We start from the raw sequence: 288,358 nt of genomic DNA, 5'->3' as shown, positions 1-288,358 counted from the left end.
GGGAGGAAAGAAAACTAAACAAAGGACCTCAAATCCTTCTCTTAATGTCTAAAATTTCTTGAGTTCAGGATTCGCATTGGGAGTTAGAAGAGACCAGATACTACTGAACCATAATATATTAAGCATTGACAGAATGACTCTTAGGTGGATGAGGAATTGGTTGGATATTTGCATCCAGAGGGCAATGGCTCACAGTCCTGACCAGGGACATCAGTGACAAGCAGTGTCCCTCGGGGGTCTGTAACGGGACCAGTGCTATTTAATGTCTTCATAAACGACATAGACAGAGGGCTCGAGTGCAACCTCAGCAAATTTCCTATGAAGACAGGCTGAGAGAAATGGGATTGTTCAGCCTGGAGAAAAGAAGGCTCCAGAGACACCTTGCAGTGGCCTCTTAGTACTTAAAGACCCCTTATAATAAAGATGGGGAGAACCATTTAGTAGGGTTTGTTGCAATAGGACAAAGGGGAAATTGTTTTAAACTAAAAGATTTAGACTAGATATAAGGAAGAAATTTTTTACAATGAATGTGATGAACTACTGGCACATGCTGCCCTGAGGGATGGCAGATGTCCCATCCCTGGAAACACTCAAGGTCAGGCCTAGATAGGGCTCTGAACAACCTTATCTAGTTGAAGATGTCCCTGGTCATTTCAGGGGTTTGTACTTCATGACCCTTATTAGTACCTTCCAACCCAAACCATTGTGAGATTCTATGGGCTCTCAGTAACTGAGTGCAACCAATGAGACTCAGTTAAAAATACACTTACAGCAAACTTGCTGATTTTGTTTTTATTTAGAAAGTGTTTAACCATACGAGATCACAAAAGATTTGCATTGAAACCTTGGCTTGCAGTTTAATCTGGAAGAGCCTGCATGAATCATTTGTAGGATGTCACACAGCACAAAGTAGGTGGTCCTTTGCTGAGAAAACAAAAGATGAAATACTTTGCTGTTAAAATTCATTATAGGTGAAGCTGGCAAAGGTGGCTGTCATTGAAGTTATGTAACACATTCCCGTATGAGACCTTTTCTATGGAAGTGTATAGTTTGAAAAGTGTGGACCTGATTTCTCCATGGCTACCATCAGCCTTAGGCTGATTTTCTGGGGAAAGTTTCAGTAGACAAAGAACAAATTCAAGGTAAAACAGAGTCTACACAATGTTTTTTTAAAAAAAAATCTTATTACCACTTTTTTGAGAAGCTGGAGAGCCTGGGGTCAGGAATCTCTGTAAATCTGAGCATACCACAAGCCTCTGAAAATTTCCTATGTAGTCTCTATGAGAGTTTGGCAGCAACAGTACCTGAGATTCCATCTGTGCTGGCCATACTCTCAAGCCCAGGGGATCTGCGCTGAATTAGAGTTTTCTTTATGTTTGACATCCAAATCTCCCTGTGGCTCCTGTAGTTTACCTGTTCTCCCTTCCTAGCATCTTTGTGGCTCTATTTTATTCGTACAGGACCAAGCAGCACTGCTGTTAAGGAAGACAGGCAAGAGGGATTTGCATCAGTGAAGCTGGATATTCATGGCACTTTGGATATCAGGTTTTACTTCCAGTGATGCAGGGTAGAGGTCTGGAGCTTTTTGGAGGTAAAAAGAGCAGGATTTAGAAATGATCCAAATGTGGGATTTGGAGGGAAGAAGAAAGAAAAAGAAAAAAAGCAACCACAAAGCTTAAAGACAAAAGTGAATTTTTAAGTGACTTTGTGATGAGAGTGAAGAGGGTGGGCTGGATCAATTTTGTGTTGAGTCTGAAGGTGTGTTGTCACAACAGAGCAAAAGGATAGAAGAGCACAATTGAGAGGGGACAATTGAAGCTTGAAAGAAGGAACAAATTTTTAAGTCATTGATGTTCATAAGGTGAAGGTAAAGACACTCTTGTCAGTTTGTTGGCCTTCCAGCTCCAGAGACAAGGTACTATATTGAGCCCCACATTAAATATTGCTCTTTGTACAAATGCTTGACTAGATAAAACAAGCAGCTTGCAGACCTGTGGGATTCGTTGTTAAAAGCTGTGTACCTTTTATTTCCACAATATGGATTTAAAGGGAAACTGACTGGTAGTTGGAAGAGATACCTGTTGGGGTAACTGAGAAGGAAAACCACAGGAAGCTCAGAAAATGCCCTAAATGGCTTTTACTTGGAGGCTGAGAGGTTATACTGGGTGAGGTGGACTTGATCTGCCACTCTTATACTCTTAGGATGTCATTTTTGGAGCCCATTTTTTGTCCTTGCGCAGTGTTAAGGTTCAGGAGCTTTGGGGAGGAAGGGAGAAGACCATTTCAAGTTTCCCCAGCTGCAAGCAGAGCTCAGCTGAGATATTTAACAAGATTTAAAGGGCTTCCAGGGAGCTGTTTGCTGACCCCTGGGTTACCTTCCTGTACTGTCTGGCACCCCTCTGTTGCACTTGCTTTTGCTGAGTGCAACTGGTTGGATTGCTTATTCATTCCCCTATATACCCTTCCTTATAGCATATAAATCACCCTATGTCATATTGTCTTACAAGTCATGTCCCAAAAATATACACTAACTGTTTAATTTTATACAGTAAGTTTTCTCTCTGAAAATTAAAGTGTTTTTCCAGCTATTTCACAGACTCAGAACAAAAAATCTGTGTGTTTTTTAGATGTAATTAGTTGCAATAAATCACAGAAAAACAGCACAGTTTGCAGATATGTTTTGTAAAAAGACTGTTGCAATTTGATGTTAGATGGTAATACTAATAGTTTGGGAAATAATTTATATTTGCTCTCTACTTTTTGTAACAGTATCTCACTTTAAAATTACTTTTATCTTTATAATTTTTTGTTATGTTTTTACTTCTTGGCAATGTGGTAGGAGGGAGAAAGAGATCAACTGCAGGCCAAGAATAGGTTGTTCCTCCAGCTCCCTCTTTCCTTGCAAACAAAAAGGCAGGAGACAGGCAAAAAACTGACCTGGTGCTACATGTGAGCACCAGGACTGGTACAGAATGTATGGTACAGAGAAAAACCTGTTGCAATAGTTAACCCAGCAAAACACAGATGAAGTTCAGTCACAAGTAGATTGCTAGTGGTCCTATAATCATAAAAGCTTTTGCTTTCACTGTTTTCGGTCACCTCAAGTTAGATCACTGATATAAAATATGCTTCCCTAATAGTTACCATCACTCTGGCCAAAAATCAGTTAGATTTATTAGAGATTCTGGTGAAATGTTTCTCTCACAACTACAGTAGGTGTTCTGTATATGAGTTGTCTCCAAAAATTAGGCCTCCAAATATTTTGCCCAAGATAAATCATAATTTAATCAGACTAATGCTAACTCAAAATGTATGTGGCATATTTAAGAAAGGAATACCTGGAAGTAAATATGATAAGGAATTCTATTTAGGTCTTGGAAATTACTCAGTCTGAAAAGAAAAAATTACGAATGTTCACGTCTCTTTTTTAATGATAAGTTTCCTCACCTCATTTGTAAATTTAAAATTGTTTCCAGTTTTAATTTAGATCTCAACTATTTGCTTACATGCCTGCACATCAGAATGCTATTTGATTTGGAATTGTTATGATTGATTTTCAAATTGTTATGAAGGGAGAAATTATAAGGGCCATGTTCAATTAAACTTCCATTTATTTTTCAGAGCTTAAATTTAAACCAGGAGATAGCCCCAGAAAATGTTTTACCCTGGATTCCTTTTGGCTGTGAACTACAGATGAACAGGAATTGGGAACAAAACATTCACAACTAGTTTAGTTATTTACTCCACTTTCAGTTATTTAGACTATGTCTGAGAAATTAATTCCTCAGAGATAACAGTGCATGTAATTTTATTCAAAATATGCAAACTAGTGCAATTTCCAAGCCAGCAGAGTAGGCACAATAAGTATTTTATAGCTTTCAGTGTAAAGGCTATTGAAATATATACAAGTATTTCAAAGACAATCCATTTGGCAAATGTTAAACTCTCCAAGCAAAGGTTTTCCTACATGGCAATTTCTTAATAAGCCCTCAACCCCCTTTTACTTTTCCCCACTGAGAACCATTTGATTTACTATCAGATTCTTGCTTATGCTCCTGCCTTCCCCACCTCAGCTGAGGGCGCTTCCTTGGAGGTAACTGCAGCTACCTGGGCTAAGGATGCACCATGGGAAAAGCACTTAATTTCCCCTCCCTCCCATGTTGCAGGGATAGAAGCAACAAGGTATATCTTCTTTTCTTCAGTCATCTGATTTTTCTCCATGGTATGTAATTGATATTTATAATTAGGGTTTTTTATTGTTTTTGCTGTGTTTCTGAAAATTTGGGTTTAGTTCTTTAATTTCTTGGTCTTTTCAGCCTGTGTTTGTTTTGGCGGGCAATGTATTAAAAGGGAATAGAAGCGTACTGAGTATGGAATGGTCTGCACAAGTCCCTCTGTCTTGTTGGCCTCCAGGAAAAAAAAATTTTTGCACTTTATGCAATTTGGATGGTTGTACTGCTGGTATGTTTAAAAGTGCCTTTGAAATTAGACATAGGAGAGTTTTCTGGATGAAAGAAAAGAATAATGTTCTGCACTCTAAACAACGTCAATCTTCTGCTAGAACCTGAGAATTTAGAAGAATACAAGATTAGATGGGATCTCATTTTCAGTGGTGTTGCCAGTTGAGGTAGGAAACTCACTATTTTTAATTGGAAAAGAGTGAAAAGAGGCTACATAGCCTAAGAGAGAAAGGAATAGTATTAGAAAAATAATTTTAGAATGAATTTTCTTTCAAGCCTTTCTAAAAAAATGAGCTTTCTTGTACATGCAAATAGAGAAACGTATTTGTGTTGGATGATGATGGAGGGGTTTATACTAGTACTGTTTCTGCAACTGATTTTCCATCAGAAATGTGGAGGTGTGTTGTGTTAATTGATAGTTTAGTGCTTTGAGGACAAAAAAAATCAATTATCTGCTTCAGTGTGGTTTTCACATATGCTGAATATGGATTTGCTCCATGTAAATGGAGCACACTCGTGTTTTTCATGTGTCAGCTCTGGCCTTCATCATCTTACAAATATGTTTGAAAATGTTGCTAAATTTCATGCAATTGGAAAGAACAAAGCATTAAGGACAATAATTTCATGCTTTGTACAGAATAAACAAAAAACCCCAGAATTTTCCAGGCAAGGGAAGGGAGTGTGTCAAATTAATCTATAAAAGTCTGACAAAAGGACTTTGCTTGGAAAAGAAATGCAGAATGGTTTTAATTAACATTTTGCTTCAGGTCATGCCATGTTCTTTCAATTAGGACTTTGGTGTAAGAAAGACTGTCTCGTCCTGAAATGCCTTTACTTTAAAGAGAAAGACTTGGTCATTTTCCAGAGATGGGGGAATGGGATACTTACAGTTATCTTAGTTTGGGGGGGAGTAGGGATTGTGATTCTTTTTCAGTTTTGAATGTAATTGGAAAGAGTTGGGATCAAGCATATTTAATTGTCATTCTAAACTCTTCGTTTTTTCTCTCAGTTCAGCTCTTTTTCTTCAGAATATTTTTCCATTGCAAAACTGACATAAATAATTTCCCTTGGTGCTGTAGTCACTATTCTTCTCTAACATTCTATATATCTATTTAATAGTTTGTCTGCAGCATTTAGCTACAATGGGAATGGGTTTCTGTGTGGTGTCACTCAGTGTTATGTGTAAAAGCATCTGTATGTTAGAGTTTTAAGGTTTGTAAATGCATTGCTTCTTTTTTCGTTATAACTCCTTTTTTAAACAATCATGTATTTCCTCTGTCTGTGCGTGTGCCCTGCAGTGGGCCCCTTTTGTTTGCAACCTCCTAGTTCTGCCTGGAATGAAGCACTGAGGGAAACGGGAAGGTTTGCTGAGGGAGGAGTTTCATGCTAATTTGCCATTTCATCCGAGGTATATCCCACTTCCAGCTGATACACACAGAATGAGCACCACAGTTCCCATCACACCTGCTGAAACCAAAGCTAAGCAAGCAAGAAGGATAAACAAATGTGTTTCTGTTTTTGAAGAAGACCGACAAAAGGACTGTAGTAATCTTATTCATGAATATTTTCCATGTCAGACACTGTTAAAGAAAGATGCCTCACACTGCCAATTTTTGGGCATTGCCATCCATCGTTTTAAGTAGTAAGACCCATTTTGGGGGGAAAACCAGCATCTACATCAGGCTAATGCTACATGAGTTCAGTCATGGGGTCATATAAATATCAACCTAGGTCTTTAATTATGTACAAGATATATTAAGTAGTCATGCCTTCCTTAGCACGGAATTTTGCACTAATGGAATGTCATGGATGTTACTAAGATTTTATTATAAACTGTAGTTTAGCAGTAGTGTGGGATTTTTTTTTTTACTAATACTTGCTTTGCAAATTGAGCCCTCAAAAGTTCAGAAATGCCAAATTCAGAATTGCCCTTGCTATATCATTGGGCCACTCTACACAGTCCTACTATCCTTATGGGAAAAACATTTTGCAGAGAAAATTTATGCATGGTCCTCTAATCAGAAAGGATAATAACATCTTGATATGGTGACATATAGGTAACTGTAAATCTACTATTTCCCAGTGTCTGGTTTCACCCACTAGACAGTGATAATTACTTTTAGAAATTGTCTTTGAGCTACTTTGTATTTTGGAAGAGAAAAAGAAGAAATAAAAAGAAAATTTCCTTGGCACTCTTGAGTGCAGCATGCTGCAGCTGCTGCCACACAAGTGGTGTGAGTCCAACTCCTTCCCATAGTTAGGTCCCCCTTTTTCTTTTGAGATGTGACCAGCATGTTTCTGTGGAATGGGTGTGGCAGGGGACATAGTTCCTTTGAGCACATCACTCCCTTCTAAAATTTCAAATGTTTAATGAAAATAATGTTGGACATTCTCAGGCAAAGGTCAGAGGAAGTTTTAAGACTGAAAGATTTAGCCTAAATATAGGACTGTGCTATGAGATGCAAAAATAAGTGAAAAGAAGAAATAGTCTCAGTAGTGTTATACAATAGAATGTACTTTTGAATGCACTCATTTGGGCTTTGGTGCTAGCCAAAAGCTTGCTGAATACTTTAACTTATTAACAATAGAAAGTGAAAAAAGTTTGGGTCTGGTGGAAAGGATATTATATACAAAAATACAAACAATGCTAGCTCTTGCAGCAGCTGTCAGGGCCTGACATAATCTAATAGGCATGTCATAATACTTCACACTCTTATACTTACAAACCAACATACTTAGGGCAAAAGAGTTCAGTTTTGTTGGAAATACTGTCTAGAGATGCCCCCATTACTCACAGAAGTGAACAGGAATGGTCAGAGGCTACTCAATATGTGCGTATCTGTGTTCCCTTCAGCTGTGTTTGTTCCGTTTAAATAGGAATGGCCAGAATTACTATGTTGTTGTTCTCTGAGTACTTAGCCATTTACAGGCATTTGCAGTTCTAAGCTGGATCCCATCTATTTTTTACCATTCAGCTGTAGAATACTGTACTTCATTGTAAAGGAGACTCGGACATGAAATAGATTTGTTGAAAGTATTTTGTACTTTCTCGCTGTTAGGAAATGCAGTATATTTTTGGTGTCATGTTTTAGCTTGTGGGCTGGGACAAGTGCATTGAATTAATTCCATAAATGCAGATGACTGTTAACAATGTCATGGCTTCAAATCTGAATGGATTTGCTTCCAGTTTGCAGACTCCTTGTAACCCTTTGCATGTCTGAGTTTGTCAGTGCTGGAGGAGGTACCATTAGGTGCACAAAGCTTTGAGTATTACATGTGCATTTCTAAACAGGCCAGATACCTGTGGATCCATGTGTGTCTAGGGGACAACCTGTTAGAATCCCTTTAACTCTTCTCTTAAAGAACACCTGGGAGGTGGCAATTGCATGTGGATCTCTGGCATTATTGTGGCTGGAAGAGGAGAAAGTAGAAGACAAGTGTGTGGTTAACTGCAGACACAAACACAGGGAGTGGAGCTGCAGGGCCCCATCAGGAGAGGGGAGAGGAGAGCTGCCAAGCCGGTGCCTTCCTGGTGCCCTGCAGTAGCCTTGAGACCCAGCCTGAAGGGTGGGAGACAGCAGAGTTGAAATTGCTGGAAAGGGATTGGATCAGGCCCCTCTCTGAGAACCAGCACTCTCCAGAGAGCTGAGGGGAGAGATGGCAAGCAGAGCTTGACCCAAACAAACCTCAGCCCCAGCACTGGGACAGCTTGGCCTGCAGGGAGGCTGATCCCTGGAGATGCTGGCATTGCATAAGAACACTTTGAACCAAACTCAGCACAGAGAATCTGCACAGCTCTAATTGAAACAGCCTTTTGTTGTAATGAAAAGAAAGCTGCAGAAGGGATGGTAAATGATGAATCCTTTCCTTTTATTTGGAGCCCACCATTGGCCTGCTAGTGTTATACAGAGAACGTTCTGCACTCCAAGTCCATTTGAAATTTAGTCAAGCATTGCAGTAAATGATGTAATTCACTGCTGGGAGCTTCTCCAGACCTCTACTGTTTTACTTGCTTGTTAGTAAGGCATGTTTCACAGTGCAAATCCTTTTTTACCCCTCTTTTTTTTTTTCTGTCTCTCTTTCTTTTCTTTTTTTTTTTTTAATTTACAGATGCTACATTTGCTTTTCTCAAATATTTCCTACTTAGGTTTTTGCTTAAAGCAATTCTAATCAAATGATTGGTTTCATTTATGTCCTTTAAATCATGGACTAGGATCTTTTTGACATGTAATAATGTTCCTCAGACATTAAACCCGCAGCTCTTCAGCTTTAGTAATTGCTTCCAGGCTCTTTAGAAATAAATAAAGGCTGGACTCTTCCGTTTGATGCATTACTATATCCTTTATCAGGAGCTGTAGCTTTTACTATTCTTTCTAGTCTTCTCCTTATATAGCTTTAAAAATTTTTTATCTCAACTTTTACAACACAGTAAATTAGCTCAAGGACACACAACTGAACTTTGACCTTGTGAAGACATTTGGTCAGTTGTGTTTATAAAGAAATTTAGGATCACTTGTGGCTTTTGAAAGCAATTAGGGAGCTATGGATTTCTTTTCTTCTTCAAGTTGCATATAAACATACATGTATGCTTGTTTCCCTTGTGTGTAAGGGACATGCTTACCAGTTTCATGGGAGAAAAGATTGGATACATTAGAAACACTTGAGAAAATCTGTTCCAAATTTCTCTTCGGTTGCTGCAGTTTTCTGCAATACTACTTAGAGGGTTTTTTTGCTGAGCCAAACCCATGGTTTGAGTTAACTGGAATTTAGGGGCAGATTTAACTGGTTCTTTTCTCTACCAGCTACATCCAGCTTAACCAAGTGGCCTGTGAACTGCAAAAGGGACACTCCACGGCCTATTTACCTTTACAGGAGATCAGCCTTTAAGTTCTAGCTTTTCCTGAATGCTGTGTGAATATATTAAACTAGTCAGGCCTTAAGTCACCGCTGATCATGTTTTGTTTGTGTACAAACTGGTCCCAGCAGCCAAACTTCTATAAATAATCTGCTACAAGAATATTGGTCTGCCTTACCCAGTCTCCCAGCTCCAGAGATTTTCCAGAGCTTTGCTGATCCTTTTCAGCCTCCCTGTATCTTTTGAAGACACCCGTCAAGAGATAGTGGGGCTGCAGGAGGCAAATGTGGAGATAAGAAGCCAAGGGTTATATAGTCAAGGTGCAATATTTTGCAGTGTATTGAGATCTGCAAACTGTTGGCATCCCTGTAGATCCTCTTGAGCACAACAGAACCCAGCCTATGTGTGATACACTCTCTTTGTCTCCAAGCTTCCTAAATTCCATGACTATTATGACAGATACACAGATATTTGCAGTGAGGGGGATTTTCAGGTATATCTCCATCTTTAATTTCCATTGGAGTTAAGGTTTTAATGTTTAATATGCTCTTGCCAGAAATTATGTACTTGATTTGGAATTTTTTTTAATCATCTGGTGGTAAGAATTCTACAAAATCCACCTGGAACTCAGAGATTTCAAATGTAGAATGTTGAGTTGACCCACAACAGTCTGTTCAGAGGTGTATGATCAGGTAGAAGATGTGTTGTGCCCGAAAGTGTTGGCTTCCATATGCAAGAAGTCTTTGTTGTAATGTCATGTGATTTTTACATTATTTGAGCTACTAAGAGAACAGATTGGATCAGATCCCATGGGGGGATCCTTGCAGCTGACTAATAGATGTGATTTGTGACTTCTGGGAAGACTTGTGTCAGAAAAGGGAAGATTGTCACTACAGGTGCCTCTTGGTGGTGTGATAATGCAGGACCTATGTTGTGTGCAGATGACTGTCTGCATTCCTATGCTGTTCCTTTTGTCTGAAAAGGACTGGTTTGTGTGAATATTATTTTGTTGCCACTGTTGTGGCAAAAAGGGGCTTTTTCTGCTTGGCCACAACAGCAAGAGTAGACCACACAAGACAGGAGAGCGATCCCAGTTGTGCTAAGTGTCGTAACATCTCGACTAATGTCTCAGGATTGTGGGTCAGCTATTCAAGAAGTTGGTCCATTGAAGGACTTCCAGATGAGGACAACAAAAACAGTCCCAAGTCTAGAAGCCATGAGCTATAAAAAAAGTCCAAGTCTACTGCTTAATCTAGAGAATACTGAGGCCACCAGTGTAGTCATTGTCTAATAAAAGGCCACTGCCATCACAGATGGTGACTTTTCCCCCACATTTGGGTGGGGTAGGAGGACAGTAAGTTCTGTGGGCTGAAACTGCAGCGAAGATGGCTTGGATTACTCTTTAGGAAACCTAACAGGATGTGACTCACTGGAGCCCTGCAAAGTGTCTGTCATGGGAAGGCCCTCTGAGAACAAATTAAGAAACTCTTGGTCAGGAAAGACATAGGTGTAACTGTGGTTCCATACAGTGTACTTGTGTCAAAGAAACAGGACAGATGACGTTTTAGAGGTTCTTTTTAACCCCATGGTTTCTCTGAGGATTTGATTTTATTAAATGACAAGAGTCTCTCTCTCTGGAGATCTTCAGAAGCTGTTTGGACATAATCCTGAGAAAAGTGCCCTGGGGAAGCCTGCTTGAGCAGGGAGGTTGGACTAGGTCACCTCCAGTGGTCCCTTCCAACCTTGCCCATGGCAGGTAGTTCTCCAGCATGGCACAGAGTGAACACTGACCCTTGTTGTTGGCAATCTGGTGTGTTTTAGAGCCTGGAGCTTTCCAGGAAAATGTATCTGCTTATTAACCAGCAGCTGGCACTACCTCCTTCCTGGCTTCTGAGGGAGATGCCACTGACCAAAGGGAATGCGAGGCTCTCCTATTCCCTGCTTTGAGCAGCTGTAGCACTCCAGGCTTCAAAGGGAAAGGAAGCTGGAACACTCTATATTCAGATATTAAATATTGCTGTCTAATAAAAATTGACTGGAAACACATTTCAGAGAGCCAAACTCTTCTGTTGGAAGTAGTGGTTATCAGACCATCAGTTTGAGGCTTGCCCAGTTAATATATGCCTGCTTTAGCTTATCTGAATTTAAGTCTTCTCAGAGAACACTGCTTTTCTCTCAACCTTTTTAGTATTACTGCTCTTTTCTTCCCAAATAAGGAAGCTTTAACCGCAGTGTGTGCCTGCCAAACTTTAGCTTTTTTGGAGCTGCAAATCTGAAGCAGGATGCTATCTGTTTTTATGAAGTCTTTCTGTTATTTCTATAATCCTCAGCCAGCCAAGAACCCCTGATTTATCCTCCTGTTTTAATCCTTCTGTGTAAACAAAAGGCAGACACAGTCTTGGTTCCAACTCAGCTAAAAATCGAGGCAACTCAATGTGTAAATATAACTTATAGATGGACCTATTTTCCAGAAACGTGTATGTTACTTCTAAGAAATTGTATTACAGTCCTCTACTGTTTGAGAAACACCTGGAAAAATGTTACTTCCTCAAATACATTTTAATTTGTGTTAAAGGAGAGTCCAGAGGCCTCACTTACAATTAGGGTTTCATTATGTCAGATGTTGCTCAGCAGTGCCTGTGCTGAAGAATTTGTTTACTTTAAAAACAGATGAAGGTTTGTCAATGAAGCTCAAAGCATGATAGTGAAATAATGAGATTATGTACATAAACACTTACTTAAAATTAAATGAAGTCATATTGGTAAAACACGTAAGATTTAAAATGAAGTAACAAAAATAAACAAAAACCCTCACATAAAAATGTTGACATTACTAAATCTCTGATTTGTTTGTTGTGGCCTAGTCTAACATAAAAGGCATCCCAGCATTAATCCCTACTAAGTGAATGAGCACATAGGCAGTTTTAAACTCTTACTTTCAAACAAAAATCCCCGTGTGATAGACTTAAGGTTGATACTTTCCATAGTTTATCAGTTTGTTTAAATGTAGGGTTTTAAAAAATGTGCTTAATGACTTTATGGTGCCAATTATAAAGCCTTTAGTTTCATCAAGAGGATCTTTTGTAAATCCAGAATTCTTGGTTCTTCCCCCGACCCTTAAATGTTGCAGATACTGAGGTGAAAATCTGACCAAATCAAAAGTTAAATTTCCTTTAACTTCATGGGGGATTTTCCTCAACAGAGGAACAAAAGTCACACTGAGATTTTTGTTCTTCTGTGAGAAAATAAGACTTCCTTTTTTTGCAATTAACATATCCATGAAGTACCAAGGGAATCACGAAGCCCACAGTGAGGCAGATTATCATTTGGCTGTTGTGCATTAGATTTGATTACAAATTGTGTTAAGAACATGAGAAAATTATTCTGATGTCTTGGTTACCCATTGATAGTGCGCTATTGTGGTTTCCCCCGTTCCATGGGTGGATTGAAAGTAACATATCCTTTTCTGTGTGTTTAATATAGTAGAAGGGTATAGTTGGTTTTGTTTTGCTCTAATCTACAAGTGACATTCCCACTGATTTAAAATCATTGATACTGCAAGGCACCTTGTTACCATGGATTTGTAAATGAGCAGTAGGTATAATCTCGTAAGACTAAACAGCAAGGTTGTATGAAAAATGTAAAGCAATGTAGTACATGAAATAGCATCCTGGGAAAAGAGCATAAAAATAACTGCAAATAAGTCTTGTAAACAAGGCTGATTTTTATACTGAGAAAACAGCTTGGACAGAAATGATACCTTAATTCTTTCAAAGCAGGCCAAATAGAACACCATCTCAATAGTGAAAACCTTGTAAAATTACACAAAGTCAATTGAAATAATCAACATATGAGGAACTTGGAATCGTTTGATGGCATAATATTTGTCAGTGATCAGTAAACCCACTTAGTACTCTTCCTTTTGAAGAGGTTCCAGAAGCTGCACGATTTCCATAGTCTCTGACTACTTAGGGACAAATATTTTCATTGGATCTGTTTTCTACTCTTCAGTAAGACTTAAATGAGTAACAGTTCAGACTTAAACACATTTGTTTGCTCGCCTTTCTTCTTAAAGGCAGAAAAACTAATCTTTGTCTGAAGTAAAGCACTGTTACCTTGCAACAACATTCATCCTATGCCAATTAATGCCAGCAAAGGATTTCAAAATTTATGCCTATTAACATGTCTTACAAATATAAAAATAGTTTTAAAATTTGGACAGACAATAATGGCAAACCGGGGTCCACAAAAAGGATTAAAACTGGTTTGGAGATAGTTTGCTTTTATAAAACAGGAGATAATACACAGATCCTACCTAAATACATGAACCAAAACAGAATGAGGGCCAAAACAACTCAACAAAGAAACACTAGAAAAGGCAAAGAAGATGGGTAGATAAAGCCACAGAATAAATCATTAGTAAAAGAACTTGCCTTTTAAGAGCTGGACTAATTGCGTACATTCCTTGAGCAAAATGGAACCTGACTGTTAAAATGTGAAGGTTGACAAAAATCAGGACCAAATGAATCCAAAATATCAATAAACCTATTAAGAGCCATGTGAGAACCTAATCGATAGTGCAGGCAGTAGGGCACAGCTGCTGAACAGTCCACTTTAATGCCATCAATAGCCCATGGGGACAACTCAGTCTATTGGTTTGGGAGCATGAAAAAAAGATTAAGAGGAAAGAAAAAAAAAGGAAACAAAGTAAATTCAGTGTTTTGGGCAGAAAGCATACTGCTTGCAAGAATTTAATTTATTTATGATTTAAGAGAAGTATCTGGTGCTGATTTGAGAGATGTTTATCATCTTCACTGAAATTGAGAAGGGAATGATGGTAATCTTAAGGTAGATTATTCAGAAGTCAAATGGCTGAGTTCTGGTCCTCTTCAGTTTCAGTGGCAAAAATCCAAAAACTGCAGTTAAGGAAGAAATGGATCGACACTTGGCTCTGCAGCGCTCCTTACCTTTTTTTGTTTCCTTGTTAATTTAATTGTCATGCAACAACATTGTGGATTTCTTTGCTAAAGCGCTGTAGGCAATTTCCATGTGTCAGAATACAGAGCTTGCATTTATTTTAGAATCTTTATGGAAATATTTTTGAAGCAAACACACTGATGGAGATGGGGGGGCTTGCCAAATAGCACTAAAGTTAGTCAGAAAACGGGCTTCACAAACGTGGTGTTTCTCAAATGTGTCTCTCTCTATGCAGGTAGTTTCTATCACTGGCAGATGCTTTGCTCCAGAAGTGTCTTCCTTGTAGCTCCACAGGAGCATAATCCAAACCTTCCCTCTGCCTGTGAGTTCTGGCAGTCCTGCAGCTATTCCATTACTGTTCCAAGATGCAAAGCTCTCCCTGTGCAAATTGTAGATTTAGAAGCAGCTGCCATACATCCTCACAACTTTCTTTAGTTCTGTGTTGAACATCTTCCAACATTAAAACCATGAAAAGATAGTTATTGACTCTGCAAAGTAAGGAGGAAGGTCAACAAAACATCTGTCTTGGACTTCCAGAGGATGGACTTTGGCCTGTTTAGGTCACTGGTTTGGAGAGTGCCTTGGGAAGCAGCTCTTAATAACAAAAGGCATACTCAAAGAAAGAAGTCTTAAAGGTGCAGGAGTAGGACACCCCTATGTGCTGAAGGAGGAGCCGGTGGGGAAGAAGACCAGCCTGGCTGAACAGTGTTAAAAAAGGTGCTTTACAGCCTTTGTACAGAAGGGGCAGGTAACTCAGGAAGAGTACAAGGATGTTAGGTCATGTAGAAAGAAAGTCAGAAAGCCTCAATCTGAGCATCACAGTGAAATCTAATAAAAAGTGTCTTTATAAATATATCAACAACAAAAGGAGGGCCAAGGAAAATCTCCATCCTTTTTTGGAGGTGGAGGGGGACATTGTCGCCAAGGATGAGGAAAAGGCTGAAGTACTTTGCCTCAGTCTTCAACAGAAAGACCAGTTATCCTGGGGGCAGCTGGCCGCCTGAGCTGGTAGACAGGGAAAGGGATCAGAATAGATCCCCTGCAATCCAGGAGGGATTAGTCAGAGACCTGCTGTGGCACTTGGACACTCACAGGTCTGTGGGGCTGGATGGGATTCATCCAAGGGTATGGAGGGAGCTGGTGGGGGAGCTCCCCAAGCCACTCTCCATCGTTTATCACCAGTCCTGGCTCACTGGGAAGGTCCCAGGTGGCTGCAGTGTGACACCCATCTGCAGGAAGGGCTGGAAGGAGGATCCAGGGAACTACAGGCCTGTCAGCCTGACCTCAGTGCTAGAGAAGGTCACAGAACAGATTATCAGGACAGTCAAGGGATCAGGCCCAGCCACCATGGGTTTAGGAAAGGCAGGTCCTGTTTGACCAACCTAATCTCCTTTTATGACTGGGTCACCTGCCTAGTGCATGAGGGAAAGGCTGTGGATTTGTCTACCTTGCTGTTTTAGTTCTGTACCTCTCTTGCTGGCTCCCACAGCCTTCAACTGTAAATGGCCCTTGTATATCCCACATCTTTGGTTTTACTGGCTTGCCATGGCTCTGCTGTTTTCTTGGGCAAAATCCCACAGATGCTGATTTGAGTAGTGTAACTTTGCTATCAAAATTTTAAATTTGCTCTTCTTGGTGACCTTTTCCCCCTCTTGCTGAAGAAATGCTTGGGACACAGCTTCTTGCATCTTCATTTTCTCCATAATATTTATCAATTGTCTTCTGACACCTGGATGGAAGCCCTTCTGCTAACTTTGTGCACATCTTTCTCTTAAAGTTAATGTAGGATAAAGGATGTTCAAGACCATCTTAATCCTACATCTGCATCTTCTCTACCAGTCATGATTCAGTTTTAATTCTTTTATTCCCTCTGAGCAGCCTCAAATAACACTGTTGAATTTATTCTGAATTTTGCTTTTATTATTAAACTTTTAATTCATATACCAGTGGCAATCAACATAATTGGCACTGTATTCTGTTTTTTCAACCACAGAAAGAATGAAAATATTGGAAAGCCAATGGTTTATGGTCCCTTTGCTTATTCTTGCTTATTTATTCCCTCCCTCAGGAGAAATTCCCGAGTTCTTAGGCTTAGAAGCTGATCATTGCAAAGAAAGTTTTTCAGATTTCTCTTTTTCTTTTTCCAAAGTTTTGGAAACAGAATCTGGAGAAAAAAGGTTTCAGATCACTTCATATTTGTTCATTTTCTACCTAAATTTATTTTACTTTAATAGGGTTTCTTTCAAATGAAAAACATTTAATCTTTATGAGTATCAGAACAAAGCACTCTGAAATTAATCTAGGTCATAAAAAGTAGGATTTTATTTAAATTTATTAACCTGTTTTAAAAACTGCAGTTCTTTTATCCCAACAGAAGAAATAAACTAAAAAAATAACTGCAGTTCTATCTTAGGGAGATACATATATATGTGTGTGTGTGTATTTATATATATATATATTTTAAAATCTAAATTATTGACCTTGATAACACGATGTCAACAGCTGACACATCTAGAGATACGAACGTTTCTGAGTGTGAATCACCCTGGACTTTCAGATCATAACCCAATTATGCTTTTGTGTCAGAGCATACAGCTTCAAAGAAAATGTGTTTTGTTGGATATCTCAGGGGGCTTTTGTTTCAAAGGGCTTTGTTTCTGTGACTATTAGTGTAGAATTTACTTTTCTAGCACATCTTTGCCGAAGAGAAAATTAAGTATGTCTGTCTTGTTTTGTCTTTTAAGTTTGGTTTCCAGGGTTTTCTGTTCTGATAGTTTGTTTCCCACAACTGGAAGCTGTGAGTCCCACAGGACTTCCCAGCAACATCAGCAAAACTTGATTTCTCATTACCAAAGTACTGCAGTGAGATCTGTACGTCTCAACTCCCCCAGACAAATTCCTTGTTTAATTCACAGTAATTTGTGACCCACCTCACCACGCAGATTTATGTGTGTCTCTAGCACAAGGACTACGTGCAAGCCCAGCTGAAGGTTAAAGCACTTTGTGCTGACGGGACACCTGGTGTGTCAAACAGCAGCTCTGGCTTCTGCAATCTACAGCCTGCTGGCCACAACTGCTAAACATAGCTGGGTTTATCACAGTGAAGGGAGGTGTGGCATTCCCGAGGCAGGGAGCCAGCACCGGGCACTGCAGACGTGCCTTTTGTCACTCTCTTGCGCTGGGATAGAAGTGGCATTCCTGTGTCTATCAACCAACATCCATTTTGGACCAGCGCCTGCCATGCAGAGCCCTCACAGTTGTTTGACCTGATAGCTGCTAAATTTATTGTATGCTAATCAGTTGTGTTATGACACTCTGCAGTGAAAGAGGCAAAACAGGGCTGGAATAACGCAGGAATAACTAGAATTAGTGTGTGTGCAGCTGGACAGCTCTAGCACTGCGTGTCACCGTGACCTGTTTCCACTTGGTGAAGCCAAAATGACCTTGAAACAGAAGGTCCTGCAGTGTGTTAAAACCAACAACAAACCTGTGGAGAGCCTGGAGCTTCAAAAGGTGGTCATTGTCTCCGTTTCTGACTTAATTAAAAAGGGATTTCAAGGTGATTAGGATTGTAACAGAATTGGTGCCCTGTGGGTGATACAGACTCTGAATGCCAAACCAAAAGGGCAACTAATTATTTGATGTATTCATTTTTTTAGCATTAGGAAACTTGGACACACAAGGAATTTTACATCTCCCTTTCCGTTCATGCAGTGCTGAATTTGCACTTTCTAAAGCCACAGACAATGTAAATGGCAATGGCCATTGTTGTCTGGGGCATGTATTGAGGCCCTGCAAGAGCCAGTGAACACCCAGCCCGAGTGCTTCGATGCAAATGCCACTCACAGAGGGTGCTGTGCGACTTGTAGGGCAGTGGAGTAAGTGCAGGATTGTGACAGGGGTTTCACAAATACTTTGAACAAAACTATGCAAGTCACACTTGACCTCTGTTGGGGTCTCCCCCCCTGCCATGGAGCCCTGGGAGATGGGCCCGGGGGGGAGACACGGGGTTTCCCTGCCCCTGGTCAGCCTCATTCCCCATTGGTTGGTTTGTGTTTCCCGGTGTGGCCAAGGACCCTCGGGTCCTGTGACTGGAGGAGTTCCTGAGCAGAGCCCCGGCCATGCGGCTGGAGAAATAAAGATCTCTAAACATCTACCACGAATCTGTCCATATATACTTCCTTTCCACGGGACTCCTGGTTTGAAATATGCTTGTTGCAGTAGACCTCCTTCAATTTTAATATTGAAACTTAATGACAAGAAAAAATTATCCCATTACATATAATTTATATAATAATATATAATACATATATATTTAGGGTGCTTCCTGCTTTTCCTGGGTTTATAAATTGCATAAGGGCAAACTAGCTGAAAAGCAGGAACATGCGTGTTTGAACTCTTGTTCTCTGAAAGCAGCACATCATCCAGTAAATACTATTTTTAAGAAATTAATTTCCCATCTGTACTATTGTGGAACTTCTACTATATCTCTGCTGGAACCCAGACACTTAAAATCTAAAAACTTGCAATTTATTTTTTTTTAATCTGATAAGCAGAAATTTGTATGGCTTTCTTCTAGGTGTAGTTTGTACTTAGGGATAAAAATGTGGAAAAAGCTCCCTCTATTATAGCTACTGCATTCCCCTGAGAGAATTTAGGCCATAAAAGAAAATAGAAAAACGGAGGATTAATCAATATCTAAATTTGACTTGACTCTGTTCTGCTTCTCAGCAGAGAGGAACTGCTGTGGGGAGGTGACTGTCCTCTCCTGGGAAAGGAACTTGGCTGCCTCTCCTGCAGGGGCTGGTTCCTCTCTAGCCACAGGAGAGGTCCTGGTGCCAGCTACAGAGGTCACTGCTCATTTGCCCTCTGTAGCAATGGAAAAAATGAAACATTGCCAAAGAAGAAGAAAAAAATGCAATGGAGAGGAGGCAGTGTAAGGCCAAAGGCAGAAGTGTGGGTTGTTGTGGATATGCTGGAGAGGAAATGGCCACAAAAGAAATGTGGCAAATTGAGAAATGGACTGAACATCCTGGGGCAGGATTGATGGTCTTGGCAGCCAGGATGTTCACAAACCACCCTCTTAAAAGGAAAGATCAGAAGGGGCAGAGAGCAGGAAAAGGGAAGGAACCCAAGGGCAATGGAAGTCTTTTATTCTTTAATGATTATCCCTGTATTGTATCACAATGTGGACAGCATTGCCAGAGAGATAATATAATGTTGTTTCTGGGTCTCTCAATACAATATGGTACTCTTAGGCTGTTACAGCCAGGGCAGGAGAAGCTAAATTGAAATTAAGTTGCAAAATGTCTGTTATTTTTTGAAGAAAAAAAAAAGAGGAACCTAAATGTATATTCAGTATTTAATGAATCTCAAGGAATTGGTTGTTGGGGCAGTAAGATTGTGTGCTCTAGGAAAGCCACTAGCAAAGCTTCTGGTATCTAGCTTTGACAAGGGAAGATGGGTTGCTCTGCAGGAGCAAAGAAGTGGATTAGAAAGAAATTGGAGATAATAGTGAGTGGAGTGAGATGAACAGGTGAATATTTGGGTGCCTGGGAACCTGCCCAAATACCATCGTCAAGTTTTGTTCTGTAAGATTGGTCTTTGCCACCTTTACTCTGAATATGAAGAGTAAAATCCCAGCTTCTTGTTATTGCCTGCCCATGGCCAGCCCCTGAAGTCCTCTGGATGGGTAAATTCTATGAGCATCGGTGCTGTGAACAAGCTAAGCTTGTTATTATGGGCTGGGTGTTGTTTTGGGATGGGTTGGACTCCATGGTAGCACTGCCTGTTCTTTCTGTTGGCTCCAGAAGGAATCAAGGGGACCGGCTCAATTGTGAGCTTCTTGCATTACAGATACCTCAGGACCTGCTCATATGTCCCAAATCCTATCTGTATTCAGACTCAAATGTTCTGGCATGCAGCTGATGCATTAGCAATATCCATAGATATGGAGAAAAATGGCATGGATGGAGGGACAACTTGCATGATTTTTATTCAGCCGTTAGCGACTCTTGATAAAGTGTCTTCCCATGGCACAAAAATTAACAACTTTTAGCTAATATTTGTGAACTAGTTTTCATTGAAATGAAACCTCTAGAGAGACTTCAGGTCTGAGAGGGGTTATTCGGAGTTTATGAGAGTGAAGAAAGACTTATAGACAGAAGAACTAACTTTTTTTATCCAGGGCTATGTGGAAGAGCTGAGCATTGAGGAAAAAGACAAGGTTTTGGGTATGCCATTCTGAAATTAAAGCAATGAACTGGAGGGGGAGCAGCTATTGTCAATCTGATTGCTTTTCCTATCTTTCTATAATCCTGCCAGTTCTGCCAGTGTGGCTGTGGTGTGAACCAAGTCAGGGAAGAGAACTCGTTTTAAAGTAAGATTTCTGGGGCCATGGAAAGGAGGAGATGTTCTGTATCTTTACTGAGCCAGATCAGCTCTCCAAACTGGCTGATAAAATCGCCACCCAAAAGATAGCCGGTTTTGGGAGACAGCTGGGAGGAGAAAGTGGGATGGACAGGGCAAGAGCCTCTCCAGCTGATAGTGCTGGCTAGGAAATGTCTCATTGGACTTGGCCTCAACTCAAATGCATTTCTTTCAAGGCAAGAGTGGCTTATAAAGTACTTGGTTCCATCTGGTTCCCAGCTCTCCTTCCTGCTCCCAGACTGTCCCTGGCATCAGTGTTTGTATAGCCACATGTTAAACAGATGTGAACTGAGTGAAAAATACTCTTTCTGTAAGGATGAATAAATGTGAGTCCTAGACAATGGAAAGAAATAGGAACTTACCTTTCTCAGGACTCACACAGACACATCTGTACTAGAGACAGCTAAAAATTGATAATATAAACTTTACCTACTGCTTCTGTTGCCCAGTTGGGAGGATCCTGCTTGCCCTATGAAGGTACCCAGAGGGATAGAGAAGGAAGAACTGCAGAACAAGCAGTAGAAATGGAGGTTTCCTATCTCATAGAAATCTCTCAGAATAGGTTAGTCAATCCTTGCTATGCAAGTATCAGAAAGATGATCTTTGAGAGAGCCCTGAAGATAAAATACAAGGTGTCTGAGACAGGAGATGAGCAGGGACACAGTTGTTTTTTTTCCTGGTCTAGATGGATTCTAGTGACAGTATTCACTATGGAAGTGTTGCATAGCTAGGATTACTCAAGAACTTGCTTTCTGTAGCAATTTGTCACTGCAGCAGGCCTCAGAAAATGACTGCATGAAATTAACCTTCAGGGTGAAAAATCAATGAGACTAGACTGTGTGTTTTGAATTCCAATGTTAGTAGGATGTGTCCCTTAAACCAGTAATCATAATTAAATAGGTGAGAAGGAATTTTCATCTCTGCTCCTGTGCACTGGCTTGTGCTAATGATTATAAAGAATTTGAAGTAAAATCAAATCTATGTATAAAAGGACTGTTTTTTGGAGAGACCCAAAAATCTCTGAAGGATTGAAACTTGGATGGTTCTCCAAGCCTACAACTGCAGATTTATCAGCTGCGATGTTTACTTAGTGTGTTTTATTGTTAACCAAGCATTGTGCACTGGAAAATCAGACCATTATCAGCACAGCAAATGGCCAAATATCAGCCATATGAAGGGGTGGGAATGTGTCTTGTGTTGCAAGTTGCCTGTTGGCCATGAAGCCTTGATGATATCTGTCTTCAAGGTGGAGGAAAGGAAGGCACTCTCCCTAGGAAGCAAATGCTTGGCATGGCTTATTAACTTGACTGTAAAAAGATGCCACTTGCTGTTTAGTGTTCCTGAGACTCACCATGGGATCTTAAGAAGCCAACAGGCTTTTTGTCCCACTTCCCATTTCTGTCTTGTAAAGGAGTTTATTGATTCCTCCTAATTACAAAAAAAAAAAAAAGAAAAAAGATAGCTCTTTTTTTTTCCTTGCCCTTCCTAAAACTGTGGGAGACTGAAAATGAGTGGATGTTTGTTTTTTTTTTTTTACTGGGGCTCCAAAACCATAACAAGGCTCTGAGCTTTATCATGCATACATAGCTGAAACAGAGAACCCAAAACATATTTTGCCTTCCAGCCTGCTTTGAGCTGTTTTTCTCGGACATTCCCAATTTTCTATACCTTCACAGCTCCAGACAGAATCATTATATTTTTGATCAGGATGAGAACATGTGTTTCCATTTGCTGTTCTTTAAACGGACTTCTACTGACTCAAACTCTGATAGTACTACAGTGTTGCGGTGGGAGGTAGCAAGTCTGTTTCTGGGTCAGAGGAAGAAGCTGTCTGTATTTTGAGCAAACCAGAAATGTTGTGGATGAAGTTAGCACAGTACTGAGCCCTAGAAAGCATCTTCTAGGGGCAGGATGAGATTGCATGAACTTGTAGCAAGCTCATGTCTGTCTGAAAAATACTGCACTTCCAGAGATGGGAGCAGGAACAAAATGCACAAGGTTTTTCTTCTGAAATGTAGCTGTGAACTGTAGAAATAACACACTGGTAATTTTTTAATGCACCCTTATGGCTATCTTCCATGACTAGAATGAGTTCTATTTGCTGGTGGCTAAATCTGGATTCTGCTTCCTGTTCAGATTTTAATGGAACTAATCATGCCAAACTAAGGGTTTCCAGGCAATGTACTTTAAATGTCCAAAACTATAAATTGAGTACAGGTGTCCGCAAAAAAAATTCTGTCAGGATTCTCTATCAATGTCTTTCCCTCAGGCATAGCCTAGTATTCATTCATTAGCTTCATGGTAGATAAGAAAAGGTTGGATTATACATTCTGTGGATTTTTTGTTTGTTTGCTTGCTTTTTGCCTGGCCCGCATTAGATTTGATGGTTGACAAATATGTGAGGTGGGACACTGAGCTTTTATCTGTGTTCCATATTTCCGCTTTATATCTCCTTAGGAAAAGTAAAGAGTTGACTAGACTATCAACTGCTAAGTTTTTGGGGAGTGTTTGCACCTATTACCATAACAAGTTAACTAATACCTGGTAAAATATTTAGCATTTTGAGGAGTAAAATTGTGTAAAGATGTTTTTAAAAGCTTGATATTCACACTCAGTTCCTACTAGTTCATAATTGACATCACATGGTTTAACTCGTTTTTGAGGAGGTTGTTTAAAAAACAGAACAAAGCAAAGAACAAAACGAACTCTGTGCTTTTCTGTATTCCCAAAGACATGGCTCTCAGCCATGGCTCTGAAAAAAAAAGTGTAACTCAAGGTAAGGAACGAGATGGTCACAGAATGTTCAGAAGCAAGATTAATGGAAAGGTGGAACTTGATCTAGAAACCTGGAAAAAATCAGAGGATAATTTTGACAGAATCACATAGTGAAGATCAATATTTATAGGAAGGTTTGTGGGGAAGGAAGGTTTCTGTTTTATAGTAGTGAGAATGGAGTACACCCTGCTATGAACATCTTACAGACATCTCCAGAGATGAAAGCAATAAAGAAAACAGAATCTCTTCTGAAATAATGGCTTTGTTCATGGCAGAGACCTCATAATGACCTTTAGAGTTTTGGGGCAAAATTCTCTGTGTGGTTGACTCTTTGTGTGAAAAGGTTGGGCACCTTTTCTCTGATTTTTGACATTCCTAATATTAGTTTACAATACTAAACTGAATTGAAAGCAGAGTTTGCTTTTAGTTATGGAGATCTCCAGTGTCTGATTCTAATCTAAGTATTCAAATATGATAAATAATTTCTCAATTTCTGAAGGACATGTTTTCCTGACTTTAAGAAGCAATAAAATATGATACCCCCTGCACTTCCAGTATTTCTATTTCAGAAAGGCTATGAGTAGATGCAAGCTGAGATTGGTGTGCTTTCTTCTACCTTGCTTGGAAAGATGCAGCTTTTTTTTGGATGAGGATATTAAATATTTAAATGGATCTTATAACACACTAGATGGTAAATATTCTTCTGGAAAGGGGGTCAAAATTCCTAGAAATAACATCTCTGCTGCTGTTAGAAGATGTTTCCTGTATGTCCCTCCCACTGCTTACTCATCCCAGCACAGACGTTGCTGTCTTACAGTTATCCACTTTATACTAACAAAGAACCCTTTCCATGGAAAAATCTCCCTTTAAAAACCTCCCCAAACATTCCTGTGAATTCACTGAAACTTACTTTGAACTTGGAAGACAAGGTGCTGCAGTTCCTAAGGTCTTAATGAAACATTTGAAGTATTTGCCTGTCTCAGACATGAGAGTTAAGTCTTACAGTTTCACAAGGACACTCCCTGGCTGTGGGCTTTAAGTTAGGCTGTGGGTTTTAAGTATTCTTACTGGGTTGTGTGTCTATTAAACCATGTTCCAGCTGCTGTCTCTCACTTATGAGACTCAGTAACATTCTTCTGCCTTTAGGAGCATACTTAAGAGAGAAAAATGAACTGTCTAAAAAAGGCTTTAAATTAGCATGTGAGGTGGGTTGTTTTTTTGTTGGTTTTTGGGGGGTGTCCTTTTGAGATAAGGTAGCATCATCTCTTATCTGATCTGGCTAGACATGAACTTCAAAGCCCTGTCAAGATAAGGAATGTGATACCCAGATACCAAAAGAATGTTTGCAATAAACCAAATTATTCAGTGCAGTTACTCGATCACATTGATACGATCTATCTCTGCCAACAAACCCTCTGCACAGCACCCTGCTGGTTCTCATCTCCTACGGAATATGCTCTTAGTGCTCATACATGATAACCTGCTTTTTTCCAGTTGATGAAAAAAATGGCGATTTTGTCTGGTTAAGTTAGTTCCATCAGCTTTGAAATTATGTTTCCACTTTGGAACACATTCAGGGTTTTTCTTTATACTTTCAGAAGAAACCCTTTCATGTATTCTAGGGAATGGGGCCAGTGGTGACTCTTACTGCTGTCTTCAGCTACCTAATGAGGACTTACAGAGAAGGCAGAGCAGGCTCTTGCTGATGTTCACAGGGAAAGACCAAGCAGAATTCAAATGTCAAAAAACTCTCACTGTGCTGTCTTTCTTTACTGATACAGCAGTCCTTCCTGTCAAATGAGTCCCTCTGCTTCTAGAAGGGTTTGCCCTGCAACTGTAGTTTGTAGTCTAGAAATTATGAATATATGTTGGAATATATAAATTTAACTGCTGTATATCAGGAAGAAAAATCTAAGTCTGCTTCTTAATCTAACCTGTGTGAATAACACTGAGGGGAGGGCAGCATGTCTAAAGGAAACCATGCAGTTAAATCCTGAATGTCCTGCATGTAACTGATTAATTTTAAATTGTTTTCATCACCCCGAAAACTGGCCTGGTCTGTTCTGGCACAAAGAGGGAAAACAGCTCAAATTCACAAGATAAGTCAGTTGTTAAATGGTCGGTGTGGGGACTGTGGCTTTGACTCTGAACGTAAACAAGCTTTTTTCCTCGTTGCTTAATGCTGTAAGGGCAGTGTAGCTGTTCTAAATGGGAACCATGTGGATGAGGTTAAGGAGGCGGCTTCTAATCTGACAGACTGATTTGTAGGTATGTGATGATGTCTGATGTCAGCCAGAGTTGCCCATAGGTATTATAGGGTAAGGGTGGCTGGGTTTCAGTTTTTCTCCCCTTTCTCTGGGCCTGAAAATGCTGCTTGTGTTGCTGCTTGTTGTACAAAATTATGAGGAACAAGAGAGTTCTTTTTATTGTTCTTTGTGACAATACCTGAAAAAATCTTGGTGTACTCTTTGCCTTATGCTAGCAATAGACTTCTGTGGAGCTCTTTGGCATCAAGAAAATTAGGGCTGGCAGTTTTGGCTCAGTGCTTAGAAGAGAAATTCCTGAAGTTGCATACCTAGACTTCCCTTGTGTTTGCCTTGATTAACAGGCTATACATAGCACAAACCGGAGCTACTAACCAATGCAAAGAGATCTAAAACTTGCCTAAAACTTGATTTCTGCAAGCGTCTTTCTTATAGCTTTAAAAATTCTCCTAAACAAGAACCAAAATGGGCAGATTAGTCGGTGACTTAGAGTAAAGCAGTGCTGCACTTCAGGGGGCATCAGTAGAGCACTGCTGCGTGTAAGAGACAAAATATGAGGAGGACATTAAGGGAATAAAGGGAATAAAGCATTTTAAGGACATTAAAGGGAATAAAATTGACTCCTAGGTGAAATATGATCTGGAAGTATTTATTTTCACTGGCTCTCAACTCGTTTTGACTGCCAACTATGGAAAGTCGATTGACTTCCCTTCAAAGCTTATAGCCAGCTGCTTGAAAGGAAAAGTTTTGAAAATCATAACAATACCAAAGGGGATTCACTTCCTGGCTCCTCGAGAAGACAATGTCAACAGTGGTAGAAGCATTATCATGCAACTGCAGTTTTCCCAGGCAGAATTCCTGGTAAGATGATGGCTTTAACTCATAGGGTAACCTATGAGAATTCCTAGCAGTGCTCCACTGCACAAATGCAGTGTTAAATTTCTATCATTCTGCTTGTTACAGTAAGGCGAGTTAAGGGACACAGTTCTTGAAGTTTGAGTCCACACAACTGCATATGTAATATTGTCTCAAATGTGCATGTGTACCTAATGAACAGGTAGATTGTCCCATTACAATGGCCATTTAGGCATCTAACTGCACCACAGATAACTTGGAAAACCAGAAGGATAACCTTGGAATGCCCAAATTGCAGGGTTTAGTGGAATTTTTTTTTTTAGCACGTGTTTTGAACTTGGAGGTTTCAAATATCCCTCTTTAAATGGCTACATTTGTGTAGTGGTGTGGGGGGAACCAATCAGAGGAAAACATAGTTGATTGATTATGAAAATTACAGCTGTCTGAAATCATGAATGGGTCAGCAGCATTCATGATATCTCTCAAGCATTTCTAGCAAAAGGAGAATAAATTATTTACCCCAAAAATAAAACAGAGGTTTCGAAGGCCAACTCTAGATCTTCACACTCTAAAGGCTCGTTTTCTTTTCTTAGTAAAAAGTATTGTGAGATGCCCATGTAGGTGGAAGTGATACATTAACACTCACAGCTATGAGTTAAGTAACACATCTTACTTTCAGCAGTTTGCTGCACTCACTGGTTGTTTATATTGTGATAAGGCCTAGAGACAATGTGTATTAGACACATGAAAGTGTCCCCCCACCCTTAGGACTAGGAAGGAATGAGAAATAGCAGATGTCCAAGGCAAATATGAGTGTCAAAATGAGAAAATTGGCGTGATATTCAGCATCTTACCTGTCAGGCTGGAACACCACATCTCATCCCTTGTCATGTAATGGTCCTGGTCAATTGTGTCCTGAATGGAAGCTACAAGATGGAGTTTGAGAGAAAATACAAGCACTTTTGCAACATTGGCTCCAGTAGAAGAGCCATGAGAGAGAGAAGTCATGATCCTGCTTCTTAGGTGAATGTAGAAATCTGTGAACCTCATTTGAGGTGATAAACCTCTGTCAGGTGTCACAGCAGGACTTGTTACCTGGGGCTTAAAGGAGAATCATCTTGTGTTGTGTTGGTCTAGACTGCCTCTAGGAATGGATAAGCCAAACTGGCTTTCAAAAAAGGTTTCACTAATGACATTTTCTACCCACTTGAAGCAGATGTCCCCTGTGCACAGTTTATCTTCACAGCTTAGTTCAGTACAGATACACAGAGAAAATAGGCCAATAGGGTCATAGCCAATTGTTCTTCTCATGTAAGAGGAAGAGACAAAGGAATGCCTACATAGCAAGATGAAGGAAAAATGATCTCTTGATGAAGTTTTTCTGTGGTTAGGCAAGGTGAGTGCTTTGCTTCTTGCTGGAGTTAAAAGATCTTTTCCTCATGTAGCTCTGCTAACCATCTAGAGGTGGTATTTTTAAAGGCTGTTTTTTCCTTTTAAAGTCAGTTTGTTCTGTTTAAATGAGCTACTGACACAGTCCTCTTTTGTCCTTTTAATATATCAACTGATGATATTGAGCAAAGACAAAAGTGTTCTATATCTTTATTCCTAAAAATGAGTGCCAAAAGTGAAATTCAAGCTGAAAAGACAAATAAATTAATCTCCCAACTTCTCCTCTTCAGTGAGACAAAGATATGTGAGCTGGGTTATCAAAGGGCTTAGATAGGCTAGTGTCATGCATTATGTCCTGCAGGATACACTGCAAATTGAAGTTTAGAATAGGTTTGTTTGGGATTTTTTTGCTTTATTTGAACAGTTGATGCTTATTCCTTCTGTAAGTCTTCAGATAAACATCTCTCTACAAGTGCTGTATTTGGTTGTCCACTCTAGCTTGGAAGACTGGGCTTACGTTGCCTTTTTTTTCCATTATGTTGAAATTAGAATAGTATTATGGGGAAAATAGTAAACTGAAAATTACAGGAATAGAATTTTTATGTATTTAATGCAGTGGTCTTTCTCTGAGGGCTGATTAAAGTAGGTGGTCTAATAGATGTACTAATGTGACTGGGTAGCCCGCATTAAATGCGTACTTAACTGTGTGATTGAAGAAGGACTTCAATCTAGTTTCATTCTCTAAAAAAATAAAAAGAGAGAGAGATATGATGGTGATATCTTACTACTTTTGCTCATTTCTTTAGTTAGGTTTCTTTCCAAGAACACTCTCTTACTTGTCAAAGTAAATAAGCACCTCGATAGCAGCTGTGATAAGAGGTAAGATCAGCTACAAACTGGACTAAATTTAGGATGGCCAGAGAGAGAATAGAACTGAGAGTTCTCCTTGCTCTCCAGGTTAAAGCCACTCTTACAGACACTGGTGTGATGTCTGCCTGACATCCATGTCAGAATAAGCACAAGACTACAGGTGCCCCATGTGTCTTCTATACTTTGTGACTCATCTTCAGAGGCACTATCTAGAAAGTGAGTTGGAACTCCTTTGGGCTGAGGGCAAGACTGGCTATGCATCCCCAGCTTTTGGGAGGAGCTTGCTCACCACCCACCTGCTCTCAAAGTGATGAACTGGCCCTTCACAAGATTAATGTGATTGTGTTGATATCTATTTTAGCTGTGGCCTATGCTCAGTGAGTGGTGCAAGCCTGTTGGGGATTAAAGTGCCATTCTGCCTGATCTTGGCATCTGACTGCTGCATGCACCAAACTTTTTGGTTGGATATTACTGGGATCGTATATACGTGTGTGGAAACAGAAATTGTCTGCTCCTGTCAAACTCTCATAGTGACAATAACCAATGTCCTCCTTGTTTATGCCTGTGCAATGATTGCCAACCAAGTGGGGATGTCCAGAGCAAGCAAAGGTGAGTTTGGTCCTAAGCACACAGCACAAACCATTTGGGTAAATTGTTTGTGTACAATATGGATTTATTCCCTTACCCAATGCTATTATACAATTAGATTTTCATGGCTAATAACTGTCAAGTGACTAAGTGGTTTTCATTAGCATAAATGCCCAGCTTTTTGCATTTCTGTCAGAGACCTGTTAACCACTTTGAGACAGCTTATATGGTATATCAGACTCTCTCACAAATTACTTATTCCCTTTTCCCACCTCTCCAATATGCCGTTAAAGGATAATATTTTAATGCAATTGCTCCATGTGCTCGCTTGCTCTGATTCTCTCCATCAGTAGTTTTAATTTTTGAAATTATGATAATTTTCTCTGTGAAAAGTTTCAGAAGTGAGCCTCAAGGAAATGAGAACATAGTTTTGGGTTTTTTTCTGTTAGCTCAAAGCTGCCTAGCATTTTCTTAAAGCAAAATGTACCTATTTATTTAAATAACATCAGGGACTGAGTGAGGGAACAGCTCACAATTTGTATTGTACACATTGTGTTCCATTTTATATAACTACCACAAGGCTTTCTGTTGGTATAAACAACGCATTTCCTTCAAAACGTTGTTTTCCGAGTCTGAGCTGTAAATTATTTATGAATATTATTCCTGGCAATATACATAGGCAATCATATGGGATGCTGCAACAGGAGCAAGATACCAAAATGTGACCAGATTATGCAATAGGTAGGACAGTACAGTACAAAGAAGAGATGAATTCACAATGTGCTTCTGTTTTATTTATCAATATTAAACAAGTGAACTAAACTGGAAGACCTTTGTGGTGGATAGTCAAAGGAAACTATTACAGTAATACAAAATACTCTTTAGGAAAGTACTGACAATGTTATTTATTCTGTCCAAGGTATAGCCCATCATCAGAGTATTTGTTTCATGGAGTTTTGCATCCTCTCTGCAGAGTAGCCAGAGAGAGAAATAAGCTTTTTGTGACACTTTTGAGTCAGTCAGACCCCTCAATAACTTACCCAGTAGAAATGTGTTTGCCTCTGCTGTCTACCCCTTGGAGCTCATAGCTCACAGCAAACATTCCATGGGCAGTCCCATAACCTCCTGCTGACATAAACAAAAATGCTCCCTTTGAGCAAAAATGCCAAAGCATGACCTCACTGACTGAATATTTATAGAAAGATGCTATCGAAAGATGAAATAAAGAAATTAAGAAAGACATAAAAATATTTTTGGAGGAATTTTTAGTAATATGTCTTGATATTTGGCAACAATTTGGAAAACATACCATGCAGGACCTTAGAGGGCTTGCTCACAGAGGTAGAAATATTAATGTAGCTCCCCAAAATTGCCAGTGGGCCTGTTCATGTGGGCACCCACCCACTCACTGCTATTCCACTGAAATCCTGGCAAGAATGTGGGCCTTTATTTTAGACAGTGGTTTTTTAGCAGCAGAAGTTAGTGGGGTACATTCTCATCTTGGTGTATACTGGGAATGATGACAGATACAATCTGCATAATGTTATTCTATTTATTCTTATTTTCAAACCAAAAAAGTGAATGTCTGTCTGCTAGTGCTGCTGCTCACAGCTGAGCTGCAGGCAGAGCCTTTCTGAAGGTGAAGAGGAGACATAAAGTGGAAAAACTGTTACTGAACTTACATTTTTTTACTTTTTTTAAAGGGAGATGTGTAAGGTTCCCTTTCTTTGTATACATTTCTAAGCAACTATAGATAAATTTTTTTTTCCCCCACTACTGAGGATATAATTTGCATATTGAAAATTTCAGCCTAAATCTATCTAGTAATTTAGCAGCTGAACTTTATAGCCTATAAAAGGGACTTTATGAGGGCATTTGACAATGGGATCAGGAATAAAACAGCACTTGTCAAAATGAACAGAAATACATTTTGTTGCATAATAGTCTGTTTGGTTAGTTTGTTGGGGTTTTTTCTTAATGTATCTGCTCACTTAAGTGTTGATTTACAAAATTTCTGTGGCTCACAATAGGACATAAAATCTGTGTCCAGTAGAGGGTTTTCTGAAGTAATATACTGTTCAGAACAGTTTAGAAAGGAGACATCTGTTTCTAATCTCAAAAAGCAATTGCAGAATGACCCAAGGCTTTCAAACATTAATTTTCAATAGCTTGCATATTTTTTCCTTCTATTGGTTCTTAAGTGACGGACCTTTTCTGCCACAAAACATGCATAAATTAAAATGCATGTGTGAAAACATGCTTGCAACTGTATGATGTGTGCATTAGTGCTTTTGGAAACAAGGCATTCTTTTCCTGGAGTCAGATTTCCAAGGCTTGCCCCTTGACATGAGCAGTTCACTTCCTGTTCTCCAGTTCTCAGGGATTGGACTTTTTTTTTCCTATTATTTTAAATGAACTATAAGAAAATTGATACCATGTGATGGGAAAACTTTTCAGCATGGCAAATATACTTACTTCTTTTGAGCTGAAAAGGATCGAAGTTAACATTTGTTTCAGATTTCCAGCAATACCATCACTGCTGTGTAATAGCTGAAATGGTTCCATCCATCCCATTACGAAGATACTTTACTTCTTGACAAGAAGACATTAAGTACAAGGCAAATTGGGGGTAGGGAGAATCAAAACTGTGTGAATTGTTTAACCTTCCACCACAGTTCAACAAAGTTAAAAAAAAAAAAAAAGAGCCTTTGGCAAACTGCCTAGATTTTGTAAGGCCACTCACGCTTTGTAAGCCCCCAAAGATCACAGTGTTTCTGGCTCAAGGCTGAAATCCCATTGAGCCAGGGCTGAAAAAAATCCTTTCAACCGTGTTGAGTAAACACTTCAAGAAACAGCTATTTATCATGATGCTCTTAAATGTTGGATGTGAGCTGACTGCCGCATCTTGGACAAAGATGAACAGTAATCATGACTATGTTGTTTGACATCAAACACTTTGAGAAGGCATGGTTGCACTCAGTGCTAGGTGGAACAGGGTGTCTGTTTTTTCTGTTGAAGCTGTGTGCTGGAAAAAGGAGCAAAATGATGAATTTGCTAACTGAACACTAATAACCCTTAAAACTGAACTGCATAAATCATCTTGAAAAAAAATTTAAGCAAAAGCTTCTCCCTATAATAAGATTTCTGATTTCTAACACCCAATTTTCTACTTAGGAGCCTAGAAGAAATCATATCTCCAAGAAAAATACTTCATTCTGAAAAATTGGGCCCACTGATGAATTCAGTGTGGGGGTCAGTTAAGAATGCAATTGGTGGTCTTGTAACCATTTGTGTGTGTGTGGTTTTGGTGATTTTGTTTTGGTTTGGGGCTTGTTCGTTTGGGTTCTCTTTTCATTGGAGAGTTTGGGAGTTGTTTTTCTGGTTTGTTGAAGAAATGCTGGCAAACTCAGAAGTAAGCACTTTCAGTGTACCCAGTTCTGTGGGCTCAGGCAGCATCCACAAGATCCTCTCAATCTATGCAGCAGTTTACAGAGCTAAGATAATATCCTTTTTCTCACTGTGATGTCTTCAGACCATTGCAGTTTTATTTTAGCTGATTAATTTATAAACTAGAAAAAAAGTTTATGTTATATTCAGTGCTTGAGGGCAACCAGGGACAATGAAGACTGCTCAAAATCTCAACATCAGATGACTGTTTTGATATTCATGCAATTAATTTACTTAGTATACTTCAAGATATCAAGAAATGGGTGGTCATCAAGTTACTCAAGCTGCAGTGATGCCTCAGTCTCATGTATGCAGTAGCATAAGTAACAGCTTAAAACTGCTGCTATTTTTTTCCTACTGAGGAAAAAAATTGAGTATTTACATGAACAGATGTTGCCATCTCCTTTTTCATACTTAAATACCTAGCTTTGGATCACATTTAGTGGTGAGCCTTAGCTCACATTTAGTAGCCCCCCTATCCTGGCTTTGCCTTTTATATGGTAATTTTATAAATGGATTGAGTCTCTGTGCTCTGGAAATCTCTATCAACCTCTCTTTAATTAGAAATACACCACCTTTTCCAGATAAGAACTTTGTGTTCTATTAAAATCAAGAAGCGTGGGGATTTGTGAACTTTTTGAAGTTTTTATAGTTTGTTTAGGTTGCATTTCAGGTTAATATTCAAGATAGGGTTGAACATAAGCTAACTAAAATATTATGGACACATTCCTTTATATCTTTCCCAAGGAATACAAAATTGTAATGCTGGGGCACATAATAAAGAACAGAGAAGGAATGAGAGTATTCTGCTTGGAACTGGAAGCACCTACTTTAATGTTTGATTAATATGATGACTTTTCAGTTTTATTGTAAGCTCAGATTTATTGACAGATTTATTTGAACCAGGAATAAAATTGTCAGATTTGTTCCTGCAGCATCAGTAAAAGGTATTTGTTACATTGCCAGGCAGTTTGAAAAATAGTTTGGCCAGTTTAGGTTCAAACAGCCAGTATAATAAGGCAAATGGTATGAACATTAGAAAAAAAAAATCAATGAAATGAACATTAGAAGCTTACAAAACTTCGAGTTTTATTCATCACATGGAAATTATGCTGATTATATATATATATATATAGAGAGAGAGAGAGAGAGAGAGAGAGAGTGTGTGTGTGAAGTGGGGTATTTGATGCTGTAACATCTACATGGTTTGGTACCACAAATATTTGGTCTTCAGACTCACTCAGCAAAACATTCCTGAATTCTGCTGCTGTAACACTGCAAGACACACCTTGTGATGTGTTTCTACTTAGAATTTGTGTCACTGGACAAATGTTTGTTATTAGAAAAAGTTTCTACAGAAGAGTTTCACCATACATTTTCTGGTTCCTTTCAATTTAACAGCAGTTTTATGTTTTGCCCATAGGCTAGAAAGCTGAGTTTGTGTCAGAGACTTCTACTTTAGCTATCATAGTCCAAAATGAACACTTTCTTTTAAAAAGAACTTGGAAGAATTATTGCAAAAAGGAGAATGTAATTTATTTTGACATTAAAAAAAACCTCTAATAAACAAATATTTGACTTAGACTGTACAATAAGTATTCAGTTTCACAGCAAATAGCTGAAGATGGGCTTGACAAAGTGCATTGTTTTTATACTAAGTTGTTATGGTGGTCATAGCAACATCAAAGTTCTTTGCTAGATTTTAACGATGTTGTGTGGACTGCAGTCCAAGTTTGTTTTTCTGGATAAACTCTGTAGCTCTTGTGATTGCAGGGAATGATTCTGACACCCAATGGCATCATAGGAAAGTACTAAGTGTATGAAAACTGGTCATACCTTAGAAGTGTTGTCAAAGATCTGCTGAATCAGACACTTTTACATAGGGTTTGCAGTTAGATTAAATATTTTGTCTGTAAACAAATACTGGAGTGTCTCAACTTCATACTTAAGTAGTGACAAAACTGATTTAGAGTGTGCAACCTCTTCTGGTTTAAGTGGTATGGATTAAAACTTCTGATAGATGTGCACAGAGGACACGTCAAATTTACAACATATCACTAAGTTTTGATCACTAGGGATTAAACTTATGTGCACAGTTAAAGTTCAGGGCAGGTAAGGTAATTAATTTGTGGATGTTAATGTAACTGATGCACTCTGGAAGGCCTTTGTCCTCATTCCCATAACAGTCTCTGATACTTTTTGAGATTTTCTGCTTTTGGACTAAAGTTTCTCATGTTTCATTTGAACTCTGATTTTTGGACAGAGAAAATGGAGCAAAGGGAATGTAAATGGGCTAACATGTTGATGTTCCTCCCACACATCCCTTCTTTTTAATGCATGTGTAGGAGGGATGAAGAAAAACTATAATTTCCTTTACTTGCTGCAGCTTTCATTTCCTTTCCCAATGTGGAGGCCGAGACTGCAAGAAATAAAAAATGCTCTGCACCATTTGCTGGGATTTCTTGTTAAAAGTTTTAGTGTCTGGGTTTTTCTTCCACAAAAAATGCTGCTAACTTTCCTTATAGAAAACACATGCCTAAATCAATTCCTCCTTAGTCACCAGTCTCATGCAAGGCTGTGTGTCTAGGAACATACTTAAACATTTTGCTGAGAGTTTGATACAAGCCTAAGTCTGTGCTTGGGCAGACAGGCAATTGTATTAAGACTTCATTTGCCTAAAGATAGAGCAAAAAAGAAAAGATTTACTGAAAAATAGACTAAAAGTAGATGTCATGACATCACAGACAGGGCAGGCTGTGCTGTAGCTGTGGCATTCCTGAAAACACTTCCCTCATCTTTTCTTGAAGACTTCTGATGCCAGAAATTTTATGACTTTTTAGGTAATCTTTTCCAGGCCTTCACTAATCATGCCATTAAAAAGGTGCTCTTTTTTCCCCCCATATGCCTGTGTAAGTCCACTATTTCTTTTCTGTCTGCCACAGGCACAGTCAACAGATTAATCACTTTATTCATTGCAGCAACTTCTCTGCTGTTGAAGATTGTTACCTTGTCTTTGCTAAGATACAGGCTCATTATTCAAAGATTTTTCCAGGTGGTATTTTCAGCTGTTCCCAGAGTTTTACTGTCTCTTCTTAACTTCCATCTTTGGTTCTTCAGGAAAGGGTGATGGCCCTCTTCCAAACAAGTAAATATAGGAAATAGACCAAAAAGTACTTTCAATAAGAGAGGGTAGAGCAATCCAAGAAGACACCTGCCATCCAAATAGGTATGGCAGGCAGCCATGTGGCAGCCAAGTATGCCAGGAAAGGAATTTAAGGTCCTAACCCTAGGATTAGATGCCAACTAACCACTGAAGAGGCCTCCGAGAGCAAAAATAAGCTCTATAACCAATGTCAGTTAAATCAGAATTTAGTTGTATGGAAAATCTTGTCAGACTTCAGTAATTACAGCTATTTATTTTATAAATAAGTAAGTTATATAATAGAAAAATTAGCCTGAACGTGATTCTTCTTTGTAGTAGAAGGGACTCAAAACACACAAACCAATGCAGGACCCTGAATTTTTTGGCAAAGGTCCGTTGGCAGGTAAAGGCATGTGCATGCAAGCGTGTCATAGTTAAAATGACTCCCTTCCACTGAATTTTTAGTACATTGTTAAATTCTTCAGGATACTAACCCTTCTTTTACTCATCTGGCAAGATGCTGAAGCACATACATAATTCCAACCTCGTGGCTAGTCCAGTTAAGTCAGTAAATCTGTTCATGGTCTGTATTCTGTCAAACAAACAAAGAAAAACCCAAACCTAGCGGGTTTTTCTTAGGAAGGAAAAAATAATTTTAAAAGATGATAACCTCCTTTAAATACACCTCCCTCTCTTCTTTGTAGAGAAAAAGCAGTCATCATTCAGGAGTCTTTCTAGAGGGCCCTGTAGGAGCTTATTCTTGTTCCTCAGCTATTTAATATTTAAAAGCAACTAAAAGATAACAAGTAAAAGAATGGGAACCTCTATGTAAGGAAACAGATGGAAATGGATCCAGAAACGGGATCAGGAAATGATTGGGATTGCCTTGGTCTGAGCAATCAAAAGATATTTCATGCAACAAAGCATTATTTAGGAACTAAGATTGTTAGCTGAATTTCTGTGTGAGATTTCTCCTCTGAAGCACTAATTTTATGTATCATGCACTCCAGGCCTTCTTTCAATCAGCTTTGCTGAGGTTCCAGGAGAACTTAGAACAAATGTGTATAATAAGCAATAGAAATTCTTGCAAGAACAAAGTGATAAACATTACTGTGTTTGGTGCTAGTTCAGCCACTATTGGAACACTGTGTAACGCGCTGGAAGCCAAACTCCAAGAAGTATTTCCATAAACTGCAAATGGCTCAGGGAGAAAACACCAAGGTAACTTGACAGATTCTTGTAACTTGAAAAAGGTGTTGGGTGGTAAGTGGTCACATTTACTCCAGTCCTCCAGAACAGGACTAGACAGTCAGAGGCTCTGTTATTTATATGATTTATTTCTCCTGTCAATCTTTGTCTCTCACTGGTTGTGCTAGATTTGATCCAACAAGGTGTTTTTGTTATTTTTTAAGGGATCCAGACAAAGGCTGTTCTTCAAAGATAGTTCCTCCTTTTCGTAAACTATTTCCAGTAGTGAACATCCCTGAGCTTACCTTTTGACAGCAGTCCTTGAGCCATCACTTGATCCTGGCTGTTTTGTCCTGCCTTCATGCTCCTTTTGGAGAATTGAAAAATATCCACATAAAATTGTCTTAGCCTTCCCTGGTTTGCATGTATTCTTCATCTGCTTCCATTTCTTTGTTCCATTGTCCCACCCAGGTTTTTCCCTTAAAATGGATTTTTACTTCAGTTCATCATTGTTTTCATTATTACAAACCTTTTTTTACAATTTCCAGCTTTGCATCTTTTTTTGGCTAACTTGTCTCTGTCCTTGTGCTACCCTATTCCTTTAGCACATATAATTCTCTGTTCCTAGAACTTACTAGAAGTTATGTTCCGTCATCCAAGTTCCTGTTTACTAGGATAAACAAATTAATTTAATCTCCTTCATTGGGCTTATCTTGGTAGCATGGATGAGATGGGTTTATCAGATCACTTACCAAAGACTTCATGCAGAAACATTCCACTGCCACATATAAAAACACTAGTCCTAAAAGAAAGCATAAAACGTATCTAGGGTTATTACACACTGGAAATCCAGGGTGTTCATTGACAATGTTACTGGCAAGCAGCTTGCTGCTAGGGGAAGAAAAATTGCTTGCTTATAGTTAATCTGTACAACACATGAAATCCGAGGTCCTATATTAATACCTCATCTCTGAGGATTTATTGGAGAGGGATTAAGCAACAGTTTTTAAAAAATAATAAATTTTGCCTTCAAAAAGGGCATTTTTTTACTAAATGGTAAATGGTTGCAGCTGTTAAGTTCCTCCTAATTGTGGGAAGAATAGTGAAAAAAGTGGTATTTTTCATTAGACTGACCTTTCTTTCTCCTTAAATTCTCAGGCTCATTGGGAGAAATTAATGTTTTCATTTCCAGGAATTCTTGCTTCAGACTTCTCTCCTGTATTTGGAGCTGACCTAAGACCAACAGAAATCAGAAACAACAGCCCAATGCAAGTCTGTCATTGTTCAAGTAAAACTATTTTTTGAAAGTATAATATCTGGGGCCTTAATTGATTAGGCAGCTGGAAGAAGGAACAGTGGAGTAAAGAATTATGTCTTGCTGTAGACAGCATTAGACCTGTGTCACTTCAATAGCAGGCCAGCCCAGCTGGGGAAGGAATTCTTGCTGTGGATTCAATTTCCTTGACCACGTGGTAATCCATTGAGCCACTGCTGACCGTTCCCTCTCCATACATGAGCCCTTCCTTGGCAGTGTCCACGTTTACTGGCGCTGGGTCTGTTCCCATGTGGATGTTTTAAAACTTTCACTCTCATGTATCTGTGAAAGTCCGGGATCTTTTTACATGAGGGTGTAAATCCTAGGATAAACTGTCATGCAGAAGGCAGTATTATTGAAAACATAGCTAGAATTAAACTATTTCTGTGATTTAAAGAAAAATGAGTCTTATGCCCTTCCTCTTTACAGAGATGTGTATACAGCCTCATAAAACATGAGGCAAAGTTTCAGTTCAATCAGTAGTTTCCACTGCAATCTGTAGGAACTTTTGTTGATTTACTCAAAATAAAAATGCTTATTTAACCTTAAAAATATCAAGAACATCAACTCATGACTTGTCTGTTTTTACTGGAGATTCCTCTGGATGACTGGAAAAAGTTGTTCTGAGTTAAAAAAAGAATAACATGGAGAGAAAGCCAAGCTAATGCCAGAGGACAGTTTAAAACTGTTGAGGACAGATGTTTTGTGTGTTCTCTGGGTCACTTTGGGGAAAAATATGCTGCTGCGACTCCTCAGAAACTGAGTTGATACTGACAATCTGGTTTGTTTCTTCATAAATAGAAAAGCATCATATCAGTTACTTGTAGTAGTGGTATTTAAAATTTATCTATTTAGTTATGATTAATTACATCATTAGTTTAGTCAAGATTTAGCTAAACTGTGAGCAATCAGAAATAAAAAAGAAAAAAACAGAAAGCAAAAATAATCCCTGGTAGCTGGGCCTTATTGAACTGGATGAAAGAAAATCAAGGAGTACTTAGAAGTTTTTTACCAGGATGGAAAGTGCCTGTGAAAACATTAAAACATCACCTTTAAGGTTGTTTGGTTAGGCTCTGCTCTAGCATGGGTTGGACTGGGAGTAAGAAGTGTGGGCGAAGAATATGACTGGAACAGAGAGAACCTTGGGGATACCCCACAAAGAGCCCTGTATTTTAATCATGTACTGAAATGGGTAATTGTCAGCCTCCAGAGCAGTGTAGGTTTAGGAAAGTGCAAAGTGTGCGGCCTTCAAGGACAGCAAGCATTTTAGTGTCCCTATGTGCTGTTCAATATCATTCCCAATGCCTTCTTTTCAGTAAGTGCCTGGTTTTTCTGGGTTCCACTGAATCATCTATGAATGACATGAAGGTGGTAAATCATCAACTAAGTGATGGCAGAGTAACTTAAGCATCATAGCACTAAGAAGAAATCAGTAGGATATTTGCATTGAAAAGGAGATGAAACAGTTCTCCTTACAGCTGGCAGTACACACAGGGCAGAGGGAGGGGTCTGTCACTGAAAGTTTCAGGGTTTTTAGCGGCTCAGAGGACAGTTAGCTTGAGTTCCTCAAGGGGCACCCTGTGAAGAGCCAAAAATATTTTTGGCTAAAGTTATGGTGCCTGCAGAGCACTGATGGGTTGCCGTGGGTCTTACGGAGACTGGGAAATGAGGTTTGGAGCTGGGAAAAGAGGAGAGCCTTCAGAAAGGATTTTTCTGCTCCAAGCAAATGTTCTGGGGAGCTGCACCAGTTGGGAATCAGGGGATCTGCTGGAGCTCAGTAGCTCAGTCCCTGAGCTGAGAGTGGTGCTGACAGAGGGATTGTGTCTGCCCCGTGGTGTCTGTGTAGGTTATACACAAACAGGGATATTGCTGCCCTGTATGGGCTCTGCATGTGGAAGAAGCATGTGGTGCTGGGCAGGGCAATCCTGAGGTAACTCTTTAGTGCTTACTCCTTATCACAATTCATATAAAAATCAGACCTTATGGTGCAATTATACTTCTTTATCCATTCTGTATATGATACTCCTTTTCAATCACCACGTGGAGTATTTTTTATTTGTGGAGATAGAGTTTGGCCTGCTATTCCAGCACACATCAGTCCAGTATGTGGCCTGAAAAGTGTCTTTGGTGCCTAGAAAGCAAGTACCTGGCCCAAAACCTGACTGTAAAGATTCATCAGAGTAGGATACTGATCCTCTAGGATAGCATCAGCTCTCTGAATCCTACCGCTATGTCCTGAAACATTCAATCTGTGTAAAACTCCTCCTGACGTTGGTCTTTCCATACCTGTTTAAAAACACTCTTGCTAACAGTTTTTGGAAGGCAGAATTAATGAAGAAATGAGCTGAATTTTCTGACTGATCTTCTGGCAAGGTGGACATGCATCTGCTGCAATTGCACCTTCTAGGCCAAGAGCACATGTGAACAAAACCCATCAGGGAAACAAAGGTGCAGCCCCTATTCCAAGGTAGTGGCTATCCCATTGACCTAGAGAAAGGGAACATAGAAGCAAGACTTTTCTTACTATTAATGCAAGTTTGACAGCTCGCACAACAGGACAAGATAGCAGAACCGGAACAAACCCAACACAACCCTGTCAGAACAGAAGATGCAGCTCATTCCCTATGATTAAGTCTATTGTTTAATGACTGACTGAAGCTTCAAGTTTTCCCGTTTAGAAAGGTCCTGAATCTCCTATATAATGGTAGGGTATAACCTAAATACTATGGCTGCAAAAACCATCAGCACCATTTTGAGTTCTGCCTACATTGACTTAACCAGTTCTTTTAGTTTTCCTCAGAGGAATGACTCCTTTATGAACATGTCATCTTCAAACTGAGGCAAAGCACTTTCTGGACTGTTGTTGACTTCTGCAATATGAACTTCACTGTTAAATATCTTCTACTGTAGACAAGAGTATAGACAGTACAGACTTCGCCTTAGAATAAAGGATCCAGGGAGAGTTGTTAACTTATTGATTTTACAGTATAGGACACAGTTACCACATTTGTTCTTTGATTTGACATTCCAGATGTCACCCACTACCAGGAGGAGAAATAACTGTAAGAAGCTGATATTTATAGTGACACTCTGCCCTGTCCAAGCAACAGACTCCTTTGTCATGGAACAATGACCCCTGCTAAAGCAAATCATTCATTGCTGCTGCATGAAATAGTATCTTCTTCTGAAATAAATTCCAAGTGCTGTAGATGAACTGTACTGAGATGAGTTAGCAGGGAATGCCATACATGAGGAATACCCTTCTTTCTCCATGCAGTGACTGTGGTGTGGGGATGCCCTTTGGAAAGCCTAATAGGAGTTTCCTGCTGACACTGCAAAGCAACTTTCCCACTGGGTGACATTTGAGCACCCAGAAACATTTAGAACTGTGGGAACGCTGTGGATTTCCCTTAAACTCTAGGAAAAACACCTTGAAAGTGGTTTATTTGCATAACTCGAGAATGTATTTTCAAAGAGGGAAGACAGCTCACAGCTGTGTATTCTTACTGACCCTCACCTGTGCTTAGCACAGAGTGCCTGGTCTGTCCACCAGTGAATATAAATAGAGTCCTGTTATTCCAGAGCATGGCAAGCACTCCAGTGATATCAGTACTGCTGTGGCTTTACCCCTTAGCAAGAAGCTCAGTTGCTTTTATTAATAACCAGACATTGTGCTTAACTATTTCACTTGCAGTGTTGCACAGTTCTCCTTTAAGGGACCATCTCCATGTTTCCATAGCAGTTTTACAGCCTTAATTCAGAGCTGGTGATAAATAAAGCTGTTCCCAAACTTAGAAATGCCGAGAGCCAAGAATCACAGTTTCTCAAATCTCCAAAGTAAATAAGTCATGTGTCAAACTTGCCTATCCATTTGCAATGGAGTGCCATGAACACTAATGTCTGATGGTTGATAAGGGAATGTGGATGTTGTGAAGTGTTGACTGATATAGCACTCAAGGGAATGGAAAAGAGAAAGTGGTGGAAGATGCAAAAATGTGTCAGCTGATATCTCAGTAGGGCTTTTTTTTCTGGTTCGGTGAAGATAGTGTCCTGATGGGTTGCAGAGGAGAATAACTCTCTAACTTCCAGCAAAACCAGTTTTAGGAGTTTTATTCTAGTGGTTTTGTGGTGATGCACAGTCTGAGTAAGGTGGACAAGGTTTTTTTAAAGTGCATATCAGGTCTGGTTCCCTTGGCTTTCTTTTTTGTAGTTATGGATGCTTTTCACCTATGATGAATTAAGACCTTTATTATCTTGATTAGAACATCCAAGAGCTCATGTAACAGAAATTATACTTTGCCTGTTCTTTACTCCATTTACTTGTCTGTAAATTAGGGCAATTGAATTCAAAATGAGACTTTTCCATCTTTTTTGTTTTGTTTTGGGAACCTTTCTGTATATCTCAAGGCTTCTCTTTTCTTTTTGGTACTTCCTCTCTAAAACTTCTTGTTCTGATAGGATGTGTCAGTCACTCATTCTGTTGCCTGTAAATCCTCCAGGATCATTTCCAGTAACAGAGGCCAGTGTCATGATGCACTAGCACTGGTATCCCACAGCTATAAATAGATTCTTCCATGGACCTCAGAAGGGTGAATAGACATTCAGGGCTGCTGCAGTCATACAGAAGAAGAATAACAACTCTAAAAACTAATGCCAGGACCCAATGTTTGGTTATTCAGAGAGCTGCTTTTTCTCTCAAAGGGCTTGGCTTGTGTAATTCTTAAGACATTTTTAGTATTTTTTTAAAAGTTTTATTTTATTTGCTTTCTTCTGGCACGTGCGCAAACTGCTGCTACCCAGCATGTGCTGTAGTGTTGTTATTAGTTTTCAGGAGGAAAAGGAAAGGTTTCACTGTTATGGTCGTTTCTGGTTTTCATGTGTCCTTTTCACAGCTTCTGTCTCCACATCTGCACAGATGTGTGATGTGTGTGTAAGAAGCATCCCTGCATGCTGTGTGTAAGAACTCTGCTACTTGAATCAAGCCAGAATCATTTCAGTCAGGGGTGTAGGAACCCAGAGTGTGGAGAATATTTCTCTGCCTGTTTTTAAGGGTTTTTACCCCCCTGAACAACACTGTTCTAGCTTCAAACCTTGGAAAAAATTACCAACAGTCAGACAACAACTAGAACATACAGTGGTGTGAATTACATGATAGACTACTATGTAAGATTGTCACAGGGTGAAAAATTTAGAGGTTTTAGGCTTCTCTTTGTAGTACATAGATAAGAGTAAAAAACCATCAAAATGGAGGATTGTTGTTGTTCTCTAAACCTTTTTCTCCTTCTTCTACTACTCCATGCTCTGCAGTAAAAGTGGTTTGGAATGATTGGATAGAAAATTCCGCAGTTCCTAGTCGTGTTTCTGAATTATTGGCAGGAAAGTGAAAATAATATACATTTTTAGTAACTATTGGTTAAAATATCTTTAAAAGGCTGTGTAAATCTTGATAATTAGTCTCACTCCTACTTTTTTTCCTTCTATGCTGTACCTGGGTCACGCTAGTGGCTCTGTTCCTCTGATAAGACTTAATAAACAACTATCTGGAAGCATTGAAACTAGAGGAGACGTCTCGGTTTATCTCTCAAACTCCTTGCAAGGACTTCCAGCAAATTCTCTCCCATCAGGAGAGACTCGATTTATGGCATGATAAAGTGCCAAGGGGGACCCAGCAAGCATTTGAAAATGCTTCATCTGGGTTTCCTTGAGTGCAGGAGTTGTTGGTAGCACATTAAGGATAAGTGTCCTCTTTTTAAGAAAAGCAGTTGTATACTGAAAACTGCTGTGATATACGTGCTAAGCCTAATTTCCCTCCTTGCCATCTTCTAGGACACAGCAAATCAGGTGTATGTCTGTAAAAATTTCATTAAGTTTTTTTGGTTTGGGGATTTAACAGACAACTTCTGGTGAATCTTGATATTGTACCTTAAACTGTTTCCTTAATCTGCAGCTTTCAGCTGCATCTCTGCTGGAAGTTTCTGCCTCTAAGCTGAGTCAGGGAAGTCTCAGCTGTTGTAATGTGAAGCATTTTAGCTTTAAACAGTAATGAAAAAGTGCGTATCCCCTTCTCGTAAATCAGATTTGGGAGTACTAGGTTTGGAAAAATGTAAGCCAGTACTGGTAGAGATGTGTGACTGCGGCTTAAACCATCACAGCTCTATTTGCCTTTTACTAAAGCCTGTGACAGGATAAGCCTCCTAACCTTTGTTCTGGTACAAAACCAAAAAAGAAGCAGAAGCCTCACTGACTGTAGGGCTCACAAACGTTTGGTTTTGGCTAAAGAAATTTCCTATGTCACACTTTCGGAGTACTCGATCCCATGGAGGCATTACATTGGATGAATCCTGAAAAGGTTTTTGTCATGTACTTGATGTTTCCTATTTTTCAAGGACAGTTCCAGCAACTGAAAATTCATTTCTTTTTAGAAATTTTGGGACGACTTGCATGGATGTAATAAAACACCTGGGCTGTAAAGTAGTTCATATTTAGTTTGATCTCCTTTTGTAGCCTGTATACGTTCTGGCCTAGAACAGAAAGTGACCACATTTTGCCTGTGTTTGCCCAGCACTTCCATTTTTAAGGCTCTTGTTTCAACCGATTATGACATGCCAGCTTTAAGCCATTTGGCCTTGGCATTTCCATGGCATGTTTTCCCAGTAAGTGTCACTATTAGGCTGAATGAAGCTTTCCAGAAACAGCAAAAGTGATTCAGCTTTCTGAGATAGAAAGGTGGAAAAATACATTTTGCCAATGTGTCCAGAAAATGCCTCATAGTCTCTTCAGTAAGTGGTTCTTGACATTTAGTTATTTATTTATTTATTTATTATCTGATATGTGAGGTGTTGTGGTGTTAAGAATTTACTTTTTTTTTTTCCTTCTGAAAAAGCAAGTAAACATGCATCCTGACTGGAGCCTCTTTAGAGTTTGTCATATTAAATTGGCATCTGTGGACAAAAGAGAGGCTGCTTTGAAATGCCTGAGGGATGGGATGTTATGCAGAGGGACCTGGACAAGCTCAAGAAGAGAACCCTTGGGAACCTTGTGAGGTTCAACACAGTCAAGTGCAAGCTGCTGCACCTGGGTTGGGACAACCTCTGGTATTAATACAGGCTGGGGGATGAAGGGATTGAGAGCAGCCTTGCCCAGAAAGTGCTGGTAGAAGAGAAGCTGGGTATGACTTGGGAATATGCATTTGCCAATTGTAACATAATGCAAAAAAAACCCCAAAACCAACCAAAAACCAGCATGACCAGCAGGTCAAGGGAGGTGATTCTGCCCCTCTGCTCTGGTGAGATCCCACCTGCAGTGCTGCATCCATTTCTGGGGTCCCCAGCACAGGAAAGACATGGACTTGTTAGAATGGGTGTGGGGGAGGCCATGAAGATGATAAGAGGACTGGAACACCTCTCCTATGAAGACAGGCTGAGAGAGCTGGGGTTGTTCATCCTGGAGAAGGCTCCAGGGGGACCTTATAGCACCTGCAATACCTAAAGGGGCTACAGGAGAGCTGGGGATGGACTGCTTAGCAGGGTCCTTTGGGGTAGGACAGGGGACAATAGTTCTAAACTGAAGGACGGTGGATTTAGACTAGGTATAAGGAGGAAGGGTGGTGAAACTCTGGAACATACTGCCCTGAGAGGTGGTAGATGCCTCATCCCTGGAAATATTCAAAGCCGGTTGGGATGGGGCAACTGATGTAGTTTAAGATGTCCTTGCTCATCGCACGGGGTTGGACTGGATGGCCTTTAAAGATCTTTTCTGACCCTGGAGCCCATTCTGCGACTGTGACACCCGCGGTGTCCGAGCCTGTGCGTGAGGCACGGCGCTGTCCCCGGGGACACAGATTTCCCTGGATCGCCGCTTCCCGCGCCGGGCCATGAGGAGTGCGAGGCGCCCCGTCTCGCCGCTAGATGTCGCCGTTGCTCTTCGCCCGATTTTCGGCGCCCACACAGCGCATTTCCAGGGAACGCGGTCTTCCGTGGAATCACAGGGCCTTCAGGGCTGGGAAAGACCTGTAAGACCACCGAGTCCAACCGCTCGCCCACACAGCCAGGTCTGTCACTAAACCGTGTCCCCAAGTGCCGCATCCGCACGTCTTTTAAATACCTTCATCAGTAGTGACCCAAACACTTCCCTGGGCAGCCTGTCCCAATGCCTGACCACCCCTTCAGTGAAAAAATTTTTCCAAATATCCAAACTTAAACCTTCCCTAGTGCATCTTGACGCCATTTCCTCGTCTTGTTGCTTGTTATCTTGGAGAAGAGACCGACCGCCTCTTGGCTACAGCGTCCTTTCAGGGAGTCGTAGAGAGCAATAAGGTCTCCTGAGCCTCCTTTTCTCCAGGCTAAACACAGCTCCCTCAGCCACTCTTCACAGGATTTACTCTGCAGACCCTTCCCCATCTCCACTGCCATTCTCTGGACTCACTCCAGCACCTCAATGTCCTTCTTGCAGTCAGGGGCCCAGAACTGAACAGAGGATTTGAGGTGCAGCCTCACCTGTTCCAAGTACAAGGGATGATCCCAGCCCTGGTCCTGCTGGCCACAAAGCACACCCGGGGAACGAAGGTCCCATACAGGCTCCAGTCATGTCTGACACAAGCGCCCATGCATGGGGTAGGTTTCCCAGATGTGCAATTTTTGTTGGTTTTATCTAGAATTGTAATGGTTTGGGGGCAGTGCTCCTTCCTATGGATAAAACATCTAAAATCCATGTGTCCCACAGAGTTCACTATGCCTGAAAAACAGAAGTGGAAATAGTGGACTTGCTTGGTTCTGTTCTTACTGGAATGAATTATGATTGTCTCAATGCCAGAAAATTAGTCAATATCACATAATTAAGTTTATCTTTGACAGAACTTTATGCTGCCATTTGTTCTAAAGTAACATGTCAGGTTACAGTTCCCAAACTGGTACAGAATCATAGAATTGTTTGGGCTGGAAGGGATTTTTAAAGATGACCTAATCCAAACCAGGAAAAATGGGTTGCCATAAGCAGGAAAAATGGGTTGCACTTTGGTTCAAATTTTGAGTCTTTGTCTCTCCTATAAATTCTGAATATGATGTATATGAGTTTATAGCATATTGCATTCAAAAATCTGGATTAACAAAGCATTATTACAGCTGAAAAAATCAAGCCCAGATGTTGAATTTAACACTGTCCATGCATCCTGTGTTTTCTCCTCTCCGTAGAAATAGAAATTACAGTGTCTGTGTATACAAACACGCACTGTTTATTTTTGCCATGTCAGTGCATTTTTATTTTCAGCATAGATGGTCTTTACTTCACCAGCATTCAATGCTTTATCTTCATAGAAAAAGATGAGATAGGATATTCATATTCTATCGTGATGACTGAGTTAGCAATTTCTTGCAGACACTTCTGTAATACTTCGCAATATCCATACAAAATCAAGCAGTGTTACTGGGCAACATGGACAGTGTTGTGAGACAGAGTTTAAAATTGCCAAACAGCTATTAATTCTGCTGGTCATAGTGAGGCATCTTGAAAAAGCTTTTCAAAGCACTCTGCGCTTTTATACTCTATTAGGCATTCAGAAAACCACTATAATACTTCGTCTGAAACTATGAGTACTCAGCAAACCTGGCCAGATATTTCACATGGGATGTGTAAGAACTGAGAGAATTTGTGGTCATCAGCTTAGTTACGGTTTCTGCTTAGTCCTGCCTTGTTTTATGTACAGAAGCAGATATGGAATCTCATTTTTTAGGCAGCATTCAACTGTCTTAACTGTCTTGACCCTAAGAATATACTTTTTTCTTTTTTGCTATAGTGATCTCCTGATTTGCCACCCATCTTCTGCATTATTAAAAACAAAACAAAACAACAAGAACTGCAAAAACAACAGAAAAATAAACAAGAAAAAAATTTAAGGATAGTAATAAGGACAGTAGTAGTTCTACAGTAATCACTGTAGAACAGTGTGCACCACAGGGAGAGAGTACATTAAAAAAGAACAGCAATTTTTAATCTTGATACCGTTTATCTTAATAGTTTCTTTACTTGCAAGCATAATATTGTTTTTAATACTTTGTGTAATTCCCTAGGTTTTTAGAAAAGCAAAGTGAAAACACTGAGCTAGGTTTTGTGGAATCATAGCACCCCCCACAGGGGTCATCAGCAAGATGGTAATCTCTGGATGCCTCTGACAGCCATCTGCAACTTGAGCTAACAGTGTCACTGGCAGCAGTAGCAGGGAGCTATGTTTTATGTTTATGTCTGTCAGTAGAAAGGAAGAAAGGGTATGCATCCTGTGGATTCCTGATCCTCTTGCCAGGAGTGGAGAAATTTTCCCATCCCATCTAAGTCAGTGAGAAGGAATCTTGGCTGGTTGACTGGATCCTCAAAGGCTGAAGCTTTCTGTCCTTGTCTGACTCGTCCTCCTTTCCCTGTTTCAGCCTTCCATCTCATTCTCCTCCCTGCCACTGTATTTTGTCCTGGTATTCATCCCTGAATCCTTCATCTCATTTCTCTTTATCATTTGTGGCTACCTCAGTGCTCTCTCCAGTTTCCTGGCTCACTTTTGGTTTAGCTCTCCCTGGTTTGCTGTCTTCCAAGCCCAGCTCTCTCCAGCATTATATTAGATCAGCTGATATCCCTCCCAAATCTACAAGTTTCCCATTACCTCCTGATTACTCCTGATGTCAGGCTCTTACCCCAGGTAGTGGCACACTTGCCTCTCTGCTTTCCATTTTCATTTAAATTCCTCCAGCTCCAGTATCAGTTTCTCTCACCCCATCCTGCATAACAGGGTCTATTCTAATTCTTGGACCATAGGACATTTTCCTGGATAGGGCCTTCCCTGAAAGCCAAGTTATTATCCTGCCTGTGTTTAAGTTAAGTAGGTTTTATCTTCAGATCTGATAAACCTGACCTTCATTCTTCAGTGTATTCTTTCCTAAAAGAAGTTCTCACAGAAGATGCCTTCACAGCTGTTTGACTGAGAAGGGAGTATAGTCAAGGACTGTCTTAGATTCTGTCTCAAATTTTGTAGTTAAATCAGCTTGGTCATATTGAAAGGAGACAGAAAGGGGACAGCACATCTTCCAGCTCCTTCCCTTCAGTGCTAGGTGTCACAATAAGTCCAGAGGGGGTGATCAGATCATCTTGTTTTATTCTTGCATGCTGATAGCCTTTCTATTTCACTTCCTTCACATATATTGGAGCTGATAAATTGAATTTTGACACGGAGATGATCATAGTTCCTTAAACAAGGATTGGAAAGCCTGAGGATAAACACACAGGCTTGTCTGAGAAGCAGTGTGAATCACTGCCTTTGTCAATATGATGGCGTTTTTCTGGGAGCTGTCATGATGGCAGTGTGTAGTGCAGTCATGAATAGATTAAATGGGTGATGTCATAGCATGTGTATGATGCTTTCTGTCACATTTCTTGTTGCAGGGCTTTTTTTTTCACTGTTTTCTTCTATTTTACTCGAGTTCATCAAAATGTAAAACATGAAAATTCTGCTAATACTCTGAGTAGTAGTGTGGGTTTTTATACAAGCAGAAGTGAGGAGCAAACTTCATTCTCATTAAGCTGAATTTTGTTTGATCCTCTCCTAAGTAGAATTGAGTGCCATTTAAATATTCCATTATAAACCTACAGAAAGCAAATAATGCCACTGAGGACATTGCCTGAAAACACACAGAAGTTGAGAATTGTGATTTGCTTAAACTTAAGTTACTCATTTTTTGTCAACTTGTATCAACAATGAGAATATGGGTATTTGACTTGGAAAAGCCTTATAATATTTAGACATTGGTGACCGGGGTAAGTTAATTTAAAGAGGTCTGATTTATATGGTTTCATGTGTCATGCCCAGACAGTCTGCCTGATTTCCAGAATTTATGTTCTCTTGAAGCTGTATCATGCTTAATTTAGAAAAATTTCATGAGTGCTGAGTGCATTAGTCCACACCATTATCAGTTCTGGATCTGGGGTGTTCAAGTATTTTTTTCTTTGAAATACCCTTACATTTATGAACTCTGTCAGAAGCTTTCATTTTGAAAAATCTTCTTCCGAAACAACTTTCAAATGAAGAAGAACCACACAGAAGTTTGCTGTCCTTGTAAGAACAACAAAATTTGCATCCAAAGTCTACATAGGCCCGGTGCTTTAGATGGATAGAGGAAGGTGATGACTGTGTTTGAGTTAATATTATTATGGCTCTTTTGAAAGAGCACCTGGAGACCCCATTTGTGATCAGCTGCCCAGTGAGTATTGCATATCCACATAACAGCCCCAGGTAAGCAGAAAGTCAGATGAGAAGGTGTTCTAGTCCTGCCTGGCCTCAGCCTATGAATAATAGAAGACATTTTCTGCCCTGGTTTTGCAATGAAAATAGACCTGGCAGATGGTGAGGAAATAATGGAGGCACCCTGAATTCCCACTTTAGAGCTGGATAACAGAGACTGGTAGGCGACTTGCCCAGTGTCACAGAGGAAGTTGAGTTAGTACCAAGATTTAGACTGAGCTTGGCCATAAGCCTGGCCTTTCTCTTGCAGTGTCTCCTAAAGAGATTGATCAGTGCAAAGACTGGATACGATTGCCAGGTCCCCTTTAGTTCCCTTTGAGGAAGTCACACTGCTATGAAGCAATCTTAGTTGTCTCCACCTGTAAAGGATGCACCAAGACCCAGCCTTTGGACTCATGTAAATGTGCTGGAGGAGGACTTTGCAATTAACTTCTTCTCTAAGGCCTTAATGAGGGCAAGAAACAGCCTCATGCTAAGCAACTATATTCATAAGTGCATTTAGCAAGCCAAATCAGCTAACTTCAGCAGTGGTGGTTTCAAGTGTAAGTTCTCATCAGGGACTCACTGTTCACAGAGGTATCTGCGCTTTGTCTTCGTCCAAATTTTATATCTTTGCAGCATCCTGGAGGGTTTTCACTATACATGAAGTTGGGGTTTCTCTGCCCGTCCCAGCTCCTGTGCTCTGCCTTCTGCTGTTCTTAGAGTGGACGCAGCAAAATACGTAAGAGAGGGTAGAAAATGCTGCTTCAGCTGCTCAGTGGTTGTGATATTTGCCCAGGAAAGCTGGGGTGTACTAAATGTGATTAACTGTGTCCTGTGTCCCAGAAGAATGCTCTAGTTTCCTAGCTCTAACTCTCTGGCTTGGGACTGTGCTCATTTCTCTTTATTTGCCACAAAATGCAACGGGGTTCCTGCTTATTATGCTGGGCTGTTTTTTTGAATCTCAATTCAGAGAATCTACATTTCTCCACACACTAGCCTAAGGAGCACTGCAGCACTTGACAGGGAGGACCCTGTAACCCACGACTTGTGGCTTGTGCAGAAAATTTTCCATGCCTTGGGTTCCAAAATGTGAACTGGAAACAATGCACCTTATGCAGGAGAAGGCAGAAAAGAGGAATGTTTATTATTCTCCCACACTTACGCAAATCTAGAAAAATCATCTGGAGAAATGAGTGCTGTTAAAATAACTGTACTGACACAAAATTTTTAGGTATTTCACATTGTGTTGGGCTTGCAGAGGAAAAGATTTGCTGCTTTTTCCTCATTTCAAAGCCTAGTCTTACGTGATGCAAATCTAAATCAGGCTTTTTAGCAAAGATTTCTGATGCAGTGAGAAGTGAAAATGATGTTGAAATTTTCCAATATTTCCTCATTTGCTTTTTCTGGATCTAATTGCATTTGTTACTCCTGAGTTGTGTGCAGACTCTACAGCTGGTTTTCCTCCTGTGTAGTTGTGATCTCTTTAATGTTTATTTCTGAAGTCCCTGGGAATACTGCAAAAGGGACAAAAGTTGAGACACAGTTACGAGGGGCTGTTTAAAGCTAAAATTTCTTGTCAAAACTCTGCATGTCCCAGACCACAGAAGTAACCAGGGTAAAAACTTCTTTCACAGTTTTTCTCGAAATATGTTTTCTCTTGCATTTAAACCATGGAAAAATCTGTTTGTGTCACAGTAGCAATGGAGTCATAAGCAGGAACTCAAATGACCAAATGCCCTAATTTTCACATTTGAGTATTCTGGGTTTGGGTTCTTTTTGTAGAATTTTTGGGTTTGTTTATTTTTGTCTTTTTCTGGTTTGCTCTTAGCCAAAGTGCAGGACATGGACAAAGATGAAGCAAAATCAAACCTTTTTGTTTGAGAAAAATTTGAAGAGTTGTTTTGCACAAGCAAAAATTAATTTATTTTCTCTGCCTGTGCTCTCAACAGATATTGGTCTTAATGGATAACAGAATTTGGGATTTCTTGCTTGTTAAGAAAATTTTGAATTTTTCATGTAATCAGAGGCAAATAAACATTGCACTGAGCTACTTGTCCTTTGTGTGCTTTCCTGTTTGCTTCAGTGGAAGCATTGAGGTTGCTTTATGTTGTTATCATGGAGGTTTGCACTTATAACTGATTGCAAGCTACATTAGGGACGTAGATAAAAACAAGAGTAGTTTGAAGAAGACAAAGATAGAGCTGCATTATGTAGAGCCACATATATTATAGCTGTTTTACAGGTTTGGTATGTTGACTCCTGCTTAAGACACATGTGAGTCAATCACTGCAAAGCTGGCACTAGTTTTGGAGCAGCAATTTAAGGTTCACAGACTGCTGTTCTTTACGCCTTTGGAGTGCCTTTGGGAAAATACTGTGCATTCAAGTGACTTGTGTAGTTTCAGTTGGACTCAGTCTGTGCACAGTTTATCCATGTGCTTGGATGTCAAAGAAACGTGGGCGGGAGATAAACACTCAATTAACACATTTTAAAAAACCTCAACTTCTTAATTTAATTAATGCTTAACTTATTTTGACTGGATTGCTTTGGTTTTAAAAACTTGGATGAAATTCAGCACCAGACAGTTTGAGGGGTATTAATAGTTTTTAAAGTTGTGTGATATTGAGTTTTTCAAGGTTGCCTGGTTCTTTAAATGTTTAAAAAAAAAAAAAAGACAGAAACATTATTGAAGATGTATTCCATTTCCAGGAGAAGGGGAAAAAAAAAGAAAAATAAAGGAGGAAATCTATTATTTAAGACAGAAATACAGCCAGTGTGATAAAAGTGCCTTCCCACGTCTTGTGGCCAGGTGCTACGTGCATATAAATGTTTCACGTGAAGCTTTAACATCAAGGAAGAGTCTGTGGGGAACCTTGTTTCCTGGAGATCTGCTTGGTGGAGTAGCTCCCAAGTACTGACTTCCCATTTTTTATTTGGTTATTAAGGATGAAAGGCTACATCATTTTCTGGAATAGCGTTCCTTGCATGCCATTATCTTTGTCCACAGCTATGAAACATGCATTTCTATAGGTTCATGTGGATGCTTAGCCTCACTCAGCTTAGCCACTGTGACTCCTGCTTTATGTAAGTTTAATTCAAAGGATCACCTTTATGTGGTCCTGTAGACTGAACAAAAGATAGATGGTTTCATTAGTTGGGAAACTGTCTTTTTTACATACAGCTGAGTGTCATGGATCTCCAGCCTGTGTAATGCAGGGCACTCTCTGTTACTGCTGAAAACGAAACTTTGAAAGTCTAATTTTCTGCCATGATTCACCCTGGGCAATGTGTGTGTATGTGCAAATTGCCAGTATGAAGTTTTGCACACTACCAAACATGTACAGAACCAGAAGGAAAAATGTGATTGCAATACATTTGTACTCAATTTGCATCAGCAAATCATGCCTGGGATTAGAAATTCCAGCATTTACCTATTTATCACAGCTGTCCTGAATATATATCCTTTTGACAAAGTAAAGACTTTTTTTTAAAAAGACTGGCTGATTAACATATATTTAAAAGATAACAAGTGTAGCAATTTTGGGGTTTTTTGCTTGAAAAAAAATCCTGATTTAACTACTATTTTTTTATTTAGCTAATTATTATATTTCTAGTAAATGCTATCAACATGAATATTTCTGAAGTTAAAACCAGGCACTTGCACTGCCTCTTTAAAAAAAATCATCTTTAAAAAGACTGTAATAAAAGTTTTAAGCTAAGAAATTGCTGCAAAATGTTAGTACCCATATAAATTACAGGAGTTAAGCTCAATGAAATGTAATATGCTGCTGTAAAATGGTAAATTGTAATCATTATACAGAAGTAACAAGGAAAGCACAAGAGATGCAGAAATTTAGAATGAAACAAAACCCTTCAATGAGCAAAACCTGTTAATTTACCAAGAGTAAGGGGAGTAAGTATAGGTTCTTTGGGGTTTTATAGGGATGAAGGATCCAACCTGTAGCTACTGCTTCTACTCTGACCCATGTGCTTCTGTCTCACTCTTTAATGTAATTGAAGGTACTGAAAACAGGTGTCAGGGAGTTGCTTGGGGAAAAGCTAATAATGGCAATCTACTGTCTGGAGAGTTTATGCTTGTGCATTTTCTCTAACATGACACTCATATCAAATATAAACTTAACAAGGACTGATCTATATTCTGTACTCTTCAGATGTTGTTACTGAATCCATTTCCTGATGACTCTGGGGAAGAGTAATTCTGTTGCTCAAAACCAGGCATGTGGTTGGTATTATATAGAAAGGGAAACATATTTTTGCCTAAACCCAAGTTTTTCTTTGTGGAACCAAGAAGCCCATATAAGTATTTATATATGTATGTATTTATGTATAGGTCTGAGTGTGTCTATATATATAAAACTTCTTAACCCTTCTGACACAGACATCCAAGTGCTGCCAACTTTGAGTTTAGAGGATAAACACAGATAAAAGCATAGTGAGCAGGGACCCGCTATCCTTGGCAGAGGAAGGAGACAGATACTTTGCCTGGTCCATTGCCAGCAGCTTTTAGTTGCAATAAGTTCTTCAGTTTGAATGCTGTTTTTAGAACAGTTCAGTTAAGTTTCTGAAAACAGTGTAGGAGTAAGAGCTCAAGGATTTCTCACAGATTTCTCAGACCTGGAAAGGAATAGAGCCCATCTGACACGAAAGTAGTGAGCACTCGCACTTACGCTCCTAATTTGAAAATACATTTCCTACCTCTAAGGATACGTTTGAATACTACACTGAGGAATGCATATAGGCTTGTGAATACCTTCATTGAGAGAAGTGGTGCATCCTAACAGTTGTGTTATCAAAGGAGCTTGAATTGAAGTCTCCAGTATCCTCTGCTTCCATATATCTTTGGATGCAGGTCAGTATCAGTAAAGGTAGCAGGAATAAATGTTTCCCTAACTTTCCTGTAAAGAGTGGGGGTACAGTTTCTATGCATTTTAACCTAAAACACCTCTTTTGTGGGGCCCTATGATACATGTTCTACTTTGCTTTCTGCCTCAGACACTTTATTTTGGTGCAGTAAGAATTTTGTTTATTTAAACATTTGTTACACTTGTTACATGTTTCATGACCTGACATAAACTGAATATTTGGTGGGCAATTCTGATCTAGGCTTCCATGATATGGCCCTCTGTGACTGCAGGGCAACTGAATTGGGGAACAATGTGAAGGCCTATGTCCTTGTTTTACACCTTTATATTTCTCCTTCCCTTCAAATGCATTCTCATTGATTTCCTAGGTTTCTTCTTGTTTGTTTGGGGTTTTTTTTGTTTTTTTGATTGTTTGGTTGGGTTTTTTCCTTCAGGAAGCTTTTCCGTTCACCGTGGGTATTTAACATTTTCCTTTTTTCCCCAGACTTATGTTAAACTTAACAGATGCATTATTACTGTACTTTCCCTCTTTTTATTGTTTCTAATCCTTTGCTTTTCATTCTATTTCCTTGTCTATCTCATATTCTGTCATCTAACCTTTATTTTCCTTCTCTATATCTTCTCTTTCTTAATTTAACTTTAGTTGTTCCCATAGTAGGGTGTGATTTTTTTATCCCTCCAAAATATGGAATAGTTCTATTTCTAGCTTTTTTTATTAATTCAAGCCTGAAATATATATATATGTATGTATATGTGTGTATATATATATATATATCTATTTTTAGGCTCAGCTAATCCTTCTCAACTATCAGATTATAGAAGGCAAGGTGGAGTCTTGTACTTCTGCAAAAGGGTGTACAGTTTGCTGGCATTTGCCCACAATGAGGAATAAGGAGCTGCACTCAAAAAATAAAAAAGTAAAGAAAAATCCAAAGTGAAGGATCCTGGAGGAGCCTCTTCAGAGCTTAAAACCACCCTCCCCTGATGTGAAGGACGTCATTTATGCTGTTTCTAGCAGGTCACTAGTGCTGTAAGGTAAGCCTTGTTTATTGATAATATTTGTTAGTTTCTTGTTAATTGGGCAATGGTTTGGTCTGTTCATAACGATGAATTTCAAAGGTGTGTGCTGGAAGGGAAAGGGAAGTTTTAAAAGTAGTGTTCCTGCTTGGAAAGTGTACCCTGACAGCCAGAGCTTGGATTCAGCTGGAAGCACCCTCATGTTTTCCCTGCAAATGGAAGTGCCTGGTCATTAACACAGTGAGTCACAGTAATGTGTTATGATCTGATCTGGCATTTATAAGGAAATAGCCTTGGATACCTCTCCTCCAGGTCATTTGTCCTAGTGATAAAGAGAGTGCTTGCTCCCCAGAGGAAGCAAAGCTGCGCATTATGTCAGCTCACACCGTGGAAAAGGCTACTGATTTCGGTGCCTGTGGTTGAGATGTGCTCTCTAAACGGGGTCAGTGTTATAACTGGGAGGAGGGAGCAGCTTCAGCTGTGAGTGCGTGCTCAGAGAAATGGTATAACTGACTCTGTCAGAGATGAATAAAAGATGTAGACAAGCGGGCTTGTTTTATATTCACTTTTTAAAAAAAATACATATATAATGATTTGTTTTTTGGATCATTGATTTATATGTCAGACAGATGAAAAGCAAAATTTCTATGATGCCTTTATCATTATTCTGACAAGGACTGCTTTTAAGTTAAAGAGTGATAAAGAATGCCAACTTTTGACATTACTAGAACAGCCCTATCAGCTTTAATTTTCTTTTGTTTTCTTCTTGTCAAAGAAAGGCCATTAGAGATAAATTATGATCTCAAACTGGTTAATCTAATGACGTGCATTTTTTTTCCATAAATTACCCCAGCCACCTTATAAAGCGTTATATAATCTCTAAGAGAAGTGAGCTACAGAAAGTAGAAATCGCAAATATCCAACGTCACCCGTCTTTAGGCCAGGGGTTCTGAAACTTGGGGTGAGCTGCCCACAGCTGAGGCTTTGTGTCGCATTGCACAGATGGATGTGTGGAGCCATTTGTTCTGTCTGCCTGTGCTTCTGTGTGCACAGTGTTCGTGGCATGCCAGGGACCACTAGAGTGTGCTCAGTTACAGCTCTGATCAGGAGCACACATAGTGGAGCACGGGGAGTGTTCAGGGTTGCTCAAAGTTTATTTTTTCCACTAAATTAGGGAGCTAGTGCTCTTGTCGTTATAGATCAAAGTTAATTGACCTCATGCCATTAGCATCAGTGTACCTAAAGCACAGAGTTTATACATAAAGCTGGAGGGTTTCATTTTGACCCATCTGTGTGTCTATACTGGTTTCACATTTCAGGTGAGGAGTGGCTGTGCAGACTGTGAAGATTTCATGCAAAAGTTTGTTTCTTTGCATCACACTTGGGCTTAGTCTTTTGCTCTTCCAAAGCTGTGTTTTCCCCCTTTTCCTTTATTTTTCTTTATTTTTATTCTTTCTACCAGTTTACCAGTTTGATGAGTGTTCAGCTGTGGTGTTTTCTATAAAACATTATTGACAGCTAATAATTGCACCTCTTTGGCCAGGCATAGTCTGTGTTTTCAAAGCCTTCGTGAACATGACCTGAATCAAGCATTACCCAGTCAAGAAGGACAATATTATTCATGTATTTTGACAAGTAAACGAAGCTAGAAAACAAAATCAGATAGTTTCCTTGAGACCACAAGACTGTGCAAAAGCCAAGAAAACAGCATATATCTTTTGACATCTATTCCTATGCTCAACCATAAAATGCTTGAGTTTTTCCAAATATGTGTATGATTAGCATTATGATTAAAGGGTTATGATCAACATTCTTTTGGGAATAGATAATATGATTTCTTTATATCTATACTAGAAGCTTTCAAGTGTAGCATATCATCCTGAGTATGTTATAATAGGACTGACAAAAACAGAGAGTACACTAAAAAAAAATCCTTCCTGCAGCTCAGCTGCATGCTAGCACAGATATATAAGGCAGTATGCGAAGTGTACGAGACAAACAAAGAATTGGCTAGAGAAGATGCTGGTAAAATCAGCAGAAAATACAGAAAACGACAGAAAAAAAGGAGAAAAAAAAATGTGAAGAAATATGAGTTGGGTTGGATTTATTTATACCCAGGGCTAAATTATATGTTATAGATACTGTATGTGGCATAGAATAATTAGATTTTATTTAGTAAAATAAGGATATAGAGCCTAGAATCCCCCAAGTTTAAAATACCCCAGAAATAAAAATCATGTTTCCTATCACAGTATGTAGACTCTGCTGTCAGTCTACCCTCTTTTTAATGCATAATGGTAATGGAATGGAAAATTCTGTATGTTTCACTATCATGATGTGATATATCAGTGTGTATCATAGCATATCATATCATATATATGTTATAAGAATTGAACTATTTAGAAAGAAAATTAATTGAGCAGTGAGTTGTAGCATATCTGTAGAAGGACAGAGCCCCAAAACAGCAATACCATGCAGAGTTATTATAAATATAATCACCCTATATTTTAGCTTGCAGATTGTGTTTGCAGTATCCTCTTTCAAGACTTTGGTATCACAGAATAACTTTTAGTGTTTAGTCACTTTCTGCTCCAGTGATTCCATCTGATGGGGATTCAATTGATTTTTCACATCTCAGCATAAGAAGGCCCAGACTGTGCCCTCTTGCCTGCGAGTGTTTGGTGGCACCGGCAGTAAGGAATGTCAGGAAAAAAGCTTTTAGGACAAGAACAATGAAGATGGAAATACCACAGAGAGATTTCAGGTTTCATGGAACTGCAGACATTTATCTGAGCAGTTCAAAACGTGGATTTTTTACACAGAAAGAAGCTTAGCCCTGTAAAATCTTGACATTTTACTTAGAACATTAAGAGAAAGCGTGTTACTGTTGCTTAGTTTGAAGCTGCATTCATTTCCTTTTACAGTTGCATTTAATACTCAACTTCTTAAGCATGAAATTAAATCATATTATTTTCTTCATCCTGTTAAAAGGTACTCCTGAGCAGTATATCCTTCCTGGGAAGAGCAGAAGGTTAGGGACACATGTGGGACCAAACCAGTTGGTGCTATGTTGGGTGAGATTTTACTTTCTGAATGTATTGTACCACCAGGCAGCATATTTTTATTAAGTGCATTTAGTTGCTGTCAGGGCACATAAAACTTCTGAACAAACTGAGAAGAATAATATATTCTCCCTGTGTCCTTGGTGCTCTCCTTTGCACCCCTCTGATCTCAGTTTCCTAAAGTGAAATGCAAACAGATGAGGCCATTGGGACTGTAGTGGCATTGTGTATTAGTAAAATGAAAAATGGGACCACCAAGAGCAGGCATGTTGAGAAATATCCAAGGTTTGGAACTGGATAATAATATCCATTTTGTGAGGTGGGGTGGGGATTAAGGGCGGGAAGTAGTAGTGGAATTTATGTGATCATGGAAGACTTGAACTTATCCAAAGACCAAAAAATGTCCATTGAAAAACCAAACATTTAAATACTGTAACTTCTTTTTCCAAATTTATTTTCCAATAAAGCCAGATCTTGGATATTCTCTGAAGTAAACTAAAGTAGATTATTTTTACCAATCAGTGAACTAGCAAGAAGTAATGATGTGTTATGCATAGTTTCACTGAATAGCAAGACTTAAAGAGTCTGGATATAAAAACTACACTTAGAGCAGGTTCAATTTTGTCCAAATCTGTCTCTGAGAAATGTAAAAGATAAATCCACATTTCTGGGGCCTTAGAAAGGCAAACTGAAAAACTGAGGCTATTTAGTGAGTGCTGGGAAGGATCTATGTTTGAATCGGGGGGAGGCATATAATAACTCTGAATCAAATAAAGTTTCAGCAGCAAGCAAGATGATATTATTAGGAAAGAGTATAGATCTCCCTGGAATGAGAGTCATCCTAAACTGTGTGTTAAAAGTAAGAAGAGAACCCAGAAGGGATGCGAAAGGGGATTGATTAGGAGGAAGAATTATGCCCTGGAGGTTAAAAGATACAGAACTGAGACAAGAATGGCCACAAGCTGTGTTAAACCAGACTTTACTATTCATTTCAGTTCCCTTCAGGGCTCTTCAGCTTTGCAAACAAAAATTGAACAAGGAGGAAAAATTCTCATCTTATGTCTTTTCCAAGGAGCATGCTCACACTAAATAGAGAGATGTGTTGGTGGCTTTAAACAGCACCTCACACACCTGAGAGCAGCTTCTTTGTTATTGAGAAGTGCTAAAAAAAGGACAATTGTCCCAATACTTCCTCATGCTTTGTCCCTTTGCCAAAATCTGCACCACAGTGTATTTTGGAAGAACCTCTTCAGGGGGCTTGTTTTATTTGCTAGAATATCAATAAACGAATCTTAACACAAGCCCTCTGGCTTGCCATTCAGAGAGTTAGGCTGCATAGGACTTGCATGTGGCCTTGCTGTTTCAAGGAGAGATTTTGAGACTGAAATACTGGTTTGTGTGTGTGCCAGGTGACACACTTTGGCTTCATATCCATAGGGGCTTTTGGAGAATGAATCTATGGGTATGAGCAGAATTAATTGTTATTGCAATTAATCTAAGACACTAATAAAAGCTTTGCCACTGAAAGTATTAATTTAAAATTTTAATCTTTATTTTATATTAAGAGTTTTCAAATGACATTGTAAATCCTAGTTAAGGGAAAACAAATTATTAGATTGCAAGATTTGATAAACCATGAGCAAAAAGAGGAGCTACCACTGTTGATATTACATATTATTTCTAGAGCATTGTGCAACAATATCTTCATCTTGCTCTTATTCACTCTGCTGGGTGAGTCCTCAAGTTTCCAGCATGACTGTAAATATTTTTAAGGACAGACCAGCACTTCAGCAGCTCCCTGGCTTCTGTGATATAAGCATAGTTTCTTCTGCCGTGGATCTTGTCTGTAATGTGCTCTTGCTGCATGTCTGAACGAACAGTGGATTAAAGTGAGCTAGAACTATAAAGCATGCTTTGTAAACAGCATCATATCAACAATGCTGCTCATAATGTTAAAGAACAGAATTAGGGGTTTGCTTTTCTTTGTTTTGTTTGGGTGTTTTGGGGGGTTGTTTTTTACAAAAAGGATGAGCTTCTGAAATGATAGGAACACAGAATATTCATAGATATTCCAGCACATCTGCCCTTCGTGAGCTCCTGTTTCTCGGAGATTCATATAAAATTTGACTGGGTTTTTTCCTCCTTTATTTTCTACCCTTAAATATCGTAAATCAAACACTCAACATATTCAAAACATATCAGTCCTTTGAATCTTCCTGGAAGACTCCCTACTGTGCTCTCTGAATTTTTAAGCCTTTCAGCGTCTCATATGACAAGTGTGTTTTCTTCCAATGGACACGTGCACAGCACAGTCTGTCGGATTTTCCCCAGTGCTGTTGCTCACAACTTTAGCTTTGCTCATATGAACTTCTTTATGAATGCTGGAAGTTCAGGTCTTTCTCAACGAATCCTGGAACCGTAATTTTTGCACTGAAAGAATAGATGCAGATTCCTGTAGCCCCTTGGTTAATCTTTGCTCACATTCAGCTTTGCCTGCAGGCTGGAGTCACCAAGGCAGGCAGTGTTTTTTGTTTCAGGCTAGCTCTGTGTGCTTCCTCTAGTGATCCAGCCATGTCAAACACTTCCTTCTGAGGGGGGAGAGCTGGAATTTCCCAGGTGCCTCACAAAACATTTAATGAAGTGTGTAGCACAACCATTTCATTACAACATATTGTGTACTTTTGCCTTTAATAACTGCATTCCTCATCTAAGATGTCTCTATAGCTTTCAAAAATGAATTACAGTGGTATTATTTTTCTCAGAATGTTTTTTTCCATGACAAGAATAGCACTTTCTTAAACTATTGTATTTATTAGCAACCTGTTACCCTCTGACACTACTGTCATTTTCATCAGCTTGATAAAGTGAGTATCATTTAAAATCTCTTTAAAAATTATTAAACCAGTTTTAGTGGTTTCCTTTTTTTTTCATTTCTTTTTTTTTATTCTGATGGGATGGCAGTCAAAAAACCGATTATATTGAGGGTGAAATAATTTCCTGAGGTGGTACAGAGGAATCACACTGTCCTGGTGAAGAACAGGCTGAGTTAGAAGGTGTTGTCCATCTCCAAGCCAAAGCATGAAGCTCTGTGCTGCTCTACTGCTTCAGCTTCAAGAAGAGTTGCTGGTTTTGCTTCTTTGCTCCTTCATTGCTTTTGCGCATTCTTTTCATCTACTGCATTTTTCTGGCTACTGAAGATGTGAAGATAGGGATCAAGATTGTATATAGATGGGGAAGAAAAACTTGTTAATTAATTAACTTTGTTCATGGCAGATGAATTTTACCCTGTTAGAGGCATATCATCCATCACAGAATGGTTTGGGTTGGAAGAGACCTTAGAGATCATCCAGTTCCAATCCCCCTGCCATGGGCAGAGACATCTTTCACTAGACCAGGTTGCTCAGAGCCCCATCAGCCTGGTTTTGAACACTTCCAGGGATGGGGCATCCAGAGCTTCTCTGGGCAGCCTGTTCCAGTGCATCACCACCTTCACAGTTCAGAATTTCTTCCTAATATTTAATCTAAAATTACTCCTTTTCAGTAAAGTCAATCCCCCTTGTCCTGCCCCTACCTGCTCTTGTGAATAGTCCCTCTCTATCATTCTTGTAGGCTCCTAATGATGGCATCAGGGAATTTGTCCTTTAAAAGAGAAAACAAAACATAGGAAACATGATTAGTACATTGCCTCTCTGTACCTTACAAGGTCTCTGCTTTAAGTAATCATTCCTAATTTAATAAGCAAGTTTTTAAAAACAGTTAAATAGTTACTGGTGGACAGAGCTGTGAATTAGTTATCGCTGGCACCTCTTAGCTAGGTTTTGGAATTAAAGGCAAAGAGGTTGAACTGCCTTTTGATCCAAAAGTCATCCTTCTGAAATATGCTCTTACATCTTTGGAGAAATCATGTGTGACCTAGTTACAGTGGACAGGGATAGGATGCATACTACTTCCAAAGAGGTCCTTTCAGTTCAATGCCCTGTAATAAGTGTCATTATGAAAAGCCTCACCTACTGTGTAATTCAAAGGAGTTAGAAGATTTGTGATCAAAATAATTTTATTTCTCATATAGCTGCATAAAATTCTTAGAACAAACTATTTATTATTTTTTTTAACTTTGGCTTTATTGCCCATATCTTAATTCTGTCCTCAGAGCACCAACCAGCAATTCTACATCGAAAACAATCTATAGTAAAAGCAATCTGCAATTAACCTGATAGCAAATTTTGTCCATTGCTATTGTACGTTAATATTTCCATACTTTCTGCTGATGTCTCTCTCTCAATTAATTCCTGCAGCTGAAGAAAAAAAAAACCAACTTAGAATATTTCCTATCATTAAGAGTCAAGGAAGTATGTCAAGCAAAAAGAGACAGCAAGCAAGAAAGCTGTATTTCCTTGTGCAAGTCAGAGACAAGGGGGATGTGAAAGCACTGAAGCATTCCAGGTCTACCAAAAAATGTGAACTTGCTGAGTGGATGGTTCACATCAGCTGGAAATGAGCATCTCTAGAGACAAATAGGCAGAAACTGCAGGAAACAGCAGCTTTTTCACTTGCAGGGATGGAGGTAACAAAACTGAAGAGATTTCTATAAGCCATAAAGAAAGATGACAATGTATGTGAGATCTGTGCATATGAGGTTTTTCTAACCATTTCTTTGAATGCTTCACAAAAACTGAAACCAAACCAAAAAATCCAGTTTCTGGATATCAAACAGAACCAGCCCAGCAAACAAGAAAACTATAGAAATCCATGTGAAGGCTGTGGGCTTCAGCAAGGGGGTGATGGAGGAGGTGATCCAGAAGGAAGGCTTGGTAGGAGTTTTAAAATGGATCTGAGCGCATCTTCTCTATAATCATGGCACAGCTATTCGAGGCTGCTTGTTTTTCTTCAGTTTTTTGCAAAATGAAATTGTATCGCTATTTTCCCTTTCCCTAATGAAATTTTCCTATATTAAATTCCTTTTCCTTAAATGAACTACTTTTTTCACACTGTTTTTGAGCTGAGCAGTAGTTTTACATTTTTAATCTGCATTTAGCATTCTTGATGCTTTGCCAAAAGTGCTTGACACTCCTCTGCAAATCATAAGGTAACTAATATAGAATCTTCCCCCCTCATTTGTGACCTGAGTCCAGAGAAGTTCTAGTGGAACCTAGAGAATGTGAAGCCAATGTTTCCATGTATTTCAAGTAAGATAAAGGTAAATTTCCATTTTACTGTAAATGTAACCTTGCACTCCAGCCCTCCCCCCAAACCCGGAAACCAGCAAAGAATAAAATAACAGAGGAGTTGATCTGAAGAGTTACATCAGTCAAATGGTTCTCCAAAGCAAGGGAGCAGCTCAAATACAATTTTAGCACCTCTGCCTTTCAGAACTCAGTTGGATGTAATGTCTACATCAAGGAACTGACAGAATGAAGCTAACTGGTGTGAAAAAAATCCACTCCTTCTAAAGAAGCTTCTAAATACCAGTTGTCTAAATCTATTGATAAGCAGGGATGCATTATTAATGAAGCCTGCAGCCTGCCTAGTGCTGCTCAGATGGTTCAAGCATTTAGTAGGAAATATTTCTGTGAAGTGCTGCATGGAATAATGACAATGTCTGTCTTAAATCGAACAAATGACTGTAGCAAGCTCTGGGGAGGCTCAGAGCAAGCAGATGCTTTCCAAGTGAAAGGCAGTGGGGTACCACCTGCTGTAGGCAGGCAGGCAGGAACAGTCCACTAAATATTGACTTGTTAATAATTCAAGCCAGCAGGAACCCCTAGCTCTTCATGCATGGCACTGCCCCTTCATCATGTGGCTTTTCATCACTCTAATGAGCTACTTGAAGAATCAGACACTGAAATGTTTTGCAGACATTCCCCAAAGACTGGGACTCAAGCTGCCATAATTCTGAATAAGAAGTTTTTGACAGTACACAAAATCAAGAGAATTTAAAAAATGGAAGGATCAGTGCTTTAGCTAAATATTGCTGCTTGCTGCGTAGTGACTCAGTCTGTGGCTTGTGCAGCTCCTGGGGCAGAATGTCTGCTTTCTGTGACATTTCTGTTGCTAAGAACAATTGACATTCCAGTTTATTAATAGTGTATTGATAGTTTTATTTGCAACAAGGAAAATCTACAAGAGATTACTTGCAACAGGGATTCTCAGTTAATACTCTGTAAAAATGTATTAGTACGTGTTTGGGACCCTCCACAATTCCTACCTTCATCATGGATGTAAAATCAGCATTTTCAAATGAAAACTCTTCAACAGAAATTTTTGAAATCGAATAACCTGTTAAAAATGAATAACCCCTCAAAAGTCAGCAAAGCTTCTATGCAGACTTTGTGGGCTTCTTGGTTTGCTGTTAACAGCAGTCTGTCCTGCTGGAGCACTGCAGTTTATGATGAAATGCAGGAGCTCCTCTCTTTGCAGTATACATCCTGGTGATTGTTGCCATTGCTTCTCTTTCAAGATGAAACCTTCTCAAAACCGGGGGAGGTTCTGTTTCAAGGTATTTTTCTCCCCTAAATATATGTTTTGTTTGATTTGGAATGATATTTCTTGTTTGCATGATTTTCCTAGCTGTTAAAGAGTTATCATTCAGCTAACTTGGCGAACATCACTGGATGTTTTGCTGCACTTAATCAAGCTGACTAGGCTTCACTCCATGAACAGTCTTAATAATTCCAAACGGGATATGGTAGGCTCTTTCATAAAGCAAGTGATTATCTATGAGGAACTTAACCCTGAGGAACTTAAAAATTACATCAAATTCACTAGTGTTTCTACAGAGTGCTTCCTCTGTGTCACAGTCAGTGAAAGTGTCTTGTGGCTTTCCAGCACTGAGCACAAAGCTTTAGTTAGAAGAGCCATGAGTGTGTGTGACTTTCTCTGCTGCACTGCTGAGCATCTGCTTATGGCTTCCCAATATTTTGGTCATCTATATGAATTCATAAAGTTCAGATTTGTCAGGACTTGCAAAATGACCTGGGCTCCCTTACCGACCTAATTGAAGTTGCCTCTGGGCCTCCACAAACATCATGGTTTTGTCTGCCATTTTTACTTTTAGAATATTTTAGCAATTTGTGCTGTTCATTCAGTGGTGGCTGGGGCTTACTGGACCAGCTGGAAGTGATGAGTGTGAAATCACTCTGTAAAGAAACCGCAGGAATTTAGAACTGCAAACTGTAGTTTTTTCCCAGGTATTGATTGTTTATTCATGAGAAGTTCAGTAGGATAGAAAAAATATCTTTTAATTTCTTTGTAGGATGGGAATATGTGGGGTTTATTTCGAGTAAAACTAGCAGCTTAGGAAAGCAGTGCGTAATGCATTTCTCTTTGCCTAGGACACTGCTTTATATTGTGGCTCTGCTAGTTTATTTCTGTTTGTACTGTTATTTTAGATTCTCTTTGCCACTTCTCAGCTGCAGCTGTTGCAGATAACTGTGACAAAGTCCATACATCATAAATGATATAGGGAGATGAGAGAACCTTCTCTGCAAAAGTAATTTTGCCAAAATAGCTGGAGGTTGTGGCAAGGCTCTGCTGTCCTCACCCCTCTTTTGAGATTGTGAGGAGATAGATGTTTTCAGTGCCACTGATCCAGTTACTGCTGGCAAATCCTCACCTCCAGTTCTTTGACAGCTACAGGACTGGTTGGTCTGTGTTGTTTCCCTGACTTGCTCAGCATCTTTCCCTGAGTGAGGACATCGGTGTTAGCAGTGCTCCTGTAGTGCTGGATACGCAGCTGCCATTGCAATACTGAGGCAAATATTACCCTTCCTTCTGCTCCAAAAATGCAATTGCTTCTGCTACACGAAACTGCTGCTCTTTGTATGCAAAGAAGCAATATGAGCTTTTACTGAAGTTTGGGGATTTTTTGTTGCTTAGACAAAAACCTGTTTTACAGTAGATCAGTTGCCTGGTCAGACATTATTGCTAGAGAGTATCATTTCTTCTGCAGCTTAAAAATCTCTTTATCCTGCTTGCTAATTCTGGGATAAACCTGAAATGCCAGAGCATTGGCCTGTTGGAGTGTCCTAGATGTCTCTTTCTGAATTTGGTAAGTGGAGATTACTGGTACTTCTAAAAATGGTGCATATTCCCCATGACCTCAGATAAGATAAAGATTAAAAAATGTCAAAACTTCTCATGAACAGATAAATGTAAAATCAGAACCAGATGTGTGTTTGTATGATGTAGGTAGCTGTAAAAGTTGAAGATAATGGCAGATGCAAATGCTAATTCTTACATATTTGCTTGTGTGTTCATTTTGCATGAAGAATATGGGGAGTCTGATTCAAATCTTTTGGAGGTGGCCACAGGTGCTAATATTTTGTAATTTGATTTCTGGCTTTTTGTATTTGAGAAAACCAAGTATTTAGAAGCCAAGATAAAGGTTTAGACTACAAGAGAATACAACCAGGTAACAGTAGGTCACAGACCCACGTAAGAAAGGGAGCTGAGTTTAGCTGGTATCTTTCTCGGAGCTCGTTTTCTTGGTGGGAACAGCTGTTGCCTTCCTGTCCTTGCTCCTCAAATTTGAGACAACAGATAGGAATTAAGGCTCATAGTAGGCTGCAATATATCTAATTTTTATCCCAACCTCCTTCTCCCCTCTTGTTAAGAAGTTCTGTTTGTCATAATGGCAAGGACAAATAATCATGTAGGTTCCACGGACAAATTGCACATATATTCATATTCAGCTATTTGGTTCAAACATAGATAACATAGTTTAGACCTGAATGTTTTTATTTTATGCTAATAAATACAGTCTGGTTAAAACACAGGTGAGGAGCTGTATGGCCAACCATCATTTATGGTGAACTACCTGGCATCTGCACAGAACTGTCTGGATACATTCTGCCTTTGCAGACAGGAAAACAAAGCAAAACTGGCTAGAAATTTTCAAGTCAGAGATTGAAAATTTTGCCCCCAATTTTATTTTCAAATAGATGTTACTTTCAAGGTATATGACTACAAAGTGGCAACTACATGTTTTTCTTGCTTACAATGATATTACTAAACATTGATCACTTTTCAGCTTTCTAAATTAAGTGGTGGGATAAACAGCAATCTGGTTTTCTCAAAATATTGCTACGTGTTGTCACATCCTGAGATGTCAACAGAATATGTGACACTGCGGAGGAGCTCTGTGCATACAGTTTGCATGTTTCAATATGCTTCACGAGTAGAAGTAATAAATTGCCGAAGTCCTCACCAACACTGCCAAGCAGACAGGATTTAAGGAGGAGAACATAATAGTGTGATTCAGGAGTGCCTTTGATCATGGGAATCTTAAGCTTTTGAAATATCTGCAACTGGCTAGCTTAGAATGAAATTTTTAAAGGCTGTAAGGATCTTAAAGCCTTCAAAGGTGTGCTTTCTGTCAAAAATGGCTGTGATTGCTCTGCTGTGTGAGGCTTTGCTAACAGGAGAAATGCTTGCCTGGTACGTCAACATTAGCATCTCTGAATGCCAGAAGTGCTGTCAGTAAATGAGTTTAAATGCCCACTGAGCTCTGTAGCCCTGCCAGGGCCCCATCAGTGCACCTACCAGACACTATGTTGAGGTAGATGTTGCAAGGGTCTGGGAGAAATAACAGTTGGCGGACAAGACTCTGTCCAACACTGAATATCTGTTTGGAATCAGATATGGCCTAGGCAGGGACATAATTAAGGCTGAATGAGGCATTTCTTGAAATGTTTCCCTGTGTTTTTAACCAAGCAGAAAGTAAAGCCTTCGTTTTCCAATAGTTTTAGTGTGATCAGAAACAACACTCCAAAAATCTCTACCAAAACATCAGAGGAATGCCAACACACTCTTCATAAAAGGCAAAGTTGCTGAAAAGGGAACAGAGTAAAATATGCCTTTTTATTAATTCAAACTTCTTCTATGATTAGAATTGTAACTAGTTTTCCTCTACAAAACCAATTTTGCTTCATCTGCTGTTACTCATGTGAGGCTCCTTTCACAGAGGAGAAAAAAATTGGTGGGAATTTTGCATTGTGGCAGTGCATGAGATTGCATCTCCTTGGCGACACTTGCTGCCCTATTGTGGACTGCAGCTGCTGCTCCATTTTAAAAGTCTCTATCCTGCCCTTCCTCACATCCCTGCTGATTTTATTACTTTTGTTTCTCTCTGAAGAAAGAATAGTGCTACAGAATGCAGTAGGTTGGGAATGCATATATTCAGCACCACCTCTTAATTTGATCGCATTTTTCTTTAATTATCTGGACTCTCCAGCTCCAAAAATATCCTCAGAATTTATGCCATTAGACATGCAAATGCTTGTGCTGATTTTGCAAATAGGTTGACTAATAGGTTGAGGGGCTTTTAAATGGAAAAGGAATGAGCTCTAGGACAGCTGGAAGTACAGCTCACCCTGTTGCTGATCTGCCTGTGCCCTGGTCCTACTGGTGACTTGCTCTTGTGGTCTTGGGCATGTCCCTTCCTCTCTTCCTCTCTCAGCCCTCCAGGTTTAGGGCCTCGTTAAAATTATTTCTGTGGACTGAATTGTTTAAGCTGAAATGCACACTAAGATGAGAATCTGATTTGCAGACTGAAGAAATGATCATCACTAAGTGTGTTATGCAGGGCTGCTGTAAGAACTCATTGGGAAGGTGTTTTGAGAGGATGCTCTGGAAGAGCTACCTACTCTGGTATCATGATCAGGAGTCTTTATACCTTATAGAAAAAAGTGCAGTGTTGGCACCAGAATCTACACCAGTCACTCCTGCTTAGTATCTATCTTTTTCTATATATTATATTAATTTAGTCTTCAAGCAGGAGTAATTTTCTAAATGTTCATTTTTTAACCAGGAAAGAATTAACATTGTACAGTTGTACAACAGTGAGACAGAATGGTACAGCATCCTTTGGAATGTGAGACAGCACAGGAATGGCAGTCCCTAGGAATATTGCTTTAACAAATGCCTGTTGCACACTATCTTCACTTAAGGCAAGAATGTCAGACCAAATTCTGTCACCACAAGATATTGTGGGGCAGGAAAATAACACCCAGGATTCCTGACCAATGCAGATATAACCACGTAGATGGAGAGTTACAGTCTCAATTAAGTTGGAATATTTATGTTCAAATTCACTTTTTTTCCATATTTGTTAAACAGTAAGAGTTCCTGGATCTCTTATTTATTCAGGTAAGCAAAATAGGCAGAAAGTTGTGTGGACTAAAATTCTTGGTACCAAGATGTTCTGTGTAACAAACTTCACAGGACTGAAGCTCTTACGTTGTGTAGCTTTGCAAGAGTGTAACGTGAGGAAAACATGCCAGACACTACTGCACCCACAAGGAAACAGACCTTTGGAGCCTTTCAGGCTTGATTTGCTGACTAACAGAAGTATATGGATGTAAAGAGAGCAGGAAGCCATTTCCACACAGGTTTCTGTCAAGAGAGCAAGAGTGGGGAGCATGATGCAGTGTAAGCATCATACAGAATACATTAGCTCTGACTATAGATAAATGGGTTTTATTATTAGCGGTGTTACAGCTGTAATTGTCTTAAGACAGAAATGAGGCAAGGCTTCAGGATAAAGAAATCTCTTTCATTCGGTGTCCATACAGAGCAGCTTTCAGGTGCTTCCTCATACTTCTATAACAGCGTAGAACCATTACCCACTGCAGCAAGGGCTGGAGCCCTGGCAGCTGCTGGCTAGTAGTGAGGCCACCTTTCCTCCACAAAGAGGAGGAAACAGCAAATGGACAGGGTCAGGAGTCTTCCATGCTAAAGGAAACTGAAGCTCTTTGCTTGGAAAGCTGATAAAAGCCAGGATGTATGCTTTATTAAAATAATTTACATTTTAAAAAATTTAAAAATCTTAGGAGATTTTTGTTTAGAGTGGCTATGTAGTTTAGTGTAATTGGTTAAACAGTCTATCACCTCAAAATCATGTTGTTTGGTTTGGGAAATGCTATTTCCTGTTCTAGAAAATGACTGTTATCTTTTTCAATCACTAGCAAATCCCTGCTTTACTGACACCTTCCCCGTCTGGCTTTTCAACAGCTGATTAGTTGCAAACTACCATATAATGAAGTGGGAATCTTGCTGGCGCACAAAAACACGTGGAGTACTGTTTTCATGATACAAGAGGGAAAATATTCTGAACTCATTATCAATTTTGTTATATTAGACCTGAGATCACACTATGTTAATTCTCTCTCTTTCATTTTCTTTTTTTTTTTGTTTCAGCTTTTGCTCAGGAGTGTCACTTTATTGCAACTTTCAGAAGTGTCTGGATGCCTCTTTCAGTGAACTGATCTTTCTAAATGATCTATTTTAATACTATTCTTCCTTTCCTTAGCAATATTCACTATTTGATGCTACATTTAGTAATATGCTGAGAAAGAAAGTTTTAATAGCAAAGACAATTGGTCAGTGAGAACATGGCGATGGTATTTAACCTGGTTCCATGTTCTGTATAAAATATTCTAACCAGAAGAAGGAATCTTAGTCCTTTTTTTCTCATTTTCCTTTTAAAGAACTAGTGCATTTTTAAGTACATCTTAAATAAGTTTGTAATTTTTGGCATCTTAAGGTGCCAGAGCAGAGAAATGAACCATAAATGAGAAACATCAAAAGTAGCTTAGAAATTTTTTTAATATTAAAGCGATGAATCACAGGCCAAATTAACAAGTAAAGGAATCCGCCTATAATGAAATCTTTTTTTCTAACATAACACTTCATTATAAAGGGAGTTTTTCTATAATAGTAGCAAGTGTAATTACATTTTTATATATAATTAGGACATTATTATCATTTCACCATATCAAAGTTCATTATAAGACATCTCCAATGCATTTTTCATAGAGCAAAAATAAAAGGAGAACAGGGGTCCTTCAATTAGACTGGTATAAGGACATCCACAGAGACTGAGGGAAGCTGATCAAACAGCTTAGCCCAAAAGGGACCAGGTAGAGACTCAATGCTGCTCTGGCACCAGGAAGTTGTGTTTTTACACATCCTACTTGTTATTAATTATACTCTTCACCCTTTTCATCTACCACTACATTGTTTGAGAGACAAAAACGCTTTTAAATTTGTAAACTAACTGAACTGAATATGGAAGATATGAAATACCTGTATTCTATGAATTTGAGTCTTGAGATCTCCTCTACCATCTCATGCATGTGGCTGTTATGCCCAGGAAGGTACACCTCTGCCACCAGAAGGATGTTGCAGATGGAATGCGTGGGAGGTGATCCATTTTCTAGATTAGTTTCAAAGTGTTTCAGGTCTCTTTGTTTTCTAGTTTGAAAAACAATTGGGCCCTTTCCTCTTTCAAAAATTTCTTTCTTCCTGAGTAAGGTGAGGATTAAGGAGCTACTGAGAACTGGCACAAGGACAGTCAAATATCGTGTTAATTATTAGTTTGTCTATTCTTCAAACACTGATAAAACTATGCATGGTTTGATTATGCTTCACTTACTTTCCTACTCCTGTAGGATTTTGTTTGCTGATTCAGCTATACACACAAATCCCTGTATGCTTTTCTAATCAACATAATAGGTGTTTTCTCTTCCTCCTTCAAAATGCATGTTAAATCTCTCTGGCAGAGCTATGGGCTGAACAGTGTTTAATTTTGAATTAGCATTAGGCTGAGGGTATTACATCCCATTTATCTATTGGTCTAGAAGCAGGAGACAGGTAGCTTAAATCAGAAATTTAGTAGGAAATTGAGTATTTCTAGTCTTGTTTCAAGCAATATATTTTAGGCCTGCATTTTGGAGAACACTCCATTTCTGTGTCTGGCAAAGGCTGGAGGTGAAACCCCATCCCACACTGCCAACAGCCCTCACTGCCCACAGCCCTTCTGCTCACCTACCCCAAGCTGACAGGCAAATGCATCAGTCCTGCAGGGCTGAGAAGAAGCTCAAGCCTTTAGAGCAACAGCATAAGACAGGTATTGCATCCCTAAATTAAAACAGATGTTCTTATGTTTAATTTCTTCACTTTTTGACTTTTTCCTTTCTTCTCTCTCTTAGCAACTTTCATTAATTGTTTCCATTTATCTTGGGATTATCTCCTGTTTGCTTGTTTTCCTCTTCTCACTTCCTCTGGACTTAAAACCCTTCTACATAATCATCTATAGCCAGCTATATTATTCCCCCTGACTTAGCCAGATATCACCAGGATTTTTGTCCTATCCGGACAAAAGTTAAACTAGTTCAATTGTTAAAAAATGGGGTAGCATTTTTAGGGATCTGCCAGTTCTCTCCCAAGAGGAGAAAAGACTGAGAAGGCAACAAAGGGATGTCAAAATCTGCATATTACCTACGTACACACGTAGACAGCTTCTGTAAGTAACCACAGGTCTCCACTCACCTCACAGTTGTCTTTGAGGCTCTCTGTAACAGCATAAATGACTTTTGAAAGGCCTAGAAGGAAAAGAATGTGGGGGCCTCAGCTTCAAGTTGCATCTTTTAGTCTGACAAAAGGGCTGCTGAAGGCCATTGTAAAGCTTTTAAATTCCTGCTGCTTATTTCAAAAATACAGAGAAACTCCCTTCCTTATTTACTAAATCAGCAAAGACAAAATCATGAAAATATTGCCTGCTATGTAGTGCCATAGAGTGAGGTTTGGATGATTTAGGGAATTAAAAACCAGTGAACTAAATATATTGTATTTACTGAGGGACTTCTTTTAACTGCTCAAAAGAAGGAAAGCATGTCACTTCATCTTAACAGTACCTGGTAAAAATCAGGTAATTACCATTTTTAATGTATCAGAGCATATAGAGAGCCAGAAGTTACACAAATTTCCTATTTTATTAATCATATGAAGCTCAATTATTTTGTTGCACTTACAGCCAGGAAAACAATGGTGATGTGGAAAACTCCCAAGCTTCCTAAACTCCTGCTGTGTCTTCTCTCCACAACACTCTTTCCCTTGCAGAGTGGCTTCATTCTTTGAAAAAATAAAATACTAATTTTTAGAGGAAAAAAAAGACATAAAAATGATTTGGTAAGGAGCAAAAATGTGTGAAACCAACCGTGAGAGAAGATGAAATTTCTGCATCATTATATTCCTTTATTTCTGAGAGAGCAAGGCAACAGATGATGTTTATGATAAGTCTATGAACTTTTTGTAACTGTGTGATGTGAGGCTCTGCTGCAGCCTGGGCAGCTGAAAGCCAAATAATCCCATTTATGTAATGCTGCTCCTCACTGCAGGGCCCATTGCCCCAGGTTCATCAAAGCACTGGCCATGGCTGGAGGATTTCAGCTTGGAATGATCCTTGCCTGGAAAGCCCAGAGAATGAGCAAAGTAGGCTCTTGTCTGTTTGAAAGACTGTAGATGTACCCATAACCACTCACCACTGCAGAGCCTGACATTCAAAGCATTTATGCAGCAGCTGTTTGGCCTTTGGCCTTTTTTATGAAAGATTTTTTTTGCACTCACATAGGTACCTGGTGGCAGCACTGTGAATTTCTTGCGCAGGGGTGCTGAGCTAGAGGAAATCAAATCTCAAAGACCTCAGTAAGATGCTGAGAGTCCCGTTTCTTGCACTGAAACTTTTAACACTTAGACTTCTACCTGATATAATTTGAGTTTAGTTTTCTGTGACAATGAGCATTGACACAACTCTTAGCTGCAGCTGGGAGAGGCCAATATCTTTTAGACAAAGAAGGGGCATAGGAGGAGAACAGCAAGAGAAAATATAGACCTGGGCATCCAAAATGCAAGGGACCTAAAATGAAGACCAATAAAAACATTTAGGCAAAACTTCTGTCTTGGTTTTTCCTCTCTGTAAAGTAAGGATGTTAATAGCTACGTCCCTCAAAAACTGATTTTTGGAATTTTAGTATTTATTAAAGTCCTGAAGAAATCTTGTCTCTTTAATTAAATTCTTGGGAAGAAAATGAGTTTGGAGTTAACATGATTCTGTCTGTCTTTCCTTTTTCTAGAGAGATATTCCTGTCCCCAGTAAAAGGTCCATATTGCACTTTCAATGTGGCACGTAGGAAAACAACTTGAAATATTGCCTAGGGGAGCTTCTCATACACAAATATTAACACACATCTCCACAAACTTAGGCAGGTATCCATGATTTTTTTTTTTATACTTACATCATATTCTGGAATTTTTCTTTATGACCAAGAGTTTTAGAAAAAAATTTATTTCAACAAGTGTGATTGTCTTGAGCTTGATGAACTTTTCGTGAATCTTGATTTGGAGGTACAAGCCTGTAGTTCTTCCTATAGCCACAACTCCTGATGTATCCACCCTCAAGAGCTACTCTGTGCAGGGAAGGTAGGATGGATATGGGAAAGGAGCAGTGTAGAGCACCATCATTGTTTTGTCCACTAGTTGAAACTTACTTTTGATATCAGTTTCTGTCAATTCAATTTCCATTGCATTCTTTCTTTTACTGGTCGTGGTCTTTAGGCAGTCTCAAGTTCAAGCGACTTCTGTTTTTTGGAGGCGAGAAGGTAGCTTTTAAAATCATTAAGGCCAGAAATATCCCCTACTGTTGGCATTCTCCTTTCCTAGGAATACATTTCATCATGAACTGATTGTTTTAAAGTTGACAATAACGTGTTTCTTGTGATTGTTTCTCTTGGGGTGCCCTCTTCTTCCTCTTGCTGCCCAGTACAGCCAATCCACCAGTGCACAGACAATGAGGCATTTCTCAGAAGATTCCCAAACATGCTGCAAATGCACTGGCAATTGTTGTATTCTATGAATCCTCACCCAGGTTTTGACCACCTGAATCACTCTACAAGTGCAGGGTATGCATTGCCTCAACTATTATAATAGGACAAACAATCCAAAACACAGAAGAAGAAATAAAATTAGTCAAAGCAAAATACTCACCTTGGAACAAAGCTATTAAAAGATTACTGAAGAGGTATGGCAGCTGGTGTGGGGTCAGTAACTCTGACCGAGGAAGCTGTGACCGGTCCGGAGAGATGGTCCCAAAAGAGATCGTCTTCCCGAGGCCTGGTGTCTTCCCTCAGCTGCTGGCCAGGAGGGCCCGTGCAGAAGCTGTCAGCTCTTTAGTGATTGTCAGCTCGTGATTTCAGCTCAGCTCCGCAGGGCAGCCTCCAGGCCAGACCAGGGAGAGAGAGAGACGAGAGGCTCGTGTGGCTGGTTCTGCACGAGGTAGCTTTATTGGTCCGTACTCCGGAGAAGGGGAGCCAGGGACGAGCTCTCTCTGCCCTCGCAGGGGCAGGGGGGTAGCTTTATAGGGATCCAGGGGGTGGGTGTCAGAGGGTAAAGGCCAATGGGTTACAAAGGATCTGTGTAGGGTCTCCCAGAAGATTCTGGGTCTGTCTTCTCGCTGTAACTCAAGAGTAGCTGCCTTCCATGGGGGGATCCTGCTGGGAGATTGCTCAATCTCTTTATCTCAGCAGACGTCCCTCCAGGGCAGTAGCTTCGCATACCCTACAAAGAGGTACTTCAAGGACTGTAATATACTACAGCTAAATAAAATGATTCACCAGATGCATTAAATGTTATCAGTATAAGCAAGTGGAAAAACTCAGTGAGGAGACACTGTCCTTGATTTGGATAAGCATCATCACATCTGGTGAAAAAATGACAAAATCCATTTGCATAGAGCAATTCATTTATATAGGATGATACTGAGATAAGATCAGTAACAGATGCCTGTAATTGAGGAAATCATATCTGAATTGACTGGGAAAGCACAGACTGTCTCACAAGCAGGCAATTTTGCATTAAGCAAGCAATTCTTTACCTTAATCTCCACACTGCAGAGTATAAATGGAAGGCTGAGAGACAATGTGGATTAAATTTTCTGTAGAAGAATATTAATGCTGCCAGCCAAATGTGCTAAGAAGGCTCCTTGAGACAAGTATCCTGGTGATCAGCATGCTCAGGTCGAATAATTTGAAGTTAGGGGAAACTCAAGGTAGATCATGTCTGCAACATCCTTTTGTTTCCATGAGCAAGCTAGGGAAACATAACAAAAATAAGGGAAAAACAAGAGAAGAAATGACTGCCAACAGTGTTATGCGGGGGTCACTTGCTCTCTGTTATAAGTATTCCCTAAACCTGGAAAGGCTAAAGGAACATGACAGCCACCCACACCTGAAGTACGCCTCCTTCCTAGTGAGGAAAAGCAGACTGAGAGACTTTTAATATCCATAAGTTTTCTGAACTAAATTGCTCCCAATCATTTAAGGTGTGGGTTGAACAAAGATGCAATGTGGACACAACTGCTTCAGGTTGGTGCATGCTGTATGTCACCCTGGAGCAGGTGACTGGCTGTTCCATGCACAAATGCTGGATTCAGAAGGTAGGGACAGACGAAAAATATGATGCCAATGAGAAAGTGTCTGGAACATTGCTACTCCAAAAACAACACCAGGCAGCTTTCATATCAAAACTGCTGTCATCAACGGAATGCAAATTATGAAAGTAATGAATTGGCTTTTTTAATACAAAATTTGGTCAGTTCAATTTTGTTGTTTGACGATTGCAAATCAATTTGAAAATGAGTGTGACTGTCAGAACTTTTCTTAAAACCAGTAGCAGGTGGCATCAAAATGCTTTCAATGCATCAGTTGAAATACCTATGTTACCTTCGTGCCCCAATTTCGATTAATCCAACAAGGAAAAGATTATGAAAAAAGCAGAATTACAATATTGTAGTAAAATATGTCAAAAATTTTCCATCTGCGAGAAATACAAAAAATGTGTGAAGTCTCCAAATATGTCAACAGACAGTTTTAAAAGCAGCTGGAAACTTCCAAAGATGAAAGCAAAATAAACTAAATGTTTGTTGATCTGTCAGTCTGGCCAAACATCAGGAGCAAAGGACCCCACGTACACAGTGAGCTGAGAGAATAAAAATTATCCTGGAAGCTCCTTCTAATACCCAGGCCATTGAAAACCTGATCTCTGAAAAACAAAAACAGCTCTCAGATAGAAGTGTGAGTGCTCTGGAGTCAGCACATGCTGGCCAGACATCACCCAGGTTAGCAGTGTCCCGAGAAGGGAGCCTTCCCATTACCAAAGCAAAAGCTGCCAAGTCTGTGTTTCTTTCTGCGGTCCAACGCATAAGACAAATATGACAGCAGAAAAAAGAGGAATCAGACACAAAGTGTGTGAGGTGTTTATCTAAAAAGGAGGACTGGACAGATTATTTCACTGTCTCTTTGCAGCCTTGCCTTCAGTAAGAAATGTTTGGTTCTCCACTGTAAAAGTGTTTGTGTATATTTTATTGTAACTGTAGATTTGTAATTATTGTCATCCATGGAGCCAAGCTGACATTTCCTAATTACATTTTTTTCCCCCCGTTATCTGAACAAGTGTGGCAGTGCTGTTTAGATTAGGTTTGCTCTGTTTCACGAGGATATTTTAGAACAATGTGATTATGCATAGTTGCACCTAGCTACTACTATCATGACAAGTACAGAAGTTAAATTATGAAGCAAACGTAAGCTTTGAAGAAATTTTTATTTAATCTGTATTCCCCTGTTTCATCTGCTCATCCATCCAGCACAATCTGCATCATTATTAACCACACCATATTTCTAAAAAAGGAGTATAAAAAGTAAGACATCTGTGTTATAGCATTAATATATTCAAAGGTTTTTACTTTCATCTTCCAGGCATTAACACTATGTAAGTGCAATGTAGGCGCAACTTACAGCATCGAAGAGATACCACGGGAAAAACATACTTAGTGTCAAAAAAGAAGGAAAAGAAGATACAAGTAGACCGAGTATTATGTAAAAAGAGGACTTTTATTCATAAATAGAGCACTTTTGCCTATTGCTCCTATATACATTTATTTCTAATTGCTACCACAATTTTTAAGGCACTGAGGCAAGCCTCCAGCAGTGTGCTGAAGGTGTGTTTGTGCTGTTATGCCCTCTGGCTTTGCTGCCAGCCTATTCCCTTAGATCAGAGCCAGAAGGCAGACTGTTTTCGAATACCGATCACCTCACCCGGACCTAATCCTTTGAGTTCTCTTTGGCATCTATTCCTTCTGCCAGTTTCCTCTTCTGTTCCTCTCTTTTCTTCTGAAGTTGACAACAAAGACATCCTCAGGGCCCTCCTTGATGTAAGACCACTCTTGATGTTGTTACAGTGTGGTTTTTTTTTTTTTTTGTACCCTAAAGTTGTGCTACTTTTATATTCAGCTAGCACAATATTTGCACACCAGAAGATAAAGAAAATGAGAATATGTTACACAGAATGATAGTTTCTTTTTTTATTCGTACACCTAGGTCCTTTCAGTGGAAACCTTTCTTTTCTTTTTCTGTCATTCATCTACATACCTGATCAAGAACCTAAAGGTATCTTTTTCCAGGCTGTGCTGCTTATATACCTTAAATTGGCCTGACCTGCCACTTTTAATTTTAAAAAGATGGCTGTATGGGATGTGGATGAATATGGAATTTCTATGAAGCACAAAACTTTTGAACGGTTCCTGTCCTCTGTGATAGTGAGTTTTAAAAGGGAAATCTCCAAAGAGCTAATTAGTAGACAAGTAGAGCTCAGGCTGAACAAAGCTGAAAAGATAGCAGATAACTAAAAGGACCTGGCCATAGCTGACAAAAATCAAAGCACTGACAGAGAGCTGGCAGTAACCTTGGGCTGCTAACTGACAGGGACAATAAAAAAAGCCTGTGAGTCTGGCACAGAGTGACAGCCACAACCAGAGGCTCTCTGAAGTGCCTGAAACCTCAACCAAAACGAAGATATAATCTTCTGCCTGGCAGCACCATACATTTTCCCTCCCATTCCAAACTGGGCAAATTAGAGCTTGTCTAAATAATTCTGCTGCATGAGTGCAAGCCAAGAATGGAAACATCCAAGACTCGTGTGCAAAGTTTAGTGGCAAACCTATGGTCTGAGGGGACAAGTCTGCAAAAAATGTAAGTTTGACTGGGGGGCAGTGAAGGTTTCTTTGCTTACTCTGACACTTTTGCTGGAGCAGCCACAGTTGCTTGTTTCTTACCCTCTGTAAACCTTCATGAGATAAACATTTTGCAGAACCTATGAAAGACATTTAGTCACCATATGCTCCCTGAAATGTAATATAAAATGGAAAACAAAATTAGCTTCTCTGCAGTTGGTGGGGCAGGGGGAATGCTCATTGCTGCATCATGTTCATAGAAGAAAATTTGCTCGATCTGATTCTAGAAGTCACTTAATAAATGGTGGCAAGGCTTTGCATTTGTATGCCCTCACTGATTATAAACATTTGCACACTGTGATCAACAACCTGTGAAACCCTGTTCAGCAAATGATCCCTCACAAACTAAAATATCAAGGAAGTGCACACATTGGACCAGCAACCGTGCAAATGAGTTGTACGAGAAAAGCCATGGAGATAATTTCAAGAGAGAGAAGAGATGGTAACTGCAAGGAAACTAAGGCTGCAGAGACCATTTGTTGCTTCTAGGAGTATTAAGTTTAAGACAGAGATTTCTAAAACTTGATTTTCATATCTTGGTGTTTTACCTGCAACCAAGTGGTCTTCCATAGAGTGAAACCACGACAGACCATTTTCAAAAGTGGCCAGTTCCTTTTATCCTAAATGCTACAGTGGGCATACTGTACATCAACAACCCCCCTGAGTCTTTGATAATTGCAACACAATTGCTTGGGAAATCTCTCTTGTTTTCTGGAAGGAATGGAGATGATTTCAGTACTAAAGAAGAGCTGAAATTTTCTTTATGGACTCCACAAAATCTTGACAGCTCTTAACAGTCCTTGATTTACCCAGTCCTAAACTTGTCACTGTGGCCCACTCTCTTGGATATGTATGTTTAACTTGATCTTTCAGCTAAAAGCTCAGTTATGAAATGTCATGCATGTGTTTGAAGCATTAAGTAAGGCTTAGAAGTAATATACGTCCCAGATATGCAAGAAAAACTCATATACCTAAGTATTATTATTTCAATTTGCTTAAAAGCTTAAAAACTTCTAAGTCCCTTTTTCAAAATTAAGACTGCTGTTCAATAGTTTCCTCTATCTGCAAACCAAAGCAAATCCCAACTCTTATAGAAATTGGCTTGCAGCTTCTCAACCTCATAAAAGAGAGAACCTTTTGCTTATACTTGTAATATACCTTATTATAACTGTGATTTTACAGCTTCAAGAATGGGAAATTCTTTTATTTAGAATTGTTGAATATTAATGTTTTTGTAAATGTCACTCTTTCTCCTTGTCATCTATTTTCATTCTCAGTTTCATGAAACCAAAATACCCTTTGACTATGCTGCATTTCTCCTTCTTCTGAACCATGTTCTTCCCTCTTAGTCTTTGGCCTGAGCTGTCCCTGTAAGACTCCTTTTCCCCTTCTTTTATGCTATGTGTCTTACAATCTCTTTTCAAGCCTTCGAGTTCTACTTCATGGCTCCCACTTTCTTCTCTGCAAGTGTTCCTTATTCCTTGTGTACATATATTTCATTTGCACCCCCTGCACAGGATACATTTCCCTTGCCTTTCCCTCAGAAAGTAACTTTACTCTTCCAAGTATTTACTCTTTATTCATTTTTAGACACAACTCTGTAAACACATGTGAACCAGAACGGCATGAAAGGGCCAGCAACAATATGGCCATCCCCTTTCTTTCTCAAACTGCAGTGTTTTCCTCTGTTTTACTGCACTGTGTTAGCAACTGCCCTCCCCTTACAAAAAAGTTCACAGCTTCATCCTCTGTTCTTACAGTTGATACAGCCGAAGAGAAAAGCTTTTACAGTCTGTTTTTGCTAATCTTTGTGCTTTAGTTCCTCAGTGGCTAAAGGGCTGGTACAGGTTAACATGCTAACACGTTTATACACTAAAACCCTTGTAAATTGCTTTTGGAAGGTAACACTGTACTGCATTATACTCAATGCATTCAAAATGAATGCAGTTTGTAAGGGTGACATTCATTTCTGGTAGCAACTGAAACAAAATTGGACCAGTTTAACTGAGATTGACATTAATATATCACTGAGCAGTTAGTTATATCACATGAATTAGATATTACAAATTCAAGAATCATTTGTTATGCTTTTAATACAAATTTTCCTGACATAAGTGAGATAGAGATAAATCGCCAGTCACAAAGATGTCATTTGGTCTCTTGGGGCTATATTGATGATTCCTGCTGAGAAACTGTAGCAGCAGTGTACCATGCAATAACATGTGGAACAGGCATCCACGGTTTTTGTAGGGGTCTTTTGTGATTGGTTTCTCTCTTTTTAGTATTGATTTTTATGAGGAGCATGTGAGAGGGTGTGTGTGTGTGCGCACGTGTATATTGGCAGAAGAAACTCTATCGAGAAACTCTGCAGTCTCCTCCATTTAACTAACATTAAAAGAAATGTCATAATGTAATGATGAGTTCTACTTTGTTACTTCTGTCAGTGGCAGGAGAACAACTCTAAGTAATGAGGTTTTATTTTGGGTGTTAACTCAGATAAATCTCTATTTCTCTTCTCTCTGAACTACCTTGCACAGCCCTTCTGGATGTCAGCATACTCACTGTTCCAATAATTACCTTCAAACTGTCAATACCTAAAAAAAAAGTTAATGTTTATTGTTCGCATGTCACATTCCATTTTTGTAGATAGCTTCATGTATTGCTGTGTATTATTACATTATATTGAACTGCTCAAAATCTTTTCTCCCTGAGGTTTGTGAGAAATTAGGAAGAAATTCAGAAATGCTGCCTTGTTCTGTTTTCAGGCAAAAATTCAGAAATGACAGAATTTTCTCTTGGGTAAATATCTAAGCAAAAGTATCTTATGTGTAATCCTTCTCAAGTACAGCTTGGTGACTCTGGGTCTTGTGGGCAGCACTTGTGGCCAGGGAGCATTCCTGGTACTTGGATGCAGCAGGTAGGGGCTGTTTGTCTACACGTGTAGGTAACACCAGCAGGTGTTGTTCTTGCAGTACACAGGCTTCATTTCCCTAAACAAAAGTATCCATGGTTCAAAAGATGTTCGATGAACATCGTGCCCATATAGAAACATCCAAATGGAGATGTGCATTACAGATCAGCCCTTTTTATTTCTTGTATCCTTCTTGTGAGTCCTTCTGTCAGGCTGCTTTTTCCCTGGGCCTGCAGAGCGGCAGTGTGGCCTCTCTGAGGCTCTCTGTGCACACAGAACCCGTTGCATTGATGAATAACTCGATGCTGCTGTGAGCCTGCGAGGACTGGGGCCTCGTGGGCCTCATCTGACTCTTCTGAAACTACTTGTACATTCCAGTGATGTAAATGAAAGAGCCCCTCTTACAGCAGCAAGAAGCTTGAAGTGCCTTTTCTTTTCATTTGCACATTCCTTGAATGCTGTCTGAAATGACCAACAGCAGAATGTAAAAAAAAAATGAAAGCTGGAGCTCCTTCTGCCAATGCAATCCCAAATCATCTGTTACGGCAGGACTGAATATTTACTGAAGAAACATAGTCACAAAATTAAATTAATATGAGTGCCGCCAACACAGCCTCGCAGAGGAAATGTGGAGAAATCTAAAAATCTCTTTTCTCCCAGTCATACTACACTGCACATCCTTCTGTAGTTTTTTCTTTATACATATAATAAAGCTATCAGACACTGCATGCATACTTTGGTCCACCATACAGAGATTTTCCAGGCCTATCTTTAAGCAGCACCTACAAGGGATTATTTTGTGTATATCTGGTTTGTGAGAACTGTGTCTAAAAAATGAATACAAAATTTTCTCTTGTTGTTATAATTTTGAAGTAGTTACTGTGGCATTAGGAAAATATGATCTTTTTCAGTCTTTTCACTAAAAGAATTTCCTTTCTTCTTCACCAAAAATTTTATTTTAAAAAAAATCTTTTATTTTAATGAAAATCAATAAAACCCATATCACAACTATTGCTGTTAAGTGCATTTTAGGGAGACTCTAATGGTTGCTAGTGTTCTGCTTTTTATTATGAGGAAATGGCTTCTGGTAAAATACACCTGATGGAAAAGACATATTTTTGCTGGAAATGTATGCAAAATGTTATTTTCCCTATTTTTTATGGACAAATAGTAATATTTGGAGCCAAGAGTGGTTTCTTCCTTCATTCATTTGGCAAAGAGAAACACAAATTTTCCTTTTGGAGATTCATCTCCCCACTGTTATGCATTCAGGCTGAGCTAAATCTGATGTCGCTTTATGTCACACAGGATGTGTGTGCCTGCTTGCTGTGGTGGGATTGCAGTTGCTTCCAGATCGTTTCCAAACACAGGAGTTTTATGGTTTGAGTTACTGATTAAAGGTCACTTCTCTATTTGTATTCTACTTTGACACTTCAGGTGAGATGAAATTCTTGAATTATAAAGATATTTAGGCAGCTATGAATTGTGCTGAGCAGTGAGAGCTCAAGAGTTCAGCTCCCTGCTGACTGAAGAAGTCCCAGGTTGTTCCCCTAAGAAGCTTCAAGGGCTGATTTTTAGAAGAGACTTTGTTGAGACCAAAACCTGTAGTTTTGAAGCAGTCTTTTAATTGACAGTGGTTCCATTAGTCCAATGTATTTTAATACCATACATGATTTTAATCTCATAAGCATATTTTATAAATCAAAAGGTAGATGTTCTATTGTATTTAAAGCCATTAAAGAGAATACTAACACTATTTAAAAGAGCCAAATAGCATATGGGGATAAGTATGAAATAAAAATGGGATTACACAATAACCTCTTCACACTAAAAATCTTACTCATGTGAAAAAATGTTAATTGCAATTAAGTGTAAACTACAATTAAGTATCAACATTCCCTATTCTTGTCTGTTTACAGACTGCAGTGAAACGATTTCTGAAATGGATCTGGCCTAGTGACACTCACTTACCTGTGCCTGATGATTTGAAATTATGCTTCTGTTCTCAGGTCACCACAGTCTCATGGGGTGCTGGGCTGAATTACTCTGTGACTATCAGAGGTCTCACTCTGTGGGGATGATACCTCCTTCCTCCTTGCCTTCCCCCAGGATCCATCAGATGAAAATTGATGGGAGGGTGACACATAGCTTAGGCAAAATTATCTTCAAATCATATAATTTAAATCCACTTTGTGCATTTTCATTTTTCATTTTCATTTCCATTCAAATTCTTAAATATTGTCTCATCACAAGTTTCTCCATTTCATTGGGGGGAGAAGAGGGGGGAAGCTGTGTGTGCACATCCAAATAGCTGTCAGAAAGATATTTGCCAGAATTTCAGTGAGCACACTAGTTGTTCATATAACTGCAAAGCTGCAGTTTAGCTTAACTAAAGTTGTCTTCCCTTTCTTTCCCCAAATTACCCTACATGTATAAAGCAAACACAGGGGAAGTCTCACAATAATTCAGGGAAGTGTTTGCTTTACTCCAGTGCAAGGGAGACAAAAATATGCTCTGAAGAGTCTAACTCTACACTTGGTTGGTATTATGGCTTTTGGATGCACAAACCAGGTGTGTTAACTTGACTCTGCTGCTGTGTAATGCTAAAACATTGTGTTGCTTCTGCATAGAAGTTCTTAGTGTGCTCAGTCTTGTGGCACTGAGCACCAGTAAAATCTACGAAATATCTCATAAATCAGATAGAAAAAGCAAACAGTTAAGTACCAAAGCTGCATAGCAGTACATGTGGCTTTTAAAAGCTATTTATTGTCTGTCTTTCCAACTGTAAAGTGCATGCTAAGGGCATTTGATTGTAGTTACCTGTTGCTAACTGCTCCATGTTAGTGGGAAAGAAAAGAAACCTGCTGCAGCTTTTTAATAATTTTGCAGGTCTACAAAGACAAGAAAACAACATTTTTAGATTGAGCAGAAGCAATAGGGAACACAGGAGTTGCAGTTCACTTTTTTGCTATGTTTTTATTAACATTTATTATAAGGGTGATATATTTTTATATTCTGATTCTTGTGATCTTCAAAGTAAAGCTTTCAGTAGTTATAGGCCCACAAAGATTTTTAAAAAAAGACACATATTAGGGTGGGCAGTTTGTTTTTTTTCATTTGCAAAGTGGCTGTTCCATTTCAATTAGGCTAACTCAAAGAGTAACGCGAATTAAATCTGGAAAGGCACCCCAACTAGGTAGAACACTTCTCAATCTTTAAGAGTGTATGAATTATGATAGCCTTGGGCTAATAATTTTGCAAGATTTATAGCCATTGCATATTCAGTTGCTGACTGTCAACTTTGCCAGGGAATAGAAAGACCAACATGATGAAAGAATCTGCTGCTGCCAGTGGCTTTCCTCCACTACCCTCAAAAACATACCTCATGATGAGAAGTCAGAAAAACACAGAAGAGCACAGGTACCAAAAATGCTTTGAGTGAAAGTTCTTTGCATCTTTCTAAGAACCAGACCAAAGGTCTACTCCAAATGACCCTGTCTAACAATTCGAACATCTTGTATGTTATAAAAATCACACAATATAAAATACAGACCACCAAGAGTTGATGGGTTGGTTTTCATCAAAGGTGTGTTACAGTGCTCCTCTACCTCTTGTAGAGACACAAGAGAATTCAGCCCAAAAGTCTTGGCAAAATGTTGACTCAAACATTCTGCCCTCCACTGAGACAATAATAGTGATATCCCCTTGATCTGACAGATACCTTTAACAAAAAAAACGTGTTTATTTTCCACCGAGTTTGTGTTTATTTACCACAGGCAATGCATCAGCAGTCTAATGGTCAATAAGAAAACCTGGATTATAATTTGAAGACTTGAGTCAAAAATATGCTTCTTACCATGTTGTAAAATTTGCCTGGGAGGACAACCATGCCAGCAAACTCATAAAAGAATGTACAAACATGTAAATATTATTGTATGCTGTAATGATTATGGCAAAACTTTAATTCCCTAAAATAATGACTTTGCAGTCAGGCTATGCTTTACTTATAGACTTAGCTTGCTTATTTTGTTTTGTTTTGAATGACTACCTGTTTCTTATTTTAATTAGTCACATTCTCCACTAGTGATTCCCTAACAGCACTAGACAAGCGAAGCTTCTTTATATCCACAAATAATCCAACAAAAATTGCTTCACAGCCATAAACACTATTTATTCATCTCCATCCTTCCAACAGATCTACAAACCCTTAGTGATAGTTGCAAACAAGCTGTATAAAGCAGAGACACAATGGCACCTGCCACTCTGAAAGCTGTTGAGTTGAAAATCACTCTTCCATCAGTTCCTACGTATTCCACAAATAGTCTCCCCAAAAATCAACCCCAATACAAACACCGCAAAACATGCAATTTGAGGGAGATTTTTAAGACATAAAGCAAGAAGTGTAATATTAAAATAAGACAGATTGTTCTTTTCATCTTCATATAATGAACATTATGAACAATACAATGTACAAGCATTATTAATTCCATAGCCAAGTTTATCTCTGTTTGGTTAATAATTTTGTGTGATATGTTGTTAAAACCTTTTATCAAGATCAGGGAATTCAACCTTGCTCATAGTCCTATCATAACTCCTCAGTATGAGATGGAGTAAATTGTCTTGTACTTCAGTTCTTTATCAATGAATGGGAGTAATGGTGCATTTCACAGCAAACAGATGTTGGTGAAAATGTATTGGTAAGCCTGATACTCACAGGCTCAAAGCATGTGCTTTAAAAAACTCACTTCTTTGCTGGTGCTGGTCATTCTGGGAAAGGGTGAGTAACAAATGGTGTCCTTTGTTTTTAAATTGATTGAGAGAGTTTTAAAAAAATGTGAACTGGAGGGCAGGGAAATTTCTAAGTTGCAAGACTTATGAAAACAATAATTATTAAAGAGTGAATGGTAAATATAATTGCTCAAAGGAAACTGAGGTCAGCTGCTTTCCTAAAATTAATCTGTGCTTTTTAATATCAACTACACATTGGTCTAACCTATCTGAATTCAGATTAGGTTAGCTATAAGGGAGGGTTTCAATTACTAGAAGATTGTTGTAATTAAACCTGCAATGGATAAGCAATTTTTAAAGATAGTAAACGACCCCTTCCCTGATATCGCTGCAAGCAATTCCTGCTGGTGAAAAGGGATGTATGCTCCTTGTCATTCTTTTCTGAGAAATCATTTATTCTTAAGCAGTAGTGAAAATAAATGCAGTCTCCTACAGCCAGGTATACTGAGCATCAGGCAATTGTATCCCAAAGATTGCAGATAGAAACTGACAAATTTTTGAAGATATAACAACTGCCTTTTAAAGGCTCACTTAAGTGTTGATAAAAAAAAAAGGCACATCTAAATAACCTAGTTGATGCAACTAAAGATTAGGGACACAGCTAAAGTCACTCTTGGGACCGATTATTAGCAATACTGAAAAGAAAAGAAAATATTACAGGCTTTTGGAAGAAGATCAGTTCAGTAAAATGGACATGAACCTAACAGAGATGTCAGAGTTTCAGAGCTATTTTCAGAGAGGACTATTAAAGCTGTTTTCACCAATAACATCAGATAATGTACCCTCTTGTAAACCAGACAGATTACTTGCACATGTGCCAAGAATGCACTGAGATTAGGAAGTGACCAAAATAGAATGAGGGGAGTTGGATATTTCTTGTCTTGGTTACTGCAGAGATGCCTCTGTGTGTGTTAAAATAAATAGATTAAATTAATTGCTCCATTCACACATATTTATGCATTCTGTCTAGCATGGGTGCCTTTCTCATCCACTGAAAGGTGTTGCCTAGACTTGGGATACCTTGGGATTCAGGCATAACTGATTCAAGTTGGAATAGTAACATCTATTTCTCTGAAGTGTTCTTATGTATTTACAAATAAAATGAAAGTTCTTATCCAAGTCCTACAGATGAGGAAACTAAGACACTGAATGTTATGTGATTAGAGTAAGCTTGTCCTGAAAGCTAAGGGACAGGATCCCCCAAACTAGGTGCTGCTGCCCCCCGGTCATGTTGATGCCCCTTAGGCCAGGACTGCATATATGAGGTGACAAATGTCATATTTTTTCTGATGTATGGGATTACCTGCTTAACAGAAATACTGATTAATGTTTTGGACACAGAGAACAAAAGTGAGCACAAGGGCTGACTGACTCAAGTGAGTCAAGGTCAAGTTATATAATAATAAATAACTTATGTATCACATATCAAAAACTATCTGGACCTCAGATCACAGAAATTTGCTATGGGAAAAGATATTTGAGGTTATCAGTTGTCTCTTGCTTAGTTATGTGCCTTCACTTCTCATCCTCCATCTCAGCTCTACTTCCATCTAAAACCTTCTGCCTGTGTCTTTATACACTTCCCCTGCACCAGATTCACATTTCTGACACTCCACAGGACTCTTCTACAGAAAGACAGCTCAGTTGTACAAAGGAAGCATTACTGGGAAACAAGGATGGGAGGAATAGAGCTTAATCCAGCTTCCAACCCTGTTTCTCCATTCTCCCATGGGGCAATGCCAACCCACAGCTCTGCCCATGCATGGAGTTTGGAAAGGCAGTCACAATGCCACAAGGGGTGCCACGGCTGCTGATTGTCTGTTCCTCAACCTTAAATGTTTATATATGACAGAATTAAGAAAGACTTAGATAGGACCTGTTCTACTCTTGTTCCCTTTCCATGTACCTTGGTATGACAAGAAAATGTTGGGAACTGTTGGACAGAAAGAGGTATACTGGTGTAGGACTGAAGGTCCCACTGAAGTCAGCAGCTGTCACATGTGCAGTGCTGAGCTGAGCCCAGAAGCCAACCTGACAACAACAAATGCATTCCGAGCACTTGGACGCACGTAGAGTTTGAATGTACTGAGCTGCTGATTTATAACTGTCCTTTCAGCTGGAAGACTTGTACATACACCTTTCCAGAAAACACTTTTGCAAGTTTAGCTAGTGTACTGCATGCAGCTTGTATTAACTTGGTTTGCTGACTTCAGTGACCTTCACAGAAACAGACAGTTCCTCACAGTGAAGCAAAACCATTTTGTATCTCCTTTTCAATTACCTGCTGCTATTACTCTAAGTAATTAAATTCTACTCATTATTCCTAACAATTAACCCATGGAAAACAGTGAAATAGGATCTATAAAATAACACTGAAACACCATATATTTAAGCAATGAAGCCTGTGGCTGGAGCTGGAATTTTGGTCAAGTTGGGGTCTGATGTTTTAGTCTACAGCATTACAGAAATGGTAAACTGCAAGTTTAGACCCAGCATTAAAACCTGACATAGCGTGGTTCACATGATAGCAAAGATGTAACAATCCGCTCCCTTGTACAGAGATGTATTTTATGGAATTTATCCAAATGCCAAGAACTGACAAGAACAGGAATATTGTTTTTTCCTCTTTTTTGTTTATATACTTGCTTTGTAAATTCAGATAGGGAGATTACATTCAGGGCTTTGAAAGAAACAGTTTTCCCAATCCCGTGTCCAAATTTATCAATTAAATATTGACTGTTGAGACACTGAATTCTTTTAAGGAAGAAAGCAAGCAACTCTTCCTCACCCCTTTTTTCATTCTGGAGGGAAGATGTACTCTCTTCCAGGCTGTTCCTCCAGAAGAATTTATTTCTACAGATTGCAGTAAATATTTTGCTTATACACTTTTATTTAGTAATTTTTTTTAAATTGGCACCAGCCCAGAGATGAATATCATGGAAGTGTCATTAAGTTTGTAGGATAAAGCCACCCCACTGCACTTGGAACTTAGAAAACCCACACTTATGTCTCTTGTCCTACAAGCCTAATTTTCAGCCTCTTGATATAGGAATTATTTCCTTTCTTACCTAAAACATTTATATACCAAATAGTTTTTACAATCATTCTCAGTTTGCAGGCAGTTGGTTAAAATATTTTACTGGGTTTTGTTGACATTGAGTGAGAGCATATTCTTGCTATTTCTTCACTGGCTGACAATAATTTGTAGCCAGGTTTCTGGTGTAAATACTATATTTAGGAGTCTGCTACCTCTGTGAAGGTTCCTAGCAGAACACCTGTGGAACTGAATTTCTTACCTGAAGAGGATGGGAGAAACAGTTGAAACAGTCAGATTTTATTTTTTGCAAGCGTAGATATCATTTCATAGTTACTTACTTCTTTAACCAACTGGATAATGCCTTCTTATTTCTTTAACCAACAGGATAAGTGTAACTGGAAGAAAATTAATGTGTCCTCTGCTGTGTTCCTCTGAAAGATTAGGTTCCTAATGGAATGCAGCATTTCAAGGAGCCTGCACATGCTGGAACATTCTGATTTTATTTCACTACATCTGAAGGCTTACTTGAATATAACCCAACATAGTCTTCAGTGATCTCAGACCAGTCAAAACATTGCCAAGTAATTGTTGATCATAAGTGACCAGATAAAGAACACTTATGTTTGACAAGTTTGTGTGGTTATCACCTGAAAAAATGTGCTGAGGAAAAAGAGCTTAGGGAATTCAGCAGCACAGTGGTTGAAATTGGAAAGCCCTCTAAGATTTTCATTGTTTTCAAAAGTAACTAGGCAACTCTTTGAGCAGACATGAAATTATTCATTTGCAGTCCCCAAATTCCCAGAAAATTATCCCCTTTCCACTCTCCATTTGGATGACAGTACAGTGCAGAAGAAACAAGACTGTTTGCCTGATGGGCTATATGTTGTTATTCACACATATCCAGAAATAATGGAACGAGTCCCTCAAACTTTCAAAAAATAATTTTCATCCAACAGAGACCTAAACTACGAAAAATTTCACCCAGCAGCCAGAAGTTTTTAGAAAGTTACGAGCTGCTGAAAATGGGGATAGCATGGCAAACGTCACACAGCCTGAGCAGTAGCAGTCATTTTCTCTCCTACTGTAATATGTAGCCGTATAATTTATTCATGTTCCAAAATACATTAGGTAAAAGGAATGAATTCCTAGTGTTGGTAGACTTAACTCAAGTCCTCTAAAAGTCAATGCAGTTTCTCATGTGTAAGATTAAAGGGGGGGGTGGGGGGTGGGGTGTGCCTCAATTAATTGTTTTCCAGTTGCACTAAATGAGCAAGACTCCATTTTGGTTGGAAATACAAAGTGCTTGTCAAAATGCCAGTTCCTACTGAATTTCAGCTTCCTGCCCTGGGAAAACAATCCTTAATAGCTTCCCCCTCCCTCCATTGACTAGCTCTCTTCATACTTTCTCTGCCTTTTGAAAAAATTATGGAAATTCCTAAGAATAAAAATGCTTGCCTGCAAAGTATATTGTTTTAATTTAATTCTTCAGAGAGGGGAGCTCTTCAGAAATTAAAACATACTCCTTTCTAGCTATTGAGCTGCAGTGCCTCCTTCTGCTTTTTTTGTGATCATCTTCCCTTTTCATACTGAAGTGAGTTCCTTTTGTTGTTCATTTCTCAGAATTCCATGGCTTGAATTTTTGTTGGTTTGTTTTTTACATAGAAATTAGATTTTTTCCCCCCTATATACAAATCTGTATACATAGGATCAGAATCAGGGCAGGGTATGTATTTAATTATCCAGTGATATCTTATCCTTGGAACATTAATGGGTAAAGACAAAACTTACTTTCACCAAAAAAAAGTTAAGCCCCTAACGTATTTAAATCATTTAGAGTTAATAGGCAGCATTCACTGCAAAGTTTGTTTTATACTACCTTTTTTTTCTTGAAACCATCAGAAATTTCTGTTTTACAGTAAGGATTGCAGTCTGTTCTAAGCAGGCCAGGACTTCCAAAGCATTATTTAAATGCCTCAGCTGAATACCAGCATTCTTTCATCCCATTTCACACACTGAAGTACCAAAAGGGTAAATAACTTGCAATATCATTTTTGACTGACTTGACTTTGAAAAAGGCACAATCTACACAAACAACTGAGCAGTTGTTAGGTGCTTAACTGGATCTCTAAATGATCCCATCTGCTAGTCTGCTAATGCTGATAATGATTATAAACACCTCAGTTCATCATATTAATGAGTTATAGCCAATAGAAAAGGACAAAATATATAACTTTTCCACAAACTTAGTTAAATGTCAAGGTTTTTAAAGGCCTAGTTAGCAAGTATATTAGATGAGATATGTCAGTTTCCCAATTTACGACTCTGACTTGTCTCTTGTGATTCCTTATAGCCTCTAGCCATTCTCCTCTTACCTGAGGCATTCTCTGGCAAAAACCTGATGCTTCCAGTCATTCTGCATTCTTGTGTTCCTTCAAAAATAATTGGACAGGCACCTCTCCATAAACAATCATCATTAGTCACATAAGGTACACAGATAAGAATACCATACAAATAAGTTTCAATAGAATGTCTTGAGCCAAATAATAATAATAATTTGGCCAGCATGCTAAAAATGTGATTGACAGGGAGTTAATGCACTTAACACTTTTCCAGCAGGCTGTTAAAATTAGTTCCTTGATGCTCAAAAAGTCCTGCTCCCAGAAAAGTGACACCGACATTGACCAGTGAGTTTGTTGCTGTTCAGTAACCTGCTCCATTTCCAGACTATATGATTAAAGTCATTATGGGAACTGTCAGGAGGAGGGAAAAAAATGAAAACTGTCATAAGAAGCAACTGTTGGAAATCTTGGGATTTTTTTTTTTATAATGCTAAACTATTTTAAAATATTGTCTGTAATTTTAATATCAGAATATCCAGCCATATAATAAGGATCCATATAATAAAATAAATCCTTTGAGGTTACACATAAAATGGTATATATGGACATTTTTATTATATATATAGCAGGAAGAAAATTAATCATAAATTTCATTCTACATGAAAGGAGTGAATTAGCTTACAAAGAAAAGGATTCTTATTTTAAAATTTACTATCAGATTTAAATCCTCTAAATTAAATAAATAAAATAGAGGGTGGGGGGACGAAAAAAAAGGAATCATAATCGGAAGAATTTTGCTTTTTAAATAAAAGCCTGTCAACAATGTAATGCTTTCTCACATCAATCCTACAGAGCCAATAAGGTGAATGTGAATGTGCTAAATTAAAAAGTTAAAAATATCCTAATTTCAACTTGCAACTTTTGTAAATTAATTTTAATACTTGATGCAATTATATAGGATAATTTTACAGAATATTTTATGCTCTTATATACCCACTAAATTCTGGTTTTGCCGACCCACCAATTGCACCGTAAATTGTTGTTAGTTATATAGAGATTGCAATACCTGTCCTGTGTTGCTCAGACATAAATTATAGTATATGTCTTGGATTGAAAATTGATTTGACAAATTTGCAAATACTTAAAATGTTTAAAGATCAGGAGGTTTTACATTTCAACATAAAGATCTGACCCTTTCCTTACTTACGTTTAAAAATATTTTTACAGATCCAAGAAGGTGCTTAAGACGATAGTGTCTTTTATACAATAATACCAACACTATAATTATCTTATATTTATTTTTCTTTTCTCACCTGCTATGCCTAGGTTTTGACATTAAGGATATTGCTTTTGATATTTTCAGCATTAAAAACCACTTTATGCTTTGGTTCCATTTTACTCCCAGTCAAAAAGATCAGAAAAAGCTCAAGTCACACAGTGAGAAACTTTATCCACTGAATGAGACATTATCCATTCCACCAGACTACAAATCAAAGAGTATCTCTTAGGCTGCTTAAAAATTCATTTTAAAATCTGATCCTGATTGTACTTTTATGGTAATTTCATACCATCAATCATCCTTTTACCTTTAGTCTCTAGGTCCAGTGCTTTCCCCATAGATCTCATTCTCTCTAGCTCATTATAATTCTTTAGGTGAGAAAACAGGGTAAGAAACCTTAACAGAAAATGAGAGAAAGATGTAAATTTCTTGAGGAAAGTCAGGTTCACTAAGAAGCACAGCTAATGATATGTTCTGATCTAGGATTTTTTTTTAAATTGAAAGATGGAGGGGGATAGAATAGAGTGAAAAACACATTTTCCATGCAAATAATGTGTTTGTAATCTGCATTCTAACTCAACAATATCATTTGTACAACCAAGCTGTCAAAATATCTTCTTAGATGGAGTTCCTTAAAAAAAAAAAAAGAAAAAGATTTTCATATTTCCACCGAACTTTTCCTAATTAAGTGCTGAACTTCCTACAGTTCTGCACTTTCCATTACAACAAAGGCTGACCCATCTTTGCTAATACTATAGATTATGTGAATTGCAGTAATTAGGAGATGGAACTAACTGAGGAGTGCTAGAAACATACTGATCAAAACTCCTTTCTTACACCTAAAACTTAAGCTACAATATTATGTCAAATGAACATAAAACCTTGTTGGTGTGTTCAGCAGTACTGGTGCCTTCATCAAGCTGATCACAGGAAGGGAAAGCTGCTCTGTGTTGTTCTACCAGTTCTTTGTGGCAGCTACAATTCTTGGAAATCATCAAAATCTGGTCTACTTATAGTGGCTTCTACAAGAGCCACACTTTCCCAGAAGTCAGTATTATAGTTTCACTCTTTTCCTTTGAATCCTGACCATAATGCCTTTTTTACAGCATTGGGAGATATGAGAAATAATGAAACCACTATTCAAGACATCTGGGCTGGAAGAAAAACTATCATTAACCACAAGGGAAAAGAAGGATTTTTTCCAGTACTGTGGGCTCATCCATGTTACAGTTCCTAATGTCTTTAACAAAATGTAGCCATAAACCACTGAATTCTGGTAATAGCAATAATCCCTCCAAAATGGTTTGTTACCAGCAGTTAGTGACCAGTTTCTTAGTTAATGGCCTGAGGGGAAAGGCTTTAAGAAATCTGTATGCACTGTTTCCTCTCAGGCAATTTAACTGGCTGCATTACACTGTATTTTCATTGAGCTTCTTAACATTTGTACTCTGATAAAATTCTAGTCAGGGAAGGGAATGAGGCAGTGGTGGAGTATGTCATCACTCTACTTTGTAAGAGAAACATTAAAAAATTCCTAATCTGAATAATGTTAGGACTTGGTTCTGATGGTAATAATAAATGTTAAAGTCTTTAAATATCATGTAAAATTAAGATTAATTAGCAACTTTATCTGAAGAAAGATGAAAGAGTCTTCAGCTTTATGGTATGATACAATGCCCTTGAAACAATCAGGGAATACAAGAAAAAACATTATGTGCTTTCATGCAAAATCAAAATGCTAATCTGACATGCTCATTTATTTTCATAAACCGAGTAAAAATAGTACCTTATTTGGAGGAGTATCACACTCTAGCATGATACTTGATAATATTAAAAAGTTAATAAAACATGAGTATAGGAGGGCACATAAAGCAATTAATATACAGTTTACATTTGTATTTTACTGAGTTAATACATTGTTTCACAAAGTGTTTGCAACTATGTCACTGATGTACTGACTTACACAAGTGGGAATTTTTTTTGAATATACATGCTTTATCCATACTTTATAAAAAACATTTTCAGTAGATGAAAATATTGTACAGCACAGTGCTCTATTAAAAGGTAAAACAAGAATATTCCTTCACTATTTTAGTTGTGTAACAAGCTGGAAGTCAGTCAAATCCATAAACAACCCTATGCTGATTCCTCTGCCTGCTCCGCAACTCACTGGGCTTAAATGGCATCTCTTCATTTTTTGCTCACATGGGTAAAAAAACTCATTAATCACAAAGATTTTCCCAAGTATGGCAATAAAGTCAAAGGAATGATTGGCATTACACAGAACACTCTGTAAAATACACACAGGAATATAGCCTCTCATTAGGCACAGCATATTAAAAAAAATCCGAAACAAAATACTGTACGTCTTTGCTTGCACTATATAGGATGCAGGAATGAGAAGGAAAAGAACCACATGTAGGGAAGTGGGGGTGAATGGAGAGAATGTGAGGGTTCTGGAATCCCTGCAGGAATAGAAGGAATCAGCTCTGGGGAACTCTGACAACCTGCCTTACGCTTTGGGGAAGGGCTGTAGATGGCCCAATCCCAAGAGAAGCTGCTTTGGTGCAGAACACTGATGTGAGGGCTTGTTGGGACAGAATCATCCTGTTTGTGCATGGCCTGTGTGAGGCCCTTGAGCAGTTGGTGCCACTACCCAGCCACATCATAAGGGGTAAGACTTAGTGAAAATGGCTTTTTCATGAATCTTGCTTTTCATTATAGTGATATTGGAGCATTTTTTGCTGTCAGGTCCCAGTTCAAGTCTCTCTACCACCCACTGCAAGGAGGATCCTATTCCCAGTAATTTGGGATCTACCACAGCTATTATATGGAGTAGACCAATTTCACAAAACTATCAGTGGTTTAAAAGAGCATGCTTGTGCTGAGGTGGGCTCATTCTAACTGTGTCATCTAACTCTAAAGTCAACTGAATTATGAAAAGTAGAATGAACTATAGCACAGCCAAATATTTAGAAATAAACAGACATGGTGCTCATTGAAAATGTACCACTCATGCAGTTAGCTCACAGACACTCACAGAGACCACTTATTTACTTGAGACACTCACAGAGCATCTTAAGTAAATAAGTAGTGGTAATAAACAGCATTAAAAATTACTGAAGTGGAACTATTAGGTAACAACCCTGGAATTTTAACATGGTTATGTGGAAATGGGAAAGGGACAAAGAAAACTAGCAAGAAATGGAGAGAAGGGCTTATAATTTGAGAGCAGAGATAAAGGTTGTCTTGGGAAGGAAAGGCTGAATACACTTGGGAAAGGCCCTCATCCAGAAAGATACTTATTTTAAAGAGTAGACTTCATGTCACATTTACAATTTAGAATTACAAGCTGAAACTTAATTCTTTAATAACAAAATAGTAACTGCACTTTTTTTTTTTTCTGTGTGTGTTATATGTAAGAGGAGCTTGAAAACCTTTTGGTTTTTTTGTGGTTTTCATGGCCTTCTTAATCCTCAAAATATCAGATGTTAATTCCAGTTTTGCTGGAGGACATTTTTACGGATGTACCTCCTATACGTACCTTAATTGAACTGATAAGAGAGAAGGGACTGAACATTTAATAATACATTCTTCCTTCAAAAAATTAATGAAACAAGAGTATGAAACATTAATGGAATTACTTCATATTAAACTATCCAGAGAAAGTGCTAAACATAAAGGGTCTCGTCACTGAGGTGACGGTATAGGTTAAGTGCTCTGTTTGGATGGAAGGGGATTGGAGCAATCTGGGCTCCCCTGGACATTGTTTCATCTCTCACACCTACAAGGGGCTGAGCTGTTAGTCACTTGTCTGAGGCCAGGCAAGGTTTCAAAACATCAAACTGAAGACTAGTTCCTTTGAGCTGAGGGACACCTCAGTTCAAAAGCTGAGCACAGGAAGGAAAAGAAGAGTGGACTAAAAGCAAGAGAAAGAGATGAGAGAGAAGAAAGGGAATTTCTTGGCATCAGAGCTGGCTTGGTGCTGTCTGATTTGAATATTTTGAAAGCAGATTTACTTCAATTTGGATCACCTCTCTTAAAAATAAAACAGTTGTTGTTCATGTTGGGTACAAAGACACCCAGAAGCTGGGACATTTCTCTTTCGGCTGTAGAAATCTAAGAGCCATTGTAAAATCCTGATTCTGCTATGACTTTTAATGCAGCGACATTCATTTCACACTGAGCTGACAACAGAAGACATCTGATATAGGAAAAGTTCCTACCTCTGAGAGCCTCCCAGAAAGAGTTGGACTGGCAATAGCAATTTGATTTCTAGATAATTTTCTTACACTGATGATGAAGCAAGAGCTGATGACTGAAGTTGGAATTTGAAGAAATTGCAGCTGGTGGCTTTTGTGTTTAATGGTATTGTGGCAATTTACAAGTTGCCAGGTACACAACTAAACAAGTTTACTTCTTCAAAGCATTTTGTCATTAGGATGACTGTATTCCTTACCAGTTGTTGTGCAGGAAGTTGTTAGCTCAGGAAGACTGGCAGACAAGTGCCCTGCTGGTGCCAAACCAGTGATTCTTTGCTTACTTGGTTTGTTCCTGTCATTCTCCAAAGAACTCTCAACTTGTTTCACTTCCCAATGTTTTATTTAAATCTCAGTGAGATAGTGGAGCATGGAAAAAGACCTCCTGTTTCATGGCTGAGCCTCCTTTCAAACCTGCAGGCTCAAACAGAATTGCATAGTGTTATGTGACCCTTTGCACTGCCTGTTCTGTCAAAGCTTTGGCCACATCCTGCCCAAGTGGTCAGTGATGAAGAGAGCTCTGCCATGATTTCTGCAGGATTAGCAATGGTATGAAAATACAGGTATTCCATAAAAAAAAAAAAAAAAAAGAAACAGAGAAACACACAACAAGTTGGTTTTCTTTAAAATCTTTTTCTACTTTACTCCTCATGCTAATACATTTGTGACAAATATTATTTTCCCAGATGACATTTGTACAGTCGGTCTATAGGAAATGTCAGCCAGAGAAAAAAAAATCCTGCATTAATCTGCATTCTGAAAGACTTCTCATTATTTCTCATCCAAACTAGGAGCTTACTAAATAAAAAAAATAGAATACAAATGATTAAATAATGCAATTAAGCTCATATGGAGTTAGAGCTGTCCAGAAATAGCAGGGAAAACTACACACCATATTTATGGGTGTATATATGATTTATAAAAGAAAAAAATGATGGGGTATTGATTTTATGCACACTTTATATTCTTATCACTCAAATCATGTAGTAAAAAACAAAAGATCAATTAAGGTGATACTGTGCTATGGAACAATGTATAGTGATGAGTCCAATGTAATCTGTCACAGGTCATCTTTATGGATCCTTTCAAAACAAATTTCTATATGGGAACTGCAGTGGGGACAAAAAGGAAAGTTCAAAAATATCTCCAATGTATGAGATTTTAAAAATGAATGAGGGTGACTTAATCTTTTAAGCAGATTAGATTACACCTAATGTCTACAAGCAATTATTTCCCAAATTTTTGTTCTGAAAAGTGGGACAATGAGCAATCATTCCTTGACGACTTTCTTCATACTAGTAATGATTATCACAGCCTCCAGGTACTCATCTTTTATCAACTCTTTCTAGTTTATGTCAGCCTTTCTCTTACAAAAACTATTCCCTACCCTCAGTTTTCTCGATGATTCTGCAGAGATCCAAGGATGGCCCCTCAGGGGGAATGTCATGGAGAACAGGGAACTCTGTCCTAGTCCCCTAAAAAATGATGAATGCCCACTATGCCTGTCCAGTCCAGCCTTGTCTTAGGAATATAAAACTAGGTGGTTTCATAAATGTTCTGGTCCAGAAACTGAAGCACAGTATGACACATTAAACAGTCTCTGTGCAATTTTCTTTAGCAAGACAAATTACTGTAATTAAAGGGATTTTCTTCATCTATTATTTTAACAAGGAAGGTTCAGAAAGTTCCTGATACCAAAATCAAAAAGGGTCCTAGGGCAAGAAGAAACATTCTTTTGACTATCATAAACAATGCCATTTAAGCTTAGAGCAGAGAACAGAAGATACCCAGTTCAAGGGGTTAAACTCATCCCCTTGGGGACAAGGAGATGTGTGACCTGGATGGCCACGTAGAGGAAAGAGTCCTTATAGTTTGGAAACTAGAAAGAAAGTAATTGCACAGCAGCTATTGACAGAACAGAATAAGTAACTTTGTGTAAATCATTTCAAATAAATTAGAAAACATCTGCACGTGGACAAGTGGCATTTATCTAAATGTTAGAGGCCCTTTCTTAAGTCAAGCTGTGAAGTTCATGCAGTCATAAAACACCAAGAAATGAGTCTGGGATAAAAGCCTTTCATATAGATGAGATTTTTTAATTAATTATTTTTAAGTTAACAAAATCAGTCAAATTTGAAATTCAGATAATTTTATATTTAATCCTGAGTCCATTAAACAAGTAAACATCCATGAAACTCAATACAATTGCAGGAACTAATAACATAGAGAATATCTAAGGAAGGAGAAATCAGCTCTTTCGCTAACAGGCTACAGATTATGAGAAATAGTCTTAATTTTAAATAATTTGAAGGGGTTTTGATGCTACAGTAGGGAGCAATCAAGTTGTAAGACACAATTTTCTCTGCCTTCCAAAGGGTCCCTCTTTATCTTCTGTATCCTGCTCAGATTTGCAAGTCAGATCTGACTACAGCACCCTATTTTCAACCAGTCCCTTATATCCTGTTGGTCTTCAGCCTCCTGAGAGTATTTTTATTCTATCCTAGTGTTAAGGACTTTAGAGAGAGCATTTGGGAAGTTGTATTAAATTATAATTTGTTTCTTCATAATTCGTTATATTGTTGACATGCCAAAAGAAAGTTGGAAATTACTCACAGGTATTTATAAAGTGAATTACCTTTTTAACATACAAATAGGCATCACTAGCAATGAAAGCCTCTCCTTTTGATGATTTTTGCCTTTTCTTTTATACCCCTGTTATACCTTTTTTCAACTTCTGTATTCATAGTGCTTTTTGCCTACATTCTTGGACTTGTTTGTTCAGCTAGGAGACTAAACATTTTAGAAGCTTTGTAAGTAAGGGTTAGTGTGCCCCAGACCCCAAGGTCCTCTCCAGAGCACATTCTGTAAACTGAGATAGAACCATCCAGGGGAAGGTTCCTTGGAGAGGGGGGCTCATTCTAGCCTCTCATTGAGGAATTTTTGATAGATATGCTAATTAGTAAGACCTATAACGTTAGACCCGATCTTTTGGGGGTGTGCATTGTGGGGTTCATGATGGTGTGCATTTCGGTGCATTCAACCTAGATGTAGTGCACCTAAAGATCCTTAAAATAAATACCAAAGTAAAATCCCTTTTTCCCCTTCTAACCGTGTTTGACTCTTAAGACCAGGAAAAGACATCACCTTATGTACCAAATCATGAGCAACACACCCAGAACATTTTAGACATCTCAGGAAAGTGCTTCAAAAGTCTCTGCTCTACAAAGACTATAAGAGTCTGACACAGAGAGTGAACTCTGCTGAGAAGAGCAGCAAAAGTGCTGCTTGTAATTGTGAGGGCAACTTTGCTCCTAAAAACAAGTAAAGCAGAAGGCACTGAAGTTACTCACGTGGAGTTGCAAAGGTCCAGGTGTGCGTGTGATGCACAGCCCCAGTAGCTCCTCTGCTCCACAGCCATGGCAGCAATGTCAATAATGGACAGCCAGTCCTACGTGTCTGAGAATCCACAGAAGAGAATGCTCTGAAGAGTCTTGACAAGCAGTGCCCTGGGAGTTACTTTGCTTTCAAGAGGCTGACTGCATTCTTTGTGCTTTTGGCAGCATCACTAAAAAAAAGAAAAACTAAAAAAAAAGCATTCTTGGATCTCAATTTTGTTTTCTATTGTTGAAAATTATTTCTGAAACCAAAAGAATACAGTCTTGCATCTGCTAGACGGGAACTACAATGTTAAAAAGATCAAAAACTTTTTTTGGGCTGGTAAACTGAGCAAACACAGTATGCAAGTTAAAGAGAAAACATCTATAGAAACTATGCTTTTAGACATCAGATTTTTGAGAGAGGCCATGTCTTAGTGTAAAAGAAATTCAACATACTTTTCCGTCAAGTTTTTTTAATAAATTTTAAATTCTCTGTGCATATTTTGCAGTAAATTCAAAATTTAACTCAAATTTGAAAAGCATAGGTAGCTTGTTTCTGTGATACATCTCCCCCCTACCTTTTTTTTTCTTTTTATCTGTTTCTCCTGTTGACAAAAAGTCAACAACTCTCAGTGTAGTATTTTTCTAGTGTCACAAATGTGACCTTGATCACCCCTTCTTCTGTTAAGTCTTCAGAACATTCTTGTCACAGCCAGCCATACTTTTCCAGAATAATACCAAACAGCTTGAGAATTTATTCAGTCTTCAGTTCTAACTATATCTTTTTCTGCTCCCTCTGATCAATCTGTCTTGGGTGCTGTTTTACCCTGGTGTATTGTTTTCTTTCCTGCCCATATTTCTGAACAAGTCTATTTAGATAGTCTGTTTCATCAATTTTAACATCAAACTCTATCATTACCTGTTTTGCCTTAAGAAAAAATAAACTTTGTGGAATCCCATAACATCGTAACTTCAGAGCAGCTGTCTACCTAGTAAAATAAAGACGTAACTTCATTATCATGTGTCAGCATCCCTGGTTAGCTAAACTCAGCTAGCACTGGAAACAATAGCCCAACAAAGAAGGGTGCAGCATGAGCTTTGCGAGGCAGGACTGCACAGGATCCTTGGGAGCACTGCACTTGGTTGTGCAAAGCCAGCACAGCCCTTGATCTGACCACAGGAAATAAGGAGCTGCTCTTTCATGAGGGCCTTATTCAGTGCTCTAGACTGGAAACTTCTTTCTTCCTGATTGCATTTAATTCATACACTGTCTCTGCCACTGCTGATCCCACCTACTGTCCTGAAACAAAAGCACGAGCTGTGAGTGTGGTCAAATACTTTTTTAATAATTATTTTTAGCTCAAAATAACACAGTGCAGTATCATAATTTTTTTACTAAAACATTTTCTGCACCGTTTAAGTAACATCACTTATTTATCCTCATAAGAGGATAAATACACCTGCCAAATCAGGCAGAAACAGCCTTCCTCTCTTTATAACATTTCTCTCACCTATACAAAGGCATATGACATCTCAGTGCAGAACTATGACACAGTCTTCCCTGTCTGGATGTTTCCTTCTCACTCTTCTGTCTACTGGTTTACACTCTGAAATAGTTCTTTGTAGTCTTTACCCCTTTTCAAAGCCAGACACAGTTCTATGGTGGAGCACTAAGCTTTTCCTTTTTTTTTTTTTTTTCTCAGTTGACTATTTGTTACTGCATTTTAAAGTGCTGTTCAAATCTGGAACACGATACACTGATGAGCTGCTATTAATATGTGCATATAAAAATACAAATATATTTATATATGCTAATCCATTTAGAACACCCCTTATTTAGGAAATGCATTATTAATTATGATCTCAATAACTGCAGAACAACTAAAAACCAATGCACTATGAATAATTCTGAAAGTAAAAATATTCTACTTCCTAAACATATTTGTTAACAGCTATAAACTCTGAAACATCTGTTTTCCTGACTTTCCTTATTTAGAGAATAATTCTGAAAATCTCATTGATTTCATTGTTTTTCTATTTCCATCACATGATACAAGAAGTGAAAGGAGGTCATAGGCCATGTTCTCAGCTTGTGAAAAATGGCATGGCTAAGTGAGAGATCCTTTATGCTAGCTGAGAATCTAGCCTCACATTTCTAAACATTACTCATTTACTATTTAAAATGTATTTTTGATTTAAAGGGTATAAACCAATGAAATTTGGAATATATAGATGGGAAGCTGTGATGCATACTGCCTGTAATTACAAAAATGAAGGTCTGATTAATACCTAATATTAGATTTTGCTAAGATAATTTATGTTCCTAATAGACAAAAGAAACACAAACAATTTCTTATCTGCACTTTAGAATGGGGCCTAATACAATGCTACATGGGAGTTATTTTTTGCAGTGGAATTTTTACAAGAAAGCATGGAGGGAATTCACTGGAGAGGAGACGCTGACATACTACATTGAAGGCTGAAATAGTCAAGCTAAGAAGAAGCTTTGTGTAGGGTTCATAAAGTAGTGGTGAGGGGACAAATTAGATGTAACACATTCAAAAAATTCTTGGAAATTGGGAATAGATGAGTCAAAGTGGAGAGGAAGTTTTAAACACAGAGAAGCATCCAAATATGCAGAGAAGAAAATCACACTGAAGGTTGGACTGATTTCAGTGACATGAAATTTAAAACTACAGAGCACAAAATAACCTATTTAGGGACTAAACGTGGGGAATGTTTCTGCAAGATCAAGTTCAACTTCTGAGTAAGTTCAATTTTCGGAATTACTGTTAAGTAAATATCTAAAGCCTGGAAAAAGAGGAAATCCATGGCAAGTTTTAGTGACAGTTTCAGAGCCATGAAGTCTAGGGCATGTTATGCAGGTGAACAAGTTCCTTCCACATGGAACAGGATTCTAACTGGGATCTAATTCAAGATCTTGGACTAAAAGCGTTTTATCAGTGTCACATTATTTATACTTTTCTAAGTCACCTTCAGTTTAGCTAATCTCTTCCATGGCAGGAAGAGACTGGTTATGTCTGCATTTGCTATCTTGTCCCATTTCCTATGGTGCTCTGGCAGTTAATACCATGCCAAGGCATAGGATTTGTAGGGCTTGCTTTGACTTTATCCCTGGCAAAACAGGTCTGAGGAACTGGGCTGAGTAGTCACTGCTTTTAATCTTCAAATCTGGCTACTGCGATTGTTCTTTATCAGTGTCATAATTTAAAATTTTTAGATCTAATTCCCCTACCAGCCATAACTGATCATATTCTATAGCTAATAACATATAGCGGCATGAAGTTTTTTGCCACACAAAAATCTTATGGGGATTCTTAAACAAATCCTCTGTTCTCCTATAAGTCCACCTGCTCTGCTGGAATTTCCATCTCAGAAAAAAAGTTCCTTCTTCCAGCATCAGTCACTCCTTTATCTCAGCTCTTTCAATGCTGTATAGAAAAGGTCAGCTCCAAGCAACACTACTGTGTGTCATTCTCTCGACCTAGTACTGGATCTCTCTTCTCATCTCTGCTGGATGCAGCAGTGCTGGTTTCTCTTCTTTCTGAAATGGCTTAGGAAGAGCACTCTTCTCCATTTCAGAGTTTGCTGCTTTCCTCCCTTTTTATTTAGGAAAGAATAAAGCATAAACTTGAGCTCCTTCTTCTAACACAGCACCAATTCCCTGGCACACAAAGATATAAATCAAAGCCACCACTCTTAATATTTCTTTGCAACTGAGAGGATATGCTAAAAGGATACTTTGTGTTCCACTCCCTTAAGAGAAATGTGAGATGAAACTGTTACTGTGCCAGACTGAAGATCTTGTTAACACAGGTTTGTTTGGTTTTGGGGTTTTTTTCAGCAAAAGCAATAAGAAGATAGTTCCTTTATCAGGATATTCCCATCTGGCAGTTCAAACCTATTCTACCAAAACTAGCTGAGAATGGAAAGTCTGTTTACGTGTCACATCTGCCCTGGACTTCTCAAACTTCAAAAACCCTTCAAAACTGCCAGGCACTGTACTTGGCAACTCTGAGATCGGTCCACTGGAAATCCAGTTGTATTTACCCGCATTTTCACTCTTCTCACACAATACCCAGTCTGACAGTGTTTTTCCTCTATTTTCTCTCCAGAAGTTTATTCAACAGGTTTTTAATAACTTACCCTTTTCCACTAACATTAGTTATGCTTCTTCTTCACATTCTAACTAACATCTTTAAACATTTCATCCTCCTCCACATTTCCTGATCTTTCTTCACTTACTATTTGTATTTCTTTGGACTACTTTTTCCCTGTCAGAAGTTTATTCTCCTTCTCTTTCAGTCTTTTTCTCAATGTCAGTCCTTATTTCAATCCTTATCTCATTCTGCAAATTCATCCTAAGTTTCACATACATCCTTTTCCAAAGGATTTTTAGTTCTTAAAGTGATATCCTTGGTCTTCCTAATGGTAAGTCTCAGGTCAGCTCAAAACACTGATGAATGAATGTCCGAAAATTTGCACTGAAAGTACAATTTGTTACAGTGGATCTTTTCAGGGCTTTAAGTCCCTTCTCGCTTAAAAAGTTCCTTTATTGTATTTAACTGTATCACCATGGAGAGGCTTAGGATGAGCTGACAAGAGTAAAGGCAAATTATGAAGTGCACCAGCAATGGTTTCATATCTTACACAACCCTATCCAAGATTATTTTACAGAAAGCAACCTGGGCATTTTCTCCCCACTAATACCTAGCAGCATCTGACCTGTATAATTAGAGACCAATATAACCACTTTCAATTTAACCACTTAATATTTCATTTACTAGCCATGAGTATCTTTTTTTTTTTTAAAGGTTAGATGAGTCAGTTTATAGTTGGTGTTTTTGTGATAAAATAAAATTCTAGTCAAAATAAGCACAGAACAAGGTGAAGACACTGTATCACAGAAGAAGGAGCCCTCTAACTCAATGAATAATTCATTTGTGAACCATGGAGACCATAAAAATCTGAGAACAATACATAAATATAATCTGCACTACAAAGCTTGGGAGTGCTGAGTGGGGGTTACTCACTTGAGCCCAAAGACAGTGGTAACAGTTTGGCTCTGGCTGCCCTGCCAAAAGCTCCAGGACTATGTTAAGATAATAAAAGCTATGATCAGATCCCTTCAACTTCAGGTGCAAAGAAAATGCTGCAGCAGAAAAGCAGATGTCAATTGTTTCTAAAACAACTGAAGAAATTACATAGAACATGCTGCTAATCCAAGATGATGAGAAGAATGTAGAAAATTAAGAGACTTTTACTCCAAAAAGATCTTCAGTGGCTGGAGGCAACGAGTGTAGGAAATTTACTGTGGGCTATAATAATTGCTGCCTGCTTTGGGAAATGGCATCAAGGCCAGAGCAGTCATGGCTCCATGCAAGCACGTCCTCTAATTATTGAAAAACCTGTGTAGAGTCTCAATGTTAATCAGTCTCTCAGAGACTTCAGCTTTATGTGGTTAGTGCAGATTTATGGCATTTTTCTTTTCTTGTTATTAAAACTGATATTTCACAAGGAAGAAACTATCTCCAGACCACTGTTAAAATGCAAGTTTCAGTCATAAAAGAGAACGGCAGAATTATTCTGTGACTATTCCACAGAGAACCCAAACAAGAAGGGTAAGAAACAAAACATCAAAGACATATGGAAAAATGGAAAAAGATGAGACTTTAAAATATTAACTAAAGATGCAACAGTTGGCCTATAGATTCAAGAGGTTATGGTGTAATTAATTAAGTGCTTGTTACAATTAGGGAAATAAACAGCGCATATGCTAATGCAACATGAATAATACATAACTATAAAAAAGTAAAACAAATTGAGAGCTTTGCACAGTCACATTACCAGAGTAATTTGCATTATTGTATCAATGATGTGCTTACAAAACAAACACAGAATTTCAAAAATCTATTGCAAGGCCACAGTTTGCTTCCTTTTACAAGTGCTGCAATAACAGTATAACGTACAAATTCTGATTATTCCACTGAGATGATTTTATATTATATTTTGTTCCCTAATGCTGAAGCAACTTTGAAACATTATACACAGTGGTCTTGGACAAATAATATGTTTAATCAATATTTCAGATTTTCTACCAGCTGGTTCTGCAGATTTCTGGAAAATAAAGTGGGAAAAGTTGTGTGTCTCAAGATCTTTTCTCTTACATATTACATCAATCCCTACTTTCCAGAAGTACCTGCCACTTCATAAATAGACAAACCCTGGGAGAGTTCACAGAAATGAAACCATAAAAATTGCGAACTTCTATGTCACTGACAGGATTTGAGAAGGCCTTGGGGGTGGGGAGGGCAATAGATGTGGTTGTCATCATTCTGAAAAATATGAAATAATAGATCTGATTTGTCTACAGGTTTTAATTTGCTGGTGATTACTCACTGTGCTCTTCAGTGGCCTAAATTAGCATCAAAATAATCTTTCTGGAAAGAGGTGCATAAATACTGCATAAAAACTGACCATAGATTGTACTTATAACCCAAAAGTGGCACATTTATTCTGTCTAGAAAAAGACTGTGCAAGATACCCAATTATCTATATGGGAACAGGAAGTTCAAAAGATATAACTGGAATAAGCTGTGGGAATGCCTGAATCAGAGCACAAGACTGGAATCAAAAAAGGAGATGCAAACTGACACCTGACATCAACTCTTTTTTCCACTTAGGATGCTAATACTTGAAAAGAAAATAAGGACTAAAATACCATGGCCATATGTGCAGGAATGATGCAGAAGTATTTGAAGTACAAAAAATTGTACGCAAAAGCAAGCAATGTGTTCAAGAATTCTCTCATCAGCATAGAAAGCTCTTAGATATAAAGACATCTGGGACATTATTTTAGACTAACTTGCAGCTGTAACCTTAACTATGGTAGTATGATAACTTAAATCATGTCGTGCACTCAGAAGCAAATCACAGCTGCCAATTTTACTACCTGGTTTACTCTGAAGGTGCCATTAGTTACAACAATGAAAATACATTAAAGCTTTCAAGGGTTTTATCTTCTTTATGACCTAGTCCTACTCAGCACCAGAATAAATCTCATTTTGAAATTGAACTTGAACAAACACCAGCTAGTCCTGGGAGGGAAAACATGCAATGGGATCAGTATTTTATTCCCAGAACAACATTTGAAAAATGTATGCTCATATGAAGTAACTTGGCTGTTACCAATGCAACAAATGCTGCAATAATTGTGGCTACAGCAAATAGAAGTAACAGGGGCAGTGTGGAAAGCTGTGCGTGCTGCTGTGCTTGTGAGCCAGGCTGTGCTAGGTTTGGCTGGAGCAGAGTTAATATTCTTCCCAGTGGCTGGTATAGATCTGTACTTTGGATTTGTGCTGAACACAGGGTTGATAATGTGGAGATGTTTTCTACTGCCACATTGGCAAGGGGGTGTGGGAAAGTGGCAGGAGACACAGCCAGGACAGGTGACTCCAGCTGACCAAAGGGATATTCCAGACCGTGTGACATCATGCTCAGTGTATAACCTGGGGGCGAAAATGAGGAAGTGGGGGATGTTTGGAGTGATGACGCTGGTCTTCCCAAGTCGCCTGTGATGCATGAGGGGGCCCTGCTCTCCTGGAGATGGCTGAACACCTGCCTGCCCATGGGAAGCAGGGAATTAATTCCTTGTTTTGCTCTTTGTGGCTTTTGCTTTCCCTGTTAAACTGTCTTTATCTCAACCCATTAGGTTTCCAGCTTTTACTCTTCCAATTTTCTCCACAATCCTGCTGGCAGGGGATTGGGGCTGCCTGGGGCTCGGTTTCTGGCTGGGGTTAAATCATGACACAAGCAAAAGTTAGACCAATGATTACTAATTACAAATTATAACTCAGATGTCTATCAAAGAATAAAACCACTCGGTAATACTCGATGTTTTCCATTTAGCCTTTAGATTCACACATTCTTACTGGTGTGCATTTCTGTTTCTCAGCATTAGCTACCACTTTCTGCCTTAGTAATAAGATCCACATCCAAAAAATATGAAGGCTTCCTCACCCTTTTATAATAACATCATATGAAATGCAAATGTATGCAGATTATATAAACATAGACAGGGAAGTCTAGATTTTCACACTTGCTTCTCTGTCTGCATAACTGTATATTTGCACTTTAATATTTACATGTTTACACCACATTAATTTTAAAACATGAATAACTGAGTTTTACTGGGTGAAATATTAAGTGTCATCTTTATAAAGCAGAGTATTTGACAGTAATTACTGCAAACTGCAGTATTACTCTTATTACTTAGAGTGTCTTAAAGGCTACAGACATCCTGTGGTATTATTTTTTAAAGGAGGAGAAATGCTTGATTTGTATAGGTACACAAAATTTTCAATCCCAAAACTTTTTTAACCCACAGGGAAATTAACAACAGTTAATCAATTTTACTTTCAAATGATACATACAATTATCAGGTATATTTATCCTCTGCTTCAACTTTTATGCAAACGTAAAAAAGTATAACACGTCTATTTATTTTATGATACAGTATTATCAATTACTGAAAATATAGTAGGCAGCTTCAAAGATATAAACAGCAAGTAAATTTTTCTAAAGATTTGCTTCACTTGTCTTGGGGTGACCTTATGATGTGTATCCCATATCGCTGCCTATGCCCAGAAATTAATTTCTGTGTCTTTCTATGCCTCTAAACTGAGCCTGAGAGGGGGAAGGAAAAAAACTGAGCAAAACTTTTTCAAAGCAGTTTGCAGCTTGTTCAAGGTCACACACAGATAGCAGGGTCTTGTTTTCCCCCCAGCTGTGGCAGGGGAGCGAGGAAGCACCCAGCATCCTGCTTTCCAGTCAGCTTTTGGCCAGTTGTTTCAGTTTCTTGTTCTCCAGAGAGAGACTGAGAGTTGGATTTTGCTTTTCCTTCCGATTAGGGGTGGAGAATGTCATAGGTTAGCAAGCATAGTCCCGGAAGGGACGTCCTTGCTAAGGGGTGCTTACAGCTTCCTCTGGGACCTGATAGAACCTATCAGCTGGCCAGTTTGAATATGGACAATTCTCTAAGCCACTTAAAGTTGTGATCACCTCTGTTATCCACACTTAAGAATAGACAAACTCCCCCCCAAGCTCTCTCTCGTTTCCGGCGCTGGGACAGGTGACTGCGGGCCCCGTGCGGGGGGCCAATGGGCCCGGCCAGGCCCTGCTTGGGCCAGGCCGGGCCGGGCCACGGCCATCCTGGAGCCGATGGACCTGTTCCAGCCGTGGAACCCCCCCACTGCCTTGCCGTGGGCAGCCGGAGCGGCTCGGCTCTCCCCCCTCTCCACTGCGATAAGAAAAATTCAACATTCCAGCTGCAAAGCTGCAAGGCCGAGGTGAGATTAACCCTTTTATTGCTGTGAAGAGCTAAAAACCTGAGGGAAGAGAGAGAGGAGATGCTTAAAGCTGAAATTCTGTTGTGAAGCTATGATATATCAGAATATCCCATTGTAATTCCATGAAGATATGGGGGGTGGAGTGTTCAGCTCGTAAGCAAAAGCACCTGCGCTGAGATAGGCAGATGCTGACGCAGCTGTAATTTCATGAGAAGTTTGGACAGGGAGAGATGGACCAGATGAGGACTTTTGCTCCAGATGGGAAAGGAGAAACCTCAGTTCCTAGAGATGCTCCCAGAGATAGTCCTAACAATGAAGATGAGGAAGACCCTTTGCTCCCAGGGAAGGAGAAGGGCCTCTGTTTTTGTTTCTGAACGGCTCAACCTTAAAATTGTGCCCCAAAAAACTTCAAGAGTGGATCCTCGAAAGCAGTTGTGGGAAAAGCTGCAAGTCGGGGGAAGGGACTCACACGCAGGCAGAGAGACTCCTCTTCCTAAATGGACTGAACAATATTTGGAAGTGGGCGGCTGTCTCGTTGTGATAATGTTTTCATAGCATGAGCAAGAAGAGACTTCTCTTGCTAAATGGACTGAACAAGGTTATTATGGAAGTGGTAACAGACTGAACATCTCAAGGGTTGTCTTTTCACATTGTCAGTGGGAGAAGGGAGGAAGGTGGGGGGAGGAGGAGAGTTCTGAAGGTGGTATAATTTTCTTTTTCTTCTTTTAGGTCTGTTAATAAACTTCTTTATATTCTTTCAAGTTTGGTGCCTGCTTTGCATTTCTCCTAATTCTTATCTCACAGAAGATAAACAGTAATGAGTATTTTGGACCAAACCACTACACTTTTCTAACCTGCCAGTTATTGGTCTTATAATAATGAGAGATTATTTCACCTTTAAAATAAATACAAGATTTTTGGAGGAGAAATTATTTAACCAAACAGAATCTTTTAAGACTGAGTGGCAGATTTGATTTGAGCTTCTTCACTTACAAATGAAACAGATATTCTGCAACGACTTAAAAATTTTAAATCAAATTGTTCCATAAGCAATCAGTAACTGTATAAGAACAAATGAGTGATATTCATTTTATTTCATTATTTAATGAATTTTCCTTCATTTTATTTTTTAAGCCATCTACAGTTTTATGTTGATATCCTACCTTTGCCACTACTTTTACTAGACATTGTAAGTGATGTCATGATGTGTCTTCATGTACATAGATAAGTGATCTGAATGTTTCTTGACTAAATCTTTCCTGGGAAGAATGAAATACGTAATTCTTACTTTTTTCATGGATATAACTGTGCCATAAGCTGTATGACCTGTTTTTCTGCGCATGCCTGCAAGGGTTTCTTTGTGTTGTGCTGCCCTCTTTGCCTACTCCCTATCTGTATGGATACAGAATTAGGTCCCTCTTCAAAAGATACCGTAAAAATACTGAGAAAAATGTAGTAAGAGAAAGACAGAAAAAACAAAGGACTGCTCTTTTAGGAAGAAGGTCCATTTTGCTATGAGTTCTAGAAAAAGAAAGTATTTAGCTGTAAATGAGGGAAACACCAATATTTCAAGAAAAACATGAGGCACAAGGAAGAAGAATCCCCAGCTCTTCAGAAACAAGCCAGACAACTGCCTCTCATACCTTTTTCTTCAGTTCTTTTTATTGTTAAAATCAAGGTAGGATCTCTACAATGCCTCTATTTCATACACTTCAATCACCACATTTATCTGCTATGATACTTTAAAAACCTTTGCCAGAAAAGAGAAAAGAAAGAAATTCCTGATGGCTCCTGGGGAGCTTGTCTTTGTAAAGAGTCTTTCCTGGTTCGACAGCAGGGACCCAGCTCTCAGGGGAGTGTGCAGGACAGGGAAACTGCTTGCTAAGGCTGAGTACAGAGGCAAAAGGCAGTGCCTGAACTCTGCTCAGGTTGAAGAGGGCAAGGATTCACTATGAGGCCTCGGGGAGAGTTCAGAGGCAAAGTTCACAGGGTGGACAAGAAGGCAGCTGTTAAAATTACAAAATTAGATGATTATAAGATAACAATGTAGGTCATTATAGACCTATACTATGGAAGATTCTTAACCCTGACTTTGTTTAAATTGTTATGGCAGAGAAGGCTGGTTCTGCAAAGCAGAAGCATCTTGGCTGAATCCTCCATCCTGGGTTCTGGAGACCAGAAATTCCTCTCAACAAATCCAACACCAAGGACAGATGGGTGCTGATATTACAGTGTATCATCCAGGAGGAGTTAATGTTGAATTTCATTATGGATATTAGCTTCTGATATTTCTTGAAGTAAACTCAAATTATTGTCTTTAATATTGTCATAATCCATCTCTCAGCCATGGCCATATTACTAAACTACAGCTTGTTCCCATGTACTTAGTTCAAACTGTTTAAATAACATTGTTCAAAGAAATGATCATTAATCACCCCGTAAGAATTTCTATCTTGCAACACTTTAAGACAAAGCTGAAGACTGATGTTGTAATGGCATAAAGGTAATGGATTGTTATAGAATCATTGAATCATAGAATGTTAAGGGTTGGAATGGACCTTAAAGATCACTTAGTTCCACCCCTCTACCATGGGCTGGTAAAATCCACTAAACCAGGTTGCTCAAGCTTTATCCAACCTGATCTTCAACACTTCCAGGGTTGGGGCATCCACAGCTTCTCTGGGCAACCTGTGCCAGTGCCTCACCACCCTCACAGTAAATAATTTCTTCCTAAGGTCTAACCTAAATTTCCTTAAATTTCCTAAATTTCCTGTCACTGGAGTTCCTGCCAAAGAATCCCTTTCTGGCTTCCCTGTAGCCCCCCTGTAGCCTGGAAAGTTGTTACAAAGTCTCCACAAAACCTTCTCTTCTGCAGACTGAACAGCCCAAATTTCTCAGCCTGTCTTCGTAGGAGAAGGTGCTCCAGTCCTCTTACCAATTTCATGTCCCTCCTCTGGACCTGCTCCAACAGTTCCGTGTCCTTCTTATGTTAGTGGTACCAGAACTGTGTGCAGTGCTCCAGGTTATGAAAGTTTTGAATTCATGGTCAAGTCCCAAGAAAAGCTGCCCTTAGCATCATCCTCTCTGGAGCTGAGTGAGAGATTTAAAATTCAGAGCACCTGTAAATTTGTGGAAAATCATGGCCAGGATAGAGCAAGATAGACAACATGGCTGAATTCTCTGCATCTGAGGAAACTGTGCTGTGAAAATGCGACACAGATGTGTACTGCAATTACAATAGGGTGAAGTTTGTCCATGGAAGAATTCCAAGAACATCTATTTTCAATAAACATGCTCTCCCAAAGCCTAATTCACGAGAAACTGTCTGACACAAACTTCTGTTTCACATTTAGGGGAGAATGTGACTCAACAGTTTGGACCTTGTGGTCACCACAAGACAAAGGCATTTACGTCAAAGCCTACTGCAACTGCATGCAGATCCAAGTTCAGCTCTTAGCATAGTGATAATGCCTTCTTCAGGATTTATGGCCCTAAACTGTCATTTCCGTTGCTGTCTTCTGCTTCACTCTCCGAAAGATTTTACTTTGACCAGATAAGCAAGCAAAATAAGGGTAAGGCTAGACTGGATCAGTCTTGAGTTACACTTAGACATCCTTGCAGACTGAGGGACAATAAATGTCACCTTCATCTGTGAACACTTCGTTTTGAGGCAGATCCATAAAGAATGAGTAAAGCCATTGGCTTTTGCTGGGAAACTCCTGCTTCCCTGTTCTGGACATCTTGCAGGCAGCTAAAAATCTTCCTCTTCTTTGCATGGTAGTGAAGAAAATCAGGCAAATAATGCTGATTCCAGTAAAGTATCATTCCAACAGCAGCACTTCACTGGATTCTCAGGCTTTTTCAGTTCAGTTATTATTTTTGTATTATCTGGTAATTTAGATACAGTTATTGTAGGTTCTTCAGCCTTTGTTAGATGTTCTCTGTACTCCCCAGAGTTTTGTATCCTGTTTTATACTTCTCTTGTTTTTATCAGTTGTCACCTATTGTGCCTCAGTATTTTACTCTCGGGTACTTCAATTATATATAAATGTGATGTGCTTCACAGCAGCTACTTTCCATTTGCCATCTAAATATCTTTCCAGATGAATGTAGTAACCTACATTTAACTTCACAGGCAGTTGTGCAAATCTACTGTGTTTCAGCTTTTGGGTTTTGGTGTGGTTATTTTGTCTGCTTGCTTTTATCTGATAATTGATTTCTAGATTTTTTTTTTTTTTTTAAATTCTCTGCTTTCCAAATCAAAAATAGAATGGGAAAAGAGAAAAAACCCAACTGGTTAGGAAAGTCTCTGAGCCTATTCCTATACCTGAAGGGAAAGAGGCTAGTTTGGGATATTACAGGGCTCATCTCTTAAGTTTTAATCATATTGGTTCCCTTCGCTTGTTCATTTACTTAACTTCTGCAATTTTTAAAGAAAAGTGCTATTACAAGACAAAGTAGCTTGTCTGGTTTCAATGTCTTAGCAGAAGAAGTAAATATTTGCAAAGCATTGGTAATACCTCACCAGACTGATTTTCAGAAGTGCTTTCATCCCACAATTAAGCAGAAACTGTTTTCCCTGCACTCCTATAAATAAGGCAATTTGAAAAGAGAGAGGCAAGATTCATGCTCTAGTATTGCCTACAGAGATAAAAGCCAGGTAAAGAAGGTGGCAGGCATAGGAGCTGGCATTAACATTTATAGGAATATCCTTTGACTTATTTTCAGAAAATATCTGCAATATTTGAGACACAAATATTTGTTTGATATTTTTGCAATTTTTTAATGTAAATATAAACATACTGAAGGAAAATCAAGTATACCTCACATCGTGCTTCCCTATGCTCCTTATACACTATCACAGGATAGTGAAATAGAATTTAGTATCAAGATCTTATAAGTTTGAGTTTGGGCTCTTATAATTATACAAAATAAGAATCAGTGCACTACATTATCAAAATAATTTTTATTTTTATCAGGGTTTCTTTTTTCCCTCAAGATACTTGTCAGATATTTTTGCCTCAGTCTACAATATTCAGAAAATGTTCTGGGTAGAAAACATATGCTGAAGAAAAATGACCTGCCCACAAAGCTTATGGCTGACCACAAATGTTTTAACGGTGTTCTCAGTTCTTAAAATTACTTAACAGAGCAGATAATGATCTTCTCAAATTCATGGAAAGTAAGGGGCTTTTATGGAAAATTGAATTTTAGACTAATATAACAGTTTCTTAAGTAGTCATCTTGCTGCTTGAATTTTAAGCTACATTTAATATAATATGGCAGTATTCAGAAAAACATATAAAACAATAAGCATATATTCTTACAGGAAAAAAAAATCCCAATGCTAGAAGAACAGAAAACAGCTGCATTGGACACAAATAATTCAATAGAGAAGCCTTCAATATATAGCAATAATACACCATATTTGTTTGTATTTTTGCTTTTCTGAATCCCATGAGCACCTAACATACCTTTTAGACTATTTTGAAATAATTTTAAATGTAAATAATTTGGTAGGACTTTTTAAATCAATTGTTAACCCATGATTTGAGTGGCAGTCTCACTAATCAGGAAAACAGCATGAACAAGCGGTAAGTAAATACAAATCAAAATACATCAAGAAATAAATGTCTGAAAAAAACCTCCAGCAATGCACTAGGGAGTTCTCTGACTTCAAATCTGTGCAAATACAGATTGAACTTAAGATGTGTTGTTATTGGTTAAACAATTTTTAATGAAATATAAAGACCTATGTGCTCTTAAATGGATAATTTATGTGCAATGTTATTGTCTCCCAAGGTTTAATTAAATGTTTGCCTTGTGGCTAATCAGCTACAATTAATAAGTGAAGCCTATATTCGTGTCACTGATAGGGAATGTTAAAATGGCCTCCATTGTAATTTCAGTATCACTTTTGTGTCTAGTTGATAACAACAATCTATCTAATGTGTAAGAGGTTTGGTCCAAAATACTCATTACTGTTTATCTGCTGTGAGATAAGAATTAGGAGAAATGCAAAGCAGGCACCAAACTTGAAAGAATATAAGGAAGTTTATTAACAGACCTAAAAGAAGGGAGAAAAGAAAAAAAAAAAAATTATACCACCTTCAGAACTCTCCTCCTCCCCCCACCTTCCTCCCTTCTCCCACTGACAATGTGAAAAGACAACCCTTAAGATGTTCAGTCTGTTACCACTTCCATAATAACCTTGTTCAGTCCATTTAGAAAGAGAAGTCTCTTCTTGCTCATGCTATGAAAACAGTATCACAACGAGAAAGCCACCCACTTCCAAATATTGTTCAGTCCATTTAGGAAGAGGAGTCTCTCTGCCTGCGTGTGAGTCCCTTCCCCCGACTTGCAGCTTGTTCAAGGTCACACACAGATAGCAATTGGTTTTCCCACGTTCGAGGGTCCACTCTTGAAGTTTTTTGGGGCACAATTTTAAGGTTGAGCCGTTCAGAAACAAAAACAGAGGCCCTTCTCCTTCCCTGGGAGCAAAGGGTCTTCATCATCTTCATTGTTAGGACTATCTCTGGGAGCATCTCTAGGAACTGAGGTTTTCTCCTTTCCCATCTGGAGCAAAAATCCTCATCTGGTTCATCTCTAGGGACTGAGGTTTTCTCCTTTCCTGTTTGGAGCAAAAGTCCTCATCTGGTCCATCTCTCCCTGTCCAAACTTCTCATGAAATTACAGCTGCGTCAGCATCTGCCTATCTCAGCGCAGGTGCTTCTGCTTACGAGCTGAACACTCCACCCCCCATATCTTCATGGAATTACAACGGGATACTCTGATATATCATAGCTTCACAAAAGAATTTCAGCTTTAAGCATCTCCTCTCTCTCTTCCCTCAGGTTTTCAGCTCTTCACAGCAATAAAAGGGTTAATCTCACCTCGGCCTTGCAGCTTTGCAGCTGGAATGTTGAATTTTTCTTATCGCAGTGGAGAGGGGGGAGAGCCGAGCCGCTCCGGCTGCCCACGGCAAGGCAGTGGGGGGGGGTTCCATGGCTGGAACAGGTCCATCGGCTCCAGGATGGCCGTGGCCCGGCCCGGCCTGGCCCAAGCAGGGCCTGGCCGGGCCCATTGGCCCCCCGCACGGGGCCCGCAGTCACCTGTCCCAGCGCCGGAAACGAGAGAGAGCTTGGAGGGGGAGTTTGTCTATTCTTAAATGTGGATCACAGAGGCGGTCACAACTTTAAGTGGCTTAAAGAATTGTCCATATTCAAACTGGCCAGCTGATAGGTTCTATCAGGTCCCAGAGGAAACTGTAAGCACCTCTTAGCAAGGACATCCCTTCTGGGACTATGCTTGCTAACCTATGACAATGTATGAGACACTTTCACAAAATAATTTGGTAGGGACACTATGACAAAATTCCAGTAGTTTAATGCACAGTTTTATCACAATGCATAATTTCACATTCAGTTTGGAGGTAAGTACCCAGCAGTACTGGATGTGGAAGTGTATTCCTACAAAGTGCTTTTCACCCTGAAAGTTTCCAAAGTTCAATTTAAATACCTACTCTACCAGAAAAGGAGCAAATTTCTTAGCCTTATATTGTTAGATAAGAGTTTACACAGTGGCGCATAAACATCCATTAATCACCCGACCTACTGAACCCAAAGAATTTGAACTATCTCTGGCATGACACACCTAAATATTGTCTTAGACTATATAAGAACAAACAACACATTATTTTCCTAGACGTGACCTTTCCATGCCTTTTCACTCTCCCTACTTTAAGTTATAAACCTCTATAGGTAAGCCTTTAAACTGTAGGTGAGCCTCTGCTGGGTATTCTCCCACCTGAACACATCTTATAAACGCTGGGCTAACAGAGAACAGGCCAAAGGCAACACTGGCTGTCACTGACAGTTTTCCAGAAGTCATCTAGAAAGAGAATTTTAGATCTACCGACCTCAAAAGACATCTGTTCTCCGTAGTTAACATATTATTATTTGTTATTTATCATTTACACTGCACTAGTGCACAGAGGTCTCAGGGCTGGGCTCCATCACAAAATGGGATCTGTAAATAATTGCTGTTGCCTGTCTGTATCAGTGTTTTAGACGAGATGCAATCAATGGGTGTGACCAGAACTAGAAAACAATAGCGAAAGAAGAGTTTAATATCAATCAAGAACAAACAATCTTCACGGACCAAGTGCAAAACTTTGGAGTTTCAACTTACTGGGGAAAAAAATAATTTTTTTCTGCCAGCTGAATATGAGCATCTCTTGCTGGCAGACTTTCTTATTATCTCAAATCATTTTTTTCACCAATTTAAGCATAATTTTTCATACAAGGAACAGAACTGTACAGGATAATTCTACTGTCATCTCTTAAGTCATTCATTTTGATTGCACCTCCTTTGATTGAGTTAGATTCTCATTCAGCCACAAGTCACACCACGTACAGAATCATGAAATTCACTCAGAGGAGTCTGAAAGGCTGTAAATACTGCTGCCTTCCATTAGGATAAAGAAAGGCATAATTAATTGCAGTACAGTAAGAATATTGGCTGCATATTTTGTCTCAGGAAATGAAAACTTATTTAAGAATAACTTATTTCTCTTGGGGTTGTAAAGACATCTTTATCTGTACATCACTGTTCTTTTACCCAGGCTTCCATTTATTACAGAATGAATACTGTACAAATTAATGGATTAGAACTATTTAGCTCAGCTCTCCATGAAAGAGCTTGTCCCAACATACACCAGAATAAACAGATAACCACACACTGAATACTGAAAATACAGTCAAGTTTTCTAAATGTGATTACAGTGGTTTTTTCTATTAGTTACTAATATCAGTTCTACACACAAAACATTTTTTAAAATGCTCTATAAGGATAAACAGTCATAAGCTAATTCTGATTACAATTTCCCATTCAGTTATGGAGACCTTCAAACTCACTTGCCTGAGGCACTGAGAAGCTCCAGGTCTTTGACGCTCATGAAAGAAAGATAACAATCACTCTTCAGGGGAGAGAGATTTTATTATACATACCCCGTGGGTTTTTTTATCCTTTATCAAACTGCACCTTTGTGGGCCTTTAATTTCTTAATGGGTTGTTTATCCTTTCCCCCATAATTCATGATGATAAGCTAGATGTCACAGAGATATTGTTATGGTGATGAAAAAGTTGTACTGATGAGTTGAGTCAGTGATGTAGTTTGATTAACTTTTTATATAAATCTTTCTAGACAGCTTTCAAAAGAAGGCCAAACAAGTAAGTTGGCAATGTTACAAATGTTTCAGTAGGTGAAAATCCATCTGATGCAGACCTATAAAAGTACCTGAAATAAGTAAACAGAACCAGGAGGAGATATTGATGGGATAAATTTCGGTTTGTCATGACATAAAAAGTGCATGCTGGGGCACTTTTGTCTGTAATGCATATAGAATATAGGGCCTACAATGGCATGATATAAAGACTTAAGAGCATGAGTTTTGGAAAGCAGTTATTACTTGCAATTCCAACATTCTTGACTTAGTTTATTAGGTGCTCTCAGGCAAATGCCAAGAAAACGTTTGTACACTGGTTGTTACTTGGTAGCATGCTCAGTGTTGCCCCCCTCCAGTTCCCTGGTTTTGTATTTTTAACAATCTGGCCTTTCCTCCTTTTTTCCCTTCATACTCTTCTCCATGATACTTTAATTTGCACCAAGTCTCTTCCTCTTTTCCCCCTTCTAAAGTGAAGGACTGGGGACACTTCAGATTTGGGGTCTTTTTGTGTAGTGGACAGGTTGATAAGTAATAGGAAAATCAAAACTACCAGGGACCAAAGATGGACAGTTAGGCAGGAATGAAAACACTTATTTTTTTAATGAGCAGTACTCAAGTAGTCAATATTCAGGAGTATCCTGATATGTTCTGGTAAGTTTCAGGCATTGCCACATTTAAGCACAGCAATTCCTTTTCCGTGTAACCATTAAAGGTGCACAAACATATTTCCTAAGGGTACCAGCTACTCATAATGATCAATACATTGTACTTTTTGCATCTCTAGGTTACATTTTTGAATATGCCAATGTCTGAAATCAATTTTTTTTCAAGAAAATTAGTTCTTCACACAGTTTTTGCAAAGAGTATCTGCTATGAAATATTATCCTTCCTTGGACATTATCATTGCTTACAGAATTGGGAGAAAACCTACTCTAATGATAGGAACAAAAAAGTGCTGGCAACTGAATTTTTTTTCCATGGACAGACATCCTTTCCCTTCAGGACTTGCAGGCCAAACATTTCTAGGCAAATTAAATTGGTGCTAAAACACAGCATTGTAATAGGAGCTGGTTTCATCCTTAACCACAGAAAGGCTACTGCCTCTTCATATTACTATGGAGATGTAGACTGCCTTTGATTCTCTGCTAAAGAGTGCTCTCTCTAACTTACATATTGTTTGGCATGCAAGATCCTTTGAACACATCTCCATAAAAAAAAAAAAAATTCTTACTTTGCTTCCAAGTCAAATGAATTATATATGTTTAACACAGGAGATGTAGCCATGGCGTAAATGTCTGCTTGTGAAGTACTTCAGATATCATTCCAGAATATTAAGAGTAATTTTAAATCTGCTGGTTTATCTTTTTTGTTTTTACAAGTTTTCTTTGTAAGTTTATGTACAGGATACAAATAATTGTGTCATTGAAGTGTTTAATTCAAAAAGCCAAATGTTAATAAGTCAAATGCTTTACTGAAGTCTAATTAAATTACATCAATAAGTGAAACCTGCAGCATCATTAAGAAAGCAAAGTCTGCTTGCCAGGCTTTATTTTTCTGCCAGGATATATAGATTTTTTAGCAGAAGCCCACAGTAATTGGAAATATCTTTCTTCTTTTAAATTATTTGCTAACTGAGTTAAAAATATTGTCTATCCTGTATTTTGGCTGATCAATGTCACATGGGTAAACTATTATTATCCCATTTATTCTTTTAAGGTATTAGAACAATACTAGCTTCATCCTCCTGAAAAAAGTCTTAGTGTTCCAAGAACTTTTGAATAAACATTGATTGATATGTTCATTCCAAAAGCTTTAATGGCAGTTTTCTTTCAGTAACTGAACCATTCTCCCTCATCATTTGAATAGAAAACAACTCTTCAATACTAACAACATAATTACATCAGCTGCCATCTTCCCAAATGCACAGAATAAATATGTATATCTTTAATATTTGGAGTTTGTCACTGATTAAGGTTAAAGCGCTCATCCTCATGTCTTAATAGGGTCTTCTTACTATTCAGATCATTTTCTGTATTCTATACTTGCAAAAGCCTTCCAATTTCCTCATTTTAACTCTGTTGACCACATGTATATTTCCCTCATAACCTTTTACTTGCCACAGTAATTTTCTAAAACCCCTGCCTTTCAGTGTACATGAATGACACCACATTCTTTCTTCAGTTTTGCAGATGTTTGCCTTATAAACCACCCTGGATTTTCAGCAAACATATTCCTCAGTTGTGGCATTATGGCTGAGTGGGTAACTGCACTACCATCCTTAAACCACTTCCAATTACTATTCTCCCACTTCAGATTAAATTTCTTCTCCCAACAGACTTACCATGTAATAGTGCTCACCTTTATAAAATTAGCCCTTTCAAAGGATTAAGTATATGTATTATTGGCTTGGACTTAATTCTGTTTGCACATAACAAATGTGATCAAATAATTATCAGTTATACCTAAGCTATGGCTAATTTTTAGTTCTGTGATCAATTCCTTTTCATCTGACAAGATGACGTCTAATATAGAATTCCTCTGTGTTGTATGCAACATTTTTTGAGTTAGGAAATTGACGTTTTAAATATTTTGAAATTCCAAGTACATTTTAACACTGGCAGCATGAGACCTTCAGCGTATGTCACTCAGATTGAAATTCACTCAGTACAGCAGTGCTTTCCCTATGTGTTGTAGGTGGGTAAGGCATAGGTCAGGCTGTTCTCTAGTGTGATTTGATATCAGCTAAGTACCCTGTCAGCTTCTGACTTATCCACTAGAACATTGACCCATAAACATTCACGATCCTTTGTTTCCGATTGCCATCAACTCAGAAACGGGTAATGCCATTTTTGAAGTGCTTTCTGTCCACTTGATCCTTCCAAAACAGATTTTAGCAATTGATTCTGACATTCCAGTTTTCCAAACAGTTGTAGCAATAAAAACTAGGTCAAATCTGTGCTAAAAAAATGATCTCCTGCTGGTGTCAAGTTTCCAACACAAAAACAGAAGTCACTGAAAAATCTCTGTTCTTTATATTCTCTAACATCCCAGTTGGGTTTCTCTTATAGTTTTCATTTGTGCTTAGCAAAAGCTTGTTGATTCCTTCTCAATATTTCTATTTCTGACCAGCCCTCAGACACCCTAGCAGGCCAGCCCCTTAGAACAGCTCCTTTGTGACAGTAAATTAAGCAGCAGGTTCTCATCAACAGAAAGCGAGGACATTTTCAACAAACCAAATGCCTTCATGTTATGTCACTTACTCAGAGATTCAGTCTAATATTTTTTCTACGTGCTCTTTCCCCTTACTCAGAAGTCCTGAAGGATGTCAGAGAGGAGAAGAAATCCTGGAAGGATGGAGGGTAACAAAGATGATTAAGGGACTGGCGCATCTGTCTTACAAGTAAAGGCTGAGGGAGCTGGGCCTGTTCAGTCTTGAGAGGAGATGAATGAGAAGGGACCTCATGAAGGTCTGTCAGTATCTGCAGGAGGGATGCCAAGAGGATGGATCCAGGCTCTTCTCAGTGGTGCTGAGCAATAAGACAAGAGGAATGGGCAGAAAGTGATGCACAGGAAGTTTCACCTGAACACAAGGAATAACTTCTTTACTATGCAGTGACCACACACTGTAACAGATTGGCCAGAGAGATTGTGGCCTCCCTCACTGAGATATTCATGGACCATCTGGGCACAGTCCAGTGCCAGGTGCTCTGGGACGACCCTGCTTAAGCAGGGAGGTTGGACCAGATGATCCACTGTGGTCCCCTCCAACCCTAACCATCCTATTATTCTGTGAAAGAAGAAAACCTGCTCAGTGCAGGTGTCTATTTATCATCAGAGAGATTGCCCACACTTCCTTAGGTATCCATACGATCCTGGCTCTTTGGTTGCCAGCTTCAGAAACTCGCTGCTCAGCTTTGAGGGATGCTCCCGTTTGAGGCAGCTCGTTCAGAGCTCACCTGAGCTCCTGGAAAGCACACCAACACCTTGTGCCCATTTCTCCCAGCCCCTGTGTTTCCCAGGGTCTAATCCCGCGTCAGCGGCTCCCCAAGCCCGCCGGGAAGGGCTGGGATGCTGCCTGACGGCTCCCGGGAGCCCGGCCCTCAGCGCCGCCCGGCCGCAGCGCCGCCCGCCCCCGTCGCCATGGCGAGGCCGCGGCGTCCCGTGAGGGGCCGGGCCGGTGGAGAGCTCCTGCAGCGGCCGCGCCATGAGCCCAGGTCTGTTCCCCGGGGAACTCCGGCTGATGGGGGTTACATTTTATTGGTACCGGAGCCAAGGGTCAGGGTATGTAGCAGGACAGGTGAAGACAAAAGGTGAAGTGTCCCTGGGCGGTGGCTGGTGACCGCCAGGCAGCAGCGGAGGGCGGCTGTATTCCCGGAGCCGCAGGGACGGAGGGCATTCACGATACGGGTCAGGCTGGGGCCGCGGCCTCGTCCAGGTTACTTGGAACAAATAGCATCTCTCATGCTGGCTGTTGATTTCAAAAAATTATTGCTCATTTTTATTTTTTTAATCAATTTACTCTCTTACTTTCAGTGTAATAAAGCAGCGTGCCAGTAAGTCTGTCCTGTCACATTCTGGTGTCCTTTTAGCTTACGAGGTGCCGGGTTGCAGCAGATATGCCCGCAAAGACATCCATGTGTCGAGGCCATTCCTGCTTCCTCACCTCCTTCCCTCCTTGGGAAATCCTCAGCCTCCAGTTAATACCTCGGAAAAACGTGTGGGAAGAGCTAAGAGGCAGCCAACAGGTTTCCCAAAAGGTGCCGGGAAAGGCACCATTGCAATCAGCTGGTGTTTTACCTTCGGCTTCAGTGCACCTTGGAGCGATTCCAGTCCATGGGAAGATTCCCTCCATCATGGGATTAAGTCGAGCACTTCTTGAGAAACAAACTGCACCCCCTCATCTTTCACTGAATTTTGTGGATGTTTGATTAAGTAAATGAGACGTGGCTTGGGCTTTATAATAAAAGAGCAAAATGTAAAGTGGTCTTTAAATGACCAGCAACGAAATTTACATGACTGAAATAGCATGGGTTTCAGAAGGATGTGTTGCTGGTGCCTTCTGTCATGTGTCTGTGGTTGTAATTTACCTGTAAGAATGACAGTTACCTTGGAAATGAGGGAAATACACCCTCCATTTCACTCTGAAAGCAACCTCCCAAGTCTAAAGTAAAAGTTCGGTTGGCATTATTAAGGAGCAGTTTAGGAGGTTTTTTCTCTCCCAAGCTTGGAGTTTGAAATAGGAGCCAGGACAGTATTTTAGTACCTGTGAGGCAGGAACGTACTAAGAAAAATGTCTGTGTATGTGCCTCATGTGAGACCTGTGTGCATGACAGCCTCTTTTCCCATAGACTTTTGTGTATTGGCAACGTGGGGCGTGTGAGCCAGCAAGGAGCTATTGTGTGCTCCAGCCAGGTGCCATGAGACAGTCCCCAAATTACAGCTCCCCATCAATAGCTTTCCATGGCTGCAGAGGCTCTGTGGGGGTCTCTTTTCAGGTGCTTCCCCTCCTTTTTCTGCTCCATAGCTGCAGTCAGCCCTGCTGCCTTGCCAAATTCATCAGTTGCCAATAAGGCATGGCTGTTTTCATTTTCCCACTTAATACCTAAAAACAAAAGCTTTGCAAGTCTTCTCTGGGCTTCAATATTGTTGTTCCAAAGTTCAATTACTATTTCCCACTGAATAGCATCTTCCTGAAAAGGAGTTTTCCTTTTGATAAAGTTTTTATATACAAACCTGTCATTCTCTGTGAGAAGTGCAATCTTTTGTAGTGATGAATTACCCATATTTTTTTATTTTCCAGGACACACTTCTGTTAAATGTTGCTGCCTCTAATTGCAGATCAGTTTATTTATAAATAATACCTTTTTTCTTTCTGTAAAAAATGTTATCATTAGTACGAGTCCCCAAAAGAATGACTTAGGAGAAATATCCTATCCTGTCATCTTTTCAAACTATAATTCTCCTTATTATTCAGTTCTAAGTAACACAATTTTAAAAATTACTTCACTATAACCACAGCAAAATACTGCATCAATGAAGTGGCTTTTGATCCCAGAAAGGCTAAAATATAAAATATCTGTTAGTCTGATGCTAATCATTCAGTAACAAATTGATTAATATCAAATACTTATTTCCCAAAAACTAAATTTCCTTTCACTAAATGTAGCAAATAGTTAAATTCTTTCCCCCCTCTTATTATATTCTGTTTTTCCATCCCTATTAAAAGTTTATGCCTTCAGGCCTACCAGCAGGGCATGCAATACCTACATTAAACCAAATTTAAAAGTAAGGGTGCTCCTGCTGCTAACGTCCTCAGATCACAGACATGCAAAATGAAGGAACTGGCAGCTGAAACTTTAATGGTAGGAAGTGTAGACTGAATACTTGGGGAAAAAACACAGTAGCTCTATGTGACAAAAAAGTCCTATTAGCATTTATGTATTTCAAAATGACAAGCTAGACGATTTTACATAACTGTGGGGCTTTTGGCTTTTGTTTTAAGTAAAATCCTGTGTTGTAAGTATAGCATTACTTACATTTTTTCCTTCAAACGATTGTTTCTATTTTAATTATGTAGGATTTTGAACATTAAAACAGTGCTTTTCATACTGTATATCCCATCATTTGTCCACGTTGTGTATTAATTTGTTATCAATACTTGAACCTAGATAGCTCAAGGAAGCACAGGGAATCCCATGCAGGTATGGTTCCTGAATCAGCTGTCCCTATGGAAATCAAAAGCACCTCAGCGAAAGAGAGAAAACCATGGAAAGTTAGATAATGACCATTCCTTTGTGTTATGTCCTACTGAAGTAGGGCTGTGATTTTTGTGGAACTGGAGTTGGGTCTTAATGCACTGGAAATAACAGAGAGTGGGCTGGGAAGCAGCACAAGAAGGAAAAAAACCTGCATTGCTGTGAAGGGGTTGTTTCAAGTAATGTTGGTTTTGTTTGTTTGTTTTAGTTAAATTGAATGTGTTGCCTCAAGCGGTCCTCCAAAGCCCAGGGGAACATCCCAAGTTCATAGAGCAGGCTCTTTGCCCCCCGTTAGACTTTGCAAGGTAGGTACCTCTTCTCTTTCAAAGCATCATTTTTGCTGTGAACAACTTCAGTCAGCTGTGCCGAGGTGACAAATAATATTTGCTCTTTTGCAATATTTAAAACTACAAAAATCAGAGGCAAGGAAATTCTCTCTTAGGAAAGTTCTACAATTAAAAGGGAGAAAAAAAGAAGGTGTCCATTGGATTAAAATGGATTTCTCTTTAATAACTGCATGATTTAAAATTAAATAGGAGCCAACTTACAGAAGTGGACTCTTTTTATACACTTTATGAAGAACAGTGAGTCATTATGGAAACACTGGAGAAATAAGGATAAAACAGCTTAGAAAAAGCAAGTGACAACTTCTGGAGGAAAAGAAACCGGGTCTTTTAGCAAGTGCCATCCTCACCTCAATTCTGTATAAAAAAACAATGTCTATTCCAAGTCACAGTCTCTTTTCGCCACATTGATTAATTAATGAATTAATTTTTATGTTTTTAATTCTCATTGCATATAGGAAGCCATAATGATTTTGTTGAGCTGATGGCATTTCCTAGTGTATTTTTTCCTAAGTATCACCTGCCTGTCTTTTCTGTATTATGGCTACATTAACAACATTGATAATAACAGCCAGGATTTGTTATTCTTAGTAAGCTAAATGCTTTATGATGGATGACAATGTTTGTAGTTGCATCAGTCCAAAACTGGTTATTACAGAACTTTTGTAAAGAGTAATTAGTTTGCAAGTTTTTGCTTATGATTTTTCCCCTTGACTGTAGTTTTCTTTATGTTTGAGGGGGTTACCAATCAGAAGTCAGAAATGTATACTTTGCCTATAAGGCAGGTGGCATTTTAAATTGTATATGATTCTAAGGGCTTTCCCCCTGATTTTTCAAATTTTTTTTTTTTTATTTATTAAAATACCTTTGTAAGGATAATGGAAATGCATCAGTCTTTCCTTTGTTTCATTTTGAGGTGGTTTCTAACTGCAGTGAGGATTAAATTGCAGCAAGCTGATAGGAATTTGCCTGTTGTAGTTCACTGTTTCAGTCTGGGGTTTTTGACTTTCTCTTCATTCTTCCAAATATCTTCCTAAATTTTAATTATTTTGATGTGAAAATTTTGATATTGAATACATTTTGGTGTTGATTATAAGGGAATTTTTATGGCAATATCCATAAGGTGTACATTTAGCCAGATCAGCAGCAACTCCTATGGCTTAAGTGCAGCCTGGAAGCACAAGCCTGGTGCCACTCAGCAGCAGCAAATTCTGGAACAAATTTAAAGGCACTATTTGTGAGGGAAGTTTTCACTGTTACATTATTTTAAATACAGATATGTCAAAATATCTCTGCTTTGCTTAGCTATTTTGTTTTCATTTAAATGAACTTCATGAAGTGTCTTTGGTATTCTCAGAGCAATAAGGAGCATGACGCTTATATTAGCTAACATTATGAAAAGAGTTTACTCTCATCACTGTAATGAAAGACAGCAGTGTAATACAGACAGAGGAAGAGCAAAGTAATAGATTTATGTGGAACACTAATGCTGAATTTCTTTTATCTTTGAATGATTAACCAGACAATTTTTATGCTCTTTCTCCGAAGAGTAAAAATAAATTCACATTACTTTTATAAAGATAACATCCTCTACAGCCAGGATACCAGATTCTATTTACATACACTTTATGGTCAGTAAGTGCATATTACCCTTTCCGGGCATCTCGTGTATATCAGAGTGGAGATGCAAAGATATGATGGCTGAAGTGAAAGGTGAAATGATGCACAGTTCAAATTTTAAACTTAGATCCATGCATCCTGAAATTTGTGGACCACCTTTTGCACTGTGCTGCATTTGAGCTGGATTTGGGAATTCTTTTGTTGATTTGACTTTGTTTTTAATTTTGAAGAAGCTAAATATGTAATAAATTGGACCACTCTGGTCCATACTGATAATACAAAAATGTAATGGTCTGGTTTAGGAAACAGTTTAGATATGGATAGCTTAATCAATTATTATTGATTTAGCTGATACACAATTTCTTCTAGTTTAGACAGAAATATCAGATAACCAGATCCCTGAAAGCTAATACCACCTCTGTTTTCTTTTATAAATAAAGATTTGAAATAGCTACTGAAAAAATTTGAAAAAAAAATTTGAAAAAAAAATTTGAAATAGCTAGACCAAAAAATTAAAAAGATATTTGTATGTGCTTATAGAATGTCTGATACATTACTTTGTCAATATTTCAGTATTTAGCTCTACTTGGCAATGATAATATATTATACATGCTGCAGAAGTCTATGTTAGCACCTTACAGTGTTTCTTTTAATTTTTTTCATTTAAATTTAGGATTCATTTGATCAAAGACAAAGATGCCACAGATGATTATTTGGCAAAGAATATCAAAGGGGTGTCAAAACAAGAAGCTGCTGCGTAAGTTGGCTTTTTCGAGGCATTTTAACATCCATAAGTTTATTGTTTCCTTTGTTTCTAGTCATCATAGTCATTTAAATTTAAAGTTCCCTAGGCCCTACCCTTTTTAGTGGAACTTGGCATTTAAAAATTGAAGTTGATATTAAATAATGATGGTTCATTTCTCCTGATGTTAAATATATCAAAGCATTTATCTCCTTGCTTTTACTAATTTGTATATTTACCAATTAGATCAGATTTGTAACATTATTGTTAAGATTGTGTCAGTAATTATTATATTGTGCTGCCTTTTTTTTTCCTTTCTCTTTTTTTTTCTGAGCCTTTGTGAAATATCTCCTTTGGGGTGGGAGCTTAGTGTACCGACATACACATTCTTGTAATTTTGAATTACTATTTAGCCAAGCCCAAGTGCTGACTTCTGTGGTGAAGCATTTAATACCCCATTAGTTATTTAAAAACCCAGTGAATGAAAGAAATCTAGATAACTTTTGATTTCTTACAGCTGAGGTATTTACATTTAGAAGTTACAAGAGACTATGACTGACTTATTCTTCTGGAGTCTTTCAACAGATCTGGGGTTCAGCACCATCAAAATTAATGAAAGAATTCGAACAAACTGAATTGCTGGTTGCTTAAGTGAGCTGATTTATTTATTTCAATATTTAAATAATAAAAGGATGCATATACAAGGGCTCTAGGCACCTTAACAATGAATATTGCAACATCACCCTTGCAGCATAAAAACATTCTATCAGTCAGACAGCAATTCCACCAGCTAGTTTCTTGCAAAACAGGCTTCTTTTCTCCTTCCTAGCCTAAGATTGTGCCTACAAACCTTCCCTAAAAATTTCCTCGTTGAAATCTAGACAATTACTAGAAGTATCAGACCTTGGGGAGCACGCACAGAACTAAGTACCTTCCCTTACTGTCACCCTGGTTGGGTGCCAGCTGTGGCTGCTCTACTCATTACACTCCAACAATTGTCACAAGCTGGGTTGCCTTCCCGGGGAGCTGTTTCAGTCATCAGCCCCAGTGGACTTCCACACACCATGCCAGGGACACAAGTGTTCTCTCTGAGGTGATTACACAGGAAATCACCACTATTTTAGGAAGGCCTTGGGGCTTCAAAGTGCATTTTCCAGCTCTGATTTGATCAGGTCAACTTTTCACTGCTATTTAAAAAACCAAACAAAACCACAAACAAAAAAAAAAAATGCAAAAAACCCTCCTAAATGATGTTTTTATATCCAAACCCTGAGTCTGGACACTGTGGAAAAGGAAACCAGCAAGGACATCACAATGAAGCAGGAATTTTATCATCTGTTCTGCAATACCTAGACAAAGTGGAGTTCCCTTACCGTTTTGTAAGAGGCTGTTTTTCCAAAGTTACCAAAGCCTCTTAGAAGATTAAACTGAAATATCATATGTATGATTATTTCTATGGAGATTTTTAAAGTACCTATTTTAAAAGGTTACATTCATGTTCTGTGCATTTAATTCTTCTTGGAATTTTAGCTTTTGATAATAGATCAGCAGTTATGAAGTTTCTCTCTCTAGATATAATTTACTAATGCTCTTCCATAACCTTGACAAAATCATTTGAGAGCAAACAAAAGGTAACAAACTAACTACACAGTTATATTAGTACTATGCTAATCTAGTCAGGAAAAACTAAATGCATCAAATGTAATTTAAAACCAATTTATAAAGTAAGGCAATGCCATGTCTGCAAATGATCTTAGTGAAATCAGTGTAATTTTTGGTCTGTGTCAGCAGACAACGGGTGTTATTATTTTAAAAATAGGAGAGATGGCTTATAATATGCTGTGCAGTTTTTCAATATTATTTCCATTTCAGAAGTAAATTATTACACTTCTTTGTAAAGGGACTGAATTTCCTTCCTCTGACGCATAAATATCTGTACTTTTGTTTAATATGGAGGTTAACTTAATATGCCAGTGATTATTTCATCAATACAAATTCCTCTAGCCACACTCCTGCTTAATATTAAACACGCTTTTTTAAAAGTGTGTGTTAGGCAAACAACAAGTTTATTATCTTCTAAATAAAGGAATGTATAGGTAGTATTACATTTATGGAAAAAAGCAACATTCTTTCAAACTTTTCCCTAAAATTCTATCCTTCACAATATTCCTTAAAATTGAGATGTGCTATTGAAGGAAAAAGATTGCAGTTATTCTTGTATTGTATAATGTTGTATTGTGTTCCAAACTACAGGAAAAGAGAAGAATTCCATTAAGTGTGTTCATGATATCATCTCTTTTTTTTTCCTGTGGAAAAATGAGGAGATGTTTTTCATTCTTTTTTCTTTGTAATAATTTTTTGTCCCAGGTTGATATGACAGAAGAGGGAGAAAAAATAGTGCTTAAGAGAGATAGTACTTTAATGATATTAAAACAGGATATTGCTTTGTTTTTTCATTGATTTTGTTTTGCTTCCTTCTCAAAGACTTTAATTTGAAATAAGAAGTGAATGTGGTGCAAGGATCTGGAAATGGAAAAAAAGTAAAACTTTCATTAATGCAGAACATGAGTGCTTTCTTGCCACAGAAATAGGCTTTTGTATGACGAGGTTGGCTGACTCCAGTGGCCTTCAGTGTGCTTTCCCTGCAACTTTCTGTTCTTAGTACTGACTCACCAAGTCATTAACAGCTCAAAATCAGATTGCAGTAAAAATTAAAAATAGTTCTTTTGACTGAACTAAGAGTCAAGAAGTTCATGATGAACTGTGAAGTAAAGCATTTTTCAAGAGATTGATTCCAGGATTGAGTCTTCAAATGAGTTTAGAGCCTAAAATGGGCCAGAATTTGAAATTGTCATTCTTGTTTCCTGATCTTTTTGTCAGGGCCAGAAAGATCAAGTAACAGTTCTCTCTTCTTCATACAAATGAAAATTGTCCAAAGAGGACCATGTCATCAAAAAAGAGTTGAAGACTAGAAAGAGCCTTTGAAATGTATTTGATGAGAGGAACAGCTTTGCTTAGCTGTGACAAAAAAAAAAATTACATTAGTGATGTTACTACGTGTATTTTAAATACATTTGAGTTGAGTGGTGGAGTTCTACTGTCCTCAAGACTGTGGTGGGCAAATGAAATCCAAATTATTATACAGAGATGGTAAAGGCTTACCTAGGTATGCAGAAAATTTGTATTTGTGTTTCCTGTCTCGTGAGCAGTGGATCAGTGTGCTGTGGAAAGCTTGCTTGATAAATCTGTGTCAGTAAAGACAGGCTCTGAGATGACTATTTTCAGGCAGGAGACAAGATTCTCTGACACGCATTCTGTCGGATGTTTTGGAGATACAGTGGGCTGTTCTGCTTAGAATTCTCCAATGGCTGGCCCACATTAAGATTAGCTGGAACAGAAAAAGGTAAAGGCTTTAATTCTCAGGTGGGCTGTGTTCTCCAGAGCAGTTGGCCATCTCTGGCAATACTGGGAAGATGAATCATTAAACTACTTTGCAGATTGTAGACTGCAAAATGGAACATAAAATTTCTGCTCTAGCAGTGATGACTGATGAATATAGTGAAGTATAGCTTTTGTAAACTCCCTGCAAAAAGAGCAAAGGGGCTTTCACCCAGGTTTAACTGATCCAGGTTAATAAGCCCAGTTGTGTGATTAGTTGAGCCCCATCTTTTAGGATCCAGACAAGTGCTTTAGAATAAAGTGGATTATACTTTGGAAACACCTATTTCTCTCCATTGCTTAAAGAGAGATTGTACGGTGACGAGCTCAGATGTAGGCACATACATTTACCACTCAATCCCACACTGCAGAACTGTAGGTTTTTGAAAGCTGTAAAAAGGATGAAGTAGAAGTCTTAGAAACTAATTCCTGAGGCAGCATTTTTACAGGAAGCTGTCAAGTTCAGAACAGAAGTGGCCCAGGATCCATTTTAAATCTCCTGCCATCTGATAAAAGATTATTTTTCCATTCTTCAGTCAGTGACAAATTATTTACTGCCCTCCCCAAGTTTCTGCTCTTTTCAGTGTCAGCATCAGATAGGTAGAGTTAAGGAAAAAAAGATGGGGGAAAATTTATGAGGGACTAAGTGCTAGATGAGTTTGTGGAAATAAATTGTTTCTTTCCTACATCAGTACGTCTTCTACCAGTCGATCTCTGAATACTCAGCCCTATCTGTCCTCCAGGACTAAAGAGGGAGAAACTTCCTTACCTGACTAGAGGCTGGGATGATCTGGAGAGCTCCCTGAAGGAGAAAAATGGGGTTTGTGGGCTGATGGAGAGGAGAAGACCTAATATGAAGAGTGTTTTGCTCTTTATTTTCATCCTAGCCATGATGGACTAGTAAACCCTATTATTAGACTGAGATTTTTCTGACCTTGTCCTTCGTTTGTAAGTTATTTAAATCATGAGAGTTTCAGTACTCAGTTTTTGATTTATTTGCTTCTTTATCAGTCTGTATTCTGGTCTTTTGCATTGATGGACCAGTGCTTTGAGGAAGCTGAACACAAATAGCTGGTTGGGGATTTGATTAACCCATGCCTTTAGTAGCTGTCACCTCTACCACATAAATTAGTAAGGTGACTTCTTATGTTACTCAAAAAATAGATGGGGACCTTTTTTTCACTGACATCATATTGCCATGTTTTCTTTTTCCCAATCTGGAATCTCTCCTGGGGCTTCCCAATTTGAAGGGGCTTAATTTAGGTGTGGGGATTTTGTATTGTAAGGTGGATTTGACCATTTCTGTGTTATTAAGTGAGGCTCTCAAGGGACAGAAGAGGGGCACTGCCAAGAATAAGGGTAAGGAGAAATATCTTGTTGATATGGGATAAAGGCAAGGAAGGAGGAGGTAGAGCTGCTATTACTAGCAAGCTTGCAGAAGGAAATTTGGGATGCAGACAGATAAAATGTAGGTGCAGATTCTGCTTTTCCCTTGTATTTCAGCCCTTGATTGCACAGTATTTGTTTCCAGTGATGCACTGCTGCGAGCCGCTTCCATTCTTCTGCGTACAATGCTATGAAGACAGAGGGAGGGAGGTGAGCTCAAGGCAGCTGAAGAAGGACGTAGCAGCAAACAGAGAAAGAAGTAAACTTCCTTCCCTTTCATGTTCAGTCCTAGCAAGATTTTGCTGTTCTTCCTGATGTCAGTCTTTGGATAGGACCTGTAAGCACCTTATAGCCTGCTTTGTTCACATTACTCTGGTTGAAAACTGGTGCAATGTTGTGTAAACTCATTTACATTTTAAGAGCGTATTTCTTCACTTTTAGATACTAAGAACTATGGAAGAGGGTAAATCAGAACCAAAGAAATCTATCCTTTCATGGTAAAAGAAATTTTAAATTAAGGCTTTCTGTCCCAAACTCCCTGCTGGTTGTGGAAAGGGAGATGGCACAAGTCACTTAGTGAGCTAGATGATAAATTTTAAATTTCTTTCACAATATTATTTAAATATGTATTTTTTTCAGTCTGAATAATTCCTAACAATCTTTCTTGCCATGACCAGGATTCAATGTTTATTAAACAACTTTCAAAAAGAGATTTTAGCACTTAGAGGCACACATTCTTTTTGGTCAAAGGAATGATCTCTGTGAATTTTGGGCTTGATAAGCATATTATTTAGTGTAATTAGGCAGTGATCTGAAGAACAGAACTGTGTAGGAAGCGAATGGTTTGCCTTTCCTAGAGAAACTTCTCTGTGCATTTGTGTAATGTGAAAGATTTTTCTTGAAAAGGTTAAAAAAAGTTCTAATCAACTTCTGTACATTATGTAGAACTTCATTTTCTAAACTCTGCAAAAGAAAGTTTCATATTTAATGGGAAATCATGAATTATTCCATTTATTATCTACTTCCTCCTTTCAAAGACATGATCTGGATAAAAGGCGGGGTGAATAATTTCAAAAAATACAATACATTTTTAATGGGAAGGTGCAAACTACAGATTCTCATGACTATTAGCAAGTATAGAGGAAACAGAATTTTACTTGCAAAAACTCATCAAACTCTTGCAAAGATAAAATACATGACATACTTTAATAAAGAAGAACACAGTGAGCTGAAGTGGTTTTTTTAATGTAACTTGTTGTTTTTACTAAGTTTGGTCTTATGGTTTTTTAGTGTTTTTATTTCTCAATAGTTCAACAATATTTACTACTGAAGATAATGTACAAGCAATACACATTCTGATTTCTATTTCTAAAACACTCCATGAAGGTGAAGCATCTCTAACTCACAAAAAGTCTGATATAAAGAAATATTGTCTAATCCACCCTGGTACAGTCCATGACTTCCTGATAATTTTCACAGTGAATCCTGCATTGTGTAAAATCCTTGCTTTTCCTTTCTTCTCAGTCTCCATGTGGTCTATTTGTCCTTATCCTACTGAGTCAATTCAGCTGGGGACTTGAATAAGAGATATCCTAAACAAAAGCAAAAGCGAAAGTGGGAATTGTTCATATCAATACTGCAATAAATGCAGAGCCTTGTATAGGGTTTTATGATATTTCATAACATCAGCTTGAGAAGATATAGGAAGTAAGTAATTATGTTTATCTGTCTTGTACACTGTGAAAGAAACTTGCAGAGAAATTTAACGACTACTTTGATATCATGCAAGTCAAATGGAAAGGATTCCAAACTCCTGTGTTTCTAGCTCTGAGTCCATCAGGTCAGCTCTGAAATAAAAGAGGGAAGTTGAGAAATACTTCGTTTTGATAAATAGTAGTTCATAACGTATGGTTGGGATTACTTTTTGTTAAGGAAGATTATTAATTTAGAAAGAAAAGCAGAAAGATTAATGAAGATAGTTTTCTTCTGATTATGCTTGAAGTAATCACAGGTGTGTGTACTTTTGTATGATGAAAATTTTTATAAGGGTAGCACTTTTATCTTTAGATAAAGATATTTTTTTCTTTGCATTTATGTTTAGGGACAGAATGTTTCAAAAGTTCATTGCAAAATTTATGTTTCCATTTTCTGGGTTAATTAGGATTGTTAATTATTACAGTACTTACATTCATTTTAAGATACTTTTTCTGTGTCATCCTTTGATGTTTATAATTGATTAATTTTTCATTTTATGTAGCTTTGAACAAAAGGAAGTGAATTCAATGTATGTGTTCTTTGTGGGGTCCTACTGACAGGGTATGCATCCCCCTTTGATTGCATGATTTAGGTTAAAGTTTGGTTTGACAACAATCCAGTGACTGAGGCAGGAGATGAAAAACACTGCCTTGCTAAAGATGAAAGTTCTTGTACCTATATATATATATATATGGTATAAGGTACCTACATTTCTTTTTTTATATATGCTTTATTTTCATCTTTCTTTTAATAGTTCTGGATACATAGCTCCAAAAAGCTTTTCTTCTTTAAAAAATCTGTATTGTTACAAGTCAATTGCAAGTGATGTTTTCCCTCCCAGGATGTGCACAAATTGCTGTGCAATATTTTTTTATTTATAATTAGAATAGGGAATCCTTTTTATAACATTTGGGGGGTTGTGGATTTTATTCTTTTTTGTAATAGGATATTAGCTATTTCAAGTTTGTGATTTGGAATTAAAAAGCAGGCACCCCACCCCAATGTAATTTAACTCTCAGCCTTAGTAGTAAAATATTCTGAAGTGTAAGCTGTCTATTACTGCTTAATGGCATTTACTGTACTGTCATATCTTTTTTTAATGAGATTACTATAGTCTAAAATTTAACATATTACCATCCAGTAAATATTTCATTAAAAGAAAAGTATTTAAACGGACAGTCTTTAAACCAGGATTAAAGGGGCTGTGCCCTGATGCAGTTAAATAGCTTTGTATCAGTAGCAGTACATGGTGAAATGTGCTGAGTGCCTGGACCATCTAAGGGCTTGACTTACCAGAATACTTACGTGGATAAACTTTCACACGGAATTGGGGTATCACAAGACTTGGATGTATTTTTAAGTGAGCTGTGTGCCCACCTTTGGTGGGTTGCAGCCCAGGAACGTGGCAGTGTAGTCGTCAGCAGTGTGAGTACAGGGTTTGACACCACTGGAACCTGGGCACTGAAGGCAAATCCTCACCTTCCATATTTGCCAAGTATTTGCATGAGCACTTTGTGTTCAACAATTCCCTGCACAAACTTTAACTAATTTTAGGCATGGGTCACCAGTGGTGTTGCAAAACTGTTCTTGTTTTTTGGCTGCCCAGCTACAATTAAATAATTCCTCTTTCAGTTCCTAGAGCAGCCTGAACTTACAAATTCTTACAGCATATTTGGCTTTTTTGTGGTTTATGTACTATATTTTTTTTTACTTAATGCATATATTTTTCAAATCTTAGGGAGGAAATTCTTATATCCCTATGTTTATACTGTGGTTTTTTGCATATAGGTTAAACAAAAAGTAGCTTAGCGTTCACATACTTTATGTAATTTTAATTTTCTTGTAGAGTTATAGACAGGAAATGGGGGGAGAGTAAAATAAATTTGTTTAAATAAACTTAAGCAAATATATCTTGATTATTTTTTCATAATTTTGTGATGCTTATCTAAGGCAGTTATATCAGTCATTGATTTACCAACTGCAGAAGGAAATCCCAAGTGGATGAAACCTATTTGAATACAGTTTTTAAACATTATAATAATTGGTAGAGTAATTATTTTACACTAGAAGTACACTTTAATATTTCATATACTATTGTTGTTTAAGCCATGCCATTTTGTTCTTTACAAAATGGGATTTCTACAGTACAATACAGCTATTTGTATTGTAATCAGCAGCTGGAATTAACTGGAAGTGCTAATTAAGACATACAAAATCTAAGTATATGAAACTTGATATTAAAAATATGTATTTTTATATATATATTCATTTGCCATCTGAAAATAGTAGTCTTTTGGACTTACTTTGCATGTCTGTAATTGACCACATCAGACAGCAGGCATGGAGAATTAAGCTCCTGATGAATGATTCTGTTATGCTATACTGACTAGTTTGATTATTTCTAACACCAGTACCTGGCTTTTGGCCTCTTAATTTCCTTTCTCTGTCCTGTCTTTCAGGGTGAAGGGTAGAATGCAAATAGCCTTATCATGGAGGATTTTAAGTTAAAGGGAACATTGTGTGGTGCTGTGCCGATCTCCCAGCATTGCTTAAGGGTCTTGTAAAAGTGCAATACCATAACACAGAAAAGTCCTTGAGACTGGAACAACAGTGTAATTTCATTAATCTCACTGAAGGTTTACTATTTATTATTTTTGCACTGGTAAAGGCAGTGAATGAGATTCCTGTGATTTCTCAGCATGACTCTAGATCTTTTTGTAATAGCAATGATAATACAAAAAGAAATCCATATAAGAAAATTAGTGAAATAGCTGTATAATTTAGTAAAAAATTTAAATGCCTGTAGCAATATCTGGGTACGCTTAAATTAAGCCCAGTGTTAGCAACAAGCAATGTCTTTTCAAGCTCACAGATCCACATTCAATAAGTAGCTCCTTCCACCTGTGTGATATTACACGGCACAAAATCATCCCCTGTACCATGGTGCCACTAAAATGGCAACTTTAACATTTGGTTGTTATTTATTTGGTGCTGAAAACTCCTGTGACACACAACACCTGTCATGACACAGACACTCTCAGAAGCTCACAGAATTTTTCAGCACTTTCTGATATAACACTGCATCACAGTAACTGCTGGTGTGGAATCAGATCCACCTGGAACTCACTGCCCAGCCTGTGTAAATAAACATTTAGCAACATCACGGGGTTTCAGCAATGACAGAAATGAGTGCGTGGGCAGAGGAACGGGGGATTCTCAGCATCACCTGGCTTTGTGTTAAGTGCTGTAGTTCTCATCTGTTGAGTTTCATGGATTAAAAAACCCAAACCAATTCTGCTTTATACTAAAACCAGATTCGTTGGTATCTTTGTTTTAACCATAAATACATAGAGATGCTCCAGATGTCATTAAAAAATAGTTTGCTTTGAAAAAAATCCATCTGAAACCTTTTTCTCTGGCGTGATCTCATGATCACCCTAGGAGGGGGAGGACTTTGGGTTTGCAGTCACGCCACAGTCAGTTTTAAAATGAAACCCGGCTGACATTACAGAGCTTTCTGCTCGCTCTGGTCCGATACATTCCATGGCTTGCAGGCGACCGTGCGGGCCAGACGAGCGCCTTGGTGGCCCCTCGCCCTGTGCCGGGGTACGGCCGGAGGCCTTTGTTCTGCGCCGGGATCCGCGCATCCTGCCTGCAGTTTCCCACATTTCCAGCAGATGCCCCCAGAGACCATTAAAACCCGTGAACGGCTCCGCTCCGAGCAAAGGACAGTCTTTTCTCATTTCGCTCCTGGAAATAACATAATTGTTCAAAGGAAACCTCAAGTCGGCGTGGGCGAATGCAGAAAAACCAACTCGCTTGTTTAACAATAAATCATAATTTATTAGGTAGTAAGGTTCAAAGTGTTTAGTGTAAGGTTGCTTATTAATATAGAAACACACTACGCTAATGTTAACAGTGGGATTTTATAAAATAAATCATAGAATGAGAGCATATCCTGAGTTGGAAGGAGCCTTAGGTAACACATTTTGATACTGACATTAGAAATCAACTAATCTTGGGTTATCTAAAATATAACCTTGGATTTTGCATGCTGCATGACATCAAAAAAAGCAGGATGGAATGGATTTTGAGGATTGAGGATTTATAGTTTATGTCAAGGTATCACGAAAACTTTACTGCTGTCACCTATGCCACACCTCTGTTCAAAAGAACTGTTTGATGGGGGGAAAAAAGGACGCTGGAATTTTCACCTGGAAGCACTTTGATAACTGTAACAATTTTAGAATTCATTGCAGTGTCAAACTCTTTTAGGTGATACAAATAGCATTTATCCCCATAATACCATTAATCTCTTGCCCTATTTTATTGTTTGTGTGTGATCAGTCACTTGTGGCTCGTATATTACAGCAACTTAAGGAAACAATAGTATTATTATTGTGTGGTTTACGTATTATAACCGAGATTACTTTTATTTTTATGCCACTAAATTTGAAGGGCTTTACAGTAGATAGCTTCATTGCTTGTGTGCTAAAATCAGTCCTCTTTGCCTCAGAAAAAAATGTGCTCAGCACAGTAGGATTACTTCAGCATTATTTCAATTTCTTGATTAATTGGGATGGGATTTATTAAAACACTCTTGACACTGATTTTTAAAACTGACATGTTGTACTATGTGCTTTGTTTTCCGGTATTGGTTTGCTAATAATGCTTTCTTGTGGGGAAAATGTGCTTTGACTTCAACTAAAATACATCAGTCTACAGAAAATAACGTGTTACATGGACACAGTTTTCTGTTTCTAGGAATATTTGTTCTATGCTCAGTGAGCGTGCAGTGAGTGTTAAAAATTACTTGAATGACATTTTGGGTAGTGACTGCTGATACCTTTTAGCACTACTTCCTTGCTTACTTCCAGTACATCTAATGATCTAATGCATGCACACATACAAACATATATAGATCACATTGTATAAATAAATAGATATGTGTGTGTGTGCCTGCTATGCAGATTGTTATTCCACTTCTCTGAGTTATATTACTATAGGATTCACTCCTAGGCCTTTGGAAGTTGGTAGGAATTTTTTACCTATACTCTTCAGGGTTTTTTTTAATTACATAGAATTTTTAAACAGGAAAGAAAAAGGTATGCCATATAAAAAATAGAGAATACATTGCATGGTATTAGCATAGTATCTTTGCAGTATTTTGAAGCTATATACTGTACATTTGGTATATGTCAAATATAGCATGTTCTAGCAAATTAAAACTAAAATGTTTAAACATATTTGTCATTTATTTTTCTAAGATAAATATTGCAAATATTTTCTGGTGCAGAATAGTTATATCTTTTCCCTTATCTGTGTGAGCAATGTGTGATTTTCAATCTCAAAAAAACTATCTTTATATTAAACAGAAATTCAGTACTGTCTGGTCTAAATCATATCAGGATTATTTAATATTTTTATGCTCAGTTCTGCAACTGAAATGTGAAAAATACAGGTGAAGGATTAATGTGCATATATGTAGTAAGAGATTTTAATTATGTCAAATATGAAATAATGCAGATTATTTTCTTCCTACATCTTACATTGCTATTTCATTGTCCATATCACTGATATCTAGCTAAGAAGTTTTTCACATCACTTCCATCTTATCAACATTGTTAAAGCATTGCAATAGCTCTTTTTAGGCTCCAGGTATTAGTCTCATTCAGCTATTATTTTTTATACCTGAATTTATTACATACACTATAAATCTCAGTTTTCAGAATTCCATATTTATTTCAAAGCTGAGATAATTTGAATTTAAATGGATTTTAATCTAAAAGGACAGTCTTGAAAACAGTTTGGAAACTTAATGGAATATACCAGATAAAGGTAACACATCTTGGTCCTTGCCGTTACTGGGATAAAGGTTTGTTTTCCCACACTGGACACCCATCCCTGCAAGCCTTTACCTTTATCTGTACCTTTGTGTTGCAGTCCCATTGGACTCACAGTTTTCTCCAGAATAGGACACAATGATTGTTTCCTGCCATATAAAAGAAATATTTTGATTATTTCCATAAATAATACTTCAAAAGGTGTATTACCACTTGAGAGTATTTGCTTACACAACTTTTTGATATGTACATCTTATCAGAGTTTATTAAGGCAATAACTTCAATAAAAATTCATCATAGCATCATTTGATTGTAAAATTAGGGAGAAATTAACAAACTTTTGTGTCAGCAAACCAGCTGAAGTTGTATGCTAAACAGAAGCAAAATAGTATCTAATGATTATGTTTCTGGCATAGCATTTGTTTGACATTTTTAAACCAAGCTATCCTTTCCTACAACAAAACTATTTAATATGTATATATATATAACAACATATACATATAACTGACATATAACAACATATATGTAACACATAGTAACAACGTTATATATAACAATATATTTATAACAACATGTGCATTGTTTTGACATGTGGAATGTGCCTCAATTTTCCCCGTGCACTGTCTTAAAGCAAACTAAGAGTTCATTGTGTTTTCATGAACTAATGTAAACACGGGGTGGGAGGGGGGGGTGGTTCCCATCAGTCAGCCTTTTTAACCAAATACCAGCTAAAGAATGCCAGTGTATTTTTTAACGTGTTTTCAATGTATATATTGGTATTTATTCATTATTGCCATGTTTGCTTCCCTAGGGTATGGCATTTGCAATCATATTTTAGCAGATCTCTTTTTGAGCAGGAGAAATAATACCCACTCCCTGCTGCTGAACTGCAGAGGTCTCTTCTTGAAAGCTGTTGTAGTTATCTGCACTTATTTGGTAAGGTGGAGAACAGAATACAGGTTTAAAGGCTTAAAATCTCCCTTTCTTATTCCCAGTTACAGGAATTCATACAAGAAGAACATCTGCATAGACATGCTGCGCCAGGGTTATCACAAGTCCTTCTCTGAGCTCCTCACTCTGATCCAGAAGTGGAATGCCTTGAGGGAGGCTGCAGGGCCTGGGTCAGCCATATGGCATGAGAAGTCCCTGGAGGAGCAGCCTGATAAGCTGGATCAGCTTTACCACTTCCTGACCAGGGCTGAGGCAGCCCGGCGAGCAGGTAAATGGGGGGATTGTGGGTAGCAGAGCAGCAGGAGCCGCAGCCGCCAGTGCCTGGGGGAAGCTTCCAAATTGTTTCATGTATGAATTTGAAACGTTACTGCATCTCAGCACATTGCAGCCTTAGTCAACTGAGCTGTATTTATAGAATAAATGATTAGGAGCTGCAGATATCAGGAGAGGTTTTGCGAAGAAAAAAAAAAGGGAAAAACATGCAGAGTGCCTTTTGATATCATCAGAAATGTTTGATGTATTTATAGCTTTGATAACATCTCAATTATTTTCTCATAGTTTCATTATTTGTTGTTTTTCTTCCTCTATTGATTTGACTAGCTGGTTATGTATTAGAAAAATTTAATAGGTGAAATTCTGTTTCACACAGTAATAGTTTTATAAATCTGTTTTTATTAAATACCCTGTCTGCTAACGGTGTTTGGATTTGTGACTGACTTAAAAAAGATTGTGAACATGTCAAATAAAATACAGCACACAGATGTAACATGCCACCTGTGAATTACTAGATATTAGTGAAGACATAACTCCAAATTACTGTAGTTTGTCTATTGCCTGCTATTCACTAAGCACTCATATTTATCATTTCCTTTTACTATAAATAGTAACATCACTTACTCCATCTTTCTCCATTGGAATAATTATAGGGATGGAGGCAGATAAAGCTTTAACTGTAATCCTGTTTCATAGCTGAGTTGATGTCACTGTAGTTGTTTCAAGTTGCATTTTGATCATTACAAATATGAAAATCTACAGTAAAGCTTGTGAGTTTGGAATCTAAGCTTTTTGGCTGAAACTTAGAAACAGGCAACTTTGTTTCAGAGAAGGAACAGCAAAAGAAACCCTTTTGGCACTTCAAAAAATGTTAATTTTAAATGTTTATTTTATATTTGCCATGAAAGCCAAAAGTTGTGTTTCTTTATTTAATTCACTATAATTCTTGACAGGAAGTCCAGCCAACCATGATTGGAAGGAATCTTCAGCTTTGCCTGGAGTATGACTAAAACCTGAATAGGCACCCCTGTAGCTTGCAGAGTTTAAGAGAGAAGTTTGAGGCTTGGACTGCCCTGACAGAAGCATTGTGCCAATATCTGATGGTCAAAAAGTACTGGGCATGGCTTATCTCGATGGGCCTGCTCCCTGCGGCCACTTGAGGAGAACAGTTTGCCTGCCTTCCGTGCATGATCTTTTTCAGTGTTACAGACTGATGTGTGACAGCCTAGGTGGCAAACAGGCTCCCAGAGAGGCAAGGCATTGCCAAATGTGCAGTTCCTGCCTTTCTCTCACTGAACCTGGCATTCCTTGTGTGCTGGGCTCAGTAAGTCTTTCACCTCTCCCAGAGACAAGGTACTACCACCAGCTGCCTGATTGCACCTTGCCTCTGGGAGAGAATATCTCCCAACTTTGCCTGTTAATTAAAATGGAAGAAGGAAAAATAATGAGAAATAAGAGTTGGCACGCATCTTTATTGAATTGCTAGATCAGAGCATAGTTTTGATTTTTTTCACCAGTTTCAATGCAAACCTTTGCACAAATGTTTGTATAAAATGAGGTTTGAGTTGCCTGGTGCATGAAGGGGTGGATGGTAATTCATGTTGCAGGTCTGAGAGCCAGCAGTGCAGTGAAGATTCACATGAATTGTGCAGCTCATCAAACACTAATTCAGTAGTTCTGCTAATCCAGTTACTCTCTGATTCTGATCAAATTGCTTGGGGCTCTGGCTTATGATCTCCTGACAACTCCAGTTGACACCATTTAAGAATCATTCAGCAGTTCACCTCAGCTGGAACTTACCATGATGTAGCAGCCACAACAGCAGCTGACCTGCATTTGCTCTTCAGCTGCCACAGTTCAAGCTTAAAAGGGTGAAAGTAATATTTGGGTCAGCAAACTGTGAGAGTTTATAGCATGGTTGATGTTGCTAATATAAGGTTGGCTGAAATTTTACCTATTTCAGGTAATGATTATGCTGAGAAAGAGATAGCAGGTATAAATAATTACAGTAAAAAATTCATGACTTGTACGTTTTTTGATGAATTTAAGTATCGTGAAGTGTTGGGGTTTGAACTTGAAGTGGTATGTGGAAAACAAAACTTCACTTACTAATTCAGCAAATCATCTTCTTATTTGTTATTTAATTTTTTTCACCTGCTTTTTGGATCATAGACTATTGCTGTCTTAGTTATGAGTGTAACTTAGAACTTCTAATTTTAGACTTTTATGATACTTACTGTAGTATACAGAGCAAGCTATGTACACATTCATTTTTCATATTTATTGGTGGAAAATATTAATAGTTTATAGTTCTAGGACACTACTATGCTGGATGTAAGCTATTTCCTAGAACTGAGCCAGAGCCATCTGACACAATGTGCAGGCTGATATCAAAAAGCAATTACTTTCTTTACTGCTGGGTTTGAAAATAGTAACATTTTGTTTACCAGCATTACACTGTACAGACTCATTACCTTTACACACAGCAGTAAAGGTTCCCTCTGTTTTCATTTTTAATGGAAAATTTTGGTTGAACTTCAAATCATATAGGCATTGTCTTTTTTCTCTTATTGCCTATTACCAATATTTTACTGTGTGCAAAGAAAATAACTTTTTTTCTGTCCATCTTAAACTCATTTTTGTTGCATTTGAATATCTCCCAAGTATTTAAAAAATAGAGAGGGAATGTTAATCCTTGCAGCTTCTCAGAAAAATGACTGATGGAGTTATTTTGCCCCTAGTTCTGCTTTATTCTAGAAGTACTGGCAATGCTTGACTGTATTTTTATCTTGTCTTCTTTAGACAAGTAAAGTAAATGTTTCTGATTTCAAAATTGGGGGGGGGGGGGTTAATTATTTTTTGATGTTCCTTCATCCTGGATGAACCTCTTTTTTTTTTTTTTTTTACTAGTTCTGATTTCAGGAGCTTAGGGAAAAAAAAAAGGAGGTAGTTTAGCTGTTTAATGTATAGTTGAAGGGCTTTTTACAGAAGAATGGAGGATAAATGCCAGAGTAATGGATCTGCACAGCTCAGCATTTGGTGTATACAGTGATTTCTTGGCATGTATATGGAAATGCTGGGGGTTCCTTCAAAAGGCAAGTTATATTTTGTATATATCAGTACTTGCTAGAGTGAGATGGTTTGCTTGTAGTAGTTGAAAGGAATGCAAAGCAAGTTTCAGCTCAAGAACAATTAAAGGAAGAGATGTCCCAGCTGTTAACTCTGCTTTGCCAGAGCAGGAACGCAAAACCAGGGAAAATGCCACAGCTCAGTGGCTGCAACATGTGTTGGGCAGTCAGCACTGTAGTAGAGATCTCTGTGCCAAAGCCAGAGGATGGAATCCTTGGGTATGACCATGCCTTCAAAAGGGCAAGACGCTGCTTATCAGCTGATCACTGGAGCAGCTGCTGGAAACTAGGAGTTAAAACCTGGGAGCTGTTGCCTTTCTGAGATTCCACCTGCTCCTGGTTCCTGACCCCACTCAACCTTTGTGCTATGCTGTGTGCTAAATGCTGAATTTGTGCATGTGCTGCAGGCTGCTGACCTTTGTTCTAGACATTACCAGACGCATACAATTAGAAAGAAGTGACAACTTGGCTTCTTTTCCCTCACTTCAATGTAGAGAAAAATTTTGACAGTATGAGTTGTCATTAGCTTTTTTTGTAAAAGATGTCTTTTCATAAATTACATGAAGAAAGCGTGAGTATTTGATGTGCTGGCCCTGGAAAGTCTTTGTCTAATATACTTAAGGTTGAAAACAGAGTTTAGCATTTTACAGTAGAAAGCTTTTCTGTAAGATTTCACACTTATGCCTTAGACTTGGTCTACAAACATTGCAATAAGCATATTGCCCATGCTATTTTGAAAAAAAAATATGGAAAGAGGTTATGCATTAAAAGAAAAAAGTATAACATACCAAACCGTCTTTTAATATTTGCTTGGATGAGGCATAGTTTTGTTTGCTTTTTAGGGGCTGGGCAAAGGAACACTGTTTTATTTTCTAAGCAGGTTTGTTATTCCCTACTTAATATTTTATCATAGGAAAAAATGCAGCAGTTGCTGGACACCAGTGGAAGATTTTATTATTTTGTAATTGTCTTATAAAAAGTTGAAGTGATTCTGTCCAGAAAAGAAGCAGAGCCATCTCGAAATACATCCACTTGTAGAACTACCATTGACTTCAACAGAAGCAGCACTTTTTAGAAAGTTTCTGTAGTATGTTTTCATTGCAGTAGCTTGGAGTCCCCCTTTAGCATTCCAGATTACCAATTAATTGCTTTATATTATTATCATTAGCTGGATTTTTCCTTTACCCAGTAAAATTATACCCTGACCATTTTCTTAGCATTTTTGCATTGATGGTACATTCATTAAGCGTTTTCCCTTTGTGTACCTGGCAGTGTTGGGAGTGGTGTGCTCTGTGTAGACTCTAGGAAACAGACCCTGCCTGAAACTTGGTGTCATCATGCTTGCAGCTCACATTTTCACTTGCTTCATTTGTGGACTTATGGCTAAACATTCAGGAAAAAAGTTTATCCATTTATGAATAAACTCTCTGGAAAAAAGAATGGCTGGGTGGTCCTCTACCTGTGGGTGTAGAGGCATCCTTTTTCTGAACAAGTGAAAGGGACTGATTCCTTGCCATGTATAGATTCAGGTGGAAATAACTGATTGCAGCACCATATTCTACTGCAGTTTCTGCTTTTTCTTGATCCATCAACCTCCACCCTGGATCTTTCTCTGTGTGTTCTTCACACCAGCAGCTGTCTTGCTATTAAGTCATTGATTTTGATCTTTCTGGTAAAAGAAAAATGAAACTTTCAGCATTAATAATGTCTCATTCTGACGTAAAAAATTACTCCGAGTGACTTAATTGACCTTAGGCCACTCCTTTGTGTCTTCAAGAGTCAGTTATAATCCAGTCATACACACTTTAAACAGCTAACTGAAGTGGAGGATGAGTGTTAACAGCTCTTGAAAAGTTTCCACATGGCCTTTGTCTGGCAGGAACAAAGGACTGACTGGTGGCTTTTTGAGTAGAAAATACTGAGTCATAACTGGATGTTGAAAATTTTCTTTCCGATACCTGTAGTTTAAAAATCAGCGCGAGTTCTTGTTAATGGAAAATGGAACAGCTGCCCTTTTTATTCTTCAAGGGAAACACCAAGCCAGGATCTCTTCATGATGTTTTCATCTGTTCTCTGAAGACCATTACTGTACTTTTCCTTTCTTCCACTGCATCCTGTCACAAAGGAGATCATAGAGATGTGGCACCAAGTTGTACTTGAGTCACACTGGGATGGCTTGCTGACCTGTGTTTCTTTTCTCTTCTTTTAGCTCTGTTGGGGTTCTCATACTCAAACTGCACCTCACTATCCCTTGCACTGCACTACTTAGTAGTTGTCTAGCTGAGCACAGCAAACATGCAGACGTGGATTTGAGTGATCCTCTGTTCCATGCACATGCCTGCTAAGGGAATAGGTCCTGGGAAGAGCCCAGGAGCAAAGGTATTGTTCAGTGGGCTGATCAGGGTCTACGGCTTGAGCACAATGAGGGGAGATGTTGCTTGGCAGCTAAGGTGCGCCTAAAGAGATCCTGATACAGATACCCTGTGTGCTTAATATATGGGGTTTAATGCTTACGCTCAAGCTGAAGGGACTTTTTTTTAATCTCTGTTAAACAGAATGATCTCAGCAAGGTTTGATAGGAATACTTTGGTTTTGTACATAGACACTCAATTCGGAAGTTGTTTTTCATTTTTTTGATCAATAGATACATAAAGATGACTTGTGTACCTGAATTCTATTATCAGTTGTAGAGAACTTACTCTGCAAAATCAGAGTTCAAACCTTGAATATCTGAACTACTTCTTGGAGATTTTATAGAAGAGAGTATTTACTATTCCAGTATTCTTCTCTTGGGGAGGTAAAAGTTCACTTTCACTAGGTCTAAAACACCATCTTTGCCACTGTCAGAATAACATCAATTAACTTCTTGATTGGTAGCTCAGACTTTGAATCCAGAAGACAATATGACTTTTAAAAGTCTGGGGTTTAGGGGTTTATTTTATGGCCAGCATATCTGGTCAGCTACTGTCCAAGACAATGACAGAGAAATGGTTGTCTTTGTGCACTTCTCATTGTTATGCACTGGCAGGATCGTCATCAGAGGGTCACATTAAAGTTCATTCAATCAAAGCTGTGGCAGGAGCTGGAGTCCGCCTCAGGTCACTTCCATCCTTTGGGATTCGTAGGGCACTACCTGAAGTTATTTGCGTAATTTTATGTCTTATAAGTGCCATGATACTTCGTAGCAATGATTTCAAAGGAGCAAATCTATATCCAGTGTGTGTGTATTCAATGATTATCCAATTACCTTTCTGTGTTATTGCAACCTTTTGTATGTATCCCCTGGTATCCTCCTAGTTCATTTTCCCTTAGCTGTGATCTAGATATAATGTGTATTGTTATCTTCATGTTAGTGGTTATAATTAGGTCTTGTATTTCTCTGCTTATGTGGTTGTGTGCTTGTAATTGTGGGAAGCTCTGCCTCTACATCTGAGATAATCTCTAAAAGCCCTCCCTTGTGCTGCAAGAGTTGTTTAAGTCAGGGTGAGATAAATCTCAGCCAAGAAGTATCTGCTTTTCTTCACTGAAAGGAAAGGGATCCTAGGTAACTCCTATTCATATCTAAATTGGTTAGTTTGGATGAATCCCAACTGAGTCTCGACTTTGTGTGTTGGCCTGGTTTTGGCTAGGATAGAATTAATTTTCTTCTTAGTAGCTGGTACAGTGCTGTGTCTCAGATTTAGTATAAAAATAATGTTGATATGTGTGATAGGTAATGATGTTATACAGATGTATAAATATATCTGTTAGAAACATATATATATTCCACGTGCACTCAGATGAATATAGGTATATGAAGCCCAACCCAGTTTTGTTACTTACATCCCAGAATCATTTGCAGATATTTTTTTGAGGCTGTTTTACCAAAAAAAGTCTTAATTTCTAATGTATGAATAGGTTTTATATGATTTACACTCTGGGATATTCTGAAAAAGAGGCACCTAAGATGTACTTTTTTCTGTCTTGAGGGGAAACAAAAGGCATGAAAACTCTCAGCCATGAAGAATGTTCAGATTAGGAATACATAAAGTCTGTATGTTGATAATTATTCCTCTCAAAGCTGAATTTTGAAACTTAAGCTGGTGTTTTGGTATAAAACCTTAGATGCAAATGATGAGATGATAACCTAAATGTAATTTCTGAGCTATTTCTGTTTTGTGATTTTAAAGAGATTGTAAATCACTCGTGTTGGAAGGCATGTTATCTCTTTTAAAATACTAGAAATAGAAAGGTATATATATACAGACTGCTTCAAAATCATAATGTTGTATATTTTTAATGGGAATTATTAAAAAGGTAGAAATCTGAGGTTACCACTTCATAGAAGAGAAAACTCTGAGAAAATAAACAGGAAATGAAAATAATAAATAAAATAACACCAGCAACAACAACAAAAAAGTGTTATTTATGATTAGAGGAATGAGTTTTTGAATCAAAAGACAAAACCAGAGAGTGTTCAAGAATGGGGGAAATGTTTCAGCTTGATTTCAAAAAACTTTAGGCAGGGAGAATTCAGACAGTGTTCTCTGAAATGACCAAGATGGAGGAAAAAAGGAGGAGAAACAAGTCATAGATAAACATCTTGAAGTCTGCAGACAGCATTAGGTGGTAGCATGGCTTTTTCAAAAGACAGAATAAAGTTCTTACTGTGTTGTGCAACACACTGAAGAGCTTTATCAAGATATCCTGAAGTCAAATAACAGTCATGACAACAGAGAGAATGAGAGATTTACATTTCTTCAATTAGATCATTTGTAATTTGTAATTTTGAGACACAACATACTAGAGATGAGACTGACAAAACCCTCTTGTGTGGTTTAGTGATGAATATAAAGTATTTGTTTGAGTAATTGTTGCTGTGTGTTCCAAATAGTGCAAGTGACTTGCATAGATGGTACAATTTACAGTCACTAAGCTCATCCTTTTGGAAGCTGGATTTCCCCCAATTCTTCTTGTAGATAGCAGAAGAGGAGAATTTAACTGCATCTTTTGATCGAAGTGTTTTCATATGGTTATCGTAGTTTTAAAACACTTGGGAAGGTCTGGACTTTGAGATCTTGCCTACACTGAAAAGATTTATTTTTTCCCACTTGATTTCTGTGTGGTGCTTCAGACCCAGAATTAAGAGGGTATTTTTCTTTGCTTCCTTTTCTCTCTATTTTGAGCAAAGCTTATAAATTGCAGAATTCCCAAAAGCAAAGCAGTTCTGTTCGCACATCCAGCTTAACCAAACAGTCTCTCACCTGCTGCAAGACCTGTGCTTCTTAACTCCTTCTTTACCCAACTACATGGAAATTCCTTTTAGAGCTGGCTATTTGGCTCACATTCATTTAACAGCCACAAACACGCTTAGTAGCTCACCAAATATGCAATGGAAGTTTAGCTAATTATTCAGTTTCACATCTGGCATGAACAGAGTTTGCAGAGAAAATTAATTTATTTTAGCCATGAAACATAGAGGCTCATGCTGTGCTTTATTAATCTCATAGATTTTTCAGCATCTTATGAGGAATAGATCTTTCTAATTCTCTTTAGGGAGAAACAGTACGACAGGATTTGTCAGGAAAGTTTCAGATTTCTACTCCAAATTAGTAAAGTTTTGGAATATTTCAAGGAAGGGACCCTGTGGATTTTTTTTAAAGGTGCTTTTCTAAGGGAAATAACTATTTCTGTAGACACTGTTATTCTGTAACTTGAAATTGTGAATAATATATTTGTGGATAATTTTGTAGTGGTACTTAGATTTAGCACTTGAAGGTTTTTTGTAAATTTTAGGGATGATGTGTGCTCATCAGCTGTCTGAGATGATAAACAGTATAATCCAAACTTCAGGCCACAGAGAAAATCTGTGACTTTGAGTCTCCCCTGCTCTCCACATTTGTTCTGAGAACCATACTTTGGTGAACTGTGGGGGGTTTTTTAGGGGAAGGTGTACAATTTCAATTTGTCCATGATTTCTAAGAGTGCTAAGGTACTAAACATGGGAATATACATGAAAACTCAAAGCCTTTCTTGTTAGCCATACTTTGAACGCTTAAAATTGTATGAATTAATGGATTGTGTTTGCAGAGTGTTCTTTTTGGTCCTTTATCTCCATCAACACAGTTGCTACCTTAGAGGCCTAAGGTTTGGAAAGCTCTTGGGCCTTTTCAGGGCCATGTGGCTCAGACAAATGCTTCTCCAGTCCCACTCTGACTTCTCTTTTGACTAGCCAGTGTTTTATCCAGGTTCTGTGTGTTTTATTGAACCAACTTTTGGTTTTGCACACAGAAATGAGAACAAAAATATGTTTTCAATTGTGCCTAATTTGTAGGGCTATAATTTTCCTCTTATATTTCTCTGAGTGGACACATAGCAGAACTTTATGGCATTTGAATGGTGGAAATATAAATAGCTCGTAATTTTCATTATATGGTTATTGCTATAGCATGCAAAATTTCTGAACACCGATGATAATCTGATATTTTTACTGTGATTTTTGTTTTTAAAGGGCACTATGAGGAGGTGTATGATAACCAGCTTAGCTTGGCCTGCTTTTTCAATGAGCCTGAGGACAAATGGTTAAGTAACTACTTTTATGAGCAAAGCTTTAACACTGCTCAGTTAGTAGAAATTGATGGTGGGAAGAGAAAAGCACAAGCATATGTAAACATGGGCCTCATCAATGAAGAACGAGGTAAGTCACTGACATCATAAAGCTGCATTGGATGGCATCTGGGCTGAATTAAAAGAGCTGTAGACATGTAATTCTGTAAAGTTTAATCCTGCTTCCAATTTACACTTAGATAAACAGCCTGTATTTTTGTGTTCTTTTTAAAATTACATTCTTGGTTCTCTTGACTGCAAGTGACACCCTCTTTGTTCATACGTGACTGCCACATTGGTGTTGGCTTCAGACTTAGACCTCACCACAAGCTCCGTGTCTCCATACACATCCTTAAACTGTGAGTCTCTGAAATTAGAGGATATTAATAGAAATAACTAGAATCATAGAACAACCCTGGCTCTGAGGGACCTTGACAGATCATCTGATCCAACCTTTCATGGAAAGAGAGCCTAAATGAGGTTATTTTAGCACCCTGTCAATTGCATCTTAAAAACCTCCCGTGATGGGGACTCTACCACATCCCTGGGGAGCCTGTTGCAGTGAACAGTTGTTCTCACTGTAAACAATATTGCTTTCTTATATCAAAATGAACCTTGTTTCTGTATTTAAAAGCATATATTCCCTTTCATGGCAGAGGGGTTTGTGTGTGGATAGCAGTCTGAGTATAAAAGAATTGTTTTCCTCTGTTTGCATAAAATCCTTTCATGTTGTGAGAAGACAAGCAATAAGTGAGCCTCAAGTAATTGAATAAAGCCTGTCTTCCAGTTCTAATTTGTAAGTGTACTGCATGCCTAACTATTGCTTAAAATATGTGATTTGTGTAGCCACTATGGTTTTGTTTATAAACTTGACTGTGGTTTCAAGCAATTCCAACTCTGAATTCAACTTGTGGCTGGTTTCTCGTATAAAGTGGCTTCACTTTAAAAAAAAAAAAAAAAAAAAAAAAAAAAGATTCACAGAAATTGAAATATTTTGTGGAAATAGTTTAATTCTATTAAATGTCTGACAGAATGGGTGTGGAAAGATGGCCCAATTTCCCAGCAAAAGCCTGCAGCCTTTCTTTTCTTTTTCTTTTTCTTTTTTTTTTTTTTAATTGAAAGGGTGCTGTCCTATTTTTTTCCTCTTGTTCTCTTACAGCTGACACATCACACCTTTTTTATATTTCCTCACATCTTTCTGGACTACTGGTCATTCACACTGTTTCCTGTGAACTGTTGCCTTATTTTTATTGCCTGCAACACCCAGACCTGGATTCAGTTTTAAAACTTGAGCACATACCAATAATCAGTAAAATGGAAGGATTACTTTTCTTACACATGGTATTTTTATTTGTGATTGCAGGTATGACATCTACTTTCTATATTTCAGCATGGGTTGCATACTGATAGTTCATGACCTTCAGTAATCTCTAAGTTATTTTCTGAAGATCTGTTAACTACCTGTCCTGTTCTAAGGTCTCCAGTTAGTTGTACCTAAATGCAGTTCGTTGCATCCTGTGTTTTGGTGGTGGTTTCTAGAAATTGTCAGGATTGTTTTGATTTCTGAAGTTACCCTTCAGCATGCTTTCTCTTCTTCCTGGTTTGATATAATTAGAACATTTACGAGTATTTTTCTATCCTGTAAATCAAATCCTTAATGAAAACACTAAGTAATAAACTGGACATAGGGTAGGCACCTGTGGAACCACACTGAATACCTTTTTGTTGGAGTGAAAGCTCCTCTGGACTCAGGCCCAGAGGGAAGCCAAAGCCCAGGGATTGAATTAAAACCTTTGGACAAGCTGAGATACATGAAGCCACACCAAAATGAAATAGAAATATAGATTTTTAACTTTTAGTAGAAATATATGCTAAGTGCCTTAAACATTAAAAAGCTGTAGCAGAGACCTTAAACACAGTTCTTGCTGCAGCAGTGTTACCTTTTCACAGAATTTTTTACTTTAAACAAAATATAAATAGAATTATACTGTTCACATTTTTTAGACAGAATGTTCACATAAGCCATAAGAACTGATAGAAACTGTATATGCAAATCTGTGTAATACCTATGTAACACTTGTGTAAGACTTACAACTGTTAGAATTAGACCAGAATAGGTTAAGAAAAGAAAAACTAGAATCGTGTGTTAATCTTATTGGTCAATTAACAAATATAATCCACATTTCTGTGAGAAAAAATATATGGAGCATATAGAGCATATAGAAGAAGCTGGTTTTGCCTGCTGTTGCTGCTGCTGCTTGGCTTTATCATGTAACCCCCTTTGGACTCTGCCTTCAGGAAAGCTATGAGACTATGAAATAAAGAATTTAGCAGAACAGCAGCCTCCTCTGCTCTTTTACCCTGGTCCAAGAAGGAAGGGTATCCCATCAAAAGCTCAACACCTTTTTCCACACTCACAGTGAACTACTGATAACGAAGGTCTAGGTAGGATTTCCTAACTAATTTGCACTCACCTGATAGCAGCTGCAGGTGAACTGTGTTTCCCTAATGCTTTACACAGAAGTTATACAACAGTGAGAAAGGAATTTATTAACTTAAATAGAAGATTGGCTTGATGATATCCACTCTTGAGATATTGACATTAGCTAAAATATTTTCATGTTTTCTTTAAATGCTTGGTAATAATCTGATTACTTACTTACTCCAGTGTTGTTTTGTTCTAGGAAATGAAGTTGATCAAATCTGGTTTCCCAGTTGATAATATAGCAGTTGCTTAAAGCCCAACCGGTCACAACCAAATCATTTTTACTTGGGATGAAAAATGCTTAGTTAGGTTATCTACTTCTTATTCAGTAGAATAAAATTGCTGAAAAATTGCTGGACTTTAATTTTTTTTGCAATCTTTTCACTTGATCCTTGAGTTACTAAAAAATAAAATTTTAAGAAGGTGCAGACAAGCAAACATTTGTATCTACTTGTAATTTTGAAGGCTCTGAGTGTGACTCACTACTGTTATCTAAGCACTGCCTAGAAGAAAACATTTTCTACTTTTATGATGTCTTAAGCAAAAGTTGTTAAATACTTAGATATCTTGAGGCCCACCACAAAAGCATGTAAGTAAAGTTATGATATAGCCTGAGATGATCAGAGGAGCAGAAATTTTATTTTCCTGCTGAAGAATATTAGAAACTTTTAGAAGAGAAGCTTCTTATTAACCTTAGTAAAGAGAGATAAAGCAAAGTGGATTTTTACTGCACAGGGTAAAGCTCCACTGAATCTATGGGGTCTGTCTGTTGCAAGTATTTTCTTTCCATAGAGAGAGAGGTAAAAAAATAAGGAAGCTGAGAGAGTAAGCATAGGATTTGCTTTGAGGGACTGCTGAGGAAAAAAAATAGCAGATGTATTCCATGCTCTTTTTATTTCCAAGGGTGAAAAATTGATCCAAGGGTGAGTTTTGACTGGAGAAAAAGTGTAAGAGCAGATGTTGGCTTGGCATTGTATAATATTGCATCAGTATTCATGGTGTTATAAATAAAATTTTAATTCTGCCATTTTATATTTTTTTTTCAGTTATTTACAATTTTGTAATTAATTTTTGAACCAAATTAGCCAGATGCCCACTTCTATGGGAGTGTATCTAAGGGACTAAATGTAAACATCTGGTCCCAGTTCTTTTCAGTTCTCTCATCCAGTAGTGTATTTTTCATTACTTGGGAAAGGAAGCTGTCTATATATGCTTAGGACTGATTGCTTGGGAGTATAAAGTTAAACATGGACTTGTAAAGATTGTTGTTTGCCTTGGAAGAAAATCAATAAATTTGCTGGGTAATTTTTGTGTAATCAAATTTAAAGTTCTTTGACTTTCAGCCTGGTCCCTGTCCTAAAGGCTGGATATAACCTTATGTTCATTAATCTTCAAAGCTAAATATTTGAGGTGTCAGTGGTGTAGACTTCAGTCATGATATTTGGATGCAGGCCATTAGTAGCTGCCAGTAAGGGAAAGAAAACAATAATAAGTGAGTAGGCTGCTACAGATACAAATGGAACATTCTGCTTGGAGCAAGCATGATTATAATGGCCTTTCTTCACAGAATGAGATTTTTAACCTCTTCTCTAAAATAGTCTGCCTGTAAAATAAGGTCTGAAGCATTCATTGATTATTGTAGGAGTGTTCGTATTATGATACTGTTCAATTAGCTGTGCTCCCTAGTTTGTCTTTCCTCAGAGGGCTGATAATAAGTCATTTTATTACTTTAGTTACTCATTATTTTACTATAGTTGCTCATTTATTACTTTTTTTTAATAGCTCTTTAATGTGCTGATGTCACTTTACAGACACTGAAAATGCAATGACCTAACACATTTTTCTCACATTAACTGCAGAATTACTTGTTGTCCAAGTAAGCACAGGCTTTGCGATAGAAACTCTCTTCGGAAATACAAGTTTTAAAATAAATGTTTTTCTTCCTGTGCTTTGAATACATTTTCAGAAGTAATATCAGTCATTATAAATGTGTACAACTTTCTGCATTTCAGAGAGTAAGCTTATAATCATAGTTTATGACAGACTATATTATTATTAACTTTCTGCTGAATTGTCAGCTTGAGGTTTACACTGTTGTATCCTGCAGAAGAAACAGTGTGAGTGCACTGACAAACACAATGTCTAGTATTGTTTTGTATAGGTTCTTACGTCATTGCAATATTTGAGTGCTTTCAGTTTTGTGCTAAATGCTTACCAGCTATCATGCATGAAGTGATATACACCTTATATATTTGCATTCCAAAGTTTAAGATAACTTACATCAATAAAAAGAGCAGTCTGGGGAAAACAAGGAATTTTTACTTGTTGGAGCTATTTGCTTCAAATAAGTTACAACAAAACCAGATCAATTTCTATATTATTCAAAAGCATAGCAAAAGCAGACATCTGAATTTAGGGTACCTGTCAGCTGCAGTACTTGGAAACGTTTCTGGATACTTTTAAATAACTAGTTTGAGAAAGCATATAAGTATCACAGTAGAGTCCAGTGAATAAAACTTTCACAATGAGTTACAAAACTCTATCAGTGCCACGCCAGAAACTGGATCTCCCCTGGTATGAGAGCTGAGGGGCGTGTGGAAGTGATGCCATTAGTCTCAAGGCAGTGGTGACTTTGAACTAGTCATCAGGTTTATATTCTGCTAGCATGTAAGGATCAACAAAATTGGAGGTAATACTTTATCTGTAGTCTTTACAGGCTGAAAAGATTAAAGACAGGTGGAACTAGTGAGAGAAAGGGACCGAGTACAAAGCAAATAGCAATGCTGGTAATTTCAGATCTGATTCCCCCAACATACAGCTAGTCCAGAAACCCAGTTTTGTCCAACTTTGTGTGTTTTTTTAGATTGCAAATCTTAGGAGACCTTGATAATGAGTTCCTTTAGTCCTTTCTAAACTAAGCTTAGGGATTTCAAAGATATGCCATATTCTGCAATTTAATGAAGGGTTTATAAGTGTTCAGTCCTAATCCAACTCTGCCTTGATTATAAACAATGTTAAGGTCTGATTGCTTTTCAAACAGAGCAATGTTATGCCAGAGTTGATTACTTCTGATCCCTTTGCACCTACCTCAAAAATATTAATAAATTGCACCTGATTTGTTTGAAAAGGTATAGTTGTTTTATCTGTGATCATGGATAAAATACAATCTATTTTGTATGTTGGAATTTAATAGAAACTTTTCTGGGTGAAAGACCTACTGAACACAACAGACTTGTAAGTTTAATTCATTTGTTGGGGAAAAAAACACCACAGGATTCTTGCAGACTTTAACAATCTCAATTGAGACTGAGGTGTAGGATTTTGCCTATCAGTTTGCCATCATATTGAAATTCAAATTTTTATCAAGGCATTGCAGAAGTTGATGGAAAGATTCTGATTGTGTGTTAGGGGCATTTCACAGAATGGCTGGATTGGAAGGAACCTCTGAAGATCATCTAGTCCAATTGCCCTGCCAAAGCGCGTAGACCTGAAACAGGTTGCACAGGATAGCTTTGAGTTATGAAGCTTAAGTATTAATTACTAGATATATTTGCTTTAAAACGACTCCAAGATGGTTCATAACATCTCTTGATTTTAGAACATAAAGTCTAAACTGTTTATTTACTTGTTCTTAGTCAAGAAATTCTTGCTAAGAATCCATTCTTACTAAGAAATTGTTGATTTTGTATTTAGAATTGTTTATGGCAAGTGTTTTTTAATTGAAAACTGTAATGTATGAATAATTGAGAGAAGCTCAGCATAAATTCTTGAGTATCTATGCAGAGGAAATATGCACGTTTAAGCAGAATTTCCCCAATTGGTTTGCCTTCAGGCAGAAATCATTTATATTCACATATAAAAAAGAGAATGTTAATATTGCAAAATGAAGTACTAAAAAGGTTTAAAAAGGCAAAAGTTAAAATGGCTTATGAAATTTCATATGCTTTTGTGTGTGCACATTTTGCAACTTTATTTTAATTACATAAAAATATAGTTTCTTTTTAGGAGATTCCTAAGTATAGCCAGAATAAAATTCACCTGTGGGATGGGTGGCCCATGGGCACCTTCTACATTAATAGAGCTTTATGTTGTTAGCTTTAAGTGCCAAGCCCACTTAAACAGCAAATCCTCCATAGTATAATGGAGAAATGCCCTGCTTTACAATCTGATTGCATAGTTGCAAACAGCTGGTAAATAAAACAAACCAGGGTGACAGCATTTGTGAGGAGAGATTAATTTGTTCCTCACTACCTGTGGAGTGCAAAGCTGTCACTGATAGCAGAATTGCTGCATTTGTCCAGCCTGTCTATTTAACAATGTTATGTTTCCACCATAAGGCCCAGTATCTCAGATCTCCATACTGTTGTATCCACAAGCCCAGGTCAGACACTGGAAGAAGCCAACCTAAAATGAATCCCACCTCTTTGTTCAGGAACAAAAGCAGCTCATATTATCAGCTAAAAGATAGGTTTTGTCTATTCTTGTGTCTGTATTGGAGATTCCTTTATGTAAGCAACTTGTCTTGGTTTAAAATGATAACCAGTGAAGTTTGTGATTTTTGTTAAAGCATCAACCTCATCATTATATTTCTCTTTCTTTTTATAGTGAGAATTGTCACTGTGTGGGCCAAAAAGGGGAAAAGGATTTAAATATATAAATTCCTATGTATTTTTTTTTATAGGAAGCTTGTGTGCTAGTTAAAACATGACAGTGACTTAAAGGAGAGTCATAGTTCTAGAGACTTAGAGATTCTCTATCCTTTTGGGCAGGAACCTGTTTGTTCTGCATTTATACAGTACCATTTCCTGTGTGCTTCTACAGCACTTGTACTTGGTGAGTACTGTGAATACATTTATCAGTGTGTGCTGTGATAACCTAAAGCTGGATGAGAACATGCTGCTCCCTGGCCAAGCAGAGTGCTGCTGTCTCAACATGTACAGCAAGTTCTTCCTGTCTTTCTGTCTGTCTGGAATTTGGATCAATGTCTATCCTCAAGATATTAATCTTTTTTAAAGTGGTGGGAACCTGCTGTCCTACTGACTCCTTACCAAATTAGCTTGCAATTCACTCCGAAAGTAGCTGAAGAGCAGGATGATCATATGGGCTTGTTCCCTGTGGAACGTAAAAGTGTCTTTTTGTACTCTTCATTGTCTGGAGGGAACATACATATTTATATGACAGACCAAATCTAGTAGTAACCAAATCCCATTGGTTTATCATGATATTCCCCCCTCCTTGCCCCACATTGCATATCCCAAACTACTAACTAACTTCTCAGATTTATTCCTAGTTGTGATTGTAGTTTTCCAAACTGCTTTTTCAGAAAAAGGCATGCAGGAATAGTTCAGACCTGTAAACATACTCACTTGATTCCAAATCCCATGTCTTTGACTACATAAACCTGTTGCTAAATTTTACACTCATGTAGAGACATATATTTTAAAAGAGTTTCCACATTAGGGAACTTTAAAGACATAAAGAAGCCTTCCCTTAATGGGACATGGAATTCTGCATGCTCAGTTTGACCATTTAAGGCACTTCCAGACCTTGATTTTCACCACATCAACTGAAGCTAATTCTCCTCTGTTTTTCTGCACTATCTCACAAAGTGATTATATTGTTTTGCTGATTGCTTAAGAATTGAGTATATAAGTTGGCTGGGAAAAACTTGATTGTAGAGCATAATTTTATAAATTTAAGCAGCAAATTGCTAGGAGTTAGTCTTTGGATATGCTGCTTTTCTCTGCCAGCCAGTAGCAGACAGAAGCAGCCATAAATCCTGCTGGATTCTTGGGAGGACAGATTTTAAAGGTTTATTAAATAACTGAGCTTATCCTCCTGCAAGTGCAGAAAGTAGTTCCCTAGTAAATGGCATCTTATTATTACAGGGTTGTTACTGGTATTGAGCTACAACTACTGTCTTGAATTGTTGTTATAGGAATTAGGAATGTTTTCAGTTCAAATTAGCATAGTCTTAAGAAAATCTGGAAAAAGTTTCTGAATATGCAACATGAAAGCAGAAGGGGTCTGTTAAGTTCATAAAAATATTTTTCATAAAATTTTTTTTATTCTTATTTTTAAAAGGTATTGGTAGGTAATGAAGATATTTTGAATGAGAGAACTCAGGTAGAATTCTGTAGTGTTCCTATTTTCAATTCTGAAATGAAATCCGGTGAAAATGTAATGCTTTCTACACGCTTTTGCTTCCGTTGATTTAAATCAAGGTTTATTATTAAGCACAGGAAAGTAATAATATTCTTTACACTAAGAAAAACTTAAGTTTCCTTAATCCTTTCATGGTCACTCCCACTTTCCTACCCTGTTCTTCAAATGGAGAAACTTTTAGTCCTGATATAATAACTGGGGAGAGGTCTGTATTCTTGCTTTCTAATAAGCTCTTCAAAATATTCACAGCAGTGCACAGGTGCTAATTCTAAAATGTCATTTTCATTAAAAGTTTTGACATATGAAAAAAGATCCTAAATTAGTTTCCATTCTTAGGAGTTCAGTGATTGTAAAGTTCATTTTCAAGTCATGAAACTACTGGAAAAAATGATTGCTGTCTACATTGAACTATGAAATCAAAATATTTTAGAAAAAACTTTTGCTGTGTGCTTGAATATAACGTGTAGCACTCAGGTGAACTGTTTATATAGACACTTCTGTACCAATCACATTCTAAATGTTTTTGGTATCAAATATTGGTCTGTTTGCTTTATGTGCATGTTCATAAGGCTATGACATTTAATGAAGAGATCTTTTTAAAGTATGGATAGCCATGAGTAAATTATACTGTGTTTGATCTGTGTTAAAGATTCAAAGTCCAAGATATTTGAATAGAACTTAGAATAAAAATGTAATTAGGTTACATCCCCAAAGTCTGATATATCTTTAAACAAGACTGCAAATGAAACTTTATTAAAACTTCAAATGAATTATTTCTTTGCTTTTTTAAATTCTTTTTCCCTCTCTTCTCTTTCATGTCTATTACTGACATTGCTGCTTGTATTTTACCTGTCTTTTCCAGGGTGTTTTAATTATTTACTGCTTAATGACTAGTACTGAGATGAAGCTGCCCTCTCACTCATGGTTTTTTTTTTTTCTTTGCTTCAAAGCTTTGAGAAGTCTTGGAATACTCTAGCTGGACCAGCAGTTGTCATCATAAACTTTCCTGGAGGCAGTGTTTCCTTTCAGTAATTGATAAAGGAGCCTGTTTCCAGAGGTGCCTATCCAGTGTCACTGGGAGCTGATGGAATTGCGTGTCCTCAGCCATTACCAATGATCTGTAGAAGCCATAGGTAAAGCAAACATGAAGCTGTTAATAAAAATATATGTTACTCTTCAGAGGATCATTCAGGTTGGTTGGGATCTTAGCAGGTCATTAGTCCAGCTGCTACTCAAAGTACACTTCTGAAGTGAATCATCTGCACCACAGAACAGCTCCAGTGCTGGAGCACTGCATCTGATAATAAATTTATTATTGGAACCTATGAAGAGTAAGGGGAACTGGGTAGAATCTGAACAAAATGTAAACACTGCCAAAAGAAGTATTTAAACCAAGGCAAGTATTTGACTTGACATAGCAAAAAAAGTAATTTAGTGAAACTAATCTGCTTCAGTGTCACTTTCTCCATTTAAAAGATAATGATTGTATTAATCTTTGAGGTTAAATATAACTTGTTTTCATTTAGTTCTATTGAATTTAAACTCTCAAGCCCTAAGAAACAGAGGTGCAAAAATATGTGCCATTCATCACTGAGTTTTCTGATGCCTTTTCTTTCTGCACCTATAGACATAGAAATATTTGTGGAACCTGAAATGGGAGCATCCCACTGAATGTGGGCCCACTCTCATCCAGAGCCTGGAGCCTTACAGTGTGAGCTTCCTGGATGCATTTTGCATCCTTGGTAGTCTTTGCATATGAAAGCACTTTGATGCTCTGCAAACGTGAAAGAAGGCTTGAATATTATTGTGAAGCAAGAATTCTATTCTCTCTAAAATGGGTGTGTGATCATTTAGCTAATGTTCAACATTGTTTGCAGTGTTGTCCTCTAGATTAAAATTGATGTATATCAAAAAGTGTTAATTTATATATAATCAAACAAATCAGAAGAAGGCATCTGACAAGTGCTGCTTTCATAAAATGTGTTAACCTAAAAAGATAAAGGAATTTTAATTGTAAACCAGAATTTTGTGTGTTGGTTCATTTGAATATGAATGTAAGACAGACAAGTTAGTGGAATTTTCACTTGGGGCCTGTGTGGTTGTCTTTTTTTTTTTTCTCTTGCTGGTCCCCAGTACCCCATTCCCAAAGCAGCTGTCATTTCAGCTGCCTGTGGGAAAACCCTCTTGTCTGCAGCTCAGTAGTGCTGGCAGCAGAAGGGGAAGGGATTAGAGAGCAGCCAGGCAACCAGAAAAGCCAGCATTATCCCTGCCTTGTGAGGTGTCTCTGGGAGAACCCTTTAAGCAACACGTTTTTAGAACACGTTTGACATCGCTGTGTGCTGGTGGTGTGATACAGCACGTGTGAACTGTCCTTCTGTGGATTCTGCAGTCTGCACTGCCCTCTAGGTTTGTATAGGTGTATTTTGAGTGCTTGAGCTTTAAGGCAAGTAATACAGGTCCTCAGAGGACAAGACTATATATGCTGTAATGCTCACTGGATTACTACAGTTATGATTTTCTTTCCAGACAACACACATTTGTTTAAGTAATGTAAACAGAAATAATGTACCATCCTCTAAACTGCAATACCAAGGACTAGCCTGGCAGTTCTTCACCCAGAGAAGGGAAGATAAAATATTGTCTGTTTGCGCTGCAGTCAGTCCACCAATGCTACATCTCAGGTTGTGTGAAGCTCAACTTTCCTTTTCTCTCTTCCTTTCTCCTTTGTGTCCTCAAGTGCTCTACTTCTCAGGCATGATTTCAGCTCACCTTAGGCAACTTGGACTCCAGGTAAGGTCTGCTGGTGCATTGTCAAACTGGAGAAATGGTCAGAATACCCTGTGGTGAGCCAGCATGGTCATTGCAACATTCTTATGAGCTGCTTATGTCGTTTGGTCAAGCTCATGGTGGAATCTTTCTGAAAAAAAAAAAAGCTTCTGTAAAGTAAATTAATATAAGGTTTTATCCATTATCTTTAAAATATTCGCTTTGATTGTTGTCTGATGGTTGGTTTTGTTTGAGATGGATCTTGCAGAGTTACGAAACCGCAAAATTTTATCTTAAATCCCTTCCGCAATTTTTTTCTTGTTTTTTCAGCAGGCACGTGAATTCAGGTTATTGCATGTGAGAGCTGTCCCAGTGGCTTCTTTACAGTTAATTTTACCTCAGGAGTCTGAGGTGGTTCAACTGTTTGATGAATGAGAGCCCTGTTTTATGTTTCTTGTGAACACACCTCTGTTAAACACTTTTGTAACAATCTCTGTAGATAGAAAACTGTAGCAGATTTAAGTATTTCAGCGTGAATAGTGCTGTCAAAATTGAATGTAGAAACTGAGCATAATACAAGTGGTTCAAGCAGTTAGACCAAACTGTAAGTATATATCTTTTGAAAGATAATAACATTTTTGGTTTTCGTTACCATTAACTGATGCTTCAACCAGATTTTGTGTTCTCATTGTATAGTGATGGCAAGAGATGCTCTTGATTAAAACATACCACAATAAAGTTTATTGTTCCTTTAGGTTGTTGTTTTTATCTACAGTGGAATATTTTCTGAAGCCCTGTACAACTGTTTGCAATTTAGAATTAAATGTGCTTTCTGCTTCTAGTGGTGCTGCTGAGGCAGGGTACCTAACAGACCTGTCACTTTTCTTGTGCAGTTGTTTCTGTGGCATTATTTTCATTGGCAAATATTCGAGCTGATAGAAAAGGAAATCATTAGGTGCTCTCAGTATTGCTGAGGCATGGAGCTAGAGCAGGTCAGTCACTGCATTTTGCAGATTGTGACATTTTAAATTACCTGTACACTACTGAAAGCAATCTGTGGACCTAATTAACACCTCACCTAATTAAAGTCAGGACTGTATGTAGAGAATTCTAGATAGTTTAGCACTGCCTTTATTTATTAAATACCACACTATTCAAATTTGAGTTGCTAATTTCAATATTGAAAACTTCAGGTTTGTGTGCTGTTTTCTTAAGTGGGAGTAACTTTTTTTTTTCTCCTTCAAGTAATCAATGCACTGCTGAATGAGTTCATTTTAATGCACTCAATCATGCCTCTAATGTTTGTAGCTTACGGGCGCAAGCATCAGTAATGCAGGAATGTTATATGGCTTTAGTTTGGGCCATTTCATAAAATATTCATGGAATCAAAAATGTGCATCAAAATAGCGGCTGGGAGAATTACATTTATGTGCCTGCTTTTATGGCAGCTTCACATTTAAACCCATTTGTGTTAATATCTAGTCAATCTTTCTACTTAAAAAAAAAGGCAAAATAGTAGTCTCCATATATACCCTTTTTCGTTTGATATCTATTTTGATATAAAAAATCTGTGGTTTTGGATTGGGTTTTAAGAAGGAGAATTATAAAGGAACTTTTAGATGATCTAAAAACATTTCTCTTCAGTATTTAAAAAATTACATTGAATTATTTTCCTTGAATGAAAATATTTATTTTTTTTACTTTGAAGCAACTGAGTGAAAACTATAGCAAAAATCTTTGTGTCAGAATAATGTCTTATATTCAAATGTAATTGTTTAAAACTGATTTTCTACTCCCAAAATTATATTGTGGCAATGTTTGCCTCCCGTATTTAAGACTAAACTCTTGATGATAGGATTTCTTTTGTTATGCCCCAAGTTATATTAAACTATAAAAAATTATGAAAGTGTAAAATTTTAGTAGTGGTAGTACATGTGTTGTAAGAGTTGCCATTCTGGTTTTTGATTCCTTTTATAAGAAGGAAAAAGTGACATCGGAGATTCTCCAACTCAATTTGGTATCCACTGAGAGAAATTCTGCATGGCGGTGTGAGAATAATATGCAATTGCTATTAATGTTGCCAACTGAAAATAGCTTTACTGCTTTGTGTAACATTCTGCAATTTTTCAAACATGGATTTCCTAGAAACACCTTCTGGATTTTCTCTTTGAATTCCTAGACCTATAAAAATACATTTCTGCAAACTATTTCAAGTGATTTTGTTACTCCATTGTTTTTCCTCTCATTTTGCTTTTTTTGGTCTTTTGGTTTTTTTCAGTTCATAATAAAAGTAATTTAAAACTCTGCCTTGTCACATCCTAAGTGAGATAAAAATGCTCTTATTCTCAGAAATGTTCTGCAATTGGCTAATTACTTTCTTTTAATGTTTTTCAAGATTTTTAGATGGCATTCTATGTATGTCTGCAGCCAACACTTGCAGTAGTTCCATGTTTAAAAATTAGAGTGCACTGGCCAGATCAGTTCTAGCTGAACTGACTCATGACATGGCATAAACTCGCCAGTGGCCTGAAAAGATTATTTTCCCACAACATTTGAGTTTCACGTAAGCATTATGGATTAAATAAATATGTCATTTGCCAGTGGCAACATGAGATTTCAGGTTATTTTAATGGAAGAATAAATTCCAAAGTCTAAAACGTTTTACCTTCTGTGAATTTGAGAAGTGTCCACATAGCCAGTTTTATTTGGGAGAGTCTTCAGTGAGCACATTCCCAGCCATGTAAGGGCTTTCATGTCAGGAATTCTATCTCTTCCTTATTTAGGAAACTAGCAGGTATTTTGCCTTTTTGTTCAGCACTTTCTATTTAGTGTTTCTGTGAGCAGATTGTTTCACTTTTCACTTCATAATCTTTCTTGGTAATTCAGTGAAGCCAAATGTAGTATAGATTCATTTGAATATTACCAAAAAAATCATATTTCTTTCATATTTTGAAGCTTGGTGTAGATGGATTGTTTCCTAAGAGGTATCATTGAGATCTGGCAAAAGGAGCGTCAGGTCACAGCTCTTATGGTTTGGCCTGCTCTTGAGGACTGTGGGGTACATGGAATGCATGAGTTCGATTTCTAGTCTGACAGAAACTTTCTCAAGGGGATACTGCAAGAGGGGAAGCTTGGGTAAGAATCACCATACCTGATAGTTCTAACAACCTGAACAATAATTCTTAAGAATGCAAGTATTATTTACCTAAATGATGGGTCCTCTTAAGAGATCACGTTAGAGTGTCTTAGGAGAAACTCAGATACGGTGTTCAGCTTCAAGGTGATACCACTCATTTGTTTGCTGCTTCCCATTCCTACTAAAAGTTTTTGAGAAACACATGAATCAAATTCTATTAAAGAATCCATTACTCGTGGAGTGTATCCCGATGACTCAAGTGTATGACTGTACCCTTTCAAAAGAACAGTATATCTATTAATGAACTTTGGGGAGAATTCCAAGGAGGAGTCTGTATGTGTTTATGAGAATCCGAGTGAACAAAATGCTGGATCTACCTATTAGCATTAAATTTTAACTCAACTTTCAATCATTTGTCACAAAGCCAACCTGATCTTCTCCAATATCTTAAATCTGCATTTAGCAACTTGGATAACTGGAATTCTGTTGACTGCTGAGTTGACTGTGCCTTAAGAAGTTATCTGGCCTGGACAGACAAAAACTCGAATTGGAAGCCTCTTGAGAATGGACAAGGGTTTTCATCTGGCTTTAGCTAGTCTACATCTCTATTTTCTGTACTATCAGGGAGCCTGTAAACAGCTTGTACTGGTTGTGATAATTTCCCTGTGCCTTTCTATTTGTGCAGTCTGATGTCAAGTATGGGACATTTTGGAAAGATTGTGTAGAACTTTTCCTGTTTTGCCAGTGTTTTGGACCGTCTCTCCAATACCTGTCCCTAGCTAGAATGGAACTGAGTAAAGCCTGGTATCTCTCCTTCCACCTGGCACTGCACTCTTCAGCACCTGTTGTCTCCTTGGGGACTCTTACACAAATTGTAGGCTGTAGAGCCATAAAATTATTTGTCTGTGACACTCATTTAATTCATTGTGTCTTTGAAAGAGGAGTTTCTTGTTACTTGTCAGTTTTAGTTGAACTCGTTTTAATCATCAGAGAAGCTTAATATGAAAATAAATTTAATTCTAATACAGATGAGTTATGTTTTATATTGCAAAGTTGAAAGCATGGTTATAAAGGGGTAACATATGCAAAAGACAAATCTAAATTGAGTTAATAAGAGAAATCTGTCATAGCTGTTCTGCTGCCTCTAGGTTGGCTGGAGGCCTGGGGAAAATAACCTCATTTTCTCCAGGAATGCTTAAAGAGGATCCTTCTCCAAGCTTTTCTCCCTTCCTTTCCTACAGCTGGGAAACAACTTTTCTCCTTCCGGGTTCTTTTTGAAGTTTGAATGCAGCACTGAAAAAAAAGACTGCAAAACAGCAATAGTTCCTTTTAAATCACCTCTCAGAAGAGGTGTAAACTACAAACACTTCTAAGTGAATTTGTTGTATGGTTTATTTCAGCTTTTAATAGAAATAGTAGTTGATATATTGACGATCTATGGGACAAGATTCCTCCATCACACACACACACAAACTTATAAAGGCAAGGTCACGTTCACAGTTCTCCCTGCTGCAGAATAGTCTTTGCTAAACAAGACACTGTGACCAGAATGCTTTTTTTAAACTTTTTTTTTAATGTAAATAGTCTTATCTTACCTGCTTCCCAGCAGTTTTTCTGTACCCATTAAGTATAAGAAAAAGCTTTTCTGTTCTTTCCAAGAGCTTTGAATTTCCACTGTCAGCAGGTATGGAAATCTCCTAGATTGAATTGTATGCACAGAGATAAATCCAGCTGAAGGTAGAGGGAAAACTACTTGCTTGTGAAAATGAATTGAATTCTATCTTCAAACTTTCCTTTGCCTTAAAGATGTTTGAGTAACTTACATTTGAAGGCCTTGGAGTATATTACTTCAGGCTCAATAATTAACCTATCAATGGTTAATGCCCTTGCAGTAAATGTACTAGATAAACTCACCAGAGTTGGCCTTGCAATAACTGTTGAATAAATTACTTTGCATGATAATTCTTTTTTTCAGCAATTAAATGGTTTGAATGAAGATTTTTATTTTTTCTCCACAGCTTTGATACCTTTATTCTCCACATTTCAAATCTTTCAGCACAGGTTTTCATTATGGAAAAAGAAACTTGAGGAACAGTTTCAGTTGTGATTATTTATGCATAGGTGTGATTTTGATGTATGAGAATCACAAAGGCTTTATGAATCTAGAATAAATTTATTTTCTAGAAGATCCTGACTTTGCATCCATGAAATCACACCCGTTCAACATTGTGAATTTACAAAGGAAAGCTAATTTTAAATGTGATAAATTTAAATTAGAGCATTGCTGGGTGCTGTGAGATTTGGCAGTATTTTCCAGCGATCTGTGAGTTATGAATTGAAGAGTCTTGAAACATCTGTGGAATGTTTGGCTGCAACTTACTTTTAACAATAAAATTATTATAGACTACGAACTTTTACAATTTTTTTTTGACTGCACGTTTGATCGTTGATTTTAATTACAAATGATGTTTTTCAGGTCACATCATGAAAGCTGCTGAGCATTTTGAAACATTTTATCAGCTAACAGAGGGCACACCATGGAAGGATGAGACAGGCTGTGCTTACACTTCACTGGCATGTCAGCATCTCTGGAGAATTTATACATTGCTAGCAGACAAAATGCTCGAAAATAAAGAACACCAAGAGGCCATCAAAACACTAATAAAAGCTTTAAAGATGGCAAAAGAAGGTAGGTGGAAAATAAAGCTTTCCCATTCCTTCGTTTGATGTGTGGGCCATGATTTTCCCATGAGTAAAGTAGACAGTGTCAAGGGTTTGACTGGGTGATTGTTTCCTATGAAACTCCAACACAAATACTGTCAATACACTTGTAGATCTCACTAAAGCAGAAATGCCTTCTTGCTGACAGCAAAGAAACTTTTAGGTTCCTCAAAGCTTTATCTCCCAAAAAAACCTTCACAACCTTGTGGGAATAATAATATAAAATTGTGAACCCCTAATCAGAAAGTGAGGTCACTGATGGAAGCTTAGGTCACTGATTTTAATTGGCTGGTCACTGTTGATTTGGCAGTTTTTGACTGATTTTATCTCCTGGAAAAAAGTTACCTTTTCACTCTACATAGTTATTTAATACTCGAAAAATACAGGTTTTTGTCATAAGCAGCAAAATTTTCTATCTTAATACACATAAATGCTTTGAAACCTAAAGTAAAAAACTACAGAATTGCAGAACAGCAGAGGTAGGCAGAAAGACCTCTGGAAATCATAAGGTTGTCCTGAGCAGGCTGCCCTGGACTAAATCCAGTCAAGTTTTTAGTATTTCCACAGGTGGAGCCTCCATAACTGCCCTGGAAAAGATTTACCACTGTTCAAGCACCCTCACAATGAAGAAGGGTTTTATTTAAATACATAATAATTCAATATTTATCAGTACATACATTAGGGGGTTTTAATTTAATAATGTATGCGGAATATTAATCTGTGACCTGGTCTTTGAGTAGTAGTTGCAATAGATAAACCATCAAAAATGGCAAAAAAATTGAAATATTTTCCAAATTTTAAAATAAGTTTTTGTGACAAATAATGTTATGACTCTACAGGTCATAATACAAGCTTGTAGTGTTTTCTACAGCTATTGTCTATAATATATGCTTAAATCACAGCTACACTTAAACTTCTCCTCTTAATATTTAGTGTAGTAACTAGAAGGACTGCTGATGAAGTTTCCTATCAATGTCTTCTTATTGCTGGATATTAAAGGATTGTCAGACTGGATCTGATGTCTTTCCAAAACTTTTTTGACCAGGCAGATGTTCTGGTTCCCTTATTTCAAATCAATCACTTTCACATCTTCCTGAGGCATGTATCACATATCACTATGCACAATACATGTGCTGTTGTTCTCTTTAAATTTAAGCTTTAGGAACTTCTGAGGAGTTCTCCAGTCCTCGTTCCAGAGCCATACTGGCTACTGGATGTTATCTGTTATGTCCATTCTGTCCTTCTGGACCATCATCTATGTTTATGTATTTTATGTATTAGGATTAGATATTACCCACTTCAGACTGTCAAAATCTTCTTGAGGAAGAAAGTTCTCTATGTCCCGAGCAACTTTTAACTTATTATTCTTCTGTGAAACTGTATTTCTGTATCCTTTTGTCTTATTAACCCTTTTAAGGGATATTGAATATTGGAAAAGACCATCAGGCTTTTTGAGTTTTTGAGGCTTTTAATAATTTTAAGGAGCATATTAAGTGCTATAGATAGAGCACTGCTATGGTATCAGCAATTATTATAATTCAAAGACTTTCAGAACTAGGTGTAGGCTTCTGTGTATTTGGACAGAAAGAATTAGTCTGACAACTGCAAGCAGATAATCTCCCTTTTCATTTCAACTACATTTATTTATGCATTTTACAAAATATCTTGATATGCAGTTATGCTTCAGGTTGATTGTGTTGGAGCAGATTGATATTGAGCAACAGAAAGATTGGATTTTTGGCTATTTTTAATTTAATTTCATCTACAGGGGTTGGGGTTTTTTTGGCTACTCATGTTCTGTAGGGAAATTTTTGAATATAGTCTGATACTTTAAGAAGTTACACAATTATTTTATATTTATTTTGGTATCAAATAATCGATTTTCTGTTGAGGGAGCCATGCAAAAGGACCAGCAAGCAGTGTTTGTTAGACCAGTATCTATCAGTGAAATAAAACCTGGCATGGGAAAATGTGATGCACCTTAGTTAGCAACAGCCTATACAGAATTTTCTGTAAGTACTGTTTGCAAGTGTAAATTACCCATTTTTTTAGCTATTTTAGCCTACAGTAGCTTGTAAAACAGGAGAATAAGAAAGATGAAACTGGTCAACTGGTTCTCTCAGTATTTCACTAAGATTCACATTAGCAAAATGTGTGAGTCAAGATGTATCTTGTGTTTATATATTAAGGTTTATTACCTATTTGTAGCCACTTTTATTTTATATTGAGTATATAGAGAGACTACTATAATTTTCTAATGTGAAGATACTAGGACCATTATTAAACAATTAATAACTGAGAACCTTACACATGTTAGTTTGATTGTACTTCATTACTGAAAGGTATTTTCTCTGATTTTGCTGAAACTTCCTTGGTGAACTTTGCTAGAATCTATAGCCTCTATTTTTAATTACCACTACATGTTTTTTGAAAGAGATATACAGCAGGGGTAAGGAGAAGAAAAAAAATTACTACAGTATTTTAACATCTGTATGTTATTTAAGCACCTGCAAGAGCTGTCTGTACCGATGTCATTTTTTTCAGATCATGCTGGTAACTCTACCTTTAACCCTTTCTTTAGGAGGTGATATGAAGATGCAAGGAGAAGCAGCCTATTGCTTAAGTCTAGCATACCATTTTTCTGGAGAACATGAGACAGCATTAGCAGTAAGTTTATTCTTTGCTTTAGCTTTCTCAGTGCCTTTCTCTGCCTCCTCGGCATCTTAGGCATTTGCAGAGTGGAAAAACTTGGAGAGACTTGGCTCATGGGCCTTTTATAGCTGTATCTAGTTCTGTAGGCAGGGATCCATGTGGCTCAAGCAGTTGTGGTTCCAATAAATTCCAGAACTGATGTAGTCCAGGTTTCCATGCTTGGATCTGTAGAAACAATGTAAATTGACAGTTCAGGTTATATGTGACTGGCTTTCCTTTTCCTGTACATGTGCATATACAAAATAGTCTCTATTTAGTTAGGGTTTTGTATAAAACACCAGTTTTACAAATTAGTTTGGTAAAGTGTATTTGTAAGCAGCAATGAAAAATATATCAGTTCACACATTGAGATTGTTAGAAAATCAGTAAGTTAGAAGAAATATTAATTACTTCTGAAAAGCTCTAATGCTGATGCTGTGGACACTTGAGTTCAAACTCCTCCTCTGATGTTTCCCTTGAGCCTTAATAATTCTAAGACAGGGAGAGTTGTACATGTGAAATTGTAGTGTAGAAGGAGGGTTTCCCTACTTCCTTATAGGTCAGCATGAGAGGAAAGATAAGCAGCAACTTGATTCTTTTGTGCCAGTCATCAGTCACAATCCTCCATGATTCTCCTAAAAATGTTCTGTGGAAAACAAATTTGTATATATTTTTCATGATTATTGCAATTAATCAGGTGGATAATTACTCTTTCTTTTTGTTCTTTTAACTGCAGAATGATTCAGTATTCTATTAATGAACTTGTTTTATGGAGGTCATTTGTTATGGTGCTTTTTGTTTTGGTGGCTTTTGTTTTGTTTGTTTTTTTCAGAAACAGACTAATAGAAATCCCAGAATAAATTCATATATTTCAGTATTACCTGCTTGGCTTCTGCTGTGTAGGAGAGGTTCTAGATTTCTGTCTTGTAATGTCCTTTTACAGGCTTTTTTTTTCATTTATGTTATGATTTTTTTAGATGTTATCGACCACCTTTATACATAATTTTCAATGCTGAAAGTCCTATCTTCTGCATAAATCAACTGAATCCTGGAAAGGTGGAGCCTGTTCTCAATGAATTGCAGTTAAAGCCTGTAGCTGAATGTGAAAATATTTCAAAACTAAAAAGCTCCATATAACTTTATAAAATTGTACCTAATAGTTGCAGCAGCAACAAGAATATGATATTTGATCTCTTCCAGGAAAACAGTATGATAGATTAGATGAGAATTTTTCCTACTTCAAGTTTACCTGCCATTGGTTTTTTTGCCTGACAAGTGTGCTGGCATTCTTACCCGAGCAACTTTTCTCATGCTCTCAGAATCTTAAGTTTATACTGTGTAAATTCTGAAGAGCAACAAGATAAACAAATGTGCTAAATAAAGAAGCCTGCATGCATGCTTAATCTCTCCAGAATATACAAAGGATCAAACTGCCCTTGAAAGTGTCAAAAATATTAGTTGTCCTGGCATTGTTTCCTCAGGATCAATTTTGCCTACATTTTTTAGCTATTCCTTTCCCTTCATTGCTCTCCCATGTCTCCTGTCAAAAAGTTACAGCAGTCATTTGGAAGTTGCATTTCTTTTTGTTGCATGCAGATTTTTTTTTTTTTAAGGAAGCTTCTGAAACCCTGAATTTTGTAATGGACTACTATTAATTTTAAGTATATAATAGGTTGTGTCTAATGTTTTTAGTCCTAAAAAAACACCTGACAGTTAAGGGAAGCAATGTGCAAGGGCAAAAACAAAGGATACCTTGTGTTAAGATTATAAAATGTTATTTTAACAGTAATGGAAATACCACTACTTTTCAGTGTTAATAATACAGTGGCATATTCTAGTATAATGGCATTACCAATAATATTACATGATAAACTTTTTAAGTACTTTTATTCAAAAAATATAGTGTGTTCCATGGGACAAAGAAAAGGGCATACAGTTCTAGCTCCTTTTGTCCTTTACAGTGATCAATATAAACAGCAGTAAAATATCAGTGGTTGACAGTACTGTTGAGCAGAAGTTGTCTTCACTCTCCAGTTGGAAATCATTGCCTAAAATTTACCCTTCTGTTCTCAGTTTAATGGTCTCTGTATCCAAGGGGAGCTCAGATGCTTACGGAGATGAAATCATTGCCTCCTGTTCCCAAGGGCCCACTGGTTATCATTACACATAACATGCAGACAATACTGCTAGGAGCCAGTTTGCCTCATGGTAATATGTAGTTCATCACCAGCTTCTGTAGCATGCTAAAGAGGTCTTGCCACACAGCTTGGGACTATTCGGATGTAGACTCAGGGGTCTCAGCAGTTATTTCCCTGCTTTGCATCAGTTTTCATCTTCTTTATCCCTTTGTGCTGTGGTCCACCTCAGGCAGTCTCCTTCTAGGGGAATCTGAAAGGAGCAGCTGTTATAGGCACCATTTCCTCCAATTGTTGCCACTTGGTTCCTTTTGCTCTTTAGCCTCCCCCAACATGCACACACAGTATCATGCATATGAACTTGTTTCTTCTCTTTCATCTATGTCTTCTAGCAGGGCAGAGAAGCATATGTTCAAAATAGTCATTATCTGATGCAGTAATTAAAGATTGAAATGATTAAGCTGCAGCCTATTCTATAAAAAAATGCAGTTGCTTTGTATCGAATGGGCTGGTTTTGTTAGAGAAGGGTTTTTATTTGCTAGGGACTTGGTGTTTAACATGACTTGATTTGGTGTATAATCTGTATAAATTAGTTTAATTTGATCTGATATATATGATTGATTTCAGTGGAGCTACTCAGATGTAAAAATATAAGTATGTGCAAGTTTAAAAGCCTGAGAACTAATTACATTCAATAGCAGTGGGATATGTTCATAGTATTTTTCATATCATCTGGTTTGTAATCGAGCCTAATGTTTTTTCCACGAAATATTAATAGTTCACATTATATAGATTTCATGTTAAACATTATTGATTTTGTCATGGAGAGTTCTCTATCTAGGCTAATTTTAAAGTAAAAGTTACTGTTTACTTTTTTTTTCCTCAGACTCATTATGCAAGCAGAGTATTAAGTGAAACATTTCTGTGTCATTAGAAATCTTGCATAAGCTTGATGTGGGGATTTATTGGGGTTTTTTCTTAGACCAGGCTTTCAAGAATGCTTCAAAGTGTAGGGTATCATGGATTTTTTCTCTTTCAACTAGATTTGCATCCCAAGTCATTAGGAAAATTCCAGTCCTCATTCCTCATCTAAGTGCTACGGTTTTTTCTAAGTTCCTTTATTTTGGATATTGAATCCTGCGTTTCAGATATGTTACATATTTAAATAAAAGAGGCAGTATTCATGAGTACTGAGACTCATGCGAAGCTAAATGTGGTAATTTATGACATAATGCTATCTGCATGAATTGTCAGAATTATGATACATAAGCCACAGGCATAAAATTAACAAGAAAATTTATGAACTTGCAAAGACATCTTCACATTCAAAATGACCCTATTGAAGCAATCAGAAGTATTAATGACCATAAACTTAATTTCTGAAAAAGTCTATGTCAAAACAACTGGAAATTTTGTCTCCTCCCATGCAGCTGGGGAGAATATGAGTGTATCTGGGGTGCAGATATTCTGTATTTGGTATGTACAGCATATTTTATCTGATTACATCTATTATATATAATTATAAGGATTATGCCCATATGGATGGATGGATGGATTTGGTGAATCAAGGAGGATCTTAGCAAGTAAAAGAACTCCAAAAGGTAGAATAAATGGTATCCTTTTTTCTCCCAAACATTGGGTAAGGTGGTTGAGAAGAATGAGCGTGTGGAGTTAGAAGGCCGAACTTCAAGTCAGTGGAGTCCGAGTAGACCACTGAGTCTAGGTTTAAGCTTTCATTATTGTTACCACAAAAAACCCCTCTCAAATGGAGACTCACAATACATATTCAAAGATAGTATTCAATGGAAATTATTTCAAACTTCCTTCTTTTAAATCATCCATATTGTCCTTTATTCAACTCTAAGTGATATTTAGCCATTAGTAATGAAGTGTAACATTTTCAGCTTAGCAAATGGCATCACATGCTTGGAAAAACATCATAGCATACCAGTTTAAGAAGAGGTCTCATCATTCCTAGAGGCTCCACTTTCATTAAAGTGATTTTTAAACTGTTTTTAAAACTGTATTCATATAGGAATGTAGTGGGGTTTATATCTGAAGAATAAAAACCCAAAACTTTGAGCCTTCTTAGAAGGTAGGCACTTCTGATTGATCTTGACACTGACAATAGATTATGTACAGAGAAAGGAGTGGCTCAATTTTGAAACTGATTAAATTTCTTGTTCCTGAAGGATCCAACTGCTGCTAGAAGAAGCAGTGAAGTGCTGGTGAAGATAATACAAACAAAATTATCTGAGAGAATTATTATTGGGAGTGAACTTTGTCCTGACAAAATATACTGACTCAAATGCTGAGGGAATTAAGAAATTAACTTTATTTGTGTTGAGAATACTAAAAAAGACCTGGAACTTCAGGAAAGAGATGAATGTCTGATCATTCAACTAATTTTTTTGTTGTTAATTTAGCACTTAATTCTTAACGTGGAAGACAGTTCTAACATTTTATTTGGAGATGAAAATTAACAGTCTCTTAGTGAAGGAAGGATTTCTTCTGTTGGTTTAATGTAGATAAGATTTTTCCTATCTTAACCAGTTTCTTGAAAACCTGGGAAAAAAAATGTTCTGATTATCCCTGAGACGCAGCAATGCTACTTTCCTTCAATACTTTTCCATGCACCACACAGATTTGCACCTTGGTGTTATGGTGTCCACTACACTTGCCTTGAAACATGGTGTCATTTTCCTTTTCAATCTGTGGTTCAAATTGCATTTTGCTTGGTTAGTGGCAGCACAAAAACTCCCTTCAGCAATGTGGATTTTTTGTCAAAATAAATGTGCCACAAGAACGTCCTCTGTAAGAAAACTCTCTCAAATGCAGTACTGCTGCAGAATTACAGTAGTCTAGCTTTACAAAAATTATAGACCATGAGAAACAAAAAATATTAAATACATAAAAAATCTATTACCTGGTGATAAGAAATTCATATCACATTTCCATGTTTTCCCACAGCAACAATGAAAATAAATGGCAAGTTGCTGATATTGACCTTACTCTTCAGGAGTCTCATCCCACAAGAACGGCTACCAAAACACCATGAATGGCTGGATTTCTATTTCATCCATTACAATTTTCAGTTTACTCATTCATACACCCCAAAAGAGTAGGACAACTGCAGTGAGTTGAAGGTTTGAGTGCACAATCCATTAGATAAAACTATAGCACCTTTCCAGAATTCTAGTTATCTGACCACTGGTGTTCTCAGGAACCTGAGTACAAGTTGGTGACAAAAAGTTTAAAACCTCAATTTTGAGGGCTATGCCTGGAGGACATTGATTCTTTGTTTCTAGTTCTGAAACAGCATGAAAGTTGCTAGGTTTAGATATAAGGTTATGTAACCTTACTTAAAATATATATATTAAGCATCCTGTATTTAGAAGTTGTGCTATTTAACATATCAAATGTGGTTTCCCAAACTTCAAAATCTATTTCTGGTAATATTTTGACCCTATTTAAAAATGATAAATTTTATTATTTTATTGTTATTAATTTTTTTTTATTGCCTTACACACACATGCAGACACACACACAGACCCACTTTCTGTATGAGTATGGAGAAGTACTGGAGGGGAGTGCAGGGCAGCACTAGTAAAAGTATATTTACATCATAAGAGATATTCGAAGATCAAGAGAATCCTTTGTATAACTCTGAATTATTTCTGTGAAATTGTTGCTAACTGTTAAGTTTGAAGTTAAAAGAAGGAAACTGCCCTTACTGGGGGTTTGCTCAGCTCTAATATCTTGAAAAAATGAGGACAAAGCCATAAAAATTCCTTAAACTGCTCTGCTAGGGAATAAAAATATCTTTACATCTGGTTTTCACAAGGCATGGAGGGCAGAGCACTTGGCAGTCATGGAGCCTCAGCTCAGATCCCACCTTTTTGGTGTTGCTGCTGGGATGAAGCAGCCTTGTGTGTTCTCTGCTGGTGTAGCCAGTGCAGGTGGCTCTTCCTTGTGCTTTCCCAGGTTGGGAGAGAGATTATGGACACAGACAAGGTCTGCTTAGGGGAAAGAAGGTTACAATTAGTCCCCTTGCCCCAACTGAGAGTTCTAATCTCCAATAACTGTCTTCTGTCAGTAACAAGATGTGATTTAGGCATTTTCTCTGTACTCTATTGAAACTTTTTTTAGAGTAGCTAATAAAAAAATTCTCCTTTTCTTTCCCCCCCCCCGCCCCTTTTTATTTTCCTTTTTTTTTTTTTTTTAAACCCCTGCCAATGCGAAGTTTCCCCTCATTTCATTCCCACACTGGATTTCTAGCTTAGGTGTGCTATACCTCAGGATCTAAAAGCTGTACATAATTGAGGGAAAGGGATAGCTACAGCATGTCTAAGTCCATAGCTTATCTTATCTGATAACAGTAACATACAAGATCCTAGGAACTGCCAGCCCATTAGTGTACATTCATTTGTGAAACTGCACATTCTATACCCAGGGCTGTAGCAAATGGCTGAAAAACTGCAAGAAATTTTTCTAATTCTGTTAGATAATCTCCTTACAGAAGTCAGACTCTTAATGTGTTGTGAGAAAGGAAACATTTGTACCCACACTGTACAAATTCAGGAATTTCCGTACTTAAATGCAAATGTATTCATAATCTGGGAGGTTTTGTTTTCCATTGTATAGTTAATTCTAATGAACAGATGATAAAAAGAAATTCTGTAAAGCAAGGCCTTTAAAATTAGATTGGTTTCTCAAATTGGTATAGTTCAAGCTACAGCAATTCACTTATTAAATATGTTTTTGAATTTCAATTCAGTTATTCTCAATGACTTCAGGGGGACAAGTCATATACTCAGGTGTAGGCAGATGCTTAACAACTTTGCTTGATCAGAACCATCGATGGCTAAATTGGAAAATAAGTCTTGATTCAGGCATTAGATCTTGAGGAATTTAAAATTTATCCTTTGATAGATAAATAACCTGAGAAGTTAAAACACTGACGCATGCCAGTGTAAAACCTAGAGCTTGGTGCCTCCTTGCTAAAAGCAATTTGTTTTGCTGTTTTGCTTTCAGCTTATGTATTATTTCAGAGCTGATCAAAAGAATTGGTAGCAAAGTGTGAAATAAATTGGACTTCTAAATAAATCGATTTCACATTCCTTGCTGCTTTAAATGATTTTAGTAATATTAATATTTAAAATATTTCTGTCTGAAATCTTTTTATGACTACATATACCAGTAAAGGTCCCCATTTCATTCAGCTGTTCTTCATAGTAGTATATTACACAATAAACATTGTGTAATATACTACTATCTTTTAGCACTGAAATGGATGCAGAAGATCTCAAGTGTCTATTTGCATCTAAATGACTCAAGTTTTATTCAGTCAATAAGAGTCTATTAATCCTTTTACTGCATTACATGGGTTAAAACTTGAAGAATATAAGGTTTTCAGCTGAAGGAGATCTCTTCCTTAACTTTTATCTTGGTTTGCAGAAAAGTAATGTTTTTTAACTAACATTAATTGGTTTTATACTTTCCTACTTTATCTCTGCAGTTTTTACCATTGTTATGCAAATTTTAACTGTTTGTTTGCTTGCTTGCTTGCTTTTAGCTAGGAAAACTTTGTGTAGTTAAAAATATCTGTTCAAGATATTAGTAAGCATGAAGCAGAATATTTATAGGTGATTTGTCTAAGAAGTAATGGGAATTTAAGCATGCACATATTTATATTATGGTATTATTGTCTTAGCAGCCAACAGTGATCTGACAGCCAGGTACATTCATGCAGACACAGCAATCTGATAAAAGCAGTCCAAACATCTGGATCACAGTGCTGCTATACAAGAACATTTCTTAACAATTCACATTATTGCACTTACCCCAATTTCCAGTCCTGTCCACCCTTTTCTCCTGTTTCTTCCCCCGGCTCTGCATTTGTCTTTTATGTACTTGCTGAATCTCATTTTTCCTTTACAAGTCACCTCCATCTGCTTATATGTCAGAGTGGCCCTTGGCCACACATCACATAGAGGAATTCTCAAGATGAAGGGCTGTATTCACATCACTACTTCTGTCTCAGCACTGTTTCATGCTTGTCACTGCTCAGCACTCAGCGCCACACTGCCTTGTTTTGTCAATAACCATTTATTTGTTGCTGGAATAGTAGCAACCATTACATCTGACCTCCCTGTTTCATCAATTATGAATAGATTATTGGATGTGAACATCTGCAAAAGCTTGCTGTTGAACTTACCTCCTGGCTGGGATTAGATAAAGTATTAAACTGTTGTTTATTGTCAGGCCAAAACTCTACTGGGAAGCCAGGGAATTCCAGGACTAGCAGATTCCCATCAGCAAGCACCAAAAATTGTTTAGTATTGCCACTGTTTCCCATAAGATCGTAGCCATTTATTATTTACACTTATTACTAGTTGTTATAACATACTTGATAAAAGCTCTTGGCAGGCACAGTGTTTCCAGCTATTGTCACATCTGTCAGGATGGAAAGGATACATAAACTGTTTTTTCCTCTTATATTGCTGTTAAAGGGTAACAGATGAAGCTTCTTCACTCCAGACTGTTAAGCCATGCTTTATTTTGAAGAAATATGTCAACAATGACTGGCTTGGAAAACATTACATTCCTGTCCTAAATATAGATTGCAATAACCTTTACTTCTGCAGTGGAAATCTCAAATTGTACTATAATAGCAAATGAAAATACTTGGATTTGATGTTTGCGTCGTTTTTTGCTCTGAAGGACCTGGATGACTTTTAAAAAATTTTTCAAATATGAATAAATAATAAAACCATTTATGAGGTATAGGAAATAAGGAAATTGTTACTTCGTTCCTGCAAAGTTGTTGTGTAAAGAATCAGAATTAATATAATTATTAGTGGCACAGAAGGCCAGAATTAACGACAGTAATGAAGAAATAAAAGTTAACATTTATTCAATCATCTGTATATTTCATCTCTTTTAAAATTTCTGTGCAGCAAAACGAAGCATACAGGGTGAACTCCTGACCTTCTGGAAGCCAACAGAAGTTTGAAATTACTCTGGGGAAAGGAACTTTTTCAATTAGCTACTTGTATTTACATATCACCCATTCAGAATCAAAGCAAAATGTACATACCCTGAGTATTATACAAAGCAGACAAGACTTGATGCAGGCAAAAAGCCTTAGGCCTGATCTTGATAGACTGTTAAGGAATGAGTGAAATGTTTGTCTTCCCTCCTTTAATCCTTCAAGCAGATGCCGACACAAGTAACCTGAAGTGTCTATTGCTGAGTGTTTGTAGAGCATAAGGGTAAATGCTGCACTTGATAGCCCAGTAGATCAGGGGAGGAGGAGTGTGGATTGGATTCGTTGCCCACAAGGGAGAGTGGGAGCCAAGCAGCACCTCAGTGATAGCCATGTCCTAGCTCTGGAAAGTCTTCAACAAGGGTGTTCCACTTTGACATTTGACTTGGACGGACTTCTGGGTGGATTCTTCTACTTCCCTCGCCTGTCCCTGATCCCCTTGCTCTAAGATGTGTGTTTATGCTATGCATTATCCAAATAAAGTCCCTGGAATAGGAGTTCTGGAACAGACCAGTTTGGCCAATTCCAGACAAATTCTTTCTGTCTCTGTAGGAAGATTGACAGCATTTGTGGATTTCTGGTTATTTATCCAAAACTAGTCCAGTGTAAGTGGATATGGCTAAGGGCAAGGAGTAACATTCACAGGATTGAGTTGGTGAATTTGAATTGTGAGTAAAAAGGGAGAAGTAACAGTTCAGGCAAATCAGGGAGTGCTGCCTCTTTCCTGGGCATGGCACCCAGTTTCTGTATCCCTGAACTGTGAGCCTGCAGGTGGAATGCTGTGCAGCTTCTACCCTGGATGCTCACTGTGCCTGAGCACATTCAGCATTTAACAAGGTGTGGCCTGCCATTCAGTTGATACTAGTGTATAGTATTCCTGGGATCAATGAGCTCTGCTCATTGTGATCAATACACTACATGGACAATACAATCTTCTTTTTGCTGTCCAACCTCTCTCATGCTAGGTTTTGGCAAAAATAAGAATACATCTGGGTTTGTATTATGAAATTTTTCTTTGATCTTACTCAGGATGGCCACAGGTATGTAACCACTCAAATTATGATAATAAAGGCTGCACTTTTTTGTAATTTTTAAATATGCATTTCTGGGGCAGCTATTGGGTGAGTTCATTGAACTGCAAAGTGCCAATGCATACCATACTGATGTCTCTTATTTTCACTGGCCTATATCAAAGTGATCCTTTAGCAACCATCAGAACTATGTGGTTTTTTCTGAAAGTATTTAAGGGCTACTAAGTGGTATGAAGCCAGTAGTCTCACTTGATTGCATTCTGTCTACCAACACCTATTGTTGGTTTCAGAAAAATACTGTCAGATGCTGCGAGCCAGGCTGGGCCTTAGCCTGCCACTGCAGTGCCTGTCAGGAATCATTAGCTACTGATCTCTTTGACTAATGGTCCAGTTGATTGTTTGATTCATGTTCAAGATCTGTAAATGAAGCAGAAGCATCTTTCCTGCTCACCAGCTGTGAAATGGCTAAACACAGCTAGATTTGCAGAAATCAAAATAAATGTATTTCCTATAAAGTTTGGCAACAATATCAAATCTAAAGCTGAGAACAGAACTATGTTTTTGTGGTTTTTAAAGTTACAGTATTATAAATCAACATTATCTCATCATGTGCTTGTCAGAGAAATGTATTTTACCAAAACAGTGAAATGCTGGTAGTAACATTAATCTTGTGTTGAGTTGGATAGATGTTCTTTATTCAACATAAATTCGTACTTTCAATATTTGCTCTTTTGTCCATTATCCCCAGATGTATCAGTGTTCAGCAGAGCCTCTGTGCTTTTGTCTGAGTCCTGTGTATGCTAAGGGGGTGTGTGTGCGTGTTTTTATGCACATATAAAAAAATTACAGGTGTGACAACAATAAAAAATAAAGAGTGGGGTTTTGGATAGAGGGGGTTCTTGGGGGAGGAGCTCCTGTATCTGTTTTATATTAATGGAATAACCCCTGGAGGTTCAGCCTGGCGTAATGCTGAGATAACTGAGAAGTAAATCTGGGCCTGAGATCTCACTAATATTTTTCTTGGAAAATGAGGTAAATATGAAATTCACCTCCAGCTAGAGAATTAGTGTGAGAGCCATACCACAAATAGGCTTTAGTTTGTGGATTTAAGCAGAGCTTAATACTTTATTTTTACACTGTAATTGTAGACACCACAGACTTACAAAGACACAGAGAGAGAGCTGATTTTGTGAATGGATGCTCCCACAGGATCTATCCTGTGGTCTGTTACATGGAAGATAAAGTTGAAGTCCACCTTAAACTTCTACCTTCCCACATTCTGCACGAAGGAGGAAAATTTATTTAAACCCATTGTTCATTTCTGTATTAGACTTTGACTTTCATGTTATTTGGTTTTTTTAAACCAGTGTTTCCACAGACCCAGAGAAGTAGAAAGTTTGAGACAGTCGGTGTGCTCAGTCACATTGGTCCAAAAACTAATCTGTGACCAGAATCAGTGTGGTTTTTATAATTGCTGTGTTGTTAAACTTAGGTTACATTTTTTATATAGATTATTAATATAAAAATATTATATATTTTTATATAGTACATTAATCTACTCTGTTCAACCTCATATACAACAATCTTTTCCCACTAGTTGCTAGTAGTATCAAACTGTCTTTGGAACAATACAGAAATTTTATAATGGAGTCTAGTATGATCAAGACAAATCTATTGCAACAGCTTCCTTCCTCAGAATTCTTTGTACAAAGTTAATTCTGAAATAAAAAACAAACAAAACAAAATGTAAAGGAAAAGAAAAAGACATTTTGCCCCTTCAGTAAGTCTAAATCTCTGGAAATTTTGTCTAACCTTTGAGAAGGAAATTTAGCTAAATTTCTATGATACCCGAACTCTCTGGTTTTAATGTACATTACCAGTATAGATTCTTACATATTCCCATTCAATATGTCTTTACACACTGTTGTATGTTTTTATTAACATTTCCTGAACATGAAGAAAATTACTAAGATGACATTTTCAAACACAATGTTTGCTATAAAATACTGCAGCAGAAGAATCTTACCTTAATAAGATGGTTTTTCTTTTGTTGTCTGAATTTTTGCCATCCACTAAAACTGCACATTTGTGTAGGAGTTTTCAGCATTAATTATTAATTATTTCACCTCTTCCTTGGATGTCATTTTCCCCTGCACAGAATGGCCAAAATAGATATATATAAAATACCCATTTCTGGCTATGCTTCTGTCTAAAGGTGAACTTTCATTGGGAGCCTATAAATTTCATTAGATCCAAATGATATGTGTTGCCAATATTTATCCACTTCTCAGAGAGCTGGTAGATGACTGGCACAGCCCTGCCCACTCAATACTCTCTGCCACATATATGTCTTTTCCTACGTGGTATCCACAGGAAGCCAGTTAGATGGACTGGTTGTTCCTATCCCATAAAAATAAACAGGAATATTTGCACACCTATTTGTTGGTTTTAGGCTTTTTACAGATTCTGGCAGATATCACTGTGTTGATTTGACTTGATTTTCCAGCATGCAAACTTTGTAATATTTTTGTTTTAAATAAATATAAAAAATGTGCTGTAATTGCAAGAGACTGGGTGAAATCCTATAATTCTTTTGTGTTTAACCATCATTTTAGCCTGCCCTATCTGTTTCTCTTCTTCTAACCTGAAATGGTCCTGAAATGTTTCTATCTTGAATGTTGAAGGTCAGGCATACACCATGGGAGAAGAGACCTTTCTTCACTTCTTTCGCATAAATGGGTACTGGGAAGTTGTGGCATCCAGGGGCACTACACAGCTCCTTTCCATCAAGCTCTTGTGTCCCTTTCTGTGTCCCTATGTATTACCTGAAGCTGGAGGAGTCATTTAAAATGCAGACATAAAGAGTACATTTTCTATGCTAATTTATCATGATTTCCTCCCTTTCATGTAGATGATTTAATTAATGTTATTTCCTCATTATTTAGAATGAAATATCTGATTTGTGTAGAGTAGTAGCAACCTGGGACCAAAATGAGCACTTTTCATCAATATGAATGAGTGGCTTTATTCATTTACTTCCTTCTTTCTTGCAGCTGTTGCAGTGATGCAGTGAACCAACTTTTTACTTCAGTTATGCTGTGTATGATTGTTCCTTGGACTTATCTCTATTTTTTAGGCTTTGTGATATCTTTAATAGAAAAATAAAATGTATAGTAGCCAAAGCCTTAGGTTCCTAAGTAACCTTTCTGTGCTAGACAGTAATGACTACAGGCCCTATGTCCAAGTTTAATATTGTAGAGGCCAGTGTAAAGTAGGAGTGATTTCAGTCCAGCACATGATATTTTTGACACCTTCTGACACTCTAAAAGCAGGTTTTCTAATATGGACACAATGATTACAACAAATGCTGTAGGTCTCCTGAGTTAAATGCAATAATAAGAATTACTTCTTGGACACCTGTCTGTGTTCCTGCTACCATCCTGGATTATTAGAAGGATGTACTGCAGGCATTGACAACATCGAGTATGTATTCACTTTAGGGAGAGTTCTGAACTGATGTGACAACTTCCTAACTGAGGTGCCTTTGTACTCTTTCTGTCACACCTAATGCATTGATAAATCAATTGGCAATGACCTGCAAGGATAGAATGCAACATTAGAACAGAGCTGATAAGAAAGTACTTGAAGGATGATGAATAGGACAGTGCACATTAATAAATGCCATTTTTTGTGCATACAGAGTTTATGTAGCTAAAAATTACCATCCATGTCCGGGGTTACTGCTGCATGTAGTAAAACTCTTTCAAGAACCAGGACATCTGAGTGGTGGAAACAGCAATACAAATGGTGACACCCACAGCATTAGCACACACAGGTTGTCTTCTTCTGAACCATGCACTTTGCCAGGGACAGGGGATGCACTCTTAATAGAAAATGTCCAATCTTTTACCTCAGTATAAATAGGCATCCTGGGGCATGCAGGATACTGTCATATGTCCCTGGGCATCTCCCATCCCCCTTCAGAGCTGGTAAATGACATTCACTACTGCTTTCTTGGAAATGTGCAAAAAGGATTTCCATAGAGGGTCTTTGGAGATTTCCTGTTTTCTCATGTGTGTAATAGATTGGGTCAAGCAACAAAGAGGAGGGATGAAAGAATAAGATTTAATTTTATATGCACTCTCCTGTCATCGCCATTGAAAAAAAAAAATGGATGAAAAGAGAAATTCTGCAATACAGGTGATGTCAGTGTTAAATTAAATTAAGATCATATGTTTTTATGCAGCAGCTGTAAGCCTTTAGTTATGGGAGGGTTCATAATAGTAGAGTAGATTCCAAGCTAATGTTAACAAACTGCTTGTGTATGAATAATCAGAAAAATACCAGCATTATCTACAGGACTTTAAGACAACATAGATTAAATGTATAACCTGTAATTTATTCAATTTTGGGGCATCTGGGTTGTACTAAGATAAATTGTGACAGGTTAAAGAAAGAAAGATAATATTGAGTTGTACTTCAGCATATCATTCTAAAACACTATGAATGCAAAGGATACCATCTAAAGTTATTGATTATCAGAAACTCATAAAAGCACAGGCTCTTAAAATCTTTTAAATTATGGATAAGGAAATTTATACTGCAAATCAGGGAGTACCTCTTTGGTTTTTGCAAATTGCCAAAATACAGAGATATAATTGCAAGTTACATCTTTTTGATTTGTAATTATTTTGTAGTTTCAAACAACTCTAAATAATTACCAAAGCCCTAGTCCCATTATGGCTCATTAGAGAACAGTTGTAGAAGTGGGAAAGCTTTAATTTTGTCTTCTGTGTGGACAGAGAGATTGGGAGAGGAATAAAAAGTGGAAATTCCTTTTGGGATATTTACCGGTTTTATCTTCCTGCTTCACAGATTTTGAAGACTTCTGTAGAAATCTTCACAAGCCTTTGTGATTCTGGTGGCCTGGGCAGAGCATATGCAGCTGTAGCCAAGATCCTGGCAAGGTAGGTTAGCACATCCTTGTCTGTCAGTGGAGATTCACTCAGCTGTGAAAGACTTAAATTGTTAGAGGTCTGTCGCTTCCCATTACTGACTGCTTAAATTTTAAGCAGTGCCCTTCTTGCAGTAAGTGACCCTTTCATTGGAAGTTATTTTAAACTGTTACACGTTTTTTAAAGTGTATGGTCCCAGTGTTTCTTTACCTGTAAACTATAATACGTCCTTTTTCTTCCACATTTTGAGGGCTTTTTAAGTTGTTGGGGTTTTTTTTGTTTGTTTGTTTGAGAGGGGGACCTTACCTTACCAGAAAATAGAAATGCAGGCCTATTTTCCAGGTTTAAAAAAGAGAGAAAACCTGGAAGAATGTAGCAGGCTTCACTAGGTGTCTCAGTGTAATATTTTCTGAACGTTAAGCTTCCATTTATTACACTCACTTCTGTGGAGACATTTCTGGTTTGTGCATGTGTAACTAGGTACAAATTCGTTGCAAATATGATGTTTGTGTTTGATATTTTTGTTTCAGCATCTTCCTCCAGGTGAATTCGTTCAGATACAAATAATTTTGACATAAATTAGTCTAATGAAATTATCGTATGAGGTAGGGAAAAAAGAGATTAAAGTGAAGATTGCAGCTTATTCTTGATTTATCCTATGTTTGAAGACCTCAGTGCATATGATGCATGATAGAGCTTGGCAATTGTTTATGGAGAGGGACTTGTCACCAGGCTTATTTCAGTGTGCAGAGCAAATTCTCCTCTTTGAGTCAGATCCCTTGTCTCTTGGCCTTATCAGAGCACATAGGGATCAGCCACAACCACAGTCCTCTTCTGATGCATAATTCATGTCTACGTGTACTCTGAGCATCCTAAGTAAGGACATGGGATAAGATATTTAAAAAGACACAGAACAGATGAAGAATACCAGGTCCCAGTCTTAAAACTCTCTTAAGCCTAACCAAGAAAGATTTGGTAGCTAAAACACCAGCTGTTACAATGAGTGGTTCCGCAATGAGTAAAAAGTTTTCTGAGCTCTCAGTAGCATTCATGAGCTCCTTGTATTCACAAAAAGCAGAAGTCTGGGTAGAGGCTGGGTTAAGATAGTCAAGAGAACATCCCTGGTAAACCATGTATATTAATTTCCTTTCTGTGATTTAGGCATTCTGGAATGAGGGCACATATATTTATTTACTCAAAAGTTGCAGATTTTGAGATCTTTCTGAAGTCAATTTGCTAAACCCTTCATCTGAAAGACTATGCCAATGCAATTCTTTTCTTAAAAGCAGACCTAAGGAAGGAGTGGCTAGTGATTTTCTTCTGCATCAAATCTGTACTCCACACCTTCTGGGAGCAGTCTTCAGCTATCCAGGAATTCACAGTCCCACTGCTTTCCAGTTGTTGCAGTTTGAAAAAGAAGGAAAACAGTAGTGAGGAGCAGTGGGAGCAGATACTAAGAGCAGTAAAACTCCCCAGTTTAGTATTTAAGGCATTCTCATAGAAGGGGAACATTCTGATTGATTCAGGTGAAGGAGGAATTCAGTCTCATATACAGGATCAGGGATTTAATCTATTCAATGGTGAAGACCCCACCATAAACCCTTTCTTTGGAAAATGGCTGTTGCAGTACTTTTTATAAAAACCATCTGCTAGTTATGCCATGAGAGCATTTACCAAATTAAACACCTTACATATGTATCTGCTTTGAAGAGCTTTGGGTATGTGATAGGCATTTACTGGTCAACCCTGTAAAATATCATGATGGTTCTCAGCAACTTTCAGTTGTTTGAGAAACTTGTATGTAGAAAAGTCTGGACACCTATGAATCATAGAATGATAGAATCATAGAATCGTTTGGGTTGGAAGGGATATTTACATGTCAGCTAATCCACCCGCCTGCAGTGAGTAGGGACATCATCAACTAGGTCAGTTTACTTAAAGCCTCATCTTGGCTGGCCTTGAATGTTTCCAGGGATGGGGCATCCACCACCTCTGTGGGTACCTTGTTCCAGTGTTTTACCACTCTCATTGTAAAACATTTCTTCCGTACATCTCATCTAAATCGACCCTCCTTCAGTTTAGAACCCTTGCCCCTTGTCCTGTTGCAGCAGGTCCTGCTCAACAATTTGTCCTTTATTATAAGCTCACTTCAGATACTGTAAGGTCTCCCTGGAGACTTTTTCAGGCTGAACAACCCCAGCTCTCTCAGCCTGTCTTCATAGGAGAGGTGCTCCAGTCCTCTGAGCATCTTAGTGGCCTCCTCTGCGCCCACTCCAACAGGTCCATATCCATCCTGTGCTGAGGATGCCAGAGCTGGACACAGAACATATTGGATAAATGCACCAATAATTACTGCTGGTGACAGAATCCCTGTATTCAGTTTGTTCTATTTTCCTTTACTTGTATTTTTACATGATTTAGGCTAGATTTGTGTAAATAATTTTAAATTTGAGGGGTAACATCTTCACATGAAGAAAACTTCTTCCCAAAAAAAAAACATTACAACCATAATGTCTGTGAGAATTTGCACTGAATTCCTTGTGACAGGTTGGAGAAAGTGCCTGAGCCCTCCTGAATCGCTCAGAAGGGCTTTGGAATATTTTGTGAAATCTTTGCTGCAGATGTTTCCAGAGACCATGGGAAACTGAAAATCTTTATCATGTGCATTTAGGCATGTCATTTTCCAGGGGAAAGAATCTGACATAATAGCATCATGTTCTTGACTTATTCTGCCAGTGTCCACCATGGTAATGACTTCTTGTGGACACATGATTTATACATCCAATTCCATCACATGAGCAATCCTATAAAAGGTGCATATTTTCATAAAAGTCTAATAGGGGTAAAAATCTCATAGGGCATTTTAGCATGAAACTGGAAAATGAGTTGCTGTAGATGTGTAATCTCTTCTGCTGAAGTCATCATAACTGTTCTGTGGGATCATGAATGACTATATCTTTTGGAAATTGCATTTTATGCATTTAGGAAGGTGATGTCTAAGGAGATAGAAAGTATATGGCTGTATAAAATAACATGTAGATTTTTGAAGGAACTATAAAATATTAGCCCTTTGAGTAGGGAAGACCTGTTTATCATGTTACCAGGTCTTGTGCAGGATAAGGTGTTTCAGTAATCCTTCTAGCATACTTAAAATATCTCAAGCTGTAGTGCTTTTAAAAGTACTTCCTTTGAAAAATTGTTAAACTGTACCAACCAATCGCTATCTGGCATAAGTGAAGTTCTAACAGTGAGAAATACCTTTCTGATATGTATCAAATTGATTCCTGTTTTCCTCAAACAGGTTATATGTTGTAGCAATTTGCGTACTTTCTATATGTGGAGCATAGGTTTTGATATGAAAAATAAAAAATGGCCAAAAATACATCAAAACATTTCTATTAATTCATGAAATTAAGAAAACCTTTTTACATTTTCTCCTGTCACTGATTCCATTTGCTTTATTACTTTCAGCCTCTAGCCCACAAACTTGGTGGCACAATCAACAAACCCCTTAGTGGCTGTTTCATCTCTGCTCTATTTGATTTCTCCACTCTGAGTAAATGATTAAGTTTTCATGCATTGGTTCAACCAAAATCTATGTTCACTCAACCACATCCTTTATTGATTACTTCTACTGCAAACAGTAGGCCAAGTGTGATATACATAATTGGACAGTTGTCAGGGGATGTGGGTGTTAACAGTCCTGTTTTCCCAATTGGAAACTGGAATCACCTTGATACACAAATATTCTGCACTGTTTCATTCTCATTCCTTGGACCAAGGAGTCCTTTTCCTCAGAATATATGTTTTTAACTCTCAAAGGTCTGGTTGAATGGATTTAATGATTATACCATATTATATGCTCTTCAAGTTGCACCTGTGCACTGCATATAGAAAACTAGAAAAACTGGAATTAATATTTGTCTAACACTTTAACCTTGTCCTTTAACTTATATAAATCATATGCTGTATTTCTGTAGGGAAACATTTGATTTTCTTTTCTTAGGAAAAAAAATAGGTTAAAAAAATATGTATTTCTAATTCTAAAATTTAGAAGCCTTTTGACATTTGGCAAATATTTACAGTCCGGTATGTTTCATATTCTCATAGTAAAAAAATATTTACATTAGGAAAGTTTAGTAAATCCAAGTCTGCTAATTGACCACTAAGCTTTACAGTGGCATATTCTTGAACATTTCAAGAATGTTAGTTTGCAGTGATTTAGCATCCTTTTGCAGCAATCTTGCCCTCTCATCACATACAGATAATCACTGCAATATTGTCAATTTGCAGCTAAGCTTTGCTGTGTTTCCTGTTTCATGGCAGGCTGTTATAATTACTCCAATAGCATAAAGCAGGGAAGTGCAGAGTTCTGCCAGATTTTGAAAGCACATATCCCTAATATATTTTGTAATAAAAACTGTAATGTAAGTAAATGCCAGGCCGTCATTTGTTGCAGGAATATGACTTGAAGGTGGCTTAAGATGGTGAGAAAATAAATCACAATACTTCATCACTTACAGAAACTCCTATTTCTGTGAAATCCTTAATTAAGACTGGATTTTCTGTCTTGCTTCGTGCCTTGACATTTAGCACGCTATGCTCCTACATTAGTGACTCAAGTTCATGGCTAATATTGAGGTCAGCTGGAGTAACACTCTGGCCTTAAAGGAAAAAAGCGCATGGTACCTTATTCACAAGCAAGCTCAGATGTCTGTCTTATATCTTGCAGTCACACTGCTGAGATCTTATATTGTTAATATGACTGGCTTTATTAAAAAAAAAAAAAAGGCAAATCTGCAAATTTTATTGTCAAAGTACATTAGCCAATTTTCAAGTTAGATACAGCTGTGACCTCAGGTTGCTCTGAGTACTGGGATTTGGGGGTGGCACCTGCAATCCACAGTTTATAGGTTTGCCTGTGTGACCCTGGCCACCTTTGATCCACCCAGCCAAAGGGCAGTATTGTGTTCTAGGGAAAGGCTGTCCCCCCAAGAACTGAGATACAGCACTTTTATGGAGCTGCTGCTGCACCACCAGACTCTAGAGCATGAAATGGCAGCTCTGAATGACAGAAAGCTTTACTGAAAAAACAGCCTTCATACCTCCTTCCCCTATTTTGTCAGGATGTGAGGTCCAGCTGAATTGAAAATATTATCAGCAACTCAGTAGAAAAAAAATTTAAAAACGGAAGGTCTAAAACCCCTGTTAAATCATCCACCTGTATTTTCATTCTTGGCCTCTAAATATGGCACAATATTCTGAAAAAAATTTTGTTCTATTTTGCCGAAAGGATCCAGTTTTGCCCTCAGACATTGTGTGTGGAGTAGTCTCATTGGGCTCAGCACAGGGAGTGCTAGAGGCCATTTGGAAATAAAATCCAGTCATGGATGAGTCACCACAAAGTAAAGTTACTTCAGAACAAGGGGGCAGATCCTCAGCATTTGAAGAAGCTGAATATTTGAGTAAATGTTTAATTTTGTCCCCGTCCTTTGCTTCAGTCAGGGAAAATCAGATGAAGCTGTGACATACTTGGGAGAGTTTATGAAGGATGCTGAGAGCACTCATCTTAGCCAAAGCCTGGTGGATGCAAACGTCTTACTTGGAAAAGTTCACAATGAAAGAGTAAGTACTGTTTGTAGTAATGATCTCAAACAACTTGCTTTACTTCTTGGTAAAGTCTGGTCTTGTGTATGAGATGACGCAGGAGGATTTGATCCCAGTGTTGCATCTTGTAGGAGTTACCAAAGGAGAAGTCACTGTGACTAAATGAAATGTTCCTTAATTTTCTGGGAAAGGGGGGAGATTCACATTATATTTAACACACAGAGCTTTGTTCTAAAATAGATGAATAACAACCTCCAAATTCATATCAGGACCAACTTTCCACGTTGTGAAAAATCTGCATCCAAATTACCATTAGGGCCATATATGCCCATAAAGAGTCATTGGTTAATGCAAATGAAATTTTATTGCACTATCCGTGAACATATACTGCATTGCATGCTAATGAGCTGTTTATAATCTTAGCTCCATTTCTTCTCTACACTCTCTCAGCCAAATTTATGAAATGGGTTCTAGCAGCAAGTAGTTTGTCAAAGGTCTGTTAGTAGTGGAAGGACTTTCTTTTCTGTCACCACTCTCACTGCAGTAGCACTTGGGTTTTGAAATCAAAAGGGTTAGAGACATTGCTGCAAAAGTGAAAGATTCTTGCTGAGTCCTTTAACACCTATTTTAGAGCTGAAATGCTACATGAAATTATTTACAGTAAGTAATAAAAAGAATCTGTTCTGTATGCTGGATAATGTGGAACTTAGGAAAAACTTTCACTGTGAATAAAATAAAAATGGAAATACCCTATCTATCTTCTGCTGCCTATTTTTTTGTCATAAGTTCTGTGTGTAATGTATTGAACAGAGTACTTTCCCCTTTTCACTTACACTACCCCTAAGTGCCCTTTTATTTTTCTGGGTTCCTCTTACAGAGAACTCCCACTACCAAAATTGCTGTCCTGTTTGTCCTGGTTTTATTTCATAAGCAGTTGAAAATATTTTTATTCTCTAATCTCTAAATTAGCCTGAGAGTTTTCTGTTTACATGTGTTCTTAGCATAAATGCTGAATTTCCCATTGAAAACTAAGTTTTTGAGTCTTTGACAACTTGATGAAGTAACTGTAAAATGGATCTGAAACTTAGCAGAAAGCAGGGTGATATGACACTGTGCCAAATTATTCTTCTCCAAATCTGAAAAATAATTAATAAATTCTATTTAACTACTTCTGTATTTCATTCCTTCTGCCACCATTGCTAATAATCAATTCAATAGAACTGGTATTTTGAGAATTAATCTCTATTTGATTATTCTTTAAATTCTCTTTCTCAGTTCAGAATTTTCTGCCTTGAGCTGGGGCAGTGGTATAGAAGGGAAGAAGTGCAGTAACTTAATCTTATTAATTATATTAAATACTTAGTTTAAACATAAATAAAAAATTCTTGATGTCTGCAATTCCCTATTTTCTATACCATTTTTTTCTGCAAGGTCAGCAGTGTTTACCAAAACTGAGTGTAAATTAACATTTCCTCTTTTGCATCACTGCTTGCTGGTGTCAGCTGTCATCACCAGTATTCTCTAAGTTAAGTCTTTATTAGGGTCCTTTTATTCAACTCTGTACATCCCCCAGTGATAAAATTTGCAGTAGTACTGTCCATCAAATTAAAGATATCTTTATTTATATCCAGATCTATCCTTGGGGACCTTTAGTAAACCAGGGAGATAACTCTTCCTGTTCTTCCAAATGCAAGTCACTTTGACCAAATTCACTTTTCTCTGTCCATACTGCTGCTGTATCTTTACAGTTCTCTCATCTCACTATTCCTCACCAGCACTGTCTTTCTTTAATTCTGTACACTCAGTTTGCTTTCTAGTCATGGTTGTTTTACCCAGATGTTTCTTGTTTCCTAAAACGCCTGGGTTTGTGTTATGTAGGAGTATTAGGTCTCATTTTCCCCAGTTTGTTAAGCAGGTTGCTTACTTAATATGTACACTCTGAAGTTAGCATGACACGCTCTGTCATTTCTCATTTCACTTTTTTCAAGTTTCTGAGTCTGATTTGCTGCATTCCTCTCACTAATTGCATCACTTAACCTGCTATAGTTCTCATGAGTATGGTAGGTAGGTGTTCCTGCTTTTTATTATATTACAGCTTATCATTCTTTATTCACTGCTGTGTCCTCATAGGCCTAATTCTGCTCTTCTGCTGTATTAAACAAAGCTGAAAGACTACTGGAATTTCTATTACTCTTTTTTTCCTTTTTTAATTATAAGAACATTTTAGCAGTTATAGGAATTTTCATCCTAAAAAGTGGTTTCAAGTGAAACAGGTACCAGTTGGAGTGTCTCCTCCCAGTCTCTATGCAGAAGGGAATTTCAATCTTATTAAATCAACATGAGAGTGAAAGGATAAGACAGCTCTAAAAATGTTTTCAGTCAGGAAGTTTCTGCCATCAAGGCAGCAGAATTCCACACCAGTGGTAGGATAAAGAGATCAATGATTTGAGTTTTCTATTCAGCAACAGTTGGGTTACATTTCTCCTACTGTTTCTCTTTTTGTGATTAGGAGTACCCCTGGGTTTTGGTTATCCCTTTCTTCCCCCATAAATGAGTAAGTTTTAATTTCTGGGTTTTTCTGTGCTTTAAGTCTATCACTTCATTATCCTCTTTCTTTCCAGTTTTAGGATTTATTCTTTAGAATTTAGTACCACCATAAATTAGGACCTTTCCTCCCACAGATATATTGAATGCCATGGAAGAATAGGAGTAATTTCTAATGGTCTGGCTGCAATCTTTATTAATAGTTAGCATTGATATACTTGGATTTGTGTGTTCAAAATTCTACAGAGATAACCAAAAAACCATTCAATTCCTGAGAAAAACATGAGCAGTGTTATCTGGATTTTAGAGGTTAGAAAACAGCAAGGGAAAGTGATTTGCTTAATGTCCTGCCATGAGTCATTCTGTGGGCTGCCACATCTCTGAGGCATCAGAGGAGCAGGCTCTAATGTCAAGGTAAAATACAGGTGACAATAATAGTTTTTAATTAATTTTTTTCTCTCCTTTACCAGGGGAACTATAATGAAGCTCTCGAATATTTCAGTCAGGCCTCTGAGGCAGCGAAAGCTTTAAGCAATTTGCCCTTGGTGGCTGAAGCAGAGAGTTACTGTGGCATCGCGAGGGCTCACCAGCTGATGGTGGCGTTTAACAGCCACGTAGCCTCGGCAGCAGCAGATCCCCGCAGCCTGCAGTGCCTGCTGGCATGGAAGCAGAGCAGAAGTGACGTGTGCGCTGACCCTCTCACAGGCGGTAAGGCAGTGCTTATGAAACACACCGGTGCTGGATTGTCCTCAACACTTAAGTCATTTTTCTTACAGAGTTTTATTAAATTATTTCCTGGGTTTAATCCTTGTACAGAATGGAGGTTAGGCTTACTCCTCAGTGCGCTTGTTTTAGAGGCTGAATTAAACAAGTTAAAATACAATATAACAGGTAGAAATGGATGGTAGCAGTTGCTCTGGATGGTAACTTACATTTTTTCAGTGCTGCTTGCCAAAACATCACATTTACATGTTTTAGTCAAACTATAATTGTTTTAATCTTTAAAGAAAATAATAATAATCTTCATTTGCAGTACATTTTTCAAGTGCATCCAAAAATACAATCTCTTATACTAAAAGTGAGGAGCAATTTCTGCTTGACATAGTTCTGAATCCAGAAGAACACACTGCTTTATTTTTTGTATCCTTGTGCTTGGCGTTAGAGAGAAAGGGAAAAAATAAAGCCAAGTCTGGTTTCTTTACTGTTTCCTTATCTCAGAAAGAGCAGAGGAGGACTTTGTGTGGAGTAGACCTCTTTCTTCATGGGTTAAATCTTCTTTGCTCTTTTTCCCTTGTACAATACATTGATACAAGACAAACTGAATTATGCATTATCTCCAAGTACTGAGAGTAGTAAACTGCATTGTACTGAGGAAGGGGGAGGTATAAGTCTACTCTACCTTAAAACTTCCTCCTCTGCATTCCTGTGAAGAGTGTGAATCTGGAGTACAGTGGAAATAAACGAGAGCTGGGGCGGTCACAATATGGAGCTTCTGTTACCATGTTATTCCCTCAGTAATCCTACTCCCAAAGACAAAGAACTGCCTGGCTGCTGTTTTCTTGTGTATCTCACCCTTTCATAGAAGTGGAAAATTAAGTAAAACTTCAGTGGTGAATTTTGTATATAAAATAAGTGGCAATTGAAGATATTAGCAATTTAACAGGAGTCAGGATACAAGAGGCAACACTGGAGCTACTGAGAGTTATGGAACACGGGCATTCATTTGCAGGCTGAAGAGATAAATTAGATAGCATTCTGTTGAAAGTTCTAGTGATGGTAGCACTTTTTCAATGGCTGTATTTGTGATTTGTGTCTCAATAAGTGAACATTTAGCACACTAAGAGATTTTGTTGACTGTCCGAGTTATTTGGATGCATGTCTCCTGTCTAGACCTGTAGTGCAAATGCCGAGAATTCCAACAGAGATGGTCAAAAAAAGAATCCATAAAGAATTTTATATCTGTTTATATCTGTAGCTGATACAAATAGGAGGCAAACAAAAATCAACAATGGCAACAGCAAAAAAACCACAGGAACCTCAAAGACATGGAATGAACTTTGTATCTCCAATATGAATTTGAGCTCTTGCACCTTAAGGGGTTTTCTGTTATATATCGCTTTTTCCAGTCAGTTGTGAAACTCATTTATATCCTGAAATTATATGTGCCCCTTTAAGCTCGAGATTCCTGCTCCTCTTTAACTGTACTTCAGGGATAAACAGACTATGATTAGAAAAGCCCTTTATGTCCTGGCAAGCGTGGTACCACAAACAAGTTTTGCCTGCTGAGATTCTCTTCCTTCTGTATTTCTGCCTAGTTTACCCTCTGTTGCTTCCAGTATTGCAGTTTTCATTTCAGTTCCAGTTCACTCCAGGAACCCTGTGGCTACTGCATATTTAGCAGCTCTTCCAGTTCAATATCATTCTTCTCATTAGTGCTCCAAGCTTACTCTCATGATACCCAGATTACATCCAGGAAAACATAGTGTCACACTGTCAACACAATCTGTAACATTCCTCATGTTTCGTGTGCCAAATCTCTCGTTAGTACTGGCATTACATTTTTAATATCTTTGTCTGGCAAAACATGACGTGGCACCAGTTCAAGATTAGGATTTGCTGGCTTTGAGTTTCAGGTACAGCCTTTTTTCTACCTTCCAGTAGAATGTCTGTGCATCCTATGATGAACTCATCACTTAGGAAATTCCTGCTGTGATAATAGAGCAGTATTTCTAGCTCTTTCAAACAGCTCAGTGTTGATAATCTACTAGATTTTTCTCAGTCTTTTTGAGGATAGAACAGAGAAAGACAAGATACAATGGTAGTTCTTAATCCACAGGGAAATTTAATGGAAGGGAGAAGAAAGGTAGTAAGTTTTTATTTATAACTGTTCTGACTGAAAAATTTTTCTGTGTCAAAAAAATAAGAGTAGTTTCTGTAGTCTTAGGCAAAAGAAATACTTAAGCTAGTGGGGAAACAATTACATTTAAATTCAAGTACTGCCATATTACCTTATGTCTTTCAACCAAGACTTATTTTCTGAATCAATCATTTCAATAACCGGGCAGGAAGAACCATTAATTACTCAATTTACCTCAACATTTATTAATAAAATAGACGTTTTGACCAGAGTTGTCATGGATAAAAGGGATGGGATTGTCAGAAAACAATGTTTAAAAATGCAAAGGAGAATGTGTTTCTATCTGCTGCCTTTGACTCAGTCACCTGACTTCACTTACAAGAGAGTTATTTATATCATAGTGAGATGCCACTGCAACAACAAATATGTTTTTATTGTTCTTTTTATGTTTAGTAAAATGTATAAAAAACATTATCAGCAGAATCAGTAGGCAAAGGATTGTGACTCCACATAAAATCCTAAAAAGGAGCCCACAGCCTAACACTGTCTGATGAGAAAACATTTCACAGGTCTTTCAATAAATAATCACCTGACTTGCTGCCTTCTAGAGGAAAAAAGAATAATTAAAGGCGCTGAAGGCAGGAAATTTTTGAATCAGATTTTGCATGTTGATGACATGAAATGCTGACCAGAAATTGTTTTCTGTGAGTCTGGCAACTCTCAGTCCAGGTTTTTGTGTCTGGCAGGGCTGTGCCTCAGCAAGAGCCCTTGAATGCTTGAAATCATCTGAACAGTTTTAAGAGTAGACTTAAAAGACAATGTTTTCCTCATCCTACAAAGTCTTCAGTTGTTTTCTTGAGAAATAGTATGCGCTACATACTAGTGTGACCACAATTTAGGTTTACTTTTCTTGAATTTGGAGAACTTGACAAAATTGACGCATTTTACCATAGGTTTCCTGTGTTTATTTTGTTGGAGTTTTTTATGATACCTTTAAATACTGCATATTGTCATCAATTGTGAAGTCTTATGATCAATGAAATTATCTGGTCCCATCAACTTCAGCATGATCAGGACTATTTCTAGCATTCCACACCTGAGAAGCCTTCAATATAATTTAAAATCCATGCACTTTCCAGTTTTTCCAGCTAAACCTATAGCTTGGAAAATACAATCCAATGAGCTTTTGTTCTTACTCCCAAGTATGTAGTCCCTCAATATTCTTTCTCCAGCCTCCTCTCATGGATGTAAGGAATGGTACTTTCCACAGTGTGACTCTGTCCTTTTTGTGTTGTTCAAAAAATTACATTTTCATCCTACTGAGTCACATTTTTGAAAGCTCTTTAAGATGTTTTATAGTCCTTTTCCTGTAAAAGCTGTGGCCAGCACAAAATTGCTAATGTTTTGTAAAACAGCAATCTTACCAGGTATGTTTTAGCTTGAACTTGTGTGTAACTTTGTCATTCATTAATAAAAGGATTATCCCTAAAGGATGGGAGAGTCAGAAGTGAGATATGAGATCAAAGATTATGCTAAACAAATTCAGTTAACATTTCTCTGCTGTAACTTAGCAGAGAGGTGTAATTTATGGGCCGTTTTGGTAATGGTGTCCAACAGCAGAACAGGCTGCTTCATAATGTGATAAACTGCTTTTTTTTTACTCTCTCTTTTGTCTAAAGTACACTAATTCCAGGAAAACTCCTAGTGTCACCTCCTCCCTCTCAGTACTCTGTGCACTGTGTGCTAGTCTGGAAATAGGGAGAAATTGAAAGGATTTTAGAGACAGATTTTGGGGTTTCTCAGAAAATGCAGCTAAACATGAAGTAAGGGAATTATAGACACTGTTGTTCATTATATACAGTGGGTATATAATTATACACATTATTTTTCACTCTGGTAAATAAGAACTATGACTTTAAATTATGTAAAGGAGGTGTGTGACCAAGTACAGACTCCAAGGCTCACTTTTTAATAAGCCTGTTTTGAAAGTAGTTCAAATGCTTCAGTCCCCTACTGAAATTCACAGGATGGCTTCTGTACCTTTTTATGGGGTTTCTCAAACAGAATTCTTTGCTCTCTTCTGGAAAAAGACCAGGGTTTAAAATGCTGAAATATATCTATTTAGGAAAATTATTAGGAAAAAAAAATTGAGAGGTGATTCTGTCTTTTTTTTTTTCTTAAAATTTGGTAAACTTGTGCTGCCTCTTCTTTCTTCACGTCACCTAGCACTCATCACTTGCTAAATTTTATCTTGTCTCACCTTTAGCTTTTAAAAATATCAGTCTTTTTTTATGTTAATGCTAGATACAGTCTTAAAATATTCTTAACTAAGTCTTGATGCGGTCTTAACTAAGGGTTGAAATAGACCATGCTTGTGTATAGATGTGGATGGCATGGAACAGGTGTGTTTCTGAAAATCAGCTTATGTGGTTCATATATGTTATGTTATTTATTATTAGTTGGGATCTTTTTTTTTAAGTATGTATTAAGTCTGCTTAGAGATAGACTGATATTTTTAGTAAGTGAGAGTGATTATTTCTTGGACTACAGAAAGAATCAAGTGTGGAGAGAAGAACTGAGGGTGACAGGGAGGTTTTTCAGCACACTGTGATCAGTGGCCAGATGCACCAGATTCTCAGTGAAGAGCCTGAGAACACGTTATAAACATCTGTGTCAGTTTTGCCAGGAGTGCAGTAGCTTGTTCTGTTTTCTGTTGGTGGCTGAAGTTGTTTGAGAAGATGGGAGTGCTGATATTCAGTGTTCTCATGCTTGGTACTAATGCAACATCCAGGGGGCTTTAAATGTGGTTTATTTTTAAATACTGACTTAAATAATTGGGAATCATTAGACAGGATCAGATCTAGGTCAGGTGTGTGGATTTGCTGTACCATATTCGAGAGGAGGGTTCATGGAACACTTTCATGTTTAACCATGGATTAATGTGTTTGAAGTTTCTTCATAGTCTGCTGAGTGTTGGCAGTTCTTTTATGACTAAGTGGTGTTATAGGTTCAAAAAAATATCACCCTGACTGTGATTGTGAGTGTTCTTGTCATCAATAGTTATATAAAAACATTTTACCCACAGGAGAATTTGGATCTCATCTAGGTTTCTTGCCATCTGGTATTTTGTATGGAACCATCTAAATCTTGCCACGCATTTCCTTTAGACACGTCCTGTGCTAAATATTGTTGGCATCCAGCTGTGTTTTCTCGGACAAGCTCCCTAGATCAGCAGAAAATGGTTTCCTAAATAAGGCAAATTGTTCTTTCCTGTGGAAAAAAAAAAACTGAAAGTGATGTTCAAATTGCAGTATATTGTCAGACCCTTTAGTGTAGCTTTATGCACTGAACTAGCATAGTTTTGTGCACTGCATTGTCAGTACTTCTACATAAATGGAGTTCCTTTGCAGTTTAAAAAGTGGCTATTCTCAGGGCAGAAGTTCAGTCCTGCTTGATTTTATAGAATGGTGCAAAAGAAATTGAAGCTCTTGCCCACCATGTTAGGTCACTTCTGGAGAAATCCTTGATTTGAGGTGCCTATAAGTTTTAGGTTTGACTGCAGCATTGATGAAAAGAGTCACAAAACAAAACAGCCCGCAGGAGTTGTGCTCTGGCAGTCCCCTGTGGCATGTGGCAGGGCCAATGTAGGAACAGCCAGCTGGAAAACTTTTGGAGCGGCCCTGGGGCCTCTCCACATGTGCCCATCCTTTCCTTTTCTTTGCTGCATACACGAGCAGAGGTGTATCTAGTGGGTTTATGCTCAGAAGGGAGAATGGATCCTCATAAAGAGCCAGAGATCAGGCTTTTGTGGGTTTGTTTAATACTGAGATGGTTGTTGTCATTTAGACTTTGTAAAAGAATCTTTTATTGGTGCTGTCTGCCATGTATGCCAACCAGTATAGACCTCAGCCCAACATGAAAACAGCTCTCTGCTGCAAACCCTTCCTTACCCAAAGCTCCCCAACAATCTCTGGACACAGGAAATCAAAGCCAAGACATAGAAACTGTGTTCAGTGTGTATGTTCTGTAACAGAACCCTTAGGTCATCTCAGGAGTCACAGGCAGCGTATCAAACACCTTCTTTCTCCTGGGTTTCCCAAGCCAGCTTTCTTTTCTGCATCTTTGAGAGATATTTTTCTGAGATCCTTTTCCCTGCCTAGATACATCCTTTTATGTTCCTCTTATGTTTAAGTTACAAATTGCTGGTTTTATTAAGACTCTGTGGTATGAAGATAGTCAAGATTTAAATGATTTCCATTTAGAATGAGCCAATCTGTTTTGAAAAGTGCAGTGTTACTTCCACAATTTTATGTATTTATGAAACCGTATTTCTTTTGCCCAAAAATCCACCTCTCTTTATTCTTTTCTGTAATCACCAGAGATATTTTGTGATTTTTTGAACTGTTTCTGAAACATTTATTATTTTTTTGTTTCTCTTCATTCCCTGTCTGTTCTCTTGTGTTTTCTTGCCTGTTCTTCACTTTTACATTGCAAATTATTCTTTCTCCTTTTTTGGCCCTGCACCTTCACTCTGAGTTCCAATTTTATGCGTGTTTATGCCAATGTTTAAGGAGTGTAAGTCAGTTACCTCTATACCCCCCAGTAGCTTGCATCTCAACTTATATCTTCTTAGGTATATCTTTTGTGCTTGTAGTAGAATCAATAGCAGATTTTTGAGAGTTTTTTCTCTATTTTCCTACTGTTTTCACACTGTTCTTCATGCTCTGTGGTTTTATTACACTGTGATCAGAGAATGAAGTGGAAAGAATCACACTTCCTATTGAGTATCCTGACAAGTTGGTTAATAGAAAATTGTGAAGTATCAAAATGGCCTTTGGATAGATCTTAGTCACCTAAGTGGGAATGGATTGACTAAGTTTAAGTACACAGCTGGGTGATTAATTAACTTGAAGATCCAAATGCATGCTTAAGTAGATGACCATGCCTCCAGGCTCATCTACTTGTTTCTACTCACTCAGTTAAGCATTCAATATTATCTATAATACAGAATATTCCCATGGAAGGCCTCATACAAGTCTTGCCACAGAGCCAAGTAATTATACAGTATTTTTCATCATGTGTAATACAAGTACATCATTTTGAACATGAAGCTACTATCCTACAATATTGGCATCAGTAAGTATCCAACAGAGTAATTGATATGGAGAGGGTGATTTGAAATTGTTCTTATTCAAGTTTTTTTTCATATTTTTTCCATGTTTGCTACAGTGGTTTAATACAGTTTCTTTTCCTTAAAATTCTGGCTTATTTTTTAATTTTTGGCATGTGGAGCTGCTATGGATATTAGTCAAACAAAGTGTAGCTGGTGTCAGCTCCTGTGGGGAATTAATCTTCCACAGCAGTTTTTGAAATGGGAACTGCAAGTGCCCAACACCCCTTGTAAGTAAACCTTATGTTTATTCATCTGCTAATGACAATGCCTGTGAAAGCCGACACTCAACTCCCGTCTTTCTTGTGAAGGTGGATTTAACACTGTCTGGTATTTATAGGTCACATGAAGGGAGGCACGGAGCTGTCTGACTGTGTCTGTGCATCCCAACCGGGCATCTGTTAGCACTGTGCATTTAACTCATTGCTGATAGAAAACTGAAGCTGAAAAATGGAGGATACCTGTGCTCTAGAGTAATCTTGCTCAGCTTATGTTGTGTACCCAAAGAATTTGAGGAATGGGAACTTCATACTAGAGGTGTCAAGGAAAACCAGTTGGTACGAACCAGGAGGGGAGAGGGACGTGTGCTGCACAGTGTCCACTGCTTCTTATCCTGGGTGCAGCACTTGCAGCCCTCCGTTTACCTCACACGTCAGGGTCTTGGTGGAAAATGTCGCTTCAGGGTGCTATGGAGCCCAGTTCTTTGACTCAAGAATCTTTAAATCTGCCAAACAGCGTCTTGAAATGTGTAATTCTCCAAGAGTGAGCTCGTCCTTACTAGTACCTTTAGCTCAGTTCTGAGAATAGTATGAAATCAAATTATATTTCATTTTGTTGATATTCATACAAGTATGCACACTTATGCTGCAGTAAGAAGAGAATTGAGATGAAACATTAACGATTTCAAGCATTAAGAAATCAGCGGATATATTGAAGGATAACTGGATTTCTGTTCTTGTCATCTCTTATAGATCTTGAAAAGGCTCACTGTTTGTACAGGGAAAGCAATACTTCAGTTGCTGTATTAAAACTGTTAGTAATGACTGCAACAAGTTAGCTGTGGTTACCAGAAAAAGATAGCTTGGGCTAATGACATGGAATTTGATTTAGATACATTTCATTTTATTTTCGTTCAAAATCAAATATTTCTTTCTCTCACATACTTTGATAAGTTTTTAATGATTGTACTGCAACTCCATTAGCCATTTGGAAGGTGGGTGTGCATGTGGAGTACATGAACATATATGTGTGTGTACCAACAGAGAGAGAAACTGCATGGCAAAGAGAGGAGAATGTTGCATATATGTTAAAAGTTGTGGACCAGAAACTGCTTTTTTTTATGCCCACAAAATCTTACTGATTTGAGGAGGGTGCCACAACTGTATCTATAAGTAGATTTTGTCCCTTTGAACTGCACTATCAAAAACTTCAAGGCAAGCAGAGGTTCAAATAATTGGGGGAGTTGCTAGTTATGGTATTTGTGCTGGAGAACATAACCTAGATAAGGGGGAGGTTCAGACTGAGGCTATTCTATTAACTAGATTTTACTGTGTTATATTTTGTATTTCTAAAGAATATATTTGCTGGGAAAATATATTTCTCACTAATCATAGTTGTAGTATATTTAAGGAATGATCATGCAACTAAAATGTGGAAGATGCAGGAGGAGTCCTAATACGTCCGTAGGAAAATATGAGGTTAAAGTGGACTATATTTTAAGCAGTGTTCAGTTGACTTGCTGTGTGGGGAGAGACTGAGCAGTCCTGGCTAATGACTTGTAGGTACTGAATCCTCAGGTCTCTCAGGTGGTTTCACTCGACCAGTTTCAGCAGAATGATGAAAAGGTTGAGATAAAATAAACTGACAGTTGCTACTCATCGCAGGCAGCAAGCTGTACCCTGGCAGATGAGACCCTGGGAGCCCTCTTTTTTAAACAAAGGCTTTCACTGCAGTGAGCAATGAACTCCACACAAAAAAGGAAAAGGAGAGAGAGATTGGCAGCTGGTGACCGACAGGAGGAGGGAAGGGAGGGAAACTGAGAAACACAGCAATTGTTGGCTAATTAGAAGCCATTCCCACCTACTTAATACCAACCCATTAAGCAGAAAACACTTTTCATCTTACTCTCGCTGCTACACATGACATTATACTCCAATCAATACCCTCCCACTGGCTGCCCCACTGCCCACAAATGAATACATTGCAGTTCAAGAATGCAGTAATTGAGTTGGGGCAGTGAAACTGCAGCTCACAGTCAAGATCTTTCTCTGAAGATACGAATGTAATGTTTGTTGCTTGGATAAAGAAATCAAATCTCTGTATTGACAGCTGTCAACAACTGGCAAATGGATGAAGTCAGCAATGGATCCATTTTAACCTTGTATTGAAGTGACAATAAGAGTTTATTTTCGGAGTGGGTTTTATTTCCTCATTTGAATAAGAGATCTAGAGGATTTGCACCGGGGTGTAGAGATTTTCAAGGGCATTTTGAACTCTGTTCTTCAGTTATACCCATAAAATATATAAATACACACATCATTATGTGCATACAATACATCTCGTATTTACAGCTTCTTGATTTTTATTTATTTTTAGTTTTGTAGGCTACATTTACTCAGGCTATTTTTAAATTTCATTTAGGTCTTCCTATGATTTTTAGACATCACCTTAAAATTTACTATGTGGTCTATAATAGTACCTTGTGCAGTAGATCTAGGCCTTACATTTCAGTCATTAGAACCTTGTATTCAAGTTCTGTGTTTAGATTCTTGCAACATTTCTCTTTCAAATTAAATCCCTTGTTCCCTGAGCCATCTGGAATTGGTAATACCATGCACGCGCTGCAGCATAAAGTAATACTGTGCAAATTGCAGTGTAATTCTTTCTTCATATCAATTTTGTCACCACAGGACCAAAACAGCAGGACACTGTTACTCCCCTCCTTGACTGGACTGAAGACATCAGTGTCAGTCTTTTGGAAGTGCTAGAAGAAGGTTCCAATACAAGACATCCCTCCATCCCTTTCAATTCCAGGGAGAATTGAGTATCAATTCAGGAACTAAGATTCCTTACAGTGCAAGTTTGAAAACATTTTTTGGATGCAGATAAATTGAATGCTGTGACATCTGATATTTGCAGAAAGAGGCAACCATCACTATTGATGCTGTTCAGTGTCGTAGTGATGTTGTGGCATTTTCAGCATGGCATTTCTTCAAATGCTGTTTGCTCAAGTGCTTCTTATCTGCATAATTGTAGAACATGCTGTTAGCTTGCCAGGCTGAGCCTTGAACCCTCGAGTCAGACTTTATGTATGTGGAATAACTTAACCTACTATTTGTGGCTCTCACCATTTAACAGCCTGTCTATATCTGAGTAAGAACACTGAAAGCTGAGTGGCATCAGTAAGGCTGACGCAACAGCAAATGTTTTGCGTCTTCTGAAATTTTAAGCCAAATAACAACAAACTGCTACTCTGTTGCTTCTTTCCAGTTGTACTGTAATATTTTTAGCTTATTAGTTAAATTATCGTCAATGTTAACTCATCTAATTTGCTTCCCAGTATTGTAAAGCACCTCTCAGTTGCCTTCTTTGGGTATACTCCCTGGGCTTCTTTTGATATGTGTTAATGGCACTGTTAGAAAGAGATTTGTCTTCAATACAATCTGTAAAGGGGAAATAATTGTTTTCTGATGGAGAGATTTGGGATATTCACCACTTGTGAAGATGCAAGTGCCTCAGACATCGGAGTTGAATACGATAAGACATGGAAGCAGAGGTTTTCTTTACGTAGGGATACTTGGATAGAACAATCAAACCTACTTTTAGTTCCCATATAATCTGCTATTTAAAATAATCTGGTTCTAATATTTGTCTCTGGGACACTCTGGTAATCTCTGGGACTTTGATTCCTTTCAACACAGAAGTGTACAAGTTCAGTCTTACTTTGAATAGATGCCAGTTAGAAGGATCAGAGGCAGGCTAGGGAAAAAGTCGAGAGCAGTTGGCAGTCTTTGTGTTTCTCAGTGCCAAAGCCTGTGGGGTTAATTTGAAGACGCCCAAATCACCTTGGCAGCATCATCTCCAGTCTTTTCCAGAACTGTGGAATTTAATGAGCCAGGACAATAAGCATAGGATCATCGAAAAATAGTAATGGAAAGGACTCTAGGAAGTCATCTTCTCCAGCCCGTATATAGGAGCAACAATACAAAGTATTTATGTAATTTCCGAGAGAAGTTTGTCTTGTCTGTTCTTAGAAAAAGCTGGCAATTGATTTTCCACATCATCCACCAGCAGTCTGTTCTAAAGGGTAAAATTATGCAGAGAAAAGAAAAAAAATGGGAAGTTGTCTGTAATTGAAACTCTGTATTCTTCAAATTCATCCCTTCCCTCTTTGCAGTAAATGGAAGAGACAGGAATTATCTGGCACATACTGGTATTTAGAAGAAAATGTTCTAGTGATTTCTGAAGAGGATGGTTATAAAGATTACTTAGTCTAAGTATAAATTATATATGATGGAATGTAGCTCTTCCTTATGAGCACGACTGATGGAAGGAGGTAGAGAGCAAATGCAAGGCTGCTGTTTCCTTGTTTATTTTGCAGTTACACTGCCCAGTAGGACTAGTCCATATCACTCAGCTGAGCACGGTAGGTTGATATCCACTCCAAAAGGGCAGGCAGAACAAGGGCTTCACCCCCAAGAAAAACCAATGCAGGGGGAAGGGTTGCTACATATTCTTAAATGGTCTCCCTAAGTGCTGTGAAGCTTTGTTATTCAAAGTCTCTTACATAATTCAGGACTCTTTCCCTTACATAAGTTTCTGAAGCAGGAAAGCAGCTAGATTTCTCAATTCATTTTACCAGATTAATCCACTCATACTTCATCTCTTCCTAGGGATGCAACTGAACTTAAATAAAATACTTTTAGATCCTTATTTGTGATTGAGGATGTTCTTTCTACAAACACAAATAGGAGAATTGAACAGACTCTTTATCCATTCTACACTGGATATTTTGATACTTCAAAAACCAGACTGATTTTTCTCTAGGTTCAGAGTTCACTACTTGAATCTATATCCCCAAAGAATGAAATTACAGTACTAGTGTGTGCTTTCACAACTCTGCACTCTCATAAAGCTGTACTGAGTCCTGTTTTGCCAGTCTTCTGCAATGAGAAATCAAAATATTTATAAGTCAGATAGCTCACCTTTTGAGCCCTTGTCAAATGCATTTATTCCCTTTTCATTAATTCTTTTTTTTTTCCCATTCCATAACAACTGAATTAAGGGCTTAGGGTTTTTTCTCATCTTAGAATCTCTTTTAAAACTATCTGCTGTAGTTCCCTTGCTCCAGTTTCTCAACTCAAATTCTTTTCTAAATGTCCCTCTTTTTTCTATCGCAACTAAGATCTAACAATAGCTGCCTTCATTAGTAAAAGTTTCCTACAGAGACGCTTCTACCTAAGTTAGAAGCTGGCAAGGCTCTTGTTTGCTTAGGACTCATTCATGGAAAAGAAAATCTGAGGCTGTGTTTGTCTTCTGCAGAGGTTATAACTAAGGGAAGAGAGTACCAAAAGCATCAATCTTCAACTAGATCAAATGATCAATAAAACCCACTCAAATTGCATCCAGCAAACATTCTGCTGAAGGAGGCTCTGCTTCAGAAAAATGACTTCATCATAGCTGAACAGAAAGTGTATCCTGTGGAAATACCTATAGCCAGGCAGCAAGCTGATCTTCCATACATTCTTTCACTCCATGTGAAATAGAGGTGTGTTTGATTTTCTTCTACCAATTTCAGTTGTCTCACTGTGCTGTGAAATCTCCAGACTGATTAATGGAGCTTTTCTGGAGAAAAAGGATGTTTCTCTCCCCTACTTACACATACACTGTGCACTGTAGAGGCACACACTGGTTTGGTTTTTATATTGTGTTTGGGGACGTGTGTTCTTAATGGAAAAAAGGAAGAAAATTGTCAGACTTAAAATGAAATATGTTCTCCATTATTGATTTCCATAAACTTGAGCTTCTTGTTCAAGTTTTCATAACCATTGAGTCTCTAGTGCCTCTCTATCTGTAAACATTTTCAAGTATTTGTCTCTGAGGATGCGTGTGTGGGACTTGCTCATGTCTGACATAAACAGTCTCAGTTACGGGGAAAACTTCTTTTCCCCTGACCTGGTGATTTCTGTGTACACAGAACTTTGTGGTCTAGATATTAAGGAGGCTGTTGCATTTCATTTTACTAGACTGAGGTTTCCTATGTGCCTGAGAATCTCAGTTTCCGTGGATAAAGCAAGGGCTTAAGGGCTTTTGAAGTAATCATTACTTAGGAGACTGAAGGATTGTGCTCTTACAGCAACTCTTACCTCATTTTCCTGGAAACAGATGAAAAAATTTTCCTCCATCAGTGTTGTTTTAATTGTGATTCTGTCATGTCTGAGGGTGAAATTTGGTTGCTGCAGGAGTTAGCTGAAACTTTGTTTTTTATTTAATACTTTAAATAATAGTTTTGATTTAAAAAGGGATTATTCACAGACACACTGCCCAGTAAATTCAATTTTTTTTTTAATTAATCCTAGCTCTTCATAGATCTTTCCTTATTCCGAAGTTGTCTCCACTGGCTGATTGTGGTGGAGTGTTCTACCCTGTGCCTCCTGACTGCATGAAATACATATACACACTGCATCTCCACATGATGTAGCTCCAGTATGTGCTTCTCTGTGTTGGCACAGTGTGAGACAGAAGTGAGCAACACTCCCCTGTTGCAAAGTCACTCTTTATCCTCGTTTTCCTGTCATATGAGCAGCGCTGTAAGAAGAAATACTTGAAACTACAAAGCACATTCCTTAAATCAGTTTTAACTGAAACTACAGCCACTAATGGTAATTTTTTGTGTATTGCATGTCACTGCAAGGAAACTGAGAAGGTTTCTGAACCTCCAACAGCAATCCCTCTGTAAATGGGAGTTTCTTTTCAATTTAACCTTAAGGTATTCAGGATTTCACGGCTTTATTATGCTCACTAGGGGCATAATTGCTGTTATCATTTAACGGCATTTACACACGAATTCCTGACACAAGCTCAGTCTTGTTTACATCAATGCAAGTATATGCATGAGCAATTGCAAATGTTTGCCTAAAAATTTGATCTGTCTTGATGAACAGAAAAAATAATGAAACAGTTTAACATGTACTAACAATCAATCCATGGTATGCTTTTGAAAAATCATGGTTTTTATTATTTGTTATGAAAAGTAAGATCTTTAATAGAAAATTGTTTCTTAATGAACAGAGTTCTGTGTTGGAGAGCAAAGTGTAGGAGATTTAACATGACAGTATTGTTCCGAGGGGAATTTTGGTGCTTTTAGGTCAACTCTTGAAGTAATTTATATAGGAAAAATAGCTTAATACTGTTCTTGCCCCTAATTAAATGAAATTGGTATTCTTTCACACAGGTGCTTTATTTAATTAGGATGTGAAATATGAGAAAAGAAGCAATAATTTCAATGTAAGCTGAGGAAAAAGGTCCACGAGCATGAGCCTTTGCAAGTAGAATTGTCTTACTTAAATGACACAGAACTGTTAATTTCCATTCAGCAGTGGCTCTCCATCATTTAATTGGAAATATTCTATACTAAGAAATTGACTTCCAGTAAGAAATACAGATTACTGCTTTCTGCTCTGGGATCCTCAACACAGGGAAGATATGGACATGTTGGAGTGAGTCAAGAGGAGGGTCACAAACATGGTCAGAGGGCTGGAGCACTTCTCATGAGGAAGAGCTGAGAGAACTGGGGTTGTTCAGCCTTGAAAAGACAAGCCTCTGAGGAAACCTCGTTGCAGTCTTTCAGCACATGAAGGGAACCTCTAAGAAAGGTGGGGACAAACTGTTTAGCAGGGCCTGTTGTGATAGGATGAGTGGCAATGGTTTTAAATGGAAATAGCATAGATTTAGACTGGATATAAATAAGAAGGTTTTTATAATAAAACTGATGAAACTCTAGGACAGGTTGCCCAGAGAGGTGGTGGATGCCCCATCCCTGGAAACATCCACAGTCAGGTTGCATGGGCCCCTGAGCAACTTGATCTGGTTGAAGAAGTCCCTGCTTGTTGGACTGGATGACCTTTAAAGGTCTCTTCCAACCCAAACCATTGTGTGATTCTCTGATTATTGAATTTAGTACATACACCCTTTTCCATGAAACTGTGGGAGCGTGTCTTTTGACTGCACTTTGCTTCCTTTATGTTCCTTCGAAGTCATGATGAGCTTCATGATGGAGGTCCAGCCTGAGCAAGGCATGACTCTTACTGTAGGCCGGGCTAAAAAAATATATCTCATTCTTCATTTAATTTCCACGCCCCTACAGCCCTGGACAGCAATGCTATGCAGGGTGCACTTGCAAAGGAGCACTCCTTCCCTTCTAGCATTTTACATCGAGAAACCAAGGCAAAGCTGGTATTTTTAATACCCTCTCATGACTGACTGTGGTCATTTCGTTTGCAAGAGGTGACTTGGGGCAGAGAGAGCCCCCGGGTGTGGGCAGGGAGCGGGCGCCGTGCGCGGGGCCGGGGGTTTTGTTTAGCCTCTAGAGGGTGCGCTTTGATCCCTCTTGATCACACAACAATTTGCAGTGACAAAAGCGACGAGCGGGTGAGTGCAGCCACTTATGCATGAGCAGCAGCATCACACAGCAGCACACATTGCCGAGGCGAGACTCCAGCTTATGTAATAAACCATTCCAGCTCGCATGTACCCGGCAGAGATGGAACCTGCCTCTTTTTTGTCACTGAATGGGGTGTTAGGTATTCAGTCAGCATTCAGATTTACGCTTCAGATGCTCATGAGAGAGGATGCTCTCCTTCTCGTGCCTGTCAGCAGTGATGCTTGTGTGCAGGTTTTTGTATTTTTGGAGGTTTTTTTCTGAAAATATTAACACAAGAAACCTGCCACGTAAACAGATCTGGGGAGATCTGAAGAGTTAAGAGATTTGCAATATAAGGTTGTTTTTTTTTTTTTTTGCTTTAATGTGAAAGGTGTCTTCAGGAACATAGCTTATCATCTTCCTGTGATATATGTGAGCTTTAAAATGTAGTCTAAATTTGCTGGGAGAAAATCGTATTCAGGATCCAGTAATATAGTTGCATTCAAGACAGAATAAAAGGCTTATATTGCTACATTTGATTCAAAACAATGGCTTAATTGGCCAGGAAAATGTAGTTATCAGATGATAAAGATATGAAGTCAAGGGCAAGATATGCCTGAAAACAAGCTTTTTCCTGCCTAAAATTAGGCAAAGTTAATAGGTTAAATTTTGTTTATTGAATAAGAGAACCCAAAGTTGATTGATATAGTAATTTCAGTGTTTGCTATGGCAAATATTTAGCTCATTATCAGTTTTAATAGCATTTTGCAGAACAAGCCTTTTCTTGACATGCAGAAAATACTATTAAATTTCCCTGCATAGATACATTGTTATGACATGCAATAACTACTTGAATATAAAGGGGATTAATAATTTAAAAGGTGTTAACAAATTAGGGCCATCATTAAAAATAGACTTTGAACCATTTTGTAGAAAAATCAGATTGAGGTAATGCTCTGCTCTTATGATAAAGAATTACAGCATTAATTCTGCAAAGTGAACTTATTGCTCCTATTCGTCTCCAAAACCCTGGAGCATTAAAAGACAGGAAGAATGAAATGATCACTGCGTTTTTTTCAGGCACAACAGCTCTAATATTTCCATCACAGTTTCACAGCTCAGCTTGCATGGTTGTGCTAGAGGAAAAACCCATAAACGTCATGCTTCCCTTTGTTTTGTTTTTGCTGGTCTTATGAAATCGGGTCGAATTTTTTCAGACAGTTTATATTAATATACTGAGAATTTTGCTTGTACAGCATCTGTGCCGAGTATAAAGCAAACATTTCTTCTGTACAGAAGCTGTTCTTTCCTTGGATTTTAAATGTAATCCCCATGTTCCTTCTGCATTTTGTTTTTCCTTTCTTTCAACAATTGATGTCCAGAGGCATTTCAAGGTTGAATTTTGTTGCTTTGCAAATTATTAATTTGTTTTCTTTCCAACTTGAGATAAACAGAAATAAGATCGCTCTTGAAGCCTTTCTTCATTGTTTCAAATTGCATCCACGAAACATGCAGAAAAATGGATCAAATTGGGTTTTTTTGGTGCAAATGTATTAGGAAATACATTTGTGATTCTTACTCATGTGAGTAATCCCTGCCCATATAAATAGTTTCACTGAAGTGAGGGTCCGGTATGGACCCTTATTCTAGAAATAGCTCAGTCAAAAGGTTTAAATAAGATTTAAAAGGTTGACCTTTAATTATCGCTCATTTGCTTGTTGTTTACTTTCAGATGCAAGTTGGAGAAGAAAAAAAATAATTTATGGGATTTAAGTGGTAAATTCCACATTTGAAGGATAGAGACAGCCGGAGCTCTAAGGCCCCCATAGGAAGCAAAACATTTGTTCTCCCCCTCCCTCTTATTCTCACTTGCCATGGCAGTCATCTCCCTTCATAATATTTCCCTCTCATCCCCCTTCCTGAGTTTTCCCTCCCCTTCCCCTTGCACTTTCTGAGACCACAGAACCCAGATGGTGCCCTCACTGCTGCCAGACCCTGGGGGAACTGCTTCTGTTATACCCACCTCTCAGTAGCTGTACTAAGGAACATGCCAAAAGTCCAGTGCTGAGATATGTTTAATTTTGATATTATTTCCTTTCCAGTGAATTTTTTTGTCAGCACCAATTTTTATCCCTAAACTCATGTCTCTGATATTGGCTGTGGTGCAACATCGAGTTTAAATAAAACAATGGGTTTCTCATCATCTGGTTGTGATTTTAGCAGAGTCAGATGTCATTAAAGCACCAATCAATAAATGGTTAAAGCATTGTTTATATAGCATCTCTATTCCTGCTAATACTGAAAAATTCTTAACACCAGGACATTTTGCAGGCAGAGGTGTATGTTTTGGTGCATTCAAGAAGTACATCTCCTTTTATATACCAATATAACAGTGTTTGGGGTTTCTAATTACACAGAATGAAGAAATGGATGGAGAAAGTAGAACATGTGGCAGAGGAGAAAAGATTCCTGTTGTGATAAAGTACAAAATAAGAGTTGCTGTGGTAGAGATGCAGTTAACAAGGGCCATCAAGGATAACAAACTATTAGCACGTTATTAGCCAGCAGAAGATCAAGGGCAGTATTAGTCTGCTCTATGACAGAGGGGAGAAACTCTTAATAGATGACCTAGGGGAGGCCAGTGTGCTTTAATGCTTTTTTTGCTTTAATCTTCACTGAAAAGGTCAGCTGGGATCATGTGGCAAACTGAGTTTATATGTGCCACAAGAAAAAAAAGCAGCAAGATCCCAGGCTAGAACAGGGGAAAGTAGGCTAGAAAGTACTTAGAGGAGATAGAGCTTCAAATCAGATGGGCCACAGAAACTTGATGGTACAACCCTTAAAAAACTGGCTGGAACGATCTCAAGGTCATTAGCCATTTTTGGAAACTGATGGAGGTCAAGTCAGGTTCCAGAGTAGTGGAAAAAGACAAACCTGATGCCTGTTTTTGGAAATGGAAAAAGGAGGAGCCACCATGGAATTTCAGACAGATCAACTTAAGATCCTATATTGGAAATATACCAGAACATACAACCAGATGTTTAATAGGTATCTAGAAGAAAACAAGGAAATCTGCAACAGCCAAGATGGATTTGCTATTATTAATTGGGTCAAGCCTAAATAATTAACAAGCAACAGGACTTCCAGGTAAAGAAGTTAAAATAAGGAGAATATATTGGATATAATCTGTCTGGAGCTTTTGATATAGTATTATATGCAACATTTATAAGCAAGAAAGGAAACCTGAACTACCTGAATCTACTATCAAGTGGGTGAATAATGATTATTAATAAAACCTCTGACAAATAAAAGCTATCTGTGGCTGTTGTTAGAAATGGAAAGCTGTTTAGCTTGCTATTCTACAAGGATCTGAGTCTGTACTAGGTTATGTTTTCATTCCTTATCTGGAGACTGGAATAGTAAGTATGCTTTACGTTGGAAGAGAACACAAACTAGGGAAGGAATGTAAGCATTTTGTTCATGGTGGTGCAATTCTAAAGGAACTTGGCAAATTGAGAAACATATGTAACATTTTCAGTCTTTGTGTGTGTTTATGTGTGAGTATATAATCAGGAGTAATCAAGGGCATAATTACCTAAAGGGAGCAAGTACCAGTTCTGTAGAGGGTGGGAAAAAAATCAGGACTTGCCGCAAATCACAAGCTGAACCTGAATGAACAGTGTTAGGCTGTTGTGAAACCTGCAGACATCTTACTGGGGTATTAAAAAATGATGACTTGTGAAGTAATCCTTCCGCTCTACTCAACACCAATAAGGTCTCAGCTTAGTATCATAGCAGTGCTGGGTTTCATGCTTTATAGAGTATGCAGAACAGCTGGAGAAGGTGCAGGAAGGATGAAAAGGAGCTAAAAATCATGACCAAAAGAAAATATTGATTTAATGGTAGATTTGGAGCTTCTGTGTCTATAGAAAGACTGAGGGAAGAACAAAATAGCAGGTCTGAGCTTTGCAGAATTTGAAGAGGGCGATAAAATAAATAATGATCTTTTCTTTTTGTCCATGATATGTTGAACTAAAAGTAGTGGACTGAAAAATTGCAGTTCATGGAGGGATGCTACTGATTAGCCACTGGGAAAAACTTTACTTTTCTGTGTGTCTCAATTTGCCCACCTGTGAAGTCAGCTTTAAGATGTTAATGTTTTTTGTAAAACAGCTTTCAAAAATATTTCTTGGCTTAAGGATATTGAAAGATATTCCTTGCCTACCCCAGTTCATCCCCTTATCCCTTCCTTTCTGGAAGTTCTCCATCTCTTTCTTCTCTTTTTATCTATGCTCCTCTTCTCTGCAGAAACCATTTCAAGGCTACCAAAGTATCAAATTTTTCCATCCCATGGATTCTGATGGCAACAATATTCATTTTTGCTGTTTGTTGGAAAGCCTGGAATCAGCTTCCTATTCAGGTTTAATGTGAGGGAGGGCTATGAAGACTGAGAATGAAATCCACTTATTGGAGCAAAACTCACAACTGCAGTTTGGACTCTTCCCTCCTTCCATGGCCTGTTTCTTTTCTCTCTGGCTAGAATAACAAACCAGTCTTTTTCATGTCCACTTTCCAACCCAGGACCATTCCATCTCTTCCCATTATTGGAATCTTAGAACCTCTGGTAATTAGCATTCAAAGATGACCACATGTTGCAAGTGAAATGTCTGTTTCCCCACTAGCTGGGATCAACCAAGAGATCCATTTTCTCATTCAACATTTTATGTGCACTCACAAGATTGTTTCTCTTGCTGCCAAGACTTCTGATATACTATGACGTTCATGAAAATTTATTTTTTCAATTTAAAAATGTTTCCATGTAAACTCAAGGTTAGCCATAGGTAACTAACACGTAAGATGAATTTGACAGAAATCCTATTGGGTCTGTAGTGTTTTCTTCCTCTACTCAATATTAAGGAATCTATAACCCAAGAAATTAGGGCTTTTCAAGGGAAATTAAGCAAATAGAAAATTGGGGCATGGGGGTGTATATTGTAACATATTAAGTATTTGAGTATTTTTCCATGTCTTTTGGCCTCTAGAAATTACAAATATTTATAGATTTGAAATTCAGACAACTATTTGAAAAATTAATTTGGTGCAGTACCTTATGGTTAAACTGTATCTATAATTTCAGCAGTTTCCTACAAGCATTTAAATTATTTGCTTACATGTTGGAGGAGGAAGAGAAAGAGAAAAGGGCTACAGACTGATGGAAGTTTTTTTCAGAGCCTGACTTAATAAATGTGACAATCAAATATGAGGATTTTTGGAAACAGAGATAAGCGACGCTAGCCTGAAGGCTGAACTTAATGTCAAAGAGGGTGTTCATGCAAAGCAAAACAGTGTATCTAGTAAACTAGAGAAATATCATCTTTGGAGGAAAAAATCTCTAAAGATTTTATGCCACTTTTAACAGGCAACAACAAAAAAGCCCTAGCTGTACCTCAGGATATGATCAGTCTTTTTGAACTGAATTTGTTCAGTGCTTTTTTGTTCTTCAGTGCTGTGTGCAAGCATTCCCTGTCTCAGTCATAAGGCTCAGAGTTTGGCAGTTTTATTTCTTTGTTATATTTCATCATGTGAGATAAAAAGTCATGGATGAGTGATATAATGGAAACAAATGTTACCTGTGTCTGAGCAGGAGAAAAAAGCCCTCAGTTGCACTGAATCCATGCTCTTATTCTTTCATAAAATTGTTCGAAATTTTTTGAAAATGATAGGTGATTTTTTTTCCTTCTCTGCTCAGCCAAACTGCCTCTCTACCAGAAGTGGAGTTCAGTAACCACCTTAGGAAAAGCATTTCTCAGGATAGCTGAGGTTGAGACTGTTGTAGGCATGATCTTTTCAGACTCTGTAGGAGGGGATGAAGGCTGCATCACTCTCGAGTAGCCCCTGGAGGTTAGCTCAGAGCAGCAGTACAGCTTTGGAGGGAGCTGTCAGCCCTCTGGGCTACAGGGATGTGCTCTTTTTAATAAGTACATTGCACAAGACAGTACCTATGAGGTAAAGGGCATTAAAGGGCATTTTTTTCACAAGAAAGTCTTTTTAAAAATAATGATTAATAAGTCCAAAGCTGCACAGTTAATTTGTGAAAAATACAGTGTGTTCAAAATACCAAGAAGTCCTAAATGTTTTACATGTGAATAGAGCCTAAACAAAGTACATTCTACAGTTTGATTTATCCCTTGCTCAGAGATTTGAATTTAAATTCTATTTGTTTTCACCAGCTGTGAAGAAGGGAGTTAGCAATATGAAGATCATTTAATTCTATAGTAGCTCTTCAGGTAAACAATATTTAATTTTATTAGTCAGCATATTCATTTTTGTGGTGGAGGAATTGGGAGAACTCCTTGTTTAAAAAATAGGGAATACTAATAGGTATGCATTTGCTAGATATCACAATGCCATATATCTTCAAATAAATTGCTTTTCAGAATGTGGGATGCAGCAGATTTTGAGGGTATTCTACGTAATTTATACTTTCATTTGTTTTTTTAGTACGTGCTTATGGCAAACACTTCATATATATCATGTTTTTCCCAAATTTAGCTACTTCATTTAGTTACTGAAAGGTTAGTCTTTTTTCTTGGACACATATTAAGTAAACATATCAAAAAGTTACTCAAAAATTAAAATGGAGTATTATGTTATCAACACATTAAGCAAAACTCACGTGTTCACAACCAGCAATTGAGTGAGCTAAATCAGACAATGCATTAAATATGAAATAACATGACAAAGAGGCCCTTGGATTTCTTTTGCATATTTTTAATTATTATAAAATCTTGGAAGTCTGGTGTTCATAGACATGATTCACTGACTTGCTCACTGAATATGGGCAGTCATAATGAAAACATCACTGATGAACTGGTCTAAAATGACACTGCAAGATTGCCTAGTTTTTTGTTTCCTGAGAAATGCATGTCTGCCAGAAATTAAGGATGGGTTTCTGGTTGTCCTAAAGTTATTACAGGTGGGAGATTATGCGGACATACATGGTAGTGATGAAGAGAGATCAGAGAGACCAGAACATCAAGGGGAAGGAGAAACGGGAATTAAGAGATCAAAGATTGTAGAGGAACTGGAGGGAGAGTTGGCTTTGTCTTCCCTGCCAAAAGAGGTGTGTTTTTTGTGTGAAAAAACGAACAGTAGCTGTAGTTATTTTGCTGTGGAAGACAACAAAAGCCTTGTAGCTTTTGCTGTGATCTGGCTGAACAAGTTCAACTGCAGAAGTGAACTGTAACACCTCTGTCCTTTGTCTCCAATTTACTTAACAGTAAGGTAATTTTTAATGAATGAACATGAAAAAATTGCTCTGTCTCTGCTTTATTTCATTGAACACTATTCAGAGAGGAAAAGTATAACAGTAAAGAGCAGCCTAAACTGGACAAAAGACTGATGGTCATAGTAAGTAATATTTGACACCACAAGAAGGATTCAGACTACAAGAAAAGCACATGGAGAGTAATATCTGGAGAGGATAAAGCACTGAGGGCGTGCACTGTGAGATAGGAATTTATTCCACTCCTTGGCAGTGATTTGCCTTGCAAATGTTGACTCACCTTTTCTCTCTGATGCATCTTTTTCTCTTGTTTTTTCAGTAATCACAGAAAAGCACAGCAATTCATTAATTCTTCTCTTAATCTTTCGTTATTCAAGGAAAGAGCTCACTGAAACCCAAGGTCATATCTCTTTAATACTGGCTATTTATAATTAGGCAGTAAAAACCATACCTAAATATTTAAAGCAGTTTGAGATGTTGATTGCCCAGAACTCCCAATGGAAATGCACACTTCATTTATAAGAAGCCTAGGGAGAGATAGAGATGTGTGTGATTTTGGAAGTTTTGAAAGAATGTGTTAGAAAAGTGTCTGTCCAAAATTATCCAGGTACAGTTGATTCTGATTCTGAACAGCAGTATTATTCCAGGACCATTCTTTATTATCTTGAACTTCTTGGATTTCAGTCAAAGATGTGGAATAAAATGCTTAAATGGAGCAATCCAGTTTTAAAGACACTTTCTATAAATTATAGCTTTTCATATACTTTCTCATATAAAATTAATTGAGGCTTTTAGGAAACTTGTCTACAATTTCCTCCACCTCCTCAGTAGTAGACAAGACTTTGACAGAAAGCTTTGTATAAAGAGGAACCTGTGAGAGCACAGTTCTTCTGGGTCATATCCTAAGTTTCCTTTATCATAGAAGTTTCTGTGGAAGGAATTTGCACAATAAAAGTATTTTTATGACAGTAAATCCAGCAGAAGTAGAATTTATCGTGCTTGAGTTACATTGGAAACAGTTGTTTCAGTTTGGGGAAGTATTTTACCTCTGGTAAATTTTCATCTACAAATGTGTACTGGAAGGCAACGTATCTACCACCAGAGAATGTAGTGTGTAATTCTCATTTTTAGAACCTGAAAATGATTAAGATAAAAAAATCCTTATCCCTAATGTTAAAAAGCAATAGTAATACAGCTAAGCTGTAATAACTTTGTCTTCTGTTCTTCAGGATAGACCTCCTAGTAGCATCCTCTTAAATTCACAGCAAAAGAGTAAGTTTTTTAATAGAATAAATTTTCCTCTAGGGTTATGTGCTTATGTCTACTGTCTACCTTATCAAGGGACTTGATTCTTTGTTTAGCATAAGTAGCATTGGGATCACAATAAAAGAGAAGGCTGGTCTCCTTTGCTGTCTACAGACTAGATTGCCTTAAGAGACATTGAGACCAGTAGCGAAAAAAGAAATTACACTGATCCAATAGATATACTGCTGAGAGGTTTCTATTATATTCTTACCTCAGACATTGTACCGCCATTAAATTCACACTTTCAGGCCCTGGGAATCAGGTCAGCATGACAGAGAAGTTTGGCTAAAATGAATCTGCTATATTAGTTTTTGTGAAAATGATTAAGCTCCGCAGGTTCAAGATGAGGACTATTTTTCAAGCAGTCATTGTTTCAAAGCTAGGCAAATAAACCCTGATAGAAAAGAGAAAATGATAGGGAGTCAGACCAAGATGAAATTGAGTATCAGAGTAAACAAACTACCTGAATACATGATCTCAAGTTGGAAAACAACACAGAGTCATTCATTTGGCACAGTTAAAAATCAGCTGGTAGGTAATTTTTTTTTAAAGTATTTTAAGTAGACTGCCCATCAAATAGGCATAATTATAATCAAAATTCTTACAACGTTCTCAAAATTCCTAAAGGCAATCAGCTCCACTCAAATTAGTAACTTGGATAAATCACCATTAATTAGCTAATATAAGCCAGCAGGTGGTTTTGAGCCCAGAGAGATTCCCTGGTTATTTAAATTATGTATACTATACTACACCAAAGATAGAATAAGTGAAAGGGGAACAACAGGCACCAGTCTGCTAGAAAAAAAATAAACAACAACAACAAAAACACACTTTAGGGATGATGCTTTGCTAAGGTCTTCTCCAACTCCTACACGCTACCCAAAGCAATACAAGCCGTCTTTGACCCTCAGCTCAGATAGTATCATCCAGGAATGTTCTGTATGGTTCCTATTTCACAACTGAAATATATACAGGGAACAAAATCTGCAGTGGAAGCTTGCTTGGAAAGATTAGTTCTGAAGATTCTGTGATTACTAGAAGGACAGAGAGAGCAGTGACTCTGTTTTACAAAAAGGGACCACTGAAACCACAGGGATAGCCTTGTCACACACACATACATCCCTGAAACAGTGGGAGATTCTTTTTTGTGGGCTTTTTAGGCATTTCCTATGAATAAATAAAATTACATAATTTTAAAAGATTAATGTCCAAGTCTTCTGTGACCAATCCTGTCATGGTCAGTTGTGGACAATAATTGTTAGGAACCAAGCTGAACACTTCCACATTAGTATATCAGAAGAAAATCAGATTTTTAAAATATTGGTACCAATGGCTTTATGAAATCCAGAGATTCTTTGAGAAATCTGACTCAAACCCACCTACAAAACTATTGTCTTTCAATAACTCCTACTTGCATGGTGCGTTACCCTAAAAATCTTGGAGATTGCCATAAAATTCTGTCATAAATTACTGCCACCCATAATGCTTATGCTTGGTGGTCATGCAAAATGGAGACTCAACTCTATTTTAGTCTCTGATTGAAGCAAATGACATTGTGTAGGAAGAAACAGCAAGATCAATACAGATACTTGTATTTGTCCCACTGATAACATCTCTGAAAGTCTGGACAGTGATGCAGTAACAATGCTTCAAAGGATTAAAACTCCTGCCAGGTTTTACTGAATGATCTACAGGTGTGGCAGTAATGTTTAATCCCACAGCGTGCTCTGGGATCACCTGTGCCTCTCGCATCAATCAACTGAGTGTAATGTTCTGTTTACAAAGAACTGAGATTGTGTATCACATTGTGTTCCTGCCTCTGTGTCTGGCAGATACTCTGTGTTGCTGGCATATTCTTCAGGCTGGGTGATGTGTTTTGATGACCCTTTTTCATACATTTATGCAGGTTTCTAGTCTATCCCACTTTTTTTTTTTCAATGTAAATGATAGATGTATTATAAACATGTTATCCAATAACTGTTTGGCATTTTCATTCAAACACAAGTTTCAGTAAATTGAGTCTGTTCAATATGACAAAGAATAGCAGAGGAAGAAGGGGTTTTGGGGGTTTTTTTTTGCCATATTACAACCCAAATCCTAAAGTTATCATTTTTCTAAGCAGAGAAAACGTGAAGTCTGTACCTACCTAAGTCCTTCCCACCTCGGCAACAAACACATAGGAATTGGGCTGATCCCCTACCAGTGGGGAGTCAAGGCAGTTCCTGAGTTACTTGAAAAAACCTCAAGACATGTTAGCAAAGTATGTAAAAATGGTAACAACCATAGCTAATAGTGTAGATAAAAATAATTCCATTTGTATACAAAAGTAGTATCACCAGTTTTTAAAAAATGTGTCTTGCATTGCATTTTAAACTACCTTAAAAATTCTGTTTTTCTGGGCACAGTATAGAAGTATACAGCTGGTCATGGAAAAAAAAATGCAGACTTGTTGTTCAACACGTACAACACTGCCCTTTGATATCTTTTTTTGGACTTTGTAATAATGCTGTAACTACCGCTGTTCACAAATATTTTATTTATAAAAACTGTCCTCCCACAGGGTGGCTGCAGATGATCTGCAAGCTGAAGACCAGCCTGCAAACTCCTCTTGCTCTAGGAAATGGTGCTCCTGTTTGTAAATATCAGTGCTTGCCTTGGGATTTTTAATAACCACTAGTGTGCTCCCAATTTCAGTATATGGAGCACAAGATCCAGCTCTTGGCTGAAGTGTGGAGGTGACAGTTTAGCATCCACTCCTTCCATGGCACTGCTGATGTATTCTATTGTTGTTAAAAACCATAGAAAAACAGTCTGAATGCCTTTACATTAGTACCACAGGCAGAATTGGTGTTATTCTTGTGAGAAAAAATAGTCATTTGGTATCTTGGAGGGATCAGCACTCACAAACCATCATTTGTTAGCAGCTTTTGGATGAAAGTCAAGCAGGTGTTAATGTTCAGAAAATGTCAAGTTTAATAGAATGAGTTTTAGTCACCAAAAAGATGAAATTGAGAGAGTGATGAAAACCCCTGGTAGTATTTAGCAGAGGTCATTTAAGTCTTGTTTCCTACATGGAAAACATTGGAAGAGTTTCTCTGTAGGCTTTTTATGCTAACTCTTCTCTAATCTCCATGATTAGAGATCCTACTTTTCTAATACTAGCATGATATATGGAAAAAAGACTGTAAAAGACAAAGGCCTGTTTAGCCTGGTGTCTGTCCAGCAGTGGCTAATAGATTAGGGGAAAATAAGAACAGGATGTTTGGAAGTAAGACTTCTGCTGGTATTCTCTCCATATCTTCAGCAACCTGCAAGTCAGTGACTTCCTGAACAAGTCGGATCTAGATCCCATTATATTTAATAGGTTTTCCTGTATTTGTCCATGAACTTCTCCAGGGCATTTCTGTTACATAACTGGCAGCCAACGCACCTCATTGAATTTGGCAGCTAAAATGCAGCTTCCTGATCTGACGTTAGCCCATTGTTTTGCAGCTTCAGTTGTTGCCTCTCAGCTTTTGCTCTGTAAGAAAGTAAGTTATCATTTCTCACTCTTTTTTTCTTCATGGCACTCATGAAAATAGATACATCTCTTTATATCCTGCTATCAGTCATCTTTCTATCAAGCTGAAGCTTCCAGTCTCCCTGTGCATGAAAGACATTTTCCATTAGTGCATTAATTTGCATTTATCAACATTGAATTTTATCTGATGCTTTATTGCCCAGTCACAAACTCTTTTTGAAGTTCTTTAAAATTTTGATTTTGATTACCCTGTGTCATTTTTTTGTCAGCAGTAGGTTCTGTCACGTTGCTGTTCACTAACATTTTGAGTTGTTTGGGATTTTTTAAATGTTTACTGTACAAATTCTGCCTTAGATCCCTGTTGCATTCACTACTGATGTTTCTTCATAATGAAAATGAATCCATCCATTCTTATCTTTATTTTCTACCTTTAACTAGTTGTTGATCCAGAGAAGGTATCTGAAGCATTCTGGGAATCTAATCAGCCAGGTAATAGTCATCCAGATCTCTTATATTCCTCAAAAGAAAATAACCTCATGAGACCTCTACAAAAGCTATTTTGATTTCTTCTCCTCATTATAACATTTTAATTTACTTATCTATCATTATATCCTTTATTAGAGTTGTAGCTAATTTGCCTGGTATGCAAGTCAGGTTTTTACTGGTCTCTCCTCCCATGACACATTCTTGGTTTTAATTAATGTCTTGTTTAGCACTCCATGTTACTCTTGTACTGAGGCTGATTCAAGCAATAGCTTTGTACATGTCCTTTAAACCTCTTGAGCAAGTACAACTTTCTTGCCTGATTGATTTCTCAGTTTGTTCTAATCCTACTCTAACAGTGTTTCCATTTGGGACTCTTCCTCTCTTATCTAGGAAATAAAAATGCTGATGTAGAACTCTGCTGGAGGTCTTCCTTCGTGACCACCATCCCAAGAATACATTTCGCCTTTCTGCTGTTATGTTTTAGTCACTGAGCTCTCGTTCAACTTTTGTGTGTGTGTGTTTGTTTTTCTGGGAAAGAAAAAAGAAAAATAAATATGTAATTATGCTTTTTCCCACTATTTCATTCTTAGGGACACAAATAGAAATAGGAAAATGATGCAATCTGTGGAGATGTGATACCTGAGATCGGTGCTCTGTTATTTTTGTGTGGTCATCATAAAATAAAGCACTGGGTTAACTTGTACTTTTATGCCCATACCCTGAAAACGTCCAGCTTTCGTACTTTAGAAAATTCTGCCTGATATCTTGGCACCATGAAAGTTCACATTAGGGTTCACTTTAAAGCCAGGGAGTGATCAGCTGTTCATAGCTGCAGTGAGGGTGTCGAGCTGATGTTCCTGGGGTGTAGCAGAGAGCAGCTTCCTGTGTCAGTGGCAAATGAGCAGGATACAGAGTGATTGCAAAACAGCTACATCCTCCTGGGCTATCCAGGGGAAATTCTTACAGGCGTGTCAACCTACAGAGGCCCTGGTTCTACTTTTAATTGAGAGCTATATAATAGAGACACCTGTACCTTCCTTGTTGCATGTTGAAAAGTTCAGGAGAAGCTTCCCCAGTAATCAGTGTCAGAATACAACATGTTGTGGTTACTAAACTTTTAGTCTCTTACTGGTTTTCCTTGTATTGCCTTATTCGTTTGAAGAAATAAAAATTACATTGCTGTATTGTTCATGACCATTTCCACTTCTTTTCCCTTCATCCTTCTTTTCACATTTTTGCTGCCTTCAGGGTTTTCTTTCATCTTTTCCCTGCAATGCTTTCCTGATAGGGACTTCACTCCTTTTTCTCTCCTCACAGCACTGGTTAAATGATCAGAGATGAAGTTTGATTTGATAGCGAAGTACCATTATTTGAATTTAGAGATAACATCCTAATTGAAATGGGAATGGAAAAAGAGGCTTATTCAAGGAGTATTGCTTTATCTTGTCTGCAGTTAGGCAAATACCACTGCATTAGATTGATGCCTTTTCCTGGTCTTAAAATCAAGAGTCAAACATGGTTAGAAGGAAAAAATGGATTTTACCTTTGTGTTTATTTGAAGGATCCTTAGGTGCACACGTCCAGGTCGAATGCACCCCAATGCACCCCGCAATGCACACCCCCAAAAGATCAGGTGTAACATAATAGGTTTTACTAATTAGCGTATCTATCAAAGATTCCCCAATGAGAGGCTCGAGTGAGCGCTCCTCTCCAAGGAACCTTCCCCTGAATGGTTCTATCTTGGTTTAAAAAAACGTGTTCTGGAGAGGACCTTGGGGTCTGAGGCACACTGATCCCTAGCTACGAAACTTCTAAAATGTTCAGTCTCCTAGCTTGACAAACAAGTCCAAGAATGTAGGCAAAAAGCACTAAGAATACAGAAGTTGTAAAAGGGTATAAAAGGGGTATAAGAGAAAAGGCAAAAAAACATCAAGCTATTGGAAGAACATTCAAACCTCTTTGGGGAAACAAATGGAGGGAATAGTTCAGTGAAAGTGTCCTGGAAGGCTTCGGGTACTTGAGAGAGAGACAGAAATAGTTTGGAATGCATAAATGTGGTGAAACAGTAAAAAGTATCAGCACTCAAAGAAGAAAAGAGTTGTATCTTCTGAAAGTTCTACCTGGTAGCCCAAAAAGTAGGGGCAGGGACTTGAAAGAAACAAAAAAAAAAATCAGTTTGTGATCCTTTGTGGCCCATTTTTGCCTGGTCTTCAGTTTGTAAAGGAGTCCTGAAAGGTTCTAGTCTTGCTGGCTTTTTTTGGAAATTTCAGAAGGTGCAATGTGTGCTTTGTGGTAGGTTGTGTGAGCTTTTCAAATTTATCTTCAAAGCTGGCATATTACATTTTTTGCCAGGTCATATTTTCTTACCAAGTGTATGATGTGTGCTTGAATTAAGATGTTGTGATTTATTTAATGTCTGCAAAAAAAAATTATGAAAATTTCACGTCCTTTTTTCAACAGCTTAACTTTTAATCCTTTATTTCACAGTGTCTTAAGACTGCTGTTTTTTCTATTTACTTTCTGCATATAGTGAAGAACTACATTTATAAAAAAACAGTACATAAAAGTACATAGGTAAAATTGTAACCTTTGATTGACATTATACTCCCTGTGGTTAATAAAGTGACTTGGGAAGTTTTACAAAGTCAGGATTCAGTCCAGACCTGAACCAGTAGTTTGGCTTATATTGGGTTGTTTGTTTACGCTTACTTTTGGGGAATAGGTATCTCCTGAGCAAACATAATATATACAAAATCATTATTTAGCATTGTCTTACTAAATTTAGTTGTCCATTAACAGATCCAGAACTCTTCAAAATAAATCTCTCATTTTTTAATTTAAACTTCTCTACTAAAACTACTTTTAAGATTCCAGGAGCTGTTGCCTTTATTTAATTGTAAATCATTTATGTGTGAGATTAAACGTCAGATGAAGTTATAACAAAAATACTTTGTTTTGTTAAAGCATGACCTGAAAGCTCGTGGGGAACTGAGTTGTAACTGTTTCTATCTGTGACATGCTTTTTCCATAAAATCAGAAAACAAATTTCATACTAAACTTGCCTTTTTACATAACTGTTAATTGTGAAGTTACTTTGCCATTACAAATAATAATTTGAATGTAAATACATAAAGGAAATGTGTATTTGAGATGTCTATACTTTTGATATAGGTGAATTTAGCAATCTCTAAACTAACAATGTCCTAGAAGACAGAGTGATTCCTCTTTCTGAATGCCATCTTATACCAACTCTTGAAAGAAAAGTACAAATGATGAATACAAGATGGAGATCTTTAGTGTCAGCAGAAAAGTAGAAGAGAATATTCCTTTTTTTTGAAGTGGTATTGCTTATCTCCTCTGTACTCAGGAAGGAGTAAAACCATACAGAAGTAAAAACTCTTCATAATGGTCTGATTAGTTTGCATATGAATAAAGTGCAAAAATTAGTATTAGAAAATTAATCTGAAAGTTATTTTATTTGCATATTAATCAATTATATTAACAAATAACACTACTGTTAAACAAATACATAGTTTGAAGTTGTTACCCACATGTAGAAAGCACAGAAACACTGATTTGTTGTCTCTTCTTTGAAGGAAACAAACTTGCATCTAGGTTTAAAATGTTGAATTTAATTACTATTAAAATTGAAGTCAGTGACTAGAAAGGGCATCTACTGCAAATGGGCACTGCAGCTTACCCTAAAGGAAGAAATATTGGGCCAATGAAAGCAACCTATAGAGAATGTGAAATAACAGCCATGTGCTGGCATATTAGGAATGTCTCTTCATAGATGTGCAAGTTTTATTTCACATTGTCCTCACCCTTCTCAATAAGAATGACTGATAGCTTCACTTTGTGATTTCCCAGCTTTTAAGAGTCTATTTTTATTTATTTTTTATGACCAACCTCACACTTGTTAAATGTAATTTTTGCTTTATGTAACATAGAAAAAAGCACATCTGCAGTATACTGTCCCATGAATTAACAAGAATGACTGGACATAAGACAAGAAATCCTTTAAAAACATATGTTCACATTAAATATCTGGGCTAGTTCAGTAAAGGAGGTCTTATGGGGTCATTTTTGATGCAGTGCAAGTAAACCATTTCTGCTCTTCTGAAATAGTTTCTTTCAGGTTTATATTGAGCTTGTATAACGGCACATTACATAAATAAAGGCTTAGTTTGTACATTAGTCTTTTACATCTTGGATTCTTACTAAATCCTTGTTTTTACTAACTTGATGCTTAAGAGATATTGATTTCAGCTACGCATGCCTGTGGTGTTTATTTTGATGTGTCTGGGATTAAAAACAAAATTAACACGCATAATCAGTTTTCTTAGAATTAAAAAGGGTGCTTTGGTACCATTGGTTACATTCCTCTGAACAAAAAGGAGAGCAGAAGAGATGTGATAAAAAAGGGATCGATTTATTCAATCACTGGGTATAAAAACATTAGCCCTGGGAAAGACCCTTCCTCTAAGAGCTTTAGCTGCCCAGTCTCGCTTGTGTGGCACAAAATAATTTGCATTTTTAGAGAAAATTCATGTCTTCTGTGAGCTCTAGTGAAACATGAATAAATTGCTTTCTTTTCCTCTTTTTCTGATTTTATAAAGCTGAATCCATTAGGGGCTGAGTCAAACTGTAATGAAAGAAAGGCAACAACTGAGATGATGGAAACCCTGGATTAGATTTCTTAGTAGTCCAAGCCCAGCTGTCATGGCCTACGTGTCAAGTTAGTGCTCTTTGGGGAGGCCTGGCAGTACATGTGAATATTTTTTTTAACTGCTGTGTTACAATAGGTCTCTAAAGCGGCTAGGAATTAAACAGAGATGCAGAGATTAAGAATTAAATAGAGCCACAGCAAGCAGTTCACCAGGGAGACTTGCAGCGGGGCAAGTAAACCTTCCCAGGGCTTTTACCCACTGCCATGCCTGGCAGGCTTGCCTGTGACCTGGGGACTCTGAAACCTCCAAGCAGGGGTGTCTTATTCTAATATATAGCAAGGACTTTTGTCTATTAGACCTTGTGAGCTTTGCTATGAGGTAGGGCTGTGATTTGATCAGAACATGCAGATGCCAGCGTGGATTTTAAGCCACTGTTTCTGTTTTTATTGGGAAGACCTGCTTTCCTGTCAAAGCACCAAACATTTGTCTGAGTACAGACTGGTGTTAAATTATCAAATTACTGTTGTCCAGAGTCTTCTACCTAGTGCTTGGAATTTATCCAGTTTCCAAAGAGACTCTCACATCCTCCCATGAAAGGGCATGGCACAGTCAAGGGGTCTCCCAGTCTGTAGTAGATTCAGACACTTGAAATCATCTCAAGTTCACCACTCACTTTGTGAATTTGGGGAAATTGTGATATTTTCAAACCTAAGATAATGTGATAACAGATTTCCTCGACTGTGGGAACAGTTTATAACAAAAAATATCTGCCAGAATCCCTATCGGACTTGTGCCCTGGGGAAAAATTCCTTCCTTATTTCTCAGCTGGCAGCTTTGCATGATTTATCTCATCTTAAGAAAGCATTTCAAACCAGCAGCAGCTGGTGTCTGCCTGCACTTCCACTGGTACCTTTGTGAGGGACAGAACTGAGCAGCAACACCTAAATAACCCTGTTTCCTTTTCTCCCCTTGCATTGTGGTCATGGAAAAGGTCCAAAAGTAACCAGGTCATCCATTCCTTGGATGCTCTCCTTCCCTTGCATCTATAAGTCCATGCCTCCCCTCAGCCCCATTAAGTGTCTGGACACTGGGAGTACCTGCTGGTGCCTCTCATCACTGTGATTGAGGAGTGGGTGACATCTTTTACTTCATGAAGACATTTGCTTGCCTGGTGTATGCTTCTAATCTCTGCTGTTCCTAGAGCAAAACAATGGTATAATTCAAAGTGAATTTAAAATTTCTGAAGTCAATTTTTTTCTAAAAAGATCTGTTTTGAAGCAATTTGGCAAAGCTGACATAACCATGCTAACTTCAGTGAAGCTGCATTGGCTGCATCACTTGAGAATTGGGCCCAGACTAGCCAGAGCATTTATTTTTAAATTCTAGCTTCTGCTGGCTTTTTCTTAGGTCTCTGTAGTTCTATAACTTTCTAAAGTAGCTCACAAGTCTTGTGCTACTGCTAATAAAACAGAAAATCCATTTCCATTTTCAGTGTAATCTTTTTTTCATGCGAATCTATTTCTCATCAAAAGAAGTGAGTGACTGGTGTGAAAGCTGGAGCTCTCTACTTATCTGTAAAGACAAGTAGTGGCCTTTCAAGTTGTCACACGTTGTCTGGAAGAACATGGCCATAAATTCAAAAACTGGGAGGGAGAAACTAAATGCCCTGCGTTGCTGTGACCAGCAAAAGTATTGTTCCCAATGCCTGGTGAGGAGAATTAGGTCTGATCTCTGATTCTATGATCTCAATCTGTTGGTAAAATCAGCAAGGAAAGCTGAGACAAAGAAGATTCTCCAACGTGCCCATGGGAGCACACCCATGTCGGCACATGTAAATGCAAGGACCCTGCATAAACCAGGACCTTTATTTCCAGCAGCTGTTTTTTGTTGGTTATTTTTAAAAGACAAGTTGGAGCACTTTGCATCAATCTTAGAGGGGAACAATATTCTCCCCAGACAAGCTCAGTCACAAAAAAATTGATACTTCCATAAGGGATTCCATAACTTCTTTTTGAAGAACATAATCTTCCAGACACTTCCTACATCTCGTTAGCCAGAGAGGATGCAGTCATGCCTAAGGTGCCTTAGAAGATGTAAAGGTCAAGTCAGATAAGGAGAAAAAAAAAATCTCCCTGGCATTCCTTTTTTTTTTTTTTTTTTTGAAGCAGATGCATTGCTGGATTTTCTCTGCTTCTCTGGCTTCCGCTTCTGTGCCCAGATGATACCTTTGGCTAAGCTCTCGGAAGACAGTTTCCCAGGCAAAAAAGACTGCATTATAGAGACCTCAGATGACAAACAGTTTGCAAGCCACAAGGCAGAGTAGTCACTGGAAATGCTGAAAGTCTCAGCCATGAAGAAGTGCTCTTATATATGCAATTATAGAAGAGTAGGTAAACCTTTAGAGGCCAGAAAACAGCAGAGCCAAACCAGAACATAAAGAATGAGATCTGCAGAACAAGAAACTCTCAACAAAATTACACAGGACACTCATGTCAAAATACAGAGATAAAGCAAAAAGAACTAAAATCAGAGATACTTTTAGTCAGATCAGGCTGATACTGTATTTGAACCTCAGCATGATGATGGCATACAGTTAAGCAAGAGGACGTGTTTAAGTAACCTGTGCTTCCCAGCTTTCCCTCCCCTGGGACACCTTTGAGGAAGCTGAATTTCAGAGAAAGGGGTGCTAAGCACTCTGTGACAGTCAGGTCCTTTGAAGACACATCAAGCTGCATATTCAGAAATAAATATTACACACTGCCAGTGATTTAATACTGAGCTCCTCTGCTCAGTGGCATGTTTTGCTCAATGGGTAGAAGATGGTGTTCACAAAAGGGAGATATGAACTGTCCTGCTATGCTGTCTTGCATGTTTTAATTGTGCCTTTATACCAAGCACTTAACAGAAAAAATGCACTACATCTGTATGAGTAAAGGATAAGGGACGAGGGTTTATGTGTATAGAAGAAGGTTGCACAGTAAACACACGGAGTAGATTCCCCAGCAGAGTATTTAAATTTACAGCACAAGGACTGTAGTGAATTGGGGGAAGACAGCAATAATTTTTCAGTGTAGTGGCTTTGGTATGAATTGCTGTCGGAATCATCACTATGCCTGAAATCTGTGTTTTCACAGCTACTGTACTGTCATTAGGTACTGAGCACCCAGTATACCTGGCTTTGCTTTGTTTTAAAGTGAAGTAGCCATAATAATTCTGCACACAAATTAGGAACAGATATGCTGCTTCTGTTATGATTAGTATGTTGTCGGAAACATCAGCCCACTTACTGCTTCTTTGCCCTTTGCGATGAGAGTAGACTTCTTTCATAACTCCAAAGATGTGTGTTAAAACTTCGATGCATACATCATTGAGACAGACATTTCTGTAAAAGTCTATAGGAATATCTCTACTGTGAGCAAGGTAAGAGTTTCCTTTCATATGGATTTCTGAGTAGATCTTGGGCTCAATCTTTAGTGATGGCTCTTGGCAGATATAGAGGTAATAAAAGTGTTTTTATACTCCTTGCATGTTCTCTGCTCACCAGCTTCTCAGGGTAACCAAGGGCACGTTTGGCTTCTACCACAAGAACAAGCAGCCACCCTTTGCTCAGAAGTTTGCTTTCTCAGCAGGTCCCTCCAGCAATTAGGTTCCAGGTGTGATCTTCATTCTGCACCTGGAGGGGAGCAGAAAGAAAAGAAACCCCTCTCTAGGCCATTTGGGAACTCTACTTTGCATTGTGGAAACTTTGATTAACTAGCTGGGCAGATGCTCACCTGCTTTGCGTTGCTGGAAATCTTTGCCTTTGAGAATGTTTCAAGGCACTGAATGGCAAATACTCTGAGTAGAGCTAGAGACAAGATGCTGTATTGAAATTTTAAGCTAATAGTTTGGATTTAATGTAGAATTTGTTGACAGTAAAGGTAAAACTATGAGCTAAAAACTGGCAGCTCTTTTGTTTAGGTTTCTTCATGCTTGAAGTGATCTTCTTGATGATTATTTTCCAAAGCTGATTTTTCTGTGTCACCAATATTTGCGTAGAATTTTTGGGATCTCTAACTTCCAGACACACAAAAGACACAGTGTCATATTTTGGCCTTGAGAAAAATCCCTGCTTTTCTCTCTACAGTCAACAATTTGACCTGATAGAGCTGTTATTTGATATAATTGATATTCAACAAATGGTTTGTGCAAAAGATGTCACAGATGAGTGTATAACAATGCACAGAACTGAAAAATGTAAGATCAAGAGAGATCTCCATTGTTGTACAAATGTCTGGAACATGCCCAAACTATGTAAGAGGGGAAGATTAATTTGTCTGAGAACTGTTGAATATGAATAAGTAAACAATGCAAGTTATTAGTCAGGGAAAAATTCGGATTCCCATTAGGGTTTCTCACCCAAACCAGAAAAACCTTGCACTTTCCTTATAGTGCAATAGCCTGAGTAGGCTCTTGAAAAGCTTATGAAATAAATTCTGCTTCTCATTCATAAACTTACCCATCTGTGAAGCCTTTATTCAGAGAAACCTACGTGCTCAAGTGCTTGCTGTAGTTCATTAAAGGCTCCCATTTGTACTCATAAAGACTCATTCATTGCCCTGAATAATATATATGGTGTACGGAAAGAGAACCAACTCTTGCTTTTACAATCTAAATTAAACAACTTTGTCTGATAAAAGAAGCACTGTCTCACTTCCAACTAGGCCATAAGCCCTAAGGGTCTTGTAAGTGTGTGTTTATTATTTATTTATTTTTGCCAAATAGTCCTTCAAGGATCTGAAAGCTGAGAGAGCCAAGCTGCCTAAATTGTTCCTCTTTCTCTGCCTGCTTAGAAAGACAGAGGCAAGCACGGGCACAACTGTACTGAAGCAAATACTCATCCATAAACTTATTCTAAAATGCAATTGGATAATCTTCTGTCTTTTTCTCGGTCCCACCTTCTAACCTTCCTAATCTTGGGAGTCCATCTCTATTATGTGTGGCTTTTACAAATGCCCATGATTAATAACTGCTGTGCTTCATTAGCCTGTGTTGTTGGTATTGTTTCCCCAATGGGAGCATTTGCTATCTAGGGATAGTCCATGATTACTCTGCCTCCTGGAACAGTCAGATGCTTTCAATCTAATGCGCTGTCCATGTTTTAGCATAAAATAATATTATGGCATCCACATAATGGAACCGTCTGAAGATCCATTTTATTAAGCACTGGAAGAAAATGCGTGTGTGTTTGCATGTGCAATGGAAGCATAATCAGCAAACCTATTTCACCAGAAATGTCATTTCCATGAGGGTTTCATGTAAAGACACAGCTATTTTGAGGTGTAGTTCTTTGGCGGTGAGCATGAAAAAATACTCCATAGCCAATATCTTACCTGGTGCAATTAACTTACTCAAATTACATACAGACTATTCGAAGAAGGAAAAATAGGAAACAGGGGTAGGTTTATTGTACTTATTCCATTTTGTGGGTATTTATTTTAAATGCAATCTACCTTGAAGTACAGAGCTGTACTGCTCTTAAAAGATTACTGCTTCAAGTTTCTCCACATACCTTAACATAGCATAGACCCTTTTTACATTATACGATCAACTTTTTGACAGTGCAGGGCCAGCACAGCTAATGGAATAATAGCCTGCAGGGTCCAGCTAAATGATATACGAATATAATCAACCTTTGTGATGACTATTCAAAAGTAATCCCTTTAGCTTTCAACTGCAACTTATATTTCAACCAGGCAAAGCCATATGAAGAAAATCTCTGCAGACTCCACTGATACAATATGGCCTTCATATCCCCACAGTGTGTTTGCTGCTCACAGTGAGTTTTAAATTTAAGGTAATGGCTACTGTATATTCATGTGAGCATAGAACAATACCTTTGATTTGTTGGAGAAATGTTACATTAGCTACCAAGGGCCCTATTCAGTAAACTTTGACACAACCCTTATATGTGGTTTACTGCTTATTCTAAATGGAATATGCCTGATGAAAATGCTTTGCATGCCCAAATTGTACAAATTCGTTAATCTTTATATTCATAAAACCTCCATGTACAACTACCTCCATTCCAAGTGAACCAAGTCAGAATACATGGTTAAACAGGTAGGCCCAACTTGCTTTTAGAAAGGCATTACATCCATTTTCATTTATCAAGACAGAAAAATACGTGGGAAGATCATCTACAAGTGTGGGATGAGCATGTTGTTGGAAGTCATATTATTTTCTGCTCTGTCTCTATTCCTACACCATTGCATCATTCTTCAGGTTATATAACTCAAAACAGCTGCATGACCTTTAAAAATGCAAGTAATTTTTAAATTACAATAATGGATTATATCTCATCAGCTGCGTTACACCAACATGATAATATGTCGAGATAGTGTCACTTTCTCTCCCTTTTGTGACAAAAAATGCAGTATTGGCTAATGGTGAATCTGCATATGTGAAGTTAATTCTGTTAAAGTAAAATAGATGTAATGAAAATGCTACTACTTTTGTAGTTCAGAGAGTTCAGTCTCATTAGCAGGAGTTGCAAATGGGGTCTTGTTTGTGTACCTGCACCTGAATCCATGTGAGAACATAACAGCATGTTTCCATCTCTTGTTTGAGGTAACGTGTTGTAGGATGCTGCTTAAGGAGGTGAGCTATAGTGGAGAAGTAGGAGAGGCTATGGACTTTCCCCCTCTTTGTTTGCCATGGCACTTCTTGAGCCCACAGAAAACTACTGCATCCTCAGCATCCTGCAGCAGGGAGTTCCAGTGATGAGGCGGCAGGGCACAAGCAAGACCTTTCTTTGTATCCAAGCCCACCACCTCCTACTTCCAGTAGACTCTACTTCATTCTTTTATTGGAAAACACATTGAAAAATGGTTTCTGGGTTCCTGTGGGCTACTCTCATTCTTACTTTTGTCATCTCCTCAAAATATTTTCTTTTTTTTTTTTTCGAAGCAGTTTCAGCTGCCTGAAACAATAATCCTCTTATGACTTCATCACTTCATGGAGCTTTCAGTGGAATTCTTGTTTAATAAAGTCCAGCAGTCTTTGAATAATGCAGACCTTGGATTTGAATGCTTTCCCATCACATGGGCATGCAGTCTCAGGAATACAGTTGTGAACTGTTTCATTTTCTTTATAATCTTTTGAGAGAATGGTGCCTAAAATTCCTGTCCTCTCTAGAGTTAGTTGTAGCTTCAGTCTTTGTTGGTATGGCCTTCTTTTTTTTTTTGTATGACTTTTCACTAATTATATCATGTAAAGGACTTGCAGCTCTGCATTGTTTTCTCCCAGAGACATCATGAAATAATGAGATTTTTAGAAGTGTAATGTTGTGTAGATAGACACACAGAAACAAAAGGAAGAGAGATGCCTATTCTAGCTGCACTGAAAATCCAATCAGACAATTCTAATTATATTTTATCAACAGTAATGATAATCTGTCAGGAACATCCTATTATGATTAATTATATTTACATTCTATTAATACATATTAATGTTATATCCACATTTTGCACAATAAGATGGAAGGAGAATGCTTGATGGTGTGATCTGTGTTGGTATATATGTATTATCATTATGAATATGAGATGCTTTTATTGTTTCTAAATAGCAGAGGCCAAACAAATGCCAAGAAAACATTTATGGCTCAGTATTCCATCAGTTATCCTTGATATGCTTAATATGTGCTGGGAGGGCAGAACTGTTAATCAGCCAATAATAGCTTGGTGTCCAAGTGTGAAGGCAAAAGGCCAAAAGGTGCACGAGAAAAGCAATTTCTGCTGTAACTCCCCATCTGTCATGTGCACATCGCCACCGTCTCTTGCACGTATCAGTGTCTGTAGCTGTCAGAGACACGCTTTTCTTCGTGTTTCCCAGGAAATACAGATGTTGCTGTACTCAGACACATTTTGGGCTTGAATCACCTACTTTGCACCACTTTTCCACCAAAGTGCAGCCTCTGGAAAGAGCAACAACACTGCGCTGGTGTAAAACTGGGGTGGGACAGCATAGTTCCGACCCCTATAAACACTTCTGGACTGCCTGGGGCTCTGGGCTGCTTCCTACTGGTTGAGTTCCTAAACCAGACCAAATGTGCAGGTTTTATTAGATTTTTTTCATTTAGACATGGTCTGCTAGGAAAGGAATTCCGATTTATTTACTTTAGGCCTGGTTTCAGGACATGTCACCTGGAATAACTACACTGTTAAATACAGAGTAAACGACTAACATGTACAGTGCCCTCATACAAAATGGGACTTCATATGAGAATGCTAATTCTCTGATATTCTTCACAGATTTACTTATCCTGTTCTTGCTTGCATACAACTGTAGATAAAATCCTAGTTAGCAACTATACTTAATAAAAGTCTATGAAATGACAAAACATAAATTTTGTTGAGTCTTAAGTAGTCCAGTAGTTTTAATCTGTTCCAAACATTGCACCAGCAGATACACTGCCTTAAACATTATTTTTCATCCCCACCAGAACTGGATGATTTATTTTGGCCATGAATTAAACTATGATGCCATACAAGCACTGTTGGTATTGCTGTGACTGAAAGACAAAGTCCAGGTTTAGGCATCACAGTACAAAGAGGTAGTGACAAACTGAGGAGGAGGATCGAGTCAAGAAAACGTGAATTCCTTTTGAATATTGAAGAGACTGTGTTTGCTTCGCCTCCAAAAGAGAAGATTAGAGAAAGGAAAATAGTCTCTCAAGCTATAAGGAGTTATTCAATCTTCCATTGCTCTTGTGTGTCTGCAAAAGGTAGGACAAGAGAAAAATCAGTTTAATTTGCAATAAATATTTATCTTAAGTATTAGGGAAGAAACTGAGCAATAGGGCTGTGAAGCACTGAAACAGAGAGATTAGGGATGTTGTGAAACAGCCTTCATCAGAAGCCTTGGAGAATAGATGTCAGGGATGGACTAGATATATGTGCACTTTCTTCATTTGAGGAGGTGAAGCAGATCAGTAGTTCCCAAAATAAGGAACAATGCCCCAGGGATGGTGTGGTTGGAATGAGGTAGAGGGAGGTATGTTTCTGGAGAGTCCCTGGGTGCAGAGCAGAAAGTGCAGCCAGGAGGTGGGAATTTGGTGTGGAAATGGAGTGAGGAAGGAATGAGGCTGAGCCTCACAGATCACTGGAGCAAAGGAAACGTGTGGCTGTCAAGAACTGCAGAGTCAAGCCATGCCCTCCCAGCCACCTGTTCTTTGGATCACATCCCATGAGGAAGACCCCACTGAGAGGTGGCAGCCTTCTCTTGCCTCCTGCACTGCTCACTTCCTCCCCTGCACAGTGTTCCTCTTGCCCGCCGTCTTTCAGTGCTGTCTTGGCCATCGTCTTCTCCCAAATGCATCTCCCTTGTCGGCTCCCCAGCTGGTCCCACCCAGCTGTCCTGTTGGAGAACTGCTGCACAGGAGTGCTGCAAATGAGAGCAGAAATCCCTTTCAGTTCTGTATTTCTAGGATTATGTTTTCTGTGGCTCATCTCTGTGTTTTTTAGATTTCCTTCTCTTGTGACTTTTTACTGTATGATGTGTTTTTCAATTAAACTTTTTAGGCCTTTCAACCATTAAAAGTGTTGTAAGTCTAAAACAACAATGTACTTTTTTTTTTAATAACAGAACCTGATGAAGAAACAAGTGCCTCAAAGCCTCTGTGAGCCTCTGTCCAAGACACCAGCTCTAGATCTTCCTGGTACAGTATTTGCTCATAATCTGCAGACTTTATACCAATATGCTTATTTTTACAAATTGTCATTGCTATCAATACTTAACCTGATTCTGACAGGCAATTGCACATCATCTCTGTCTTACTATGTCTAAATAATAGTATTTTTCCTGCTCATAAATGAATGAATTCACACTTCCCTCAGTTTTTTTACACATATTCCCAGTTTTAGAATTTAATTGCCTTTGATCGTGTAATTACTTTTAATTTACAGAAATAAGCCTTTGAGACAGAAACAAATCTGCTTAATCAGATGCTAACCCCAAACATAAAACATGTAGATATCAATGTATATACATAAACTTCTGACATTTTAATATTTTTCTATTTGCTGTTTTTTATTCTAGAGGTTGCCTGCTTACTGACCGAGAAGCTGATGTATAATGAGTACAGGAAGATCCTTGAAGAGACATGCAACAAAGTAGGAATTTCAGCAAGGATTTTGTCATAAAAATTCTATTATCAAAAAAAGCATCTGTCATTGAAATAAATTTTTTAAAAAAAGAGTAGCGGAATAGAAGGTTTGTACTTTGTGCCCCTATTGCTTAATGTCTTCCAAAGTGTCAAGATCCTCCTGTTAAGATATTAAACATGAATGGGAATCCAAGATGCTCAGTGCCTTGAAAGATCAGGTTGCAAATGTGTCTGGAGAGTTTTTTTTAAATCCCAGATTATGATCCCTTTCAGAGAAACTTATACATAGAGCTACCAGTGATTTTATCATGTGTGTAAAGGTTGGGGTTCACCAGTAGCTGAAATAGAATAGATCCAGCCTGGGTGACACACTATGGTGCAATTTTGATCCAATCTATAACACAGATTGGACTCAAAACATGACTAGGTTTGTTTAAAATCCATCTGGATGCAATCCAGTGCCATGTGCTGTGGGATAACCCTGCCTGAAGATGGGACCAGATGACCCCCTGTGGTCCGTCCCAACCTGACTCATTCGGTGACTCTGCGCTTACATCAGCAGGTAAACTAAAATTCTGCTTAGGTTCTTTCTGATTAATAATCTGAAGCACTGTTTTTAGACTCTGTGTAAAGAATTGTGTCCCATTTTGAGCTGATGAAACTACTGACAATGGGTTCCCCACATGACCCACTGACACCTGTGGTCTTCACAGTCCTCAGACACCTCAGAGTCCTCAGAACCTGCTGCCACCACTGTTGGCTCAAGGCAGAGTTAGAGGACAGAAGATGGAAGTTAACTTTGCAAAATACACATAAAAATAGGATTTGGAACCTTCAAATTGTATTTAGGAAAATTGATGATGCATAATTTCACATATTAGAAAACCCCTTCTTTTAAACTAAACAAACAAAGCTTTATCACTCCCAATAGCCAACCATTCCTTTCTTTAAATGGAGGTTTCCAGACTCAGAGTTTGTAGCGAGGTCCATTAGAACTATAATCAGGTTTTATGATGGTGTTTGAGCAAGCATTAGCTTTTGCCATAGTAATAACTCAATTCATGGTTTTCTTCAGGATTGTAGTCTGAGTATTTGGTTGACATCTGACAATAGGGTTTCTCCCTGTTAAAGAATAGTAAGAATGTATCATTAACCAGCTCTTATTAGACTATTTTTGATCCAAAATGCTGTGTACATGCAATTTAAATACAAATAGCTCAATAATTTTATTCTTTTGTTTATAGGTCTTTATTGTCTGAACACCATGCTTATTATAACAATGTTAATTTAGAAGGCTTTTGCAAGGCTGAGAAGTTGTATAGAAATATTCCCACATGCAATTATGCACACACAAAGGCAACAAATCTCTTTGCTGAGTGCTAAAAAGAAGCAAACATTTTATGGAAACCAGAAAGAGAAACAGGACTATGAATTAAATATAAACAACATCTGTATTGTTTACCCTTTAGGTTTACCCCTTATATTTTAATAGTGATAATATGAAATAAGGAAAACATTCTAAAACTGGCACAATTTTGCAAATAATGTCTTAAATCCTGTTTATCTACAAGCTCTTCTAATCTTTGTAAGTATAGCATGACTACTAATTTTAGATATTTGAAATTTCTTTTATCAAAATATTGTTGAAAGAAATTACGTATTTGGATTTGGCCTTTGTAGTAAAAAAAAGTACATAAAATAACGTAAATGACACCAATAGTCTAGAAAAGACAATTATCAATTTGTCAAGGGCAGGTTTCTAAATTCTTAAGGGCCTTTAATCCCGTGTACATTTCTGCAGGAAGTGAACATTCTGTTCATGTGTCTCAAAAGTTATTGTGTAGTTATGTTAAATAGCATCCATGGTTTTCACTATTTTTTGCCAATCTGCACTTGTTACTACATGATAATTCTTGTTTGCTTGTGAAAAACGGTCATGAATTAATCCCCTAGAGCATTAACTCTCCCATACTTTTTAACACTTTTTCATCATACAGCTTTTAATAAAAATAAGGGGAAATTTATCATCTTATAGCAATGTAAATGTGAGTTCTGTTCTTGAAAGTCAGGAAGCTTTGGGAGCAAATTATGTTTATTGAGCTAAATATACCTGTCTCCCATCCCAGTAACAATTTGTCTGATGAGTAACTCTCAGTCTGGCAGAATGCAGGCGTTGTTCTGCCCCTTGCAGACTTTTTCAGTGGGAAAATGAAGGCTCTGCTTCCCTCTTCAAATTAATGGGGCCAGGAGGTTAGGCAGGATGTTGTTCCATACGTTACTGTTTGGACAAGATCCTGGAATAAACCTCTCCGCTGTTAGAAGCAGTCAGAGCTCCACAGGTCACGGCAGCCTTGCTGTAACACCTCACAGGCTCCAGCTGAAAGCACAGTGCTCGCTGTACTTGGCTGAGGTATCGACCCAGTGCTACTGCAGAAGACAAATCACCACTCTCTGAATCACCAATGCCCTCCCAACATCACTTCCCTTTGCTGATCTCATCAGACACAGTCCTGCTTGTAAGATCTGCAGGGATCAGAGCTCACATTGGTGTAATGGAACTTCTGTCCTTTATCTCTTCACGTGAGAGGTGCTTTAATTTAAGGAGCTCCTCTTACGGAACACAATTATTCTCCACCCTGCCTCGTTCTTTATCCTTGCAATCCTTCCTCCAAGTTTTACCAGAAAGCACCTGATCTCCTGACCCTTCATTTGCAGCCAGAAAGGAGGACTCATGAGAGATTATGAATTGCAGTTTACAAATTTTTCTGTGCGCTGAGAAATCACAGGCAGAGTTGACTTTAACAAAGTTAAAAAAGCAGGCAGATCAATTTAGCCTATAATGCCAGTTGTCCATTTCAAACAAGAGACTTGTCAAACATATTATAGCAGATGAATCTCTGGATAGTTCTGAAGTGTAATGTCTCTAAAATCTACATTTTGTGTGTGCCTAGGACATGTTAGGCTGACAACTAAGGTGGTTTTTTGGTGGGGTTTTAGTAAGTTTCACTGTGGATGTATCCAATGGTATTGACTAACAACTCGTAGCAGAGAGGAAGGTTGTATCTCAGAAAGGATTCTGTTTATAATTATGAAAAGCATGTTTTTATTCTGAGTTAATAGGGTATCTCTTGTTAATTATGATGATGTATAAGGTATTTCACCTGTGATGCCATTTAGAAAATTAATGTTTGAGTCACAGAAAGGTCATTGCTATTTTGGAAGGAATCCATTCATCTCTAAATAGGCCGTCCGAATATAGACTAAGAAATACTCTATATATAATTACTTAGAGATATGGAATAAATAAGATTGATGATAGGTATTACTAAAGATACACTTTCATTTCCTGCTAGGAAAAAGTAGATTGTAACTGGAAGAAGCAATAGTATACATGTAAAAATGCAAGAAATAGGTTAAAGCCTTGAGTAGTTCTGTGAGGTTCAGCTGTTACACATGAGGTGAGAACTCCTCAGCCTTCAGCAGTGGTGTACATCAGGGACTTTGTCCTGAGATTCAGGCAGGTATTTCTGAACACGGCTCCTACAAAGAAGAGAATGAGGACTTCGTTCTTTTTCTTTTTTTAACAAACCTGTGTCTTGTTTGACAACATAACTTCATAATACCTTCATATTTGCCACACAAATGCTTGCAAGTAGATAGAATGTGTGTGTTGTCTTTGAAGATAACTCGTGTTAATGGGTATTTCCATGTGTGAGTCTTCATTTGACACAGGCCTGGAGTCTCCAGGAGCTGAGGAGAATCCCAGGGGGATTTGTTTTCAAGTGGTCCCAGCAGCTGCTCATTTTCCTGCTCAGTTCTGCAGCTTGGTCTCCTGAAGCATGGGACATGTGGCACAGAAAACCAGTGGACAACAGATTTTCAGTAGTACGTGGACGAGCCAGGGTCTGGGAACTTGAGCATCCTAAGAGGAGTGTCTCGGAGTAGCAGTAGCTCCGGCTCCCACTCAGCTCCAAACCCAGCTACGATGGAGATCTCTGACACCAGACAGATGGATGAGAGGTAACCCTTGTCTCTGGGAGGCAGCTTTTGTGACTGGCACATCCAGCCCCTGATTTGGGACATACTTATCCATACACAGAAGTAAATCAGCTTTGACAAGCTGCTGCCTCCTGCACTGAGCTGTTCTAATCCTGACAACATTGCTTCTGGTCTTCCTGGACTGTCAGAAAACATTGTCCCATCTGGCCACAAGTTCACAGTTTACAATTGTAGTGACTTAAATCTGGACTTAACCACAGCAGTGCAAAACATCTTGAGAGAGCCCTCCTTGAAGCCTGGTGGTCACTGTTATTCTCTGTTGTTTGCTTTCATAAGTGTTGTCTGCCTCCCGGCTCCTCAGCATCACTCGGCTGAGGAAATTTCCACACAAGTACCCGGAAAAAGGTTTCCTTGGCATTGCTGGCTGCTTTTTGGGCAGACGGCTCATGCCAAGCTTGCAGTACAGATTAACCCAAAATTTATTTATGATAAGGGAAGTTCAGGATTACCTGCTTTCCATCTCCTGGTTGCTTCTCTCTCACAGCAACCCCTTTAACTTTTACATTCTAAATTGCAATGAGCTTTCATATCTGCTGAGCCCTGATACTCTCAGAGGAGCTCTGTGATATTAGAAAATTTAGATTAATTAGGGCTTTTGCTTTTACTTTGCCTCTACAAACCTTTGTTCTTGGAGGACAACATCACCAACACATTCAGGTTCTGTTGTGCTTTTGGCAGAAACAAATAAACACCTGCTGAAGACTGCACTTCCACACACACACCAAACCACCTCGGAGCAGGTGATGTTTAATCAGTGTTCCTGGGTGGAGTCACTATGTAAGTCATGTTTACGGTTTTTTCCTCCTTCTTCCTGACTAGAAAATTCAGGATAGTGGAACCTGCCTAGAAAATTACTTTCTGAAACTATCTGTGACACAAAACTTGGTAGTTTATACAAAGTAAGTAAAAAAACAAGCTGTAAAGATGAGGAAAGTAAAAGATTAAAAAAACTAAACTAATATATTTGCAAGAAGTATGCTTGCCTTAGTCACCCTCTCTGTTTCTCCCACATCCCACGTCCCACTGTAGGGAGTTGGGGTATTTCCATCAGTGAGATAATGCACTTTCCCCTGAAAGCTGCTGGGTTTAATCTCACCATCAGATGCTGTGATTCATTTCTGCAGTCCCTGTTGTGCGCTTCTTAATATCAGACAAGAGCAAAATATCTTCAGGACTGTGAGACTGAAGTTAACTATTTTTTCAAAGGAAAAAGGTGCTGGAAATATATAGTGGTCTTCATCAGCTGAAAGAGTCTGTGAAACCTAACCCAGACTCACGAGCCTGTCATGGTGTTGACTGAGAGAGCCAGGAAGAGGCTTTTCTACCTCTAAAACAGAGTAAGTTTGGTTCAGTCTCGTCTCAGGTGTAGGTCAGAGCTGTGCTCAAAGAAGACAAGAGGAAGCTCTTTTACTTTTTCCTCTGGTTTCTGAACCTTTGAAGACCATTCCAGGTGTGTGCTAAAGCTCCTTCCTGTGACAGCTCTCCTGTAACAGAAGGACAGGTCAGCTCTTGACTTCTGAAGCAAAGGCTTCAATGTCTTCACAGGTATTGCAAGCTGAAGTAAAAATCTGCATGTGGCAGCCCCAAATTATGGGTCATCATACCTGTTCTTCCTGATCTCTTTACTGAGGCCTTTTGAATTTCTACCTGGAAATCATCTTCAACACCTTTGAAATGCAAGTGTTCGTAACAGTGCTATGAGCTGAAAAGGTTTATTTCCTGATTTAAAGTGGTCCTGCCATCTTCAGCTGGTTTTTGCCTCCCTGCATGATGATCACTCATCTGCGGTAAGTACTTTTTATGATCTTGTCTGGTTTGCCATGGCCAGTCCTTGGTTAGGAGCTTGATCCTCTTTTCTCACCATTTTCCACATACAGCATTGCATCATTAAAAAAAAACCCAACTCTTTTTTCAGGTAGGTGGATATTCATAGCAGAACTAAGAATCTCACTCCCCAGCAGAAAGGCTTTGAGTTGACACACAAATACTAATTACAGTAAATCTGAGATTTTTGAGCCTACTGTATCCTCTTCCCCACTTTTCCTTAGACTCATTTTTTATCTTCTTCACCTTTATTCAAAGTCTCCCCTCTGTCTCCACAATTCCAATGCTTCATAGTCTTCCTTCGTTTTATCCTTGCTGCTGAATGAAGACTTGATACAGATGAGAAGTAAAGATGAGCTCTTTCAAATTAAGCTTCACTGCAAACATCTTACCTGTCAAAATTCCATTAGAGCCGCAAGAGAAACAAAGGTACTTAAGCCTGGAATGTCACTGATCTCTGGACACCAGCCTGCTGCTAAGTGCCTTCCAAACTCTGCCATTCTGCAACTTGATTGGACATCCCACAAATTCCCCTGCAGGCCTGGCTGTGGGCTGTGCAGGTCTGTGTTTTGGAACAACCCAAACTGGCAGTGCTTTCTACCCAGGATCATCCACAACTGCCTCCCCATTAATTCCGTCTGTCTGGAAGCACCCTGATGTCTCCTTAATAGGGGGTAGCATTATTTATAGCGATTTACAGGTGTGCTGCTAAAAGATGGAACTGTAAATCACCTCAAATGTTGTTCCATGATGAAGTGCCTCTACATTATTTAACAAATTGTCCCAACATGACTGAACGACACACAGTGGAAAAACTTGCCACGGAAATGTAATATTGAAAGGGCCACATAAATACTGTGTATTTAGTTAAGATTTGTAATTACAATTATTATTCTTCTGGCACTTTTGTACTCCAAGAGGATTTTCAGGGGTACTTCTAACCAGGGGGTGTCAGCAGGGCAATACAATGACTTATATATGTGACGCTGTCATGCAGCTGGCTTTGCAGAGGTGTTTGGCACAAGAAATATCAGGTTGCATGTGTGCATCTTAGTTACAGCTCACTGCCTAGGGTGTAAGGTAGCAAGCAATGTTGTTTTACAGTGTATCAGGGTGATTCTGCCTCTGTAGAAAAAAGATTGAGGTGTGATGAAATGCCAGCCAAAAGTGCCTACAGGTACCTCAAAATAAAGAACTACACATGTTCTGAGATGTTGGTTTATCGTATTTGCCCGTAATCTGAGCACAGTGCTTTCCCAGATCAAGGCAAGGCTTGCAATTTTGAAGTGAGAGAAAAGGTGGAGCAACATCTTCTTCCTAGAAAGCCTGGACTGAAAATGAGCTACATTCAGTGTTATATTTCTCCTGTAATTGTGGGTGGTTTTCCTCCTTCGGATGTACAGGTACCTTTATGCGATAAAAGCTTCTGATTTTTCTCTCTTCAGTCAGGGACAGTTCAAAGACTGTCATGCCTAAAACATGCACCTGGTTGAGATCTCACTGTGATCTGGCACAAAAGCCAGTGAAGCAGCCCAGCCACCTGCTGATTTCCTCTGGGCAAGCAGACTCAGCTCACAAACACCCATAGGGGCAAAGAAGGGAAAAGTGATCTGGAGGGGTGAAGGGAGAGTTGGTGTCAGCACTTCCCAGGGATTCAGCTTGGAGGTACATGAGTCAGAGAGTCTTTAGAAAAGACGAGAAGTGAAGGAATTGCCCCAGCAATTCCTCCATTGCTTTTCAAGCAGTAACTTTTTTTTTTAAATTTAGCCTTTTGGGTTTTCCCAGTTAAATTTTAACATCAGTCAGGGCTCTTTTAGGGCCCAAGACCTTCTATAACAGTTGCTGAGGATGTTTAAAATGTTTCTGCTGAAAGGAGGTTTCCCGTTTCCAGGTGGGTAACAGGGCTGTTGGTGTTCACATGTGTCCATAGACAGGAGGATCCACATAATAAATGCCAGCCTCAGCCATCAGAGCTGGGGCTGCTGCTGCATTGGCAGGATGAGGATTGTTGGAACAGAAGCTGTCTGGGAGGCAGGAAAGGGTGAGGGAGGTGCCCCAGGTGCTGAAATGTCCACACAAGGAGCATCTCTTCCTCATGTAGCTCAGTCATGGATGGTACCTGGCTTCCTGGTTCCCCCTTCTTTTCCCAGGGGACCACATTCCAGATGGCTGTCCCTGTCTGTTCGTGCCTCTGTTTGTACCTCCCCAGCCTCAAACCAGTTTAAAAAGTGTTTTAAGCCCACTTCAAGCCAATGGAACAGATGGGGAAGGGGTTTAGCTGTGGATATATCCCCACAGGTTTTGTGCAGCCGACAGAGGTGACAGACCCCATGTGTGTTCCACGCAAGGGAAAAGGCAGAAAATCACACATGTACTGAAAGCCCCAGGCAAGAGGATTTATTAATGCTCCATCTTCTAATGTCAGCCGGAGTTTGTGCCTTATTTGACACCAGAGAACCCAACCCAAAGGCCCAAATTCAGGGAAGTCAGCTTTCACCTCCCCCTTGCAGTACACCTGAGGCTGAGCTTTAAGAAAACTGCAGTGCCACTGCTGGGGAATTAAAACCACTGCTTCAAGGGGAATGGTATTTCATGGAGCATCTCATACTGCCAGTGTCCTGGGAGTGAGAAATTCAAGGGTGGTACTGGTTCCGTTTTTTTGGAGGTTGTCAGATGAGGCAGGGTTTGTCCCAGTTCTAAGAGCCCTCTTAGGACTTGGGAAACTTCTTTCCAGTTCCTCGTCCCAAACTTCTCTGTTTTCCTCTGCTGTAAGGTTGGATAGCGGCACATCCCTGCTTCCTGGGAATGTTTTGGGGATCAGTATGCTACTATCAGGGAGGGGTAAAAGCACTGAATTGCCATAATGGCCCTGAAAGAATTGTAAAACTCTGGGAAGAAAGCATCCTCATAGAACCAAAGAACAGTTGGTCCATTGGAATGCAGCACTGTCACTCACCCCCAGCCTGGTTTTTCCTTCTCCTGCATGAGCTCTTCCGCACTTTGCCACTGCTCCTGCTGTTGGAGCCTTGACATGTATAAAACAGGACTCTTGCAGCACACGCTGGAGTTTGGACCGTGTGTTTTCCTTCAGAAAGCGCCTCCGCCTCGGCACTAGGAAACCTTGTCAGTGCTGTGTTTCGCAGAAATAAATAAATAAAGGAGCGAAGGAAAATGTCATATACATAAATATGCCACAATAAGTTTAGTCTCTGGATCAAAGTGCTCAAAACGACACAGCTTTGAAACAGAAAGGTAGGAATCAGAATTACACATCCCCACGCATCAGCCCAGGTGCCAGCTGTTTAACTGAGCCGTGCGCTCTGTGGCTGATTAAATGAAAGCATTTTAACAGCTGGCTCAAAGAAGGAAAACCCTCTCCACACCTTCCCAGGGCTGCCTCGTGCTCCATCCCCATGGGCTGCCTGGGAGAGCAGCCCCTTGGCTCCATCCCGCACCTGCCCTGTCCCTGCTCATTGGCACCCATGTGGGGCCACCAGGATGCAGGGCTGCTCTGGGATCATCCAAAGGACAGGCAATAGGGTCTTTGGCGAGGTCAGAATTTCAGCGAGTCCTGGTGCCAATGCCTGGCAAACCTGGGTGTGGGCAAGAGCCCATCAGCTGTCTGGCTCTAATCCAGACCATTCCACGTGTTGAAAGTGCTGCTGCCTGGGTTGGGGGGACACAGCAGCTCAGCAGGTTGGGGGGAGAGGGTCTGGTCTTCATATCCGGGCCAAACACAGCCCAACCTCCCCGTCAGGGAAGAGGCTCTACAGAAGAGAGAGAGCTTTAGGTAAGTGGTGGGTGGTCTCTGGTGGCTGCATCCCTGCCAGTCTGCAGAACCAGCTGGGAGCCCTTCTCCAGCCTGGGGCCAAGCAGCGCTGCGTGATGGCTGATTCCCTTCCTCTATTCCCCTGCCCCCTCAAAACAGCGTGGGCACCACTGAACAGCCTGTTTGGAGCAGACACTGTCCCCAGCCCATGGCCAAGCATTGCTTGGGAGGGTGTCCATCAGCTCCAGCCAGCACAGGGGAGGCAGACCTGCCTGTGGCCAGGCTCGTGCCCTGCCCTGCTTCGTTCCCTGGTGCAGGCACAGCCAGGAGATGCTGACTTCAGCATCTCAGGCTCCAGAGAGGCTGAACTAGGTGGCCTCCAAGGATCCCATGCCCTCGGCTGACCTGGGATGGTAGTGAGACACTTGTTGTAGTGCAGGTGCTGCAAGCCCTGCCCCTGGCTGTTAAGAGTGTCCCCAGCAGGGCCAGCAGCAAAGGTACCGTCTGGGCTGCCACCCCTCTCCGAATGCCCTGGCTGTGGGAGGTGTTTCCCCAGCCTTCCTGAGCAGACAGGGGAATAACCCAGGCACAGAGACAGGGATCAGACCCATCACCGCTCCACCTCCTCCCCAGCCCACTGCTGACATCCCCGTCGTGTCTGCCTGGCGGTGGAGGCTGAAAGGAAGAGTGGTTTAAGGTGCAGCCAGGTAGGAGGGAAGCAGGGAGCAGGGAGACACTTCCCCCATCACAGGTGAGCTGCAGCCATCAGCAAGGGGATCTAACTGGGCCTCCCCCAGGGACTGGTGCCCCTTCTCCATGAGGAAGGGCCACTAGGAAAGTTTTGTGGGCACCTTTGTGTAATGTATTTAGGTGCAAGAAATTCGGGAGGGTTAATATCAAGCACCAGATGTGTCCATTCACAGTAATTTTTAAAGACACTGCATTTTAAGACTGTATTCTTAAAGAATCTGTATTTCTGAAGTGAAGAGCAATCAGGAAAGAAATTCAACAACTCAGGATGTAAAAACTATTTCAAAAGGTGACACCTTTTGCCTTTTTTTACACGACATCCACTGTGTCTATGTGTGTGTTTGTACCTGTGGGGTGGAGGCTTTTATTATGCCGAGGTTTGCACAAGCCCTCCTCATCAAACCCTTCTTTGGCCCAGGGGGCTCCTGCTGCTGCCCAGTGGGCATTGCCATACCTGTCACTGCCAGAAGCCCCCCCACAAGAGTGTCTGGGAGTGGGAATAGGACATGGTTCATTCACTGCTGCACATCCACAAGTTCTGCCCACAAAATATGGCAAGAAACTGAACTGCTTTTCACTTTTGTGAAAGCTGCAACCACTGCTGCCATAAAATGTTGGCATGGTCATAACATGAGACTCTTCCATGGGTTTCCCTCCCCATCTGGCATGGGCAAGTCCATGTTTGACACCCTGGTTTTTAATAGCTTTGTTCAATACAGACAAAGCTATCTCCCTGTAATTGTCCTCCCTAAAAAAAAATATGTGTTCTCAAAGTTTATCCTGCCTGCTTCCATGGTCTTCCCTTCAAAATAATGTGGTGCCACAGGCAAGAGAAAAGCTGTGAGTGAGTAAAAAGATGGGTAAGAAAGGGCTTCCCACACGCAACGAGCCTTCCTCAAATCCAGCAGGCCACCCACATGTGCCCACACACACCCTGAGAGGACTTTGTCCCCAAATGCCACACACAGATGGAGAAAGCAAACACAGGCCAGCCAGCTCAGAGCAATGTGCTGCTGTGCTGCAGCTCCTGTGTGCTCCTGGTGACAATCACATCTGCAAAGACAGCTCATCACATCACCCTCGGGCCGCCTGGTGGTTCTTTGTGCCTCATGCTTTTGCCCACCCAGGGTGGTGTTTTTGCTTGCTGCCTTGAGGGTACTTTTCTCCTCCTCTGCCCAGAGAGCTTTGGGGACCAGTATGGAGGTGGTGGCTCTAGGACAGGTCATCTCCAGGATCTAGGACTAGGACACTGTGCTAGAGCATGCAAAGAGCAGAAGATGTGTCCAGCTCGTCAGGATCAGCCATCTGTCACGTGAGGGCCAGGGCTGGATCACCCCACCCTGCACCGATGGGGAGCACCCCCGGGCTCACTGCCCGAGAGCTGAGCAGGGCTGGATCACACGTGTGGCTGCTTATACATCACGCTTCTGGGAAAAATTCCGTGTCCGTGGGTCCCTGGGACCGTGGGGTCACAGAAACACTTCTTTGACAGAAGCCTGCGTGAAAGGCCACTTAAAGCCCCTGCAGGGGGTTTGCCGGGCTGCAGCGGGGTTTGAAAGGCTGCTGATACTTGCAGCAGTTCCCCCACCGCATCCCCTCTGCCCTGGCCCTCGCCCTGCACGCTGTGGGGGTTCCGGGGGCCACGGGGCCCCTCTGATGGGTGGTGAGTTCCCTCCTGAATTGCCGGGGCCCTCCGGCCGCTGGGGCATCGGGCACCTCTCACAGAGCCTGGGGGGGAGCACTGCGGGTTCCTTTTCTCATCTCCGGGGGGCAGCGGCCCCGTCGCACGCCTGTCACTGCCGCCTCCTCCCCGTTATTTACATCCGTCTTTAGCAGTCTAATTACCCGCTTTATTGCTTTCGCCCGGGGGAAGCCCGGGGACGGCGGCGCAGGGGAGGACCCTCCCCGCCAGCCCCCGCTCGGCTCCGCACTGCCCGGGGGAGGGGGGGACACAGAGCTCAGCCGGGGCTGCCCCCACAAGCAGCTGGTTTCGGCAGGATTTGGGGCGGGGAGGGGCCGAGCCGGGCTCCGAAGCCTCCCGGGGGGGCCGGAGGGCGCTGCCCCACAGCCCGCCCTCGAGGGGCGGCTTCGGCGTGTTGCACAAACGCGATCTCCTCCAGCGGAGGGAAAAAAAAAAAAGCCACAGGATAGATGGATTTTCAGATAAGCAGCGGAGGTAATTTATTGGCCTTTATGCTCTTCCGATGGAGTGGGGGAAAGGCGGCGGAGTCACGTCTGCACATCATTAGCCGGGTTTGCTCCGCCTCGGCCCGGAGAGGCTCCCCCCGGCCCCGCCGCGGAGCGGAGCGGGCCCCGGGCCGGGCCCGGCGCCGCCGTGAGGGGCGACCGTGAGGGGCCACCGCGCCGGGGGTGCTGCTCCCCCAGCCCCGGGGGGAGCCCCAGCCTCTCCCCGCTCGTCCAGGTTGTCCGCGGCGCACTCGCTCCTCCAAACTCATCTAAATTACATCAATAACAGAGCGCACTCTTTAATGAGCTCTCAACTTTAAAGACTTGAAGGATATTAACAAGCCGCTTGACAAATGGTGCTTAGAAGCACATTAAAGACGCTGCTAATGGAGCGCATAATGACGGCTAATTTTCGATCAGATATAAATTAGAGCCCCAACAGTTATTTGCCTTAAGGACTTTATGTAAATGATCCTGTTCTGTATAAACGGGGAGGCGAGCCCAGCCCAGCCCCGCCGCGCCGCCGAGCGATGCCGCAGCCCGACGGGGCGCGCAGCCCCCGGCCCCACCGCCGCGCAAACTCCGCGGGGCGCCGCGCCCGCACCGCCATCCCCGCACAGCGGCACCGCTCCGCACGCCCCAGGGCTCCCGGGTTTCCCGGGCGGGGGGAGGAGGAGGAGGAGGCCGAAGGCTCGTCCTGCTGGGGCTGGTGGCGGGGGCAGTGGGCGGCTGTGCCGCTGCGGGGGACAGTGCCCAGCGCCCGCGGGGGCCTCAGCCCGCCCGGCTGAGCAGCGCTGCACCCCGCGGAGGGCTGGGCAGGGGCGGGGGCCCATCTGCGGAGCCGGATCCCGCACGCACACAGACGCTCCCGGGGTGTCCCAGCTGCCGCCCGGCGCGCTGGAGCGCCTCTTTTTTCCCTCCGTTGTTTTCGTTCGGGGGTCGTGGCCAGTTTGGGGGCAGGTTTTGGGTTGGTTTGCTCGTTTAGGTTGTTTTTTTTTTCTATTTCTTGCTTTTAATTTTTTTTTTTTTTTCTGTCAACAAGTGCCAGCGGAGGGCCCGGCCCCGGGCCAGGGAAGGCGTGACCTACCCCGCGCAGCGGCCGCGGCTCCTGCCCGCCCACCCCCGGCCCTGCCCGGCCTCCGGGATGCTCCCGCACGGAGGAGCCGTGTCAGCAGGTCAGCAACGCCCCCGCCCCGGGAAGAGGGTCCCGGCTGCCTGGGGATTTTTTGGCTGTTGGAGGCTGTGATGCTTTTTCTATCCCCCACCCCCCGCCTCGCTGACTTGCGGGGTATCCTCGTCTTCCCTCCAAGCCCCTCCTTTACCTTTGCGGGCCGCGCCGAGCCGCAGCCGCGGGGCAGGTTCCCGTCCTGCGCCGCCGGGCTCCCTCCTCCGGGAGGGCTTGGGGGTCTCACCTGCCAAAATAACAACAACCATGAAGGAGGGAGGGGAACGCTGTCTCCCATCCTCCCCGCCCCGGTCACCGCTCCGGGTTCACAAACCAGCCGGGCTGTCCCGGGAGTGGGCGCTGCTGGGGTTTCCCCGGAGAGAGGATTTGGGGAGGAAAAGGACGACCCGCCCCCATCCCCAGCGGGGCAGCGGGCCGGGGCGGGAAGGGGCGCGGGAGTTGCGCGGGCGCGGAGGGCCCCGCCAGCGGCCGTACTCACCCGGGCGGCCCCGGGGCTGCGCCTCCTGCTCTGCGCTCGCCGCCCCGTTCCATCGATTTGTTCCTGGAAAAACGCGGCGCATTCTTATAGCATCTACGAGCAATTAATATTGCATTAACCCTATTAAAAAAAAAAAAAAAAGGAAAAGAAAGGGGAAAACCCGCACCCTGGCAAAGCCATTTATTATTAACGCGAGGGTAATTGGAGACCCGAGACGCGGGTGTGTGCGTGTCGTGGGGCAAGGCAGGCAAAAACAGGCGTGACAGTGTGGCGGGAAGGAAGGGGAGCCGAGGGTGGCTAATATTTAATTTCAGGTCTGTGGTTTTCTAATTCGAGATTAAAAGCAGTCACGTCTTTGAAGCCAGACACTTGGTGTAAATGTACAGTTAAAATATTCTATTCCACAGTCCCCAGACAGAGCTCTGCTACTCCCAGGCTTCATTAAATTTTAATTATCATCCCAGACTGGAGCAAGGAAAGAGGGGGAAGACTGTCCACCTAATTGCAATTGATAAAGGCAAAGAAGCCGAGATATTTTTCCTCGCCGTGCACGCACAGCAGTTGTTTTTGTTGTTGTTGTTGTTGTTTTAATGCGGGCAGAGCCCGGCGAGAGCAGCGTGAGCATCTCCGCCTGTAGATCTGCTGTTTACAAAAGATGCACGTGAAGGAAAGCCGGGAAGTGATGCTGTAGATGGGTGTTGGGGGAGAGGGGGGGCTCCTGGAGGATCTGGCGAAAGATCAGCGGAAGAGACGAGGACCCTCATTAGAGCTCGTCAGCTTATTGTCTCCCAAAACAAAGCGCGCCGGTGCCTCAGCCCTGCTCGGCCCGGGCAGCGGAGGGGCTGCCCTGGCGCCCGCCCCGCTTCTCCCGGATCCCAGGCTCCTCTGCACCCCCACACACCCCACAGCCCGCCGGCTCTTCTCTGCCTTTTCGTTTGTTGATCATCTGCAAGTGCGGGACCGGCAGGTAGTGGGAGAAGTCGGTTAATTGCCCCAGGTTTTTAATTTGGCAAACTAGAGAGCGATCTATCTCCAGGCAGTAAAAGGTAAAAAATAAAACCCACCGCGTTTGCTTTCTAAGCAGCTTCCTATTATCACATCGCCACTTAATTTTATTTCCATTCTCTCCAAGTTAAATAGAAAGCCGAGCTCACAGGGGAGCTGCCATGTGCCTACAGACTGGGGATGTCAAGCAGAGAGACTCACTGTGCAAAGTTAATTTCAATTCCCGAGGAGGATTTCACATTCTCGCTCGCTCTGACCCACAGTAATTAGCTGAGATAACTAATGATTACTTACTTATTCCTTGTAATTATCTGGATTTAATAATTCGCTGTGTAATTTATTAATTCTCCCGTAATAGCCTTTAAGTGAATGGCTCATTTAAGAGGGCGCAGCGGCGGTTCAGGGGCTGTTCGCCGCTCGCTGCCTTCGCCTGCTGCCTGTCTGGGGGGGCTCTCTGCTGCTTTCGGGGTGCGCCCGGGCCCTGCCCCCGCCGGGCCGCCTCACCCTGGCCCCCTGACCCGCCGCTTCCCTGCTTCCTCCTGCCCTGTCTCACTTCTCAGAACGAGCCCCGCGCCCGGGGAGGTTGCGCGGCAGCCCAGCCCACGGGGGAGGGGGCAGGGAGGCACTTCCCGCGCGGGGGGGGGTCCCGGCGGGGCGCGCAGGGTGCGCGGGACAGCGCCACCCCCTCCCAAAAAGCTGCCAGCCCCGGGCGCGGATGGAGGAGCAGGCAACCCGCCCTGCGCGCCCGCGGGGCTGAGCCGTGGCGCTGCGGGGGCCGCGACGGTAGCGACAGCGACAAGGGCTAGAGGGGGCCGTGGGGAGGGCGGGGGTGTGGACACCGGCGAGGACACGGCGCCTGTGCCCGCCGGACCTCGGGACACCAGGCCCTGCCTCCGCGCCCGCGGAGCCGCCGGCACCCTTGGCGTGCCCGGGCGGCTTTGAAGCTACAGCCGGAGCTGGTGGCTGGGCGGAAATATGAATATTTAATAGCGGTTCGTGTATGATCTCCCTCCCCCCCACCTCGCCCGCTGCCGTCGGTTTTTTCCCCCGGCTTTTGTGAGCACCGCGCGGGGAAATTACTTTTCCCTTTTCAAATTTGGGGTTTATCTTCACGCGTTTGCCTGCGTGGCACCCCCGGCTCCCCCGCGCCGGGGCGGGGGGACAGAGCGGCTCGGGGAGCAGGGGCTCGGCGGGGACCCTGCACAGCCCCATGTCCCCCCTTCCCGCGCGCAGACGCGGCCGCGCAGACGCGGAGCCGCAGGCGCGGAGCTGTCCCTGGTGCTGCAGCCGCAGCCCCGGCGCTCCCCGGGCCGCTCCCCGACCAGGGCCGCTCCCCCCTGTCCGGAGCGGGCACGGAGCTCGGGCAGAGGCTGGCGCTGGAAAAACAAGAAGCAGCAAACGCGCTTTGCCAATAAAACGTTAAAATCCTGTTTTCTTTTTTTTTTTTAATGAAAGACGATTTAACAACATTTAAAAATAACTTAGTACATTACTAGAATAAATAAACCTCCTATTAACAAAACAAAACAACAAAATTAAAAACCCAAACAAAAACCAACGAAATCGGGTCATGTACAGAACTTAAGACTTCAAACAGTCTCGGATAGAACAGCGATACAGCGAAATCTGTAAGAATATATCTATATGTGCGTCAACGCCAATGAAATATTTACAATACATACAGGTACCCAACCGGGTACCCTCAGTTTATTGTTGTTGTTCCAAAAAGAAATGTACCAAACCGGTTGTGAATTTACAAGCAGTGCAGCCTCGCTCGCTCGCTCGCTCCCCTTCCCTACAAATTTTAATTTGGCTTTTCTACAAACAGACTTCCAAAAAGGGACTTTCCTCCGTGGGAAAGTGTTGCAATTAAAGGTAATAAATAACCGACCAAATAAATAAATAAATAAATAAACAATATCGGATATATAAATAAATAACCGAGCCGGTCTGAATACCGTCGCGATACACCTTTGAAACCGAGAAAGACGGATATTGTGCTGGCAAGAAACCCCAAGCGACAATCCCCACCCCACCCCCACCCCCCAAGCGCTGTCACCTACGCGGCCACGTCCTTTCTCACTTCGGGAGCAGCGTGTGGTGGGGACATTATGGGAATCCCCATTAAATATGTAACGCGGTAAACAAATACCTCGGACAGTGAATCAGGCTACACAAATAATGTAGGACATCTACTATAGGGTGCCGACGCCGTACGAATAAGAATACTCGCCAGAGAAATACCTTAGGTTCAGGTGACAATTTACAAATGGCCAAAAGGGACATTCAGAAGAAGAAAAGCTCACGTTCATAAATCCTACCAACACAAAATATTTGATTCTCACTAACAATTTTTTTTTTACTTTTATCAAGACTTAGATTAAAGAGGTGTAATTAATTAGAATGAGCACAAAATGAAGTTGCTAGAGAGATAAATTAATAATTTACAAGGGGTTGTTTGGCAGTAATCTAATAATAGCTTTTGAAGACCAGTGAACACAGCAGGATCAGCTCTTTCCCTAAGCGTTATAACTTCAGAGAAGGAAAAGGATAATAACCACAGTAAAAATATATATATATTTATATATTTATAATACGCAGTGTAAATGCAGAAAAACCTGCCATCTGTTTTTTTTTTTAATCATTATTATTATTATTATTATTATTAAAATCAAAATACTTTTGAGACGTCTCTCGCGGTGCGAAGCCTCAACTCTAGATTCAAGTTTGGGTCCCGAGAAAGCCATGACATCGTGGCCACCCCGCTGCCACCCGGGCGAGGTCTGTTAGGAATAAAAACCAGCGGTACTTGCCGGGGCGGGTCCGGGCGCGGCTCCGCGGGGAAGTTCCCCCCAAAAGTTGGGCGCGGGGCGGGCGGCGGGGTGGGCTGGGGTTGTTTGGGGTTGTTTTCCTCCTTTCCTTTTTGTCGTTCTTCTCGTTTACTGAATTTTTTGTCGGTGACGATGACGCTGATGCTGTCGGTGCTGCTCGCGGCCGGCTCAGATGCCCGCCGAGTACTTCATGCGCTTCTGCTTCTGGCGCTGGTTGCAGAACCAGACGCGGACCACGTTCTTCTTGAGGTCCAGCTTCTCGGCGATGGCGGCGATCTTCTCGGAGGAGGGCCGGGGCTGCAGGGCGAAATAGGCCTCCAGCGAGCGCTTCTCGGGGGCGGCGATGGAGGTCCGCTTGCGCTTCTTCTCCGCGCCGCTGAAGAGCTCGGGCTTGGCCAGTTTCTCGCGGTGGGACTTCTCGGCCTCCTCCAGCCACGCCTGCAGGATGGGTTTGAGGGCGATCATGTTGTTGTGGGAGAGGGTGAGGGACTCGAAGCGGCAGATGGTGCTCTGGCTGAGGGAGCCCACCCCCGGGATCTTCAGGTTGGCCAGCGCCGAGCCCACGTCGGCCTGGGTCACCCCCAGCTTGATGCGGCGCTGCTTGAAGCGCTCGGCAAAGGCCTCCAAGTCGCGGGGGTCGGCGTCCACGTCGCTCATGCAGCCCATGTGGGCCGGCAGCCCGTGGGCGTGGGCCATGCCCAGCGCCGCCGGGTGCATGGGGTTCATGCCGGCCATGTGCGGAGCGTGGCCCGGCGTGGAGACCACGGCGCCGTCGGGGGCCGCCATGGCCCCCAGCGCCAGTCCCGGCGTCAGGTGCTCCAAGAGTTCCCCCTCCAGCGCCTGGTGAGGCTGGTGGTGGTGGTGGTGGTGGTGGTGATGGTGGTGGTGGGTGCCCGACAGGGCGGACGGGTGGGAGATAGGCACGGAGGAGGAGGAGGCGGCCGAGGTGCAGGGGATGGTGTTCATGGTGTGGTACGTGGCGTCCGGCTTGAAGGGGCTGTGGTGCGGCGGGTGGTGGTGGTGGCTCTTGCTCGGGGAGACGATGTCCACCGCTGCCAGGGCTTCGGCGCGGGCCAGCAGGCTCTCGTCCAGACCGCCGAATATATTGCTCTGCAATTGCAAATAGAAGGCACACATAACGCTCAGCAGGGAATTCGCCTCCCCGCGCACTCCGCCGTGCCACTAAAACCTTCCCAGCATGTTAAAAGAGAAATCCTGGAGAAGGGAGGGGGGTGGGGTGGGGGGGGGAGGAGAGGAGAGGAGAAGAGGGAGCGAGCGGGGCGAGGGAGCGGGCGCGGCGCACAGCCGTTCGCACAGAGGAGCCGCGGCGGGCGGGCGGGCGGGCGGGCGGGCGAGCGAACGGACGGACGGACGGACACACGCACCAGCCGCACGCAGCATCCCAGGTCATAAAAATTAATACGAGCGGCAAGAGCCGCCGCATGCATAAGTTGGGCGAGCGCCCGGCGGCGCCGGGTGATTTGCTGCACGGCCATGAAAAAATCATCAGGCGGATCCGGGGGGCCACCGAGGGGCTCCCCTTAAAGCGGGGCGCCGGGCGGCGGGCACCTACCGGAGGGGCGGGCAGGCAGGCCCGCCGCATCGCCTCCGCGCCGCCGCCGCTGCCGCCGGGGCCGGAGCCCGAGCTGGAGCCGGAGCCGCCGCTGCCGCCGGGGCCAGAGCCGGAGCCGGAGCCGCGTCCGGCGGAGCCGCCGGTGCCGGTGCTGCTGGGGGAGCTGGCGGCGGGGGCGGCGGCGCCGGCGGAGGGACAGGGCGAGGCGGTGTGCAGGGCCGAGTACTTGGTTTCGTGGAGGCCGCCGCCGCTGCCGCCGCCGTGGGGGAGGCCGAAAGGCTGCTTGCTGCTCAGAGACATCATCATGGTGCTCGCCGCCGCCGCGGCCCGGCCCGCCGGCAGCCGGCCGCCGGAGGAGGGCAGGGGCGCGGGGCCGGGGGCCCAAACCCCCCGGAAAAGCCACAGGAGCCCCGCGCCCCCACCCCCCGAAAAATTAAAAAAAAAAAAAATTCCCACTCGCCCCCCAGCCGGCTGCCCGAGCCCCGCCGGGGACGAGAGGGAGAGGCGGCTCCGGCGAGCCGGGAATGCGCGGGGGATGCGCGGGATGCCTCCCGCCCGCCTGCCCGCCCTCCGCCCGGGCGCTCGCCGGGGTCCGCCGCCGCCTCCGCTCCGGCGCCGGCCCTCGCCTCTCGCGAAGTGCCCTCCCCGCCGCCGCGCCGGTGGGTTTTACTCTCTCCCCTCCCTCCCCTCCCCTCTCGCCTGTCACTACAGCCCAACTCCTCGGGAAGGGCCCTCCGCGCCTGCCTCCTCGGCCCCGGCCCCCTCCTCCGCCGCTCCCTGCCCGCCCCCCGCCGCTCCCACGCCCACGCGTGCTCCCACACTCACCGCCGCGCCGCGCCCCGTCGCCTCCCGGAAAGGGGAGGGAAAAAGCCAAAAAGGCAAAAAAAAAAAGAAAGGAAAAAAATAGAAAGGAGGGGGAAGCGACCACCCCACCGCCTCAAATCTACCCTCCATTAAAAGAAAAAATAATTTTAAAAAAAGAGGGGGGAAAAGTCCCGTCCGGGCTCACCACGGTCCTACAGCCAGAGTGTCCCGCCGCTGCTCCGGCACCGCTCCGGGGGGCGGCAGGGGCGGGGGGTGCGCCAGGCGCTGCGCGGGGACAGCACAGGGAAAGGCCGGGAGCGGCGGCCGGGGGCTGCCCCCGCCGGCGTCCCCCATCGGCGGGGAGCCGGAGGGATCCTCCTGCAAAAGCGCACCGCTATCCCGCCAATTTCCTACGCCTGTCTAATAGGAAAAGAAGGAAAGAAAAGGAAAAAAAAAAATTGAAAGAGAGAGAAGAAATCGGGGAAAGTCAGTTTTCCTGGAGGTGGTCGGGTTTATTTCCATGAATTTCACTTTGCAGCAGAAAGGTTAAAATAAGTGCTTAGGTGTTTAATTTCTCACCTAAACAGCAGACTTGGTAATTTTAAGGGAAATAAAAAAAATTACATTGTATCAGCTCTCACTGTCGCCAGCTCAGAGAAATGAAATAAATCAAAGTTAAAAGCTTGAGTATCATTTAATTATGGTGTGAATAGCGCTTGGAAAGAAGTAGAACAACATCTCTAAACAAATTATGGCCGGGCCAGGAAGGAATTATTAGATTGAAATTTCATTTAGGCTCGGGAGACACGGCGCTTCAATATGTAATCTGTTATGCCTCATCTGATTTGTATGCTTAATTCAGCTTGACGAATTTATTAGTTTTCATAATAGTAAAAAAATTGAGCAGCACTATGGGCTAATGCATTGTGTGTACTATAAATTGTATGTCACCGTTGAAAGGCTGAAGTCTATAGAAATCTTTTATTAATGACAACATAGGAAAGAGGATTTTCTTGCAAGCCTTTAAGGAGTTCATGCCAAACCTCCGCGCTTCGTGTCTCGGTAGGCTATTAACATATCGTCATACTAATTAGGCTACTTCATGAGTGATATAATTTCAAACTTTAAATTATGTTCTAATTAACAAGGGTTGTCCAATTTGCTTAATCTTCAAAAGGCTTTTGGCTTGTCTAATTAGTCTAAAGCATCAAGCATCTCCAACGCCCAAGAAAGAGCTATCAATAATATCTTGCGCGTTTTGAGGCGATCGCGGGCAGAGCCCACGCGGGGCGCGGCCCGCCCGTGGCGGGCAGGGCTGGCAGGGAGGCCGCTGTCCCCCGCCTCCCTCCGCCGGCGTCCCCGCAGCGCGCCCGGCCGCTCCTGCGCCCCCGCCTCCGCCTCCCCAGCAGCGGCCGCAGCCCTGCGCGCCTCGGCGCGGGCGTGCCGGGAGGTGTGCGGGAGAACGAGGGAAAGCTCCCGCTTTCCGGGGAAAGGGGAAAAAAATAAAGGGGGAAAAAAAAAAAAAGGAAAAGAAGAAGAAGAAGAAAATACCTCGTTGGCACGGGGAGGTCCGAGGGCAGCCAGCCTGCCGGGTGCGTGGAGCCGGGGAAGGGGCTCTGCCCGCCCGGCTCTCTGGCTCAACTTTGGCTGAGAGAAATGCGAGAAGGACCCCCCCTCGCCCCCCCCGCTATACATTTAACCCCTCCCGCACTGAGTTTAATTACTCGCAATAGTTGTTCTAATGTATGCTGTCACACGGGAGAATTGAGAACGCATATCGTTAATATGAATTAATCTTGATTTTAATAGCAACTGACAACCGATCTCCAAAACGCTGAGCACTCATCGCCGCTCCGAACGGCCGCTACCGGGACGCGGAGCGGCGCGGCCGCATAGCTGGGCCAACTTTCCTCGGTGCCGGGCCCGGGGGTGACCCCGGGGATCCCCGCGGTGGCTCCCCGCGCTTCAGGGACTCGCCGCGGCTCCGGCCCCGCGCAGCGCCGCGCTGCTGCTGTGCCCGCTGCCGGCAGCGCCTTGCCCGAGGCTCCTCCACCCAGCACATCCTGCCTTCCCCCTTCCCCCCTTTTCTTGGTGATTTTTTGGGTTTATTTGTTTGTGTTTGGGTGTTGGGTTTTTTTCGTAGAGCCCCCGCGCTGCCCATCTGCACCCCCGCCCGGAGTCGGGAGGGGCTCCGGGGGTGCCGCAGCAGGCGCGGAGCCTCCGCCGCCCCCCGGCACCTCAGCGGCCCCGCGGGCCCCGCAGCCGGCTCTGCGCACCGCTGGGCTGCCTAAATAAAAGGAGACCCCCCCCCTCCAACTTACCCACGCCCACACCCTGACCCACGCAGACATCTGGGGAGAAATCACTGTCGCCTCTCATGTATCTATGTTCTGATTTACGATTAAAATTTAAAGACGCGCATTCATATTTTACCGAACCTAATGCGCCCTATGAATTTTTAATCCATTAAGATGCGGGCTACACTTTGAGCAAACTCTACCTTTGTTTTGAGGGCAGGGCAGCGCCAGCCCCGGCCCTGCCGCCCGGTGCCCCACACGGCTCCCGGCCCCCGCCGCCTCCGGGATGCTGCCTCGGGGATCCGGGCACGGGGGGCGACCCGGCCCCGCAGCCGCGGGGGCTCCGCGGGTGCGGACAGATGCACCGGCCCGGGACACCCCGCTTGGGGCATCCCCGCACGCCAGCGATGCCTCGGCATCCCCGGCCCCCTCTGTGCCTCCAGCCCGGCATCGCCGCCCGCACCGGCCCCTGCTCCCCCTCTCCCAAATCTCCTCCCCCGCTCCAAATCCGCGGCCGCGCCGCCGCCGCGAGCCGAGTCAATTCACGAAGTCAAACTTCAAGCCCGGAACGATCAATGAAGAGTTTTGCCGTCCGTGGCGCCTCGTGCTTCCTGGCACTAAAATAAATGCAAGAAATCGAAACTTAATTACTTGAAAGAAATCCAGAAATCCCTCTGCATAATTTATCCAGGCATTTTTCGTGGCGTTTGTGTTGAATGCACGCGTTTAACTCCGCACGCTCCTCTCCCCAGCGCCGCCCCCTCGGCAGGAGCGGGGCGCCGGGCGGGCGGGGGGTGAGGGCCCGGCCTCGCTCTTTCTCCCGGACCCTCGGACCCTGCCCGGCCTGCTCTTTCTCCGAGAAGGGAGAAAACCGCGTTTCTGTCCCTCTCTTTTTCCCCAGCCGAGAGCATCTCCTGGGGCAGGGTGGCAAGCGGGAACCTTTCCTCCCCTCCTGCAGGGTCTGTCCTCTGAGCCAGGCACTCCGCAGATATTTTCTGATCAGGAGTGCCTGTCATAACAAGCTGAGTCTCCTAAGCGCGATGGGAAGCACCAATAAAGTAACTCGGTTATTCTGACAAATTTCCCTCTGTCATTGGTGTTCCCCCCGTGGATCTCATGCTCCTTCTCATGGATAGGGTATGACACCTAGAAGCTGGGGGTGGGACCCTGACGGGCAATGCAGCCACGGCCTCCTCATTCGCCATCCGGCCCGGCTGATGAGAGCCCTGCCTGGTGAGCCTTTCACTGAATTCATTAGGACTGGAAGTCTGCCGGCTCAGGAGCAAACTTTATCATAGACACCTCATCGAGAACTTGAAGTAATGTTATGAAAGAATGAAAAATACATTTGGGAGCTGCCTGGAAACCGAAGTACATTTTGATTTAACTTACATTAACAGAAACCTAATGTAGAAGTGAAGGGATCTAACAAAACCATTAATAATTTAAAAATAATTACAGATAGTCTATCCTTACTATTCATAACCACTCAACATTTTAGACAAAGAAAGCTGAATATTCTTCGTGGGAGAACGATGTGAGCAGACTGCTAAGCAGGAGCCGTCCAGCTCGCACTGCCTCTCCTCTGCTCACAAACACTGCATGTTCCCCACAGCACCCAGGATGCTATCCCAAAACTGCTTTTCCAAGAGGGAGGATGGAGGTGGAGGCAGGCCCTGGCTTTGTACAGGGCTTTTTGGCAGTCATTTTGGCATGGATTTCAACCTCTCTTCTTTGTTGGAGCTGCTGTTTGAGGTGGGCCCAGTATGGCAGTGGGGCACCAAGAATGCTCCCACACCTCCTCAGGCTCTCCCAAGGCTCTGCCAGCCCTGGAGACCTCAGGAAAGGCCTTTTTCATCCATAGCCTTGGCTAACACCAGAGGCAATGGTGACTGTCCTGCCCCCTATTCTGTGCCATCTATCTGGTAGCAGCACAGCAATCACCTGCTTGGCTTGCCATGGCGCTGCATAAAAGTTATTTTGAATACCTTCATTTTAATCCAAGTTTCCATTGTGTGCTTTATAGCTCAAGGGTCATGAGTGTCCTGAAAGGCTGTGATTTTGCCTGTATTTCTGCTTGTTTGGATTTGGTTTTGGGGGGTTTTTTTTGAGATACACCTGCTGTCCAAACACTGCAAAATTAGAGCAGCTGGATGTGCAACAAACTTCACTGCTCTTCCTTAGAGATCAAAATAAAATTGTGAAGAGGGGAATTCAGACATAAAGTGGCTTCTAAAGGAAAAGAAACACTGGATAATACAAAGCAAATAAATTCATATCTAACTCTCTCAGGAACACAGGAACCCTCCTTGCAAATACTCTCACAGGTGGGAGCCCTCCCTAACCACATCCTCAACTCCTACTTGCATTGAAAACATTAAGATCTCATGGATCATTAAAAAAAAAAGTATAAATCACAGTGTGAATGTCCTTGGGACCCTACTCTTGCTGATCTGGTGTCTCGGATTAGCCTTCATTAATTATTTTCATTAATTCCCCTTGTTATAGATGTATTATCACAAATCATATTCCAAACACATTCCCTAATTAAGCACGAAATTCCTCTCTCCCTCCGTATGCCATTTAACTGGAGCAATGAGGACGCGTGTGCTCAGCCTGGTGCCTGCAGGCTGGTGCCAGGCACTTGGTGCAACAAAAGATGGTGCTTGCACTTCAGATATCTTTCAGGAGTTGCTCTAACTTAGGGAAAATATTGTAATTTTTAATTTGATCACCAGCATGCGCACGTCCTCAGCTCGGAGCTCTTAGCCCTTGTAACTTTTCAGTGTCTTCCGTCTACTTCTGCAGGGTTTTCAAGGTAAATCTGAGTTCTTTTTCTCCCCCTTCTGCCATGCAAGGTGTTGGCTGATCTCTTGACATGTCCCCAGGATTCACCAGGCAGCCTTCTCCTTTCAGCCAGGAAGAAAAAACTATGACAGTTGACGTGCATTTGAAAAAGTGATGAAAACCTCGTGTTTCTGAGCAGGCACAGTTGTGTCACTGAGTCGGTGTTGTACCCCAGAGCCATTAAATAGTGTGTTAAAATACTTATTTAGGGAGACAGGGTCCTGTGGCCCCGGGTGAGAGGTGCGTAATATACACCTGTGGTATTTGGTGTGTGCCATGCCATGGATTGTGCTTTCACAATCTCTGTAGTTTTGGTGAGGTCTGGCATGGACCCACCCTGCTCCATGAATAGGTGGTGGAAAATGTCTGGGAATTACTGTTTTCTTCCTTTGATTCTATGTCCACACAATCAGAGCATGGTGGGACTGGAACCTGACTGATGGGGAAGGCCCACCAGGCCCAGCATCTCCTGGAAATGTGTGTGCTGGAGCATCTGTCCCTGCAAGGCCAGGCATGCTGAGCTCACCTAGCCCTGGAAAACCAGGCTTTAATTCCCAGTAGATGTATCTGTGCGTAACACCAATGATAATGTTGGGGGCTGTCCACCTTACCTGTGGGCACAGACACTTGGTTAAGTTCTATTCAAAGCTAATCACAAATCCTCTTCCTTTTTTATTGGTTAAAATTCAGCAGAAATGCTTTCCACCTTTTGTACAACCTCCAGGCACACATCAAAGCCGTTCCCTTCCCACACAGAGCATGGGCAGGCATCCACCTGTGCTCCTATCCCTTTTTATAAATGAAATACTGTACGTTTTGAAGACTGTTAATATAATGAAATCAAGTTGTGAAATGCATCTCCAGCTTGCATCAACCTTTCCTGTTGGAAGCAGCGGGTTAAGACTGTGTTATCACGTATCTTTCCCAGTCCTGAGACAGCCATGAATTCCAGTGAAATCTCTTACAAAGGCAATCAAGACGATCAATGGGAGTTTTGCCAGGAACATCAAAGCTTATTAAATGGTTCTGTGTTAAGAACTGCAAACACACAGACATGCAGGAAAGAAGACAGCTCAGAAAATGGAACTGTGAAGGTAAAGAAAAATTGAAGAAAGAAAAGAAGTGATGCCCAGAAAAAAAAAAATGCAGGAGATTAATAATTGACAGATGTATATACAGCCAATCTGAAGCAGAGTTTAAAATGCAGACAACTCAGTCTATAGCATGTAACAGAAACTTCTGTAGAGGAATTTACTCACAAGGACTTCTATCCACACATCCTGCTTTAAATATTTCGCTGAATTGGGGTGAACTAAATTCATGCTAAACTTCTTTACTGTTTGTTTTGACAGGGGAGACCTGGGACAACCCAAAGAAGCTGTCATTTGAAACCTTTCAAATCATCAAGCTGCATGTGTCTGACTCTGTGTCTGTTGCTGTGTATATATAGGAAATGCAGAATCAAATCATATTTTCACTTGTTAATCCCTTAGCAGTTCTGTTGCCTGGTAGGTGCCCTGACATGGTGAACTTTCTTGAGTAAAATGCATTTTTCTTTCCTTGTTTAGGCCAGCGTGTTTCCTTGGGTAAGTGAATTTGTTGCTGTACACCCATGAGACGAGGAAACACTTCCTAACGGGTCCCAGCATCCCTGTCTTTCCCAGTGACCTGGGCTCCCAGTGCGCTCGCCTGCCTCTGAAAATGTTCCTGCTGGGTCCAGACACTCTAGCCCAAAGTAGGCCAAAATGGCGAGGAGGTTTTTGCCCTTTTTGTGGTGGTTTTTTTTTTCTGTTTGCTTGGCATGGATAATTAGGAGTTTATTTAAGGGCATGATTTTGCTTTTGTTTTTATTAGCTTGATATGATTTTTAATAGTGTTTGTGCACATTTTCAAATAAGGAGGTGGGATCTGAAGAGGCTTTTACAACCATTTGAACCGGTCTGCTGTGAGTGCTGACAGCTGTGCAATGTCTTTTAGTGAGCAGGGATGCACTCGGGAGTGCCCTGCTTGGAGTCGGGCCCTGCGCTGCTGAAGGGCGGGGTCCTGCGAGGATTTCCACGGCAGAGTCGGGAGGGGAGGGAAGGGAAAGGAAGAGGAGCGGAACGGTGGGATGGGCTGGGCTGGGGTGCACCCCATCCATATAAATACAGCAGGGGCAACCAGGAAATTAAAATGCAGTCTGTGGTAGTGAGTAGAAAGTTTGGGTTTTTTTGAGGGGCTTGTTTTGTTTTTTTTTCCCAGGTGGTCGAGGCAGCCCAGGTGCTGGAGAGGTGAGCTCGGGACCATGATTCCCTCGGCCCTTCTCTTTCTCCCGCCGTGGTCCCAGTGATACTTTAGTGCCGTGGTGGCCAGCGACAGCCAGAGCTCCTCTGTGTTCCCATGGATAAACCCGGGGTCAGGCCCTGGGGAGCCCTGAAAGTTTGCTCTGAGAAGGGTGACTCCTGGAAGTGCTTCCAGAGAATTTGGCTGGGTGCCCTAGTGTTGGCATCTTCTTGCTGCTTGGCCCTACTGCCTGTTTCTAGGGAACTGGGAAAATTCCTGTCCTCAACCATAGCCAGAAGCAAATCCTGCTCCAAGTGGCCAGCAGACTGTTGTGACTCAGCTGCTGCAAGAGTATGCCAGAGGTCTATGCTGGAATGAAATGTGGTTTAGCTCTTACGTCATATCTCTCTACCATCTCATACCCTTCTGTGTCCCCAGAAGGATGTTTCATGGCATGTCACAGTAGGTTGCAGGGCACATGTCGAGTGAGAAAGAAGGTGGCTCAATCTCTGCTCATCAATTGCTCAGAATACTTAAAAATGAACCAGAGGACCAGACAAGTTCAGCAACCTGACAAGTAAGGGTTACTTGTCCGGAGGCCAAAGCCACAGAAGTTAATCAATTAGCAAGGCCCAGCTGCTTTTGATACTAAAATGTGGTGGGGAGACAAACCCAGAACAGGTAGGTAGAGAGAATACCTTCCTGCAGGCAAGTGAGGGAAAGGAAGTGATGAAAAGAGTTTTGCTCTATTTGATTCACAATTGTGCTCCAGCTGTGAGTGGGACCCTGGCTTGGGAAGGGACACAGGCAGGGCTGGTTTGGGAGCTGCTGCAGAGGTCAGAAGGCTTGTGTGGGGTTTGATGTTCAATATTCATACAGCTGTGTTTTAGCAGGGTGAGCACTCTACACACGGCTGTCGTTTTCACAATCTTGTAGATAAGCTGTGTCAGCACAGCTTTTATAAATCCCATTTTTACCAAAGATTTATGATGTAGCTGTAAATGTGTGCTCTGGAGTGGTATCTTCTGTAGAGGGTTTTAGTGAGGAATCTTATTTTTAGAGGGTTAGTGCATTTATTTTCCATGCCTAAGATACATGATGAAAAATGTAATTTATAATGTGGCGTAATAAAAATGGATGATGTTGGAGGAGATAGCAGACTTTCTTCTGTACCTGCACAATTTATCTTTTTGGTAACATTTTGACAATGATTTTACACATTCATTATAGTGGTGTGAGAGGTGGTGACAATGGGTCAGGGAACAGAAGGAGCTGCTGTGTCAACCTTGACCCTAACCAAGACCACCATCTGTGTATAAAGAAGCCAAGCTGGTTAAAGAGGGAGGGAAGAAACATTAATTCAGCAAAGGTACATGACTAGATTTTGCTTTTATTTATTCCACTTTAAGCCAGAAAAAACTGAGTGAATTGGAAGCATCTTTGCTGCATTAACACGTGTGAATGCTCCAAACATTTCAGTGTTCTTTAAAAATTCAGCCAGACCTGGGAATAGCTGGGTAGCTTTCTTCTGAGAGCTGAGATGTGCTGCTCTTTGGCAAGACTGCCTATTTTAAAGAGGCAGTCCAATGTTAAATCTGGCTTCAAAACAGGCTGCAATTCACTATTTGAGTTTGTGTGGTACGGCCTCATCTGTTGTAAGGCGAGATTTCATTGCAATAATCAGCTTTCTTTTTCATAAATTGAGCTGTTCCATGTAAAATGGAAAACAGATCTCTGCATTTGTATGAACAGTGGCTGGTTTTTCTTGAACTCAGGGACTTTGTGCTTCTAAAGTGCCACTGGCATCTGCAGAGCAAAAGCCATGGAAATGAAAAATGAAAGCAGGACTGGTGCACTTTTAGTGGGCAAAGCCCCTGCCAAGTCAAAGACCAGCCATCAAATCAGAGTTTGAGCTGAACCTAGAGGAGAGACAGGCTGTACTAGTAGTACTAAAACTAAGGAACTTCTAAGTGGAATTTGCAGTCTTATTTTGTTGGGGAGGTTTGCTTGTTATTTTTTTTGTTTAGTTTTCCAGTTAAAGAAATTGCTGGCAAACCTGAGACTACAAAAACTTAGTCCTTTAGTGCATACACGCAGTTACCTCTTGAAATCATCATCCCTCTATTTTATGCAAGCAGAAATTCTGTTGTAAGTTAGCACTTTCCTAGTTTGTTAGTAAATGTATGTATGAATTGGACCTTAAATTCTATACTGGCACCTGTCAGAATATTAAGATTTCAGGTTATAGCATTGCTCAGGTCAGGGCTATAACATCAGTTTTTGAACCCTTTCCGGTAGTAAAAACAACACCAACTATAAGTTAACAAAGAAATTATTGCATGTTTTGTGATGTTCTTGCCAACTCCTTTCTTCCCCCTCTTTGAGAGTTTGTCTAAGTAGCAGCAAGGAAGAGGGAACATCCTCTTCTAGATAAATCACCCCCAACAGTTTTGTACAGGACATAAATGAGAAATTTGGCCTTTACCTGAAAGAGCAACAAGTTTGGTTGTCTGTGTCTCATTTAGATTCCTAAAATATTGCTGTTCAGAACTTGCTTGAAGTCTACCAATAGTTTATGCTTCTGTGCAAATAACTTTTTTTTTTTAATCTGCTCCTGATTGCTGTAATCTGTCATGAAAAATGAGAACAGCATTTTAAAGCAGGTAGAGGACAGTGGGATCACAGGTGATGGCAGAGCAAGATGTGAGCAGGAAACAGATGCTTTCTGAGGGTAGCTTTTGTTATTTAGAAAGGTCTGTGTTTCACAGGAAAAGTGGTAGAGGACAGAGAGTACATGGTGCTAGAGGGGAAAAAGTAAACCACTGCTTCTTCGGGGTTTTGCTCCTCTGCTGTGGTGAAGGTTAGTGCTGTAGGGGATGGGGTTTTCAAACTTTTTGTGGATCCTTGACTGTGCAGAAGGAAAATCTTCCTTCAGGACTGGTCCAAGGTATGGAACAAACACACCCAAGGACTGGGGACTGATGCTTACTACCTTCTACCTCAGGTCTCAATCGCTCTTCTGACTTGCTGATACAAAAATCCCATGCCCATCACCAAAACAAAGTGAAATAGGGGAGGGCTCTAGAAACATGAAAATCTAAGCAGGAATTTAAAAAATCCATCCTGGTGAGTGGCTGAGATGAGGTAAGGGAGCAGAGTAACCCCATGGCAGTCATTGCACTGCTTAACGTAGCCCCCATAGGGCACCTGGATGCTCCAGTCCCGAGCATTGACAGCCTGGGAGAAAGGAGAGGTCCCAGAAGGCAAGGGATGAGGGGTGCATGCTGCTCCTGGGAACTGCCAGGACCTCGTGGGGAAGGTGAGCTGTCAAACAGGAAGATGAGTTTGCTCTGGATTAATGTGGTGGTTTTGTTATCATAAACTCAGCTGGTACCGGGGGAGGTCTGGGGTTTGCATAACTGCAAGGGAGGGTCTTGAGAGAAGGTGTTGGGTGTTCATGCTCAGTCTGTCACACACCCAGACTGTGGGTGGTTGGAGTCTGCAATTTTTAGAAGCAATTAACATTGAGTGAAAACCCCACTGACTTAGTGAGGTGAAGCAAATCTCATACATTTCAGTACTAATTCAAAAGGGTTTTTTCATCTTTACACTTAGCTAATGCAGTGCAGGAATTTCCTTTTATTTCTCTCAATTGGAATTGAATTGAATCAAGATTTTAATTCCATTTATTTCATGACCATACTCCAAAAAATCCTATACAAAAATGCTGTGGCTGCTGACTGATAAACAATGTGCTCAGGGTTTAGAAACCAGCCCCTGACAGCTGTTTTCTGTTTGAAGTTTCTTACTGGCTCAAGTTTTTGGAAGTTCAGGCTTCTAGGCCCAGCTGCCATCCAGCCTGGTAACCACCCCAAACTCACCTCTCCTGTTGTTACTCTAGCATGTTCAGTGAGAGTCCAATTGCAAACAGCTGAAGTTGGATACTGATTCCCTATGTGCAGGGCATGCTGGAGTCTTATGTCCTGCTGGTCTTGGAGTGGATTGAATGCAGGAGATTCAGCAGTAGGTGGTCATTTTGATTTTCATAAGAAGCTGACCAACCGATGCCAGTGGAGGACAATTCCTCTTAATTATTTTAAATCATCAAGTGGCTTTAGTAACCAGGGTGACAGATGAGCATGAGGCTGCCTGCTCTTTTCCAGGCAGGAGTGGGTCCTGGCAGAGCTGGGCTCTGCCCATTCCTGGCCCCTGGAGCTCAGCTGTGGGATGGTGCTGAGTTGTCAGCTCTTCAGAGTTACTGCTGTCCTCTGGCACACATTTATGTGCTGGGAAGCACAACAGTGCTGGCTTCTGGCTCGGGTCTTCAGAGGCCGCTACGACACCAATAAGTAAAAGTTAATTGCAAATTTATTTCCACATAGCAAAAAGGGAAAAACACTTGGGGCCAGTTTCCTTTAAAGAAAAAGGGAGGAAAAGCCTGTTCTACACCCATTTGATTAACCTGTGCTGTTAATCACTGCCAGGTTTATGAACCTCTATTACAAACTTGTTACTCCAAGGGGTTTCAGTTCAGTGATTGAAAAACAGCTTTAGGGCCTGGGTAGGTACGAGTAGTAAGAAGTACAAGTAGCAGCACTGAGCCTTTGAAGAGGTGTATAAATAATTAGCAACATATTTCATGTGGACTCTTTCGTCAAGATATCCTGTCAGACCTGGGATTTTATCAGAACATGACAAAAATGTAGAAAGAGCTCTACATTTATTCCAGCATAACAATGTTGATATCTAAAATAATTTGCTGCATTAGAAGCTATTTTAGGTCACAGGTAACAGCTCTGCACTGCTGAACTGCTCTATCTGCTGAGGCTTCTTCAAAAAGCAGGTGTCTGAAAAGTTCTTTATACTCTCGAGTCTTTTGAATTTTTAGGTCCTTATTTCATGTTTGCAAAACATACAACGTAGGTGAAAACCTGAACTGCATCTTAATAAAGCAAAATGATGAATAAATAGTAACCCATGCAACTTCAGAAGCTGGAGGGTAATACAGCAGGTAAAATAGAAAACAAAGAAGGAAACTTCTCAAAACTCTCCAGTGGGGGGGTGAGGGGAGGGAAACACAAACAAACAAACAACCTCTAGGACACATCCTGCCATACACATCCCTGCCCATGGCAGGGGGGTTGGGACCAGATGATCTTCAAGGTCCCCTTCCAACTCAAACCATTCTAAGAATCTGTGATACCTATGTATCCCACTCAAAGGTGACAAAAAGTTTGTTCTTATTAGCAAACAACAAGCACAAAGCCTAATGAAAAATACCTATCTGGAAGCCAATGGCATTGCAAGTGTCTTACATGCTGAGCCCAAAACTGGTTTAATCATCCCAGTTGGTTTAAGTTTGCTGTTTATTCTGTTGTTTGGGGTTTTTTCCTGTTTATGTGGAAAAACAATTTGCTTTTTAGAGCAATTCCTTCTGCTCTCCCATTTTCAAACACTAATCCCTGTCTCTGGGGAACAGCCCCAGCTCCTTGCATATGGCTTTGCTCATTCCACCTGGAGGAGCTCAGTGGGCTTTAGCGTGAGTTTTGTCCAAGGAAGAATTAATTTAATTCACCCAACATCACCCAGCACCTGCTGGGGTGTGTGGGACCCCTATGAGCAATCATACACTCAGACACAAAGGTTATTTCAGCAGAAGTGTGTCGGTCTCTGATACGTTCAGAAATGCTAATGGGACTTCCACGAGGTTGGGACTTTGAATTTGGAAACTAAAGCCAGGATAAGCTTCAGTTGTTTAGAGCACTTGCTCTATTAACCTGAATAGAAACAAGATTTCACTCTTCACCCTTTCTACCAAGAATTTCTGCCCAGCTTTGAAGTCTCGAGGAATAAATCAAATTCAAAGCGTGAACTTCATTTTTGCCTCCAGTTCCAATGTTTGGGCTGAGTGGAAGTATCTAAGTGCAAGACCATAGGTCAGTGAATTTCTAAGTCATGGACATGAGGCATTTCCTGCCCCTTCTACTTACATTAGGAGTACACAGACCTGTTTAGATAATGACTACAGTTATTTTTTTAAATAACTTTAATGCTTGTGTGCATTTGTATTTTAAGAGACTAGTGCTTAGGCACCAGGTGAAATACCCAGATAGATACAAAGACAGCTTTTCTCCTTAACAAAGCTCATCCTTCCCACCCTGCTTTTAACCTGGAAGAAACGCTGCAGAAATCCGTGGGCATTACCAAGGCAAAGCATGCAAAGGAAAAAGCAGGTCCATATTTTTTTTCTAGCTTCAGTCTCTTGTGGTGTCTGCTGGAAGCTGATATTAACTTGTGTATTTCATATCCCCCTGTCAGACTGACTTATTTGGTAGCCACCTTTGTGGTGAGCTTGGGTGTTATTTCCACAGTAGCCCACAGGGCAGGTATTACCCTTGACAGGTGAGTGGAAGCAGTGCCACTCAGCCATTACTTTTTAATATGCTAACCAGGAAAACGAGCCTTTAAAGTGCCTGACTTGCAGGAGGTCATCATTAGTCTGTCAAGGTATTCCTTTGCTGCCATCTTCTATAAATGTATTTGATATGGCAACTCCCAGTTATGCTGTTTTGAGCTGATGAGATGCACTGTTTACGAAAACAGACTTCTTAAAAGCAAGCTGTGGTGGCGGGTAAAGGAGGAGAGGTTGTTTACAATATTTTAAGCCAAACGGTTCCTTTGGCAGGAGGTTTTCTGTAACAAGTGAGAACAACAAGAATTAGCTCTCTCAGCACTTCAACAAGCAGAGATTTTTGTCTGTAATGAGAAGAATGAGACTTGTTTGGCATAAACTACAAAACAACACAGCAAAGATGAAGAAGGAGGGCAGAAATACATTACTGAAGGTGAGAAGAAACAACTTCACTGCTCTACTGTGAATTCAAGATTCTCGCTCATTATAATGTATAATTACAGCTGGCATCATTCCAGAGGAGGGGTTGAAAGAAGGTAGGTCTTTCCAACTGTGCTAAATCCTGTTGGGGAACTGACCACAGCAGCATCCCACCTGAGCCTGTGTAATCCAAAAGATTCCTGTTTTATTCTTCTGTACCAGGTCCTTCTTTATGCAGATATGCAAATTCTCTTTGGACTCCTGAGATTTGAAAACTGATTAGAATTTTTATGTTCCTTCGTTAAGGGTAAAAATAGGCTATCCCAAGACAGCCCCCCAAATTATATACTGATCTGAGAAAATGGGAATAGCTTACTTTTGCCATTAAATGAATAACTTCTTTCAGCAACCGTGGTTGTGCCTCTTCTGAAATTTTTGCTGTCTTTCTGAAATTTTTAGCTGTTTAGTGATATGTTTACTAATGCCAGATTCTATTTACTTGAAGTAGTCCACTTGTCATGTGTCATTAAAAAGCTCATCTTAGGTTTACTCTCTATATCTAGTACGTGACAGAGCACAGCAGAGAGACTGTGTGTTGCTATCCTGATTTCCTCTGCATTCCTCCTAAGGAGCAAAGCTTGAACTTAGAGACTGGAATGAAGTTTGGCTGACTGTGTGTGGGTAGACTATGTCTTTGCAGCCTCTAGGACGTGGGCTTTGTTTTTAGAAACAATGGTGGAGCTGGAAACTGTAGGACAAAGTGAATATTTTTTTATTTCAAGCTTGGGATGGTTGTTGGTAATCTCCTGTAATGGAACCTGATTTCCTTCTATGACAAGATGATCTGCTGGTCAACAGTGACTGCACATGAGCCAGCTGTGCCCAGGTGGCCAAGAAGGCCAATGGCACCTGGCCTGCATCAGCAATAGTGTGGCCAGCAGGACCAGGGCAGTGACTGTGCCCCTGTTCTGGGCACTGGTGAGGCTGCACCTCGAGCGCTGTGTCCCGTTCTGGGCCCCTCAGTGCAAGAAAGACACTGAGGTGCTGGAGGGAGTCCAGAGAAGGGCAATGGAGCTGGGGAAGGGGCTGGAGCACAGGTCTGAGGAACGGCTGAGGGAGCTGGGGGTGTTTAGCCTATGGAAGAGGAGGCTCAGGGGAGACCTTATCACTCTCTACACTCCCTGATAGAAGGTTGTAGCTGGGTAGAGGTTGGTTTCTTCTCCCAGGTAACAAGTGACTGGACCAGAGACAATGGCTTCAGGTTGCACCAGGGGAGGTTTAGGTTTGATATTAGAAAATATTTCTTCACCGAAAGTGTTGTCAGGCATTGGAACAGGCTGCCCAGGGAAATGGTGGAGTCACCATCCCTGGAGGTATTTAAAAGATGGGTAGATGTGACACTTAGGGACATGGTTTAGTGATGGACCTGGCAGTGCTGGGTTGATGGTTAGACTTTCATCCTAAAGGTATTTTCCAACCTAAATAATTTAGTAATTCTATGATTCTAAGTCTTATCTGTGCAGATTTCCTTCTGTTTGGACACAACCGTGTGCTGCTTATTAATATTTCATTTGTGCACATGCACGCAGCTAAGAGTGGTGCTTATCTATGCATAAAAAGGCTATTAAGAACTGATCCTGTGTGTACCGATTATTTGCCAGAATCTTATTACAGAAGCAATTCTTTTTGCCCAATTCCACCCTGGTGCTAGAGGCTCCACCTACTTATGCTTATACCATCTCCATGCCAGCCCATAATTTTTTGATTATGTATATGAGAAAAGCTAAGAAAATCAAGATGCCTAAGGATCTTCAAGCAACTCAATAATTTTTACAGAAGAGTTTAAGAAGAATTATTTGGAACCATTTATTCCTTTTATTTCCTGCTGGCAGTGCTATTTCCTTCACTAGAGATATCTGGGGAAAGTGAAAATGTGTGTTAGAGCCAAAGGGGGGTGAATTATGCTGTATTTTACCTACAGAATTTGGTTTAGACCCTGGTCTGTTATGAAGCCATAAAAAGGATTAACGGGATTGTAATCAAAGATGCAAATCCAGGTTAGCTCTGCTAAGCAAAAAAAAGAGCATTACATTGAAGTAAACATTTATGGGGTTACCCCTACTTATAGAGGAGAAAATCATCCATGCCTTGTGTGAGCATCTGGATATATATTTTAAAAATGACGTTATATATGGTCTACTGGACTTTATTTTTTGTCTATATGGTAAAAGATTTATTAAAATCAGCAAGAGGAAAATTAATCAAGAGAGTTCTTGCAATTTCAGGTCTATGGTGTCCGTTTGGAAAACAGGGTATCTTTTTGTAGGTGGTGGGTTTTTTTCCCCCTCAACACTGGTACAAACTTTAATTAAACCAGGTACCCATATGTTTACACAGAAAGACAAATAGTCTGTTTATTTCAGCAGCTGTTCAACAAGCCACCAGCACAATCAATTAGATTAATCCCAGGAAATAAAACTTGAAATAAAGATGATACCTGAAATCATTTTTATTCATGGTTAGAGACCATGCAGATTCTTTTGACAAGTTGAAAAATCTTATGGGTGATGTTGAAAACTTCAATGTACAAGTGCTAATTCAATTTGAGGGCAAAAAAACCCTGTCTTGATAGAATGGTTTCTGTAGAGATATTACTGGAATAGCAAACCCCCAAGCAATACAAAGGCAGCCTGAGTATTGTATGCTCATTACCTGAATTTTCAAACACTTAACAACTGCGAAAAGTATGAATATGCAAAGCTTCCAGACTCTGACCAACATTTTCCTTTTTCTCTTCTATTCCTGGAATGAAAAAGCCAGCGGTTTATGTCGGTGCATATATATAACTGCCATTAACTCAATTTAAAGTTGCATATGATATAAGGTCACAGGTCTCTAACTCAGTAGAACATTTAAGTAAATCAGCCTGTTCACCAGCTGCAGCACCTGAAATATGTGTGTGAGTGCTCTGTTGAACTGGGGCTAAAATTTCATCTCTTGTATCTTCACAGCTGTTCTGCAGGGGAGATAAAAGGTGGACCGGGCATAGACAGCATGATATTAAGAATTTATTGAATCACAACAGTGGAGATTTAAAATGCTAAAATGGGAATGAATTCTTGCCTTTAATGGTGAGGATCCTAAATAGTCATACTCTTCTCTAGAAAATAAGACACAGAAAAGAGAGACTTGCACTGAATGTCTTATATGGGGGAATGGTTTGAATAAGAATTGCCATCCCATGTGGAAGACCCCTTGACCTCCGTGAGCATTTCAGGGGCTTACTGCCAGGTTGAGTCTGAAGGCTGCAAAGGCAGTGTTAATTTATCTAATTTTAAGTTCTGGGACAGATCATGCAAGCTCTTGTTTGCATTATGTCTGAATATTTTGTGGCAGCATTTTATGAAAGGTAACGGATCAGCCCTGATGTTGTAACTGGAAATATGAAATACCACAAACTGTACATCACAGTTATTCTGGCATTGTTGCCTGACCCTTATCTTTTGCTTTTTCTCACATGAGCAGTGCCACCAAATATTGATAGACAAAAAATCCCCCTGAGATTTCTGTGCAAGACTTGGGTTCCTGTGCTTGCTGATGAATGCTCAAAGCTTTAATATCTAATCTTGAACAAGGGTCTGTGGTTTTTTTTAAAGCTAAAATGTTGCTATAAATAGAGAACACCAGTCTCTGCAGGTTAAGGCTAATGGGTCAATAATGAATCTGTTTATATTAGATTGTCTCTTAAATATAAGAAAAACATGTTTTAAAAATTAAAAAGCTGAACAATGACACATGAAAAAAGCCGCTGATGTGCAATGAATGCTTTTGTCATTTACAAGCCAAGTTTTTATTCTGTACAGGCATTAAAGGATTTGTTCTGGGCATTTTCTTCCAAGATAGTTGTAGTCTTTCTCCTCCCTGCTAATTCTTGCTGGTGCTGTTTGTAAGTGACTTCTCAGCTGCTTGAGTCCCTCGATCATAGGCTGGAAAAGATCTCTAAGATCATCAAGTCCAACTGTTCCCCCAGCACTGCCCCGTGCACCACTAAACCATGTCCCTGAGTGCCACATCTACATGTCTTTTAAATACCTCCAGGGATGGTGACCCCCACTTCCCTGAGCTGCCTGTTCCAGTGCTCAACAACACTTTTGGTGAAGAAATTTTTCCCGCTATCCAATCTCAACCGCCCCTGACACAACCTGAGGCCATTTCCTCTTGTCCTATTGCTTGTCACTTGGGAGAAGAGATTGACCCCTGCCTGCCTACAACTTCCTTTCAGGTGGCTGTAGAGGGTGGCAGGTAGATAAATATTCTAGGTTATGACAAAAATACTGAGGTTCCAAGGAAAGAGCTTGGGAACAGCTGTATTTTCTTCAGGCTCCCAAAGTCCTGTGGATGGGACCTGTTGGAGCATGTGTTTGCACCTTCTGTTCAGTCTGAATGCTCCTGTTGTCTTTCTGTGAAAACCAAGAGGCCAGCTGAGCACCATGGGGTTGTGTTTCAATGTGGAGATAGGCAGCGATGTGCCCTGGGAGCTGAGAAATGCTTCATGATCCTTAGTGTATGCTAAATTACAGTGGAGGAGTGAAGGGGGAATGTCACTGCAGTCTGGAAGTGTGGCTGGGATTTGAAATAAGACTTGCTAAAAGCACAGCTGCTCACTCCAGCATCTCCACAGTGAATTTTCTCAATGGAAAAATTTTCTTCTGGAATTCTTCATGTCTCTATAACTTTAATCTAAAATGTGAAAATCAGTTCAAGTTTCTGCTTAAATGTTGTCTAAAAAATGTGTCCAACTACATGCCCACTGTAAATGTGTAGTAATTTATGTATTAGCTAGCACATACACATTTTACTGAGCTGAAGAAATTAGGTTATGAGAAAAGAAACCTGGTGGTCTTCAGAGCAATAAATCACTTGTAAAAAATGCATCTCATGAATGAAAACAAGGGAGGAATGGCATCACTTTTATGTGCCTAAGCTTCAGAGCATGACTCAGTCTTAGCTATGGTGGACACTGTAACTACTGACTGGGATTTATGGCTTTAGCTAACTGTGTGGCTTCCTAGCTGAGAAGTGACAAGTAAAGTGAGCAGTAATCAATATGCTGCTGCTTTTTGGAGTTGTACACCTTTCCTAATAATCAATTCAAATTTCTGTTTGGCCATCATTGCTAAAGATGACCAGAAAAAAGGGCCTTGTGAGAATAAATGAAGCATCCTATTGCTTCAGACTGTGCTATGTCTGACTTGTGCAAAATGACTTGGTGTTAACTCTGTAGCTTTCCTTTTGCATAAGAAGGCTGGCTCTGTACTTTGGAATGCTGAATAGAAAATTAAAAATGCAGGCCAGTCTTCGGGAACATTTTACTTACTGTTTTAATAAACTTTTGTTTATGCCTAGAGGTGCCATTAAATTACCAGCCAGACATTAATATACAGTACACAAGGGATCTTGTATATAAGCAATGATTATTATTGCGTGACTCAGATGGAGCTTGCTGTGCACCCAGAGAGCTGCTGGACGGGAGGTGAAGAGGGAATACCTGTCTGGATGGAGAGTGGTGCTGCTTAGGCAGTATTGGATGTGCCAGTGGGTTGGGCATGTTTAGAGGAAAGCCATTTTCCCACAGCAGAAGCATGATGCAAGGGGACAGTGGTCATGGCAGAAACACCTCTGCTTTCTTTCACAAAATGACAGACGGCAAGCACATGGTGTGGATGATCCTGGAGCTAATGGTACTAAGCATTTTTAAGCCAACTATTACTCTGGACCCACTTTAAAAAAGAGCCTTATTTCCCCACCAAGCATCTGCTTCAGCTGCTGATTCTGGCTGTGCAGGGATGCTGGAAATGGTTAATTTCCAAGCATGGCTTCCTTCCTATGCCACTGTCTCCAGAGTGAGAACAGCACCTACAGAAGCAAAGACTGCAAGAACAAGCTGGAGTTAAATGTGAGCTACAGACACCACACTGGAAAGCCTCTGAGTAACAGGGTTGAGAGGTAAAATCAGGGTGATGTGCCTTGCTGCAGGTCTTGTGATTGCCTCCTACCACAGACAGGTACAACTTCAAATGCAGGATTGCAGGAGTGTTGTAAGTTCATCTAGAAGGAAGAAATTCAAAATCCCTCCAGCTCCTGAAAAAATGTATGCCAATTAATTCTGAATTGGGATTTTCCTTTACATTTGATCTACTTAAGAATGCACCACAAGGAAAGCTTCCTGTGAGGAAAGCTTAGAAATGCTCTCAGGGAAAAGGCACCATCGTAACTCTCCCACTTCCTAAAGGGATCAGGGTAGAGCTCTGCTTAATGCACATCCTCTAAAGGAAATATAAGGCCCTACCTCACACAGCCTCTTTAGGTTCTGCTGAAAAAAACCCCAACCAGATGATCCTCCCCATCTCTGCTCTAACTTCCCTACTGCGCTTGCTGACTGACTTGTACCTACTAAAAAAATAAATTAGTTCCTTCCCTCGCTTACTGCAGCTCTAGGCTGCGGCATTAAAGCCACTTACATGGAAGGGAATGGGGGAGATTGGATGAGACCTGTGAAATGAACAATACAAAATTGCCCAAGGATGACTGGTGCAGCATAAGCTGGATAGATGTCAGGCAGGGAACAGTGCTGCTTGGAAGTCTTTGTCAAGCCCTGATTATGTTGTAGGAATATATCAATTTCACAAAAGAATAACTCTGTTTTCCCTGGGAACAGGAAAGAAGGCAGAGCATCCCAGGAGTAGACCTATTCAGCAATGTCCTGGTAAAGGCGTGGGGCAGAGGCTGAACATGAGAGAAGGGAGGATGAGAGGGTTTAGCAGCTGTGTTGGCTGTGCCAAAAAAGCAAGTGGTGGATGTTTGAGCCCTGGATATGACAGAGGTGCAAAAGTCTTGCCTCCTGGTTAGTGAGGCAGCAGTAAGGGAAATGAATTCACAGTGCAAGGAGAGCAGCAGGCTTGGATAGAAATGACTTCCCCTTCAGGCTCTGTCCCTCATGGTTTCTGTTTACCTTGAGATAGTTTGGATCCCAAAACTCCTATCTCAGTCACTTTAATCCTCTGCTCCCCTGCCATCTCCTTCTCTTTGTTTAAATAAGCAGTTTGGGCTGGACACTTCTGGAATAACAACTGCATCCAAAACTTCCATCAGATAGTGCTGACTTCATGATTTGTATCTGATTAACTGCCAAAAAACCCAGGCAGTCAGATTTTCCTTCTATTTGATGGTTGGGGGGGCTGTGTTTTTTTCTGTGGTTTTGTTTTCCATTTATGTCATTATTTGCCAGCAAAACACAATTGTGTCCTTTGTTTTAGTTCAGCTTTATTCCCTTTTCCTCGTGTGATACCGTTTTAGGCACAAAGCGTCCCAGTTTTTTCATACTTCATAACTTATTAATGCTGCAGACTGTGGGATGAAGAGTTGTCAGCAAATTCATTTTTTATGTATTGACAGATATAATATCTGATTTGTTATTAGATAGCTTTTAAATGATTTCTTCCTCTCTGGTTACATTTTTCCTAATTATTTAGCATATTTCCCTATAACTTATCTCCCTTCTTGGCCCCGCTTCTTCTTTTTTTTTCCTCAGCTGCTTTCTCATTTGACATTTTTTCACTTACATGTGAACCTGGTCAACATCAGACATACCATACCCCATCTATTAATGTGCTCTCATGCCTCTCTAGGAGAAGATGTGTAAGAATGTGTTCCTCTCAGGACTGACATATGCAGCACTTAGAAGAACTTACATTCTTGTGACATCACTTCCTAGTCTGTTTTAAATCAAGGCCAGATAGGCTGGGATCAAATGAATATATTTGCAAATACTGTGGAATTTACTTCAATGTGGGTAAATGATGGCACTGTCAAGTTATGCGTCTTTGAGATTCCTGTGGAATGCATTTTGCTTTTCTCCAGACTGAAGGAGTGCTGGGTCCTGGCCTGTGGTGAAGACAGGACACAGTAATGACCTGCAAAGGTCCAAGAGGTGTAACAAAAGGTGCCATTATTATGATGAAGTCAAACTGACAAATCTCAGGAAGTGCAAAGCCTTCTCTGGCATTCTCCCTCAGGGAAGCTGGTGAATTGGCCCTGTTTCTTTGAATCTTTAAACTCTTAATTAATATTAAAATTTAATTTAATAGACACAAGAGAAATAAGGCTCTACCTTCTGTCCAGCTAAGAGAATACAAAGTTTGGAGCACGGGCTGCCCTTCCTTTTGGACAATCCCTTCTTCTAGAAGATAAAGCTGAAGCTCCTAAAAGCCAGCTTCCAACAACCTTGAGACAAACCTCCTAGAAACTTCTAGCACCTGATTTCCCAGATGGCTGCTCCTTCCAAACTCGACCTTTGTGACAGGTTCCTGATTTCAGAGCTAGAGGGGCTGGGGTGACTGCTCTCCTCTTTCTGCTTTCTGTGATTTGCATGCTCTTCCCATTATGAGTGGTTAATTACTCTAAAAGCATTGTAAAACTTTTGCATCTGCACATCTGTGCATCCACACCCAAGAATAAATCTCCTGCTTCTCTGCTATAAATGTACAGCACAGATTTTTGAAGTGAAACTTCTCATGTTGTAGGTATTTTGGTACCATGATTATAATATTAGAAGGTTATTTTTGTAAGCATAAGGAGAAAAAGATATAAAGGTATCCCCATGTTATCTCTGAAGTATTTTATTTAATAGGTTAAATCCAGCTGTTCATTGGGAAATTGTCTAGGGAAGCTATTTCCTGTTCTTGCTATCATTTTTGAGGTTTAAATATGTACAGCTTTCCATGGTTTAGAAAAATAGGTTTTTTGTCTTATATTTTTGAATTGCAGTTGAAGAAGCCCATAATCTGTATCAAGAGCACAGCTTTATTATGCCAATAGCTTTTCTTTTCCTTTTTTATTTTTTTAAATGCAACCTTCTGAATACATTATAGCCTTGCTGTCTACTGGGAAACCATATTTCTGTGAAAAAGTGATAAACATGAAAATTTCTCTCAATCTGTATAGTCTCTTGGTAGTCTAGGAGGAAAAGTCAAGAGAATATCATGAGTGGAGCATCAGTAAACCAGGTTCTGTTTCTGTGTAAGGACAAGCAGGTTCTAGGAATGGGATCAGCAAAACCCCCACTTGCTATCTTTTAGATTTTCTTCCTAATGCCTGAGATTATCTCATGAAAATTTCAAACTGAGCTCTTAAGTAAAAGAAAAATTGCTTATTTGTTGAATAACTAAATATGTAAGAGGACCTTTTATCACAAGTTAAAAACAAAAAAAGTATTACGCATTAAGGTCTCTGGGGAAAAAAAAGATCAGACCATAATAATAAACCCAAAGATTCACAAAATCTTTCATCATCTTATAGCTTCTATTTAGAAAACCATACTTATGTGTGTTTAAGTCCCATTAAGTGCTGTTCCAAATTGAACTTGTACATAATTCCTGCTACTGCATTATGATAAGGGTAGTAAGTCCTGCAACTGGCAATACCTAAGCGTTTATAGGTATTCAATAATATTCAATAGCAACAACCAAAAGACCCCTTGCAGATGCCTAAAGCAGCATAAGCACCTAGGCCAAGACAGAATAAAGACTTGTAAATTCCTCTTCCACAAGGAAATCCAGCTAATGGGATCAGTACAGCAATCTCTTCAAGAGCCTGAGAAAATCTGAGATCATGCCACTAAGTGCTTGTGAGAAATATAAATGTGTTGTAAACCGCCTCCCATATATTTCCACTTTTTCTCCTCAACTTTCCTATTTATAATTAACACCTCTCTTTATCTTGTTCATTCTGAATATCTTTGTTCTTTTCAAGCTAAATTATTTAATACTATCTCTTCCTCTCGTTTAAGCTCGCTTTATCTGGTGATCCCCTCTCCTTTATATTAAAACCTCTCCTGTCTAAACGCATAATCAGATGACATCTGCTACTCAGGAGCATAAAAATCCTCGCACATTCCCTAAAATAACTGTGCAGTTATTAGGCAGTGAGGTACATAGTGCAGATCAGAGGCTGGGCACACAAAAGGAATAGGCTCCACATGGCACAAAGGGGAGCCGGCATCTCGGCATCAGTTACTGATCAGGCTGGTTGTCCAAAATGTGAAGCCCAGAAATGTCCAGTCCACTCCTGCATCTTTGCAGACATGAAAACCAGTCCCTGCTCACATGAACAGTCCTGTTGCTTTCAGCAGGCTACCTGCTGAAACCAACAAAGGCTTGGTGCCACGTAGCTACACGTGTCACAAAGCTTTTGTATTATGCAGAAGGAAGCACAAGGGCCTTTGGAGGCAGGAAAGCATCTGCAAGCCCCAAGGTATGTTTGCAGTTGAACAAAAATGAAAATTTGGTCATGTGAAATCAAAGACAAGCTGAATTCTTGTTCCTGTACTAGGTCTAAGCCACAGCTAAATACACGCCAAAATGTTTTTGTACAATGTAACAGAGAATACACATACACATGTGCCAGACCATTCCAGATCTGTTTGAGTCCTGGTGTTTAACTAGAATATATGTATTATCTGTATGGGAACATGAGGAGGAATGTGAAATGTTGCAGGAGACAGTTTTGGGTGACAGGACAGACACTGGATTGTCCCTCTCTAATAGTGACCAAATGCCTCAATACAGATGATAAAGTCCCTGATAGCAATAGTGATGCTGTCTTGCAGACAGATTTAGGGTGTGCGAGTGCCATGCCAATTATACAATTCACATGTAGTGCTTTCTTCCTTTCTGTTCCACTCTAGTGGGACAGGACAGGGCTTAGAGAGTGCTCTCTTATTTAAAAGCAGGAACAGCTTCATCTATTTAATCTAAAAGACATACAAGCTTATCACAGTAATAGCAGGGCAGCTTTAAAAAAAATAAAACAGCAAAAATGTCTTTGTAGAAGTCTGTTGACACACAGCTTAGAATATCTGCATATGATTTTAAAGATTACAAAAGAAGAGGGCCTTGTGAACTTGTGTATTTTGTAATTCACTTGGCAAAAGATATTTATTACAAACTTCAGATCTTTTGGAAAAAATTTAAAGGCAAAGCATCCACTTGAAGCAACAGAGCCTCATTAAAGCTTATCTTTTTATTTTGAGTATAGATGGAAGGTCTGTTATGTCTGATGACCATTTGATTTTGTGGGGTTTTCTTGTTTGTTTGTGGTTTTATATATATATATATTCTTAAGTGTTCTAAATGTAATACCCAGTGAGATATCTCATCCTTCTTTAGACAAGGAGAAACAGGCTTGGGACTGTGCACAGGAAGTGACCCTTTGGAGGGGAAATTGAGAAGCATCTTCCTGAGCCTAGGACTGAAACTGAGGTTTCTAACTTGCCCATTACATCTGCTGTGAGTAAATATCTGAAACTTGTTGGCAAAATTAACTAGAATTAACTTGAACAGTAAGCAAAATTAAAATTTTATGATTAGTATCCACTTGCAAAGAATGAGGGGCAGGATTACTACCATGTAAAAACTGTGATGCAAAAGCATGGTGAGACTGCTGTCTTTATTGCAGGACTGAATTTTATTGCCAGACTGAGCATCCTCCATACCTGCCCTTCTTTCCATCCCTCTGCAGCTTCTTCAGGAATTGACACTGCAGCAATTTCATTCTCTATGAAACTTCTAACTTAACTTTTGGCCTAAACAGATTATTCATTATGTTTTTTCCTGAATTGTGCTGAATCTGCTCCTGCCTTCTAGACCTGCTGGTGCAGTGTGAGGCCTCTGCATCTCATAACACATCAGCCTGGCTGGAACCCCTAGGAACTGGGTGAAAAGTCTACTTCCCATCTCTGCTAGGAGCTCCAGGGCTGTGTACAAATTCACAACAAAACCACCTGGGAAACCATGGACATCTGCCTGCTCTCCTGCTGTGTTCAGATCAGAGGGCCTGTGCTCTTGCTGGTGTGCTTTCAGAGCCACATACAAAAAGATATGCATGCTCTGATCCATGAATGGTGCAGATGTCCTGGAACTAGGGCCACTTGTGAGTGAGTACCCACAGAGAGATTTAATATCGTTTATATGACAAACATTAACTGTACATCTTCATCTGATTTATCTCTCCTGCACAGCAATCAAATCCTCCAACTAATCAAATCCTATGCTCGTTATAATCACAGCTTGCTCCAGATGAACACATTATGCATTTATTTTCTCCCAAAACAGCCAACCCGCAGTGGCTGCGCTGGGCAAATGCAGTGAGGTTTTGCAA

At 39.5% G+C, this 288,358-nt stretch overlaps 3 protein-coding genes across 4 annotated transcripts; 1 reads left to right on the top strand and 2 right to left on the bottom strand.

Moving 5' to 3' along the window:
- The first annotated feature begins 125,395 nt into the window (after nt 1–125,395).
- Nucleotides 125,396–243,049, top strand: TTC29 (tetratricopeptide repeat domain 29). Of its 2 annotated transcripts, XM_042049982.1 has the most exons (12): nt 125,396–125,470; nt 128,220–128,316; nt 130,649–130,732; nt 144,135–144,358; nt 153,982–154,167; nt 171,105–171,317; nt 173,931–174,016; nt 189,130–189,221; nt 194,711–194,834; nt 197,831–198,068; nt 240,919–240,991; nt 241,372–243,047. In XM_042049982.1, exons 1-11 carry the CDS (start codon nt 125,461–125,463, stop codon nt 240,954–240,956), a joined length of 1,392 nt encoding a protein of 463 aa, XP_041905916.1. In that variant the 5' UTR covers nt 125,396–125,460; the 3' UTR covers nt 240,957–240,991; nt 241,372–243,047. The 2 variants fall into 2 exon arrangements, with proteins under 2 accessions (XP_041905916.1, XP_041905917.1); XM_042049983.1 differs by lacking the exons at nt 125,396–125,470; nt 128,220–128,316; nt 130,649–130,732 and adding an exon at nt 137,289–137,381 and having other exon boundaries at nt 241,372–243,049.
- A 10,943-nt stretch (nt 243,050–253,992) lies between these two features.
- Nucleotides 253,993–255,777, bottom strand: LOC121675030 (translation initiation factor IF-2-like). Its single transcript, XM_042049985.1, has 3 exons — nt 255,692–255,777; nt 255,350–255,439; nt 253,993–254,296 (listed from the first exon to the last, which is right to left on the bottom strand). The coding sequence occupies exons 1-3, from the start codon at nt 255,771–255,773 to the stop codon at nt 254,070–254,072; spliced, it is 399 nt and encodes a 132-aa protein (XP_041905919.1). The 5' UTR covers nt 255,774–255,777; the 3' UTR covers nt 253,993–254,069.
- A 3,817-nt stretch (nt 255,778–259,594) lies between these two features.
- On the bottom strand, nt 259,595–261,694 carry POU4F2 (POU class 4 homeobox 2). Its single transcript, XM_042049986.1, has 2 exons — nt 261,101–261,694; nt 259,595–260,637 (listed from the first exon to the last, which is right to left on the bottom strand). The coding sequence occupies exons 1-2, from the start codon at nt 261,404–261,406 to the stop codon at nt 259,696–259,698; spliced, it is 1,248 nt and encodes a 415-aa protein (XP_041905920.1). The 5' UTR covers nt 261,407–261,694; the 3' UTR covers nt 259,595–259,695.
- Nucleotides 261,695–288,358: the final 26,664 nt, after the last annotated feature.

Source organism: Corvus kubaryi, unplaced genomic scaffold (genome assembly GCF_017639235.1).
Source record: "Corvus kubaryi isolate FWS band 111438036 unplaced genomic scaffold, C.kubaryi_AGA036_p1.0 71, whole genome shotgun sequence".
NCBI lineage: Eukaryota > Metazoa > Chordata > Aves > Passeriformes > Corvidae > Corvus > Corvus kubaryi.
Note: the sequence above shows the minus strand (reverse complement) of the source record. Positions and strands in the feature narration are given on the sequence as shown.

Coding starts and splice junctions, on each gene's coding strand:
- TTC29 (XM_042049982.1), top strand. Junction 128,317..130,648: donor CCCCCGTTAGACTTTGCAAG/GTAGGTACCTCT, acceptor ATTTAAATTTAG/GATTCATTTGATCAAAGACA. Junction 154,168..171,104: donor CCTCATCAATGAAGAACGAG/GTAAGTCACTGA, acceptor GATGTTTTTCAG/GTCACATCATGAAAGCTGCT.
- LOC121675030 (XM_042049985.1), bottom strand. CDS start 255,773: ATGCGCCGCGTTTTTCCAGGAACAAATCGATGGAACGGGGCGGCGAGC. Junction 255,440..255,691: donor GCAGCCCCGGGGCCGCCCGG/GTGAGTACGGCC, acceptor TTATTTTGGCAG/GTGAGACCCCCAAGCCCTCC. Junction 254,297..255,349: donor GCTCGGCGCGGCCCGCAAAG/GTAAAGGAGGGG, acceptor GATGTAATTTAG/ATGAGTTTGGAGGAGCGAGT.
- POU4F2 (XM_042049986.1), bottom strand. CDS start 261,406: ATGATGATGTCTCTGAGCAGCAAGCAGCCTTTCGGCCTCCCCCACGGC. Junction 260,638..261,100: donor CCTGCCTGCCCGCCCCTCCG/GTAGGTGCCCGC, acceptor TTGCAATTGCAG/AGCAATATATTCGGCGGTCT.